We start from the raw sequence: 273,711 nt of genomic DNA on the forward strand, positions 1-273,711 counted from the left end.
AGTGTTATAGTCAGGGGGCAGGTGATCAGGAATTCACATGGTGATAGATGCTTATTTTATTAATGTTACTTTAAAACTTTTGCTTTTCTACAGCAAAATGGTGCTTATACATAAGTAAATGTGCAAGGAGTGACTGCTTATTTATTCCTAATGCATGTGCACAACTGAAGTTCATCATAATCTCAATTTGTCACATCCTGTCCATCACTGAGCTCAGACACTGGTTCAAGGCCACAAATGCTACTCCAGGACTTGATGGAAAAGGGAAACAGAGCCAGGATATGGCAGGCTGAAAGACACGCACACAAACTCCCATGTCCTCCCAACATTGTGTTTCTTGTTGTTGTTGTTGTTGTTGTTGTTGTTGTTATGTGCCTTCAAGTCAACTACGACTTATGGCGACCCTATGAATCAGCAACTTCTAGTAGCATCTGTTACAAACCACCCTGTTCAGATCTTGTAAGTTCAGGTCTGTGGCTTCCTTTGTGGAATCAATCCATCTCTTGTTTGGCCTTCCTCTTCTACTCCCTGCTGTTTTCCCAGCATTGTTGTCTTTTCTAGTGAATCATGTCTTCTCATTATGAGTCCCAAGTATGATAACCTCAGTTTCTTCATTTTAGCTTCTAATGATAGTTCTGGTTTAATTGGTTCTAACACCCAAAGGACCCTTCGTGGCACAGAGTGGTAAGCAGCGGTAACGCAGCCAAAGCTCTGCTCACGGCCGGAGTTCAATTCCAACGGAAGTCAAATCTCCGGTAAAAGGGGTCAAGGTCCACTCAGCCTTCCATCCATCCGTGGTCAGTAAAATGAGTACCCGGCATATGCTGGGGAGTAAAGAAAGGCCAGGGAAGGAACTGGCAATCCCACCCCATATATACGGTCTGCCTAGTAAACGTCACAAGCCATTACCCTAAGAGTTGGAAATGACTCGCACTACAAGTGCGGGGACACCTTTACCTTTTTAACACCCAATTATTTGTCTTATTTGCAGTCCATGATATGCGCAAGGCTCTCCTCCAACAAACAGCACATTTCAAAAGAGTTGATTTTTCTCTTATCCACCTTTTTCACTGTCCAACTTTCACATCCATACATAGAGATTGGGAATACCATAGTCTGAATGATCCTGACTTTAATATTCAGTGATACATCTTTGCATTTGAGGACCTTTTCTAGTTCTCTCCTAGCTGACCTTCCCAGTTCTAGCCATCTTCTGATTTCTTGACTATTGTCTACATTTTGGTTAAACCTGTGCCAAGGTATTGACAATCCTTGACAAGTTCAATGTCCTCGTTGTCAACTTTAAAGTTACATAAATATTCTTTTGTCAATTCTTTAGTCTTCTTGACGTTCAGCTGTAGTCCTGCTTTTGTGCTTTCCTCCTTAACTTTCACCAGCATTCATTTCAAATCATTACTGGTTTCTGCTAGTAGTATGGTATAGTCTGCATGTCTTAAATTATTTATATTTCTCCTTCCAATTTTCACCCCTCTTTCATCTTGGTCCAATCCTGCTTTCCATATGATATGTTTTGCATATAGATTAAACAAATAGAGTGATAAAATACACCCCTGTCTCACACCCTTTCCGATTGGGAACCAATCGGTTTCTCCATATTTTGTCCTTATAGTAAGTAGCCTCTTGTCCAGAGTATAGGTTGTGCATTAGGACAATCAGATGCTGTGGCACCCCCATTTCTTTTAAAGCATTCCATCATTTTTCATGATCTACAGAGTCAAAGGCTTTGCTGTATTCTATAAAGCACAGGGTGATTTTCTTTTGAAATTCCTTGGTCTGTTCCATTATCCAATGTATGTTTGTGATATGATCTCTGGTGCTTCTTCCCTTTCTACATCCAGCTTGGAGGTCTGGCATTTCTTGCTCCATATATGGTAAGAGCTTTTGTTGTAGAATCTTGAGCATTACTTTACTTGCATGGGATATTAAGGCAATAGTTTGATAATTACTGCATTTCCTGGGATCCCCTTTCTTTGAACTGGGATGTATATTGAGGAGTCAAGGAAGAGAAGATTAGAAAAGATGAAAGTATCCTAAGAGAGAAAAATAGAAGAAAAGGACTTGTCATGTTATGTTATGGTTTATTTCTAGGCCTCCTTTGGGCCCAAAAGGCCCCCACGGTGGCTTACACACAAATAGAAAAACACAAATACAAAATACAACTAAAAACAATACAATTTCAATACAACCTTGAAGACAGTTCGGAAGCTTCAGCTAGTGCAAAACGCAGCAGCCAGACTGCTGACGAGGACCAGCCGGTCAGCGCATATAACACCTGTTCTGGCCCATTTGCACTGGCTACCTATTTGCTTCCGAGCCAGATTCAAGGTGCTGGTTTTGACCTATAAAGCCTTACACGGCGTGGGACCGCAGTATCTTGTGGAACGCCTCTCCCGCTATGAACCGACCCGGTCACTTCGCTCAGCGTCTAAGGCCCTCCTCCGGGTACCAACCCATCGGGAAGCCCGGAGAACAGTTACTCGATCTAGGGCCTTTTCTGTAGTGGCCCCCGAATTGTGGAATAGCCTCCCCAAAGAAATACGTCTGGCACCGACGCTTCTATCTTTTCGGCGCCAGGTTAAGACCTGGCTATGCTCCCAGGCATTTTAATGCGTTTAATGTTACAATTTTAAATCTCTTTGTTTCAGTTTATTTATTGTGATATTTTGTATTTCTGTACTTTTAATTTTTTGTACACCGCCCAGAGAGCTATTCGCTATGGGCGGTTTAAAAATGAAATAAAATAAATAAATAAATAAATAATTTACAGAAATTCAAGCCAACAAATCCTAGCATTTCTAAAAAGCAACAACAGCTAAAAACCAAAAGCATTCATCTTCCTGGTAAAGGACAGTCCCCAGAAAAAATGTCACTAAGAGCAGGGATGAGGGGACAAAGCAGGTGGAAAAGCTTGCACCTGATGGTCCCACCATAGACTCACCCCTGCAGGAATCCTTGAGGTATACACATACTTACATATGTCAAAGGACCCTGGATGCAATCCCCTCACCCCTGGGCAATTGTCCCTGGGCAGGCGCTCCCTGTGCCTCTCCTTGCCAGGGAGGAGATAAACCCAACACCAACCCTGTAAGGCATGTAGACTACCACCCCTTAACCTGGTCTTCCACTCTGAGCAAGGGGAACTCAGAACACCAAAGGACTGGCAGAGATTCCCAAGAGCTAAAGTTACACTCACCGCTCTGGAGCCTCTAGCCGAAGTCCAAATCAGTAGTCAGTAGCTTCGTGGTCAAGGTACCGGTTTCAGAGCCACAGTCCCAAGTAACTCACACCAAATAATATGAGGTAGTTTATTAAGTACATTAAAAGTGCATATAAAAGAGCAGCGGACAAATTCCTTTAAACACAAATGCCCTGAAACAGGACTAGGCATAGTCAACATTCATACAAAATACAGTGTGAATTTCACACAGACATAACATAACAAACTTATTAGCCAAAGTTAATACTCCCACCATAAATTATAAGAGCCTGGTCCCCTCCTGGCTCCTTATACCACAAATTATCACAAAGGTAAGTCAAGGTGGAATGGGAACAGGAACAACTAACTGAAGAACAGACCCTCTTTTAATGGGGATTTGCCTGGCAACAGCAAGAGGGCTAATTAGCCAATCCTGGCACCTCTTGATGATGGAATAGCCTAGAAAGTTCATAGCAAGGACAGGGCTACTAATTTATGGCAGCTCAGGCCTCCTGACCTTGGTACCAGGTAGTATAGATGAGGTTCAGCTGCCTCCCTTTACAACAAGCTGCTGCAGGATGGTATGAGACTCCCTAATTTTCCCCAGCACAGAGCATTCCAGGAACCTATGCAAAAGATTCCCCACAATTCTTTCTGGTCAAGACATATTACGTTGGCCAACCTTAGCCATTTTTGACAACATACATACATACACACACAGAGCAGAGGATGTAGGAGAGTTGATTAAGAGGAGAAAGATGACAAGGTGAAGAGAGAGAAACAACGGTTTGTATCCAACATAAATCATACTCAGAGTAGGCTTACTTAAATTAATTAGCATGACTCACTTGGGCACATAAATTTCAATAGATTTAAACCTACGCCTTAAATGTCATTTTGATTCTCATAGTTGTGCATGTAAAGTGGGAGGGATCTGTGAATATGGAGATAGAGGACATGAAAGGGTTCCTTTGAAGTGTGGGTTTGTGGGATCTGGATCTTCTCATATAGATCTGGATGTCTCTGGTGGGGCACCTGGTATCTTGCCTCCAGGCAGGAAAACAAGCCTTTTTTTTCTGCCTTTCAAAGTGTCATAAAGCAGATCGTTGGCCTCATGACTCGATTGTGGAGATGGGGCGGGGGACACATCCTCTGATAAACATCGAAGTTTCGGTCCTCCTTTATTGTCACCTAGCATATCAAAGCACGCCAGCTTTTAGTAATGTGGAGTCAGCAAGTCTGTTGTTGCTTTCAAGCAAGAGGGGGTTATACGGGGTTGATCCCCAAACTGCAATGCAAGCAAGTCATCTTTACCCTGATCCACTGAGGTGAACCAAAGTAAAGACGCAGGTCAAGCGACCTTCATAACAGTCTACTTAGTTGGATATAACCCAATGAGATCTGGGCGCGTGAGAGAGAATAGCCTTCTATTTTAACAATAACAACATAAGGAAACGATGCATTACGATATGAGCCTAAATGCAGCAACGATGTGAGACTCAGACGAAAGATGATGATTGGCATGGCTGGAGACTAGAGGCTACACGGAGTATGGAAGGGGACCCGAGCAAAATGATCAAAAACGAAAAACCCTTGATTTGACTTGTCTTCCTCCGAAATCCTATGGCCGAAAAGCAAAAAGCTGTGCTTTTTTAATCATGTCAGCCTATGATAACGGATGCTGACTCCCCCACCCCCCACATTCGCCAAGCAGCATAACAAGTAGTCCCCTGCGTTGAATTTAAGAAACGTGACACCCAAACGAGTGTTCTAGGTGAGGCTCGAACTCACAATACCGGCATTGCTTAACAATGATACTTCCCGCACGCTACCCAAATGCGCCACTGGAGCTACGCTTTAAGGAGGCTAGTGGCGCGTCATCAGACTTTGTAGCCCAGCACTTTATAAGTGTATAAACATTATACACTTTATAAGTGTAGCCCAAGCCTTTATAACTACAAATAGGAAAGCTTTTAATATGTTGATAAATCACATCGGATCCAACTTGTATAAATCAAAAGCTTGCTTCTAAAAGTCTAAGGTCTAGAATGATTCAATGCATAATATAAAAGCTGCAATAAAATGTTGCCCTGTGTATACCTGTTCAGTGTTTCTGCGAGCCACTCATGCTCTCTCCCAGGACACTCCCTTCCACTCTTGTCAGTCCCCGTATTCCGCCCCTCCCCCACACATTCATTCAATGCTATGTTGCCACTAAGCATGCTCCACTGAACAATTTGGGGGATCCCTTCCCCTTTGTTCTTTTGTGACTAGGTAGTGCAGTTTTGGCTACATAAGGATCAGGACTCTGAAAAGGTGTTAGCTATTAGTATACATACGATCTGGCAACTGATAAAGTTCACTAGCTGATTACATAAAAATGTAGACACACACAAGCAGCCATCTCACTTTTTAAAAGTATTTTAAGTATTTGTAATGTGGCAAAAAAGAAACATATAGGGCTTGTCCGGGATTTGAACCCGGGACCTCTCGCACCCAAAGCGAGAATCATACCCCTAGACCAACGAGCCAGTTCTACGACTTCTGTACCAGACACTTATAGATGCAATACAGTTTCAGAAAGTGGTGCAAATCCGTATAAATCTTCCTGGATAAAATATAATATTTAAGGTGTGCCAACAATACTTTCCATGAAACGTATTGATTTTCAGACTTGCTGAGATTTGCTCCTTGCAGCCTTATTTGTTTAGTTTACCCCGTGAGAATTACCAGCCAACAGGGGCAAAAGACTATTAACCTTAAGACTTTCACAGCTCTGGTGATGATAGGTTTTTTCCCTCTAAGGAAAAATAATTGCAATTAAACAAACAACAATTGCTTATTAACCTCAAATAATTAATCAAAAAGCATATTTATTTAGGGTGTTTTAAATATTATTCGGTTTTTAACTTTCTGTTTGAGATCAAAATGCAGATGGAATTTAACTTGATGAGATGTTCAAAAATCTCGAAAAGGCAAATCTGGAAACTCAGTGTTTCAGGGGAATGAAAATAATGCATTGAAAATGTACAAGGAGCTCTGTGTTACAATGGAAGTTTAAGAAATGAAGCTGCACCATTTTGGCAAATAGTCGTGGCCGAGTGGTTAAGGCGATGGAGTAGTAAATCCATTGGAGCTTCCCCGTGCAGGTTCGAATCCTGCTGACTATGTAAGGAAGTCTAGTTTTTAAAAATATTATCCCCATTAAATCTTACTCATGTCAGAACACTTATCCTCCTTCTCCCCTTCATTGTTCCTGCATAGTCAGATGTAATATACCAATCCGTTTGCTTAAATACTAGCCTGTTCTAACTTTTTAAAGATTCCTCAGCTAAGGCAATGATGCTTAAATTAGTATTATTATTTATGTATGGTTGACACTCAGGAACAACTAGTTTAACAAAATGGCCCTGCATTCCCAGAGATTAACTCTCCCTATCCATGGTCTCACTTTAGGGCGTGAATACAGTAATTATAATGATGATTAAGCTGTATGCAGCACATTAAACATGAAGACATGCACAGAGAGGTGAATTAACTACCGCTGAACACACCTGTATTTAAATATAGATTTCATAGATAATTGCGCCACCTACTGTATTAATAACGTCTTGGCATTCCTATGTCTTTCCTCCTGAGATGTGTGGAGAATGCTACGGGAATGCTAAGTAAAGATGCTCTCTAACATTACGTCTATGAGCGTTGGTGGTATAGTGGTTAGCATAGCTGCCTTCCAAGCAGTTGACCCGGGTTCGATTCCCGGCCAACGCAGTATGTATTTTATTCTCAATAAACACCCCTGCTTATATTCAGCTCTTTTTTCTACATATAAAAATTATGAAAGGCTTGAAGCTCTGATGTACGATGTACCTCTGATTTACTAAGGCACCATAAGGACATAAGAAGAGCCTGCTGGATCAGGCCAATATATCTGGATCAAGGGAGTGTATTTGGATCAGATACGGTGTACATAGCACAGGGGCTGAGGGAGGGTCTCACACTATTGATACTGTAGTAGGAATTATATATAAGCATGCATACATAATATATCATCCAGATGTTCACCAGGGAATGTACAGCAGGAGTAAGCAAGGTGGTGATCTCCAGATGTTATTGGACTCCATTTTCCTTCAGCCCCAGCCAGCATGGAAAATGACAAGGGATGACAGGAGCTGTAGTCCAGTAACATCTAGATGACACCTTGTTGGTTACCTCCTGGCCTACCCTGAAAATGGAAATGGACTGCTTTCAAGTCGATCCCAAATTATGGCTACCCTATGAATAGGGATTTCATGGTAAGCGGTATTCAGACAGAGTTTACCATGGCCTCCTTGAGGCTAGTCCTCCACAGCTGGCTAGGGCCTGCTCAGCTTGCCACAGCTGCATAAGCCAGCCCCTTCCTTATCCACAATTGCCAGCTGGGGGTCAACTGGGCTCCTTGGGACTATGCAGCTTGCCCACGGCTGCACAGGTGGCAGGACACGTAACCCCTGAGCCACTCTCTGTGGGGGTGATCTTTAGCTGGCCCTTGAAACCCAGGAGACAAGAGTGGGGATTGAACTCACAGACTCGACTCCTAGCCAGGCTCTCCTCCCCAATGTGCTATACCAGCCTACCCTAAGGCAGGATTGGTTTTTTGTACAGCCCCCCAACTATATTAGGCTACATACTTTTGTGCTTGGTGGGCATTTCTCTGGGTCTAAATTTGTGAAAGAATAAAAGAGGGAATTGAGATGTCCATGACTTTACTGGGGTTCAATTGAGGGCCCTCTAGCTGGTGGGTGCTCCTTCTAGACTGATCACTATCAACCTCTGACTGGGTGATGGTAAGAGCATAGGACTGTGCATGATTAAAAATATATATATTTGTGCCAACACCTTTCCGCCATGTCATCCCGTCTTATCGGTGTTCACTAACGGCCACGCTGTTGTGAAAGCTAAGGATAGGCCTGGTAAATGGTTCAAGGTATCAAAGTACACGACTATTATTATTCCAAATGGGGGACGCTGATTCATTGGGTCATCATTTACCTTTTATGTACACCGCCCAGAGAGCCTTCGGGCTTAGGGCGGTATATAAATTAAATAAAATAAAAAAATAAATCATAAGTCGAAATCGAATTGAAGGCACATAGTAACAATACAACGTTGGAAGGACACAGGAGCCATTTCTGATCCTCGGGCAGAAGGCGCCCAAACGCACCAATGGGAGCGCAGCTGACGCCCTATAAATACCAGGCAGGCAGCCTATTCGCTTCGCTCGATCATTTCTCCGTCGTTTCAAGGTTCGTCGCCCAGCGACGGAGAGCGCCTTCTCCTCGGCCAGCGTGACTGAAGAGGCTCCAGCCGCCCACGCTGCCAAGAAGGCGAAAAAGGCGGCGAGCTGCTGGTCAATGCGGGCTCGGCCTCCAAGGAGCGCGGCGGGGTGTCCCTGGCCGCGCTCAAAAAGGCGGTGGCGGCGGACGGCTACGACGTGGTGAAGAACGCGGGTCGCCTCAAGCTCCTGGTGAGCGCCAATCCTTGTGCACCATGTTGGCTACCCCAATCAGTACATTAAGTAAACTCGCCCCTGCATTGTGGGACATTTGTGAATTCCAGCTCTTCCATCGGAGTAAGTGCTCCGGCTCTGAAAAGAGCCTTTGGGGTAGTGTTCTGGTAAAAAAACAAAAAGGTCTTCCACGTGTCGGCCCTCAAGCCCTCTCCCCGCGGATGCGCCGGGCCAGCTGGATGTCCTTGGGCATGATGGTGACGCGCTTCGCGTGGATGGCGCACAGGTTGGTGTCCTCGAACAGACCCACCAGGTAAGCCTCGCTGGCCTCTTGCAGAGCCATCACGGCCGAGCTCTGGAAGCGCAGGTCGGTCTTGAAATCCTGCGCGATTTCCCGCACCAGGCGCTGGAAAGGCAGCTTGCGGATCAGCAGCTCGGTAGACTTCTGGTAGCGGCGGATCTCTCGCAGGGCGACGGTGCCCGGGCGGTAGCGGTGAGGCTTCTTCACGCCGCCGGTGGCTGGAGCGCTTTTCCTCGCAGCCTTGGTGGCCAGTTGCTTGCGGGGCGCTTTCCCGCCGGTGGACTTACGAGCCGTTTGCTTGGTACGAGCCATCACTTCCTCTAAAGGAACTTTGAAGCAGCTCGTTGGACAGCGAGGAACTGAAAAGGGATATGCTCCCTTTCTAACTATTTATAGCTAACTCGCCCTTTCCTGATTGGCTGCGGACAACAAAAGCTCCTTTCTCCCATCCTTTAGTATTTGAATTTCCCGCGCAAATTAAGGTTTCCTTCCCTGTGCCTACAACTTCCTGCTCCTGAAATGGAAATGGACTGGCTTCAAGTCGATCCCGACTTATGGCGACCCTATGAATAGGGTTTTCATGGTAAGCGGTATTCAGAGGGGGTTTACCATTGCCTCCCTCCGTGGCTGAGAGGCAGTGACTGGCCCAAGGTCACCCATACTTACCCTTAAGTTTCAGACACCTTGCCTTTTTTTTATTGCGAGAGCAAAAGTCTCTCGCAGACCTCTGTGTATACTTTGCTACCCTCTGTTAATGTTACATTAAAGCCTCAACAAGCTGAAACTTTTTAATGTCTCATCCAAAGTAACACTAAAGCAATTAGTTTATTACTTAAACAAGTAATCATTTAACTATATGCAAGCCACCCTCAATAGTGAGGTAGAAAAGAGGGGTGTAAATTGATTGATTAAACAACTAGTCAAACAGTAAAACAGATTAAAAATAAAACTGGAAAGAGGAGGGGGAAGGAATTCTTATTCAGGGAAAACTCCTGTAGGAGTAATAAAAAGATGTAGCGTGGCTGAGCGGTCTAAGGCGCTGGATTAAAACTCCAATCTCTTCGTGGGCGTGGGTTTGAATCCAACCGCTGCCAATTTCTGTTTTTCGTGTTCTTAATTAATTGGAGCCTGAATACGCCCGATCTTGGAAGCTAAGCAGGGTGGTTAGTACTTGGATGAGAGACCGCCTGGGAATACTGGGCAATGGTAAACCACCTCTGAATACCTCTTACCATAAAAACGCTATGAAAATCTCCAAAAAAGATTCATAGGATCGCTATAAGTCGTAATTGTCTTGAAGGCATATAACAATAGCAACAAATTTATTGGATGTAAAATCCTTACAGGAATCACGTAATGTAGAGGTGGGAATGCTTTTCATTCATTTCTGGGCAACCTTCCGAGGACACAATGCCGGTGGTGAACAAGGACGGAGACAAAAGTTGTGGAGCAACAAAAGTACGTACGTTTTACCTTGTATACAGTAGCTATTTTCTGCACAAACTCACCACTCTCTATGTTCCGTCCACGGGAACATAAAGCAATGCTATTCCTACTCAGAGTACACCCATTGAAATGACTGGATCTAAGTTAGCCATGTCCATTAAATTCAATAGGTATGCTCCGAATAGGACTAGCCTGGGCTACAACCCCAAGTACCTTAGCCCAACCTTACCTGCCGATACACGATGATCTGTGTATAAAGCATCTAGAACTGTAAGTGCCAAGCCTTTTATTAAAAATGTGAGGGAAAGAAATTCTGCAAAATGTATTATATTTAAATCTACTTTAAAATAAATGTTCAAGTTAATAAACTAATCACACTTATTTCTGACTTCTGTACCATTGCTTAAAATATGCTCACGTGTGTTTTAAATACACATGTATGACAAAAGCAAAAAAGACATGTCTGCTTGGTTTGAGCATCCTTTTTTCAGCAGTGTTTTGCCAAGTTGGTCTCTGTGGCGCAATCGGTTAGCGCGTTCGGCTGTTAACCGAAAGGTTGGTGGTTCGAGCCCACCCAGGGACGTTTCTCTTTTGGCCATAGCAACTGTGTTGTGACTAGATTTGTGCTAAATTTTCAATGGGTGGTATGGCTTCCTTTATCAAAACAACTGAGAGGGGTGCATTATAGACTGCCCCTCTTCAGATCAGATAAATAAAGTAGCATTCATTAGTTTCCATCTTCCCGTGCTTATTATCGTCCTCTTAACAATTGGCTTTTAAATTCAGTCTAACTAGTACTGTTTCTAAAAACAATAACGGAGCGAAAATAAACGAGGATGTGGGAAAGCATATTTTAAAATTTTTGGGAATTTAAATCACCTCCCTTTTAACAAAGTCCTTTTGAGATGTTTTAGGAAAGTTGTCCATTAAAGATTCCGAGTATTCTTAGAATGAAAAGAAACTATTGGCAGCGGTGGGATTCGAACCCACGCCTCCGAAGAGACTGGAGCCTTAATCCAGCGCCTTAGACCGCTCGGCCACGCTACCCTACATGTTAGATTGTTGCAAAAATTTTCTAAAGCGTCCACTGAAAACGATGTAAGGCTGGAAACAACGAAACAGAATAAATAAGAAAATAACCACAAGATAGAAATCTGTATAAATATTTGGGGGGGGGGTCTGTTGTTTACTAAATCAAATCCAGAATAAACATGGGTATTAAAAAGAGTGTATGGTTAATTTCGGAAGGGAAATAATTTTAAGAACATACCCATTAATCAACAATATGTTATAAGCAAATTATATTAAAATGACACAGAAAGAAAATTCTGCATGAGGAAGGGTGACTCATGACAGCGTGTAAATTCTCCCCTTTCCTTCTGTCACCCTTGCCTTCAGATACGTTTGCATCAGTTTCCATCTAAAGCAGAAGTAACGTTCAAGAGAGAGGAAAATCAAGATGAGGAATTCTCAGTGATATGTTCATGACTTTTTAGGAGTCACATTTCCAGCTGCCAGGAAACTCACTGAATGACCTTGGACCAGTCATGGTCTTCCAGCCTCAACTACATCACTAGGTTGTTGTGAGGATAAAAAGGGGAGAACAGGATGAACCATGTATGCTGTCTTGTATGCTCCTTGGAGGAAAGGTGGAATATAAATGTAATAAAATAAATAAGGAGTCAACAGGTGCAATTCAGCACTGGTTAGGCCTCATCTTGAACACTGCATCCAGTTCTGGTCTCCGCACTTCAAGAAGGATGCAGACAAACTGGAAAAGATTCAGAGGAGGGCAAATGTTTTGTGCTGACATTGAGATGGATGGTGTCTCAATGCTGTATTCAATAGCAAGACTTGGTTCAATCCAAAACTAAGTTGTTAAATGACTTGAAGCCATGGCTAGTAGTTCTTCCTTGCTTTACATCAGTCAATAATCCAGAATCTGCACTCTTTCCATCTCTAGCAGCCAAGGCTCGATTTCAATGAGCGACTTGACACGTTTAAAGAACATAGCTGCACAGGATTCCATTCTGCCTGATGTTACATTTAGAGTTCTTAACTGGTGCACCAGTCCCAATACATGTGACACGTGCATTAATGAGCTGTGGTCTGGAGGGAAGCTGTGACCAATACGGGCAGCCACATGGATTTAGAACTCTTAAATTGTGACAGCAGGCTTTATAGATCCCTAGCGAGCATAAGTACTACACTCTCTCACACACACACAGAGAGAGAGAGAGAGAGAGAGAGAGAGACAGACAGACAGACAGACAGAGACAGAGAGAGACAGACAGAGACAGAGACAGAGACAGAGAGACACACACCCCGGTGGCTTTTCACAATAGTATGGGCAATACTAGCTGGACTTGTAACAAAGTATTGCACTGTAGAGTGCTTCTGTTCAGCATTTGATCCTGCCAGCCACACCCCATTCCATAAGATTCCATTCCTTTCTTCCCCACCCCGACAACAGTCATTTAGTATTCAGTGGCCATGCAGTCCTCATTGGGCTGTTTTGATATTTTTTCCCCTCCTTAGGTTCCCCCACCCCTTTAAATTTTGCAACCTTTGGGGTTTCCCCAAATGTGCTAATTCACTCTTGTGCATGTGTTACGAAGGGACCTTGAACTTCCTCATGAGCAGAGCTCACTAGAAATGCAAGTTCCCCTATCAAACGAGGGCAGTATGATCTTTTGCTGGAGTTACCCGCACGTCACCCCCAGAGGATGTATAAATTTACCCTTAACCCAATGACACACACTGAAAGTAAAAATAAAGAGTGGTTTTATTAAGAGAAGAAACAAGGAAAAATATTGCAGTTTACAATTGCAGTTAACAATGAGCAGCTTTCGATGATTCATTCATTCAGCAACACTGGATAGACTAAAGCAAAGAGACTAACCCTATAAACACTTTCACATTAAGTTCACCCACACAAAAAGAAAAAAAAAAGGAAAGAAAAAGGCCGAGATAGTTGCATATACCTTTCCTAGAGAGTTGCTGCAAGACTAAGGCTGAGAGAAAGAGACTTTCGTATCTAGCCCAATGAGCAAAAGCTCCGCCCTTTGTAACCAGCGCCAGATTTGAAATTTCTCACCCAAATCCATAGCTCTGAAATTGTCCCAAAGATGCTAGCGTGCGTTGGTAAGAAAAGCAGCGGTTGGAGCCCTCCAGAAGAGGAACTGCCCTCCCCTTCTCACTCCTCATGTTTTATACCTTTTCCTAACTAAACTGATCCCAAAGTAAACACAATGTAAATTTCTCCAGGAGGATGTGGAAGTGATAAATAAGAACAATGAAAGAATTTAGGATAATCCTGTCAGGGAATGTGTTGTTTTTCCAGAAACCATTCCCTGAGGGATTCCCAGATAACGACTGCAATCCTGTCTCCTCCAAAGGCTTAGATTATCATAAACATTTCCTTTGTTTGAAAGGAGCTCCTATTCTTACTGGGTGACAAACCCCAAATTTCCATAGGAGTCAGGAAGTCTATACCTTCAGGGTTGCAAGATATGTACTCAGAGGTCACAGAGGGGCTGTCTCCCAGGAATCCTTGCTGTTGCCGGCTTTCCAAACTCTGGTTCACTGAGATGAATCAAAGATTAAAAATTCCCAATATTTGATTCCTCATAACACATGGATGGTGCTGTTTTGGCAGCATAAGGCTCCAAGCTCAGACTATTAGTAGATAGCAGGTATAGAAAACCTCTGTCCCACGAGAGGTCCAAATCCTGGCAAACCACACCAACCTGCCTCACACCTGACATCATATGTGACATGAAGTGTGGGGAAGGTATCAATGTGGCTTCAAAGGAACGATTGGGAGCTTAAAGTGAGCAAGGCATGTTCCCACCATGCATCAGCTGGAAGGGGTTTGCACTGAAACCCATTCCTGATCCTTGAACAAACCTTTTTGTCTGTGCTCTGGGAGGACACCTTCAAAAAGGCACGTCACCTGATGTCATTGTGATGTCAGGTGGTTGACAGGTGGGTGCCTCTGCCCACCTGTCAAATGTGGCCATGCTGTTGCTCAAATCTCATTAGTTTTAATGAGTTGTGAAGGCATTCTCCCCCTTGCAGACTATCAGAGAGATCACTAATGCCAACTAACATATATACTGCAATAAATGCATACCTGAATTATGAAACAATGGCCGTAGGAGGAAATATCAAAAAGGTTTGATTTATATATTTAATTCAGTTCTTTCTGGTAACAAACCTATGGGTCCCCAGATGTTGCTAGACTATAGTTCCCCATCAGCCCCAGCCAGCATGCCCAATAGTCAAAACTTATGTGAACTGTAGTCCAACAACATCTGGGGACCCAAAAGTTGGGAAAGGCTGCTTTAAGGTCAAAGTAGATGTGATAGCTTCATTTTTTTCCAAGCATGGAACTGTAGTATTCGTGTAGAAAGGAGGAGGCATGGACTGACTTTACAGCAAAGGGGACATGAGGATAAGTTATGCAGGGCCCTTCCACCTGAGGCTTACCTCCCCACAGATTCTCTCCCTGAACACTTTTTCTTCTCAGATGATTTCTGATACCAAAAGTGAACTCAAATGACAAAAAGAGTTCAGGGAGAGGGACTCAGGGAGTACGAGATGGCAATAGGAGGCCCTTCACTTATCCGTTCGCTGTTGAAACAAGCCCTTTTCCTTCCCTATTGGGGCAATCTCAGTTTAAACATGCAGAATGGTCTGCAGCCATCCTACATAGTTTGACCCTTAGAAAAGCTCTAGCATATCCTGAAGTCAGATGTCTTTTGCTCTATAACCAAGCCAAGCTCCGCTATGGCCCAGGTTCCTCTTCATTTTTCATGTGGTACAGAAGAGTCTGCCTTAGACCAGGTCAGTTTATTGCCAATATTGTCTACTCTGTCAATTTAAGCTTTAATGCAAGGATGGGGAACTGCTTTTAAGGCAGAGGGTCACTTTTATTTCATAGAGCATCTCCCAGGGGCCACATCTCAGTGGTGGGTTGGACCAGAAGCAAAAGTGGGCAAAGCAATGGAGGCAATAGTTCTCTCATACTCTACACTCAGCAGAGTGGATTCCATAGTGTAGTGGTTATCACAGTTGCTATTCAGCACTGGTTAGGCCTCATATTGAATACTGCATCCAGTTCTGGTCTGCGCACTTCAAGAAGGATGCAGACAAACTGGAACAGGTTCAGAGGAGGGCAACAAGGATGATCAGGGAACTGGAAACCAAGCCCTATGAGGAGAGACTGAAAGAACTGGGCATGTTTAGCCTGGAGAAGAGAAGACTGAGAGGAGATATGATAGCACTCTTCAAGTACATGAAAGGTTGTCACATAGAGGAGGGCCAGGATCTCTTCTCGATCGTCCCAGAGTGCAGGACACGGAATAATGGGCTCAAGTTGAAGGAAGCCAGATTTCGACTGGACATCAGGAAAAACTTCCTAACTGTTAGAGCCATACAACAATGGAACCAATTACCTAGAGAGGTAGTGGGCTCTCCGACACTGGAGGCCAGGGCCAGCTCCAGGCATGCTGGGACCCTTGGGCATCAGCTTGTGCTGGGCCTCAGTGCATGCGCACGCATGTACACGTGCAGCCCCCCCACCTCCCCGCCTCCCTGTCTCCTGTCTTTTACCATTGCTCTTAATGAAGATGACGGCCGCGTTTTCCCTAGGGGATGAAGCCTCCACCACCATCTTTGTTGATGGCATGCCTGCGTGCTACGCGCGCGCATCTCTGCCATCAACTAAGATGGTGGCAGCGGCTTCAGTACCTTAGAGAATCTGCGGCCGCCATCTTCATTAAAGGCAATGCTAAAAGGCAAGAGACAGGTAAGTGGGGCAAGGGAATGGCGGGCAGGCGGAAGCTCCTGCCCTCCGGTCCGTGGATGGTGCCACTGATCGCAGAAGGGGAGCTGAGGGCACCTCAGGGGCTCCTGTAGCTCCAGGGCCCTCAGGCCAGTGCCCCACCTGGCTGCCCTTTAGAACCTGCCCTGCTGGAGGCATTCAAGAGGCAGCTCGACAGCCATCTGTCGGGAATGCTTTGATTTCGATTCCTGCATTGAGCAGGGGGTTGGACTCAATGGCTTTATAGGCCCCTTCCAACTCTACTATTCTATGATTCTATGTGTAGCAGGTTCTGGGTTTGAGCCCCAGAGGAACTTTTTGCCCACTTTGAGAACAGGATGCTGTGTTAGATGGGCTACTGGCCTGGTCCAGCAGGACTCTTCTAAAGGTATTCACTCACAGATCACCAATCTGATGCCCTCCAGATGTAGGCTACAGTTCCTATGATCCCCAGCAAGCAGGGTCTATGGTCAGAGATGATAAGAGCTGCAATCCAAGACATCTATGGGGCAGCAGGTTGCCCCAGAGGTTCCACCTAAGGGAACCAAGGTGTTATCATCACTAGATGTCACAGACAGAATTATCCTCCATTAAAGGTGCAGCTACTAACTATCTCACCACATCCTGAGGCAGAAAATTCCATCAGTTAATTAAATGTTGAATGAGGAAGTTGTTCCTTCTGTCTCCTCTGAATCTCCTTCCAGTCCATTTCACTGGGCAGTTTACCTGCCCCAAAATTTCTAATATTATAAGGAAAGAAGGCAACTTTGTTCTCCACACCCATACATAACTTTATATACCACTTATATGTTATGTTCCATAAAGGAAGACACAGGCCTGAACTTACAAGATCTGAACATTTCTTCCCTTTTTGTTGTCCTTTTCTATTTCTATACAATAACTATTGTAATAGTTTTCTTTGTCCCTACATACTAGTTGCTGTATTGTTGCATTTAGGGTTCTAACCAGGTTTCTATCTCCTTTTGCTTTTGCTTTCCTTCTCTCTTTAACCATTTAAAGTGTTTCGTCAGTCATCCATTGAGGTCTTTCTCTCTTTTTAACTAGAGGTATTGTCTTTTTGCATTCTGCCCTGATAATGTCTCTGATTTCACTCCATAGTTCTTCTGGTTCTCTGTCAACTAAATTTAAAGCCTCAAATCTGTTCTTTATTTGATCTTTATATTCTTCTGGGATGTTAATTAAATTGTATTTTGGCATTATGATTGCTTTGTTGTTGTACTTTACCTTTACTCTGATTTTCGATAGGACCAGTTCATGATCTGTACTGCAGTCTGCTCCTGGTCTTGTTTTTGCAGAAGGTATGGAACTTCTCCATCTTCTGCTACCAATTATATAATCAATTTGATCCTATATTGACCATTTGGTGATGTCCACGTGTATAGTTGTCTTTTTGGTTGCTCAAAAGATGTGTTTGCGAGAAAGAAATTATTGGCTTCACAGAATTCAAAAAGTCTTTCTCCTGCTTCATTTCTGTGTCCTAAGCCCCATTTCCCCACAATTCCTAGTTCTTCTCTGTTTCCCACTTTTGCATTCCAGTCTTCCATGATTATCATCATATCTTGTTTTGGTGTGTGATCAATTTCTTCCTGTACTTCCATGTAAAATCTCTCCAATTCCTCTTTTTCTCTGTTTGCCACTGCAGCATAGACTTGGATGATGGTTGTGTTAATAGGTTTCCAGTTAAATCTCATTGCTATAACTTGGTCAGACCTTGCGTTATAGCTCCTAATTGCTTTTGCTACATCACTTTTCACTATTAAAGCAACCCAGTTTCTTCTTAATTTCTGATTTCCTGCATAAAATATTTTGTAGTTGCCTGATTGAAAATGTCCCATTCCCGTCCATTTTAATTCACTCACACCAAGTATTGTAATGTTGATGCGTTCCATTTCTTGCTTGACAATTTCTAACTTCCCCTGATTCATGCTTCTCACATGCCATGTTCCTGTTGTGTGTGTCGCACTGTTGCACTGTGTGTAATTTGTGTGCTTAATTTCGTTTAAAGCAACACAACAGCAGCAGAGTAATAGCAGATGTTGAAATGCTAGTGTGCCAACATGTGTGTGTGTTTACCTAAGAAAGCAGGATCACTGAGACTGGAGACTTAGTAAAATAAGAAAAGCTACTTTATTTATAGAAATACATTGTAGATAGAAAAGTATACCTAGTTCTAACTAACTAAGTAGAAGGCATAACGCCCAGGTGTAGGAGTTAGCCTCATGCTTGGAGAGAGCAGAGACAAAGGAATGTCTCCTCTCTTCCGGACAGTCGGAGGACAAAGGAATGGAAAGGCGGAAGGAGGAGGGGCAGGTAAGCTTCCCTAAAGACGTAAGGACAGAAGGAAGTCAGTCAGAGCATCACAGGTAAAGGTAAACAAGCCTGAAGGATGCTAGCTCTATCTTCCCTCTGGAGCACAAACAAAGGACAAAACAGGAGTTGCTCTTGCCCCACTTCCAACACGTACAATTCCAGACTTTCCTTTCGCATCTTTTCTTTTTCCCCCGCATCTATTTTTTAGGGGTTAATTAATTCCAAAACAAAACACATACGCCCACCTTGGGGCTCAAACCCACAACCCTGAGATTATGAGTCTCATGCTCTATCGACTGAGCTAGCCGAGTACTGTTAACCTTGTGCCTCCTCGCTCCTTTTAGCCTTCCACGTGCTCCATCTTAAGCACCTCTGTTCGCTCGCCAGGGATCCTAACCCACCCAAGTCTTGAAACAGTGCGCAGGTTCTTTATTAACTTCATTTTCATACACTCCACAATATGCATTTAGTTGGGAGGGGGAATTACACGCTTATCCTTCCTTGATGCAAACCGACGGGGGAATTCTAGGTTACTGCTCACAAGATGAAACCAACAGGCGAGATAAAAGAGGGAAGTTACTGCTTGTGTGCGTACTTTTTAAAATAAATGTTCTTAAAAGCAAGAAGCAAAACGGGAATATATACTAAAAAAGTTAAACCTAAGGTTGCACTCCTATGCACACTTATCCGGGAGCAAACCTTTTTGAATTCAGTGAGATTTACTTCCCAGGTAATACGCCTGCAAAAGTGGAGAAGTGGTGCTGTTAATTTGAGAATCAAAGTGAAGGAAAAGATCATTTGGCAGCGGTGGGATTCGAACCCACGCCTCCGGAGAGACTGGAGCCTAAATCCAGCGCCTTAGACCGCTCGGCCACACTACCCTACAAAAGAATAACTTCTTCCATCGACTTCCTACTATTTAGCTGTCACCTGGTCTCACTCAATCACTCTTTTTCACGACGTCCCCATATTCATAAAGCAAGCAACAGGGCACATGACAGCTGTTTAGTTTTTTAAAAATCAGATCTGTGGGATTGTGTCAAAGAACTCTTTCCCAATACACTGGGACAGCACCTTCCCACCCCTTCCTATAATTTATTATTTCTCTCCAAATGAGCACCACCACGAGGTGAATGACCACTGCTTTAATAACCAGAACGGATTTACTCCCTCGTTTTCTGCAACACCAACCATATCCCCTTCACTGTACACTGTTTCTGGACTGTACTTAAATGAGAATGTACAAATGATAAGTATTCTTAATTGTACCAGAGTCTTGTTGCATTACAGAGTTCGACAATATAAACACAGGTAGCAGCAGTACTGGTACAATTGCTCAACTTGGTTGCTTGTTCCCTGTTCCTTATCTGAATGAAAGTTTGGAACAGAACTCAATCAGAAAACTTTTAAAAGAGGCAAAGTTTATATACCTCAGAATCCCAAAGTAAGCTTTGGTCCAGGGCCGGTACCAGAGGGCGGCCAGGTTGGGCTCTGGCCAAGGGCCTCTGTGGCCCAGTGGGGCCCCTAAAGGGCCCCCCTTAGGTGGAAGGGTAGCACTCCCATTTCACGATCCATGGCAGTGCCCCTGCCGCGGATCACAGAGAGGGAATTCCCAGGCACACACTCCCCCAATACAGTCAGCATTGCACACCCCACCTACCTCTGCCATTCATGTGAATGATGTGTGCACTGTGTACCATTAACAAGATGGCAGTGCAGGCTTCCTAAGGGGCTGACACCCCATCACCATCTTCGTTGATGCACTTGTAGCACTCACCTCATTCACAGGGATGGCAAAGGTAGGTGGGGTGCACTGGTGGGCTTATTAGTTCTGTGCCACCTGTATGAAGGGGTTGGGGTATGGCACCATGGGCCTGAGGCAGGCTGGTGCCCAAGGGCCCAGTTAGTCATGCCTGGCACCGGCCCTGCTTTGGTCTATCCCAGTGGTTCCCAAACCTTTTCCCCCATGGACCACGTGAAAATCGCTGATGGTCTTGGCAAACCACTTAATGATTTTTCTTCCAGGTGTAGCTATTGTCAAGGGTTGTGCTAGCACTGTGTGGTTTGTAAACGTATTTGTTTTACTTCTTTAGTTTCTTATACTGTAATTTATTATCTTACAATCTGCATTCTGTACACTTCAAACTGTAATACAGTAAAACACAATGTAAGAAATAAAAGAAGCAATAAAGATAAAATTAACATGAATGTTTAATGTGGACATGCTGCAGACCACCTGCATGAAGCTTGCAGACCACTGCTGGTCCATGGGCCACAGTCTGGGAACCTCTGGTCTATCCCATATGATATATATCACCTTGAGTGGGGAAGTGTCCCCTTCAAGATCCACATTCATTTCCTACAGTCAACACTGGTGTGTTTGTGCAATGCTCACACATATGTGATGGGCCCAGAAGACAATAACGAATAAGGACCTGGGGGTCTGGATTCCACAATAAGCTCTGGGGAACCTATGTCATACATCCACACCTCTGGGAGAATGTCCTCTAAGAGATGGCATTGAACTGTGTCTGGGCTAATGCTTTCCTTGGGTTTAGAGTTCCATAAAGCACTTGTGTCCACACCAATAATTGCCAAAATGTGTTGAAAGAAATAAGGAACCAAAAGTGTGGATTGCAAAGTAAGCATTGGGCCACTCTAAATCATAATCAGCTTCTCCAAGAAAGTGGATGGCACTGAACTGCATCCAACCCAAGGCTTCCCTTGGACACAGGGCACCATCAAACATAGCTCCCCCATGCCAATCTTTCCCAAAACATGTAGAAAAGAATAAGGAGGCAGAGGCATATACCTCAAAATCAGGTTTAGGCCACTACAAATCATATAAGTATTCCCTCTATGGAATGGTATTGAATTGTGGCCCAGTGCTTTTTGGGGGTGTAAGGTGTGTAAGTGGCAGTGTCACCATTATCAAGAGGCACGAGTGCCACCACACCACACTGGCTGCTCTACACAAACCAGTTCTTCAAATCACTCTCAAATCCTAATATTTTCAAAGCAGCTTTTGGTTTATCCACTTGATCCTCAGTCCCAACCATAGCTAGGCTTTGTGTGTGTATGATGGCATTTCCCCACATTCCTCCCTCGTGGCCCTTCAGTCTTCTCTCCTCCCTCCATTGTCATCTCCATTGTTTATCTCAGTGGGTCCCATAATTCCCTCCCCCAAGGTGCACTTGAAGATTGCTGAGGGTCTTGGGCAACCACTTGATTATTTTTCTACCTGTTAGAGCAGATATAATGTGCTGTGCTAGATGCTCTGTCATGGAGGATAAGGCTATAAATGGCTATGATCTGCCTCCGGGGGTGGAGGAAGTATGGTCCTGCAGGAGGGGAGAGTGCTCTTGAATTCAGCTCTTGCTTGTGGGCTTCCCATGGACATCTGGTTGGCCACTGTGAAAACAGGATCTGGACTAAATGGGTCTCTGGCCTGAGGCATCAGGGCTCTTGTGTTCTTATGTTATGTTAAGAAATAAAAGAAGCAATTAAAAACATTTGAAATCAATATGAATATTTATTTATTTATTTATTTATTGCATTTATATACCATCTCATAGCTGAAGCTCTCTGGGCAGTTTACAACAATTAAGAACATTAAAAACAAGTATACAAATTTAAACCATACCAATTTATTTATTTATTTATTACATTTATATACTGCCCCATAGCCGAAGCTGGGCAGTTTACAGCAATTAATAAAAACAAATATACAAATTTTAAAACACAAAAACAATTTAAAAACACAATTAATTTTTTTTAAAAAAAAAATTAAAACACATGCTAAAATGCCTGGGAGAAGAGGAAAGTCTTGACCTGGTGCTGAAAAGATAACAGTGTTGGCACCAGGCACACCTCGTCAGGGAGATCATTAATGTTGGCTGTGTGTAATTTGTGTGCTTAATTTAGTTTAAAGCAGCACAACGGCAGCAGAGTAACAGCGGATGTTGAAATGTTAGTTTGCCAGCATGTGCATGCGTTTACCTAAGAAAGCAGGCTTTTACCCTGCATCAGGATCACTGAGACTGGAGACTTAGTAAAATAAGAAAAGCTACTTTATTTGTAGAAATACATAGTAGATAGAAAGCCAAACCTAGTTCTAACTAACTAACTAAATTGGAGGCGTAACGCCCAGGTGCGGGAGTTAGCCCCATACTTGGGGAGAGAGCAGAGACAAAGGATGTCTCCTCTCTCCTGGACAGTCGGAGAACTAAGGAGTGGAAAGGGCAGAAGGAGGAGGGGCAGGTAAGCTTCCCTAAAGATGTCACAGTCTAGCAACAGAAGGAAGTCAGTTAGAGCATCACAGGTAAAAGATAAACAAAGCCTATCCATCTGGTGGACCCTAGCTCTATCTCCCTTCCGGAACATAAACAAAAGAACAAAACAGGAGTTGCTCTTGCCCCACTTCCAACAATTAAACCCATAAAAACCCATCACCCTCTGTTATTAGATAAGGTACATGCTTGATCTGGAGTAGTTATAGCTCCCTGGAATGATCCTGGAGAGGAGGAGAAAGAACTACCACACATTAACGTATCATCATCCTGAGCAGCAGGAGTGTCTCATGCAACCATGGTAGCAGCTGTTCCTCTACTAGTAAATTTGGCTGCTGTCAGTGAGCTAGTCTGCTGCTTTTGAAAAACTAAGTGGTGGCGCTACTGAGGGTTAAGGGCAAGTCTACAGATCATTGTGTGGAGAGGCTCATCATCCTCTCTGAGAAGGCAAGACAGGACTATATTTTTAGACTGAGGAGATTCCTGTTGGCACGGAACTGGTTGACTGCAGTATAAGAGGGAATTTTCTTTAACCAGAGGCTATTTGTTGGGAAACATGTCTAGTTTTGATAGTTGCACTTCCTCTTTCTAGGGCCCCTTCCCAACTGTTGCTATTTTGTGGGTGGGATTCAATCGCTGCCAATTCAGGTTGCACAATGAATGTGGATTTGGCCTCTTGTACAACAAACCAAGAGTTTTCGCAGTATGGAAAGTAATGCAGACTCACCACAGACCACTTGAATGAAGCTCATAGACCACCAGTGGTCCACAGACCACAATTTGGGAACCCCTGATCTATCTTACATTGCAACATCCTATACTGCTTATGTAATTTTCTGTGAACACTGATGGCATGGTTTAAAATAATTAAAAGTAGTGGTTAAAGTGCTGCACTAAGATTGGGAAGACCTGTGTTCAAATCCCCACTCAGTCATGAAGCTCACTGGGTGGCTTTGGGCCAGCCACCATCTCTCAGCCTAACCTACTTTGCAATTAAATAACAATACTTGTCTCGGGACATGGCTCTAGAAAGGGTTACATTGTACAAAATGCATACACATTTGTAAGATTGATATTTTGTTACACCCAGAACACAAAGTTCCCTTCCTGAGGAGGCAACATGTTATTTATTATTTATGGATCCCAAGGCAGCATACATGTGGTTCCCACGCAGTCTCCCATCCAGGCACTGACCAGACCCGGACCAGACCCAGACCTGCTTAGCTTCAGCAAGGTGGTGGTCTCACATGCCTCCAGACCACAGCCTGAGACTCTGTTGCAATCAGGCCTGATCTTTGTTTCTTTCAACCCTACCCAATATCCTCAAATAGGGCATGACATTATTTCAATTTCCCCATGAGTAAAAAAAAAATTCATTTGCTTAGGGAGAGTCAACTTTTCCACTCTTTAGGTGAAGCTTGTTGTGTGGGTTTCTTATATGCATCTAGCCAGACACCTTTGGAAAGGATGCTGGACAAGATGGTTCTTTGATCTGATCCAGCTACCAGGCTCTTATTTTCTCAAGATGCCCATGGTGTTAATCAGTAATGAGGATAGGGTCAAGATCTTCAAGTTTCTGATTCAACGGATCTTCCGAACCATGCAAGGGAGAAATTACATGCCTGTTATACCAGCTAGGCCAGGGCATGTTTACAAGCTTAGAAATTTGACACAATATTTCCTTTGTTTGTTTAGCTGACTACAATATTACACTCTGCATTTTCTGTTTAAAATCTAATTCTTTGGTTTAAGATGTCTGGTGTGTTCTGATCTGGATAGATTCTGACCTATTATATTGCACCTCACATTATTACCTTGGTCTGCTTAGCCTAGCTACTCAACAGGGGTATGCTATCCCTCTAGGGCAGGGATGGAGAACCTTTTTCAGCCTGAGGGCCACATTCTCTTCTGGGCAACCTTCTGAGGGCCACATGCCAGTGGTGGGTGGGACAAGAGGAAAAAGTGGTCAGAGCAATGAATGTAAATTTTACCTCTAGTTTCTACACACTAGTTTCTACACACACACACATACTGTCCTCCATCCAGACAAACAAGAGGCATTATCAGAGTTTGAGTACATACTCTAGCTAAGCACTTGAGGCCAGTGAGGGGTGTGGCCTGAAGAGAATTCTGAGGGTCAAACAAAGTGGTGTGGATGGCCATATTTGGCCCCTGGGCCTGAAGTTCCCTCCCCTCGCTCTAAGGCATTGGTCTTCAATTGATGGATTAGAACCCACTGGTGGATCACAGCCTGATCTAAGGTGGGTTGCAATAACAGCACTACCACCATACAAATATATGGAAATTATCATCACCATCTCAAATGCATTTTTGGGTTAAAAGTGGGCCTTGTGTCTGAGGAGGTTAAAGACTGTTGCTCTAGGGAACTGGGTAGGCAGAGAATGGGAGCTGTAGGAGTGGCGACTCAGTGCCCAAGTTGGATCTCTCCTCCCTCAGATACTACTTTAAAGTTCTACTAAATTCAATAGGTAGTGGCAGCTGGTAATCCACTAGGCTATTCTATTGTGGGTTAAACTTTAGTCCCAGTGCTAAAGCTCAGCCTATTTAATTTGGCTTAAAGCGAACCCAACCCATCTACCTGGGGACACCAGTCAGGTAAAATTAAACACTTTTTGAAGGATGCCAGGTTATTTTGCAATACTGATAAGAACATAAGAAGAGCCTGCTGGATCAGGCCAGTGGCCCATCTAGTCCAGCATCCTGTTCTCACAGTGGCCAACCAGGTGCCTGGGGGAAGCCTGCAAGCAGGACCCGAGTGCAAGAACACTCTCCCCTCCTGAGGCTTCTGGCAACTGGTTTTCAGAAGCATGCTGCCTCTGACTAGGGTGGCAGAGCACAGCCATCACGGCTAGTAGCCATTGATAGCCCTGTCCTCCATGAATTTGTCTAATCTTCTTTTAATGCCATCCCTGCTGGTGGCCATTACTGCATCTTGTGGGAGCAAATTCCATAGTTTAACTATGCGCTGAGTAAAGAAGTACTTCCTTTTGTCTGTCCTGAATCTTTCAACATTCAGCTTCTTTGAATGTCCATGAGTTCTAGTATTATGAGAGAGGGAGAAGAACTTTTCTCTATCCACTTTCTCAATGCCATGCATAATTTTATACACTTCTATCATATCTCCTCTGACCCGCCTTTTCTCTAAACTAAAAAGCCCCAAATGCTGCAACCTTTCCTCGTAAGGGAGTCACTCCATCTCCTTGATCATTCTGGTTGCCCTCTTCTGAACCTTTTCCAACTCTATAATTGAGATGAGGCGACCAGAACTGTTGGCTACTAATTCCATGTCAGAGAGTCGCGATGCTGGGAACGGAGAGTTCTGAGCGAGCTTATGTGTGTGTGTTTGAATCCTTGCTAAAGATTCTACTTTCCCTGCAAATTAGTCAGACAGAGACTTTAAACTTTAAAATAAGAAATAACTACTTTATTCTGGAAGTACATGCTTGATAGGAAAGAGTCCTATATCTAGCTAACTAGCTAAGTTGGAGCAGCAAACACTGAGACCAGTGCTTGCCCTCATGCTTTTGAGGAGAGGGGGAGACAAAGGAATATATCTGGTCCCCTCTCAAGAGAAAGAAGAAGACTGGGAACGAGGGAAGGAACTGGGATCAACATCCTCTGCATATCAGTCTAGCAGGAAGGAAGAGACAGCAGGAGATAAAGGACAGGTATAGCCTAGCAACCAAGAGGTCTCCTCTCTAGCTACCCCTTTTTAACCCCATGCAGCCTCAACCCAAGTTGGAGTTGAACCCCATATATTCCAACATTCCAAATGTGTGTGTTTTTTTAATGATAGCTCAAAAAACACTACAATCAGAATTTTTTGAAAAAGGACTAAAGCGTGTAATGTCCCAGAACCTCAGATTTTGATGTACCCCCATATAATATTAAGATTAATTTTATATGGCTTGTAATTATATGGATACATTCATATAAGTTTTATTGAAGGAGCTATAGCTATAGCAGACCTTTATGATTTCTTTAACCATATCTGGAAGCAGAGTATTCTTGATTTCAGTAGATATTGGCTGGACTATTGCAATAGAAAAGTTCATAAAGAACAACCATGCTGTCCATGAGTGATAGCATTAGTGAGGCCCGGCACCAGGAATGACTGGGCCCTTGGGCACCAGCCTGCCCCAAGCCTGCAGTGCAGTACAGCCCAACCCCCTCTTTCTGATACAGCATACTGGATTACAGCAAACATTGAGTACTGTCTGCCAGATTTGTAGCCGTTGACTACAAAAGCTTATGCCACAATTCTCCAGTGGTCATGTGACACCCAGTTGGTCCTCCCATAAAATATCCCAGCCCTCCCTACCCTAGTGCCCTTTGGAAGTTTTGGATTACAACTTCCATCAGCCCCCTACAGCAGAATTGTACCCCAAAATATTTGGAGGACCCCATGTTGGGGAGGGTTAAGAAGGCTAACCATTAGCAACTGAGAGAAGGAAAGGGTTGAAATGAAGCTATTTGATGCATTATTTTTATTTTCTTGAGAGAAAAAGCTTACACCTGAACAGGGACTTGAACCCTGGACCCTCAGATTAAAAGTCTGATGCTCTACTGACTGAGCTATCCAGGCCTCTTTGAAGTTTGTGTCAGAGGTATGCTTAGTTAAAACTAAGGAACTTCAACAAAAAATGTGTCATTTGCATACTGTCATGACTCCCAGGGTTGTTTTCATCTTCCCTTAACAGGCCAACACAGATCAAACACGTATCAGATGAACCTTTCTCATAGCCAGTGCTGGTCAACAGAATCAGCGGACACATTCAGCTGTCGAGTCACCAACAAATTAATACAGGATGAGAACTAGCGTTTCCGATTCACTTGGGCTAAAACCGTGTCTTCAAAAGAAAGAAAGCCTGCTTAAAAACATATGAAGAGCCAAGGCCCATCTAGTCTAGCATTCCGTTCTCACAGGGGTTGTCTTCAGTGCTATTCCTACTCACAGTAGACCCGCTGAAGTGAATGGGTATGACTCGCTTAGATTCATTAATTTCTTTTTTTCCATTAATTTTTATTCAAAGTTTCAAAAAACAAAACAGAACAAAACAAAAAAAACAAAAAAAACAAATTAATAACTAATACAATAAAATAAAATGTTGACTTCCGATTTGTCGCAGATCAGTTATAGGTCTATAATATATAACAAACCTGTCTCTTAATATATTACAAAATCACTTTCCTCCAGTAGTTATCTTAATTAATCATCAAATCTCATTAACATTACTTTATTATTTCTGCAAAAAGTCAAAGAGAGGCTTCCACTCCTTGAGAAATATATCCATCAATTTTTCTCCAAATAAACATGTCAATTAATCCATCTCATCAAGTCTGCTAGGTCCAGTAGTTTCAACAGCCATTCTCAGTGTTAATTCCATCTTCCATCTCCATCCTTGCACCCATAATAATCTTGCTGTCATAGTCATAGTCATATAATAAAAGTCTGATAGGAATTTCTTTCATCACAAATATTTCCTTGCCATCAATTCCGAATGTACCACTGAAATGTTGTTGTAAAGCTGCATCTCTGCTCCTCCTTTCCACAGAATGCACCATCACATCTCCCGAGAGTTTTTCCATTGTCACACATCTGGAATTAATTCTGTAAACATTCTCCATTTCAAGTTCCATCAAATCCTTCCAATCCAGGAATTTTTTTGAACCGTTGATATCTTTATCTCTAATCTCTTCACCAATTCCTTCAAGGACAGTGCTGAATTCCAAACAGTGATATTTGTCTCCAGGATCCATCACAGCCATAAAATCCAAATCTTTTTCCAAGTCCATATTTGATATATCTATTCCAATCTCCAATGCTTGAGCCTTTCCTTTAATTTTTCTTTCATCTTCTTTTATTTGTCCAGCCATATCTTTGGTCTCATCCACCTCCCCTCTCACAGAATCCTGAATTTCCTTCAGCTCCTGTCTCATTTTGCCAAATTCACTTTTCATCTCTTGTCTGCTCTGTCTCAGCTCCTGTCTCACCAGCTTAATCTCATTCATTATTTTCTGAAACATATCTAGATAGAGAACCCCTTCCTGTACATCCAGGGTCTCAGCCACCTTCTTGATTGTCATTCTTAACTATTCCCAAGCAAAGAACAGTTTATTTCTTTTTCCAGTCACAAAGGAGTTAATCCTTCAAGCCTGCTGACATCACCCTCTAGACAGCACAAACCGCCTTATCTCTTAAGTGTCCAAAAGTGCAAAACAAATTTAGTTCACAGCATCCAAAAAATTAGTGGCATAAAAAGTAAGCAGATTCGTCAAAAAAAAAAATAGACCAGAAAAAATAGTCCCAGACAGATAATACTCAAATGTCATAAAATCAGATTTCCTCTTTAGATTAGTTGCCCCTCATCCGTTTATATCTTTAAAATGCTCAATTCCATGCCAGCTTTTTGCAATAAAAAACAAAGATAGGCTATTTCAATTTTCTTCCTCCTTAATTCCGTGTATATGAGAGAAAGTTATAACTCACCCAGGGTTTGTTGCTGATCCTTTAACAAATCTCTTTTACTGTAACAATAACAAAATGATAAGAGTAGATAGAAGAATGCTTGCCTGTTAGAATACATTTTTTTTAAAAGAAAAAAAAAGCCTTGCTTAATCAGTTTGAGCTTGCTTGAAATTCCCTGGCTCCGTCCGACGTTGCTGGCAGGTCCTTCGTTCCTAATGAATTCAAGTCCCCCAACAAACACAACGAAGCTTGTGGATAATCTCTTCGTTTCTCCCTTGCCTGGGAGAAAGTTTTTACCAGTCAAAAAAAACCTTCTGGCTGGTTTTAAAACTGAAAAAGCTTCCTCTGAGACGAGAGCTCATCTCAGAGGCAGGCACAAGCTAAGCAATCCTTCCCGGAAGTCCGCTTAGATTCATTAATTTCAATAGGTTTACTCTGAAAAGGACTAGCATTGGACTGGATAAACCCCACAGCTTCCACAGCTGCCTATGTCTCCTTTGTGTGTGTGTGTGTGTGTGTGTGTGTGTGTGTGTGTGTGTGTGTGTGTGTGTGTGTGTGTGTGTGTGTGTGTCTATCTGCTTTTTCTCAAATGCACCAAGAAGATAACTGGCACTTGGGTGCATGAATAAGTGAGAGAGTTTGCACAGAGGAAGAGTGTGCATAGTTGACTGACTGTAGTCAGACTTTTTTTTCATTTTTGATCCCACCTCCCAACCCTTGTGGTCTGGGATAAAAGTCTTAATATGACAACAGTGGCAAAAAGAATAATTTAAACACACACACACAAATTGTAAAGCAAGAAAAAAGTAATAACAAAGAGGATTTTAAAAAACCACTTTCATGAACAAGAGCTATTTGGGAACTATTTTTATTGTTTCATTAAATAATACAGAAGAAAATAAATGCAGATCAGCACTTTTGGAGGCAGATTGAAAGAGAAACATTAAGTAACTGCTTAATATATATATTGAAATTAAATTACCTGGGAAATAGTAATCACCTTGATGTTTTGATAAAGGTTTGCTGCTTACTACCCAAGAGTTTGAAAGACCGTTCCCTACCAGCACCTCAATATTGGCTTGGGTCATTGGGATTTAATTAGAGACAGGGTCCATTCAGCCTTCCCAGAACCTCTTTTAGTGGTAAGGCTCTGCTCTGGAGTACACCAAGTAGGAATAAAGAAAAAGAGAGTTCTTTTGAGCATGCACAAAGTCCGCTTGCTATACCTGTGCCACAATCACAATCTTCTGAAGTTAGAAGAAAAGAGTTTTCTGCGGATATGATAACATTTCCAAGCAAGTTTTATTCGGTAAGCCTATTATTTTAGAAATTAAGGAAGTTGTGATCAGCGTGATCAGTACAAGCAGTGCTTTCTAACTGCCCATTCCCCTATATCATTTAACAAAAATCAGTATCACTGACCAAGATTGCCCTTGATAAAGGAAGTATTTTGTAGTTCTTTCTTGATAAGTGGGGGAGGGGAATTGCCGTCTTTCCGTCGGGGAATCGAACCCCGGTCTCCCGCGTGACAGGCGGGGATACTTACCACTATACTGTACTAACGAGGAACTGGGCAGCAAAAGCCTTTGCACAAGACCTGTAATAATAGCTGCCACATACACAAGTGTCTTACAATTTACAGTCGTAAAATATTTTCATCCTTTTCCATGGTCACTCATTCCCTCAGCAGTAAGCTCCTTTTTCGAATCCGGAGCTCTAACTCAAAGTAATGCGGGATTGCAATAGGCTTTCATTCCAGGAAGAATCTCATCCAACCTCCTTTTTAAAGATAGACAATGATGCAGGCTGTATAAAAATTTGCCCTTACTGACATATTCCTAGGAGGAAATAAAATGTAAAGTTTGCTCCCTGTTCAGTTCCACTTACTCCTTGCATAAATTTCTCGCCGGCAAATTTAGTAGTAGTTTTTAAAAGAAGAATGGCATAAAGCAGTATTTATTTATTTTTTTAAAAGCATATGTATAAAATAAGGAAGAAGAAGAAAAAACATTTGCGTTGGCCGGGAATCGAACCCGGGTCAACTGCTTGGAAGGCAGCTATGCTAACCACTATACCACCAACGCTCACAAATGCAGAGTTTCCGAGTTGTTCCTCCTATGCAGTATTCCTCAACTATAACACATTCCAAATACATGTCAATCAATTAAGTTCTGTATGCAGTTTGCCAACGATTACTCGGCGCAGAAAATAAAGTGAGGCGTGTTCAAAGAACCGTTTTAGGTGCCTGGGCTGAACAGGAAATTCAACAATCAGGGAGACTGTGCCTCTGAGCATATACAAAGTGCATATCCACTTCTAACTGAAACGGGGACAACCATCTAGCATCCAAGTTTCCACGTCAGGGGAAAGGAGTTTAAAAGAAATCACTTCCTTCACTTCCGTTTTTAGAAATTAAAATGCAGACAACTGTGGGGCATAAAAAGTACACACACTACATCAGCCTGAATCTATTCTTTGAAACACGCACTTGCCACAGGAACAGCAACGCGAAACCTTCCTAGACCTGCCGTGTCTAGTAACTTCAGTGGGTCTACTCTGAGTAGGACCGGCACTCACGATTTTGGAAAATGATGCTAAGACGTTTTAAGGCGTTTCTTCCAGGGACATATGACACCTGCCTACTCACCGCTTTTTTCTTATTCTCCAAATTAAGTACCGTGATAAACTATTTTAAAATGCAGGAGACCAAAGCCTTTTAACAAAGTATTCAAAGACTCTTCCGCCTCGCGCCAAAAAACAAATTTTGAAAATGCAACGTAGTCGGCAGGATTCGAACCTGCGCGGGGAGACCCCAATGGATTTCTAGTCCATCGCCTTAACCACTCGGCCACGACTACTAGTTACCACAATTTGTTTCAACCCATAGTACTATAGAAATAATTACTATTGTTTGTTTCTCCCAGCTGATGTCACTGAAGAAGACTTTGAAGTCTAGTAATTGAAGTAATACTAGATCACTTTTAATCAGTGAGTTTTCCTTGCTCGAACCATGAGATGTCTTGTAAAAGAATTAACTTCGCACGCCGAACACCACAGAGCAATGTTTTCTGATTAACCTAATTAACAGTCTGCAGAGAGCTTCGTCCTCCTTCACCGTTTTAAAAAGACTGAAACAATCTGCACACTTAGCCAAACACCCTGATCGTGGGAACCGGTCCCCTTACATCAACACAAACACAATGGATTTCTAAGTTGAAATCCACACTGCAAAATGGCCAGTCGTTAAAGGTACAGGAATAAAATTATGTACATTTGTGCCAGCTTTTTGTGTGAATCCTGTGCAAGTGTATGGTAAACACGCGATGCCTTCGCACGTGAGAACCAGTCCGTAAAGTGGGCAGCACTCCCAAAAACTTATATATACGTTGTGACAGCATCCCTGAAGCGCCTCAAACCATATTCCCACAGCTGGATATGTAATAGCCATTTATTATCCTCATTGTGTGGGGGTTTCCTTCTTAATCTTAGTAAAGTTCGTACATTGAACTATTTCTCAGGAAAAAAATACCTGAGGATGCACGGATAAAGATCTACATTTAGATCTGCATTACACCATCTCAAACAAATATTGGGTGTAGGGGAAGAATGCATACAGTAGTTCAGAATTATAGCATTTTAAAATGTTTGGGGGATGGGGAAAACGGAAATTGTAAGGTCAGGATGGTCGAGCGGTCTAAGGCGCTGCATTCAGGTCACAGTCTCTGACGTGGGTTCGAATCCCGCTTCTGACAAGCTGAAGTTTTAATACTATTTATTGCCTCTGCCGTTTTTTAAAAAAAATCCCTGTAGCCGGATTTTTAGTTCTCCGTGGAAAATAATATTGTGAAACTAAAAAAAGCTTGCATATTTTGAAACTATTCAAAGAGAGCCGAATAAGAGAAGTCGGTAGTTATTTTGCATTTTTGAACCAAAGTACTATGGCGCGATAGTAATTGGCGGGGGATGAATTTACTAGAGCTGATGTGTTGTGGATCTGATGTTTCTACTGTTTCAGGATAGCCTCCGAACATGGCAGCTGGGGAAGCGTTCTGTATAAGAAGACTGGAGGGTACCTGACTTCTGATCTTATGTAGCTTTTCTGGCTTGCAGACTGTTTGAAAAAGTACGTTGTCCCTTGCATGTAGCACTTGTACTAGGAAATATTCTCTATTCATGATTTTGTAGTAATAAAAATTCTTAACTATAAAACTTAGCTATGGTATTTTTGTGAGCAAAGAACTGGCATATTTTTAACTTGAATGAAAGCTTGTTGTACAAGTAGAGGCCTTTTGCTGGCCTAATAACTATGGTGGCTGAACAGAAACTACACTTTTTTATTGTTATGCTGATTTTTGTAAATTGTATTGTTTTTATTGATGTATTTTTATATTTGTGTTTTTTAAGCTGTCTTGAGGGCCTTTTGGCCAAATGGCGGGGTAGAAATAAACAACAACAACAACAACAACAACAACAACAACAACAATAATAATAATAATAATAATAATAATAATAATAATAATAATAATTCAAAAGATGATCCCATAGTTTTTAAACAGGGCTTGCTCCAACTTAACTGTATTGCTTACTCTGAAAACAGTTCTGTAGAACAATAACATCTCCTGGGGTGACCTGCTCTTAAAAAGTGCTATGATATGACAGTGACTTAATAAGACTCCGAGACAACCTTTCCAATTTACTTTTAAAACCCTTGCTAAACATGAGTCTCCTCCATTAAAATAAAAGAGTTGGATTTTCTGGGCGCTACATTCTTTAAAAAAAAAAAAAAGCTTCAGAAACCTTTGAGATTCACACAAGGGAAACTGAGCAGAAGCACTTACACCAGCGGCTCCAGTGGCGCAATCGGTTAGCGCGCGGTACTTATACAGCAGTACTTGCCAAAGCAATGCCGAGGTTGTGAGTTCGAGCCTCACCTGGAGCATAAGTTTTGCTTCCCAAACCCGAGACCGTTGGAGGGTCGTTGTTCTGTCCTGCGTCCCAATCAATGATCGATGCTTCCGTTAGTCTTTGAGAATCAGCAAAGATGCTTAAACAACTGAAGTTGAACCGGTGAACTTCAACAAGGATTTAGAAGAGGGTAGTGTGTTTGAACATTCCATTGCCATTCGAAAGAGGTTTGAGTTACGTTCTAGTTGTACATGTGTAGAGGATTTCTTTTTTCCCAGCGCAAGGAGAGAGGAACACTTTAAAGAAAGTTTGAAAAACTTCAACATAAATTATCGAAGCGACCCGCAACATTCAAATTCTTAGTTGATGGCGCCACCGTGTGGAAACTCAGACGCATAACTAATCTGAATGTCTAATCATATGGAGCTCGACAACAACAGTTTTGCGTCAATCGCGTTGGTGGTATAGTGGTTAGCATAGCTGCCTTCCAAGCAGTTGACCCGGGTTCGATTCCCGGCCAACGCAAGTGTCTTTTCCTTTTCTTTTTTTACTTTCACCTGTGCATTTTGTAACTCCCTTCCTTCGTCTCTGCTGTACTACCAGGCTCAAAAAAAATGTGTAAAAGGAAAGCATCCTTACCACAACTGAGATCACCATTTTAAATAAAAAACGAGTCCTGAAGCACCATAAAGATCACCAAACTCATTTATTATGCCCTAAAGCTATCTTTAAAGATGCCACAAGGCTCTTTGCTGATCGTGCTACTACAAGGTGACATAGCTACTCCTCTGGAAAATCCTTTAAAGAAATGCACTTCATTTGGATGACCAAACAAGGGCCATATAAATATATGAGCAACACACCTCAGTTGCTGTAAGGTTCACACAACAGCAATTAACCTGCAGTTAAAGTCTTGCTGGACTATAGCAAATGATTTCAACAGTGCTTCTCCTGGGGTGCTTGTAAGAGGCCTCAGAGGAACATAGGAAACTGCCTTATACAGAATCGGACTATTGGTCCATCTAGCCCGCTGCACTGACTGGCAGCAGCTCTTCAGTATTTCAGGCAGGAATTTCTCCCTGCAGGGACTGAACCTTCCACATGTACATTCAGGCACTCTGTCACTGAGCAATGGCCCTTTAAAGTTGTGGCCTTCCCTGGGACCTGATGGTAAAGGGTGACTAAGGAATCTAAGAAAGCATAAAGAATAATAAGAAATAAAATATAATAAATTAAATAAATAAAAATATTGCTTGTCGGTCACTTTATACAATAAAAAAATCTCAAAGCAACTTGACAAAATAAAATACAGTACATAAAAAATTAAACCCATAAAAATTAAAACAATGGCATTACAGAATCTATAAAATGCTCATCCAGCTATATATCAAGGAGGGCCCAATCCTACCAACTCCACTAAAAGATGAGCGCCAACATAGAAGGCAACATTAACCAAAGACTTGGGTGACCTGTCATCTAAAGACTGCCAAAGATGGTGCCTACTCCAAGACGTTATGTGTTCATTCCTCCGCGTGTGGGCTCACAACCCCTTCCAATGTCATGTAGTTGCTGTGGAGTGCATTTCCTTTTTTTTTTTTACAATAATTTTTATTCAAATTTTCATAAAACATACAAAACAAAATAATAAAACATTCAAAGACAAAAAACAAAACAAAACAAAAATGATTAAACAAAAAAATAAAATGTTGACTTCCCATTTGTCGCAGATCAAATCAGTTATAGGTCTACAATATATAACAATCCTGTCTCTTAAATTATATTATAAAATCACTTTCCTCCAGTAGTTATCTTAATTAATCATCAAATCTCATAAACATTACTTTATTCTTTCCACAAAAAGTCAAAGAGAGGTTTCAATTCTTTAAGAAATATATCTATCAATTTTTCTCCAAATAAACATGTTGATTAATCCATCTCGTTAATAATAATAATAATCTTATTGTCATAACCATAGTCCAAATAAACATATCGATTAATCCATCTCATCAAAATCTGTTAGGTCCAATAATTTCAATAGCCATTATTCCATTATCCCTATTAATTCCATCTTCCATCTTCAATAGTCCTGTTAAGTCCAGTAATTTCAGTGTCCAATCTTCCATTATCAGTATTCCATAATAATCTTGCTGTCATAGCCATAGTCATATAATAAGAGTCTGATGGGAATTTCCTCTATCCCAAATATTTTCTTGCCATCGATTCTGAATAAGTTGCTGAAATATTGTTGTAAAGTCATATCTCTGTTCTTCTTTTTTACAAAATGCACTGGCTCATCTCTTGAGAGTTTTTCCATTGTCACATGGCTGCAGTTAATTCCATAGATTTTCTCTATATCAAGCTCCATCACGTCATTCCAGTCCAGAAGATTATCCAAGCCATTGATAACTTTATCTCTAATATCTTCATTAATTTCTTCAGAGATAACGTTAAATTCCAAACAGTAGATTTTATTTCTAATATCCATAAACTCCAGATCTTTTTCCAATTCCACATTTGTTCCAATCTCCAGGGCTTGTATCTTCCCTTTATTTTTTCTTTTCTCATCTCTCATCTCATTCTCCTCTCTCACAGGATCCCCTATTTCTTTAAGCTCCTGCGTCATTTTGCTCAGTTCAATTTTCAGCTCCTTACTGCCCTGTCGCAGGGTTTGTTTCATTATCTCAATCTCATCCATTATTTTCTGAAACATAATTACTTCCAGATTCTCAGCCACTTTCTTGATTGCCATTTTTAAAACCACGAAAACAAAACAAAAATAAAGAAGAACCACTTCTTATTTCAGCAACAATTGGGTTAATATTCCAGGCTTGATGACATCACAGTATAAACAGAGCAGCCTGCCTTATCTCTCTATGTTCAAGAACACAAAACAAATTTAGTTCCCAGCATCAAAACAGTTAGTGGCGTCGTGAAGAAGCAGATTCGTCAAAATAAAATAGACCAAAAAGAGAATAGTCCCAGACAATATAATGTTCCTCGGAATAGAAATCCCTCTTCTGTTTATATCTTTAGAATGCACTTCCAGGACAGCTTTTTGCAATAGAAACAGAGATAAGCTGTTAATTTCATGAATAACAGAGAAGAGTTATAGCTCACCCAGAAGTTCTTTAAAGCTGATTCATTTGACAAATCTCTTTTTGCTGCAACAATTTAAACCAAGTAAAAAAATAATAGAAAGAAGGGTGCTTGCCTGTTAGTCTGTTTTCTCTTTGAAGAAAAGATAAACGTATCGCATTAATCAGATAGAGCTTGTTCGGAAGTCCGTCCGGCATTGCTGGCTGGACCTTTTCTCATAAATTAATGAAATCCAGTCCTCCCAACAAAAACAGGCATTTGAGGTTGATCTCTACGTTTCTCCCTACCCGGGAGAAATTTCATCAGTCAAAAAAAAAAATGTTCTGACTGATTTATATCTGAATAAGCTTCTTTTGAGGTGGGAGCCCGTCTCAAAAGCAGGCACAAGCGAAGTCACCCTTCCCGGAAGTCTGTGGAGTGCATTTCCAACTACATGCTGATGCGTATGTTATGGCAGTGGTGGGCTGGTGTTCATTGGGACTGGTAGGTCAGGAGACAAATAATAGGTGGAGCCAAAGCCAGAGCCAATGCCAGGCAGTCACCCTGGAATGGAATCATAGAATAGTAGAGTTGGAAGGTGTCTATAAGGCCATCAAGTCCAGCCCCATACTCAATGCAGGAATCTTCTGTTAGCTGGAATGAATTATTTAGATGGTGCTCTGACAGTTATAACGGGTGCATACTCAGTGCAAGAGAAGCTGAAGAGTTAGTGTGTAACAACATACCTTTATTTTGCAAGGACTTGATGTTTGGGATTGGTTTGAAACCATATGGAGTGTTCTGCATGTAAGGAAGGGATGAAAAGTGTGTGTATATGTGAGTGCGCGCACATGTCTGTGTACTACATAGCTCTTGCCCTGCAGCCTCTAAGCTATCCTGTTGCCAAGGCACACATCTAGAGATGCAGTTTTGGCAGCTGTTTCACAAATACAGAGCTTGTTCCCCAAAACACCACTAACATCTTCAACATCCATCTGGACAGCTGCAAAACTTTACAAATCTCATTTGGGCTTTTCAGTGCCCTTGTATTAAACCTTTGTGAGGACACCAAATCTGGTAATCTCTCCTACAGATTTTATTTCTTTCCTTCTTTTTTAAATTTCCAGAACTCTCCAATGTTTGTTTGTTTTGTTTAAATGATTTGATTTAAAGTCCTTTGACAAATGTTCCAAATTTTAATTTCGAAGTGTTGTGAAACTTCACCAAAAAGTTTTTTCGTGGCCCGTACGGGGATCGAACCCGCGACCTTGGCGTTATTAGCACCACGCTCTAACCAACTGAGCTAACCGGCCAACTGGTTTCTTTTTATTCTTTCGATGTGGAAACAGCATACCCACCCCGGTGTTCTTGCAAATCATACCACAAGGTGGCGCCAAAAGACAATGAGCAAGTTCGACGCTGTTTAATCTATAGCATCTTGGCAGGGACGCTAGGAAGATTTAGTGAAATTACCCTGAGTTCTTCAGAAAAAGTAAAATATTCCAGTTACAGCTTACAACATACATAAATACCAAATTCCCTCCCAACAAATGAAGTTTCTGGCTGGTCACCTCTCTACCAACCCAGTTAATCAAACATAGGTACGGCAGATAACACAAGAGCAGCGCAATTCAATTTGCGGGCGAAGTATATCTATCTCTAGGGCAGACCCACGTTAAAACGAACAATTTGCCACAGCACATGTGATTTCACAAAGACTGATAGCTCAACAGCGTCTGCCATATTCACCCTGTACTCCTCAAAAAAAATTCTGCTGTGTGGAACTACCCATATTTAAAGATTTCTCTTCATAGTCCTTGCTGTAGTGTGTATCTTGTTACGAGAGAAACATGTCCATCTGTAATATGGAAGTGACCTGCGACCAGTAATGTAGTGCCAAATTCAAGTTACAAAACTTTATTGCGTATGGCCATAGGCCTTTGCAAAATAGGACATAACACAAATACACATCGAAAGGCTAAAAAGTTTGTACAAATTTAAAACGATTACAAGATGTTATAAGTCTTAATGTGGTTCACCCATAATTTCCTAGCAGCCAAGGCGAAGTTGGCTGCTGTAACTGTTGTTTGTTTACTGCTATCAGCCAGTAATTCAACAACCATATCTCGGGGGCTTTTCCCTGCGTGCATAAACAAGCGGATATGGTAAGCTAGGAATTTCCTTCTTGGGTCCTCATATAGGGGGTAAAATAGCAAGTAGTGGGTGATGTCCTCTAGCCGGTTGCATCCAAAGATGCAACTCCACTCTTTAACTGGGATGCCCACGTATCTCCTGTCCAGATAGGCCGAGGGCATCAGTTGGAACCTGAGTTCCGTGAATGCCCTGCACAGATGGGCTTGCGTCAAGACTTCAAAATAAAAGGGTCTAGCGTGATTGAGTTTGACTAGGGAGAACCAGGGGGAGAAAGGGGCTACTGCAATTACTGCCGGATCCTGACTCGCGTCGTGATCGAAGACCCAGTTTCTGAGCGTGTGCAGGCTGAGGCTCAGATATTTCAGGTGCGGTCAGTGCCTGAATGGGAACCATATGTAAGCTGCCTTGGGTTTCTATCATGGAAAGAAAGGTGGGGTATAAATGTAATGAATGAATGAATGAATCAAGGAAGCGACAGATGTGAATTTACAAGATCTGAACAGAGTGGTTTATAAGAGATGCTACTGGAGATTGGTAATTCATAGGGTCGCCATATATTGTAATCAACTCAAAGGCGCATAACAACACTGGTATGCAAGGCCCTCACTGAATATAGAGCCTAGCTCCCTACACTTTAAAGGGGAAACTGGAATTTAATGTTGAAGAGAGGATTATCTCACCAAAACTGTTTCCTTTCAATATGCATGTTGAACAGAGGTAAGATTTTAAAAGGAAACTGTACACGTTTTTTTTGTAGAAAAACAACAATAACCCTCTGTTAGTACTGCTGAAAGGCCTAGTTTTGACACTCATGTAGTAGTTATGGCAGCTCTTTTTAAAGAGAAAGTAGGCGGCTCTTAAAAGAGCCTTTGGGCTTGGTACTTCCTGGGAACCAGTCAAGATTACTTGGAGCTGGTGTACTTGGTGACAGCCTTGGTGCCTTCGGACACGGCGTGCTTGGCCAGCTCCCCCGGCAGCAGGAGGCGCACCGCGGTCTGGATCTCCCGGGAGGTGATGGTGGAGCGCTTGTTGTAATGGGCCAGGCGCGACGCCTCGGCGGCGATGCGCTCGAAGATGTCATTGACGAAGGAGTTCATGATGCTCATGGCCTTCGAGGAGATGCCGGTGTCGGGGTGGACCTGCTTCAGCACCTTGTACACGTAAATGGAGTAGCTCTCCTTGCGGCTCTTCTTGCGCTTCTTGTCGCCCTTCTTCTGCGTCTTGGTGACAGCTTTCTTGGAACCCTTCTTGGGAGCAGGAGCCGACTTCGCTGGCTCAGGCATGATCCGGCACTTTCTCACTCACAAACGAAAAATAAAGAACCGAGAACGGAGAAACAGACTCTGAGCGCCTTATATTTATAGAACTCCCATGCTAATTGTGGCATTGAAAGTATCCCTTTTTCATTGGCTGAAAGTCCAGAGATGCCTACTCAACGATTATATAGTTATGCAAAGGAGAACATTCGGAAGCTTAGCTTTCTATTGGATGGATTAAAATTCTGCCTTTCTATTGGGTAGCAAACAAAACTAGCTTTCCTATTGGTCAGGTGCTCTCACAGGCAAAAGCCAGCCAATAGAAATTCACAATTGCAATCTCCAGAACTGAATAAAAGGCTGCGGACAGCGCGTTTCTTAAAACTGTTGTCCTTCTGAGAAGAGAGGAGTATTTTGAGGTTCTCTTGAAATCAGCATTATGTCTGGACGCGGCAAGCAAGGAGGCAAGGCGAGGGCAAAGGCCAAGACTCGCTCTTCTCGCGCTGGGCTGCAGTTCCCCGTGGGTCGTGTGCATCGTCTGCTGCGTAAAGGGAACTACGCCGAGCGTGTTGGGGCTGGCGCGCCGGTCTACTTGGCGGCCGTGCTGGAGTACCTGACTGCCGAAATCCTGGAGCTGGCTGGCAACGCCGCCCGAGACAACAAGAAGACCAGGATCATCCCTCGCCACTTGCAGCTCGCCATCCGCAACGACGAGGAGCTGAACAAGCTCTTGGGTAAAGTGACTATTGCCCAAGGAGGCGTCCTTCCCAACATCCAGGCTGTCCTGTTGCCCAAGAAGACCGAGAGCCACAAGGCGAAAGGAAAATAAATCGCCTTTTATCTGAACTACATAAAAAAAAGTTGAACCCAAAGGCTCTTTTAAGAGCCACCTACAATTTCATTAAAAAGAGCTCATCATGTGAAAACGCTAACAATATTGCAAGTGTTGATATTCAAAAACAGTTAATACAGCTTCACGTGTTCTTTTTGTTTTCCCAAGTAAGGTGAAAAAATGTTTCAAGGCTACACATTCACATAATCGGTTTAAACGGATCACTGCTACTATGTTGCACTTAAAAATAAGACGTGCTATTTTAAGGACTAAAGCTCTTAAGGGCGCAAGATACAAATGTTACTTTTCTTCAAGCACAATTTAGTGAGGAGGGATATAAAGTTTCTAAATTTGTGGCTTGTTAAGAGAGGCCTGCTTGATAGCACCTCCTTTACTTAACACAAACTTTACCCAGTTCGACTCGATGGCCTTACAGGCCCCTTCCAACTCTGCTATTCTGTGATTCAGTTTACACAATATTTTCACTGATGGTCTAGTCTAGTGATTATGTCGGGAAACTTAATTCATTTACCTGGGAATAAGTCCTACTGAACTCAGGCAAACTTTCTTTTGTGTAGGTATGTATAGAATAGTACTATTAGAGAGAGGTATTAGATCCGGGTTTTCAAACTTAAAAACTCCGTGCTTTTGGCGGCAATTTCAGAATTAAAAAACACTATGGATTTTGAGGGCGGGGCCTGTTGAGTAGCCAATTGCAAGCTAGGGCGCGATTTTCAAAGTATTGTTAACAAGGGGCGGTTATCTTGCCATGCAATTTTATTTAGATGCCGACTTTAGTGTGAATCAACTACTCAACTATGACGTATTTTTTCTTTAAATAGTTGCTGGCATGTGATGCAGACGAGCTTAAATTATTTGTTAAATCTGCATTCGCTTCGCGTCTTCTATTTAAACAGATTAGTATCCGTAGTTCTTATATGGCGCCCTTGGGACCTCACTAGCAAAAACTCAGTTCTGTCTTGTTTATGGGACTTGAAATGGCGCCATCCTCTCAATGCCATAAACTCAAGTCACAAAAGGTAAAGCACCCATCGAAAAACACCGATTTTTAAAGCTAGTGACTTAATACTACCTTAACTCCCAGGTTCTTAAAACACACCACATACACAACTCGACTCAGGATAAATATTACATTGTGCTTTCAGAAGACGCCAGAGTACCTCAAAAATATTTTTTGTAAAAAAAGCTGATAAACAATGATGGCACACTCCTGTACATGTCTTAGATTCCAAGTCATTGAGTTCAATGGGCTCTATTCCCTGATAAGTGGGTATAAGAGACTGCAGACTGAAGAGCTTTGTGTTGAGTGAAAGATTTGTAACCAGATCCTTTGCATGTCTACTGAGAAGAAATCCCTCTCAGTCCATTGTGGCTTCCTCCCATGAAGGCATGTACAGCAACGTAGCATCCATAACCAATTCATTATTGTATGAAATTAGTCGTTCAAATAATATATTTTCCCCCGTTTCTCACTGTACCAGACATCTTCTGAAATTGACCACTATATTTTCAATCACTATCGCACACATCACGGATCATTTGAAGCTAAGAGCTGTAGAGAAAGGGGGGTTTGAAATTTAGGAATTTTTCGAAAGGAAAAAATGCCATTCAATTCTCTAGAGTCCTTCTGCCATAGCTAAAGAAGACTGACTTCACCATCACCAAGCTGCGAAGGGGAGGGGGGAATGTTGCAATGTCTATCCAATCAATGCTTAGCCTGGGAAATTCAAATTCTGCAACGTTCCTCTGACCTCTTTCAGCCAATGAGGAGGCAGCCGCTGGCTATAAAAAGCCGGTCGAAAGCACCTTTGACTTCATTTCTTGTTCCTTTCTAACTAGGACTTTGTTGAATTTTTTTGTGTGCGCACGAGGAAATGGCGCGTACCAAGCAAACAGCTCGTAAGTCCACCGGCGGGAAAGCGCCCCGCAAGCAACTGGCCACCAAGGCTGCGAGGAAAAGCGCTCCAGCCACCGGCGGCGTGAAGAAGCCTCACCGCTACCGCCCGGGCACCGTCGCCCTGCGAGAGATCCGCCGCTACCAGAAGTCTACCGAGCTGCTGATCCGCAAGCTGCCTTTCCAGCGCCTGGTGCGGGAGATCGCGCAGGATTTCAAGACCGACCTGCGCTTCCAGAGCTCGGCCGTGATGGCTCTGCAAGAGGCCAGCGAGGCTTACCTGGTGGGTCTGTTCGAGGACACCAACCTGTGCGCCATCCACGCGAAGCGCGTCACCATCATGCCCAAGGACATCCAGCTGGCCCGGCGCATCCGCGGGGAGAGGGCTTAAGGCACTGCGGCATCCTAAGAAGGCAAATTCATTATATCCCAAAGGCTCTTTTAAGAGCCACCATATAGTCTTTGGAAAGAGCTTGGGATCCTAAAACAGGTTACGGGGTCGTTGTAGGTTAGTGGGGATAACTCTGTTATGGCAGAGAGAAAATAACTGCTGTTTACATGAAAAGGTAAAAGTCTTTAAACTGGTGGCAGCAAAGTATACTAGCTAATGGTGCATAGTAACTGATGTGTATTTGAAAGTTTTAAAACAAGAGTATACAAAATATAGGCATATTCTATTTACCGAGAAGAGGCTATGGTTATTTAGTCTTCCTTACAAGCTCATGGATAAACTTTAAACTAGTAAGCAATGCAAAGGCCTTAGGTTTTGTTTGAAAGTTGCCACCCAGGCACGTTTTGAAGTTAAACTAGTTTTAACTTCACAACGCTAAGCGCAGCGTGCAGAGGTATACCTCGCTAGGATTCAGCTCCAGCGTTTTAAAAATTTAGCCACGGCTAGGAAAACTACAATTGGCAAGAAAAAAATTACAAAGTGTTTGATACAAAAAGCAAAGGTAGTAGACGCGAGCGCACAAAAGATCCACCTTGAGTCAATAAATATGTCACAAAAGAATGCAAGGTTTGAGTTCTGAGCTCTTCATCGGGCTGGAAAATGGCAAACAATGCAAAGGGGGAGGAAGAAAAAGTTGGCTGATGTTGGACTCTCGGAGTCTCAAGAGGAAACTCCGGAGAGGATGGAGCAGAGCTTGCAATGAGGCACTGTTTAGATGGTTTCAGGCTGCACTTGGGACTGATGAGAGGAAGAAATTATATCTCCAATTTTTAATAATATAAATAATATAAATTACAGCTGTTACTCAGATCTGTCTCCATCCTCAGACGAAACGCAGAGCTTTGGTAGGTTTGAAAGCAGGAATAACAGGTAAACTTGTTAGGTGAAAAACAGTGGTATCTGACAAATGTGGGTTTCGGTGCACGAAAACGTATGCCATAATAAACTGATGAGACTTTAAAGTGCCACAAGACTTACAGAAGCAGACGTCTATCCTCCCCCCTCCTCTGCAAACAGAAATAAAGAACTCTCCGTGATGCTTTTTTTGGAATAAAGTTTTTTACCCAGAAAGACTGCTCGGTCATCCTGAATATTTAATAAAGAATTCTTTGTCGAGCAAAATATATTTTATTCCATTTGCTTCCAACAGTTGATGAACTATGTATTGCAACGGCGAGAAAGGGATACATTTGCATGCCAGCAAAAGTCACCTTCACCAAAAACAGTCTTCCTTTCTCCGGTTGCTAACCTAACCGTCAGAGAAGGCAACAGCTACTTCACAATGCACCAGTGAGAATTAAGGCGAAGAAACCTATCGGCCATACGATGGCGCTGTCTGTTAACAAAAATAGCCCATGGAGAATTGTTCAGATTGAGTAAGCATGGCCAGGCTTTATTCTGTTGCTATATGTTGTTAATAAATATAAAAGTCCATTGGACATGTGCAGAGTGCCTTTTCCGCTTCATAGGAAGAGGAAAGGATAATTCACACGCGCGCGCGTAAGGAGGGACGGGAGAGGGTTGAGGATATTGCTTCGGAGAAGGTAAGGCATTTTAGACTGGGAGGTTTTATAGCTTCTTTCCAAAGCTGCCAAGAACTACACAGATATTTGGATGTCGAAGAAGGAAGGTGCCCCTTTGCATGCGTTGACAGTCATCTCTAAAGATTAAAAGGGAGTCCGGCAAGTGCTGTATTGCTTTCCAAAACTACCAATGAACTCCCCAGGTCCCTTCCCCCCCCCCCATCATTTCTATAACCAATGAAATGTATAATACCGGGTGAATCATTTTTTTTTTTTAAAGAAAGCGTTTAGCAGAGGATGGTTTCGATCCATCGACCTCTGGGTTATGGGCCCAGCACGCTTCCGCTGCGCCACTCTGCTTCGCGGAAAACCAGGCTTCAAAAAGCCTTACAAACTTATACCGATGTACACTGTGGCCGGATTTCGTAATCCTTTTAAATTTGTTATCTCTTTTGTTTGGGGTTTAATAAAAAAAACTCTTTTATTTGGGGTTTAATCATTGGCTTCGCTCTTGTGAATGTTCTTAAGAGTTTTAAGTTTCTCATCTGTCAAACACCGAACTCCATTGTACGTCAGTTATCAATACAGTTGCATGTCAGTTTGTTGAGTCTGTCTGCGCAACTTGGGGTTTCTGTACTTTTCAAAGATGCGTGCGCTGTGACATGGCATTTCTCTTTCCTTTCTTTTTCTTCCTTAAAGCAGGTGTGTCGGATTTAATAACTGGCTCCGCCCATGTAAATGTCCCTACCTTATCACCCGGCAACCCCGCCACTGCATGTTAGCTATCAAATATAGCCCAAAACTGAACGCCGTTGCATGTCATCTTCCAAGCACTAACAAATGCTGTTGTCAAGAGCAGACATCAACAGTGTGCATACCCGACATCAGCATGCAGGCACGAAATTTTGACTGCATACAAATTTCTGTTTATTCCTTGGCTTTTCATTCATCCTACTAAGTCACACAGGCGAGGCGTAGTTTGAGTCAGGAAACTCAGTCCTGAAACATCTTTCTCTTCAGAGGTTAACGTAAGAACATAAGAAGAGCCTGCTGGATCAGGCCAGTGGCCCATCTAGTCCAGCATCCTGTTCTCACAGTGGCCAACCAGGTGCCTGGGGGAAGCCTGCAAGCAGGACCCGAGTGCAAGAACACTCTCCCCTCCTGAGGCTTCTGGCAACTGGTTTTCAGAAGCATGCTGCCTCTGACTAGGGTGGCACAGCACAGCCATCACGGCTAGTAGCCATTGATAGCCCTGTCCTCCATGAGTTTGTCTAATCTTCTTTTAAAGCCATCCAAGCTGGTGGCCATTACTGCGTCTTGTGGGAGCAAATTCCATAGTTTAACTATGTGCTGAGTAAAGAAGTACTTCCTTTTGTCTGTCCTGAATCTTCCAACATTCAGCTTCTTTGAAGGTCCACGAGTTCTAGTATTATGAGAGAGGGAGAAGAACTTTTCTCTATCCACTTTCTCAATGCCATGCATAATTTTATACACTTCTATCATGTCTCCTCTGACCCGCCTTTTCTCTAAACTAAAAAGCCCCAAATGCTGCAACCTTTCCTCGTAAGGGAGTCGCTCCATCCCCTTGATCATTCTGGTTGCCCTCTTCTGAACCTTTTCCAACTCTATAATATCCTTTTTGAGATGAGGCGACCAGAACTGTACATAGTATTCCAAATGTGGCCGCACCATAGATTTATACAACGGCATTATGATATCGACTGTTTTATTTTCAATACCTTTCCTAATTATCGCTAGCATGGAATTTGCCTTTTTCATAGCTGCCGCACACAGGGTCGACATTTTCATTGTGCTGTCCTCTACAACCCCGAGGTCTCTCTCCTGGTCGGTCACCGCCAGTTCAGACCCCATGAGCGTATATGTGAAATGAAGATTTGCTCCAACATGCATAATTTTACACTTGTTTATATTGAATTGCATTTGCCATTTTTCCGCCCATTCACTCAGTTTGGAGAGGTCTTTTTGGAGCTCTTCGCAATCCCTTTTTGTTTTAACAATCCTGAACAATTTAGTGTCGTCAGCAAACTTGGCCACTTCACTGCTCACTCCTAATTCTAGGTCATTAATGAACAAGTTGAAAAGTACAGGTCCCAATACCGATCCTTGAGGGACTCCACTTTCTACAGCCCTCCATTGGGAGAACTGTCCGTTTATTCCTACTCTCTGCTTTCTGCTTCTTAACCAATTCCTTATCCACAAGAGGACCTCTCCTCTTATTCCATGACTGCTAAGCTTCCTCAGAAGTCTTTGGTGAGGTATCTTGTCAAACGCTTTTTGAAAGTCTAAGTGCACTATGTCCACTGGATCACCTCTAGCTATATGCTTGTTAACACTCTCAAAGAATTCTAATAGGTTACTGAGACAGGACTTTCCCTTGCAGAAGCCATGCTGGCTCTGCTTCAGCAAGGCTTGTTCTTCTATGTGCTTAGTTAATCTAGCTTTAATAATACTTTCTACCAGTTTTCCAGGGACAGAAGTTAAGCTAACTGGCCTGTAATTTCCGGGATCCCCTCTGGATCCCTTTTTGAAGATTGGCGTTACATTTGCCACTTTCCAGTCCTCAGGCACGGAGGAGGACCCAAGGGACAAGTTATATATTTTAGTTAGCAGATCAGCAATTTCACATTTGAGTTCTTTGAGAACTCTCGGGTGGATGCCATCCGGGCCTGGTGATTTGTCAGTTTTTATATTGTCCATTAAGCCTAGAACTTCCTCTCTCGTTACCACTATTTGTCTCAGTTCCTCAGAATCCCTTCCTGCAAATGTTAGTTCAGGTTCAGGGATCTGCCCTATATCTTCCACTGTGGAGACAGATGCAAAGAATTCATTTAGCTTCTCTGCAATCTCCTTATCGTTCTTTAGTACACCTTTGACTCCCTTATCATCCAAGGGTCCAATCTCCTCCCTAGATGCTCTCCTGTTTTGAATGTATTTATAGAATTTTTTTTGTTGGTTTTTATGTTCTTAGCAATGTGCTCCTCAAATTCTTTTTTAGCATCCCTTATTGTCTTCTTGCATTTCTTTTGCCAGAGTTTGTGTTCTTTTTTATTTTCTTCATTCGGACAAGACTTCCATTTTCTGAAGGAAGACTTTTTGCCTCTAAGAGCTTCCTTGACTTTGCTCGTTAACCATGCTGGCATCTTCTTGGCCCTGGCGGTACCTTTTCTGATCTGCGGTATGCACTCCAGTTGAGCTTCTAATATAGTGTTTTTAAACAACTTCCAAGCATTTTCGAGTGATGTGACCCTCTGGACTTTGTTTTTCAGCTTTCTTTTTACCAATCCCCTCATTTTTGTGAAGTTTCCTCTTTTGAAGTCAAATGTGACCGTGTTGGATTTTCTTGGCAATTGGCCAGTTACATGTATGTTTAATTTAATAGCACTGTGGTCACTGCTCCCAATCGGTTCAACAACACTTACATCTCGCACCAGGTCCCTGTCCCCACTGAGGATTAAGTCCAGGGTTGCCGTCCCTCTGGTCGGTTCCATGACCAACTGGTCTAGGGAATAGTCATTTAGAATATCTAGAAACTTTGCTTCTTCGTCATGACTGGAACACATATGCGGCCAGTCTATGTCCGGGTAGTTGAAGTCACCCATTACTACCACATTTCCTAGTTTGGATGCTTCCTCAATTTCATATCTCATCTCAAGGTCTCCCTGAGCATTTTGATCAGGGGGACGATAGATCGTTCCCAGTATTAAGTCCCTCCTGGGGCAGGGTATCACCACCCACAACGATTCTGTGGAGGAGTCTGCCTCTTTTGGGGTTTCGAGCTTGCTGGATTCAATGCCTTCTTTCACGTATAGAGCGACTCCGCCACCAATACGTCCTTCCCTGTCCTTCCGATATAGTTTATATCCAGGGATAACCGTATCCCACTGGTTTCCTCCATTCCACCAGGTCTCCGTTATGCTCACTATATCAATGCTCTCCTCGAAGAACAAGCACTCCAGTTCTCCCAACTTGGTTTGGAGGCTCCTAGCATTAGCGTACAGGCACTTGTAAGCAATGTCTCTCTTCAAGTGTCTTTGGCACTTGTGGTTTGGCCTGTTATAATTTTGCTCTTCTGAATTTATATCCTGTGCCCCTGCTCTCACAATGCCTACTTCTAGGCCTACCCCTTTTAACATTTCATCATTTCTTTGGTTTTTATCCCAGGGGGGAGGTTTATTCCGAACCGGACCTTCCTCAGCTCCTGTCGGGTTTCCCCCCTCAGTCAGTTTAAAAGCTGCTCTGCCACCTTTTTAATTTTAAGTGCCAGCAGTCTGGTTCCATTCTGGTTCAAGTGGAGCCCGTCCCTTTTGTACAGGCCCGGCTTGTCCCAAAATGTTCCCCAGTGCCTAACAAATCCAAACCCTTCCACCCGACACCATCGTCTCATCCACGCATTGAGACTGCAAAGCTGGGCCTGTCTGGCTTGTCCTGCGTGTGGAACCGGTAGCATTTCAGAGAAAGCCACCTTGGAGGTCCTGGCTTTCAGCATCCTACCTAGCAACCTAAATTTTACTTCCAGGACTTCACGGCTGCATTTCCCCATGTCGTTGGTGCCAATGTGCACCACGACCACTGACTCCTCCCCAGCACTGTCTACCAAACTATCTAAACGACGGGCGATATCCGCAACCTTCGCACCAGGCAGGCAAAACACCTTGCGGTCTACACACCCATCACACACCCCACTGTCTATGTTCCTAATGATCGAATCACCCACTACAAGGATCCCTCCACCCCCTGGAGATATATCCTCAGCACGAGAGGATAGCTGCTCATCCCCCAAGGAATGGGTCCCTTCTAAGGGATCGTTTCCCTCTTCCTCAGCTGGATGCTCTCCTTCCCTGAGACCATCGTTCTCCATGATAGCAGGAGAGCTATCATCGTTGGAGTGGGACACAGCTATAACATCCCTGAAGGCCTCCTCCACACACCTCTCTGCCTCTCTCAGTTTTTCCAGGTCCGCCACCTTGGCCTCAAGGAAATGAAGTCGTTCCCAGAGAGCCAGGAGCTCATTGCACCGAGAGCACACCCACGACTTCTGTCCAACAGGCAGATAGTCGTACATGCTGCAGGCGGTGCAAAACATTGGAAAGCCCCCACATCCCTGCTGGCTCGTGGAGCAGGCTCCCTCGCTAGGGTGCTCTGACTTTATATGTGTGGCTGGTTCCTCCCAGCTACTGCTGCCAGCCAATGATGTGTTACTTGAGGCTGATGGCTCACCTATCAGCTGGGGCTTAACTCTTTAGGATTATCTCAGAGAAGGCAGGCTTCCTTCCTGAGCGAGGGGCAGGGCTGTTTAAGCTTTTGGCTGCTTTTAATCTAAGCAAGGGGCTGCGACTTCCAGGCAAGTCTTTTTTGTTTGTTGTTTTCCCACCTAGAACAGCCTGACCTTTCTTTAACCTAGGGAAACAGAGCTTGTGGTTGTGTTTCAGGAAGGCTAAAGCTGCCCTTTTTAGCAAGGACTGAGCTGACTCTCTCCCTGTATGTATCAGTGGAGTTTCCTTTTTCCCCTTCTCTCCGACTGGAATTTAGCCTTGTTTACAGTGTCCCCTGAAGCTTTCCTGCTAGGGTGGTGTTGAAAACTAGCTTTCTATAGGCTTCCTTCTCCTAGGATCTGTTTCCTAAGATATAGGTTCTTTCAGGATTTGGCTCCTAGCTCAGGGTGACCTTGGGCTGCCCTTATTACTTATTGCTCTGAGCTGTTTTACTTCAATTAAATAATGGAATAAATGGGAGCTACTTACCCTCTTTTCGCTCTGCTGCTTAACTCGCCTTGATGCTTTGTCAGCTGGGGCTCCCTCTAGCTCGTGGAGCAGGCTCCCTCGCTAGGGTGCTCTGACTTTATATGTGAAGGTTCACCTTCCAACTTGTACATGCGTGCTTTGGGAGCGCCTTTCGGGCTTCCTCATGCCTGCATTCCCCTCCTTCTGGTGTGTCTCTGGTGTTACATTTTAGATTGTAAGCGCCTTGGGGCACAGACCTGTCGTCTTGTAATCAGTATAAGTGCATTTCACGTTGAGCTATATTGCTGTAGTAGTAAAGTAGCTGTTCCACCATCTCCACATGAGTGTATCCTTTGAAATGGTTGTTAGCTCTGAGCTCCTTCAGGGGAAGAGCGGGGTGGACAATTAATTAATTAATTAACAATGGCAGATGTAATCAACCAAGTAAAAAGCTTTGTGATCTGCATTTGCGCAACAGCTGTTCGTGTTCTATCAGCAGACGCCACAACTGCTCTTACCAACTGAGGTGAGACGTCCTTTGAGCATGTACAGAGTGATTTTCCCCTCATCGCCATATTACAGGCAGAGGGCATCCCTCAGTCTAGACCGCTTTCTGAGCCTCCTCCCCCAAGTGTGTGTGTGTTCCCTTAAAAAACGTAGCAGAAATAAACCTAACGTTGGTCTGCAAATAAAGACGCTATCGGTTTTGTAGATATCATTGACCAAACAGAATCTCTGTGGTCACACAATTATTCCGAAATGAAAAGGAGCAATTTGCAATAGAACTTGTCCAGGAGGAAAAACTAAGGTGAAGCTAGGTTCATATCATCACACCTGAAAGTATCTCAATTTTTTATGTTATTTTATTCTTATTATTATTTTGCTAGTTTGCTAAGGAGAGTAGCGAAAAAGCTCAGAAGGGGTTTAGCATATAGAAAAGGCTGACAAATGAAAGGAATAGCCCAAACAAAAATTAATGCCGACGAAGGTGGGATTCGAACCCACGCGTGCAGAGCACAATGGATTAGCAGTCCATCGCCTTAACCACTCGGCCACCTCGTCATCTATGAAGAAAACTTTTAGAATACTTCCTTTTGATCGACTGATATGTAATTTTCCTTGTTTCTGTAAAATTTCTTAGTGGTGTATTTGGTCTCTGATAATTGAAAAGTTCCCTTTTTAAAGTCATAATCACTACTTATAGTCATTGTGTGTACATCACTTATAAACAAAAGATAACATTTTTTTACGCCACGGAGGTTCCATAGTGTAGTGGTTATCACGTCTGCTTTACACGCAGAAGGTCCTGGGTTCGAGCCCCAGTGGAACCAAACTGTTCCTTTTTCTTGAAATTCACGTTATTAAAAATAAACACGCAAAGCGGAGGAACATTTAGAAGTTCTAGTGAAAAGTTACACCAAAGATTTCCCCCCACTTTTCCTGTTGAACGGCAATAGATGATGCAATTAAAGGAGACCCGGGTTAATACGCCAATGTACGTAAAACACAGTTGTTTGGCTACAATTTTATGATGTAACACAAAGCGCCGTAGAAGACACATGACATGCAGTAATATAGGAAGGAGGCTGGCTGAATCTTAGTTTGGACGGGGAAACTTTTTTGCGCACTCCACTACTTAGCTCTTCCCTATCTAGTGCCTACTAGGAACTCTGAAACTGCATCAGAGAGGGAGAGTTATTACTGATAAATGATTGCAAATATCATTCATAAGAAATTCATTACAGGCTGGATCTCTGTCAGACTAGATCGGAAAACGGGTCACTATGCAGCAGCTTCTGTTTTCGCACGGGCGATTTGATTCGTTTCCCGTTCCTGTGCATTTCTTTAAAAGTTAAGAGGATTTATTAGAATTAAGAAAGAAAATACAGGTGGCCCGTACGGGTCTCGAACCCGCGACCTTGGCGTTATTAGCACCACGCTCTAACCAACTGAGCTAACCGGCCAATCGGCTGCACACCTTTGCTAAAGCACGTAAGGTGTTTGGTTAATTGTATGTGTGTTACAACGGCTGTGAAGGTGGATGAAGGCTGCAGCAGATAAAGGACTTCCAATCTTTGTGGTACCCATGCCATTGGATCAAAGCCTTTTTCTGTCAAGATTGTGTGTCGATCGTGGTGCGCCGATCTCCCCACATAAAACAAAATCACGCACAGGCGTCTTCCATTAACAAAAGTCCCATGGAAAGACTTTATTTTGGAAGATAACCTTACTCTGTTACGAGTGATCGCCAAGCAAAGCACAGAATCTAACAGTCTTTCACTAAATAGAATACAGGCTGTGGTGCATCAGTTGACGGCTCATGGATCCAGCTCTCATCTCCTGTGAGGTTCCTGCAAAACAGTGCTGGTCCGATTCGACAGGGATGTTGACAGTGCTTATAATGCGTTTTATTTCATTTTGCCTTTTCTCAATCCTCATTCTTCTTGTGGGAAGAGCATCCATCTCACCACCACCCAAAACATTGCCTAACACACCTGCAATTAATTAGAAGTCATTTTGAACTGCTATTTATTCATTTCATTTCTATCCCACCTTTTCTCCAAGCTCCACTTGCCGTACACAATACTTCCCCCTCCCTACTTCATCCTTACAACAACCCTCTGAGGTAGGCTACGCTGAAAGGCAGTGACTGGCCCAAAGTGAGCTTCACGACTGAATGGCATTGATAGCATGAATAGAATAATCAACAGCTTCCCACCCTCAACCATCAGCTGCCTGCCTTGCACCTGCCACCTCCCCTCTATTTGTGGCTTCCTATTCAAAAAATTGACACCATGCAGCATGTGCAAAGGAGCCAGTCAGGGATGTGTGGCATTAAGCAGTGACTGGCACAAGGCCACTCAGCTGGTGTTTATGGCTAAGTGGGGGTGGCCCTGCACTACAAATCCCAAGGGGCAATGTGAAAACTGTCCTTGCAAAACACAATACAGCTAAAATCAGATGAATGGGGGCAGGGAAAGGTAGAGAACAATTTCAAATGGTGTTGAAGATTGTATCGCTCTTGGCTCAGACAATTACGCAGAAGGAAGTGCTATATTTTTTGTCCTTCTGTACTTAATGAGAATCCACAGTAGGCACCTTGTTTTGTAAATAACTTTCCTCTTTCAACAAGCCTTTTAAGTTGAGACCTATCTCAGGCGGCGTCTGTGCTGGAATTGCTTTTTAATATGTTTTTTAAAAAACAATGTTTTTAACCCGTTTTTAAATATGTTTTAAAAGCCTTTTTTTAAAAAAATGTTTTTAAAGTTGTTTTGTTTTGGTGTGTTGTAGGGTCTGTTTTTATGTGTTTTTAGCGCTTCTGTTTGCTGCCCTGGGCTCCTGCTGGGAGGAAGGGCGGGATATCAATCAAGCAATCCATCCATCCATCCATCCATCCATACAAAACACTCTTAGGCTGCAGTAAGGGAAGAGTGGTAACCCATACTTTTTCTGCACCCTGGGGAAGCCCTTTATGACATTTACTAAAGGATATTCTACCTAAAGGATGCATGGGTGCCTCTGAAATATTCTTTGCCTAGCAGAAACCTCACAGAACCCATCATTATCTTCACATCAGGCACCTCTTCCAGTCGTTTCATAACGGTTCAGTAATGGTCAGCATTACTCTTGACTAAAGTGCAATCATATTCTCAATGCCATCGTTGAATGGAAAAATGACCAAGTTAGTGTATACCAGACCTAAAAGTTATGAAGAGCCCTGCTAGATCAGTCCCAAGCCCATCAGATCTGGAGAGCCAGATGCCCAAGCAAAACTTGAGCACAAGAGCTCTCGTCACTTGCAATCCCCATCAAATGGTATTGAGGCATACCATCTCTGAGATTGGAGGCAGAGCACAGCCAATTCCACACCCATTCAACTCTGCTTCTTAGCCAGCATCACTTCCTGCTGCATTTTTACTACCCCAATACCCAATAGACTTGCCCCTGGAATCTCTCTTCTCTAAGTCTTTGATTAGGCTCAAAGCACATCTGATTTATGAGCTCAACAGCTGTGCTAGAAACTAGATTTTGGTTTTTTACTCTGCCGAGCACACAAACAGGGAAGAATTAAAAGAGGAAAAACATGCCTGTGTGGATCTTCAAAGATCTGCAGCAGAATATCACTAGGCACCAGCTGAAGGCAACTGGGTTCATGTCCTGGTTTTGGGCTTCTGAGAAGAATCAGGTTAGCCATTGTAGGAAACGAGAGTATTGAACTAAATATATCTTTGGCCTGATCAGTACAGCTATTCTTATATTCTTAACAAAGGAATGTCTCACGATAGATTCATGACTTCTTTGGACCTCAGCTAATATGCATCTAATTCTGACATTGCATTTTCCCTTCTCTAGCTTACTCAAGAGTTCCCCTTCTCTAGCTTACTGATTTTTAATGATTTTTATTTATTTATTTATTTATTAGATTTATATACCGCCCCATAGCCAAAGCTCTCTGGGCGGTTCACAACATAAACATCCAATATACAATTAAAATATATATTAAACAACTTAAAAATAAAGTAATTATACCAGAAACTGAAACATAATTAAACACATAAACAGCTACAAAACTCAACACTAAAATATTAAATGTTAAAAAAGTATTAAATTGGTTGAAATATTAAGATGTTAAGATGTTAAATATTAAAATATTAACATATTAAAATTAAAATGCCTGGGAGAAGAGGAAGGTTTTTACCTGGCTCCGAAAAGATAACAATGTTGGTGCCAGGCGTACCTCATCAGGGAGAGAATTCCATAATTCGGGGGCCACCACTGAGAAAGCCCGTTTTCTCGTTGTCACCTTCCGGGCTTCTTTCTGAGTAGGCCCCCGAGGGAGGGCCTTTGATGTTGAACGCAGCGTATGGGTAGGTTCATATCGGGAGAGGCGTTCCATCAGGTATTGTGGTCCCAAGCCATGTAAGGCTTTATAAGTTAAAACCAGCACCTTGAATCGAGCCCGGAAGCATATAGGCAGCCAGTGCAAGCGGGCCAGAATCGGTGTTATATGCAGAGCTTGGAAAAGTTACTTTTTTGAACTATAACTCCCATCAGCCCCAGCCAGGATGGCCACTGGATTGGGCTGATGGGAGTTGTAGTTCAAAAAAGTAACTTTTCTGAGCTCTGGTTATATGTTCGGACCTCCGAGTCTCTGTTAACAGTCTGGCCACTGCATTTTGCACGAGCTGTAGCTTCCGAACCGTCTTCAAAGGCAGCCCCACATACAGTGCATTGCAGTAGTCCAATTTAGAGGTTACCAGTGCATGGACAACTGAAGCAAGGTTTTCCCTGTCCAGATAGGGGCATAGTTGGGCCACCAACCGAAGTTGATAGAAAGCACTCCGTGCCACCGAGGCTACCTGTGCCTCTAGTGACAGGGATGGTTCTAAAAGAACTCCCAAACTACGGACCTGCTCCTTCAGGGGGAGTGCAACCCCATCCAGGACAGGTTGAACATCCACCATCCAGTCAAGGGAACCACCTAGTAACAGCATCTCAGTCTTGTCTGGATTGAGCCTCAATTTATTCGCTCTCATCCAGTCCATTACCGCAGCCAGGCATCGGTTCAGCACCTTGACAGCCTCACCTGAAAAAGATGAACAGGAGAAGTAGAGCTGTGTGTCATCAGCATACTGGTGGCAGCGCACTCCAAAACTCCTGATGACGGCACCCAGCGGCTTCATGTAGATGTTAAAAAGCATGGGGGATAGTACTGACCCCTGTGGGACTCTGTATTGGAGGGCCCAGGGTGCCGAGCAAAACTCCCCAAGCACTACCTTCTGGAGGCAACCCGCCAAGTAGGAGCAGAACCACTGCCAAGCAGTACCTCCAACTCCTGGATTTATGTCCCTTTCTAGATGAAATACATTTCCTTGTTTTGCCTTCGGAAATCAGAAGCTGTAGCCTATATTTCTCCACCAGCTGTGCAGTATCCTTCACAGGGAGAGTGTCGATTGCAAGGATGTGGTTGGAAGGCCAAGTCAAAGTGGAGGGTTTATTTTAGCATTTATAATTAGGATTTAATGAGTATGTTGCTGCATGCCCTAAGTCAACCAGGACACCTAATTCAAAGAAAAAAATTCAGCATGCTCATATTTACTTCGGGGGTTTTTTAACTGGTCCAAGGAGAAGAAAAACAGAGAGACACAGGCGCATATTTCTAATGTAAAATTTGCATTTATTGCCACTGTAAAACCTTCATTGGTCCCAAGCAGTTCCACAATTAAATCAGCACAAACCAACTCATTATTGCACAATATCGACCTCCTGTGTTCAGTGCAGGCATTACACATCAATTCTTCCTTGATACCTTCTAAGTTCAGTAAAAAGTAGCAAGCAGGACCTTGCGGGGGAGGAAGCCAGGCTATGGATGAAGACAATGGCACGAGAAAGTTTTATATCCACAGCCTAGGGATCACACTGTCTAATCTGATCTAGCCCAGCTCTTAATTAGTTGTAGAGTGTAGCTTGTGAATGGGTGTAGAATGTTTTTTTAAAAAAGGAAGGGAATGCAAAGTCAAGGCTGGCCCTCGGGATAATGCAAACACCATTCACAGGCATTCTGGAACATGCGGAGCCATGGGGAGACCTTCACAGACTGGCGCCAGCCGGTGGGCATCCAGGCCCATTGCCAGGGAAGGACACATCGCTCTGGGTGAGGCATCATTGCCAAGTGGCGTCCATCAGGAGAACAAATGCCTGCAATGCCCAAAGGGGACCCATTGGGATTCAGAGGATACTCCTCAGTCGGCAGCCCCTGGTCATCCACATAGCGGAGCGGAGCCAAGCGGGAGGAGCGCATCTGAGCCAGGACTTCAGCCAAGCGGAATCGCATCCGACCTGTGGGTGGGCAGGTGGGAAGAAAGTGAGTGCAGAGTCATGCAGTCTAACAATATTTATCTTGCAGCTTCTCTCCATTGGCCAGCTCAGATTACTCTTAGCCCAATAAGAATGTGTGGGCGGGGGCAGCACTGGAAGAGGACATCAGCATAACGTCATGCACACAGCAAATTCCTTAGTAGTTCATGTCAATTCTCAAAAAAGACTGGGGGAAATTCTTAACCTTTGGAAATGAGAGATTTCCTCAGAACATGCACATGCATATTTTGTCAATGGTATAGCACAGGGTTCCCAAACTGTAGTCTTTAAACTTCATTCAGGCAGTTCGCAGCATTATTATTGATGATGGTTATTAAATTTATTACCTGCCCTTCACCAGTAGGTCCCAGGGGAGGTCACAACAAGATATCATACATTATTAAAAACAGTTTAAAATGAATTGCATGCCTGTGGATTTGTGTCTGAAGACAGAAAATGACACATCCATCACATTAAATATTCCTACTGATTTTTAATTGTATTTTTATTGCTTTTTTATTTCTTATCTTGTGTTTCATTGTATTACAATTTGAATTCCATAGAATTAAGTCATTTAGGGGGGAATTTATCACTTATGCTACTGCAGGCGCTCTGCAAAGTTTGTTGCCTGTACTCATGCATGAAATTTGGACCTCATAATTGTCAATTATAACAATTCTGCTCCTCTACTGACCTCATTCAACTGCTAATACCAGAGAAGAGGCTCTGTAATGTGACTGTGTAAACAATTATTCTTTGAGATATATCCAGTAATTGCATCTGTTTTCTTATGTTCTTTATAATTTAGTGATTTTTTTAAAAAAAGGATTACCTTCTCCATGCGCCACCCAGATGCCTAGGGTGGATCCTGCCATGCCTCGCAGCATTAGCGCTGGACTCTCCTCAATGCCCAGGCTTACAAAACGTGATTCAAAGCGGCCAGAATTGTTAGGACTCAACAGCACCCCCGGCTGGATGGCACCATCTTGAAAACAGGCAGGTCAAGGGTTTAGGCTGCAGTCATAGAATCATAGAATAGTAGTTGGGAGGGGCCTATGAGGCCATCAAGTCCAACCCCCTGCTCAATGCAGGACTCCAAATCAAAGCATTCCTGACAGATGACTGTCCAGACAGTCTTAACTCCCCTTCCCTGTGTGTAAGCCCCACTGAATTCAATGAGACGTATTCCTGAATAGAAATGGTTAGGATTGCAAGCATACTGGACGGGCCACAATCCAGGATTTGTCAGGTGCTTTAACTCCAGAGGAGTGCTCAAAGTGCAAAGCAAGTGTGCCCCCCACCCCCAGTGTCGGCTCACTTACCTACATCCCTGGTGTCTGGGCTCCCGACCCCCACCCAACCTAGCAAGGCCATCAGCTGGCAGCCGTTGCACACGCCCAGGCTGAAGGTATCTTTGCGCTGATGGAATGTCTGGAACTGAGCTTGCGCTCTATGGTTAAAAGTCACAGAAGCCGCCCAGCCTGGAACCAAAACATGGAAATGAGCTGCACGGATTGCAAGGAGCAGACTTTCTAGACCAGGTCAAAAGGTCCATCACGTCCAGCATCGTGTCTTCAGCACTGATCGCCCAAATGCCCCCAAACTGCTCACAGAGCATGATGCGGACAGGAATCCCGTTATATGGCAAACCACAACAAGGCCACCATCACTTATTCCTAGAGCTTATGGAAGCTTCTCCCACACAGAGGCAAGCTGATGGCCCCATTCCTGAAAGAGGAGAGGCAAAGACACTAACCTTTGGCAGAGCCTAGAACATCTGCATAACTGAACCCTCCAACAAACACCAGGCCACGGAAAGAGTCCAGCGTCATCTCGCCTGAGCACAGATCTTGCATGGTGAGATCCCAGACCTGAAGCGAATACAGAGATAGGAAAGCAGAGAGGAGGATGCTAAGGAAGGGAGTGGCTCAAACCAGCACAGAGATTGGGTTTGACTGGGGAACAGTTAGGACATGGAAGACCCTTAGAGAAGTCCCTGTCCTGCAGTAGGCCTGCCCAGTCTTTGGGGTGATATCCAGGTTTAATCATACCCAGAATAGATCCATTGAAATGAGCGGACTTCAGTAACATAACTCCATTCATTTCAATGGACCATGAATGGCATAGTTCGGCTCTACTCCCTTTGACTCTACTCCTTGCTGTACCTGTTTGGCAACTGTCCGATGTGCCAGTCAAGAAATGTGCTGGAAGAGGCCAGGGCAAGAAGGCAATACTTTCCCAGAACAACTAACCTAATTCTCATCTTGATCTAATGGGCGATTTCTACAGGGGAGAAATTAAGTGCAGAAGACATGACTCCTGATTGCAAAGGGGAACAGAGAAAAATTCGATTCCCCCCCCCCCCCAAGCTACTAGCCAAGATGGCTATGTTCCACATCCACTGCCAGAGACAGTATGCCTCTGAATCCCAGTTTCTTGAAAGTGGGGAGACTACTCTTGCACTCAGGTCCTGCTTGCAGGCTTCCCATGGGTATCCTGTTGGCCACTGTGAGAACAGGATGCTGGCCTGGATGGGACACTGGCCTGATCCAGGAGAGTCTTCTCATGCCATTATTGGTCCATCTAAACCGGTGTGGTCTATTATGTTCTTAGGTTACATCTTGGTCTCTGAGAAACTGCTGGGATGCCTTTACTAAATGAGTACTGCCCAGCTCACCTGGAACCCAGCCATGAGGAACGCAGCCACCATTTCACGGTCCCCGTTGCTCCCTTCCTCACGAAGGATGGCGACACGGGGAGCTGGAAGGGCTGTGGGTGGGGGAAAAGCACCGATTGATATCGTCCCTTCCTGGTAAGGCTGCAAGGTTGATGTTGACCCATTCATTGTTGAAACAAACATTTACAAAATAGATTCATCGACTAAACAAGGTGCCCTTGATTAACTGGACAGTTGAAATTTTTTTTTTAATACAATTACTTATTAATATTACATTTCAGAAGAGGCATTCTCCCTTCTTCTCACAGAACAGGAGATGCCTACTAGGAGCATAGCAAGCAGAGTCAGACCATTGATCCATCAAGATCAATCTTGTCTACACTGACAGGCAGCATCTCTCCAGGGTTTCAGACAGGGGGCACATTCCCAGCTCCACTTGGAGATGCTGGGGATTGAACCTGGGACTCTGCCACTGAGCTCTGGCCCCCTCTTTATGATGGCCACTAGGATGCACGCATGCAACATCCGAAAACTAAGAATGTATATGCTTCTCACTTCAGTCAGTTTTTACCTATATGAGAATGCAATTAATTAATTTATGAAAACACAGATGATTAATTTGCCAAGATGTCTTTAGATTAATGACAATTCTGTTTCCTGGTTTTTAATTTGCAGTCAGAACTTTCTTCAGACACCAGAGGCACCAATCCCTTCCCACCCTCTTCTCGGTGCTGGCCTGTCCCATACCCATTTCCTGTAACAGGGGAAGTTCTTCCTGGGGGTTAAAGGTCAAGGTGTAGCTGGGTTCCATGCGCTTGGTCAGTCCCGCCTCTTCTTGGGCCACACACTCTGGGTTGGCTTGCAGCCGCTCTAGCTGGAAGCTTGTGGCTTCCCACCAGCCTCGCAAAGTGGCCACTTTCTCCGCCAGAACTTCCTGGCCGTTGACGGTGACTCGGACCTGCAAAGAGGCACAGCAAAGGCAATTAACCAAGAAGGGCATTGACGGTGGGGACAGGAAAAAAAACTAAAAGAAAAGAAATGGGGTGGTTTGCCACAAGAAATGTGGGGGAACTAATAATTAGAAGACCCAAGGCAGAGGGAGCAAAAGGTAAAGGTGAATTAGGGATTATGCCAGGCCTAAGGTTTGAACCAATGGGTCTTCCTGGATGAGACTCTGGCCAGAGTGTCCCCCCATCCAACAGCACTCACTTTTGATCCTCCCTGTCTCTGCCAATGGTTTTTCCACATCAGCAGGGGAAGACTATGCTGGACCAATCAAGGGGCAAAGTTTTCCATCTGCCCTGCCCCACCATCCGCTGACTGGGACCATTACAAAGCAGGAGCTGCATTCTAAGGATTTACTCCTGCTCTCTCTGAAATTCTTGTGGGGAATGCCCTTTTATAGCCTTTTGGAAGGAACATGAATATGTTGGGTTTTTCAGACTTATTTTTTTTGAACTATTAAGATTTGATCAGGGGACTGGAAACCAAGCCCTGTGAGGAGAGACTGAAAGAACTGGGCATGTTTAGCTTGGAGAAGACTGAGAGGAGATATGATAGCACTCTTCAAGTACATGAAAGGTTGTCACACACAGGAGAGCCGGGATCTCTTCTCAATTGTTCCAGAGTGCAGGACACGGAATAATGGGCTCAAGTTGCAGGAAGCCAGATTTCGAATGGACATCAGGAAAAACTTCCTAACTGTTAGAGCCATACGACGATGGAACCAATGACCTAGAGAGGTAGTGGGCTCTCCAACACTGGAGGCACATTCAAAAGGCAGCTGGACAGCCATCTGTTGGGAATGCTTTGATTTGGATTCCTGCATTGAGCAGGGGGTTGGACTTGATGGCCTTATAGGCCCCTTCCAACTCTACTATTCTATGATTCTATGATTTTGCGGTCTTACATTTTTGTCAGTTATATTTATTTACTTACTTACTTTAATTCTGTATTTGTGTGTTGTCCTTTGTGAGCTGCCTTGAGGGTTTTTTTGGCCGAAAGGCAGCATGGAAATAATTCTAATATCATTATCAGTAGTAGTAGTATTAAGACGTAGTCACATTTTTGCACTCATGCCTCAAAGCAGTTCACAAGGTAAAAATAAAATAGCAAAGACATTAAAATCAGATAAATACAGCTACAAATAAAAACTAAAATACTCATCTGACAATATATTTAAAAGGAGCAAGACCTACCCACCCCACTTATAGGAAGAGTACAAGAAAGGCCACTGACATATCAAATTACATAACAACAATCCTTTACGCGTCCCCTGCATTCCACTCCCAGTCACTTCTGCACTCACCATCGCATTAGGGCCACGGGGGCCTGAATACCCAACAGGAACACACCTCACTCCAGCCTCCCGGTATCGTCGACAGACATCGGCCGCCGCTGTTCGGGGCACTTCCAGCACCAGCCCCACCTCTTCAGCAAACAGCACATTAAGAGCTATGGGAGAGAGGAAGTGCAACTACATCAGGGTTAGGGAGATGAAAACTTGCAGAAGAAGAGCAGCCAGTATGATCAAGGGGTTGGAGCAACTCCCCCAACAAAGGAAGGTTACAATGCAGGGCACTGTTTAATTTTGGGGGGGGGGAAGGTGGCATGATAGAGGTGTACAAAATGATGCACGGGGCTGGAGAAAGCGGACAGAGAGAATTCTTTTCTCCCTCTCTCACAATCCTAGAACTCAATGGGATCAATCCAATGGAGATGAACTTCAGAAAATCCAAAGACACAAAAGGAAGTACCTCTTCACACGCACGTAGTCAAAGTATGGAACTCACTACCCCAACGAGATGAGGCGATGGCCATCAATTTTGATGGCTTAAAAAAAAAAAGGGAGTGAGACAAATTCAGGGAGAATAAGGCTGCCAGTGGCTACTAGCCAGGATGGCTAGTTTATACTGTTTCTAGGATCTAAGGCAGCTATATTTATTTATCACATTTATATCCCACTTTCCTCCAAGGAGCTCATGGTGGCATATATGATTCTCCCCCTTCACATTCTATCCTCACAACAACCCTGTGAGGTACGTTAGGCTGAGGAATGGTGGCTGGATAAAGGTCACCCAGCGAGCTTCATGGCTGAGTGGGGATTTGAACCCTGGTTTCCCAGGTCCTCGTCCGACACTCTGACCACTAAGCCACTTCTGTGGATACCAACTGCTGGGCAACAACATCAGGATTGGGCTACTGAGTCAATGCCCTGAGTTTCTGGTTGGCCACAGTGGGAAACAGGATGCTGGACTAGATGGACGTCTGATTTGATCCAGCAGGGGCTCTTCTTATTGAGAGCGAACAAGTAGGAAAACAATGTTATTTTCACAGTGCAGGCTGGTTCATTGGGGCAAACGTGGCCCTGCCCCACCAGTCTCATTCTGCCCTCAGCCAGCCCCCACCTGCCTGCTTTCTTAGCACTGGCTGTCAGCTTCCTCCTCCTCCTCTTCCTCAGTTTTCAGCTTGTAGAGCTCAGCAGGGGACGGGGCAAAGCTAGAACTTGTTGGCTCCACCTGCCATTGGCTCTGCCTCCATTGGTCGTTGGCTGTGGCTCCGCCTTCTGTTGGGCTCCCTGCCTTCCGCCCCACCAGTCCCAGTGGACGCAGCCACCACTGTGTTCTCAGATCCAGGCCAGGGAACTCTTTCCATTCTTCCTCACCCAATATTCTTTGTGACTTTCTTCTACCCCTGATCAGCGCTTCCCCCATGCAAGCTCTCAGCCACTTTCCCAGCTACCTCCAGTACATTATTTGCAGCACATGCTTCCCTTTTATGCTCGCTCTCGCTCTCATTCTCTCGCTGTCTTCCTCCTTCATGCCCTTTTTTCCAGAGCAGCCATTCTCAAACCCGAGCTCCCTTCCACCTTCAAACTAGCATGGCGCCACTCCCTTTTTCTCCCCAACTCACTGACCATTGACTCCAGGTGCCCCCAGTTCTATGTGGGCACCACAATTCCCCGCGAAGGCCATCTCTAGCATGCAAGTCAAGAGTCCGCCGTCACTCACATCATGCCCTGCAGAAATCACCGAGTCTGAGGGAGGGGGGAAGAGAGAAAAAAATGGTCAAAGTAAGGACAAAGTAATGCTGAGGGCTGGGTGAATGGTCCACGGTTCCATGAAAAATGCAGTTTGTTACTGGAGCAGCAAAATCTGCCATCCTTAGAGTCCCATCCTTTCTTTAATTAAAAAAAGGGAGGAAGCTTCTAGCCCTGATGGATAGGCTTGACTACTTGTAAACAATGCCAGGCAACGTCACAGTGAGATTTGCAAAGGGTGTGGCTTCTGGACCTTGCATATCTTGTTACTCCCTACTGATGGCTAACAGAAGTGGAATTAATTATGTAAAAGCAGCACATATATGCAAACATGTTCAATTTATCCAGGTCACACACAGCTCATTTTTTTCTGGCACAGAGTTTGGATTACCTTACAGCACAATGTTGCTCTCACAATAATGGGCAATGGATCCTATTTCCCATTCCAGAAGTGAGGATCTACTTGTTCTTTCCCTCTCCCTCTCCCCTTCTGCCTAAGGGAAGGGACATAGTTCAGCAGTGGAGCACCTGCTTTGCACACAAGAAGCCTCAGGTTCAATTCTCGGCATCTCAAGTGAGTCTGAGAAGGTCCCCTGTCTGAAGCCCTACCAGTCAGTGTAGACAGTTCTGAACAAGATGGGCCAGTGGTCTGACTCATACTGATATAAGTACAAGACAACTTCCTGTTATTTATTTATTGCAGGGATAGAAAACCTTTTTTCATCCTGAGGGCCGCATTCCCTTCTGGACAGCCTTCCGAGGGCCACGCGCCAGAGGTGGTCAGATCCAGAGGCAAATGTAGGCAGAGCAACAAAGGTATCTTTGTACAATAGGCTAGTTTCTACACACACCCCTCTCTATCCTCCATCTAGACCAGCAAGAGGTTCAAGGACCCATTCCCACCAAGCAAAAAAACAACACTTGGAGCGTGAAGCAGGGCCAGCGAGGGGTGTGGCCTGAGGAGAGTTCCCAGGGCCAGATAGAGAGGGCTGGAGGGCCACATTAGGTTCCCAGGCTTGAGGTTCCCCATCCCTGATTGACAGCATTTATACCCACGCTTTAGCCCAAAAAGGCTCTGAGCAGCTTGCAAAAATCAGTTCCGAGATGGTCTCTGCTATCAAACTCACATTCTAATAAAACATGGCACACGAGGAAAAAGGACCGGGAGGGAGGACAGAAAAGCAAGCTCAAATAGATGCTCTTAAAGTTACAGCAGATATCAGTGGCAGTTCTGGTTGTCTTCCAGTGCTGATAGCTAATATAAATATTAGCTATTGATACCTAATTTGCTTCATCCTTACCACATACAGTATATCAGGCAGGATGACTATCTACATAGGAAACGGATGCCAACTACCTTTAATCATATTTACCCCAGTATGAGGAATCTTTGGCCCTCCAGATGTTGCTGCTGGCCTACAACTCCCATCATCCCTTGGGCATGCTTGCTGGGGCTGATGGGAGTTGTAGTTCAGCAACATCTGGAGTACCAAAGGTTCCCCACACCTGTGTTACCCAACTATGAATATTTGGGAGGGGGGTATGTGACTTCTGGATAAACATGAGCATTTAGGAATCATGTGCCAGGGACTGAGGCTGGCTGAGGGGGGGCAGGAGAAGGCACAGTAGACCAGGGTTGATCGCATCCCCTCTCCGCTCGTGCTTACCTTGTAGCAAACTCTGGGTGACTTGGAAGCAGAAAACAAGCATGCTGGGATTATCCAGATCTGGTGAAAGATCTCCCAGTTGAGAGAAGCACTGAGCCAGTGCGCTGCCCCCAAGGCGATGTCGATCGGGACTGATCGCCACGTGAAGCAGAGTACCTGCAAAAGGCCAAAATGGGAAGAAATAATGAAGAGGACAAAACTGTTGTCTTTTTCTGCCCCCCCCCAAAAATACATCCCCCCAAATTATTCTTTGATGGAACATAAGAAACTGCTTTATACTAAGTCAGACCACTCATCCATCATGCTCAGTTTTGTCTACACTGACTGGCAGCAGCTCTCCAAGGTTTCGGGCAGGCAGTCTTCCCCAGCTTTAGCTGAAGATCGAACCTGGGACCTTCTGCATGCAAAGCAGATGCACTGCCACTGAGCTACAGCCCTTCCCCAAAAGGAACTGTTGGCCTGTACGGGGATCAAACCTACAACGCTGGTGCTTTTAGCGCCATGCTCTAACTACCTGAGCTAACCAGCCAGCGATCCTTAGTGATACAACTGCACGGGCACAATCAATTAATATGGCTGCCCAGAGACATCACTAGGATCAAACCTTGACAAGAGTTTCCTCATCCACCATCTTTCATGGTGAAAGAAAGCTCCCGCTATCTAGAAGAAACCAAGACAGCTGAAGAGCCTACAACTCAAGTTTGCAAGTAAGGTCAAAGATACTAGTCCACATGAAGCAACCCAATGAGCTGGAAAGGCAACATATGTATTTGAAATATCTCTTTTGTAGGTTACACAGAAGCTTCATAGACTGTTTGCCCATTGGCAGAAGTCAGGGCCGGCACCAGGCTGCAGCGGCCTTCAAAGGCAGAGGAGGAGGCACGGCTGTCGCTGGGGTTTTAAATAAGGCTGGTCATGTTAGTGTGCTCTGCGTGCCCACCTGCCATCACCCAAGATGCCAGTGGGGGAATGTTGACACCCCCGCCGCCATCTTGGATGATGGCAAGCATGCACATGTAGTGTGCTGACGTGGCGATGTGGTGAGGCGATGTGGTGACACAGGAAGTGGTGCAGACCTGTGCTGGCAGGGGGGGGGGGAATGTTGCCTGAGAGGGTGGCTCTTGCTCCGTGCCAGCATTGGGGTGGATGCTCCATAACCTGATGGTAGCATGGATTGTGGAGTGGGAACTACATTTGCCCAGCCCCAGGGGCTCCCGTCACCTGCAGGGGCCCTTGGCCGGTGCCCAACCTGGCCACCCGCTGGTGTCAGGCCTGCCAGAAGTGACTGACCAGACAAACAGGTGTTAGCAAATCTTCTATAAGTCATTCCCTAAAGTTTTTGGACAATCTTATTCATGCTAGCTTTCTCTTGTTAACAGCTATCACCTAACCTGATTGTAAGTTAAGTTTATTTGGAATTTTCCCTTCCACCAAAGAACATTGTGTTCCCTCAACAGCTCTTCGCCTTACCTTTTCCATCTGGACATTTGAGGTCAGGGGTGACTGTGGCGGTAATATCTGGACAGACAGCATAAGCTGAGATAACAAGGGTCCCTGCCAGAACAAGCATAATGGGGGGGGTAGGGGAGTTGGAAATGGAGAAAACACACAATGTTAAAACTGCATTTACTGAGAACTAGGAAACTTCCCAAACCATCTGTAGTCAAGCTACAATGTGGTTGGACAGCATCTGATTGGGTTATCAGATGGTGACAACATCCTTCCCAGTACTGTAGTAGCAAATTCAGAAGTGCAGGGTCCCTTCATGATAGTCACGCCATGCCCCCTCACAGCCCCACACCTTTTCCACTTTCCCTCATCTCCCTAGCTCTGCATCATCTCTGAGTCCACACTGCGCCACAACAGATGTCCCTAGGAGCCAATCAGCGTGACTGTGCTGTGTGTTAGCCACTGAGAAGAGTCTTCTCAATGGTTCACTCACATCCTTTCACTCTGATTGGCTCCAATCAGAACAAAAGGACAAGAACTCTTCTCAGTTATTAACTTGCTCCCCTTTCATGATGATTGGCTCATATATAGGGACCTGGCTGGGACCTGCTCTCAAAAAAGTAAAGGATCTGTTATCCCCCACGATCCTGGACAAAAACATCCCTGAATTCTTCCTCTTCCTCTCCCCATCCCAAGAACCAGAAGTCAAGCAGGCACACCAGATTTTTCCTGAGTCAGGCTGACAAGGTGGAGCTGCGGGAGAACTTACTGGCGCCTCTTAACTCCTGTGCTTTGGACAGAACATCCCATTTGTCCAAGGAATGGGGAGCTCTATTTCCTTGGAGACTCGTCAAAGGTTGAGCCTGACCTTAAAATCACTCACTCACTCACACACTCACACACACAGAGGTGTTCTTAAAGACTTTGGTCACATCCACAGCATACATTTAAAGCACATGACTTTCCCCAAAGAATCCTTGGAACAGTAGTTTTTTAAGGGTACTAGAAATTGTAGGATTTATCTGTGAAGGATAAACTACAGTTCCCGGGACTGTTTGGGGAAAGCCATGTGCTTTAAAGGTGTGTTAAATACTCTTTAAATGTATAGTGTGGATGTGACCAGTGTTTTATTGCTCTGAGGTTTTTCCTATGTTTATTTTCAAATTCAGCGGAAAAGGGATAATAAATGTGTACATGTACGCAACAGACAGCTTCAAAAGGCAAGAAAAATATTTAAAATGTATAATATATACAAAATAGTCTCTCACAACTGTGTGTGTGTGTACACACACAGACATACACCACTCTCTCTCTCTAGACAGACTTAGGCCACATTCACACTGTACATTTATTCCACTATTATTCCACTTTAAACAGTCATGGTTTCCCCCAAAGAATCCTGGAAAGTGTAGTTTGTGAAGGGTGCTGAGAGTTGCTAGGAGACCCCTATTATCCTCACACAGCTACAATTACCCCAGTAGTTTAACAGTCAGTCCTCCTTCGTAGAGAACTCTGGGAATTGCTGGCCTGCAAGGGGACTATGGCTTTCCTAACAACTCTCAGTATCCTTCACAAACTACACTTCCCAGAATTCTTTGGGGGAAACCATGACTATTTAAAATGGAATAATAGTGGAATAAATGTAGTGTGAATGTGGCCTTATTCTGCACATATATATTGCCAGATACCCTCTCAGGAAAAAAAATCCTTAAAAGGGTGGGGTGGAACTGAAAATACAAAAAAACCCACACTTTTCCCTGCAAATAGTGACTAAACAAGCCTCAGATTATCAGATAAAACAACCCCGCCTCCTAACTTGAGGCGAGAATTCTGAGGCAGCCACATTTCCAGCACAAGCTCTTCCATTCCTCACCAGGTGCTTTAACGGTCTCCTTGCCGACACGGGCCGCCATGCTGAGGGAATCCTTGCCTCCGTCCACAGCCACGCCCAGTTCACCCATCACGGAGCACATGGCCCTGCAGGCCTCTGCCAAGGCTGCCCCTTCGCCTGGCAACTTAGCTGCCCACATCCAGTTCCCGCTGCACTTCACATCCTGCAAGGACACAAAAATTGCCCCCCATGGAGGTCAGGCAACAATGGAAAGCAGCAAGATAGCCATAAAACTAACTTCTAATTTAAACACACCGTCCAGTGGAGGCACGTTAAGATCACATCCACACCATACATTTAAAGTACATGGCTTCCCCCAAATAATCCTGGGAACTGTCGTTTGTTAAAGTAGCTGCGAACTGTAGCTCTGCAGGGAAGAAATTACAGTTCCCAGCCTTCTTTGGAGGAAGCCACATGCTTGAAATGTATGGTGCGGATGTGACCTAAGAAAGGATATGAGAAACCACAGCCTCTACATCAGGGATGGAGAATCTCAGGACCAGGGGCCAAATGTGGCCCTCCAAGCCTCCAAAGAAAGCCCTTGGAACTTAGAAGGTTTTTGGAGAGTGGAAAGCAAGCCACACTCGCTCAGCCTTGTCTACCTCACAGGGTTCTTGTGAGGATAAATTGGGGGAGGAGGGAACTATATAAACCTTAAGCTCCTTGGAGGAAAGCTGGGATATTAAGGTCATAAATACATTAAATAGGAAATTCTGTGTGTGTCAGGATATTGGGAGTGCCTCACCTTAAGGCCAGTGACACGCGCAAAGACCAGATTGGTGAGGGCCTCTGCCACAGCCAATCGGGCACCAGCTGCAGGGTCGATGAGCCCTTTGATAGGCTGCTCCCCAAGGGCTGTGGCTCCTCCCACTGTCTCAAAGGGGGAGAGGGCCACCACAGCAACGTCCGCCAGTGGGGTGTGGAGGGGACCCACACACTGTTGCTGGGCCACCAGGCCTGTCACTGAACGATCAACCTGCACCGGGAGTAAAAGGAAGAGAAGACAATCAAATCAGGAGACAAGTCAATGGATATTTATTTTTAAATGGTGTGAAAGCACTCCGGTAAGCAAATCTGATCCAGAAAGTTACCTTATTTGTCAGGTAACGTTTACTAGCCACGGCTGGTAGCCTCAACACACGCTGGAGGGCATCCACCACACTAAGGTCGTGAGGAATATCCAGAGGCCTAAGGGCTTGATGGATGTGATTCAAAACAAATTCCTGGTTGGTGGGAATTATTATTATTACTATTATTTATTACACTTATTCATTGCTTCCCACAAGAAAAAGTCTCAAAGCAATTTACCAATCCATACAATACTAAACAGCTTGAGAATGCATTTTAAAAACCAACTTCACAGAAAAAAACACAACAGAACAACATTCCTCAAAATGTTAATCCAACAATAAGGGTATAAAAAGGGAAAATCCCACCCCACTGAAAGAATTAACGACAATGAACACAGAATATTATTAGCCAAGCACAAAACATTGTTGTTGTTAATTAATTAATTCACTGATTGATTGATTGATTGATTAATTAAATTTATATCCCACCCTTCCTCTCAGTAGGAGCCCAGGGCAGCAAAAATACTGTAAAACACCTTTAAAAAGGGACTTTAAAATATATTAAAACAAAGTATCTTTAAAAACATCTTTAAAAACATCTTTAAACAAAACTTTAAAAACATTGTAAAAAGCAATTCCAACACACACACAGACTGTCTGTGTCTTTTTGGCGCCTACTGAAGACCTTCCTCTTTCAACAAGCCTTTGAAGTAGAGATCTTATCCCAAAGATCTCTACTTAAAAGGCTTGTTGAAAGAGGAAGGTCTTCAGTAGGCGCCAAAAAGATAACAGAGATGGTGCCTAATATTTAAGGGGAAGGAATTCCAAAGGGTAGACACCACAACACTAAAGATCCGTTTCCTATGTTGTGCAGAACAGACCTCCTGATACGATGGTATCTGCAGGACGCCCTCATCTGCAGAGCACAGTGATTGACTGGATGTAAGAGTTAAGGATGGGGGGAAATCTTGCAAGTCCCCAGCTACAGGCGAAAGAAATACAACCCAGAAAAAGGTTTATTCCCTCTGCAATGAGACGGTGGTTTGTGATTTCTTTTGTGAGTCCAAGAAACAGATCTACTACTGTTAGATGTACTACAGCGGTGGGGAAGCTAGTGGCCCTCCAGATGTCATTGGACGCCAACTCCCATCAACCCCCAGCCAGCATAGCCAATGGCCAGGGATGATGGGAACTGTGGTCCAACACCTGGAGGGCTACAGCTTACCCACCCTTGAACTACTGGGTCGACCAGCCCAACTTCTTTACCCCTCTGCAAGGCATTCCACACTTTTAAGCATCCTCAGTAAATGTTTTAACAAGACTTTTCTTTTGAGTGGTAGGAGGGATCTTTTAGTCAGGGGAAGAAGACAACATGCACCCACTTCATACCTTGGGCGGCATCTTCCCAAGAACCCATTCCAGCATCAAGTTCACAGGAGTAACTCTTCCTGCAATTTCTGCCTTCTCCAGCTCAGTGTTGCTTGCGGGAACTTCTGTGTCGTCAATGAGCACGATCTGTCGAGAGGAAGAAGGAGTCACTTTTATAGACCACCCCTTCCAAAACTATTTCAGCAGATCTCCTTCCCAATTCATTCATTCCCCCTTTGCCTCTATTCTCCCACACTCTGCTTCAATGTTGGCACTCAACCTAAATCTTCCCCAATATCCTAGACCCTGAGCGACTGCCACCCCATGAGCAGAAAACTTACCATCATAGCAAATCTATTTATATTTACACACACAGGTGTGCACATGCACACACACAGTATTCTAAGAATTGTAGGTACTCCCCCTGCAAAAAAAACCACCTCCCCCAAAAGTCCCAAATGTATCTTAAGAGGGAAGCAAGTTTCCTAGTAATAGTGTGCAGAACATAACATTGTATTACACTAAAAATCACACTTCTATCACAGATGCCTCTATTAAATCCAGGTTCTGTCTCAAGGGAAACTAAAAATGTTGAAACATCCTATTTATGTCCCACCTATGGAAATCAAGGCAACATACAAAAGATCCCACCTGATCTCCTGTCTGGGCATGGACCAGCAAGATCACTCTGCCCCAAGACCTTTACACTGAGCATCCAAAGAGCAGTTTCATTTTTAGTGGCACTGAAAACTCTCTAAAATGAATTTTGGTGGGGATACTGTTGTTGTTTAAAAACTCCCCATCTGTTTGTATTATCTCAGATTATTATTAAGTCAACACAGAAACCTATGTAAATAAAGTTTTGTGAAAAACTACTTAAAAATGAGTGGTGGGGGTGTGGTTTTCCCCTTCTTCAGAAATTAAAACATGCCAGAGGTTTTGGATTTTTCCTACCTATGCTTATAGACAAACTATAACTGGGAAAATATTGTTATAGTTTGTCTACAAGCATCAGTGCAAAAACACTGTCTTTCTAACTTGTCTGGAAGATGCTTAACACCCTAATATATCATCTTCCTCTAAGAGAGGAAGAGTTATTTACAGAAATTCTGCACACACACAAAATTATTCTCCCTGGCCTGGAAATACTGGCTTTTTCTCTAGAATGAGATAGTTGCTGCATTTGGACATAACAATAAGCATAATGGTATATCATGATGGGAATGAATTTGGGGCTCACACACTCTCCTTCCCCTCTCTTCTTTAGTTGTGGCCGCAAGGAGATTGGAAGCTTTCAATTCCGTTTTGTGTTAACCGCAGTTTGTCATTACATCCAAAGATGAACAAACTGTGAGTTAATCTAAACCATAGTTTACTGAAACAAGCCAACGTCAAACCTTGGGTAATGAAGATGTTTGCTTCAACAAACCAGTTAAGATGAACCACAGTTCAGGATTTGGACATAACATTAAACTGTGTTATTAAAAAATGGAAATGAAAGCTTCCAAGCTCCCCTTCACCAGAGAATGAGACTGGAGGGAGGAAATGAATGACCCCAAGGCTCGATGCTGCGGTGAGTCCCCACAACTGTAGCTTATAGTTATGTCCAAATACCACCAGTATTTTCTGGACAGTCCTATACAAAACAAGAAAGTCCCTTCACCCATTCTCTTATTTCTTGTACATTTGCTTTCCTGACCCAGTCCCCTGCTCCCAACCCTAGTTATTTGCGTTTCCCCCCTTCCCATCATACCCGTCCATCGCCTGTAATCTTGCCTACGAAGTCGACAGGGCACCTCTCCCGGCGGGCCAGGCGGCGCAGGAAGTCTGCATGGCGAGGGCGTAGCAAGAGGGCATTTGATTCTTGGTACTCAGCTCCCCAGATCTCCAGGACACTCAGCGTAGGATCTCCCAGCTGGGAGAAAAGAAAAACCAGAGAGAAAAATGAGCATCAAAGAATTGACAGGGGGATGGAAAGCGTGCCACAGAGCACCCCTCTATCCTCCACCCAGGCAAGTAAGAAGTATTGTCAGAGTTTATTTATTTATTATTTGATTTATATTCTGCCCTTCCTCCCAGCAGGAGCCCAGAGTTCAACGAACCACTCCAGCCAGGCAGAAACACTCAAGTAGGGTGGTAAGCCAGGCCGGTGAGGGGTGTGGCTGGGGAGAGTCCCAAGGGCCAGGAAGGCTGCCTCTGGCACCCAAGCCTGAGACCTCCCGCCCCGGCATGAAATATTATCTGGGATTTTACAGGGTTGTCTGAAAAATGGGTTTGTTTTTAAATCTACTGCCCCCTGCACTGCGCAATAAGTAGATGACAAAAGGCTGGAGGCCAGAAGGCAGAAAAGATACCAGAGGCCACAGTTTACTGTTTGTAGGGAAGTCATTAATGGGACACCGACCTGGAAGCGGCTGGCGTAGATCGCGGCCCCGGCTGGCTCACTCAGCTCCTTAAGCACATTCCCTAAACAGAGAGGAGCATGTTTTGAAGACCTCGCGTACACCCCCAAGCCCTTGCAGGAAGCAACTACCGTATATTCCGGCGTATAAGATGACTTTTTAACCCAGGAAAATCTTCTCAAAAGTTGGGGGTCGTCTTATACGCCCAGTCGTCTTATACGCCGGAATATATGGTACTATAACTTTCCCAAAGGCTCTATTACGACGAAGAGCATCTGTCATCATTTTCACACAGGCAGTTCATAACTGGCCAGTTGGCTCAGCTGGTTAGAGGATGATGCTAACAAAACCAAGGTTGCGGGTCCATTCCCTGTACAGGCCAAGAGTGCCTTGGAGGGGGAGCATAACTCTGTGGTGGAGCCTCTGCTTTGCATGCAGAAGGTCCCAGGTTTAATTCCTGCCATCTCCAGGCAGGGCTGGAAGAGACCCCTGCCTAAAACCCTGCAGGGCGACTGCCAGTCAGTGTGGGCAGTACTGAGTGAGATGGGCCAACGCTCAGACTTTGCATAAAGCAGTTTCCTACATTCCTAACATGACCCCTCCCTTAGACATCCAAGTGAAAGTGACCATCTCCCACTCGGCCCTTGGAAACGGAGGAGACAGTTTATATTTATTTATTTATTTAGAACATTTCTATCCCACCCTTCAACCCTATCATAGGCACACACATATATATAGGGGAGTGGTACTAAAGGGACTAAAAAAGCAAAAAGTTAAAATAAAAACCATAAAAACAGTCTCAGGCTCTCCCATCAGTGCCTCCCAAAGGCTCTCCGGAACAAGATGGTTTTCAGAAGTAGGGAATTCCAAAGCTTGGGGGCCACAACTAAAAGGCTCTCTCCCATGTGCCTGTCAGTCTAACATCTTTCATTTCCAGGCACGCAGAGCAGACCAGAGGTAGATGATCTTAAATCCCAGCCAGGTACATATGGGCATAAGCAGTCCCTCAGATACACTGGTTCAAGGCCGTTTCAGGCTTTACAGGTTAAAACCAGCACATTGAATTGGGCCCGGAAAGAAATTGGGAGCCAGTGGAGTCGATAAAGCACAGGGGTGATACACTCCCTGCGCTGTGCTCCACTTAACATTCTGGCTGCTGCATTTTGAACCAACTGTGATTTCCGAAATGTTTTCAAAGGCAGCCCCACATAGAGTGCGTTACAGTAGTCAAGTCTCGATGTCACCAATGCATGTGTCACTGTGGCCAACTCAACTGCTTCCAGGAACGGACACAGCTGGTAGTCAACAGCAGCCATTCCTCCTCCCAGCCAGCGTCTCATGTCCAAAGACTACCTCTTCTTCCTCCTGCACCCAGGCAACAAAATCATTTTTTTTCATGAAGGCACATTTGCACTGGGAAAGATTACGGCTGCTTAGTTAACCTAACAGTTTCTTTATAACAACGTCCAAAGCGGGCACAGGATTCCTGGTCTCGTTTTAGACTTGCGAAAATAGGCTAGGCTGAGACAGAGGGGCTTGTCCCAAGACCATCCCGGAAGAAACATAAAATGAGATTGCTGGATCAGGCCAAAGGCCCATTTAGTTCAGCATCCTGTTCTCACAGTGGCCAACAAGACACTCATTATAGGAATCCCATAAGTAGGACCTGAGCGCAGCAACGCTCTTCCCCTTGAGATACCTGGCAGCTGGAATTCAGAAGCATACTGCCTCCGACTGAGGAGGTAGAACCTAGCCACTGTGGCTAGTAGCAAGCTTTGTAGTCAAGTGGGATATGCGGAAATAGAGGAAGCCATCTTCTGCCGAGTGAGATCTTTGGCCTATTTAGGCTAATGCTGTCTGTACCACTGGTCTTCAACCTTGGGTCCCCAGATGTTGTTGAACTACAAGCCCCATCATCCCCAGACAGCATGGTCAATAGTCAGGGATGATGGGAGTTGTAGTCCATCAACATATGGGATCCAAGGTTGTAGAACAGTGGCGTACACTCTCTGGTGGCTGCTCTTCAAGGTTTCAGGCAGGGTTCTCTCCCACGCCTATGTAGAGATGCAGGGGCGTTGAACCTGAGACCTTCTGCATACAAAGACGGTGCTTAACCGCTGAGCTATGATCCCTCCCTAGGCCTTCCAAACATCATAACAGAAAGCACTGCTCAACCACATTCAACCACTGCTCTTTATCTCAACAGCTTTCCTTCCCCATGAGAGTCAAGTGCTCTTGAGCTGTACCATGGGGCCTAAATCAAGCCACTTCGAAAAACAAAAACAAGGAAGAACATGTTGCTCAGTCTACAGCCACATTCCCCAAAGCCTTGTTGGAGCCCCTCACCATTGCCTCCAGCCCCCTGATCGTGCAGGCTGCAGATGGGATTGCCTTCTCCACTCTCCACACAGCCCCGCAACACCCGATTCATCTTCTGCTCCATCTCGGCATCGCCACGTTGCACCGCCCCAAAATCGAGCTCGCTGGCATTGTCGCCTTGCACCTGCACACACAGGACATATTTACAGAAGTGAAGGGCTTCGCGGAGGAAAGTGGTGGCTTTGTCAGTGAGAGGCAAATTGCCAGTCTGGGAGAGGGCTGAGACCAGTCCAATAGGCATGGTAACCTTTCCGCCTTGTCCAGGCAAGAACCTTCACCTTAAGATTTTGAAAGAGATACACCACCTTCTCCTCCAAAAAGGTGAGGAGCAGAGAGCATCCCCCTAATTACCTGGATGGAGGAAGCAGCTCCTCCACCAACACCAATTCGATAGACAGGGCCTCCAACCTTCACTACATCCATACCTAAGGATGGAAATCGAAAGTTGCAATTGTACAGTAAAAAAAAAAAATCCGATATGTGATCCAAATTCAACATTCTGAGAATCTCAGCTTTGATTTTTTTTTTTAAAAAAAGAAGGGTCTATTCCTCATGGCTCCTTAGGAGCACATGGACGTTTGGTAAAATATCAGAAAAGCAAGTGGAGGATGGGTTGGGATTTCCACCAGACCAGGTGCTTCAGCGCCTCTTTATTCTCCCTGTGATCAGCAGCAATAGCAGACTATATTTTTGCAACATAAGCAAACCTTACTAGAGCTGTCACTTATCAAATCTTAGTGAATTCATCATTTCAGTATGTCAGTCAACAGATCCATCACTTGCATGAACAAAAGCTTTAGCTCAGAAGCAAAAGAATAGGGGGGAAAGGCATACGTTTTAGATGATGATCCACGCATGCATCATAGCAGGCATCATTTTCAAGGCAGCTAAAATAAATAATAAAGATTACCAGGCTGTGGAGCCTCTTTACGGACATGCACATCTTCCATCGCCCCAATGCCACCACTGAACATGATAGGCTTAATCCACTCGTGCCGCTCCCCATCTGCCAGGCGCAGCCCAAAAGAGCGTGCAAACCCTGTGCCAAGGAATTATTATTATTACATTTCTATTCCACCTTTTCTCCATGGAGATACAAACATGGCTGTCCCCCTCCCAATTTTATCTTCACAACAACCCCATGAGGTAGGTTAGGCTGAGAGACAGCAACTGGCCCAAGGTCACCCAATGAGCTTCATGGCCAAGCAGGATTCAAACCCTGGTCTCCCAGGTCCTAGTCTGACACACTAACCACTACACCACACTGGTCTCCAATATAGGAACATATAGGTGACTGATGCTGACAATCCCGTTTCTCACATTTCCAAAGACACACCCTTCCTGTTTCTCTCCCCCTTTGTCTGCTCTGTTGCTTTAGCTGCTGTTCAAGAATGCCACAGTTTCAAAGAGAAAAGCAAATAAATAGGGAATCTGATGTCAAATTTGAATTTTGCAAAATTCGAGCGCATCCCTCATCCACACTGCAAGTCTCACCTGCCAACACAGGTTCTCCAAATTTGTTGCCATAGTCTGAAGCACCATCACTAGCTCCAATGGCTACTTCCACAGGCCGGGCAAAGTTGTCAGGATATGGCAGGGATGGATCCTCCCAGGGTAACGAGTAACCTGCAGACAGGAATGGGAAAAGCACAGGACAGATTTCTCCCATAGCTGGGACAGCTTCCACACACATTGTTGCATGTACTTTGCTGTCTAGGACTTGGGCACATACATGTCTTCTTAAGAGGGGCTCCTGGTCAGGCTCAAGAGACTGTTACATGACATAGCCTTCTCTGTGTATGTTTTGCAGGATGCAAGCCATAAGATTTCAGATCTGCATCTTGAGAAATCTCAGCTTTCAATTAAAAAAAGTCTCTAGTCCTCAAGGGTTAAGGAGACAGCCTTGAAAACCTGCAGGTGAACACTACGTGAAGTCAGAACACTTCCAATGACTGGAAAGTGAAACTTTCATGCTTTGGCCTCCCTCTGTAGCTAGCAGTAGCTATGCAAATGCTCTTGATTGATGCAATTTATTCAGCAAATTCTGCCTTCTCTTGGCAAACAAGAGGGATTTCTTCCCTGGCCTGTGGTAAACACAAGCCTACCTGGATGGAAGGAAGGAAGCAAGGAAAAAAACATGATCTTCAATACGTTGGGCCCAAGCCACTGCTACTAACCTGGGATAAGCAGATTGCCAAAGCTATAGCCAGCTGTGCCAGCGATCACGTGGGCTCCACGGCCTGTGCACTGCACGTCCCGGATCCGCCCGCCAGTCCCTGTGGTGGCACCGCTGAAGGGGGCAACCCCTGCAAAGGAGAGTTTAAAAGCAATGGTACCAGCACACCGATACACCCCCTCTACACATTATCCAAGCAGGTTATTATCTCCACCTATACAAGGGAGCAGGAAGTTTGTTTGAGATTGTAGCGGTCAGTGGAACGGGTACCAGTGTTTACCTGACCTCCCACTATCAGCATCACTGCAGCTTAGCAGGAGAGAGGAGGAGGGGGGACAAGGTGGTGGCAAGGTCAGTGCAGTGCAAACGCACAGGCAAGGGCATTGGGATTGGCTCCACTGGTGGATTTTTGAAGGGATATTTATCAAGACCTTTTGTGGGTGCTATAGGAAGCACTGGCAACATGTATGTATGAATGTACACACACATACACACACACACACAACATAAGGAGCTACCTTATACTGTGTCAGAAAAACTGCACCCAGTATAGTCTAGCCCAGTGTTCTTCATCCTTGGGTCCACTGACCATCTGTGGATGACGGGAGTTGTAGTCCAACAACATCTGGGGACCCAAGGATGAAGAACACTGGCCTACTCTGACTGGCAGCTTTGCTTCATGGTCTCAGACAGGACTCCTTCCCAAGGTGTTTAAGATGCGCTGGAAAGGCATCTCTCTCTCCCAACCTTGGCCCGTGTACCCTTTCCCATCTCACTCACCAGTGGGGAAGTTGTGGGTCTCGGCTGTGAAAATGACATGCCGAGTAGAAGTCCGCTTCTCGAAGGGGCTGGCGCGAGATGGGTCGCTGGGCCACAGTGAAAGGACCTCCCTACCCTGGATCGCACTGTGGTGGAAACAGAACACACACACACACGTACACTCAACTCAGCCCAAGAAGCCACGTGACCACCAAGAACCTTAACAAAGGGATGGACTCCCAACTCGCATCATCAGTAGCCAACGTGACCAAAAGTCACCGATGATGGGAGTTGGACTCCGACGAGATCAGGAAGGTGGAACCTGTGGCCCTGTAGATGATATTGGACTCCAACTCCCATCAGCCTCAGCCAGCAGGGCCAATGGTCAGGGATGATGGGAGCTGTGGTCCAACAACATCTAGAGAGTCACACATTCTCCATCCCTGCTGCTACATCAACCTAATGCCTTCCCCAGAGGCTGCCATTTTGGAACCCACCCACTCCTCTCTCCAGTCCTCAGGGCACACCCACCTGCTGTTGTCGCAGAATTTGATGACGTTGTTCGGGTTGCTCCGTTCCTGAGTCTTCATGATGGACTCAAACAGTGACTCCTTGAGCTCCTGCCCGTCTACCAGGAGGCGCCCCTTAAAAAACCAGTGCCGGCTGTGTTCACTGTGGGGAGCACATGATGGGAACGAGAGGCAGATTTAGGAAGGCAAGAAGCTGCCTTCGACCAGGTCAGGCTATTTGCCCACCCGCTCTGACCGGCAGCAGCTTTCCAGGATCTGAGGCACTGAAAGGTATTCCATTCTACCAGTTCTTAAGTGTCTTTCTTTAGTGATAGGGATTGAACCTGTGGCTTTCTGCAATCCAAAATGCACGCTACGTTTGAGCCACGCCCTTACAATCTGCTGTGATCAGTTTTATTTTGTTCTACCTTTCACCATATGCTGCCTTAAGCTCTGGAAAGCTGGCTAAGAATATGATGCTCATGAATTAATTAGCTAATTAATTGTGACAAGGGGGATATGGCCCTCAGCAAAAACTCCAAGTTGGTGGAACTACCCCAAAGTACACAAGGAAGAGTCTGAGGCGAACTTTCCCTTAGGCTGCAATTTACTCAGAGAGAAGCTCCATTGGGTTAAATGGGACCTACTCCCAAGTATGTGTGTATTGGATTGCAGCCTTAGGACTGGGTCCCGGGCTCAGCTGGGCTATGCCGGCAGAAGGCCCTCATCCAGGCTCAGCCACGGCAGAGCCGGCATCCATCTAGCTCATCTGGGGGTCCGCTGGGGTGCCCCAGCCCAGCAGAGGGGAGCTGGTGGAAGCAGGCAGAAGGCCTGAAAAAGGGGAGTTCCGGGGGCATGTCGGAGGAGGGGGCCAAGGAGGGGAAACTTAGGCCACATCCAACTCATGTTCGGAGCACTCCTGCAGGTCCCAATCCAGGCAGAAGTTGTTGTTGTTATACGCCTTCAAGTTGTTTTCGACTTATGGCAACCCTATGAATCAGCAACTTCCAAGAGCATTTGTCGTGAACCACCCTGTTCAGATCTTGTAAATTCAGGTCTGTGGCTTCCTTTGTGGAATCAATCCATCTCTTGTTTGGCCTTCCTCTTTTTCTACTCCCTTCTGTTTTTCCCAGCATTATGGTCTTTTCTAGTGAATCATGTCTTCTCAGTATGCGTCCAAAGTATGATAACCTCAGTTGCATCATTTTAGCTTCTAGTGACAGTTCCGGTTTAATCTGTTCTAGCACCCAATTATTTGTCTTTTTCACAGTCCATGGTATGCGCAAAGCTCTCCTCCAACACCACATTTCTAATGAGTTAATTTTTCTCTTATCCGCTTTTTTCACTGTCCAACTCTCACATCCATACATAGAGATGGGAATACCATGGTCTGAATGATCCTGACTTTAGTGTTCAGTGATACATCTTTGCATTTGAGGATCTTTTCTAGTTCTCTCATAGCTGCCCTCCCCAGTCCTAGCCTTCTTCTGATTTCTTGACTATTGTCTCCATTTTGGTTAATGACTGCAACAAGATATTGATAATCCTTGACAAGTTCAATATCCTCATTATCAACGTTGAAGTTACACAAATCTTCTGTTGTCATTACTTTAGTCTTCTTAACATTTAGCTGTAGTCTATGTTTATCGGCTATGTTTACATAGTAGGATATTATTTTAGCTCTCTCTCCTCTCTGTTACATGACCATTTCCACACCCTACTGATGTACCTGCAGTCTCCATGGCTCTATTATAAATGCATTACACTTACTATACTGCAATGAACTACACTGTGTGCATTTTTTCCTGCCAGTAGAGCTATTGTTCTATTGAACTCTGCTACTCAGCACACTCTGGTTGAAAGAATGGCAGCCCCAATGAGGGGCCCTATAGGAGTTCAGTAAGGCAATGACCCTGCTATGTTCAAGGACAAAAAAAATACCCTTACTAGATCAAACCAAGGCCATGCTAGTTCCAGATGCCCATGAGAAGCCCTCAAGCAGGACATGAGCTACAACAGCCTCACCTGCTATCATTCGCCATCAACTGGTATTCACCAGGAGGTAGCAGAGGGTCATCCAAAATCTATCTATTTTAAAATTTATTTATGGAGAATTTTTGGGCCCAAAAGACTCCACCCCCAGCCAAGGCAACTTACAACTGAAAAACTTTAACTTTGTAAAAACTTTATACGTGGTCATCACTAAGGCATGATGAGAATCTGAAGAACCTGTTGCCATAAGATAGTGGCCCCATCCCTTGATCCCCAAGCAGGGAGACTTCTCCCAGTTACCCTCTCCTCTGTACCCCATAGCAAAGCAGGCACCTGTTTGACTGAGCTAGATCAAAGCATTCCACGCTGGTAGGATTTCTCCCAAGTTTCTTGAAGAGGTCAGTGTAGAAATCCAGATCCCAGGAATCAAAAGCCAGACCTACAAAGTGGAGAAACATGTTTAATTTATCCTTTCATTCTCTTACATACACACACACACCATCCAAATCATTCACAGAGAATATTATCCCTCATAACCAAGGGGAACGAAGAGGAACAGAATTCTACTTTCAGGGACAGGGGCAGAACACTCTAGGATTATGGCCAACATAGCTTTATCTGATCCTTTAAGACCACAAGACAGAATCCCTCTAGATCCAAATGGATCTTTGCAACTCAGTTTTAAGGAGAAAACAAAGGATCTTATTTATTAAAGCTGTGTTCATACAGAGGTCTCAAACATGCTCCAGGTTAGTTTGGAAGACTTCATCTAAAGGCCTCTGAGCTGAGCCACGTGATCAGCAGAATCACATAGTGCAGCTATTACAGGATCGTGCCACTTGAACACTTCCTCCATTTCAAAAAACATCTTTCTATATTAAAAAAAAAACTAACCGGGGACGGGGGGAATGAGTTAAGACCCTTTTCCCTGACATGTTGGCGTTCAGTGGAACAAAATGTTTGTTTCTAAACGCAAGAGACACCGTAACAAAATGAAACTTCCTGCTCAGGGTCCAGCTAGCCATTCCCTCCACACAGGCCATTCCATTCCCTGCATTTTGGTAGTTCCACATCCACACTCAACTGATCCTTGATATTCTGTTTTTACTGGGCATGTTCTATCCTCATTGGAGTGTTTGGAAGAGGGAAACTGCCCTCATGGGAAATTTAATTTTTTTTTTGTTCTTCTGCAAATCACAGGGTTCCCTCAATCAGACTGGTACCTCCCCTCTGCTTTCTCAATGGCTCCATCTCTGTTGGCACTTGCTAGCCGAGTTTGCTGTTAGAAGGAGCAATGGAAGCGTTCAAGCATGCAAGTTGTCACTGAATTGGTACAGGGCCACAAGAACCGCGTCACAGGATTTTGCTGACAGCGCAGCTCAGATAAGACGATCATGATGGACCCCTCTTCCATGTCTTATTATGATCCTTCTAGCGGATACATTCTACCGCTCTCTGACACCACTGTCACTCAAGCTGCTGGCCATCCCTATCCGCCTCTTCCTTTTTCTCCACCAATCCATACCGAGCTGGTTGTTGGCCTTGACCAGAGCAGGTCTCCCTTCCCCTAGAATATCAACATGGAACACAGGCTCAGGGTGTGTTTCTATAGTGAAGCTGCTGATGGGTTCTGGGTAACACTGTTCAGTCATCCGGTCATGCAGCGTAGATACTAGGGAGGCCTCCTGGGATGCTGTTGGGCACTGGCCACACTGAAAGACAAAGATGTGGAAGCCATCAGGCTAAACATTTCTAAAGCCACATGGGGTTCTAGTGCATGTAGCGGTGTAGTAAATCTACAGGGTTGCATTTAAGAAAAGTGTTCCTTTGTCCCATCCAGCTTGGGATTTGGCACCCGAGACTACTAAGTTTGTTCAATATGAACAAACTGGACCTGCAACAAAATGTTGCAGCATACCCCCCCCCCAGTAGCAGTGTTCCTGCTTAGGGCACTATCAGTCATGCTCTGCACCAGCAGGCAAAGGCATGATTCCACATCTGGGTGATATTTCTTCCACTTCTAAGGGGAGAGAGGTGCTGATAGTGCCCTAAGCAGGAACACTGTTTTCTAACTTTCTAACTTTCAAAGGCTCCAGTCTTAGGAGTCCTGTCAGGGTTTTCAGCACACCACATGCACAGAGAAAAGAAAGAGAGCCAGTATGATGTAGTGGTTAAGAGTGATGGACCAGGACCTGGGACACCAGCTTCAAATCCCCACTCAGCTGCGAAGCTCACTGGGTGACTTTAGGCCAGTCACTGTCTTTTAGGTCGTATCCACACCATACATTTAAAGCACTACCATACTACCTTGAACAGCCATGGAGAATCCAAGGGACTGCAGTTGGTTGAGGGTGCTGACCTCACAGAGCTACCATTAGCAGCACCCTTAACAAACTGCAGTTCCCAAGATTCTCCATGACTGTTCCAAGTGGTACAAGAGTGCTTTAAATGTCAGACATGGATGCGACCTTAGCCTAACTGACCTCACAGGGTTGTTGTGAAGATAAAACAGAGAGAAGGAGAACCATGTATGCCACCTTGAGCTCCTTGGAGGAAAAGTGGGATAAAAATGTAGTAGTAGTAGCAGTGGTAGTAATAGTAGTAATAATAATAATAATGCCAGTAGAAACATGGCAGCACCCATGGTGGCAATTTAATTGTACATATAGAGAGTCATAATGATAAAAAGTTCAAGAGCCTTAGACCTAGACAAGCCATAGGAGACAGGTGCATGGAGCTAGCTACTTCATGCCAAGGCAGTTCTACCAGCGAGAAAAACCGTAGCTCAGGGGTAGAGCATCTGCCTTGCATGCAGAAGGTCCCAGGTTCAATCCCCAGCATCTCCAGGTAGGGCTGGGAGAGAACCCTGTCTGAAATCCTGGGGAGCTGCTGCCAATCAGCGTAGACATTACTGAGCTAGATGGACCCACGGTCTCACTCGGTATGAGGCAGCTTCCTATCTTCCTATGAGAAGTTTAGTGGCTTCACAGGAAGAGAAGGAAAGACACACACTCACCTTGAAGAGGTATCGATGGGAACATTCAATCCGGTCAATCTTTTCCAGTCTAGCTGCCCAGCACACTGACACCGCATTTGTGGAAGCTGCAGTTGAGAAGTTCAACCTACAAATACAAAAAGTTCTTTTTTAAAAAAACCTGTTCCTTTCTTTGCCTGACCTATTCCCACCTTGCCTGGTAGGGCAAAGCCCTGACTAACTCCGGCTCCCACGGCTGCTTCTGCTTCTTAGGATGCCTTGAGACCATCAGAGTGGGGGTATTGTTTAGGGGCTGTTGGCTGGGCTCAAGCTTAAGTTTAGGGGATGCATTATGTCTGCTGCTATCTAAGCTTATGTTCTTGTAGTTTTATTGTTAGACCTTATTATGAATTATCAGTGGACTGCTCAATTTTAATGTACATTTATTAATCTGTGATGTTTTCATTATGAGCATGGTTTCCTATGGAAAGGTGACATAAGAATAAACAACAATTATGGTTAGTGGTGTTAATTAGCAGTTGCAGACAAAGGCTTTCATATAAAATTTGATTCACCTGTAAACAAGCCCAGACCCTTTCAGCTATCATGTCTACTCCATAGTCTCTCTGTTGTGATCAGGCACCAGGACTGGGCTCCCCTTTCTACCAATTTGCTCCAATTCCCATCCTGCTTCTCAATAACTATAGTTTGCCCCAACATCCAAATCAACAAAACCATAGTTTGTATCCAAACAAGAACTGAAAATCATGATTTCCAAACAAGAGTTTCCAATTCTGGTTTGGGGGCAAACTATGGTTTTGAGTAGCTTTTCCCCATTCAGATGTCACAGCTAACTATGGTTACCACAAACCAGAAAATGGAGGAAATTGCAGCACACAAGCCTAAGACCTGTTCATGACTTGGCTGTAACATTTGAAACTAATTTATACGCACATTGCCTCTTTCTCTTGAGCCATTCCAGTATAGGATGTGGGCAAAGTAGTTCTTCCTCATCAGCTGGACTTACCGGGGGCCGATCTCTATCAGCAGATCGGAAGGAGATGGGCTAAGGAAAGACTTGGTTGCAATGTCACCGTCTTCGAAGGGGCAACCAAAGATCCACAACAGCATCTCAGTTTCCTGGGAGTTTGGGGGTGTTTCTCCTGGCAAAACCAGAAGGGAGGGGAAATGTAGCCATAGTTACCCATAATGCAACAGGGCAGTTACCCAACATACAACGGGCTCTACGACAAGTAGAGATGCGCAGTCCGGTGCCAAGCTACTAGGCCCGGTTCTATGTCTGTACCTGTCCAGTTCACATTGAAGCACAATTCCTTCTGTATCGCCAGGATGTCATTGCCCAAGACACCTTGGGCTGAGCGCAGAAGTCTGCTGAGACCACTGTCTGCCTCGCTGGGTCGCTGGTAGTAGTGTAGGACCACCATGGCGGAGTCCTGCAGAGGAAAGAAAGGATGCCAGCTGCAGGTGACTACTTAAGACGGTGTTTGGTAAAGGTTCTTCTGTTTGCCAGTTTTTTGGGGAAAGGGCAGTAGCTCAATGGGAGAGCATCTGCTTCGCATGCAGAAGATTCAGCCCCCAGCATCTCCAGGTACAGCTCGGAAAGACCCCCATACAAAATCCTGGAGAGCCACTGCCAGTCAGTGTAGACAATACTGAGCTAGATGGATCCATTGTTTGACACAATCTAAGGCAGCTTCCTCTGCTGGTCTGCCTGGGACATGTAGTTCTAGCACTAAGACATGAAAAGAAAAGGAAGGATGCCACAGGAAAGGGACTCGCGGCAGGCAAAAGATCACAGTAACAGAGGAAGGAGGGACTGCAAGGTGTTGCCTAGGCCAAGGACTCAATGCACGTCAGGGCGGGAGAGCTGGTGTCCCTCCAGATGTTGCTGGACTCCAAGCCCCAGCTATAATAGCCAATGGCCAGGGATGATGGTGTAGTCCAGGGGTGGGAGACCTTTGGCCCTCTAGGTGTTGCTGAACTACAACTCCCATCAGCCCCAGCAAGCATGGCTAATGGCCAGGGATGATTGGAGTTGTAGTTCAACAACATCTGTTGAGCCAAAGGTTCCCCATGCCTGCTGTAGTCAAACAACATCTGGTGGGCCACAGCTTCCGGTTGTCTGCCTGCCAATGGTTTAAGTGATTTGGCAACAGGAAATACAGTTGGCTGAATCAACCCTAGAGATGCCCCCAACCCTTTCTCCCAGTCCCTCCCCACCCCACAATCCACCTTGCTCTAGTCAAAGAGCCGTGAAATATGTTCCAGGGTCCTGGGACAGCAAAGGGCAGCTGGCTAGAGCAATAATCCGACAGATAAAGAGCAAACAGGGTCAGTGCCCTCCAAATCACACTTCTTGCTTCATCCTCCGAGTAAAAGGCCTAGGGAACGTCGCCCAATTCTTCCCCTCACAAATCGCAAGTTTCAGGGCAGACATGCTGCTATGTTTCCAAGACTGTGCATGTCCCGCAGCTTCCTGCTGAGACACTATGTAACTTTTCATAGCGCAAATATTCCAGGTTTATTTTTGGTCCCACTTTTGTTGCAAGAGCGCCCCTCCAGAAGGCAATAACGGGAAAACATTGAGGAAACATCACAGAACAACTAATAAAGCAGAATAAGGTGTGAACAGGTCAAGTATGAAACTACCATTAATGCACTATTCTTGTGTCAATGTCATGTTGCAAAAACAAACAAGAGTCTAGAGGAGCCCTTACCCTTTTTAAACAGGAGCACATGATAAATATCTGTATTTGCAAGTGTGCTTGACTATGTGCATGATTGCAGAGGTACATGTGCTACAAGGCCAGAACTGGCTGCAGCACTGTGCTTCTTCACGTGTACATGCTCAGTGTTTGGCTACTGCAACATCCAGTGACAACTTGCATGTGTAAAATGGGTCGTCGCAGATAAAACACTGCATAGAGAATTTTCCTTATCACCTCAAAGCACAATGCTTTGCAACAGAGTCAGTTCATACATTCACCTGCTGATCTTCACATACACACACGTGTGTGTGAATCAGACCACCCGAGCCAACATACGCACAGGCAGTGCCAAAAGATATATTTGTTGCTGCGTAATATGAAAGTGTAGCCTCAAGAAAAATCAGCTGCATGTTACAGGGTTGAGCAGTGTGCACAATGTGTCGAGGTGGCAAAATAGCCAAAACATTGTTTGTATATTAATGCTGAATACAGCTGTCTCTTTGCATGTACACAGCTGTGTGAAAGAGCGTACATGTGTAGATTCGTGAAATAACTGAGGGCTCTTCTCTCCTTTTAAGTAAGTGGTGTTTTGATTTGATCCCATGCTGCCCTCTCGCCTCTCTGCTAGCAGACATTTTTTCCAAGTGGGACAAATGTTCTTTCTGACACGGATGTGAAAATTAACACACGAAGGAGCAAACACAATACAAAAATCGGGAGGACCTTGAAGAGGAATTGTTGTAGAAATTTCCGTGGACTAGAGTCCACTTCCTCAGCTATCACGAAGGGCACTGGATCTAAACCCTACGAAATGGAAAATCGCCAAAACCCTCTCTCACCACCCCCTAACGTTCCCAGCGGTCTGGGGTTCGAATCTTAAGCAAAACTTGCTACCTCCGCGGATCGTAGAGTGGAAGAAACTCCAGCGCCTTAAGAATCTCCCCTTATTCGGGCTCCCTCCCTAATTCGGGCTTCATGCACGCTGGATGTCGCCAGGGGTCCATCTTCCCACCCGTGAGCTCGAGTTGCTACCTGTTGATCTTGCAGGCTGCTTTTCGTTTCTCTCTCCAAGTCCCACAGCAGCGTGATCTACCCGGCTGGCCCTTGATCACGGGGCAGAAGAGACAGGAACGCGCCTATGTTCCCTGGCAGAGAGTTTCGTGCACGCTGGCCCCTGAGTGGGAGGAAGGAAGAGGGGGACGTCCCGCTGGAGGGGGCGGGGAAGAGACGGTTCAAGGCAGCGCCCTTCCCATTGGCTGCTCCTCTTCCTCCCTTAAACTTCCCTCCCTCCCGGCCTTGAATGGAGGCACGTGGGCGCGGTGCAAACTTTGTAGCCGGAGGGGTGGTGGGGCGGGCATAAAAAGGTAAGGCAGGAATCCTTACCCCCCCCCAGGTTTTCTTCTTCATACTGTTTCTGCATAGAAGGTAACGCCTTCTCTTCCTAGACATTCTGCCTCCCAAACGCGCTCTCTCTCACGTAGTTTTGGGAGCAGCGCCAGGAAAAGAACCCAGGAGTTCTAGCTCATTCCCTCACCCCTGCCCCGCTCAGAGGCAGAACTCTTTTACCTCTCGTGCCCCGTTGAGCAGACTCAGAAACTTGGGTCTCTTTTTCCTCGAATCGTGTTTCTGACGGTTACTGAGGCAGGTGTTAATCCACTTCTACGAAATGGGTTCTTATGCACGGTTCCATGGTGTAATGGTTAGCACTTTGGACTCTGAATCCAGCGATCCGAGTTCAAATCTCGGTGGAACCTAGTCTTTTGGTGGTGGTGGGGAAGGGTTGCAGGCAGTTCAGGGGCAAAACATGTGGTTCCCTAGCAGAATGGGTCACGATCGATCTTTAGAGTTTTTGTTTTTAAAAGGATCCAGGGTGTGAAAGGCCCCAGAGGGCTGCTGCCAGCCAGTGTAAGCTGCATATGGTTAGATGGGCAAATAGTTGGATGTGGTATAAGGCGATTTTTTATGTTCCTGGAGATACAAACTAGCAGCATTCTTAAAAGTTACTAACTAGCAGGGACACTCTGTGTGTGTGTCTCTCTGGTTAGTCCATGGGCTGCAGCTGAATCAAAGTACCCAAACTTTCATTAAACAGTAGTCATAATTTAAATGAATATATCAAGTGGTTAAGGTGTTGGATACGACCTGGGAGACCAGGGTTCAAATTCCCACACAGCTATGAAGCTCACTGGGTGATCTTGGGCCAGTCACTGCCTCTCAGCCTCTGAGGGAGGCAATGGTAACCCCCCTCTGAATACGGCTTAACGTGAAAACCCTATTCATAGGGTCGCCATAAGTCGGAATCGACTTGAAAGCAGTCCATTTCCATTTTCATCAAATATATGCATATCCTTAAAATAATCAGGGCTTTGCTTACAACGGAGATAAACATTACTAATAAAATAAATATGTGTGTGCATATATGAAGGTGACATTAGAAGATACATTTAGGACTCTCCAGTCTTCATATCACCACGAAAATTTACCGGAGGAAGAGCTCAAACAAAAGAAACATTCCAAAATCCATATTAGGACAACTGCTTTATTAGGCCAACTAAATGGTGGGTTAGTTACCCCATGTCGGCAAATTTCGGTTGGGCAATTAAAGTTGACTTGGGGCTCTTGCACAAAAACATTGTTGATCCATTTAAATTTTAGTTATCAGCTGTTTTAATTGTCTTAAATATGTTTTAGTTACTTGTTTTTAACTTTTATTGATAATTTTGATGATATTTGTAAAACAGAGGTCTTTACATTCAAGCTGTATATAAATTGTGATAAATAATAAATAAGTCTAAGTGCACAATGGCAACTGGATCAGCTCCATGCTTGTTGATGGTTTCAAGGGCGGCTTACCCTTGCAGAAGGCATGTTGGTTTTGCTTCAGCAAGACTTCTTCTGTATGCTTAGTAATTTTATATTTGACAATGTTTTCCACCAGGTTTCCTGGGACAGAAGCCTTCTTGCTTCTAATAGCTTCTTTGACTTTTTGTTAACCACACAAATATCCTCTTGGCTTTGCTGGCACCTTCCTCAATCTGTTACACATTCTATCTGAGCTTCTAATATTGTGGTTTTAAACAACTCCCAAGCATTTTCAACAACATTTACATCTTGCACCAGGTCCTGGGCACAACTTAAGCCCAGGATTGCCGTCCCTCTGGTCAGTTCCATGACCAACTGTTCCAGGGCACAGTAATTTCAGGTATCTAGAAATTTTTACCTCTTTCTTGTGACTGGAAGACACATGTCCATGTGATGGTAGATGAAGTCACCTATTACTATAGCATTTCCTCTTTTGGATGCCTCCCTCCTTGATCTCGTTCTCCATCTCAAGATCTCCCTGCACATTTTGAGAAGGGAAATGATAGCACATCCCCAGCACTAAATTGCTGTTAGGCCCCACTATCAACACCCACAAAAATTCTGTTGAGGAGTCTGCTGCTTTGGAGATGTTTAGCCTGTTGGACCATGTCCTCTTTGACATACAGAGCAAAACCACGTCCAGAACATCCTTTCCTGTCATTCTTGAGTGTTTCTGTCTAGAGAAATCTGTGTCCCACTAGTTCTCTTCATCCCACCAGACATTTTTATGCCTGCTATATCAATGTTCTCCTCTGAGCATATAAGCACTTGTATACAATGTCTCTTCCAGTGCCTTTGGCACTTATGCTTTAGCCAATGATGCTTTGTAATAGCACATTAGCTATTTATTTATTTATTTATTACATTTGTATACCGCCCCATAGCTGAAGCTCTCTGGGTGGTTTACAACAATTAAAACATTAAAAACAAATATACAAATTTAAAAACACATTTAAAAGCCAATTAATACACATGCTAAAATGCCTGGGATAAGAGGAAAGTCTTGACCTGGCGCCCAAAAGATAAGTGTTGGCGCCAGGCACACCTCATCAGACATCATTCCATAATTTGGGGGCCACCACTGAGAAGGCCCTCTCCCTTGTCGCCATCCTCTGAGCTTCTCTCAGAGTAGGCACCCAGAGGAGGCCCTTTGATGTTGAGCATAGTGTACGGGTGGGTTCATGTCAGGAGAGGCACTCCATCAGGTATTGTTAGCTATGGATAATAGCACATTAGCTATGGATTTATTCTGCTTTAGTCTGTGATGCTTCCCCAATACTGCCACATTACTGCTGACTAGAGGGGCTATAGTACAACAAAAGAAGAGTAAACTAGAACATTTAGGTATTTAAAAGTTACAGGATTTCAGCAGGAAATTACAAGAGGGGATCCCGGAAATTACAGGCCAGTTAGCTTAACTTATGTCCCTGGAAAACTGGTAGAAAGTATTATTAAAGCTAGATTAACTAAGCACATAGAAGAACAAGCCTTGCTGAAGCAGAGCCAGCATGGCTTCTGCAAGGGAAAGTCCTGTCTCAGTAACCTATTAGAATTCTTTGAGAGTGTCAACAAGCATATAGATAGAGGTGATCCAGTGGACATAGTGTACTTAGACTTTCAAAAAGCGTTTGACAAGGTACCTCACCAAAGACTTCTGAGGAAGCTTAGCAGTCATGGAATAAGAGGAGAGGTCCTCTTGTGGATAAGGAATTGGTTAAGAAGCAGAAAGCAGAGAGTAGCAATAAACGGACAGTTCTCCCAATGGAGGGCTGTAGAAAGTGGAGTCCCTCAAGGATCGGTATTGGGACCTGTACTTTTCAACTTGTTCATTAATGACCTAGAATTAGGAGTGAGCAGTGAAGTGGTCAAGTTTGCTGACGACACTAAATTGTTCAGGGTTGTTAAAACAAAAAGGGATTGCGAAGAGCTCCCAAAAGACCTCTCCAAACTGAGTGAATGGGCGGAAAAATGGCAAATGCAATTCAATATAAACAAGTGTAAAATTATGCATATTGGAGCAAAAAATCTTAATTTCACATATACGCTCATGGGGTCTGAACTGGCGGTGACCGACCAGGAGAGAGACCTCGGGGTTGTAGTGGACAGCACAATGAAAATGTCGACCCAGTGTGCGGCAGCTGTGAAAAAGGCAAATTCCATGCTAGTGATAATTAGGAAAGGTATTGAAAATAAAACAGCCGATATCATAATGCCGTTGTATAAATCTATGGTGCGGCCGCATTTGGAATACTGTGTACAGTTCTGGTCTCCTCATCTCAAAAAGGATATTATAGAGTTGGAAAAGGTTCAGAAGAGGGCAACCAGAATGATCAAGGGGATGGAGCGACTCCCTTACAAGGAAAGGTTGCAGCATTTGGGGCTTTTTAGTTTAGAGAAAAGGCGGGTCACAGGAGACATGATAGAAGTGTATAAAATTATGCATGGCATTGAAAAAGTGGATAGAGAAAAGTTCTTCTCCCTCTCTCATAATACTAGAACTCGTGGACCTTCAAAGAAGCTGAATGTTGGAAGATTCAGGACAGACAAAAGGAAGTACTTCTTTACTCAGCGCATAGTTAAACTATGGAATTTGCTCCCACAAGATGCAGTAATGGCCGCCAGCTTGGATGGCTTTAAAAGAAGATTAGACCAATTCATGGAGGACAGGGCTATCAATGGCTACTAGCCGTGATGGCTGTGCTCTGCCACCCTAGTCAGAGGCAGCATGCTTCTGAAAACCAGTTGCCGGAAGCCTCAGGAGGGGAGAGTGTTCTTGCACTTGGGTCCTGCTTGCGGGCTTCCCCCAGGCACCTGGTTGGCCACTGTGAGAACAGGATGCTGGACTAGATGGGCCACTGGCCTGATGCAGCAGGCTCTTCTTATGTTCTTACGTTCTTATACAGTGAAGCAATATGACTGCCCCAAAACCTTTGCAGGTGCAAAGAGTGTTGAAAGTGGGATGGTGTATGTCCACCCTAATGGCATCATGAGCATAAATCATTATGAATACACAATGAAAACAGCATCTCTGGAGGGGCCCTGAACCATTGCTTTAATTAAACAGTTAAATAAATGAGTGTCACTTACCCTCTAGTCGCTCACCTTAATGCTTTGTTAGCTGGAATTCCCTGTAGCTCATTTAATTGGCTTCCCTCTCTGTTGTTGTTGTTGTCATGTGCCTCCAAGTCAACTACGACTTATGGCGACCCTATGAATCAGCGATCTCCAAGCGCATCTGTCATGAACCACCCTGTTCAGGTCTTGTAAGTTCAAGTCTGTGGCTTCCTTTATATATGCACAGGTTGTACAGATGTGCCAGCTGAGGCCAAAGTTCAGATCTGAGCCAGAGCATGTATTTCAACATCCAGTCACAGAGGCACTTCTTGCTCCCAGCTGCATCATGATCAGGTTTAAACTAGTTTAAACGAGACTCAAACTTACTTAGCAAAGTTAATTGGCATTGGAATAATTTGATTGCTTTTACCATTGCAGTGTTCAGTGACCCTCCTGGTGGATCAGGATCAGGCCACTAGGGATGGAAAGATATGTCAGTTTCAGTTCTCTCATTTTCTCATTTTTCCAATGTTAAATTCAGTTCTCAACATTTCTGCAGGAATCTGCAATTTTTAAAAAAAATCCTCATGAAAATTATCTACCATTTTAGTGCGAATTTCTCCAAATAAACACATTTTTGTAGGCAGTTTTGACAAAGGTACACATTTTTGCAAGCCATTTTTCATCACATCATGCCTTTTTGCATGTTATTTTCACTCATATTCATTTTTATGCACACTTTCCTCTAATACATGCATTTTTATAAATATCATTTAGTTGGCGAACCGCATCCCAAAATTCTAATAAATGTGAATTTCGAAGGGTGGCTCTCATATTGTTTTGGTTCTCATATTGTTTTGGTTCTCATATTGTTTCAGAAAGTGCAAACTGGATAAATTCTGTTGGAAATGTGAACTGAATTGAAATTCTCACCCATCCCTACAGCCCGTACCAATCTAGTTCAGCAGCCAGCAAGGGCCAGAGAGAAGTCAACAAGCAGATGACAAATGGCAATAGCCCTCTGTGCTACTCTCTACCCACACCAAATAAATAAATAAATCTAGTAGCCCGAGGTATACTACTTCGGAACCTGGAAGCTCCATTTCTCTATCATGGCTAATAGGTGTGCCCTGGGCAGAGTACCAGAGGCCAAAGAGAGAGGTCTGGGGAGTCACATTTGGGCCCTGGGCCTGAGGTTCTTGCCCCTGCTGTAACTTAATGTTAAGCCAGCTTCAGGCACTAAAGGCACAATTCTATATAGGAACTTATTATTAACAATAACAACAATTTGATTTATTACCTGCCCTTCTCCGTGAGTTCCCAGGGTGGGTTACAGCAATTTAAAACAGAGTTTCAAACTCAGTTTAACGTAGGAAGCTGCCCTATCTAGAGTCAGGCCATTGCACATCTCAGTATTGTCTACACTGACCAGCAGTGGCTCTCCCAGGTTGCCAGTGGGGAGTCCTCCCAAGCCCTACCTGGAGGCAGCAGTGATTGAACCTGGGACCTTCTGCATGCAAAGCAGATGCACTGCCACTGAGCTATCGCTCCCCTGTTGCAAGTGCTTGCTTCTTCTCCCAAGCTCCTTCTGCCAGCTGCATGCCATCTCCCTTTCTGACAGAGGCACAGAGCTGCTGGGAATGGCTGAGCAACAGGAAGCAATTGCAACAATGCGTCGTTTAATTTATCGCCATGGTGCAACGGGAGTCGGTAGCTTGGATGCAGAAAGAGTAGCAGCAGAGAATTTTCTCTTTGCAAGCTTCTGAGCTTGCTCAGCACAAATGCTGCCACAGCACAAATGCAAAGCCGCTGCCTTCCCTTCACTGTCCTGCTGACGTCACAGCAGCAAGCCAAGGCCATGTCCGTGCGTGGGGAGGGGGGGAGAGTAACCCGTTACATAATCCCACAGGTCATCAATTGGCCTCCCATTAGAGCTCAAGTCAAGCTATGCCACTGTAAGCATTTGGCTTTTTGGCAGCTTGGAGGGTGCGTATGTATTTGAGGACCACACGTCCCAACTGCTTACAGAAGAGGAGGTGACGGGCAGCAGGAGTCTGGGGCAAGGGCAGGGATAGGGAACCAGAGGCCTCCTCCTGATGGCACTGGACTTCAGCTCCCATCAGCCCCAGCCAGCATGGTCAATAACCAGGGGATGCCAGGATTTGTAGGCCAGCAAATCTGGAGAGCAACAGGCCTCCCATCCCTGGGCTATGCCAAGGCTGCTCCAGAAGGCATGTAGAGGTGGGCCGTGGCTCAGTGGCAGAACATCTGCTTTGTGTGCAGAAGGGCCCAAGTTCAATCCCCAGCATCTCCAGGTAAGGCTGGGAGAGACTCTGGCCTGAAAACCTAGAGAGCTGCTGCCAGTCAGTGTAGACAATACTGAGCTAGAGGGAGCAATGGTCTGACTCAGTATAAGGCAGCTGCCTGTGTTCCTCAGTTGTAGACGATAGGATGAAACAGACTGGCTTATGGCTAGCAACTTGCTGGCTAGCATAGGCCAGAGTAGGGGTCCTCATGCTCTGGGGCTGCTTGTGGCCCTCCAGGCTTCTCTACCTGGCCCTTGAACTCTCCCAGGCAACACCCCATCACCCCAGGCCACTCCTCTCACCGGCCCTGCTTCACACCCTCCATGAGCATTTTTCCCTGGCTGAAACGTATCCCCGAACTCCGATGATGACTTTTGCTTGCTTGTCAGATACAGAGGAATGTTATGTAGAACCTCGCCTATTCTAAAATGGTCACATTTACATTTGATGCTCCGCCCACTTTTGACCCTGGCCTCCCGCTCACCACTAGCTGAAGTTTGCCATAAAGAGAATGTGGCCCTCAGGGTGAAAAAGTGTCCCCACCCCAGCCATATCTGGTCCAGAGTTCTTTGTGGGCAAGTGAGTGGGCTAGTTTCCTTTGTGGCTAGCATAGCAGTCAAGCCAGCTGGCTGAGGAGAGGCCCTCTGCTAGGAGGCTGTTTTGTTAACTAGCCTGCTGTGATACTAGTGGCTTGTATTTCCATGTCAATAGCCCCTCTCTGCAGGTCACAAAATAATTTGGCAGGCTCCTAACATTTGTGGAGGTTGTTGAAGTAACACCACCCGCTGCTTTAAGCTCTGATCAAACTCCACGCAAGACATTTTGGAGGGGAATTCATTAGGCAGATGCTATGAGAGTGGCGATTTCCAGATCAAACCTCCTGTTTCAAGAGAGCTTCACTGGCTCCAGATCTGTTTCTGGGCACATTTCAGAGTGCTACTATTGGGCCTCCAAAGATGTCTTAAGGAAGGAATGAGAAACCACAGGTCCATGGCCTTAAAATGTGGTCCTCTAAGCAGGCCTGTAGCCGGGGGGGGAGAAATGGGGGAGCCACCCCTCTATTTATTTGATATGATTTATATCTCATCCTACCTCCCAAGTAGAAGCCCAGAGCTCTGTTTCACCCCGCTTTGGATTTTTGGGGGGGGAAATTGTCCTTTTTAATTTGCAACATAACAGACAGTGGCAATCTCCACTTAAAGAATGATTGCTCCTGTTCTTAAAAAAGGGGGTTTAAGAATAGGACCCTTTGAAGAAATTCAGTGAATGACATAAGGGAAATGGACAACAGAAGCCTCATCTGGCAGAGCCCCCCAAAGTCTGCTCACTCAAGACGTTCCCTGACTGAGGGTGGATTTTTCATGATCACAATCACCCTACTTAAGTGATCCTGGGAAAAAACAGCCTGTATAATAACATGAGCATTGAGGAGTTAAGTGTTAGAACTTTGTACATGGACTAGAGTTAAACACCACCAAGAGCTTGGAAAAGTTACTTTTTTGAACTACAACTCCCACCAGCCCAATCCAGTGGCCATGCTGGCTGGGGCTGATGGGAGTTGTAGTTCAAAAAAGTAATAATAATAATTTAATTTATGTGTCGCCTATCTGGCCGATGGCCACTCTAGGCGACGTACATCTCAGTTACAATAAAACACATCATAATAATACAATACAAACAATAAAAATTATAAAACAATGACAGTTCAGAGTAATAGGCAATTAGTCATAGAGATTAACCCTCCCCGGAAGTCCTGAAGGCCTGTCTGAAAAGCCAGGTCTTCAAGGCCTGGCGGAATACATTCAGGGAAGGGGCATGCCGAAGATCATACGGGAGGGAGTTCCAGAGAGTGGGGGCCACCCCTGAAAGTGCCCTCTCTCTAGTCCCTACCAACCTAGCTGTTTTAGTTGGCGGGACTGAGAGAAGGCCCTGTGTGGCTGATCTTGTCGGGCGGCATAATTGGTGGCGTTGGAGGCACTCCATCAGATAAACTGGGCCGAGACCGTGTAGGGATTTAAAGGTTAATACCAACACCTTGAATTGGGCCCGGAAAACAACTGGAAGCCAGTGCAGGTCGAACAGCACTGGAGTGATATGCTCCCGGCGATGACAGTTTGCAAGTAGTCGAGCCACCACATTTTGTATAAGTTGTAATTTCCAGACCGTTTTCAAGGGTAGCCCCACGTAGAGCGCATTACAGTAATCCAAACGAGAGGTGACCAGGGCATGTGCCACCAATGGGAGCTGATGAACAGGAAGGTATGGTTGCAGTCTACGTATGAGGTGTAATTGATACCAAGCTGCCTGACTCACTGCCGAGATCTGAGCCTCCATGGACAGCTTGGAATCAAGAACAACCCCAAGGTTGCGGACCTGGTCCTTTAGGGGCAATCTCACCCCATCGAACATCAAGTCAATATCTCCCAACCTTCCTCTGTCCCCCACGAGTAGCACCTCGGTCTTATCGGGATTCAGCTTCAACCTGTTCCTTCCCATCCATCCACTCACGGATTCCAGGCACTTGGACATGGTCTCCACAGCCAACTCTGGTGAGGATTTAAACGAGAGATAGAGCTGAGTGTCATCCGCATATTGGTGACACTGCAGCCCAAATCTCCTAATGATTGTCCCCAGCGGCTTCATATAGATATTAAATAGCATGGGAGAGAGGATAGAGCCCTGTGGCACACCACAATTGAGAGGCCAAGGGTCTGAAACCTCTTCCCCCAATGCTACCTGTTGATGCCTATCGGAGAGAAAGGAACGGAACCACTGCAGTACAGTGCCTCCTATTCCCAATCCCTCCAGGCGATGTAAAAGGATACTGTGGTCAACAGTATCAAAAGCCGCTGAGAGATCGAGGAGGACAAGAAAGGTGAATTCTCCCCTATCTAGTGCCCTCCTCATATCATCCACCAGAGCGACTAAGGCTGTTCAGTTCCATGTCCAGTCCTGAAACCCGATTGGTATGGATCCAAATAATCCGTTTCATCCAAGTGTGTCGACAGCTGATTAGCCACCACTCACTCAATGACCTTGCCCAAGAATGGTAAATTTGAAATTGGGCGAAAAGTTGTTCAAAACTTGGGGATCCAAGGAGGGCTTCTTTAAGATGGGCTTTACAATTGCCTCCTTGAGGGCTAATGGCATTACAGCCTCCTCCACGGATGCATTAACCACCGCCTTAATCCCCTCGCCCAATTTCTCTTTGCAGCTCACAAGGAGCCACGATGGGCAAGGATCATTTAGACATGTGGTAGGCTTCACAGTTGAGAGCACCTTGTCCACATCCTCAGAAGGGAGAGGCCGAAACCGATCCCATTCGACCGGCTTGCAACTGGCCAACTCTGGTTCATTTACTGTATCCACGGCGTACGGAATCAAGTTCCGTAAGTGTTCGATTTTGTCAGCAAAGTGCTTTGCTAATTTGTCACAGGAGGCTTTTGACTGTTCCAAGGGTTCCTGAGCAACTGGACCGACCAGGCTTCGGACCACTTGGAACAACCTCCTGGGACAGCACTCTGCGGACGCAATGGAGGCAGCAAAGAACTTCTTTTCTGCCTTCACTCCCACTTGATAGGCAGCTATTGCTGCTCTAAACTGTGTCCGGACATCTTTGGAACGTGATTTCCGCCACTGGCGTTCTAGTCGTCTCACTTCCTGTCTCAGATTACACAACCGTGGTGTATACCATGGTGCTAACTGAGTTCTGTTCAGGGGGAGAGGACGTTTCGGAGCCACCCGGTCCAATGCCCTGGTGATTCCCTCATTCCACTCTATCACCAGGGTATCGACCGGGCGGCCTTCAGCAGGTTGCAATTCCCCAAGCGCAGTCAGGAATCCTTCTGGATCCATCAGGCGCCTGGGGCGGACCATTCTAATAGGTCCTTTTCCCCTGCGAAAGGTGTGTGGCATCGAGAAGTCTTTATTTACCAGATAGTGATCTGACCATGACACGGGGGTAAAAGAAATGGCCCCCAACTTCAGAACACTTCCCTTCCCTCCCCTCCCAGGACAAACATAAGGTCGAGAGCATGACCGGCTACATGGGTGGGCCCAATGTTACTAAGGTGCAGTTCCCAGGAAGCCATGGTTTCCAGGAAATCCCGAGGGGCTCCAATGAGAGTGGTCTCGGCCTGTACATTGAAGTCACCCAGCACTAATAATTCTGGGGACAACGCCCATACAGCCGAAACCACCTCCAGCACCTCGGCCAGGGAGTCTGCCATGCAGCGGGGTGGGCGGTACACAAGCAGGATCCCCAAACTGCCCTTCGGGCCCAACCTCCAGTACATGCAGTCAACAAACTTAATCCTATGAAGAGGAGGTCTGGTAAAAACTGAAGACTCTCGACAGATGACTGCCACTCCCCCTCCCCGCCTTCCTACCCTCGGCTGCTGTGCGTAACGGAAACCCGGCGGGCACATAGCCTCAAGAATGGGAGCTGAGGCCTCATCCAGCCAAGTCTCCGTAATACATGCCAGGTCTGCCCGCTCATCCAAGATAATATCATGGATGTGTGATGTTTTTTGTACTACAGACCTGGCATTACACAACAGCAGTCGAAGGTCGGTAGGAATCCTGCATCCCCCAGTTATCGTCTGGTTCTGGACAGACCCGGAACATGGGATGGGTATTAAGCATCTATCCCTTGTTCCCCTAATCTGGCCTGGTCTGCCAGCAGTACCATTCCAGCGCCTGCCGCCCACTTTTTGTATAGTTTGGCCCCTCACCCTCCCTGTCACATCCCCCCCTGGCTTGCAGATGCCCCTATCCCCGTCCGCCGATCAGACAGGCCACCCACCCTAAACCAGTAATAAATTGGAGACCCGCCTCTAAGCTCCTGCTCTGCGTTTCAATTTTCAGTTTCAGTTCTGCTGTCTACCATGCCAGCAATAAGGAAGCGTGTTTGTTTGCCTGCAGTAACAAGTTTATTAATTCTGCAGTTATTATGATGAGTACAGCAGGATTGGGAGCTTACTATGAAAGGGTGAAATAAAGAGTTAAAAGTGATCCGAAAAAAATGGCTACCCTTTACTCTTTTAAAGCACCTGCAATCATAGTAGCTATTTTTTTTATTCTTGTTTACCTGATGGCAAAGGATGAAAACAGTCCTAGAGAAATAGAAATATAACTGTACACTACAGTTAGGTAGCTGGGTGGCTGGACACCTAAGCTATAAGAAGTCTAGCCTGACATGCTAATTTCCTATGTGCAGAGATCTGTTTTGTCATCACACAGCTGAGTCCTAAGCCATAGCACCAATTAGACCCAGTGCCTGGTGGGAGCTGCCTCCTTTTGCAGGTTCAACACTCAAGAGCACTGACACACAGGATGTTTGAAGATCTCATTTTTTAATTATTGTTCTTTCTGTACTATTATTTAGAACACTGCTTTTAACAGCCAAGTAAACCACCAGGCAGGATGATGCCTATCACTGCAGCTACCCCAAACAGAGCTATGCTGACGACTGGAAGCCTGAAAGACACTTTCACAGCTGCTCCTGCAAGATAAGAGGAAGAAGTTAGTGCATGGTTAAATCAGTGCTACCGAGACTCCACATTAGGAACACCGCAAGTTGTCTTATATTAGTGGCCGGACTATTTGTTCATACAGCACACAGGACCCCTCCAGATATCCTTGTTGTTGTGCCTTCATGATGATCTGTGCTCATGATGGTATCAGAGTGGTTTTACACAATCCCACTTTCAGCCTGCAGAAGTTTCAGAGTGGACATTGTTTCCAATCGGTGCATGCCCTGTAATTTGCTGCTGAAATCCTGTCGTTTTTTTATACCACAAATATTCCAGAGGGGGTGGGATGCTTGCTTGCTTTTGTTGCGCTGTAATGTAAGAGTGACCCTCTAGAGGGCAAAAATCAGTGTTTTTCTGACTATATGCACCAGTAGACAGTACCAGCACCTTTTTAAGGGCAATTTTTATTGTTGAACTTTTTAACATTAAGTAATTCATCACGAATTCAAGGGAAAGAGGGGCATAGGAAGAGGGATGGGTGAGGCATTTTACAATTTATCAGGAGATAATAGTGGCACCTCATTTTTCACCCAGAAAAGCACTGGCAATAATGCAGTACCATTGGGGAAGCATCACAGAACAGCTAAGAAAGCGGAATGATGTGTGGATGGTCCAGTATAAACCTCCCACTAATGCACTCTTCTGGTATCAGCTACAGGTTGCAGAATATACCCACCACACACACCAGTTTAGAAGGGCATTTATACTTTAGGCCAGACTGTTCATCTGGCCTAGTGTTGTCAATTCTAACTGGCAGTAGCTGTCTAAGGACTGAAGCAGAGGGTCTTCCACATCACCTGCTCTCCAGACCTTTAACTGGAGCCAGCTACCAGAGACTGAACCTGAGACTGTTCTGCATGCAAAGTCCCCCCCTCCCCCCCCCCTCCCCTCCCTCCCCCCCTTCCCCCCCCCCCCCCATTGAGCTATGGCCAATACATGATCATGAAATTGGAAGTCCCAGATTTCTGCATTACCAGTTCCAGGCTGTAGTATTAGCATGCACTTTTAAAGTTTGGCCGGTGGCAGGGTTTTTTTTGTCAGCGTGTTTTTAAAGAAGCTGAGCTCCAAAACACCTCCATTTTAACTCAAGCGCCTCCAGACAAGGCTGGTTTGAAACTTCAGCAGTTTGTGCAACAAATGAGTGGCAGCTGCAGCATGAAGCACTAGGCAGAAGTCGGGGGCCTTGGTATCTGCTCTCAGATCCCAATCTCCCTCTCCACCAACCAACACGCAGTTGGGAGCCTTGGTATCTGTCCAAAGATGCAAGCTTCCCTCTCCTCTAACACAAGTCCCAGCTGTAGCATCTGGGCCACTGAAAATCAGGTACAGATTCTTGCCAAAGTGGCATTCCGCAGGTTGAGATTATGGGCCAGGCTTTACCTGATGAAGCACGACCCACTAGCTGGGACTGGGATCCAGCATGGCGATTTGCAGATCTCTTCTGCTGGTGTGCTACAAGAGAACCACACCCCAGAAGAAAGTTGTTAAAGGAAGCAAATGTTACATGCAAGAAACACAAAACAGTGGTTTCTACACCCAACACCACAGATGTGAAGGGTTAAGCACGCTTTATGTATGTTCTAATGTTACATTTTGGACTCCTTAGAAATGGGACCATCACCTGGCCAAAAGCCCTGCTTCCAGGGAACAGGGAAACGGGGGTACCAGATTTCTCTATACCTACCCTCCAGAAGAGATTGCTGGAAAGCAAAGACAGCCCTTTTTAAGGCTAGGCATATTCATTGAAACATGCACAACTACCCAATTACTCCAGTTAGGTACTTGGCACTCCATTCTCTCAGACTCGCATATTAGCATTTCCTGCTTTAAACTACACAGGAAGTACCTCTCTCAACAACAGTCTCCCCCCCTCCTTGCTGGACCAGGCCAAAAGCCCATCCTGTCCTCACAGAGGCCAACCACATGCCCACAGGAGCCCACAAGCAGGACCCGAGCACCACAATCCTCTCCCCCTGCCTGTGATTCCCAGCAACTGGTATTCAAAGGCATACCGCCTCCAGCACTGGAGGTAGAACAGAGCCATGGTGGCCAGTAGCCACTGACAGCTCATCCTCCATGAGTTTGTCCAAACCCCATTACATCTTGTGCAACTGAATTGCATAGTCTGATTATGTGCTGGGCAAAGAAGTACTTTCTTTTGTCTGTCCTGAGTCTTCTAACATCCAGCTTCATTGGATGTCCGCAATTCTGGTATTATAGGAGAGGGAGAAAAAATGCCCCCCTATTAGGTAAGGAAGGCCCTGGGTCCAGGCTTCACCTGCGGTGTAAGCCACCCTCTTACCTCTGGCCCCAAGGGCATAGGGTCGAGGTGTAGCCTGCTCACTTGGCAGTCGGCGGGCCCACACTCTGAGCGTCTCATTAAGGGGGTAACGGCAGCGCAGGGTAAGCCTAGAGAGAAAAGCCAGACCAATATTCTTATAAACCATGCACTCCATCCAGCACCAAGCAAAATAAATACTGTAAGTAAATACAGAAGCAGATGGCATCTCACCAGGAACATTTTAAACGCAGAGCCTTACCTGTACTGGGAGTCCCTGGTAATAATTGGATTTGCTTCCGGAATTATCTCTCTCCTGAAGGACACTTCATTCTCGTACACCAAGTAGTTGCCATCAAACTGAAAGGCAGAGAAGAAATTCACTGCAAGGTTTGGCTCTGTAGGTTAACTAGTTTTTGGACATTCTCTGCAGTAGCCCCTAAGTTATGGAGTTCCCTCCCTGCAGAGGTGCATCTGGGGCACCTTCATTATGAGGCTTCCATCATACGCTGAAGATGCATCTCTTTACTTTGACCTTGGACATTGTGATATACATAAGTATGTATGATCCACCCTATTCTTACAATTGTAATTTGTTTTTAACCGTTTTTAATATTGTATTTTTTAACTGCTGTAACCCACCCTGGGACCTTATGCTGACAAGTCAGTAAGAAATTGAACAACTACTACTACTACTACTACTACTACTACTACTACTACTACTACTACTACTACTACTACTACTACTACTACTACTACTACTACTACTACTACTACTAAGTAGTTAGGTTATCCTACTTTGGACACATTATGAGAAGACATGATTCATTAGAAAAGATAATAATGCTGGGAAAAACAGAAGGGAGTAGAAAAAGAGGACAGCCAAACAAGAGATGGATTGATTCCATAAAGGAAGCCACAGACCTGAACTTACAAGATCTGAACAGGGTAGTTCATGACAGATGCTCTTGGAGGTCACTGAATCATAGGGTCGCCATAAGTCGTGGTCGACTTGGAGGCACATAACAACATCTACTACTACTACCGTTCAGCCCACTGGCCAGAAATTAGGGTCAGTTCTCTCAGTTGCTCATTTTTCCAAACTTAAATTAAGCTCTTCACATTTCTGTAGCAAGTTGCGATTTTTTTTAAAGCCTCATGAAAATTCTTCAGCATTTCAGTGCCACTTTCTCCTAACACTTCTGTATGCAAGGGTTTTTTATTCGTGTACACATTTTTGCAAGGCATTTCTCCTAATATGTTATTTTCACCAATATTTTATGCACACTTTCCTCTCATACATGCATTTTTGTAAACATCATTTGGCTGGACAACTGCATCGCAAAGATCGCTTGCAATACTGTTTCAAAAACTATGAATTTGATTCAGCTGTAAATGTAAACTGAATCTAATTTTTCCCCCATGCCTACCGGGAACAGAAGAATGAAGGGGCAAAGGTACTCTGTTCTACCCCACCTCCTTTGTTCCGACATTCCTGCCTGTTGCTGCAGTGCAGGAAAGCATCTCATTGAGGCCACCCTAGAAATGTAAGCCACCATCCTACTGCTGGGCTCAAGGATATTTTTTTAAAATTATTTCATATTTATTATTGCATTCACATATCACCAACATCTGAAGAGTCACAGATTCCCTTTCCTTGCCCTGAAGCAACACAATGATTTACTAGTTCCCCAGAGCTTTGTTATGTGCCTTCAAATTGATTTCGACTTATGGCGACCCTATGAATCAGTGACCTCCAAGAGCATCTGACATGAACCACCCTGTTCAGATCTTGTAAGTTCAGGTCTGTGGCTTCCTTTATGGAATCAATCCATCTCTTGTTTGGCCTTCCTCTTTTTCTACTCCCTTCTGTTTTTCCCAGCATTATTGTCTTTTCTAGTGAATCAGGTCTTCTCATTATGTGTCCAAAGTATGACAACCTCAGTTTCATCATTTTAGCTTCTAGTGATAGTTCTGGTTTAATTTGTTCTAACACCCAATTATTTTTTGCAGTCCATTGTATGCTTTAACATACCCAGAGCTTTAACGAGTCCAAAAAACAAGGATGCGGCTAGAGGTGAGCCTCAACACAAGACCAGAAGTACCAGAGCATGAGAACATCTCCCATCCTTGAACTGGGAAACAAGACTTTGGAAGTCCCCATGATGGAGATTGATACTGTTAGAAGCATGACAAGAGCAACTCCCATTTGGTCCTCTTTGAGTGGGGAGAGAGATAGAGAGATAGTCCTCACAGCTGGCTAGGAGGCCACTGACCTGTGGTCTTCTGTCTGTCCTCCTTCTGTGTAAACTGATAGGTCTCAGGGAGCTATTCACACCTCTGACCTTCCTGCTTTCTATGTTCTCTGCTGACGTTCTTGCTGTCTCCTCTCTTCTAGCATGAGGGGCAATGTCCAGGCATGGCCATTGCGGCCTCCAACTTAGTTAGCTAGACAGATGTAGCATCTTCCCTATCCAATATGCATTTCTATTAATAAAGCAGTCTTTTCTTATTCTGAAACCAAGTGTAAGTCTGCATGATTTAAAGCAAGGTAAAAGCTCGCTTTCTCTCAGGTAAAATCACACCCATGCAGCCCTGAGCAACCTACACTAAGCTAAGCTCTGCTAGTTTACTAAATCTCTAATTGGTTGACCAGCCATTGGAGGACCCAACAGGTACCCCTCACTTCCTCCTCCTTCCCACAGCTCTCAATCATGCCCCGAGAAGTCCTACCTACCCTTCTTGTGGTGCCACAAGAGGCCACTGGAAAAGAGAAGAGGGCCCTGGATTCATCAGCAGCAACCGGCCCACAGTTCTTATCCCGTAGGTGGGTTTTCCTGGGGTCTAAGGCCGGCTTGGTGTCCAGGCTGAGGACTGTGGCCATTATGGTTCCATTGGGGAGACACACTACAGGCAGAAAGAGAAAAATAAATCCAGAGCTACTTATTACGTTTGTCTGTCACTTTCCAGCAAGACGTCTCAAAGCCGCCCTCCTCATGAAGCCAAAATCCCCTTTTGGTTTTCAAATGCAGACCTACACTTTACTTTCATTGGGGGTACTCACGACCCCTGCCTCAGACATCAGAAGCATTTGAGGCAGCTCACAATGAAGTGCCATCTTTTAAAAAGTTAGAAGGAAATATAAATGAAGCAGTTTAACAAAAGGTTTAGCCTATCAAAAGAAGGGATCCCGTGTTGCAGGTAATTTTAAAAGCTTGTTAGAAAGATTAGCATTTACAGTCGACAGCGTAAGGCTAGCGAAGAATGCGGGAGAAGAAGACAAGACAAACCAAGCCTCCCAGTCTCTGGCATTAGAGGGAGGACCTCACTACATGGTTTCAAGAAGCAAGCAAATAGCTTGCGGTGAGGTGGGGAACCTCAGGTTGGGGCGCTGAATGCCAGAGGGAGAATGGTATGGAGTTTTCTGGAGGTGGGCATGGATGACCGTTGTTGAAGCACTCCATACTACAACATTTTGTTGCAGGTCCCACTAGTTTCTCCTGATCTTGGTTTTTTGTTGTTGTTTGAAACCCCAAGCAAGGCCTGGTTACAGAATAATTGCATTGCATCAGGGGGTGGAGAACCTCAGAACTGGGAGCTGAAGAAGGCCCTCTAGGCCTCCCCATTTGACCTTTGGCAATCTGTCTAGGGCACACCCCTCACCAGCCTCTTCAAGTGATTTTGCCTGGCTGGACGTGCCCTTGAAGTGTGATCATGCCCTCTTGGGAGGACGGAGAGGGGTGTGTGCATGTAGAAACCTCTGACTTGAGTGGCCCACGGTACGAAGAGTCACATCAGTTGCTCCGCCCACTTTTCTATCCGGCCCCACCCCACTACGCGGCCCCCAGAAGGCTGCCCACAAGGGAATGCAGTCCTCTGACTGAAACGGGTTCCTGGGGAAGGACTGTAGCTCAGTGGTAGAACAACTGATTTGCACGGAGAAGGTCCCAGGTGCAACCCCTGACATCTCCAGGTAGGAGATGGGAGAGAAGAACCCTGTCTGAAAACCCAGGCAGCTGCTGCCAGTCAGGGCAGACAGTTCTGAGCCAGATGGGCCAATGGTCTGACACTGTCTAGAAAGGCAGATTCCGGTGTCCCCTACTCCTGCATTCCATCAGGCAAACCGCCTCTCTCCCCCATTATGCGCCGAGGCAGCTGCTGTGCTGATCCACTTACCCAGTAGTTTTCCAGTGGGGAAAATGCAGCCGACTGGAAACGCTATCACAGTCGCTAGCGTTTTGTTATTCCTCAGGCTGAAGTCAAGCCGTGCAGTCAGTCCTTGGAGGGAGATATCCTGGGCAATGCACACGCATGCATGCATTATCCAATCTGGTCAGCTGCTCCCACAGGAAAGCTTCCACACCAACCCGAGGCCAAAGAAGGCAGCAGGCACCTTCCCCACAAGCCACACCTACCTCGTAGGCTAAACCAGTTGCCAAGAGAGGCACCGACAGGTAGAAGTAACTACCGTCCTCCCGCATGGTGTAGTTCTGCGATATCGCCAGTTCAGCCGTCAGCTGGAAATCCCCCACATACGGGACCCAGTAGCGGTCCAAGTTCCCATGGGTCATCAGCAGACCAATCCTTCCTGTCTCACAGAACCCCTCAAAGGTCGGAAGAACTAAAGGATGTAGGTGGATGCAGGGGAAGAAAAAGGCATTGCAAAATGTATTTTAGTTGCTACCAATTTAGAACCTGCTTCAATGCACAGCTTCCCTCAAAGAAGCTTGGAAATGATGCAGTTTTGCAGTGGTCAAGATTAACTTGCAAGACTCTCTATTCTGGATTTGATTATATTTCATTAAAAATCCTTATGTACAGGAGTAGCTAATGTGGTGCCCTCTGTTGTTGATCCCAAAGCCCATCATCCCAGACCATTGTTCATGCTGGCTGAGAGGGTTTGAGGGCAGCAAATGGAGGGCACCCTGTTGGCTATCCCTCATCTATTATAATGCTTCCAGTGACACTGTGCTTTTTTTTGACACACACACACACGCGTGCAATAATATAAGAGCAGTCCTGCTGGATGAAGCCAAAGGCTGCTGTTACTAATGCAAGTACATACAAATATGCAGACGGTAAGCACCAACTCAAAGACCCTCCGCGGCGCAGAGTGGTAAGCGGCGGTAACGCAGCCGAAGCTCTGCTCACGGCCGGAGTTCGATTCCAACGGAAGGAGGAAATGTAATCTCCGGTAAAAGGGGTCGAGGTCCACTCACCCTTCCATCCACCCGTGGTTGCTAAAATGAGTACCCGGCGTACGCTGGGGGGTAAAGAAAGGCCGGAGAAGGAACTGGCAATCCCACCCCATATACACGGTCTGCCTAGTAAACGTCGCAAGACAGTCAGAAACAACTCACACTATAAGTGCGGGGACACCTTTACCTTTAAGCACCAACTCAAAAAGATTTCTCAAGCATATGAGGGAATGTGGCTATATACACACCACAATGGATTAGGGATGGGCGAGAAATTCAATTCAGTTTGCATTTCAAGCTGAATCTATCGAATTTGCACTTTCCAAACCAATACGAGAACTGAAACACAGCCGTCCTTCAAAATTCACACTTACATGAATTTTGCAATGCAGTTGGCCAAGCAACCAATGTTTACAAAAATGCGTATGTTAAGGGAAATGTGGGCATAAAGGCAAATGCATGAGTAAAAACAGCAGAAAAGGAATGCATTATATGACAAGGAATTGCTGACAAAAGGTGCACGTTAGTCAAAGCTGCCTGAAAAAAAATTGTTTATTAGGAGAAAAATTGCACTAAAATGTGGGAGAATTTCCCTGAGGGTTTTTTGCAAATTGCTGCAGAGGTGTTGAGAACCAAGTATAAGATTGGGGGGGGGGAAATGAGAAACAAAACTGTGACAGATCTTTCCATCCCTGTACTGAGTTTTATGTTGCATATTCATATGCTGCTTTTGAGATTTTTAAGTATTAAGCTGTTTAGAAATGCTTTGGAAGAAAGACCGCTTAGAGCCCTCCACCCCACCCTGCTCCAGCAGACTCACCAACATCAGGGACTTCACACTGGATCACTGCTGGATGGGTGAAGGGCTTATCCTTTTGGACCAAGTTGAGGGTGTACTCTAGGGGCAGGGTGTATCTTCTGATGTTGTCATACACGTACTGAAGGAGACAACAGCAAATCCATTCAAGCACAGTACAGAGAAAGCTGGAAGCCCACACCCACCCATTTTAAGAGTTCACACCTCCTGCCATTCTCTCCCTCCAGCATTTCCCCCCCTATAAACTAAAGAGTTGCTTGACTGCAATGCAAGAGAGGCTTCGCTAGCCCAATCTTCTGCTAGCAGGCAGATGTATTTTTATATGGATAGGCCCATAAGCTGACTTGTAAATCAGGTTTTCACTTTAAAACATATATATTTAACCTGCTATGTTCTTACTCTGTTAGGCTATAGTTGTATCTGTTGCCAGGAGCACCACTTGGTGCGAAGGCAGGATCCAAGTGTAATGAAGGAAACAAATTATGATTGGAGATGCCTCTTGTTTGCTTATGCGAAGATGGAAAAGTGACACATGCAAGGGTGGGGAACCTCAGGCTTGGGGGCCAAATCTGGCCCTCCAGGCCTTCCTCTCTGGCCCTTGGAACTCTCTCCCAGGCCACACCTCTCACTGGACTTTCATTGCACCCTGAGTGTGTTTATATCTGACTGGAATATCCCTGAACTTTGACGTGCCTCTCATCTGGAGGAGAGGTGTCTATGTGTTCAAGTTAGCCTATTATAACAAAGCTAGACACACATTCATTGATCTACCCACTGGCCCCATCCACCACCAGCATGTGGTCCCCAGATGGTTAAAGCCCTGGGCTGAAAAAGGTTCCCTACCCCATCCCAGAGGGATGGGAACCCAGAGGGGGGAGAAATGCAGACTGGTAAGATGCTTCTGGGCTTGGCTACCTTCCCTGAATGAAAGAGCTTCTGTGCAAAGGAAAACAGATATGCTCTGATCACGTTTCACTAGGCCATAATTTCCCTGCTCAAGCGCTACTTTGCAGCCATGAGGACTAGTTGCTTTTCACAGCCTCTGAAAGCGCAAAAGTCATCCTTCATTGACCACATGTTCTGATCTTACCTCCTGCTCCACCAGAGGATCGGTGAATGGGACTTGCAGAATGAAGACCCTGGTGTTGTTGGGATTGGGGGCTTCACCCAGGCCAATGCCACGCCCTTTGAGCTCCTCGGGGGTTAAAGGTTTGCCACCAACCGCAATGATGGCCAGCTCCACATCAGGGTAGAAGTTGCCTAGGCTGATGTCAAAGTAGCCTCTCTCTGGGATTGTGTCTGAAAGAGCGAGAGAGAGAGAGAGCGCATGCGCAATGGGAAAACATTGTTTTTGTTGCCATTTTTTTAAACTTTGTTCTTGTTGCATTGTTCTCGTTGCATTGTATTTTTACTGTATATTTTTTACTGGTTATTTCTTACGTAATTTCACCACTTTGGGGGCCTCTTGGCCAAAAAGTGGTATATAAATAAACTATAAACTGAACTAAACTAAAATGGGTATCAAATAGTTTCAGCTAAGAGACAGGGGCATAATCCTAGTGGCTGTCCCCACAGTTCCATTGCCCACAAGAAAATCCATGTAAGAGTCATGCCGGGGGTAGCCAACATGACGCCTTCCATATGTTTTGGACTCCAGCTCCCATCAGCCTCGCCAGAGCTTAGAGATGATGGGAGTTGTAGTCCCGATATCTGGAGGGCACCACACTGGCTATGCATATTCAAGAAAAACACCACCAACACTCTTGTCTATTAAGCTAGCTGTTCGTCCTGGTGTATTCTTTTTGCCATAGTGTCAACTTCAGTATTCTTTTTTTCTGCATATTCCACATAGGGTTGTCCCTATGTTAGAGCAGACACAGCAAAATTAATAGATAACTCCCAGAATTCCCCAGGGAAGAGGGACCGATTGTTAAACCACTCTGCGGACTGTGGCTCTGTGGGGAGAATAAGGGTCTCTCAGAACCCTTCACGAACTCCAGTCCCCAGGGTTCTTTGGGGGAAGCCATGGCTGTTTAAAGTGGCATGGCATGGCTTTAAATTTAAAGTGCAGATGCAGCTTATAACTACGATAATTTCAGAGTACTGTGACTGAACGTATTAGCTTTATGTGGTGCTTTTTTAAAAAAAACAGAAGGCAGAGAAACCCAGCTGAAGGATTGGGGAGAGAGAAGATGATTAAGCCTATGTTCCATTTGGGGGATGCAAACAGGATTTAGGGAACGGGCCGTAGCTCAGTGGCAGAGCATCTGCTTTGCAGGCAGAAGGTCCCAGGTTCAATCCCGGTATTTCCAGTTAGTGCTGGGAAAGAACCCTGCCTGACACTGCTGCCAGTCAGTGTAGACAATACTGAGCTAGATGGACCAATGGATCCGACTCAATACAAGGCAGCTTCCCATGTTCCCTGTGAATGCAACTGCGATTTCTCTTGCCAAGTCAGGGACATATTGCAAACTCTTCTGGGGAAAAAGAAGAAGGCATGAGCTTACTGTCGATTAGCACGGGTGTGTGAGGGGCAAACGGCGTGCGGATGGTCTTCAGGCTGCGGTGGTGTGTCCGGTCGCTCTCATCTCCTTGCCACCTGCGGTCCAAGAGCAGCTTTATGCAGTAGGTTGTGCCATAGCGGTTGTCAATCACATCACTCTGGAAGCAAAGAAGAGAAGGGAAGCGAGAAATTCTTCCGGCCCACTCACTTGGGAATATTAAAAATGCAAGGCCTCCCAGGAACAGGGGGTTTGGTCAGGTTGGTAGGAAAGGTTGTTGTGGGTTGTTGTTTTTTTTTAAAGTTTTTTAAAGATGTTTTGTTTTAATATATTTTGAAGTCTGTTTTTATGATATTTTGGAGTGTTTTTAGTGCTTTTGTTTGCCGCCCTGGGCTCCTTCTGGGAGGAAGGCTGGGATATGAATCAAATAATAAAGAAATAAAATGGAAATGTACTGCCTTCAAGTCAATTCCGACTTATGGCGACTCTACAAATAGGGTTTTCATAGTAAGCCGTTATTCAGAGGTGGCTTACCATTGCCTTCCTCTGAGGCTGAGAGGCAGTGACTGGCGCAAGGTCACCCAGTGAGCTTCATGGCTATGTGGGGATTCGAACCCTGGTCTCCCAGGTCGAAGTCTAACACCTTAACCACTACACCACACTGGCTCTAATAAATAAATAAGGTCCCCATTTTCCTTGGGGGACGGGCTGGAACCCAGTGGTAGAGCAACTACTTTGCATGCAGGAGATCCCAGGTTCAATCCCTGGCATCCCCAGGTAGGGCTGGGAATGGCCTCTGCCTGAAATCCTGCAGAAGCTGTCACCAGTGTGTGTGAGCAGTACTGAGCCGGAGGGACCATGGCCTGACCTCGTATAAGGCGGCTTCTTATGGTTCTGTTTTCCTTCTGTTGGGAGTAAAGCACCAATGTTTGTAACAAGAAACCTGAACCAGTGTGGGTGGGGTGGGGGATGGTGACAGATGAAAGACAACCTATTTTTCTCCTCTAATTCCTTCTTTTAAAAACACTTATCATAGAATTGTAGAGTTGAAGGGTGCTATAAGACCATCAAGTCCAACCCCCTGCTCAATGCAGGAATCCAAATCAAAGCATTCCCAACGGCTGTCCAGCTGCCTCTTGAATGCCTCCAGTGTCGGAGAGCCCACTACCTCTCTAGGTAATTGGTTCCATTGTCGTATGGCTGTAAGAGTTAGGAAACCTTTCCTGATGTCCAGTTGAAATCTGGCTTCCTGCAACTTGAGCCCATTATTCCGTGTCCTGCACTCTGGAATGATTGAGAAGAGATCCTGGCCCTACTGTGTGTGACAACCTTTCATGTATTTGAAGAGTGCTATCATATCTCCCCTCAGTCTTCTCTTCTCCAGGCTAAACATGCCCAGTTCTTTCAGTATCTCCTCATAGGGCTTTGTTTCCAGTCCCCTGATCATCCTCATTGCCCTCCTCTGAACCTGTTCCAGTTTGTCTGCATCCTTCTTGAATTGCGGAGACCAGAACTGGAGGCAGTACTCAAGATGAGGCCTAACCAGTGCCAAATAGAGGGGAACTAATACTTCACGTGATTTGGAAACTATACTTCTGTTAATGCAGCCTATAATAGCATTTGCCTTTTTTCCAGCCCCATCATGCTGTTGGCTCATATTCAGCTTATGATCAATAACAAACCCAAGATCCTCCTCGCATGTACTATTGCTGAGCCAGGTATCCCCCATCTTATAACTGTGCATTTGGTTTCTTTTTCCTAGGTGTAGAACTTTGCACTTATCCCTGTTAAATTTCATTTCTGTATTCAGCCCAATGTTCCAGCCTATCAAGATCCCTTTGAATTTTGTTTGTCTTCCAAGGTATTAGCTATCCCTCCCAATTTTGTATCATCTGCAAATTTGATAAGCATTCCATGCACCTCCTCATCCACTTGTTGATTGATTTTCCTCAGGGTTTACTTCCTTCCTCTTAAGAGTTAGATAGTGCAAGTGCTAGCCTCATGACTCCATAATAGCCAAATGTGTACACAGAAGATCATCCAGTAGTAATACACCTTAAGTATCTTATTCTTTCAACCACAAGTCTTATCAGACTAATCATTTCTGCACTCTGCTGCAATATATTCCAAACTCCAATACCTTGGCTGTCCCAAGCTTCTTTACATGCAACCCTGTTCCTGATCCCCCACTCCCTTAAGTCTGTTAGCTTCCTCCCCCTCTATTCAAGTCTTCCAGAATACTGCAGGACAGATTTCTGCTTGACATTAGGATCAGCTTTCCAATGATGAAAGCTATATGACAGTGGAGCAGTCTTCCTTTGAACTTTATTGTTACAAGGTGGCATGTGTTTATTTCTTTCCAGTAAAGGTTTCTCCAAAACTCTGCAGCCTGCCCACCTTCCCATGCTTCCTGATCTGAAAAAGCCCCATGGGAGGAGCTACCCGGTGAAGCTTTTTCGCAGGCTATAATTGAAGCAGGGGCACCCGGGAAGGCTGCAGAATACAGACCACTGGTGAGTGAATTTGGAGAACGAAAAGGAAGGATGCTTGAAAACCCTTTGGCCACCTCAAAAGTAAGGCAGGTGTGACAAAATTCCTGCACCCAGGGGTAGAAGTTTGATTCAGTTTGCATTTAAAGCCTAATTTATCAAATTCACACTTTTCAAAACACTATGAGAAATGAAACACAGCCATCCTTCAAAATTTGCACATATCCAAATTTAGTGATATAGTTCCCCAACCAACATTTACACAAATGTATTACGGGAAAATGTGCATAAAAATGAAATTATTGAAAATAGCATACAGAAATGCATAATATGAGAAATTGCTTGCAGAACTGTGTACATTAGTCAAAATAGCATACAAATGTGTTTATTAGGGGGGTAACGCACTAAAATCCTGAAGAGGTTTTCATGACTTTTTTTTAAAAAAAGGGAATTGCAAATTGCTGCAGAAATACAGAGAACTGAATTTAACGTTGTAAAAATGAGAAACTGAGAGGCTCAAAAGTGACAGATCTTCCCATTAGTAGGCAGAGAGGGCCTGACTGGAGTTCCAGCTGAGCCAAAGCGCAGCCAGGAGAAAGTGCAGGGAAGGAACTCGAGGGGCTGAGAGGCCACAAGGCGAGGCCTCAGACTGCGCCCAACCAAAGCCCCAACAAGGAAAGGCATGTGACACAACACCCTACCCAATAAGCAATGGTAAACTGAACACTCCCGTGGTTGTGGCTATTTGTGCGCATGTGGACAATGGGCCTTTTGATGTACCCCTGCCCAAGGAAGGGCAACAATACGCTTCACAGCACAGCTTTCTTTTTGCAATTCCCTCCTCAAGAGAGGCCTTTCACCAGCCCTATTCATTTCTTGCATTTAGGAAGCAAGCCCAAATTGTATTCTGCAGAGGGGAAAGAGAGGAAGAAGAAAAGCTGTCAAATGTACCCAGCTCAGTTCCCCCCCCCCCGCAGAGCTAATGGTCCTCGCCAGGTGGGTCACATGACAAACAATACCCATCCCTGATCATGCCCAGGTTAAGTAGTGCTGCTCAGATACTGACCTTCGTGAGCCCCCCAGGGGCCCCAATGGGCACAGTGATGCTGATGAATTTGGTGTCCGTCAGGAAGGTGTATCCATTCCTCACAATGGTGGCCGTGTCAATCACGCGCCCATCCAAGCCCATCTCAACAGCTTCATCTCTATACAGATGTGGGAATGTCACCAGTGATGGCATGATCCGGGGGGTTCCCCAGCTCAAGGTGGTAGCGGTGAAAATGGTGGGATCTGCAAGAGACAGAAACTTACCTTATTAATAGCACTGCACCATATGATGATCAGCACTTAGGGAGGTGGGAGAAAAGTCAATTCAGTTAACATTTTGAAGGCAAATCAATCAAATTCCCACTCTCTGAAAGAATATGAGAACAGAAACACAGCCATCCTTTGAAATTCGCACTTATCCAAATTTTGCAACACAGTTCTCCAACCAAATTTTACAAAAATGCATTATATTATGAGAAAGTGTGCATAAATATGAATATATTATTCAAAACATAGAAAAATGCATTATGTTAGGAAAAATTACTTGCAAAGATGTGTACATTGGTTAAAACTGCATACAAAATGTGTTTATTAGGAGAAATTCGCACTAAAATGCTGGAGGATTTTCATGAGATTTTTTTTTAAAAAATCTGCAAATTGCTGCAGAAATGTCCACTGAATTTAAGATTGGAAAAAGGAGAAACTAAGAAAACCGAAACTGACAGATGATCCATACATTCCATATGATGAAGGGCTCAATAAAAATTTACAAAAAAAGGTATCCTTACAAAAAATTGGTGTTTAGAAACGGGCATTTCACTCTAGGCAGGGCAAGTCCACCACTCATCTGGGCACAAGACTGAGGCAGCGGTGTGAGGAACCTTTTTGGGGCCGCCCAACTGTCAATCACCCTGATGTCACAACGACACCAGACAATTGGTTGATTTGAACTCCCAATACTGGGACTTCAAAGCACCACACAGGGCTTGTGAAGAGCCCGCGTGGTGCTTTAGAGTGCCTGAGGCTTCAGCTTTACCGCCCATCAGCCGATGGGCAGCAGAGCCGAAGCTTGTGCATCAGCTGTGCGAATTCCAGCAGGCTTTGTCTGCATGAGTAAATTCCCCACGGGAAACTCACCCATGCAGCCCATCCAGCAGTCTTCAGCTCTATCAACTGCTTCTAAAGCCAGCAGAGGACTTACCACTGCTGCTGCAGCTGCAGAATGCATGGACAGAGCAGGGTAAAGTGGGGACCTTCAGCAGTGTGTAAAGAAACCAAAACGCTCCAGTAGTGATGCTGGATGTTAAGGCCCACCGGTTTTAATCTGTCAAATTAAGGGCGGAGAATATTTTTCGCAGCCCAAGAGCCACATTTCCTGATGGGCAACCTTCTGAAGGCCACGTGCCGGAGGAGAGGATCGGGCCAAAGGAAAGAGTGGGCAGAGCAAGAGGTGCAACTCTTACCTTGCAGTGTAGGCCATGCAAAAAAGAAAAAGAGGTTTCCACATACACACCCCTCCCTCCAGGCAGGCAAGAGGCATTATCACAGTTCAAGGACACAGGCAAAAGCGCTTGAGGTGGCTGGGGAAGTGCATGGGCTGGGAAAAGTGAGCGTGACTTGGACAGATCTGTCAGGGGCCACATAGAGAGACCTAGAGAGCCACATTCGGCCCCCGACCCTGAAGACCCCCATCCCTGTGTTAAATCCCAGATGAGATACGCCTGGCGCCTTCTCTGTCATCTTTTCGGCGCCAGGTAAAAACCCACCTCTTCACCCAGGCATTTTAAAGTATTTAAGCTTTTAATCTTATTTTTTAGTTTTCTTTCACTTTGTTTATATAATGTTTATATTGTCTGCGCAATACACACTTGCTGTATTTTAAATATTGTGGTTTTATCATGTTGTACACCGCCCTGGGAGCTGCTAGCTATAGGGCGGTTTAGAAATGTAACTAAATAAATAAATAAATAAATGCTGGAGGCCATGCAAAAAACCCAAGACTCACTGATGGGGCAGGCAAGAGCAGTGTCTACCATTAGGATCATCCAGGCCTGCTTGTAAAAGACAGTGGCACGTGCCACCTCCACTTCCATGCCATCCACCTGCGGAGGAAATTTAACAGTAAGGATGCAAGGGTTAGTTCCAGTCCTGAAACCTAGCAGGCCAGGCAGGGGTGCCATCAGGGAAAGGCTTGAGGGCAAATGTCTAGGGCCCCACTTGGCAGTATCAACAGGAGGGTCCGCCCCCCCACCTCTACTCCGCTCTCAAATGCAGGACTAGGTTACCGCACTTGGGAGAGAATGAAACAATGCACATTTGCCATTGGAGGATTTCCACAAGCCTTAAGTGGACCACTGAGGTCAGGAGCAAGCCCACGGAGTGGCCGTGTACCAAGGGAACAAGCTGTCTTGATCCCAAAGAGAGCCAATTAGAAGTTTTTATTAGGAAATTAGAAGCGGCCTTATTCCAGGGTTGTTTACGGAGCACACCATACATCTGAAGCGCATGAAGAATACCCATCACAGAGTTCCTAGGATTCTTTGGGACGGGGGGGGGGTGAAGTCAAGCGCTTTAAGTGTGCTTTAAATGGATGGTGCTTATGGGCCATCTAGCTCAGTATTATCTGCATTTTCAGGCAGCAGCTCTCCAGAGTTTCAACAAGGGGAGATTACCAGTCCCCACCTGGAGATGCCAGGACCTTCTGCATGCAAAGCGGAAGCTGTCCCACTGAGCTATGGCCCTTTTCCCTAAAGAGAGACTCCCAGGATGTTAGACTCCCAACTCCCATCAGCCCCAGCTATCAGACAATGGGCAGGAATGATGGAAGTTGTAATGCAGCAGCATTTAAAGGGCCACAGGTCCCCATCCCTGGTCAAAATCCATGAGCCGTGAAGACTCATCTACTCCATTTGTACAGTTACTTTGTTTTTTTTGGGGGGGGGAAGCAAGGTTGGAACACATCCCAATGTTATCCACCAAAGCTGGAACTGGCCCACAGCAAGGGATATCGGTTGCTGTGTTCACACCAGAATTAGCCTTGGCCGAGATTATATCAGTTCTTCAATGGGTTATGAACATCAGACTCTGTGCACAGCTATTTTCTTCCTTGCAATTTTGCAAAAGGGGTGAAGAGAAGAGGTGTTTAAAAAATCAAGCATGGTTCACTTCTCTTTAAGAAAAAAAGTTGGATCTTTTTAAAGCAGGGCCTAGATGGCTACCCATCAGGGATGCTGCAGCATTGGATCTCCTGCATTGACTGGAGGCTGGATTAGATGACTTTCCAACTCTATATTCTAGGTGTGTTTAAGAGTGAAGGAACTCTGGGGCTTTGTAGCTTGACAAGGGACCATGTTCTGCCAAATTATCAGATCTATATACCGCAAGGTCCTTTGGGAGAAGCCAAATTTGAACTACTTGAAAGCATTTTACAGCCCTCCAGGGGTTGTTGAACTACAATTCCCATCATCCCCCACTGCTTTTTGGAGCTGATGGGAGTTGTAGTTCAGCAACATATGGACGGCCACAGGTTCCCAGCCCTGGTATAGTCTCATTTCAAGAAAAAAACATGCATCTTTGAGCAGTTGTCACACTCATTGTAAGTGCACCATTGATGTAAGGCAAGTGAAGAATTATGTAACTAGGAATGTACCTTGCAGTGCCCAAGGGAAAGGACTGTAGCTCAGTGGTAGAGCATCTGCCTGGCATGCAGAAGGTCCCCGATTCAATCCCTAACATCTCCAGGGAGGGGCAAGAGAGACTCCCTGTCTGAAACCCTAGGGAGCTGCTGCCAAGTCAGTGTAGACAACACTGAGCTAGATAGAAAGCTGCCTTATACTACTGGTCTATGTTCCTAAGGTCTCACAGAGCTACAATTCCCAGCACCCTCAACAAACTACAGTTCCCAGGATCCCTCCATGACTGTGAAAGTGATCTAAGAGTGCTTTAAGTGTATGGTGTGGATGTGACCATACTCTAGCTCTTTTCCCAAAGACAAGCCATCTCCCTTCCAGCACCAGAATGTTGAACCCCAAACCATGGTCTTTCCCCCATTACTCCTTACCATGGCAACTTCAGTCTGCTGAGTGCCGTAGGGAGTGCGGAAGAGGACACGGGTAGCTGTGGTGTTGACCCCGTAGCCCAAGGCATGTGCCTCAGTGGCCATCATGTTCTGCAGGGAGCCGTTCTGGAAATGGAAAGCCACTTGCCACACCTGGTTCACAGCTCCTTGTGCCTGCAAAAGGCAAACAACACGAGGGTAAAGTTTAAACAGAGACAGGAGTCGAGCCTCCCCAATAGGGATGGGTGAGAAGTTTGATTCCGTTTGCATTTAAAAGCTGACTATCAGATCCACACATTCTGAAATAACAGAACCAAAAACACAGCCTCCCTTCTAAATTTGCACTTATCCGAATTTTGCAATGTTATTCTCCAACCAACCAATGTTTACAAAAATGCATATATTACAATAAAATGTGCACAAAATGAATACATTGGTGGGGAAAAACTGGCTCCTGCCGGGAGGAAGGACGGGATCTAAATTAAATAATAAGTACAAAAAGACATTCTATTAGGATAAATTGCTTGCAAAAATGCCCAAATTAGTCAAAACTGCATGTAACAAATTAGGAGAAATTGGCACTAAATTGCTGAAGAATTTTCTTGAGATTTTTTGGGGGGGAAGTTGTGAATTGTTGCAGAAATGTGGAGAACCGATTTAGGATTAGAGAAATTAGAAACCGAAAGAAACAAAGTTGACAGAGCCCTCTGTCCCTACACCCCAACGAGACAGAGAGCCACTCTAGACTGGGTATGTGCAATTCACATACATTCTGCAACATTTCATTATTTATTTATTTTATTTACATCCCACCCTTCCTCCCAGCAGGAGCCCATGTCATCGAAGCAATAACAGTGGTGGATTTAAGCTGGACATCATTCCACTTTATTATAATTCCTCAGTGGTGGTGTTGTCTGCAGGGGAGACTCTTGTGCTATAGTGCAACAAAAGCAGGACACAGCCATGAACCGCAACATTTGTGGAAAAAGAGTTACAGAACGTCAGCAGGAAGCTACAGGAGATGTTCTGATTGGCAAGTACGTCCAAAACATTTGCAGGAGCAAATAGCATGGAAAGAAGGATCATGTATAACTGCCCCGATATCATAATGGGCGCAAATCATGATGAAAACTCAGTAATAATCAAAAAGGCATCTGGAGGGGCCTTAACAACAATCCAGCAGCCTCTCCGTCATTCCCATTGGCTGAGGCATACAAGCCTGCACCAGGTTTTTAAGAGCCTTGCCAGGCTGCTGCATAAAACCCTGCTTCATAAGCCATTGATGCTGCCAACACCTGCACTGAGCCTGAATATAGCATAGCAGAGATGAGGGACCTGTGGAGTTCCAGATGTTGCGAGACTACAACTACCATCACACTCAGCCAGCTTGGCCAATAGTGAGGGGAGTTTGCAGTCAATGTCTCGGGGGCCACCGGTTCCCCGTCCCCAAAGAAAGAGCCTATGAAAGATGTTTTGGTGGCCAAGACAGAAGACAAGATGGTAGCTTCTCCTCATTTAGTGTACAGAAGCTGAAGGGACTTCTACACTGGTGACAGGGCAGCAGCATCCACTGCCCAGGGGGGCATCAGAGCAAGCTTAGAGTGTGTGCTACACCCTTTAAACTCACTCTGATGCCCACTGGGGCAGAACTACCTGTACACACAGCTCTGTCCTCCAATATTTTTCCAGCACTCTTCCCCACTCTTTCTGCTGCCTGTGGTACTCACTCTGCCTAATGGTAGGGCTGGTGCTAGGACAACAGTAGCCAGTTATCTACTTCCCTGAAGGGAGACATCAAGATGATCCCTTCTACTTCCCTTGCATTGAGCATGTCTCCCCCACCCCCTCTGCCTTCAAGGTCCTTACCACAGGCCACACGGCAATCCAGTCCTCGTTCAGTGCCTCACTAGCTATTCCTGGGACTGCACGTCGGACAGAGACCTGCAACAACAATCCTGTGTCAGCCAAGTGAATGCCTGCCCCTACAATCATCCACTCAAGTCATCTCATTTTAACAAAGTACAGTTTCTAAGAACTAGAAGAGAGGCGGCTAGATCTTGATGAGGTTTTGCAGAATGATCCTCCTCTAGATCTGAAGGACTTCACCTGTACAGACCTCCTCCGCTTTTTATTATCAGTTTAGCTCTGCTCATCAGTCCAGCTGCAAGATCAAGTAGGATGGCAAGTGTGAGATGGGGCCTTCTCAGTGGTGGCCCCATACTCAGTGGTGGCTGATGCTCATTGGAACTGGTAGGGCAGAAAGGAGAGAGGCCAACAGCAGGTGGAGCCAGAGCCAACGACAGGCACAGCCAGCTAATTTTAGTTCTCAGCCAGTGCCACCTCTGGGCTGGTTGTAAGTAAGAAGGCAGCTAGGTAGGGCTGGCTGAGGTCGGTGGGGCAGTGCCCCATTTATTTATTTATTTATTTATTTATTTATTTATTAGTCTTATATCCCACCCTTCCTCCCAGTAGGAGCCCATTTGCCCTAATAGAGCAACCTCCATTTCTCATACTTGTAGAACTTTCTCCCAAGTTATTTGTATGTGGCTCTTACAGCACACGCTTGCAAAAGAGCTTTTAAAACCCTACCTTTTCTCAGTTGCAATTGTTTTTCCCCCTTAAAATTGCTGTAGGGGATTCATAATGGTTTGTCGCAGGCCTGTGTGTTGGTTTTAAGCTGCTGACTTAAAATGACTGTTCACTGAAAATGCAGTATTTTTATAATTGTTTTATGCAAGGCGCCATGCAAGAGCTTTGCCCTAGAAACATTTAAATATCAATTTTCAGATAAGAGTCTGGGAGCCAGCAGTAGAGTTTGCACTCAGAACTGATCGTCAGTCAAAAGAGAGCAAACTGTGCCCATTTAGCCACAGTGACTTCAGAGTTATGGATCTCACATGCTCAGGGACAGCATTACCTATTTATTGAAATAATATTAATTGATAGGTTAACCGGTTAAAGTGATCGTGCCTTTTCATCTAGATTCAAGAAGAATCTCCAGTGTAGTTAAGGAAAGGAATTCAGGTTGCGTTTTAGGACTACTTACCGATATACCATTTTGCTTGTTTATATTATTGTTAAAACTGGTTTTGAGACATGAGCCACTTTGGGACATTTAATGGAAAAGAGCAGGAGGCAAATGATTTGAACTTTCTTCTAGGGTAGCCCCCCTCACACACACAGAGGTCGCTTTGGCTGCCCTCCTCACCAACTTCCATTCCATTTCCTCTCCCTACCAACTACAGATATTTTCTCCATGGCACCAAAACCATGTTTTTGTTGCCTACAAAAATCCAGAACAGATGTTAACATTGAAGGATGGGACTGTTCTTACTTCTTGGCTCTTCTTTTTGTTTTACAAGTCGTGTTGGGGGAAGGACAGACTTTGCGTATTAGATCACAAGCAGCCAATATAGCAGCATCCAGATGTTGCGGACTACTCCCATAAGCCCGAGCCAGGCGCCCCAATTGTCAGGGGTAATGGGAGTTGTAGCTCAACGATATCTGGAGGGTACCAGGTTGGCTACCCCTGTCTGATTATACTCAAGTAAAGCTTGGGGGGGGTGGGAGGTTGAAATATCCAGAGTTACAAGGCAATTTGCTACTGATAGGCCGCTGAGAGACCTTTCATTAGGTGGACTGCTGACTGCCAGTCAGTGTAGACAGTACTAAACTAGATGGATCAATGGTCTGATTCACTATAAGGCAGGTTCCTAATGTTCCTATTCTTAATTTTTTTATTAAACTTATATGGCTCTGCGGCAATATAATTCTCGATAAGCTGTTTTAAAAACCAAAAGAGTTTGTGCACCCTGCGCAGTTAGGTAGGAGACCAGATCCTCCTGTTATCCCTTCTGTACTTTCTCTTTTCTACTACCCACAGGAAAATAATTGTTTTTATGGGCCAAAGGACATTGCAAACGAGACACCGTCCCTTTAATCTGCAACACACCCCTATGTCTGTGGAGTTCCTTCCATGCCTGTTTCGATGTAAAGCAGCCCATGTGTTTCCCTTCCTCCTCTGCTCACCTCCATGTAGTTTTCCTCACAGACAATCTCACGGGGACTCCACGGAGCATCAAGGGGGCACTTCATAGAGACTTCGTAAGCAGAGGTCAAGTTAGCTGGGCTGGTTACCTCCACCTGGAGCTGGAGGCTGAACTCCTGGTCAAACTGGACAGAAGGAAAATCTTATGTTCCTCCCCCATTTTGGAAATTCGTCCTTAGTAGCTTGAGCCTGCCCTACTGTGGGCCTGACCCTCTGAGGTCCAGAGAGGCCTAGGCCACTTCCGGCTTTTGAGGCACGAAAAAACATAGGACAACACCAAAAAAAGAGTGAACGCTTATCTATATCATGTGTGGGGAACTTTTTAGCTCTCCAGTTGTTGCTGAACTACAATTCCCATCATCCCTGGCCATTGGCCATGCTTGCCCGGGGCTGATGGGAGTTGTAGTTCAGCAACATCTGGAGAGCCAAAAGTTCCCCAGACTTGATTTGTGTAATCAGCTGATCCAGGAGGAGAATCCACACCATACATTTAAAGCACATTTACACCCCTTTAACAGCCATGGCTTCCCCCAGAGAATCCTGGGAGCTGTAGTTGACCCCTTGCAGAGCTACAATTCCCAGCACCCTCAACAAACTACAGTTCCCAGGATTCTTTGGAGAAAGCCATGACTACTAAAGTGGTATAAGAACACTTTAGATATATGGTGTGGATGCGACCAAGATCACCATCTAATGTTGTTCATAGATACTAATAATACGGCACATTTAAAACTCTTTAATATGACAAAATCTGTATCTTTTAGTCAAAAAATATTTTACCAAATCACTTCTCTTATTTACTTTAATTCACAGCTCAAAGCTGAGACAATATGTCACATTTTGGACTGAGGCACATAAAAACAAGTTGCAGAACTTACCAAATTCCAAAAAATTAACTCGGCACCCCCACCCCCATGATCAGCCCTACTGTGGACTTGAGGTATTCAATTCAGTTCATATTTCAAGCTGAAATCTATCAAATTCACATTGTCCAAAACAATATGAGAATCGAAACACAGCCATCCTTCAAAATTCACACTATCCGAATTTTGCCATGCAGTTCGCCAACCAAACAATGTTGACAAAAATGCATATTGTTATGAGTTTAGGGGCTGAGATGGAGGATTTCTATGAGTCCCCATCCACCCTCTCATCTGGAACCCTGCACCTGGAGGTGGGCTCTGCAGCTGACAAACCTGCTATGCTGGTCAGATGAATCTTCCTTTGTTAATCTAATAGAGTGGCCAGGTGGGCTAATGAGTCTGTCAAGTGCCCATTAACTGGCCAATGGGCCAGGGAGGTCCTGGTGTTACTGAAACTCTTCAAGAGAGCCCCCCCTCTCCCGGGACCAAAAGGAAGGCTTGTGTTTTTTAGCTAGTGGGAGGAAAGGCTGGGAACTGGAGACACACAGAGAGGCTGGTTCCCTTCACCATGACTTTAGGAGGCCTCCTGTAAGCCTGATGGAAAAGCAAGATCTTTTGTTGCTGTTATGTGCCTTCAAGTTGATTTCGACTTATGGCAACCCTATGAATCAGTGACCTCCAAGAGCATCCGTCATGAACCACCCTGTTCAGATCTTATAAGTTCAGGTTTGTGGCTTCCTTGATGGAATCAATCCATCTCTTGTTTGGCCTTCCTCTTTTTCTATTCCCTTCTGTTTTTCCCAGCATTCTCTTTCCTAGTGAATCATGTCTTCTCATTATGTGTCCAAAAAGTGGATAAGAGAAAAATCAACTCATTTGAAATGTGGTGTTGGAGAACTTTGCACATACCATGGACTGCGAAAAAGACCAATAATTGGGTGTTAGAACAAATTAAACCAGAACTGTCACTAGAAGCTAAAATGATGAAATTGAGGTTATTGCAGTGCTGATGCTATGAACCCCTCCACCTTAAGCTCAGGTTGGAATGTGTGTAAATAAACCACATTTCCTAAAAGATATCACCGTCTCTGCTGACCTTCTTTCCAAGGAAACCAAACCCTGGGCAACAGCAGGGACCCCGGAGACCAGCATGGCGTGCAACAATATATATGGGGAATGTGTGTATAAATGTCAGGAAATTGCTTGCAAAAAGGTGTACATTAGTTAAAACTACTAGAAAAATGTGTTTATTAGAAGACATTTGTACTAAAACGCTGGAGAATTTTCATGAGGATTTCTTTTTTTAAAAAAAATCACAAATTGCTGCAGAAATGTGGAGAACTGAACTGAGGGGGAAAACGAGAAACTGAGAGAAGAGAAATTGACAGATCTTTCCATCCCTAGCAGACACAACCCTAGAACTTGTATAACCAGAATTGCAACGCTGTAGGATGCTACATCTTGATCTCTTTGGCTACTCTACAGAAGGGGTGGAGATACTTGCCAGATCTAGCCTCTCTTTCACAACAATGAACCTGGCAAGCACATACCCCCAGACCCACTCAGCCACTGATAAGTCTCTTAGCTATCTTGAGCTCCCAGGAAACTTAGATTGGCTGTGCTTTCTATGGCTTAGCGCAGGGGTGAAGAACCTTTCCAGCCCAAGGGCCACAACCTTCCAGAAGCCACCTGCCAGGGAGGTGGGCACCACATGTAAATTTCACCTGCGCACAGTGGACTAGTTTCTACACACACACACCCCAGCACTCCATCCTCCATCTAGACAAGCACGAGTTATTACAGATTTCACAGTACATTTCAGCCAAGCAAAAACTCTCCTTAAGAAGAGCCAATGTGGGATGTAGCATAGGGAGAGTCCCTGAGGGCCAGATAGAGAAGCTTGGAGGGCACATTTGGCCCCCGGGCCTGAGGTTCCCCATTCATGGAATAACAGATAGGAATGGGGGACAAGTCACATTGCAGGATGGGCAGAGGTTCTCACGCGTGCTGGGACTTGCACCATGTAAACATTAGTCGCATGCCACCCAGCAAAGCCATTATTGAAATGCAAGCGGGTGTGATTATCTCAGTAGGATGAAAGACGGGCTCTGCTGTTTCTCTACCAAGCAGCAGGGTGATAAAAAGGAAAACCTCACATGAATCCTCCTTCACCCTTCCCCTCTTCCTTTTAGGAGACCTGCCAGCAGAGAAATGGCTAAAAGGAGGGGGTGCAGTGTAGGCAGAGTCTAGCTCCCATCCCAGTGACAGCTGTTCAGTGGCAGAGCATCTGCTTTGCATGCAGAAGGTCCCAGGCTCAATCCCTGGCATCTCTAGGTGGAGCTTGGAATGTCAACCACCTGAAACTCTGGAACGCCACTACTGAACTAAATGGACCTATCTTCCCCCTTTCACTCTGCTTTGATCACATGTGCTTACAGTCACACCTGCCCATTCATAAGGATTGTAATCATACAGAGCCGGGGCCGGGCACGACTAAGCCCTTGGGCACCAGCGTGCCCTGGGCCCGCGATGCCTAGCCCAAGCCTCCAGTTACAGGCAGCGTGGGACCAATAAGCCTGCCCATGTGCTCTACCTACCTCTCAACCAAGATGGCAGCATAGGCATCAGTCCCTTAGGGAAGCCTCCGCCTCCATCTTGGGTACTGGCAGGCATGCACACACAGTGAGAATGGCATTGACAGAAGAGGTAGGTGGAACATGCATGCGGGCTTATTGAAGCTCTCACTGTCTGTATTGGGGGGAGCTCCCTCTTTGAAATCTGCAGCAGGGTTGGGCTGCAAGACCCGACGCTGCCGCAGACCACAGAATGGGAATGCCACCCTCCCACCCTAAGGGGGGGCCTTCAGGGGCCCCTCTAGGACACAGGGGCCCTCAGCCATGGCCCTCGGCCAGGGCCCAACCTGGCTGCCCTCTGGCTCCAGCCTTGTAAGCACAGGCAGTTGTGAACATGGGGTGCTCCTGCCTGTCATCCAAGCGGGGCCAAACTCAAACATGGGACCACCTGCTCATTTTTTTTATAGAAGAATTATGTATCCCCACACTATGCCCCAGCTACTGCCAGGTTTAAGTATCTTGCTTTGTAAAACTTGCAAAGGGCATCATTAAAATTCCATTTAAGTTTTTTTAAAAAGTAAGCATTCTAAATATATATATATTAAAGTCTACCAGAGACCAAAAAGAAAGTAGACCGCTCCCTTACCAAGTTGCGGACCGAACAGGCCAGGAATGAAACTCTTATCTGAGGGTTGCCGTACAAGTCAGTGCCACTGGTGAAGCCACACTGGGCAGCAACGTGCTCCGTCACAGGGATGTGCTGATGAAGCTCGTCTATGGAAGGCAAGAAGCAGGTTAATCTGAAGAACTCAGGCTAATCCCTAGGAGCAAGGATGGCAGGGGCAACTGGTGCCCATTGGAGGCAGTACGGCGGAATGCAGAGAGCCCAAACAGCAGGTGGAGCCAGAGCCAATCAGAGGCAGAGACAAGCAATTCTGGTTCTGCTCCCATCCTCTTCCCTGCTGTGTTTTACAAGAGCAACACTAAAGAGGACAAAGGCAACAGCCAGTGCCACCCTCTAGTCTGGTTGAAAGTAAAAATGCAGGCAGGCAGGCAGCTGATGTTAGGTTGGCGGGGCACTGCCCCGTTAGCCCAAATAAGCCACCCTCCACTGCAGGACAGAGCATCTTTTTCAGTCCGAGGGCCGCATTCCTTTCTGAGCAACCTTCCAGGGGCCACATGTCAGTGGTGGGAGGGGCCAGAGGCAAAGTGGGCAGGGCAACAAATGCAAATCTGGCCTTTGTACAGTAGGCTAGTTTCTACAGACACTCCTCTTTCCGCTACCCAGACAACCAACAGGCACTATCAGAGTTCCAGGGTACATTCCAACAAGGCCAAAAAGATAAAAGAACTTCAGGAGGGTGCACAGCAGGGCCAGTGAGGGGGTGTGACAGGGAGAAAGAGAGTCTCAAGGGCCAGACAAAAAGGTCTGGAGGGTTGCATCCAGTCCCCTAGCCCTAGATTCCCCACCTCTGCTACAGAGTAAAAACAAAATCATACATCCCCCAAAGCCCTCCCCATATCATCCTCAACTTTTCTTGAAAGAAAGAGAACCTTGACCTAGCCCCCCCCCAACAAACAGGGATACAGCAGCAAACTCCCCCCTCCCATGTTTCTATGTTCCAGGTGACACTGGCAACGCTGCATTTTTTTCAGGTGCAACAACATTTGTACTGGCAGAAACTCGTTTCATTATTTGGTGATCTGTTGGATGGGATCCATAATGTTCTAACACAAGTCACTCTAGCCCTCCAAGATGTTGCCCACTCGTGTTTTTCCAGGGTTTCATTTGAGCCGCTGGTCAGCTCAGGGAAAAAATAAAGAGTGCCTCTGAGCATGTTGTTGCGAGCGCTTTTCCTCTGCTACTAAGAAATCACAGCCAGCTTCCCACATGCCTGGGATCAGGCTTAAACCCCAAAGCACAGCCTTATCCAACATGGAGGATGCAGATGTTTTGGACTACAAGTCCCATTTGCCACACTGATGGGAATTGTAGTCTAAAACATATGGCAGGCACCGTCTTAAAGAAGGCCACCTTGGCACCTCTCCCTTTCAAAGGAAATGCACCATACTTACTGAAGACACTATAACGCCATGAGTTCCGTCCCAAGGCCTCCTTATCCATCCATATCCAAAAGTAACGGTCCCGACATTCAGTCCGCGCAGTGCCTTCCAGGAAAAGAAATGTTTTTTTATCAAGGGAAGACCTATAGGTTCTCTACATCTCAGCTAAGACTTCCCGCTGCCCTTTGACCCCAATAGACGGGCAACCCCCTTCTCATCAGCTCCTTTAGAGGTGGGGAACTGGATCAAGCCCACTGGATCCTGATCTCTCCCACCCTTTGTGGGCCACTTTCACAGGTGGATGCCCCCCCACCTATCAGTCACTTAATGTCATAATGACATCAGGCAACAACTTCAAAGGGGTCACTGTCAGCTCCACTGAGATTAGTGGCGCTGACAGTAAGCCCTGCATTTTCCATTTGCAGGTGCGGTTTGTATTCAAACCACACCTGCAAACAGACATGTTTCCTGGCAAAGCCAGTCTGTAGAGGAAAACATCTGTTTGCAGGCACAGTTTGAAGCCAAACTGCACCTGCAAATGGACAGAGTAGGACTTGCTGTCAGTGCCAATAATCTGACCAACACTGTCAGCAAGCCCCACTTGCCAAGAAACAATCGGGAGTGCATTTTAAGCTCCCAAGTGTTCCTTTGCAGCCATGTCTTTACCGGCCCCACATCTGACATCATATAAGATGACAGACAGGTGTGGTTTGGAGGAGGGGTTGCCTAATTAGGCCTGCTGCATGCTGAAGTTTCCCCACTACTGATCTATTTAAACACTCTGCTACAATTGCCAGTATAAAGCAGTGCAATAAATCGTTCTGCTAGTCATTGAATTTGCTGGCCCTGGAACACCCCCCCCGCCAGTACTTGAGGAGTGGGAGACAGCCTCTCCCTTCGCAATCATCAGGATACAAAGCAACTCTTTCTCTAACAGGATACATATGACAATTATGGGGACAATTCACACCAGGCATGGACAACCTGTGGCACTCCAGAAGTTGCTGGTTTCCCAGCTCCCATACACCCCAGCCAGAATGGCCAATGGTCAGGGATGATGGAAAGTGGAGGCCAACAACATCAAAAGGACCACAAGTGTTTAGAGGTTTACACACTACCTCCAGAGCTGTTCACATTGGAATTCTGTCACAGACCTGCAGAGCTAAATGCATACGAATTTAACAGAGCAGCACTGAAGTCCATTGATTGTCAGTAGGTGCCAAGCCACTGCTTTATGGGACCATGCTGTTTAAGAAGCTCTGGGCAGAGAGAAAACACACATGCTAGGGAGATGCCCAAAGTAGTTTTCCAAAACCCAACTGGGAAACAGGAGAATTTAAGCCAATAGTTGTACTACGCAAAGGAGCGTTGGGAGTAAAGCACCAATACATGTTACAAATGACTTGAACCAGTGTGTGCATGGAGGGGGGGGCGCGGTTGATAGACAGAAAGGCAATCTATTCTTCCCTCTGATTCATCCTCTAAAGTGCTTGTTGTTTTTACAGGCTTTGCTCCTCCTCTTCCTCCCTCCTCTTCCTGTCTTTGTTCTCAATTAGTTAGTAACAGCTCTCTGAGTGCAGGCTGCATGGCTGCTTCAGCATGAATAACTTTAGCTCTTTGTAGTAATAAACCTTAAGCTTCTTTATTCTGTCAACAACCAGTCTTAACAGTCCATTTTTTCTGCACTCTGCTACAATATATATATATCTACCAAAAACTCTAAGAAGGAAATGGGGAGAATGAAGGATGTGAGCCCAACCATTTTATTCCTTCCTCCCAACTAGGGCCCCTCCAGACTGGTGTTTTATTGGACGCGTATTCGGCAACACGTTCCCGAGTCTTGACCCAACAGGAGTACATTACTGGTGAATTTATTCTGCTTTCGTTTGTTCTGCGATGTTTTCCCAATACTACCACATTATTGCTGTCCCGGAGGGGCTGCAGCACAGCAAAAGCAGGACAAAATAAGCCAGAACGTTTGTGATACCGAAAGTTACAGGATTTCAGCAGGAAGTGACAGAATAGGCACTGATTAGAAATGATGCAGTGTGACCACCCCAAAAATTTTGCAGGCTCATACTCATACAGTAATGAAACTAGGATCACACATGAGAGCCCCGATAGCATCATAAGTAGAAATCATAATGAATGCGCAATAAAAAGGGTGTTTCTGGAGGGGCCCTTATACTTTCAAGCCCATTGAAGGAACACCCAATGCTCACCTGTGGGGAAGGGTATCGACGCCACCTCCTGGGACAGGAGCACACAAAACAGGGCTAAGCTACATAAAGAACCCAAGACAGAAATTGCATCAGTTTTGTTTTTACTTTAAGACACAGGGGAGAGGAGAGCATCACACACTCCACCCCCACAGCCCATGGGGTGGGGTGGAAAAACGGCAAAGTGAGCAATGTGATCTAGTTCCATGTGTAGCCCTCTCTAGCCTTAGGAAGAATCCCAAGTTAGGAGCACAAGACACTGGGAGTAGACAAGCACGAAATGTGCGCCTTAAAGCAGACTCTCCCCAGAAATGGGGACAGTCAGCTTTAAAGCAAAATCACATCTCAGCCGTGGGAGGTTTCAGGTTTACAGCTCAAAAGGCATTCACCCTTGAACCTACAAAGCAACTTTTCAAATAACAACCTTATGCCCCTTCTCTAGAAGGATAGCTGATTATAGTATTGAAAATGACAGGTGCCGAAACAAAAGCTCAAAGCGTTAAAAAAAGAGACAGTATATATAACTTTTGAGACATCATGACTTGGACTAACATCACAAACCTATGCATTCATGTCTACTCATAAGAAAATTCCATTGACAGAGGCAGTGCTGTGCAGTGGTTAGAATGTCCATATATGCCCTGGGAAACCAGGGTCCAAATCCTGACTCAGCCATGAAGCTCACTAGGTGAGCTTGGGACAGTCACCATCTCTCAGCATAAACTACCTCACAGGGCTGTTGAGAGGATAAAATGAGCACCTTAGATGAAAGGTGGGATATCAAGGTAATAATTATTCGAGTTCAGTAGGAATAATTCCAAAGTGCATACAAGTTCACAGCCCAAGCGGCTCTCCTTCATAGGTTTTATGAAGCATACAGTTAGAAATCTGATTTGCAGAAGTCTCTCTCTCTATTGCAAAGAGGTCTCTATATCATGCTCTGAATTTCCTGTGCAGTTTCTATTTTTACAGCCGTAAAAGAACAGGCATGCATCCCTCATAATTAAAAGCTAGGTCATGCACAGGCAGCTGAAGTCAAACAACAATCGTACTGCTCAGTCTCCTTGCAGGTGGCAGCAGAGAAATATAATTCATGATCTCCACCAATGCAACAATTGTTGTTACTGATGTTCCATTTTTCTTGGGAAGATAAGAAGCTGGTTTGTACTGAGTCAGACCATTGGTCCATCCAGCTCAGTATTGTCTATTTTCCCAACCCTATCTTGAAAGTCCAAGGACTGAACCTAGGACTTTCTTACATGCAAAGCAGATTCTCTACCTCTGAGCTATGGCCTTTCCCAAAATACATTCTGCAACAGTGGGATTCAAACTCACAGCTCCAGAAGAGACTGCAACATGAACAGAGTGCTTTAGACCACTTGGTCATCCTGGCTATAACTAGTTCACAGGGTTCAAACCTGAATGGGGAGTCCCCAATGGATCTCCAGTCCATTGCCTTAACCACTCAGCTGCAACTACGAACTTCCTCCCAGCCTTCCTCCCAAGTTCATTAGAAAAGCTTAAAAGGCCCACCACAAGCAGATAGGTTAAGCCAAGTGTGGGGAACCTTTGGCCCTCCAGATGTTGCAGAACTACAACTCCCACATCAAGCAGGGGGTTGGGCTTGATGGCCTTATAGGCCCCTTCCAACTCTATGATTCTGTGACATGATTGCTTCCTTAACATGTGTTGTTGCCAAAGAGTGTCTAGAACGCTTTTTAACTCAGTTGCATTGAGGCAGCTCACTGGGCCACCTTGCTCAGTGTTGTCCTACTCTGACTAGCAGTGGTTCTCTAGGATTTCAGGCAGTGCTTTTTCCAAGTCCCCCTTGGAGATGCCAGGGATTGAACTTGGAATCTTCTGCACAGAAAGCAGACAGCTCTTTCCCATAAAAGAATACTGGTTCCACTAGGGCTTGAACCCAGGACCTTTCACATGTAAATCAGATGCAATAACCACTACAGTTATGGAACCCACAGACTCTAAAGGGGAAGGGAGTTCTCCCAGTCATGCACTTTCAAAGTTGCATGAGTACAGCAGAGTTGCAAAGCTTATGGATTTTATTAAGGCCTTTGCACTACCTACCTATCTTCTCCCACTCCCCATAGATCAGTCTGTGGGGTTAGATGTTATAACTATTTTCAAAGCCTTTCAAATATAGAACGCTAATCTGGTGTTTATGAGAGCAAGGGGTAAAACCTTTCATACAGAAAAAATATAGTACCCACAACCACACATCATGTAAGAAAAATAAAATTAACTTACCCTGCAAAGAAAAAGAAACTCATAATAATTCTGTGACTCTCCCCCCAAGAACATATAGCAACCTCCCACCAAAAACTTGACAACAGCTTCTCACTTTTGAACCAGGGGCAAGCTTTTTATATGCTGTTGTTTCTAGCAAGTGTTTCTCACCTGTCCCCAATCACACCATCAGCTAAGCCTTATCCTATGATGAAGTTGACTGGGATATTGTGGGTGGGGGTTAGGGAGTGTGCCTAATTTAAAACAAAAAACAAACTGAGAAGTAAATGGCCTTTCTGTATGCTATGATGAATCAGAGGTCTATACAATTTTGATTTAAGGCTGTTTATATTTTAAATGTTGTATAATTGGTTTTTATACTTTATGAACAACTTAGAAGCCTATTTCTGGCTTTAAGTGGTATGTAATAATAATAATAATAATAATAAAATATTGTAGTTTCTTCTGTTCCCATACTCTCCTCTCCTTAATCTTCTTTACAGTGATTATTTACCTTCTTGTTTCACGCCAGATAATATATTGTGTGGTTTGCCAATTTTTTCTCTCTCTAGCAGGGCTCGTTCTGTGCCTTTCACAGGTAGACATTCAGCAGGTAGAGCTTTCTACCTGCATTTGAGGTACAGTTGTAGGACTAGCTTCTGAATTTCTGCCTGTTCAGTAGCTGTTAAATGCATAGGAGTACTGATGAGGGGGGGTGGGGGAAGCTGGCTTCCTAACAGCAAATATAGCAGAAAACTGAGCTACTCTTCAGATTCTATGCTGGAGGAAATTTAAGAAAGAAGCAGGTTTGGATGTCAGAGCTGAGCCTGGGAATCGGTATTATTATTATTATTATTATTATAGTGTTTCTGAACTTGCACAGAGTGCCTTTCCCTGAGTAATGACAGCCCACCACCACATATCTAAGAGTAGGAGACTACATAGAAGGCAATGTTTTTCATGCAAGCCTGATTACCACTGTCTGACTTCTTTAAAAAATTGACTATGATTCTACAGATCAACTGTGCTTCTGAAGCTCTGAAAAAACAGGTTTGTAGTGGTGCTCCTGGATCCATCTTTGTTGCTGGAGGCTCAAGTAGCCTGAATGGCTAGGAGTGTCTTTTACCAGGCAACTAAGCTGTTCTTGGACAGGGATAGCCTGGCCACAGTGATTCATGTATGGTGACCTCAGGCCTGATCCAGAAGCTCCAGCTAGTGCAAAATGCTGCAACAAGACTGTTGATGGGGGCAGATTACCGCCAGCATATAACTCTTGTACTTAAAAGCTTGCACTGGCTGCCCACATGCTGTCAGGTCAAGTGCAAAGTTCTGCATTAATTTTCAAGGCCCTTATCAACCTGGGTCTGGATACGGCAAGGACTGCCTAATTTCTTAGATCCTTGCCCAATCCCTGTTAACGGTTTACTTTGCTGGGAGCAGGGTCCCTATGTCTCCAGCATCCTATGTGCCAATCAAAATGAAAGGGGAGTGTGTTGGCCACCGAGAAGAGTCCTCTACCATGCTTCCTTGTCCTGTCCTGCTGATTGGAACCAATCAGAGTGAAAGCAGGTGAGTCAGCCACTGAGAAGACTCTTCTCAGTAGCTAATACACTCCCCTTGCATGCTGATTGGCTCCTAGGATCATCTGTAGTTGTGGGAGAAGTTGCATGTGGGAAGAACTGAGTGTGGAGATGGCAGTGGAGAGCAAGTGAGTGAGCAAGGGGGTGTGGCTGTGAGGGGACATGGCACGACTATCATGAAGGGAACTTGCGTTTCTGAATTTGTCACTACACTAGTGTGTTTAAGTTCAGAATATTAAAAGTAGGCCTGCCACCTCTGTCAGTAGATTTATGCCTTGCATAGTGACATTACAGCCAGACATCCAACAGTTGCAGTCCATGTCACCTTTGACTGACTTTTCTGCAATTGCATGTAATAAATATTATTTAATTTGTGTGTGGTATTTCTGAACTGTGATTTGGCATATAATTGCAACCTGGTTTATAATACAAAACCAGGGGGTAAAAACAGCAATATACAACATCATTTAAAATAAAATAAATTGGAAAATTGACTGCCTTCAAGTCAATCCCAATTAATGGCCACCCTATGAACAGGGTTTTCATGGTAAGCAGTATTCAGAGGGGGTTTACCATTGCCTCCCACTGAGAGGCAGTGACTGGCCCAAGGTCACCCAGTGAGCTTCATGGCTGTGAGGGGATTCAAACCCTGGTCTCTTAGGTCATAGTCCAGCACCTTAACTACACCACACTGGCTCTCTAAAATATACTACTAATCGTTAAATTAACCATAGCAATAAAACCTGGGATGGCCAGGTGAGGAGGAAAAAAAAGAGAACAAGGCTCTTGCACCTTTAATAGCTGTGCAGAAGGAATTTCAGCAGGTGTAGGTTGTCAGGCACACTACACTGGCTAAATGCTCTCTGCCACAGAACTATTAAAGGTGTAGGAGCTCTGGCCTCTTTTTTTCACCTGTCCACCCTAACACCATACAATTAAACCAATAAAATGACATTGTGTGTAGTAGTGGCAGAGGGAGAGGGAATAAAGGAAATGAACAAACTCCTAGGTTTAAAATTATGGATATAGAATGATGTTTAATATAACACATTAAAGCAATCTGTTCTCCCCTCCCTATTAATTTATATGGTGCAATGCTATACATGCCTATTCAGAAGTTAGTCCCTTTGATTTCAGTGGGGCTTACTTCCAGGTAATTAGTATATTAAAGAGTGTGTATGTAGCTGACATAATTTGGCATTAAATTCGTCAGCTTCTGGGTCACACAGAACGCTTTCTCATCAGGCATAACAGAATGTTCATTCATTTGTTGCTACGCGTGTCATTCACGGCCTTTCAAGCCCTCACTACAGTTAGGCAGTGCTTACGAGAGATTTCTCAAATTTCAGTCTCGTGGGCTACATCCGTCTACGCGATTGGACCGCACTCTTGTCAGTCACCGCACCTTCCTTAGCAGTCACAATCGAATACACGGAGCGACCTAGAGGCAAACCACAAACTCCAGTTGCTGATTGGCCAGTTTGCCTGCAGAACCTTCTGGCTCGGGGCGGGTAATTCATTCGCGGGTGGAAGATTTAAAGGGGACGCAACAGCCGCAGCTCTTAAAACTAACGTGAATCAAAGGTGAGTCTTGAAAACATGGGCAGAGGGCTGGGATAGTGGTCCTTCACAATAATCAAGCTGGGAGCCTTTAAAAAAAAGAAAAGAAGGCTTTCTTCTTCCTCACTCTGCGCCGCCATACAAGGGTCTCCCCCTGCAGGTTTCCAAAAATTCCCTCTTTTCTATGACGTAGCTACGAAGTGAAGTGAGATCCACGGAAACTTACGCCATGTTAAATTTGTCACTCTTCGAAATGCCACAAGACTCTTCGTCGTTCTCCCCAGTTGCCTGCTTCATCCATCTCCTCTCCCGTTGAACATAAGTACTTCCCTATTACATCAGACCAGAGGTCCCTCTAGCCCCAGTCTCCTGTTTCCAGCTGTAGCTAGCCAAAATGATTCTGGGTAGGACAGGAAGCAACAGCCCTCTCCTGTTGTTTCTGAGCAAGGGTAGTCAACCTGGTGCCCTCCGGATCCATCAGCCACAGCCCAGCATGGACAATAATCGGGGATGAAATCTGGAGGGCATCACGTTGGCTATCCCGGTTTTGGAGAATCTGTTAGCCAGTTACTTGTTAACAGATCCTCCAGGTTCAATAGCAGTTTACCTCTGAACTGGTATTCAGAATTATACTTCTGAACCAGGAGAGTCTATTAACTCAGAGTTCTTCAATCCTGGGCCCCCAGATGTCTCATAACACTAGAACTCGTGGACATGCAATGAAGCTGAATGCTGGGAGATTTAGGACAGACAAAAAAGTACTTCTTCATACAGCGCATAGCTAAAACTATGGAATTCACTCCCACAAGAGACAGTGCTGGCCACCAACCTGGCTGGCTTTTAAAAGAGGATTAGGCTATAAGTAGCGAAGAGCCATGATGGCTATGGTCTCCCTCCACAGTCGGAGGCTGTATGCTGCCAAATACCAGTTGCTGGAAACCGCAGGAGGGGAGAGTGCTTTTGTGCTCAGATCCTGCTTGCGGCCCTCCAGTGGGCATGTGGTTGGCCACTGTGAGAACTGAATGGGCCACTGGCCGGATCCAGCAGGCCTTTATTATGTTCTTATGACTACAGCACCCATTATCCTCAGCTGGCATAGCCAATGCTTTGGGATGATGGGAACTGTAGTCCAGCAACATCTGGAGACCCAAGGTAGAAGACGGCTGTGTTACCTAGTGGTTTAAAACAAGCTGTGAGTAGATTTATTTATTTATTTATTTATCTGTATACCGCCCCATAGCCAAAGCTCTCTGGGCAGTTTGCTGTATGTGATGGGTTTGTGTATTCCTCTCTTAAAGCCATCTAAGTCATTGGCCACCTTTACCACCTATAAAAGATTTGCGTAGGCGCATGTTTTTCTTCTTTTGGAAATGTGGTCCTCTCTCCCCGCCCACAGGTCTCCCTATCACAATCCTCACATGCACAGGAACATGGAAAGTTGCCTTATAATGAGTAAAACCATTGGTCTATCTAGCTCAGTACTGTTCACATTGACTGGCCACAGATCTTTCAGGCAGGATTCTCTCCCAGCCCTGCCTGGAGATGCCAAGGATTGAACCCAGGGCCTTCCGCATGCAAAGCAGTTGCTGTACCACTAAGCTAGAGCCCTTCTGCAAGCTCTGGCCATTCCCTGTGTAAATGTTCCTTCCTTCATCAGAATGTAGAAATGTGTGTGTTAAGGAGAATACATAAGAGGAGAATCGGTGGCTGCAGTCCTGTACACTATGTGTGAGTAACTTTGATTCCATGGAGCAAATGTGGCCCTCCAGAATTCCAGGGCCAGCACTTGTCCGCCATTGGCCCTCAGGCACAGCCCACTGCGGAGCCCTGCCTCGCACATTTGTGTGCACACACACACTCACTTAAATATACCCGGTTGTCTCACCTCGCATGTCAGCGTGCGTGCCTGCTATCACCCAAGATGGCGGCAAGGGCATCAACATGATAGCAGCCATGTGTGTTGATGTGTGAGGTGAAACAACTGGGTGTATTTAAGCGCTTGCAGGGGTGATGCTGGTTGGGAGAGTGGAGTTTCCATTCTGCAATCCACACAACCCAATGCTGGTTGGATTGTAGAGCAGGAGCTCCACCCTCTCAGCCACAGGGGCTCTCAGCCCCCTGTGGTCAGCCACAGGGCCTCCTGGCCAGTGCCCAACTTGGCCACCCGCTGGCGCCGGGCCTGCAGATGCCTTTATCTGTCCCTTGGGGCTCTCACCAGACCACATCCTCTCTCACCAGGCCACACGCCACACGGTCCTTGCTCTGCTCCCTCCGCAAGTGCCTGGCTAAAATGTGTCCTGGAACAATGAAATTTCCTCTTGCTTTTCTGGATGGCGAGATGGGGCCAGGGTAGACACTTTTATGTGGCTGGAAAGTGACTTCCTGTATTTATCAGGGGTAGCCAATGTGTGCAGGAAGCCAGGCAGGAGGCTGGTGGTGGTGGTGGTGGTGGTGGCGGTGGCGGCGGTGGCGGCAGCGGCGGCAGCAGCAGCAGTAGCTTGGAGGTCAGGTGGGAGGCCAGGCAGCAGCTTTGGTGACCTGTGGGGGGGGAAGGAGGGGTGGCGACAGTAGGTATGTTGGCGAGTGAAGCAAGCAGGGGCAGTAGCTCCTAGTAAATAAAAGTAAATGTAAGTATGTTGGAGGTGGCAGCACCTGTGTGTTGCAGTTCAAATGTGTTTCAAAATCTGAGCATGCACGCACCCACATGCACCTTTTCCCTTTAGTTGCAGGCAAGGGACATGAACAGTGAGGAGATGGTTCAACCGCAGCCAGGGCATCAGCTCTTTGGTGGAGCCTTTTCTGCCTTCCTTCCTCCTGGAAGCCTGGACATCAGGTATGCCAGCCCCTCAGGATAGCAGATGCACCCTGGCCTTCTCCTTTCCAGACCTCTGGATTGTAGGCTTCACCATACATTTAAAGCACATTTGAAGCGCATGACCTCCCCCAAAGAATCCTGGGAGCTGTAGTTTGTGAAGGGTGCGGAGACACCTCTTGCACCCTCACAGAGCTACAATTCCCAAAGTTCCCTGGGAAAAGGGGTTGATTGTTAAACCACTCTGGGAATTGTAGCTCCGTGGTGATTAGTTTGTGGAATTAATTCATGCAAGATACTGTGCTAACTTGCAGTTTATGTACCTTCTTTTTAGTATTATTATTTAAAAAAAGAGATTAGATGCAGTTATGGAAGATGAGTTTATGAACGGCTGTCAGCCATAATCATGATGAATGGAGCATCCCTAAGCAGGAAGAGTCTACCTCACACATACCAAGGGCTGTGAGGCAGCATCAAAGGGTGGCTCTCATAATTGGGGCCTGCTTGGGGAAGCTTCGGGGGGTATCTGGTTATGCACTGTAGGAGCAGAATGCTGGATTCATTTGGTCTGATCTAGGCCGCTTATGATTGAAGGAGCAAAGAGGCAGGCTCTCAGCCTCCCATTCTTCCAGCCAGTGAGTATAAAGATACCAGGATGATTGACAAGCATGTTTCATATATTTTTTAGTAATGATGTAATATATTAAGCAATCATGGATAGCATTAGGAGCCAGTGGGCACATTTGGAATTTTGCTGTGGGCGCCAGTCACAAAATGGCTGCTCTGTGTGTGTAGCATTATACAAAATGTTTGCCTCATCTAAAAGAGCAGAAAAAGACTCAGGACTCTTTGCAGGCACTACAGGAGGTACTGGTGAGCACACCGGTGTCTGTGGGTGCCACATTGGCAGAGCTTGGCAAAGTTACTTTTTTGAACTACAACTCCCATCAACCCCAGCCAGCATGGCCACTGGATTGGGCTTATGGGAGTTGTAGTTTTAAAAAAATAATTTTTCCAAGCTCTGCACATTGGTGACCCCTAGTTGAAACATTTATAGAGTTTTGCTGTTTGAATTGTTTTGAGATGGTCTCCAAATAGTATCCTTAGTACTCACCCCCTCCCCCGGTAAATTCAGGAAATGTCCTACCTGATTCTCCCTTCCCACTTACATTTTTCCCTTGCAGCGAGATGCGCCAGGTCCCTGACAACCAAGAAGTCTTTGTTCACCCCAGCACAGATCAGAGCATCATTATAGAACTGTTGGAATACCAGGCGGGTGTCCCAGATGAAAATGCTGCCAGGTGCGTGTTGGGAATTGGAGTCCTTTTGTTGCTAAATGGACTGGTGCAGGAGCAAAAGTTTGCTGGAACACCTAGCCCCCTAATCCTAAATGGATTGAGAGTGAAATATACGCTTCACATGCTGAGAGATCTCGCTGTTATTATCACATTCAGAGGGCTGAGTCAAGACACTGAAAAAAAAAATCCTGAGTTTTCATGTGTGTATATTTTCTTCAGGCATCAGCAAAATGTGTCTCCCTTTTGGGTATTTGCCTGGCTTATCTATGCATGTTTTTTTTTTAAATCAAGCAGAGAAATTATTTATTCATTTAATTCCATGCATGGATCGTTTCCAATCAAATATCTTGAAGTGATTTCACAAGAAAAAGCATTAGCAGGAAATATAGAAATCTTAAGAAGATAATCCTGCAAAGTCACCTAGCCTGCAATAACAGAGGGAAGAGGGGGATGTAGCTCAGTGGTAGAGCGCATGCTTTGCATGTATGAGGCCCTGGGTTCAATCCCCAGCATCTCCAGTTTTGGGGGTGAGAGGGAGAGATATTTGTTCTGCTGCTTGACTGAAGTGTGCTGCTTTTTTCTTTTAAAAAATCTGTTTTTAAGACAGTCTTTTTTACGTTGCCTTCCAATGCACAACAGCATTTCCCTTGCTATTTCTCTGCATACTTGGATAATTATTAAAGCAGGAAAGAACGAGCACTGTTAACTGCATGGTAGGCTCTCCTGGCAAATGTTGGCGTGGCATTTGAATTGTCAAGGCAAGGAGTGGGGGGTGGGGATGGGGAAGAGGTGGTTGTGCAAACAGCCTACAGCACGGAGGTATGGCTCACATCGATGCCATACCTTTAAAGCACCCTTAGGAGAGCCTGGGTGGGAATCCAGAGTCTGCAAGTTCAAATCCCCGCTCGTGTCTCCTGGGTGTCAAGGGCCAGCTAAAGTTCACCCCCACAGTGAGTGGCTCAGGGGTGATGTGCCCTGCAACCTGTGCATAGTCGCAAGGAGCCCAGTTGCCCCCCAGCTGGCAGTTGTGGACAATGAAGGGGCTGGCAGCAGCTGTGGGAGGACTAGCCTCAGAGGGAGACAATGGTAAACCCCCTCTGCATACCGCTTACCATGAAAACCCTATTCATAGGGTAGCCATAAGTCAGGATCGATTTGAGCGAAGTCCATTTCCATTTTTATGCTACTTTAACCATCATGGCTTCCCCCACAAAATCCTGGTAACTGTAGTTTGTTACGGGTGCTGGGAATTGTAGCTCTGTAAGGGATCTCCTCCCAGCGTGATTGACAAACAGTCCCTAGGATTTTGTGGGGGAAGCCATGAATGCTTAGAGTGGTATAAGAGTGCTGTATATGTTTTGTTGTTGCTGTTATGTGCCTTCAAGTCGATTACGACTTGTGGCGACCCTATGAATCAGTGATCTCCAAGAGCATCTGTCATGAACTACCCTGTTCAGATCCTGCTTCAGGTCTGTGGCTTCCTTTATGGAATCAATCCATCTCTTGTTTGGCCTTCCTCTTTTTCTACTCCCTTCTGTTTTTCCTAGCGTTATTGTCTTTTCTAGTGAATCATGTCTTCTCATGATGTGTCCAAAGTATGATGACCTCAGTTTCATCATTTTAGCTTCTAGTGATAGTTCTGGTTTAATTTGTTCTAACACCCAATTATTTATCTTTTTCGTAGTCCATGATATGCGCAAAGCTCTCCTCCAACACCACATTTCAAATGAGTTGATTTTTCTGTTACCCACTTTTTTCACTGTCCAACTTTCACATCCATACATAGAGATTGGGAATACCATGGTCTGAATGATTCTGCCTTTGGTGTTCAGTGATACATTTTTGCATTTGAGTATATATGTATACTGTGTATGTATGGGGTTGTATTCACCTAAGTCCTACTCAGAGCAGACCTACTGAAATTAATGAACCTGAGTTATTTATTTATTTATTGCATTTGTATACTGCCCCATAGCCGGCCGTGGGCGGTTTACACCAATTAAAAACATTAAAAACAAATATACAAATTTTAAAAAACATTTTTTTAAAAAACAATTTAAAAACACATGCTAAAATGCCTGGAAGAAGAGGAAAGTCTTGACCTGGCACCAAAAAGACAAAGTGTTGGTGCCAGCTGCACCTTATCAAGGAGGTCATTCTATAATTTGGGGGCCACCACTGACAACCCCCTCGCCCTTGTTGCCATCCTTCAAGCGCCCGGAGGACGGCCTTTGATGTTGAGTGTAGCGTGCATCCGCCCACCTAGGATACTGATGGAGCAAAGGCAAAACCCACAAATATTAATCAGGTTGGGACCCCTTACCTGAAGGCTGCCCTCCAGAATTAATCACACCCATTAACTTCAGTGGCTCTACTATGAGTAGGACTAGTATTGAACACCACCCAGGGTGTGAAGGTGACCAAAATGCATCATATACCAGCTCAGATCAACCAGAGAGTGTGTAGCAACTCACAGGACAGGGGATGTAGCTCAGTGGTAGAGCGCATGCTTTGCATGTATGAGGTCCTGGGTTCGATCCCCAGCATCTCCACTTTTACTCCTTGCTCTGCAGGCAAATGACACATGCAACAACTCTAAGCAGCAATTGTACAATTACCCCCAACCAGAGACACAGGCAGTGATACATCATAAAGATAGGAGTATGAACCCTATGAATCAGCAACCTCAGATAGCATCTGTTATAAACCACCCTGTTCAGATCTTGTCAGTTCAGGTCTGTGGCTTCCTTTATGGAATCAATCCATGTCTTGCTTGGCCTTCCTCTTTTTCTACTCCCTTCTGTTTTTCCCAGCATTGTTGTCTTTTCTAGCGAACCATGTCTTCTCATTATGTGTCCAAAGTATGATAACTTCAGTTTCATCATTTTAGCTTCTAATGATAGTTCTGGTTTAATTTGTTCTAACATCCAATTATTGGTCTTTTTCGCAGTCCATGGTATGTGCAGAGCTCTCCTCCGACACCACATTTAGCACTTACCCCTAGGTAATGTGGGCGTGCATAGAACTGCAGCCTTCAGTGTTATGTGTGAGGAGGAAAGTCTAAAACTGTTTCCCAAACTCCCCCGCTCCCCACACACCACTTGAAAATTGCTGAGGGTTTTAGCAGATCGCTTAATGGTTTTTCTGCCTGTTGTAGCGATTGTAATGCATTGTGCTCGATGCTGTATGATTTTTAATTGTACTTTTATTGCGTCTTTTACTTCTTACTTAGTGTATCTTACTGTGTTTCATACAATTCAAATTGTAATACATTAAAATACAATGTGAGAAATAAAAGCAGCAATTAAAATACAATTAAAAATCAATATGAATATTTAATGTGATGGATGTGCAGTCTTTCATTACAAATCTACAGACACACCATGGATCTCCTGAGTGGACCACCAGTGGTCCATGAACCACAGTTTGGAAACACGTAGTCTAAAACACGAGGAGGAAGACGTAATTATTGGAACTACCATATAGGTCTTTAATGAACAATGTGACCGTATGGAGCCACAGGTCAACCAGCGAGTGCTTAGCTGATGTGGACCTAGGGGATGTAGTTCAGTGGTAGAGTGCATGCTGTGTATGTATGAGGTCCTGAGTTCGATCCCTAGCGTGTTCACTTTTATTATCTGTTCTGTAGGTAAATGACAAGTGTAACAACTCTGAGCAGGAATTGTACAAGAGCCTCCAGGCAACCGGATTGACACAAAGGCAGTATTAGGTCATAAATGTAGACATTCTCCAGTTCTAAGAGGGTGGATGGATGTCAAGCTCAGACAAATTCATGGATCTTTTTGTAGTTAGGTATGTCTTACTCCCCATATCTTTTTCTTTTGTAACCCTGCTTTCTACTTCGATAACTGACATATGAAATTCTAGCTTTTTTTTTTAGTGTAAGCTGAAGCTTCTTTTTTAAAAAAGAAAAAGAAAGAAAAGATCCCTTCATCACCCAGCTGGCAGCAATGGGTTGCCGAAGGTTTATTTAGTTGCCACAGTGATAGATGTTTCAGTGGAGATATCCTAAGCTCAAGAAGGGAACGAAGCTCAGTGATAAACTTTGCATGTATGAGGTTTTGAGTTCAATCCCCAGCATTTCCTCCTTTTTCTTCTTTTTCCATTTTTTTTTGCTTTTTTTTAAAAAAAGTATTTTCAAAAATAAGAGAAAAATCAACTCATTTGAAATGTGGTGGAGGAGAGCTTAGTGGATATTGTCATGCCCTACTCCACCCTGCAGGTGCCAGGTGCATGTTTAGGACCCAATTCCCCACCTGGGTAATTGATCCTGACCAACCAATCCCCCTTGCCAAGGCTGTGCAAACCAACACCAACCCTGCAAGGTAGGAGATAGGCTGCCACCACCCCTCAATGTGAACAACCACTCTGAGTCAGGGAAAACCCAGAGCCCAGATATAGTTCTACCAGGGATTTCTAAGGACAAGAGACAGACAGGCACTCCTCATCCAGAAGCCCCAGGCAAAGCCAAAGCACGGTCGTTTGTGGTCAGTGGCCAAGGTACCAGGTTCAGAGCCAAACTCACCCTCCAACAATGAACACACATGGGTAAATAGAAGTAGCTTTATTGAATAAAATATAAGTGCACAATTAATAGCAGCAAAACAGTTCCTTAAAACCTACACCCAAACAGGGGTTTCGGTAACACATATAAGACAGTTCAGACACAACCAAAAATAACAACACTAACTAGCCTAGTCTACTTACTTGAAGAGGTAGTTGTTGTAAATCTCACCTCTCCCCAGAGAGGCATAAGTTGGGTAGTGAAGGCAGTGGAACCCCACACAGGTAACCACCCGTCTAGATGGAACCCAGGGGAACAAAATTATCTTAGCTACACGATGATTGTGTCATCACCACAATGACTGCTGATATGGATGTGTGCTTATTTTGCATACACTCAATATTTATTCAAGTGGTCACAGACTCTTCCTTTTTGCTTTTTATTGCAATTTGACACTCCGTTCAAAAAATTTTCCTCTACACGCTCAGGAGGACAATGCTTCATGCATCTGATGGGTTTAACTCCGTTCCAGAAAAGCTTATCCCAAATTTTGTAAGACTAACAATTTTGTTTGTTCATATGGCTCTGTGTAATTTCAGATGTAGTAAAAACAGCCTGAAAGTCACCTTACTCTGCTGTATACAGGTGATGAACAAATGAAACAAATATGAGACCGCTCCAAGCCTACAAGAAAAGGAAGTTGGGAAGTAGTTCAGTGGTAGCTTTGCATGCTTGCGTGTATGAGGTCCTGGGCTGGATCCCAAATCTTTACCTGTGAACCACTGTAATGTGAGACTTGATTATTGTGGATCTATAAGCTGGGTCACCTTTTGGTCTTCATTCCACGACTGACAGTAGGGTTTACGCCATTTTTTTCCCCTTGCCCAATCAGGTATCACTTTGAGGACATGGCTGGTGCTTCTGCCAGTGCTGAGATTTTGAGCCAGGAACTATTTGTCCCCCATCTCTTGGCCCTGGAAGGCTGCAGCAGTGCCTGGGGCCTCACTGCCCACCAGCTGGTAGCTAAGTTTGACGAGGAGGTGGGTATTACTGTTGCCTGATGGGAACTGACCAGGTACTTTGATTCTCCCAGTATGGGCATGTATAGCGACAAGGGTGTCCTGACCCACTATAGATGTGAATTACCTTAGCAGTGTTGCTCGATTATCAGTTGGGAATCTTTCCCCGAGAGTTGATCAGCTTTGAGGGTGGGTTGCTTAGAACACTTTGGGGGGGGCAAACTTCACTTCCTCCTGTACCCCCTTTGTCTTATTTTCACAAGGGCAGAAAAGGGGAACCTGTGGTCTTCCAGATGTTGCTGGACTTCAACTCCGATCATCCCTGACCACTGGACATACTGGCTGATGGGAGTTGGGAGTCCAGACAAATCCTGGAGAGTCACAGGTTCCCTATGCCTAGCCCAGAGCCTGAGTAGCTCAGTTGGTAGAGCATCAGACTTAATCTGAGGGTCCAGGGTTCAAGTCCCTGCTTAGGTGTTGTCTATTTTTTGGGAAAAGAATTCAATCCGGTTGGGAAGGACCCCTGTTTGAAACCCTGGAGAGTTTCCACTATTCAATATTGCAGACAGTGCTGAGTTAAATGAACTAAAAGTCAGACTCCTTCCTGTGATTTCACATTCCTCTGCAAAATCCGCCTGAAGGCCCCAGAGGGCATAAACGCCATCCTAATTTAAGTGGGTGCAGGATTCCTCTGATCACTCTTAGTTACACACAGTTCCTTGGCCTTTCCTGTTCCACTCCTCCAGTAGTGTTGATCCGAGGAAAACCGCCACAGTCTGCCATCATTAATATCTGGGATCATTTCAAACAAAAAAGGCTCAGGTTTATCCAGATATAAACAATTTCTCACTGCACATTCTTGGGATGCAAATGAATAACTTTGATCCAAATAAGGAACACAGGCGTGCATTTTAGCACACTGGGTTAGTTGGGCTCCAACTCATTATATTTACATAATTCTGACTGCGGATTTGGGAATTACCTTTGAAGGCTTTACTGATTTGGGGTGGGAGAAGAGATGCAGGGTGTCGACAGTCTGCAGCTTCTAGCATTCAAAATACTTATTTAGCATTTCTAGCATGCTGAGCTTGCACCTTTCCTTTGCATTTATTCACCCTTTCTCTCTCTTTGCCCGTCTTGTTCTCTTTAAAAAAGAAATAAAGAGAAAAATTATTGATGGGTTCATGGATGTGACCAACATTAGGTGTGGTCCCCCACCAGTAAGAGAGCAGTGCCTTGTCTCACCCCAGATCACCAGCGTTCCCAAGAATGGAACAGCTCAGGAAATAGGATGTAACTCAGCAGCAGAGCCCATGCTTTGCATATGTGAGCTCCTGGGTTCAGTCTCCAGCATCTGAACTTTTATTGGAGGTTTTAATTGCAGCATCTGGAAAAAATAACCAAACCTGCTCTTTTTAGTCTTCTTGCCTCCAAAAAACGTTGAATGTGAGCAGGGGTGTATGTGTGTGCTAAAAAGAAACTTCAGTAACTCCATTTTCCTTCTTTCTTTTTAAAAGCAAAGCAAGTTTCTAACCCTCATGATGTAACTATCAGGTTTAAAGAGAGCAGCAATGGAAACATATGGGCACCCACAGCTGAAAGACTGGTGGCTACCTTGCAAGGAAGGTGGTCACAGAGATGAGGTGAAGGAACTTTGATGCTCTGGCCAACTGTTCCGTATCCTTGTGTAGCCCTCCATTCCTGTCCATTAGCAGCCTCTTATTAGAACCCTGCCTTTATTTGCCGTAACTAGGGTTGTGTATCTCCCTTTAAAAAACAGAGCCCAAAGGTGACTGGTTACTTCTTTATGTGATTTGATCGAAGCTATTTTTACACTTCTATCATTAATTTATTTAGCCCCATCTAGGAAAGTATATCCCAGTACCCCTGAGGAAGAGCCATTGACTCAAACCAATTGAGCCACAATTTTAAAAAACCAGCATTCACTTTTCCCTGCACCTTAGCATCATAAGAACATAAGAAGAGCCTGCTGGATCAGGCCAGTGGCCCATCTAGTCCAGCATCCTGTTCTCACAGTGGCCAACCAGGTGCCTGGGGGAAGCCCACAAGCAGGACCCGAGTGCAAGAACACTCTCCCCTCCTGAGGCTTCCGGCAACTGGTTTTCAGAAGCATGCTGCCTCTGACCAGGGTGGCAGAGCACAGCCATCATGGCTAGTAGCCATTGATAGCCCTGTCCTCCATGAATTTGTCTAATCTTCTTTTAAAGCCATCCAAGCTGGTGGCTATTACTGTGTCTTGTGGGAGCAAATTCCATAGTTTAACTATGCGCTGAGTAAAGAAGTACTTCCTTTTGTCTGTCCTGAATCTTCCAACATTCAGCTTCTTTGAATGTCCATGAGTAGTATTATGAGAGAGGGAGAAGAACTTTTCTCTATCCACTTTCTCAATGCCATGCATAATTTTATACACTTCTAACATGTCTCCTCTGACCCGCCTTTTCTCTAAACTAAAAAGCCCCAAATGCTGCAACCATTCCTCATAAGGGAGTCGCTCCATCCCCTTGATCATTCTGGTTGCCCTCTTCTGAACCTTTTCCAACTCTTTAATATCCTTTTTGAGATGAGGCGACCAGAACTGTACACGGTATTCCAAATGCAGCCGCACGATAGATTTATACAATGGCATTATGATATCGACTGTTTTATTTTCAGTACCTTTCCTAATGATCCCTAGCATGGAATTTGCCTTTTTCACAGCTGCCGCACACTGGGTCGACATTTTCATTGTGCTGTCCTCTACAACCCCGAGGTCTCTCTCCTGGTCAGTTACCGCCAGTTCAGACCCCATGAGCGTATATGTGAAATTAAGATTTTTTGCTCCAATATGCATAATTTTACACTTGTTTATATTGTTTGCATTTGCCGCATCATTTCTCCGACCGCATCCACACCATACATTTAAAGCACATGGCTTCCCCCAAAGAATCCTGGGAACTGTCGGTTGTAATGGCTGCTGAGTTTCCAGGATTCTTTCACTCTCTCTTTCTCTGCTACTTTTTCTTTTTTGGTCTACCTCTTTGGAGATAAGAGATGCTAGCCCCCTGGTTTCAAGACCTTCAGATTCGTTCCCTGTTGGTAGACAACAAACGTCAGTTCCCAGGGGCTTTGATGACTTCCTGATTCCCTTTTTGCTCACAGGCAAAGAACGAAGTGACATTACATTTGGCCTTGCTGCGCCTGCCCCAGCATGGAACGGACCTGCTTCTCACTTTCAACAACCCCACATATATCCAGTAAGTATGCCTTAAAAGCAAAGATAGGGGACCTGTTACGAGCCTGAGGGCCACATTCCCTTCGGGGCAACTTTCTGGGGGCCACATGCTAGTGGTGGGCGGAGTCAGAGGCAAAAGTGGGTGGGATGTTAAATTTTACCTTTGTACAGTAGGCAATGGTAAACCTCTGAATACCACTTACTATGAAAACCCTATTCATAGGGTCACCCATAAGTTGGAATCGACTTGAAGGCAGTCCTTCCCATTTACAGGAGGCCAGTTTCTACACCCAGCTCACACCCTCCCTCTCTTATCCTCCATCCAGGCAGGCAAAAGACATTATCAGACTTCCAGGGTGTATTCCAGCCCGAGAAAAATAGTCAAGTGGGTGTTACTGGGGAGAGCCCCCAAGTGACTGACAGAGAGACCTGGAGGGGAACATTTGCCTGGTGGCTCTACTAGGCAGAACCAAATGCTGTGCTTAATTTCTGACAACAAAGGTGCTAGTCCTTATGGGGAGAGGAGAAATGATGCGCTGCTTCTAAACATGTGGGCACAGGCTACAGTTGCACAGCAGCAAGGAAAACACGTTGCAGAGGCGGAGGTAAAGAGGCAGAGGCTGGAAGAGAGGGAGGGAGTAGAAACTGGGCGTACCCTACAGTAACCACACGCCCTTCCCTTTTCTCTTGTGCCAGCCCTCTAAGCAGCAGTGCAGTCCCGGGGACAGAGGTTCCACCGCCCCCTTCTCAGCCTCCGTGGACGGTAGAGCATTTCTACACCTTTGTACGTAGCCTGCGGCTTCTCGACCCCGGCATCTTTGGTTAGGACATCTCTATGGCTGGAATGCAGCCTCGTCCCAGCTGTGCTGCATCCTTTGGTTAAGGCTCTCAGAAGGCTACTTCTGGTTAAAAGCCTGGATCATCCATCCGCTGCTTCTGCGCCCTCCTTTTTCCAGAGGGAAAAGAGGGACACGGACTCAGGTTGCCCAAAGGACATTCTTATTGCAGGCGGCAGTTTCATGCCATGGTCCAAAAGGTGGTTTCAAGTCTCCCTGTCTTTGGATGATTTTAGCCTGCTGTGCTCCAATTTGCCTTTGGAAGCGGGTAGAGTCTCAGCCTGGACTACTCCTCACAACGCCAGCAACGTATTCCACCCAGTTCAGGAAGAAGCTGGAATTAGCTCTCCAGGTTGCTCTACCCAATTGCAAAATATACCATTAACAACTGCCTCCTCCAACAAGCGTTTAATTTCTTGCAATCAGGAAAGGTGGGTGGGTATTAGTCCATTAGAAGACAATTCAGAGTTAGTTAAAAAAAACAAAAACAAAGAGATGCCTTTTATTAGGACCAACCAATGTTCATAATGTGGACTATAAGCTTTAGAGTCATACTCAGCTCTTCCTCGGGCTTGAGGATCAGGGTTGGGGGAAGCAGATGTGTCTGAGCAAGATCATAGTATTAACCTATTTCTTTTTTTTCTTTTCTGCACATTTTCTTCCCTCACCCCCCCCATGTCTTGTCATAACAACTAAGGCTGTTCTTTCAAACTTCTTCAGGTTAGATATAGGGCATCCAGTTGTACAAAGGAATACTGGGAAAAGGACAGCAATTGATTATCCTTTGAAAATATAAAAACTATATACTTTTAAGTCTTGCATTTAAAAAAGGAGTCGTAGCAAGGCTCAGTGCTAACTGGAATGTACAGGTCCATTTTTAGGAATGACATGCATGGCTTGTCAGTACATGTTATCCCAATGATATAAAGGAATAAAAGCCCTCCCACCTCTCCTTATGGGTCAGCAGCAATTACAGCAGAGCGTGGGGAACCTTTGGCCCTCCAGATGTTGCTGAACTACAACTCCCATCATCCCTGGCTGTTGGCCTTGCTAGCTGGGGCTGACGGGGGTTGTAGTTCAGCTACATCTGGACGGCCAAAGGATCCCCACGCCTAAATCAGAGCATGGAATTCAACTAGATTGACACACTCTGCCTCACTTACAGTCAGGCTTGGGATTTTAATCCAATATGGTCTGAAGGGGGAAAGTGCAACGGGTTTACATGGAAATAAATAGGATCCAAGCACCAACCTTCGATGAAGCCTTGACTTTTGGGTGGGAGAGTGGTGGTTCTGAAAGACTTTGGGGGAGGGAGGGGGCAGGGTTTGAAGGGCCAATGTAATCAGCATCACTTTTACTGTAACCCAAGGATGGAGAGCCTGTGGCCCTCCAGATGTTGGTGGACTCCCACCAGCTCCAGCCAGCAGGCTCCAATGGAAAGGGATGATGGAAAAATGTCACATTTCTCTTTCCCCACAAATTAAGACCTGCCTAGAGCATGAACTCTTGCCTTTTCGCTTTGTGGGTATAGTTGGTTGCTATACAATATGGTTTAGTCACAACCGTAATGAAACCCTGGATTTTTCCAGCGCCTCACATGGAGATCTGTCAATTCCTCTGCCTACTCAGCAGAGAGGCTGAGAATGGAATTAAAAAGTAACCTGAAACCCCATCTCCAGTTCAGACAACGGAATTGTAATTCTAGTTTAACTCTAGGAGGGACAGGCAGGGAACCTTAGCTGGGACTAGGAGCAGCTGAAGGAGATATATTATACTTTAGCGCCACCCAGGGGTTGGCCTATTGCCACTGCGTGGATTCTCATGGGCAGTGAAATGAAACTTACCTACTACAGGGGTTGCTATAGAAACACTGAAAGTTGAGGCCTTGGAAGAGCAGAGAACCTGCAAGCCTCTGTCTAAAAACCCTTGCATGGTGCTGCAAAATTAGCAGCAGCCCACAGGCCAACAAACTTCCTTTGTTTGCTGCTTTTCCGGGATTTTGGGTAGCCCTCAATGACCTAGGAGACCATAATATGCAGCTGGTAGCAGGCTGTATTCAGCTTGGTGGGCAGGCCTGTAGGAACAGAAAGGAGCTGCTTGGGTGCAAAACTCAGCGTTGCTCTTAAAACGTTCTCTGGCTGCTGGCGTCACATGATTGTCTCATCGGTTAATAAGTTACAACTGCAAACTTTAACATTTGGAGAAAGAGGTTGTGCCTGTATATGTATATAAAGCGTCATCTTCTCCCAAATGTATAGCAAGCAAGAGAGAGAAAAAGTCTAGGAGATGAGAACAATCATTTACAAAAATAATCAGTAGCAGCCTCATGATGGACTGCAGTGCAAGGGACAGGTGACCACTCGCTTTCCCTACACATCAGCGGAGTAAATTCATCGCAGCCCTGGGGGCCAAGGTCAAAGACATAGCAGAAGGAGGGCCTGGCTGTGCCGGCTTGAAGGCCTCTGCATCTCAGGCGACATGGCAATCAAATAAGCAGTCTGCACAGGCAGCCACAATAGGCATCATCGCTTCTGCGTCCAGTTGGTGTACACTTGGCGCAGCCGGTCCCAAAAGAGAAGGCTGAGGATTGTGTGAGGCCCGATGCGGAAATAGGAAGCCCCCAGGCCCTTGTAGATCCCAAAGAACCCCTCCGAACGGATGATTTTGGTAAGGCAATCAAAAAGGCCCTTGTACATCAGGCCCTGCAGCAGAAAGAGAGGAAAGTCAAGCTGGTGGGGTTTCTACCTTGTTAAAACTCACTGAGAGGCAGCATCTCTCTCTTTTTCAATACAGTGGGGCCCCGCTTTACAGCGATTCACTAATATAGCGATCTCAATTAGACGCAATTAGACTAAAGCCCCACTCATACGGCGCTTGTTCCGCTTTTACAGCAGTTTTTGGGCACCACGTGCCATTCTATTCAATGGGTTCCACTTTACAGTGGGGGTCCGGAACGTAACCCGCCATATGAGTGGGGCCCTACTGTATCAGTGTAAGGTGCCCCCTTGTGGTCAGGTTTATAATTTGGTAAGTTGCAAAGGAGTTTAAAACATGGTGACACTTGCATAAGAAACCTTGAGCACAAGGTTGATCAGGATGACGGCCGGTGTAGTTTTAAAAAGCAAAGAAATAATACCGGAGAAGAAATGAATTGAACTGAGTGTGGATGACAAGCAAATGTAGGTAGTTTCAGTATTCTCTCCTTCTGAATTTATAAACACAATCAGCCTTGAAATTAGATTAATGGACGTTTGATAATCCAGTTTCAAAACTGATTTGGTTTACAAATTCAAAGGGGGAGAATTTCAGAACTACTTCTGAGAGGCTGGATTTTAGTTTCTGATAGGTGCATGTTTGAAACAGCACTCCTGCTGATGCAAGATACAAGCCGGTGAGCGTTGCACTCTAACCAACTGAGCTAACAGAACCAGGGCTATGAATTTGACCCCTGTATGAGCCATGAATTCCTTTTAGGAAGGGCTGTAGCTTATTGGAAGAGCATGTGTTTTGTATACAGAATGTTCCAGGATGAATCCCTGTTATCTTCAGGTAGGGCTGGGAGTGTGTCCAGTCTAAAACCTTGGAGAGCCACTGCCAGTCAGTGCTGACAATACCAATGGTTTGACTCTGAATAAAGGCAGCTTCCTAAAGGCTGCATTTCTATGCCCATGTCGTAAGAAGTAAGCCCCACTGAACGCAAAGAGAGTTACTTCTAAGCAAACATATGCAACTCTGAAATTTATTTCAGCTTTGACAAAATCTAATTTTTAAATTACATTGGTAATCCTATTAACTAAAATGTTAAGGAAAGCTCCCAACTTTCAGATGGGGGTGGATTTCATATTAATGCACGGTTTGTATTGCAGCCACAGCATTATCAGGGATTGATTGGGACACCTGAAACTGACAGCGGATGAGTGGGGTGAACCAATAGTGAGTCTGGGGGCAAGTTGGGATCCAGACAAACTTAGTTGCACTTAGGTCCCGTTGAAATCAGTGGGACAAGTTAGTCAGGACTCGCAGTGAGCCTGGATACAACCCATTAGGTGCATATTTTCCCTTGTCCACCCTGCCCTTAAAACACAGCAATAGCTCTGTCCTCCCCACCCATTTTCCCCAAGCTGTGCTTACCCGGCCCTCAGGTCCCACAGGCTGGTTGTAGAGGCGGGTGCTGGCCACGTCAAAAGGCGTCATGGCGACAGCTACGGTAACGCTACTTGTCATTCCGGCACTCAAGGCCACCAGCCAACTGTCCTTAGGGAAGATCTGTGGGTAAGGTGAGGGAAAAGCTTGGGGTGAGCAAGCATGAAGGAACAGGTGCAAGGGCCACAGCTCAGAGGCAGAGCCGTTCCTTTGCACACAGCAGGTCTCAGGTGCAATCCCTGCAATCTCCAGGTAGGGCTCAGAATGTTTCCCATCCGAAACACTGAAGGACTGCCAATCAGGTAATCTAAGTGTGAGGAACCTCTGGCCTGCGGGCCAAATTTGGCCTGCCAAGCCATTTTCCAAAAACCACACCCACCTACCATCACTTGTAATGTAAGGTTTGGAGTAGGTAGAGATGCAGGTCGGCTGCTCTTGCAGCCAATCCCTGCAGAAAGCAAACCCCGTGTGTCAGCTGATGGGTGGGGAGTTCAATCCTGCTTGATCACTGTCTTCCTCAGCCCAATCCACTCCAGTCTCCCCACCCCCCAATCTGTCAAAGTTGGCTTGGGATGGGGAGAGGATAAAGTGCTGGCCCACCAGGCCAAAATGTTTCCCAACGCTTGCTGTAGAGGCAGGCTTTCCCAACCTTTGGGTCCCTAGATGTTGCTGAACTATAGTTCCCATAATTCCTGACCATTGACTATGCTGGCTGGGGCTGATGGGAGTTGTCCAGCAACATCCAGGGACCCAAAGATTGGGAAAGGCTGGACAGTAGTGAGCTAAATGGACCAATGATCCGACTCATTGGGAAGGCAGTTACCAATAATTCCAGATGATCTTGCACTCAAAAATGATCAGATGATGCCCGACTTCTAATGCAAACATACTTAAGCCTTCTGGGAAAAGTTAACATCATGCATGCAACAAAACCACTGTACAAACACACATAAGCATGCATGCAGTATTGTACAGATCCTGACATTTGCTATTTGGACTTGAATGCTCAGAGTTGGGAGGGGAAAGAGGAATGCTACCATAACTTAGGAGTCCTAGTCCAAAACAAACACAGATACCAACCTAACCTGGTCTATTTTGGACCTCTCTCTTGCACCAATACAGCAGCCATCATCTATTCCCATCAGAGCAGGGGTGGATCATCAGATGTCCCCACATACACACACCATCCAAATTCAGGACGGTATTACAATAGCTAAGGTTACCCCCCCCCAAAAAAAACACCCCAGCTACTTCTACAAGTACTCAGTCACTTTACCTCAAGTCGGCTAAAAAACTCTTTGGAAGAGGAGAAGGTAGAGAGTTGTGTAGCAGAGCCCACCATGACCCGCGGTGCAGCCGAGAGGGACCCACGCCATAGGCCTAGCACGCCGTGCTCTTTGTAGATCATGGTCAGCGCATGGAGCATCCCCTGAGCATGAGGAACGAAAGAACAAGAACCAAATGTTTCCCTGAACGATCACTAGTCAGGACTGAAACATTCAGCCAACTGGATTATTCGAACATAAGAAAAGCCCTGTTGGATCAGGCCAACACCCTGTTCTCACCATGGCCAGCCAGATGCCCATGGGAATCAGCTGAAGATGTTTTCATATATTACAAAAGGAGCTGCAATTAACTGGGCAGCAGGTTCTAAATAATTCCTAATACAATTATCTCAGGTACGGGGAATCTGTACAGGTGTTGCTGGACTCTCAACACCCATCAGCCAGAACAGCCAATGGTCAAGGATGATGCGAGCCCAACAACAGCTGGAAGGCACTACGTTCCTCATCCCCTGGCTTTTCGAAAGTGGCGCTTGCCACCTCCAGTTTACATGAAGCGTTTTCTCCTGCGTGTGCAAGAGAAAGAGAGAGAGGGGAGTGTGGGAAGGGGTGGGGTGGGGGAGCACCTCTACCAGGAGGAGGCCTGCTGCATTTTCCTTTTATTTTTTACACACTATTCCTATGTCCCCCCGCTGTGACACTGCAATGCCAAAATGTTTTTTTGTCCTTTTAAAATGATATAACTTACTATTTCCGGCTTTTAACAATGAACAACAAATTATTTTTAAATGTTTGAAAATACTGTAGAACAGCTGATGGGCAAGTCTTTTAGAAGGCAGCCTTGAGAACAGCAGTTTGGCCACACTCAATTCAACACTTCAGCGCAAGTCAGTGGCTCATAAAAGCTGGAGGTGGCGCACTCAGCCTTAGAAAAGCCAAGAGTAGGAAACATACAGCCCTCCAGATCGATCCATGGTCAATGCAGTCCTCACCCCCCCCCAAAAAAGGTTAGCCATGCCAACCTGCAGTAAACATAACTGCTTTACTACTCATGAAGTGTGTGGGGGTTTTTTAATGGCTTAGGGCTGGCACTGGAGAAGGAGAAGCAAGACTCCTTTCAACAGTTATGCAACAGGCAGAAATGAAAAGTTAAGCCTTGTCTAGTATAGAAATACAATTATGGGACAAGCGTCACCTGCTGACATTCTGTCTGTTAGACATCTTATTACTTGCATGGGTGTGGGGGGGCTGATTTATTTTTGCGCCTTCCACCCCAACTGCAAAAGAGGATACACATTTGCATATGACAGAAAGTTTACACAAAAAACGTATATACATTTGTGTCCTTTTGTAAGCAGGGCGTATGGCCCAATCCATATGCAGTGTACTGGACCCAGAACATCCTGTTGGCAAAACCCCACCAAAATCGACTTAACAAAAGGCAGAGAAATGTTTAAAAAGTAACGCAATACAATCCTGATTCCTGTCCAGGTCTTCCTGTAAATCACTCCCTTTGGTTTCAGGAGGAATTTATTCCCAAGCCAGTGTGTTTAGGACAGCAAGCTTGTTTTCTAAATTTAGAGGTGCCGCCAACACTGACATTTAAGAATGATTGCTATGGAACAGAGAAAAAGGTTGCCCACTGCTGCTGCTGACAGTGGCCAGCATAGAGATCTTAAATCAATGGTAGGGAACTGGCCACATATGAGACCAAATCTGGCCCACACATCACGGCCCATTTGCCCATCACTGACCAACACCCTTCTAGCAATCAGAAAGGCTCTTAGCCCTTAGGCAATCATGAAGGGGGGGCATGGAGAGTGGAAACTAAGAGCTGGCTGTAATACCTGTGTGTTTTCAGCAGTTAACTCTTTTTTTTTCTCCCTAGACCAGTGAAAGACCGTTTCCTGGACCCCTGGAGAACAGTTGCCCAGTCAGTACTGATCAGGAATGGAGAACCTAGTAGCCCTCCAGATACAGTTGGACTACATCTCCCACCAGCCCCAGCTAGCATGGCCAATGGTTATAGATGATGGGAGCTGCAGCAGTCCAGCAATGTCTTGAGGGCCACAGGTTCCCACCACTACCCTAGATATGAACAGCACAGGGAAACAGACCTCCCACTCGTAGCAACAAGGGGATGAGAGAGAAGACTCCGTACACACCATACATATAAATCATATTGCTTCCCTCAAAGAATCCGGGGAACTGTTCTTTACCCTTCACAGAACTATAATTCCAAGCACCCTGAACAAACCACAGTTCCCAGGATTCTTTGGGGGAAGCAATGTGCTTCTCAATATATGGTGTGCATGCAGCCTTCTATTGTTGACCACTGTATACAACCCATCCTGCAATATTCTTTTTGCCACTAGGGGCAGCCTGCATACAACAACAATGGATTTGCCTGAGTGTTTTTCTACTTCTAGTTCCCATCAGCCCTGGCCAGCACCACCAATAGCCAGGGCTGATTGGAGCTGTAGTCCAGCAATACATGGAAGGCCACAGGCTCCCCACCTCTGCCATAAATAACTGATATATTGAGTGAAGGCCTTCCTTGTTTGTCCTAAATCTTCTACCATCCAATGAGGCAGACAGTGGTCATCTGTAAAGCAGCAACTGGCTGCAGTCAGACGTGGGGCTCATTGTGATAGTTAACGGATTAAAATGGTAGCGCTTCTGTCCTGATTTCTAAAATTCCTTTCATGCTGCCATACCTGTTGTTTTAAGGAACTGTGCTGCGGTGTAGTCGTCCAGGGATACGCGGGAGTCGTAGACCCGTTACTTTTTGGGAGGAGGGTCCCAGCCAGGTCCCTATGTATGAGCCAATCAGCATGAAAACGGAGTGTGTTAGCCGCTGAGAAGAATCTTTTCATGCTGATTGGAGCAAATCAGAATGGAAGGAGGTGAGCCAGCCACTCAGAAGATTCTTCTCAGTAGCTAACACACAACCTCCCCTTTCGTGCTGATTGGCTCACGAGACAACAGGGAGAGCAAGGGAGACATGGGAAAGTGGAAAAGGGGACGTGGCTGTGGGGTGTGTGGCATGACTACCATGAAGGGACCCTGCACTTCTGAATTTGCCACTCCACTACTGGAATGGTGGCTTTTTCAGCAGATATACCAGCAGAGAACCAGTGTGGTGTAGTGGTTAAGGTGTCGGACTATGACCTGGGAGACCAGGGTTCGAATCCCCACACAGACGTGAAGCTCACTGGGTGACCTTGGGCCAGTCACTGCCTCTCAGCCTCAGAGGAAGGCAATGCTAAACCTCCTCTGAATACCATTTACCATGAAAACCCTATGTCGCCATAAGTCGGAATCAACCTGAAGGCAGTCCATTTCATTTCATTTTCACCAGCATTTCACGCAAATGTCTTTCACACTACTGCAATGAACAGCACTGTGTTTTCATCCCTGTGATTCCTCCATAATTCACTGTGTGAGTTAGTGTCTAGACATGGGGGGTTGGGAAAAGGAGGAAGAGAATGATGCTACCATGCCTACACCGGAATACCGATACAATTTTCATCAGGCAAAAATGACTGGCGTGTGCCTAAAGGGCGGGAATGCACTTCATGCTGGGATGCCTGTCGTGTGAGCAGCCGCATCTAGTGTAAAGCTCCCACAGTCTTTCAGGTTCCTAGGCTTGCAAACTGATTATTTCTGGTATTATTAATCACCAAAATTCACACTAAGCGTACACTATATTCCACAAAGTTAAAAAAGAACTAGCTTTTACGTCATGTGAAAGGTCAAATATAATGCACACGTTACCAGATAAGAAATCATCAGAATAAGGAAATAAAGTGCAGGGCGAAAGCAGCCTCAGTTTCTCAAAAGCAGAGACAGGGAATCTGCGGCCCTTCAAATCTTGCCAGACTCCACCTCGCATCTACCCTGGCCAGCGTGGCCAATGGTCAAGAATAAGGGGAGTCGGAGTCCAGCAACATATATAGGGCCACAGGTTCCCCACCCGTTTTACAGCCTCCCCCATCACTACCCTAAGCGTGTGTGTGTGTAAAGATAACAGCATCTTGACTTGCTCTCTGGGGCCCAGCCATCCTCTGCAGAGTGTTGAGGACACTTCATCAAGGGAGTGGCTGGCTGTTCCTTGTGGTGACCCCATGGGGAGGTCTGGATGCTGGGCAACCATGAGGGTTGCCAGGGTAATATCAGTTGCCAGCAAGCTCCTTTGCTGGTAGAACTGTCCCCTCGGTACAAGCAAACAGTTGTGAGGCTCTAAAGGGCCAGTGTGCCCAAATAGGCCTCTGACAATCATAAACACTGTTAAGCAAGGGCCACAGCTCAGTGGCAGAGCAGCTGCTTTGCATGCAGAAGGTCCCAGGTTCAATCCCTGCTGCCTCCAGGTAGGGCTGGGAAAGACTCCCATCTCAGCCGCTGCCAGTCAGGGTAGACAATACTGAGCTAGATGGGCCAACGGTCTAACTCTGTATGAATCTGCTTCCTATGTAGAAGACAATGAGCAAGTCCCACATACCTGGTGTTGATACTGGTGGCCTACAGCGATCTCAGCAGCTGACTGAGCCTGGATGTGGGTCTTCACCTGGAGGGCAAATAGGAGAAACGTAATATGTAAAGTCCCTGAGGAAGAGCAAAACTAAGCTATGGAGAGAGAGATCTGCCTTCCTCCCACCAAAGAGATGAAGTGGCACTTGAGTGCAGTTGGGGTTTTGTTGCATTAATCAGAACAGCCAAACTTTCAGGTTGCCCAACATTTCCAGGAAAATCGAGCCTTTTTACAGGTGCATTGCCCCCCACACACACACACATACAGAGACAAATATTAAGAATACATTCCTATATTTTGCTTATAGGCCAAGTGCCAATAAAAGCTAAGGAGAGCGGAACTTTTTGTTTTTACTTTTGTGGAGGTGGTTTGACTGGGACAATCCCAAGGGCTGGATAGAGAGAACTGGAATGGTTGCATTTAGTCCCAACTGTTAGGTTAGAGTGCTGGACTAGAACCATGGAGAACAGCATTCAAGTCCTTGCTCAGTCAGCTATGAAAGCTCAACCAGTGACCTTGGGCCAGTCATTGTCTCTAACCTACCTCTCAGGGTTGTTGTGAGGACAAAATGGGGGGAGAACTGTTTACACCAGCCTTGAGCTCCTTAGGAGGAAAGGTGGGATATTAATGCAATAATAAATAAAAATAAGTAACATGAGATGAGCTCTAAAAAGTTGTCGACAATGGATCTTGCCTCTGTAATTATTATTATGCAGTTATTATTGATTGTGTAAAAGCAAAACAAAAACACAATCTGTGTCACCTTGAAAAGACGGAAGAAAGCTTTTGGGCCTGTGGCCATATTGCCTTAAGTGAGCTCCATCTGATCTGGGAAACCTTTTGTGTAAATGGGGAATTATGGAAAGGGGTGGAGAGCAAGAGGAAGCCATGTCTGTTGGGGCAAGGGTGAATCACCTCCAAAAAACCAGGTTGGCACCATTTCACCCACCTCTAACAGTAGGCCAAGCAAGGTGTCTGCCTCCAGGAAGCAGGTGTTGAGTGCTATTGAAGGTGCTATGTTGTCTATTTAGGATTATATTTTTTACTTACAGTGAAATGAGGACACCACATTCCCTTTCTGAAAAAATGTCTAAAATGCCACAATGTCTCACTGATCTCAAAGTGGGCTTGGGAGTGCAATTCTCAGCTCATGGTGTAGCCAACCCCAGTGTGGTCAGACAGAAATGAAAACTGAGTAACTGGGAAAAGGAAGTCATTTTTGGCAAGGGTGCCAATGCACCTTAAATCCACCTTACGACCAGCAAGATAAATTAAAACGTCCGTCTTCAATTCGAAACAGGGATTTTTCCTGACCAAGAATTATTGGGTTGTGGGCAGAAAGGAAAGAAGAACTTTAGGTTCGACTGTGATAAACAAAAATATCTGTGCCAGCAGTGGAGGCTGTTCCATTAGGGCAAATGTGGCACTATCCCACCAACCTCAGTGTGCTCTCAGCCAGTCCCCATCTGCCTGCCTTCTTCCTTATGAACAGTCCAAGAAGTGACACTGCTGTCCGCTTCCTTTTTAGTCTCAATGCTATTTTATTGATTAATTGATTGATTTTATTATTTGATTTATATCCCGCCCTTCCTCCCAGCAGGAACCCAGGGCGGCAAGCAGAGTTGAACAACTCAACAGGGAGGAAGATGGGGAGACAACTAGAATCATCATCATTTATTATTATGGTTGAAGACCAGCACTACACAACTAGAATTTGTTGGCTCTGCCTGTCATTGGCTGTGGTTACACACACTCTGTTGGCCTCCCTGTCTTCAGCCCTATCAGCCTCAATGGGCACCAGTTATCACAGGAATGACACACACACAAAATTAACCCGACATCTCCAGTTCGGAAACATGCAAATCTGACTCACTTGCACCATTAATTCCAATTGCAGAATTCTGGATTTGGGAGGGCAGAATTCCAGTCACCAACCCAAGGCCTCACATGGAGACGGCTCTAGCCAATTCCGCCCCTCTCTTCCCTGTTCCAATACGCCGTGCTTAAGACCCACCATGTAGATGGGGCTGCTCATGGTGGCACCCGTCACCCCGGCCAGCGCCCCTGCCACTGTAGTACGCAGTGGGCTGATGTATCCATCAGCGCTGTGAATGTAGCCAGCTGTGTCGAGGATCCCGTAGATGCCCAGGCGGAGGCCATTAAAGCCAAACTGGTAAAACAAGGCAGGCAAAAGGCCCCGCTGCAGAGCTGCCAGGCCGTCCACCCGTCCAATGGTGTAGAAGGCATGGAAGACATTATGGTAATGGCGGGTGTAGGTCCCCGGAGCACGGAGTTCTCCTTGCAGCTGCATCCGGGTCTTCACCACCTCCAGCGGGTTGGTAAACAGGCAGGCTCCACAGGCTGCCACCCCACTAAGCAGGAAGTCCATCCTTGGGGGCCAAGGGAGAAAAAAATAAGCTGGGGAGGGAGCGAGATAGATGATGGTGGCTCCCTATGGAAGAAAGACCAGAAGTTATTAGGGGCGAGGGGGAACAGCACCCTGGAGATCAAGCAAGGGACCTGAATGGGCCAGGGGAGGACAAATACCAGACCTTGGTTATAGGTCTACAGAAGACCAAAACAGCACCAACACTGGTGTAAGGAGATGGGAAAGGGAGAGAAACAGGAGCTGTGGCAGAGGACAGAGACATTTAGGAAAGGGTCAGCCTCGTGCGAGAGGGAGGGAGGCGATCAAAAAAGGCTCAGAAGTTTATGGGAGAAAAGGTTTGGAAAAAGGGATGGGAGCAGGGTGACAATATCAAATCTTCTTTCAGGGCTGGGAGGGAAGAAAAATTATCTTCAGAAAACGAAGAAGTGAAAAAAGAAGACACGGGTTGGGAACTAATGGCTGGAAGATCCGATTCCGGACACTGGTTTGAGAGAGGAGAAGCTAGGATTTGAAAGGGGTCCAAACCAGGATGTGATTTTGCGGATGGGAGCGGAGGGAAGGCAGGGGAAATAAACAAATGCAAGGGCCAACGGACCCGGGCTTTGGGGCTCTGAAGAAAGATCCGCTGAAGAAAGGTTTGTGCTTGTGTGTGTGTGTGTGTGTGTGTGTGTGTGTGTGTGTGTGCGCGCGGAGGGACGGAATAACGTGATGGATGGAGAAAGAAAGCAAGGGCTTCTGTTTCACCACTAACAGAAGACGAGGAGAGAAATTCTGGATTGCAAAACACCCTTGATTTTTGGTGTGTGTGTGTGTGTGTGGGAAGAGTTTCCAGAGAAATTACAGGATTTAAAGAGAGAGAACAAACGCGAGATTTTTGCGAGGAAATTGGGGGCAGCGAGGAAGGGGCTCGCGGCTGTTGTCAGATCGGAAAAGGGGACTCCAGATTTCTCACGTGGCCAGTGCGCAAAGGCGACGGTCCCACTTAAAATCTCCTCCTTGGGCGCCTCTCCGCTCTTCGCCCGCTTCTCTCCATCTAAGCCGGCCCTGCTCTCCGAGAGGCGACACCCCGCAGCGGCAGCGGTGGGCTACGCCCCCAACCGGCACGGCTGTCCAACGGCTAGCCACTTCCCACGACGTCACTCCCCAGGTGCGCCAATAGGGTAAAGAGATGCCTGACGCACCCCTCTCCTTTCAAAGCACAGTCGTGGTGGGCGGGGCCTGTTTATAGACCCAGCCTGACCTGACCATTCCAAGGGTTTATGAATGAAGCCTGGAGGGTTACGACGGGCTGGTGCGTGTATGGATGCGTGTACTGCTATCCTCTCCCTGGAAGCCATTGAACCATCAATTTCTGGAGACACGATGTGTGCGCTTGGCACGCAAGGCTTGCTCTAAAGTCACTCCCTCTGCAGCGAATAGTATTTATACCTAAGGAAATAGTGCGCAGGATCTCATCCCTTCAGTAAATTGCCAAGCCTTGCCTTTCTTTACGAATTTCTGAGACGCGAAATTATGCAAGAGGGCCGTGAGCTGAGTCTGTTACAAAGAGTCCGAGTTTACACATCGTTGCATCATTTCAAGGGCGTTGGTGGGCGAGAGTAATTAAACCGGATTAAGTTCACAAGGTGCAGTGTGTAGACACGCTCCCTTGAGAGTCCTGGGAGACGAGAGAAAATGTCATCCCTGCCAGAAATTCTTCCCCTTTTGAAATGACGACGGCAAGCTGGAACCAAGTTCTTACTAGGCCGGGGAGTAGGCGCCTCCGAAACAAGCCTCCGCTCAACATACTAAAGTTTTGTAGGAAATAGAGTAGATGGTTTTCTTGTTTTTAAAGATTGTTTTATTGTTTTATGATGTTCATAATATTGAAACGTTGTTTTTGCTTGCTGTTATCTTTGTTGTTATTGGTTTATTATTAGGAAATTGTTTTTGAGCTGTATTTCTGTTCACCTTGTTGTAAGCCGCCTTGAGCAAAGTTATTGTGGAAAGGCGGCATACAAATAAAATGACGAATGAATTTTGGACTACAACTCCCATCATTCCTGCTAATTGGCTGGGGCTGATGGGAATTGGAGTCCACAACATGGGGGGGGAAGAGAAACCTATATGCTGGCAGTAAGTATCCCTTTAAAAAACACCCACACCCACCCGTTCCATGGTGGAAGACAGTTCTGCTTGGTGGGCTGCCTGCAGAGCTGGCTTGACCTACTCCACCATATGGAGCCCAGATGTACTCTGGGAAGGAAAGATGACAGCAGGCACATGTCTCAGGAGCCAGCTCACGGATGTCTCATTCAGAGAAGCATGCAGGGTTGCCATCACGGGCTGACCCATAACAAGAAAAAAGGAAAGAAGAAACCCCTTGCCTTCCCAAGGGCTGCACACTGTGGGGATGAAATGCAATTAGAACTCAGGTCCCACTCCAAGCATAACAGAATATACATTTATCAGAGACATTTCTCTTATCTATTTTATATACTCATCATCAACTGCAATTTTGGATAGAAATTGTTTCTCCACATGCAGAATTCTACACCCACCACCCACTTTCTGGATCTCATCAACTAGCCAGTTAGCTCAGCTGGTTAGAGTGTGGTGCTAATAATGCCACGGTTGCAGGTTCAATCCCATACAGACCAAGAGTTCCTTTTGGGGAAGGACCGTAGCTCACTGAGTGCATGTAGAAGCTCCCAAGTTCTAGCTCCAGGCCCCAGCTTCAAACCATGGAGAGTTGCTGCCAGCCAGTGAGACTCATTGTAAGGAAAACAGAGAGCTGAATGTTACTAAGTTATACTCAGAGTAGACTTGCTGAACTTAATGGACCTAAGTTAGGCACATATATCATTTTCAATGGGTCCACTCTGAGTAGGAAAAAATTGGACACGATGTGGTTTCGGTGCCTTGCCATGTGGGCCTGTACCACTTGTGGTGGGTTTTGAAGGGCAGGGTGTTCTACATACAGAGGAAGAATTTCTACCCTTACGATCACATTAATTAGGTGGTATATAAAAATTCTATAAATAGACAAGATTCCCAGCAACATGCCACTGTCTAGCCCTTGAATAACTGATCATATAAAATTGTTTATTCCAAACCACATAATCTTGATCTTATGCATAAAACCTCCAGAATTGCCCAAATTAAGCGTGCAGAGGATTGCAACCTTAAAAACTGAAACATGTTTAGATCAGATTATGTTTGCTTAATGGATTGTAATAGACCCATTTGCACATCAGCGAGGTACAGTCTCCAACTATAGTTTTACACATACTGCTCAAATTCTGCTTACCCCACTCCTCCGGTTGCTGAGGTGAGAGAAAAACCCCAACGCTGGCTGCCATTGCGTGCAAAGCAGCACTCACAGCTTCTTTCCCTCCAAACAAACCACAAAAGTGGTTTGGGCCATAGCCCACTGGAAGAGCATCTACTTTGCATGCATAAGGTTCCAGGTTCAATCCTCAACATCTCCGGGTAGGGCAGGGAATAGCTGCTGTTACTTAGTATAGGCAACACTGAGCTAGATGAACCAGTGGTCTGATCTGGTATAAAGGCAGCTTCTTGCAAAGCAGAAGCCAAGGTTTCAGTTCATGGTTTGTTTGGAGGGCAAGAAGTCATCAGCACTGGTTCACACGCAACACTCAGGGTGTATCCAGGCAACCTGTTTATTGAGCACTGTGATATTCCTGATTTGTAATGCAAATATAGTAAGTGCTGGTATAATATAAGACATATGGTAAGTGGAGTGAGTGAGGAGGGGGAGTACATGGGCTGTAGAATGCTGAATGATTGGCTGAGCATTTGAATGGCTGGGAGTATAAATGGAGAGGATGACAGTTGAATCAGTGTGGTGTTTTGTGGGGGGCTGTTGATGGTGTGTTGGAGAGGTTGGTGTGGAGAGTATAAGGTGGCTGTTGAGAGAGTGAAATAGGAGTTCTGAGGCAATTATTAAGAAGTAAAGTACATAAGAGAACATATATGAAACCATATGCTTGTCAACAAAGTCTTAAGTAATCTTGTTATTTTGAATGCTTAATAAATATTTCTTGGTTTACAAAAAGCCTGATTCTTCAGCTGGGATACACAATCCAGGGCAGATGGCAGAGTAACCAAGGCTGACCGGTAATTGTATCGAATGGTGGCAGCAGCGGAGGAAAATATATTGTATCCAGTACCACAGAGAAACCCAGAGCTGTAAGCTTGAGGCAAGAGGCTGCAAGGGGGTTTGGGAATTACCTATACCCATAGACACAAGGTATCGAGATAGCCAGGCAGAGACTAAGGCACAGTCTATAGGCTGTAAGGGATACAGAGTGTTGGGTTGTGTGGCCTAGCAGGGGGATCTTTTGAGATCAGTGCTAGTGGGGTGAAAGGTAAAAATAAACCTGACGTTCCTGACTGGGAGTGACCAGAAGTGGGCTGCACATCATAAGGTGGGCCTGACAGTGGTTAGACATCACTAGTGGTCACAGGCGGGGAAGGACGTCACAAGCACCCATCCTGAGTTTGCTTGCAGAGAGGGTAGATGATGTTGGGTCAAAGCAAGTGTGGATTTCCTTATTACTTTCTTTATGGCAAAAAAGTCAGATCCACTGGGGAAGCAGGTTTGCTGCCCAAGTCCTCTCAAATCAACTATAATTCTGCAATTAATTTTCTGGTATGTGATTGAACCACCAACAGTGAGTGTCTGGAAGTGCCCTAAGCCAGCCCTATGGTTTGTTCCTCCCAGCTCAGCAACAGGGTCAGTGTAATTTGAGCAGTGCACACCAGCATGCAGCTTGATCACAGGAAGTCATTGTTTTGTCTGCTGTGGCTTATGCAGTCTGCCTCTTTTCTCCCGTATCACAGTAGCTGAATCCTAAACTAGGACGAAGAAAATTCTTAGCCAGAAGTTTAATGGAAAAGTGCTAGCGTGAACAGGAGCCCCTGGAGGACACCTCAAATCGAGCACACCCATCCACTCTGGGAGTTTCTGCTCTGTGGTCATTCCAGAGATGACAACAGCAATTAGCCTCGATAGCATTGGCTGCATAGTATCAATTCATTTTATTCACTATATGCTTTACATACACCCCCCTGGTAATTAATTATATAAGTATCTGAAATAATAAAACAAACATGACGTTTCTTTTTACTAATTTTAGTTATAGCCACAGCAGCCAAACATGTTATTTACTGACTTGTACATGCCTGCTGTTGTATAGCACAGCCACTCTTGATTGTAATGGGGTAAAAACACAGAGAATGCTGTTAATTTGCCTTCCCATCCCAAGTGCGGCTGTTTTCACAGGTGCCTAAAAGATTCTCACCCACCTCCCATTTTGTAGCCAACTTTAACCCAGGAAACAGGTAGCAAGGGCTTCAAGCCTGTTTGTGTGGAGCCAATGGCTTTTGCCCATGAAGTTTTAATTTGCTACAGAAAACCTGCACCCAGTAAACCACGCAGGGTTCACGTTTACAGAACAGTTGTGCTACGCCATCAGCTCAGTTCAAGGCAGCGTGTCACTTACAGCAGTCTAAGTGTACAGCGCAGGTCTCCTGCGACTGTAAAAACACAGATCCACATAATTGATGGTTGTGCTGGAAGATCTCCAATTTCATAGCAATTAATTGGGGTGTGTGGGGAAGAAAGTGAACAATGATGGATTTGTAAGGCTCCAGTTTTTGCTTATCCTGTAATTGGGGCCTATCTAATGCCTGCAAATGGCTCTATATCCCAGCAAAGACTGCTGTGGGGCCTATTGGGAGTTGAATTGAAGGGTCAGCGTTAAGCTAAAAGGGTATTTCTCAGCTAGGGGCTGGATTGTATTTCCAAAAGAGATTGGTGGGACAGTGTATCTGGGGAGGTTAAGCACTGTGGCTATTGCATAAGGCATTTGTTGCACTCTCTTTTGTCTCACTTCCATGGGCCAAAACAGTTCCCATACACACCTGTTCGTGGAAGCTGAGCACAATCCAGACACCTCCACCCTCTCCACACACACTGAGTTTACAAATGTCAAAATGATGGGGGATTGGAAGCAAGTGAGATGGGATGATTTCATCTGGTTAAAGGATGAAGAATAGACACCTGGTAAGTGAAAAGCCCAAGGTTCCAAGCTATTAACATTCAGCCTTGGAGGAAAGTGAAGGCTACAAGGCGATAAAGGGAGAGGGGCAGCGATGGGAGTTGATGCAATGCGTTGGCTAGTGCTTGTGTTCACTACAGGCCTATAAACAGGTAGTCAGGCAACTCCCCTACGATGGCTAGGACTTGCTTCTAAGCAAAGTAAGTTTTTGCTCATTAGACAGACAGAAGTCCCCACCACTGCCCAGATTGGTGCTACCCTACACGTGACTTACACATGTGAGCTCTCACAGGTGTTTATGGGCTAGGAACTTGTGGGTTTATTAACAAGGCTGCTCTGGAGATGCCATGAAGCTCAAACACTGGTTTGGAAAAATCAAGTCTGTAGAAAGGGAAAGGCACTTCCTAGCCCCAGTTCTTAGCTTGTAGTATTCTCTCTATTCTTCCCAGCAATTCCAAATGAAGGTAAGAAACCTTTGCTGCAGCTGGCAAAAACTCCCAGCATCCTCTAAGAATGATCCCAGATACACCTTTGCTCAGGCTTTCGGCCAAGCATCCTCCCCAAGTCCGCTACACACTTCACTTTCTCACGCCAAAAATGCAGCTGTTTTTCACTCCATTTTTATTTGGAATTAGAAAAGTCCACAGTCACTGTCACGTGACCTACAGAGTTTGCATATTTCCTTAATTAAACATTAATTTCCTTTTCTTTTCCTCTCCTTTTTTAAGGCCAATAACGTTCTCTGCTTCTTGTAAATTCTCTTTATTTCTCACAACCCTGCCTTCAAATCAAAAACAGAAAACTCAGTTACCTTGCTCCACTGTAGCTTATTTTTCACCTTGTCTGTTGACATGGCAAAAAAGGGGGGGTAGAGTTGGGTAGGTGGAGCCTCTAAGCTCACTTGCATCCCCACCACACACACACTTGTGCGCACACACACACACACACACACACACATAGTCCAGAAGTCACAGTTTAAAAATCTGGAGAAATTGGGTGCGGAGTAGAAACCAAAGAGAGAGAAAGGGAAAAAACAGGAAGAGCCTGGCTCTTAAACTTTCTCTTTTGTTCAGTGTTGCATATTTTCCCCTAATGGTTCAAAGCGAGTGCAACTTGGAGGAAGAGACAGGGAAGGGAAGGGAAGGGAAGGGGAAAGGCAGGAGAGGAAGGGGGCTGAAAATGAACAAAGAAAAGATGGAAATAATCACGACAGACTCTACGTCAGCCTTCGTCAACCCAGGGCCCTCCAGATGTTTTGGAGTGCAGCCCCAGCCAGTACAGTGTGGCACCTGGAGGGCACCAGGTTGGCAAAGGGCTAGTCTACACTGCGCTACAGATGAGAAGAGGGCAGGAGGAAAAGCAGCAGCGGACAGAAGGCTGCCAAAGTTTCTAAGTGCTACCCAGAGCTTGGAAAAGTTACTTTTTTGAACTACAACTCCCATCAGCCCAATCCAGTGGCCATGCTGGCTGGGGCTGATGGGAGTTGTAGTTCAAAAAAAACCAACTTTTCCAAGCTCTGGTGCTACCTGCGTCTAGAGAGAGAGTTTCCCTGGTCACAGAAGCCAGAAAGTCTCCTCCTAGACATCCACGCACTTTCATGCAGACCTACATGGTGCTTCCCCCCCCTCCAATGAAACCCCTTTAGTCCTGTCTCAATGATGCAGCTCCAAATCTATTGATTATCGGCTAGGAGAGGGGCTATTTGCAAGCTTGGAGGACTAGCCATGACAGGCAGGTGGCTGGCAGAATGGCTAGAAGGGGCACCGTCGATTCAGGGTGGCAGCGCAAGAGATCTGCCCATCCTTTGACCCCCCCTCCCCCGATGCTTGGCTCCTCCTGCAGTTCTGGAGTGTGTGGAACGTACAAACATCTGACACCTGGAAGCAGAGAGGAAGAGAGAACTAGCAAGGGAGAAGAAAAAAGGGTCCTTACCACCACCACCCTTTTTAAGCTGAAGGGGGGGAGGAAAGGGTATTACAGCCATGTTTGGTCAGGAGATGTTAATGCCCTGAAATCTGGCACGGAGGGAGAAAGAGACAGAGAGAGAACGAACAAACTAGCCACATGAGGCTCGTTTACATTTGTGTGCTTACAACCTGGCCCGCTTTGGCTCGACGGAAAGAAGGAAAAGGCGGGTGGGAGGAGGGGAGACAGAAGGAGGCTGGCTATGGCTTTTGATCGGTTAATGGATTGCACAGAGTCACGGAGAGAGAGTGTGCAGGAGGAGGAGGAGGAAGAATCTGCCACATTCTGACAGCAAGAGAGTGGATGGCGTGGGAAAGCCGCCACGATGCTCAAGGAAGGTAGGAGCCGTGCCTGGCTGGCAGTGCGTCGTCCTCCCCCCAACTCAGAACTTCTTGGGCCCCCAAACAGATGTCTGCTTGGGGACCACGCCGGTTCCAAAGATGGGAAACTCTTCGGCACTGCTCACATCTGGAGCCTGAAACCGTACGAAAGGGGAGAGAGGTATCAGCTAGAAGGACCACCAGGGCCCAAGCTCAGCCCTTGCTTCAGACACACCCAAGCAAGCACCAGACGCCAAAGGTGAAGCAGAGGACCGGATTGAAGGCATTAAATCAGTTGCACGTTTCACACAAACCCTCCAAGGCCAGGGGTGAGGAGCCTCCAGGCCAAATTTGGCCCACCAGGCCCCTGCATTTGGTCCATGAGGCCGTTTCCCCCAAACTGTGCCCACCTGCCCCACATCTCATGTCAGATGTGACATGAGGTACGGAGCAGGCAGAGTTGGGGTTGGCCTGAACTCCCTGCCCATCAGCTGATGCGCGGGAAGTTCAATCCAGCATGCTTCAGGGGTGTGAGAGTTTCCCATGCAGAATTTGCTGGTGTACCCTAACCCTGTAAAAAGCAGGATCGACACCACCATCCCAGCCCATCTGTGGGACTACCCACCTGTCAAAGTTAGGGCACGGGAAGATAATGATCTGGCCCACCAGACTAAAAAGGTTCCCCATTCTTGCTCTGGGTTTTGAGTTAGCACAGTGCACTTTTAAAAGAAACTAAGATGGCCTCCCAGCTCCAGGGATTCTTGGATGAAACAGATTATCTGGATTCATTTCAGTCTGGTTTCAGGCCTGGTTATGGGATGGAGACGGCTTTGGTCACCTTGGTGGACGACCTACGCAGAGAACTGGACAGGGGGAGTGTATCCCTGTTGGTTCTGCTGGACCTCTCAGCGGCTTTTGATACCATCAACCATGGTATTCTTTTGGGCCGCCTTGCTGGGATGGGACTTGGGGGCACTGTTTTGCAGTGGCTCCATTCCTTTCTGGAGGGACGAACCCAGAAAGTGGTGCTGGGGGATTCCTGTTCGACCCCTTGGCTGTTGGTCTGTGGGGTCCCTCAGGGCTCAGTTTTGTCCCCTATGCTATTTAACATCTACATGAAACCGCTGGGAGAGGTTGTCCGGGGGTTTGGGGTTCGGTGCCATCAGTATGCTGATGACACCCAACTCTATTTCTCCTTTCCACCTAATTCCAAGGAAGCTGTCTCGGTTTTAAACCAATGTCTGGCATCAGTGGTGGACTGGATGAGGGTGAACAAATTGAAGCTTAATCCAGACAAGACAGAGGTGCTCCTGGTCAGTCGTAAGGCGAATCAGGGAATAGGGATACAGCCTGTGCTGGATGGGGTTACACTCCCCCTGAAGACACAGGTTCGCAGTTTGGGTGTGCTCCTGGACTCAGCGTTAAATTTGGAGGCCCAGGTTTCTGCAGTGGCCAGGAGTGCTTTTGCACAATTAAGATTAGTGCGCCAACTGCGCCCGTTCCTTGAGCCGTCTGATCTGGCCACGGTGACACATGCCTTAGTTACATCCCGTTTAGATTACTGTTAACGCGCTCTACGTGGGGTTGCCTCTGAAGACTGTTCGGAAACTTCAGTTGGGACAACGTGCTGCAGCCAGAATGCTAACTGGGGCTGGTTACAGGGACCATACTACCCCCCTGTTAAAAAAGCTCCACTGGTTGCCATTCTGTTTCCAGACACAATTCAAAGTGCTGGTGATGACCTATAAAGCCCTATACGGCTTAGGTCCAGGCTATTTATCAGACCGTATCTCCCTGTATGAGCCTGCCCGGGCCCTGAGATCCTCAGGAGAGGCCCTTCTCTCAATGCCCACATCTTCCTGAAGTACGACTAGTGGGGACGCATGAGAGGGCCTTCTTGGTGGCTGCCCTTAGGCTTTGGAATTCCCTTCCTAGGGAGGTAAGAATGACCCCCTCCTTGCAGTCCTTCCGCCGACAAGCAAAGACCTTCTTATTCCAATAAGCCGTTGGAATTGAAGGCTAAGGATAGGGCATGAAGGGTGCTGCATTGCTAATGTCTATTATATCATTTTAAAACTAGTTTGAACTCTTTTAGCTATATGTATGTATGGTTTTAATATTGGAAATAGTTTAATCTTATTTTAATGTAGATTTTGTATGTTTTTAATTATATGTATTTTTTATCTGGAAGCCGCCATGAGTTCCAGTTTTGGAAAAATGGCGGGGTATAAATAAAGACAATAATAATAATAAGATGCTAGTCCTCACGGTTCTCAAGTAAAAGCTTGCCTGATTGGGAACTTTTGACTATGTCTGTGCTTAGGAAGGCTCTAGTTGACTCAGCCCCCACCCTCTCCAGCCTCACTCTCTTAACATGGCTTCTTAGTGCTAGTCAAGCTAGGCGGCTGCTAAGGCAGACTGTGCAACAGCTGTGCAGGGGAGGAGCCAAGGATGGTTTTAAGCCAGACCTTGTTCCCGGATGCATTCCAGGGGGCATCGCGCACCACAAAGCCCTTGGCCGGGCCCCGGGGCTCCTCTTCCAAGCGGGAGGGGGGCTTCATATACGCAGCCATGGCTTCAGTCTCCACCACATCCATCATCTGTAAGGAGAAGCCCGTCGGTTAAAACTGGAGGGCGCTACTGGAGGCTCGTTGTAGACCTGGGGCCCTCTCAGGCTACAAGACAGACTTTTAAAAATGAACTAGAGAGCAACAGCTGCCCCCCCCCCACAAACTACCAACAACCCCCAAAGCCACTCGTTCCAATTTTGCACACGCAACTCTCAATGGGCAAGGAGTTCCAAAGCTGTGGGGACAACAGTGCAGGGATGCTTTTTACACGTGGACTGTACGGGCACAGAGGGCCAATCTGAAGATTAGGATGGGATACAGGGAAGGCAGCTGCTTTACGCATCATGCAAGTATCCCTTTTTACATCAAAGCCTTAACTTTCATTTGTGCCGGTCACCCAATAAAGAGAAGGTCAGTTCCTAGCATCCTGCCTCATTGCCAAGTGACAAAAGGCAACCCCCCTAAGGTACGGTCACACAGTTAAAAATCAAGCCTGCATCAGTGACTTGTGTCACCGTGAGCAGAGGGTTGGTTGAGCCAGTGTGGTGTAGTGGTAGACTAGGACCTGGGAGACCAGGGTTCAAATCCCCACTCAGCCATGAAGCTGACTGGGTGACCTTGGGCCAGTCACTGCCTCTCAGCCTAACCTACCTCACAGGGTTGTTGTGGGGCTTAAATGAGGAGGGCTCCTTGGAGAAAAAGTGGGATATAAATGCAATGCAATAAATAAAATATCCAGCTAAGCCACTGCATGAGTGGAACAACTCCAGCTCATGCAAAATAACTTCCTCTCCCTTTCCTTCCCCTGAACCACCACCAAATCTGCTCCGGGGGTTCCCCGAACTCTCTTGAGCAGGTTTGGGGCCACATGGGGTAGCAGCAGTGATGGTGGAGAGAATTTCCATTGGGCTAGTGGCAACTGTTCTGCTCATACCAATGATTTGGATTATACCCAGGATGCAGAACTGAGAGCCTGATTCAAAGTGCGAACCTTTCCACCTTCTCCCAACTAAGTGGATGGTGGCTCATTAAACTATGGAGAGAGTACTGTAATTGTGGGTACAAATAAACAACTGGCCAGCCATGACAGTGTGGCCCAGTCTTCACTGGTCAGGGGTGCCAGAGTACACCAGCAAGTATGTCCCTCACACACATGCATCTGGTTCTCGTTGAAAAGTAACCCCCAACATTAAGAGCTGCTCTGCCGAATCAGAACAAGGAGTCTATTTAGGCCTAGGATGGAGAACCTGTTGTGCAGTAACTCTGGAGAGCCACAACTCCCATCATCCCTAACCACTGGCCATGCTGACTGGTTGATGGGGAGCACTGATAGAGTCCGGTAACATCTGGACAGCCACAGGCTCCTCATCCCTGGAGTAGTCCAGTATCTTGGTTCCTGCAGCAGCCAAACAGATGCCTGCAGGAACCCTACAAACAGCCCTTTCCCACTGTGGTTCCTCAGGAACTGCGCTCTGGAACCATTCTGCCCCCTCCTTGGACACGTGGGGTTCTGTATTAGCTACCGGGTCAAGCAGTCAGCAACAGACTTGTCCTCCACTCAATTTGGCTAATCTCGGACAACTGACAGATTTTTAATTTGCTTATTTTTATTATAATTTTATTCCGTTTACACCCCAGCCCTCCTGCAAGGAACTTCAGGCGGTGCACCTGGTTCTTCCCCTCCCCTTTTGACCCTCACAACCACCACCAGAGAAGCAGGTTAGGCCGAGAGAGACAGCGACTGGCACTAGGTCATCCAGGGAGCTTCATGGCCAAGTGGGGATTTGAACCCAGGTTTCCCAGGCCCTAGTCCAGAGATAGGGAACTTTAAGCCTGTGGGCCAAACATGGCCCGTGAGGCTGTTTTTCTCAAATCATGCCTACCCACTTGATGTTGTATGTGATGTCAGGAGTGAGGCAGGTGGAGACGCAACTGCCAATGTACAAGCTGGAGCCTTAAAGTGCGCTCCTGGTTGTACAATGGCAAGGAAAACCACGCTTTGGCTCTAGGGTAGAGCCAAAACCACAGGAACATTGAAGTACAGGGCAGGGCTCTTAGGAAGCCCTGCACAGTGCTTTGAAATCCCAACGTTGGGACTTCAAAGCACCCAGTTTCCTCACACCATTGTGACATCAGGTGATTGACAGATCGACAGATCAGCCCTAGCCACCTGTCAAATTTGGCTTACAAGGCTACGATCTGATGAGGATCTGGCCCATGCAGCCAAAAGGGTTCTGCACCCCTGCCCTGGCCCAACACTCTAACCGCTATACCATGTTGGTCCTCAGATATATAAATAACTAGGAGGCGGCTCATTGCTAAGCAACACAGTTCCTCCCCCATCCATTGGCTGTCCAGTCATCCCTCCCCCCAAGATCATCTCTCTTCATCTCACATATTCCTCTTCCAGGTTGAGCATGTGGTCTATAGCGTCATCTACATTTTCAGGCAGCCCCGTCACCGTGACTCTGTCCGGGTCGCTGGAACCTGGCTGTGGGAAGCGGATGTCCACCTGCCAGGATGAGGAAAAGACTCTTCAGAGCTACGCACAGCGTATGTGTGTGAGAGAGAGCACATGTCTGCATGCGAATGGATCGCAGTCTGAAGGGCACAGATTGGAAGGGGAAGAGACTGGTAGTTGCTATTTCGCTTGCCAGCCATCGCTGGCGGGGCAGATTCTGGCAGGACCTGACATCTTTCATGGCTTCTTTGCCTGCAATTCTCCTCAACTGTGGCGGGAAAGAGTGCGCCTGTTCTTCAGGAAGCCCCTCGGGCCCATTCCCCTTTCCTTACCCGGAACTCTTCCATGAGCTTGCGGATGGCTTTGCCCCTCCCGCCAATGATCCGGGAGTGAACCCGATGATCCAGGCGGACATCTTCGCTGACCATCTCCTCAAGGTCAGCCACGATTTTCAAGATGGCGTCCCGGGCACCCTCAGCGTTCTTCTCATACCCGGTGACTGTGATGAGGTCCTGGACCGGGGGAGGAAGCAGAAAGGTGACAGAACGATGACAGCAGCCCCACTGCCTCGGCACTCTACAGACCCAGATTTTAGAAGCATGCCTAAAAAGCCACAAAGAGACATCGCTTTGACTTCTTCAAGAGGTTTCCTGCAGGTTAGGAACACAGAAAGTTGCCTTGTACCAGGTTAGGGTATTAGGTGGTCTAGCCCAATACTGCCAGAGGCTGTGTTTGCACCAGACATTTTTAAAGCTTATCCCCACCCTGCCCCGCAAGAATCCTGGGAACTGTAGCTCTTTGTGGGATAAACTACAGTTCCCAGGATTCTTTTGGGGGGAGGCGATGTGCTTTAAACGTATGGTGTGTATGCAGCGTGTCTGGCATCACCTGCTACCAAATCCCTTTATCTAGATATACTAGGGACCTTCTGTGTTCTAACACTATGTTATGGCCCTCTCTTTCAAAATGAACAAGCACAATTCTTTATGGCACAGTGCAGCCTTTCCCAGCTTGGGGGGCCTCCAGATATTTTGGATTACGACTCCCATCAGCTCTGACCATTGACCATGCTGGCTGGGGCTGATGAGAACTTGTCCTCCAGAGGTTTGGGACTACACCAGGTTGGGGATACAATCACCTGATTCGAGAGTTCCCTTTGGATCAGACTTAAAAAGGTGTCAGTGCTGGAGTGCAAGTAGCCAGACTCTTGAAAACTTCTTGAAAAGAAGTCCAGAGTCCAAGTCTTGTGTTCCTCTGCTGCCCTGCACTACGATGTGCAACCTTTAAATGCTTGAACGTCTGCTTAAACATCCACTTGCATCTTTCCTAACCAATCCTGATTTGTCCAACAGGGACTGCCTAAAAACTAACTGAATGTGAACAAATGTTGAGTTTACATGAAGGTCTACTGCAGTGGAAGGCAACCTGCAACCCGCAGGCCTAATTAGGCCTGACAGGGGTTCTAATTTGGCCCACAAGGCTATTTCCCAGCCTAAGCTATGCCCACCTTGCCCCACACCTGATATCACAGAGCAATTCTTTCTACATTTGCATCGATTCATGTACGTTAGCATCAACAAGCTTTATGAACATCTGCAACCTCTTATTGTGGCCATGTGTTAAGTGGCCCACCTAGTTGTCCCACAGTCCTGGGTGAGTTGAGGGAGTGAAAGAGAACACTTTCATGCAGCTGAAGAGGGAAGAGATACCCACCTGATTCTCATCCCCTTTGTCTGGAAACTGGACAGTGACATCATGGTCTTTTCGGATCTGGGAAATGACCGCCCCCTTTTTGCCAATGATCTTTGGGTGGTACTTGGGCTCCACACTCACTGTCAACTTGAAGCCCCGCAATGCCTGTGAGGAGAGGGAAGCCAGCAGTTACTGGTTGCCTTGAGGGGCCGTTGCCAAAGTGCTCTGTGCCAAGCTTTGACTGGTGGAAGCTGCACAGCTGGGGAGGCCCCAAGAGGAAGGCAGGGGGAGCTTGATACATAAGAGCAGCCTGCTGGATCAGGCCAGTGGCCTATTTGTCCAGCCTCTTGTTCTCACAATGGCCAGCCAGGTGCCCATAAGAAGCCTGGAAGCAGAACCTGGGTGCAAGAGCTCTCTCCCTGCTGGCGAATCTCAATATTCAGAGGTATACAGCCTCTGGCAGCAGAGGGAGGACATAGGCAGCAGGGTTGGTGGCCGCTGGCGGCCTTCTCCTCCACGAATGTGTCTACACTTGGCTCTAGCAGTACCCGATCTTCCTGTTCTGCTTGCAGCTCCTTGACCCTCTCCAAGAGGCCGGCCCTGGCTCGCTCCACATTGGGGACCAGGCCTGTGATCTTGATGATGTCCGACTGCTGCTCAGGCTGTGGCACAGAGATGTTCACCTGGGGGATGGAGAAAAACACTGCATTTCGAAGGGGGGGGGAAAGGGGGGTGCAGGCTGCAATCAGTTTTAACTGGAAAGCGCTTTCAGTGAATCTGCTAGGGCAGGCATGCGGAATGTATGGCCCTCCAGATGTTGTTGGAATTCAGCTCCTATCATCCCTGACCATTGGGCATGCTGGCTGCAGGGGATTGATAGGATGTAAGAGTCCAACAATGTTATTTCAGTTTTGATGCCTTTGAACTATTGTACCATGTATGCTCTTACAATTGCAAGTTGCTTTGAGTAGTCACTGTAGCAAGCAACAAATAAATGTAATGAACAACATTTCATTGGAAATACAATTATGGGGAAAACTACACCATGACTACTCTTTATTTTGGGTTATGCCATGCCCCCATGATAGCCATTTCGTGACTGGTGCCCCCGACATTCTCAAAATTTGAAATGCACCCTCTGGTGCAAATTATCTGGAGGGCACCAGGTTGGCAAAGGCTGCTATACAGCACAATTTTTAATTCATTCAGAAAACTGCTATTGCCTGAGAAGCAGTCTGTAAATTATTATAAAGTGATACACTATTATTGCCTCTTGCACGGCATGATCTTTTGGACTCTATTTTCTAACACAAATTTTTCTGTTTTCTTTTCTGCACTGTGGGTATATATGCACACACTCAGCGTGACCATGCCATGCATCTAATGATGTGGGATTTGCTCCATAAAGATTTAGCCCAGGGGTAGCCAATGTGGTACCCTCTAGAGATTGTTGGACTCCAACTCCCATCAGCCCCAGCAAGCATGGCCAGTGGTCAAGGTGATTGGAGTTGTAAGTCCAGCAACATCTGAAGGGTACCACATTGCCTAGCCTGGGTTTAGCCCAATGCATAGGGTTAGTCTGTTACAGGAAAAAAACACAAAGTCCTTTTACATCTTAAATACCAACACATAACTTGTTACAATTGGTCCGTACAAAAAGGCAATTATAAGCTGTGTTGATACAGCTTGTATTTTGTCTCTGTAAATAAAAAACCTGCCACTACTACTTATATTAGAAGTTGACAGCTTTCTAATAAAGGTGGTAGCTTTCATCGACATATTCTTCTTTCACTCTCTCTCTCTCTCTTTCAAACAAGGCACCTAGATTTAACTATTTGGTATTCTGCAAATTCAGTGAAACCCATCAAATTGGTTAACTGCAGATGATTAATGATCCAAGTAAATCACCTTGGAGTTCTGTTTTAGAAGTGCTCAACAAGCTACCTGCACTGGTGAAATAATTCTCTACAAAGTGAACTTCAAAATCCACACCTGTACAATACCTTTTAATGGGACCAACCAAAACATCACAAAAGGGCTTTCTAAGCATGAAGTTTGTTTGCAGTGTCCCCTTGTGGACAGTGCCATCTGGGCAAGCAACAGGACAGACACACTAGTCATAGATACACCTACAGATTCTGCAGTGCCCCTTTTCTTCCTTTCATAATTGTTGTGAGAGGGAAGGACATCCTGCGTACACTGCTGTCATGGGAACCTGGCCCACAGGCCCAATGGCGCCAACAAATTTGGACCCCTAGCAAATCTGGTTACTGAGCATGTGGATTGCGTACACCAACACCAGCATGACCAACTTGCACAACATTTTTAAAAAGGCGTATCAAAGCCAAAGGTGCTTCTGGCACCTTTGCTATACATTTGGTGAATGCTAAAGACATACCTCTTTACCCCGACCTTTACCTCCTGAGATGTATGTTTTCAGAACTCATACCATTTTTGTGATTGAAATGTGTTTTAATTCTTTTTAACATTGTGTTTTAGATTTTGTAACCTGCCCTGGGATCTACTGGTGAAGGGCGGGCAATAAATGTAAACAACAACTACTACAACACTGAGGCCGCACATAGGTCTGGAAGTAGATCCACGTATCCCTACCTCGTATTCCTCCATCATCTTGCGAATGCCGGCTCCCTTCTGCCCGATGATGTAGCGGTGCAGGTCAAAGGGGACATCTACGTCCACTGTGATGGGAACCAGAGCCTAGAAAGACAGGAAGACTGCAGTGTTGAGAAGGCAGCTTCAGAGCTGTTCTGGCCACTGAGGGCTAAAGTGGCACTTTTGATAGGCAAAATGCTATCTCGAGGCCCAGATCTGGGGACAGAGATAGGGGAGAGGAGAGGTGAAGCCCAGCTGAACAAGGCCAAAGAGGGGGGGGGGGAATTCATGCATGTTCACACTCCTTGATCATGTCCCACCTCTTCGCTACTGGCTGCCAAAGCACCTTCATGTCTACCCACGTTCCTGCAAGAACATATCTTACCATCTTCCTAAGAACTGTGAAATTTCTTGTTTTGCAACGTAGGAACCAAAAAGGCAGAAAGCACAAGTTGTCCAAAGCCTATCCACGGCTGAAGTAAACAGTCAAACCCAGGCCCAAATCTAACACTCGCTACTGGACTAGATATCCAAACAAGAAGAATCAGACCTTTAATACATTTCCTCTCTTCTCTCTCCCCACCATGATGCGAATCCACCTAAAGCCTTATGCAGTTCGGGGCACTAACATGCCTCTCCCGCCACAAACCTGCCTGCATCCTTATGCCACCCTTCCCCAACCCAGAGCCCTCCAGATGTTGCTGGACTACAACGTCCATCATCCTTGACCATCAGCTATGCTGGCTGGAGCTGTTGAAGCTGTAATTCCAAAACATCTGGAGGGCACCTGGTTGGAGAAAGCTGTCTGAGGTCAACATCTGAGGCCCTCCTCCAGGTACCCCCCTCTGAGGGAGATTTGGAGGGTGGTGGCAAAGGAGAGGGCCTTTTCAGTGGTGTCCCCTGCTCCCTCATTTGTAGAATGCTCTCCCCATTGAAGCCTGCCTAGCTACGACTTTGTCATCTTTTTGGCATCAGGGTAAGATGTTACTCTACTCGCAGGTATTTGATGGAATGTGATGGTGGCTTCCAAGGTGTTTCTTTAGTTGGCTGTCCCTGACGTTTTGACTACTAGCGTGGCATGTTTGTTCTATTGCTTATATAACATTTTTGTACTATAGGGTTGCATTCAGTGCTAGCCCTACTCAGAGTAGACCCCACTGAAATTAATGAACCTAAATGAATCATGCCCATTAACTTAAATGGGTCTACTCCGGGTAGGACTACCCTTGGATACAACCTGCTGCCTTGTTTTAATTTTTGTATATTTTAATCGACTGTTAGGACATCTTGCACTTTTTAAAGAAAAAGGAGTTTAAGAAATGTAATTAATCAAAAAGATTTGGGAATCATTTGGGTAAGGTTGCCATGCTGGGGTGGACATTAGTGGCCAAACCACTAATACAGAGCGAGAGAGACAGAGAGAATGCATAGTACAGAGAGAGGGGGGTGATACCAGCAGAGCTGCCCGTGCCGCCTCGCATTTCTCCTTGCGCCCCGAGATGAGGATGATGTCACATTTGCGGGGGGCAGAGTCTGGCTCGGGGCTAATGTCGCCGTTTTCCTGAGACTGTGCTTCTGAACCTAGCAAAAACAAAGCAACAAACCTAGTGCTCTGAACCAAGCAGGGAAGAATAGAGAGCTCCCTGTACAAAATTGAACCAGCTTCCCACCCCTGACCTGCACACGCACACCCCTCTACCTGAATTTTCATCTCGCTCCGGGAACTTGATCAGTACATCATGGTCCCGAGTGATCTGCTGCACCCTGTAACCTTTGGCTCCCATGACAACCCGGTGGAAACGCTGCGGGATGACGCACTCCAAAACCACCTGGGCCTCCTGAGGAAGGATGGGAAGCCAAAGGGCAGATCGGGGTGAATGAGACCAGTTAGGATGCAGGGCAGGAGACGTTAGCCCTAAACCTTCTCAGAATGACTTTGAAGCCAGGAGAGGGAAAAGGGGAGGCAGCTGAAACCAGACTTGAGGCTCTGCATGCTGCAACTGGTGTCCCAATGCAACCAAAGAAGCCCCTTCTGGGCTTATGTTCATACATTCTTTATCAGTCTTAATACACACACTTTCACAGGAAGCTGGAATCAAACGGTACAGACAAAGGCATAATCATATTCATTATTATTTCTATTAAATTTATTGCCCACCCTTCACCAGAAGATCCCAGGGAGGGTCACAACAATATAAAAACAGACACTTCAGAACATCACCCCAGGCCCCAACCATAGCCTGCGTATGTAGGAGCAAAATCCTCAAAAATCCATCTCCATTTATGAAAAAACTTTTCTGGAGAAGGCTGACCTTGCCTCCCCCCCCCTTCTCCCTCAACAGGAATAAGCTGAATCAGGCCTCATCAGTTGAACTCCGGTGCTGATCAGATGTTTACACTCAAGCCTGTTCATTTTTTAAAACCTGCCGAAGTTACACTCCAAAATAAACTAAGATTTACCTAAAAAGGCATTCTGTAAAGAAGGCAAACTGGTAAGAGAAGTCCTTTAAACAGATCCACTAAGTGCTTTACAAGCCCTGACAAACAGCTGATCCTCAGTGCTTGCAAAGCCCCAAGCACAGCACTTTGCAAGCTTGACAATCGGCTGCAATGCCTTATTTTAAAAGGGCAGCTTCAGAGTCATTGGAGGCCTCAAAGGAGGTCGGAGGGGGCACATGCAGCCCCCAGGATTCAGGTTACCCATCTGTGGCACAAAGTATCATTTTACATCTTTCCTCCTTAAGAGAACCACAGAATGACGCATCTTGGAGGGATGGATTATTTTCAAAAGCCCTCTTCGGCCCAGACTACAGGCTGAACACCTACCAGGTCACCAATGATCTCCAGGATGCGTCTCTTGGCTGCCTCCACACAGTCCTTGGCTCCTTTGAGGGTCACACGGTCACTCTGGACACCTGTCCGGGGGAAGCTCACAGCAACCCCTCCGTACTCTTCTGCCATCTCCCGCAGCACGTGCCCCCGGCGTGCCACAAAGTGGCGGTGGTATTTGGGCTCTACCATCATTGAATCTTCAACAACGTTATCCTAGGCAGGAAGAGGAGGGAGAAAAAGGCCACTGCAGCCTCTGTGTCCATGACCACCCATCCTCCTCCTCCAAATTTTGGACAGTCCAGAAAAGGGCTGTTACTTGGCTTTGCAGAATCTTATTATCTAAAGGTCTGGGATCTTTCAAGAAGATTACAGTGGCAATTTGGTGATGAGGGAAGGGAACAGAGATTGGCTTTTAAGCGGTTTACCAGCATAAAAGCAACTATAAAATCCATACATAATTAAAACACACGGTAAAATAATTCCATAAAAACATTAAAACTCCATATTTAAAATAGACAGTGAAACAAGCATAGCAATTAAAACAGCTGGATAGGGAACATCCCGTTCAGGAGAATGCTTGACTAAACAGGTGTTCCTTCAAGAGCCAACGGAATGTTAATACAGTTGGGGAGGGTCTCTTGTATTTCAGCAGGGAGGGTTGAGAGTTTATATTATATTGACTCTCAGTTGGGAGGCATGTGGGTGCCATGTCTCAATACAACCTACCTATAATTGTCAACCATGCTATTGCCCTTTTAGCCTGCAAGTGTATGTGTGTGTTTGTGTGTGTGTATATATATATATATATATATATATACACACACACACACACACACACATACACACACACAAACACACACACAAACACACACATACACTTGCAGGCTAAAAGGGCAATAGCATGGTTGACAATATATATAGTGGCTCACATTTACTGTGTCACTGAATGCTACTCCTTTAGAGAATTACTACTGGCTGATGGCTAAGATATTTCTAGGCTGCCCTTCATCCTCAAATCTGTTTGGCTGGTGTACACGAGTGTGAATATAACTAGTTATACCAGATACAAATGCAAGGAAACAAAGGATCAACATTCCTAATGAGTTACCAAAATGAGAGGCAGCAACGAAACTTTAAAACTATGGCCTGTATCCCATGTTAGTCCTAGCCAGAGTAGACTCATTGAAAACAACAGACATGACTTATTGAGGTCCATTAATTTTTTATTACTGAATGAATTTGTATCCCATCTTTTAGAATAAAATTTTTAAAGGTTGCAGATAATATAAAGTTTAACAAGCAATATGGAACAATAATATATAAAATATTCCTGTCAAACACAGAAAAGCAGTTCAAGATTTCTCAAGAATATCACACCAGATACAAAATGAATGTGCTTTTTGGATGCTCATGGGTTGCATGGTGCCCAAGCCCAAGTTAAAGGATATATTTCAAATCTTGTTCTCATGTCTATAAAATAATTGCTACTGTACCTACCATTTCAATCTGTCTAACCTGAATATAACTTAGTGGGATACAACTCTCTCATGCAGACTAAACACAACCATTTAGAATGGTTGAGCAAACAAAAGGTTTTTAACCTGGTGCCAAAAGACAGCTGTGTCGAAGCTAATCATATCTGTTTAGGAAGGGTCTTCCCAGAGCCAGGGTGTCACCACAGGAAAGGCCCTATTTTTACTTGGGCTTAGAGTTGGCATGTTGGGCTTTGGATATGTGGGAAACCCTAGTTGAGTTTCCACCTAGCGGTGAAGTATGCAGAGGTGGTCTTAGCCAAGAAATACTCTTGCTGTAGTTTTACCTCAGAAACTCAATTATCTCTCCAAAATCTGTGAAGAAAGGAAGGATTACTTGGGCATTTGCTACACGAGTGTTCTCTCACAAGGCCTCTTTCTCACAGTAAAGTGAGACGTGGCCAAAGTTCACCAATTTGGAGGGCTTCTGGATGCACGTGTGTGAGAGAGTTAGAGAATTGGCCTACTTCTTTTCGCCACCACACCTCCGTTTCAGAGCGAGAGAAACAGCGCTCCTCTTAGCAGTCACCATTTCTTTCCCCCCATAAATTCTCCTCACTGCGATGCTATGAAGTATGGCAAAAACCCTCCCATTTTCATCCCTTCAGCGGAAATTGAGAGATGGGGCAACTTTCTTCAGCCTGACGGGGAAAGTTATCCAACAATGGCTCCTCTCACCCCTTTTAAGGCAGCCAGTGGAATGAAGAGTTGAATCAGCAAGGCCTCCCTCACTGGCCTGGCTGCCACCCACTGCCATGTGGCATCAGCAAAGCCCTGAAATTTGCAGATTCCCCTCCCCCTCACCCCTTCCTGCCATACCAGATTGCAGATGAGGCTTTCCAGCTCGTGCTGGGCTTGCCGCACTGCTTCTTCCTTCCCCACGATGGCGATGAGCTCCTGGTCCTTGTCATCGGGGCTGGGGAAGATAATGCGAGCACCGGTGCGGTCCCTCACTTTCCGGATGTTGGCGCCCCCCCGCCCAATCAGGAATTTGTGGTACTCCGGCTTAGCGTGCAGCTCTGCCGAGTGGTTGTTGATTTGCTGGGTGGGGAAAGAGGAGGAAAGCGTATCATCAGGGCAGAGGCTGGGAAGTCAAAAAGGCCACGACGAAGAAGCAGCAGCAAAGGTTGCCACTCAGCTATTTTTCCAAGCCTCTGACTTATTGCTACCTTCTCCTCAGCAAGCTGCAACAGCTGGCGTCTTGCTTTCTCCACCTCTTCGCCGGGCCCTCGGATGGTGACCTTGTCGCTCCCCGAGCCCTCGGAAGGGAAGTGGATGTGCACCCCGCCACACTCTTCCATGATGGAGCGCACCAGCCGACCCTTAGCCCCGATCAATGAGTTGTGCAGCTTGGATGGTATAGACACGTCCACTTCTTTTATGTTAGCCTGGGGATAGGAAAGAGAGAGAAATGAGGGCTACAAAATCCTGTCTCCAGGCCAAAGGGGATGCGTCGCTTCCAAAGCAATTTTATTATAAAATTGTATATCCTGCCTTTCCTGTAATCCTCAGTGTAGTTAACAATTAACCAACTAAAATACAATAAAAGGATGCAAGATCAGCAAACAGCAGGAGCCAAGGACTAAGGTATCTGCAAATGGGAAGGGGGAGCTGTCAAGTGCCATTATTAAAACCTTGCAAGAACAGGATTTGATTGGGCACCTGAAATAGTAAAGTGGGGGGCGAGGCAAGGCAAAGATAATATGGGCAACAGCACCACCAATGTCAGGTGGTGGAAGATCTTCAGAAGATTCAGTTTTTAGAGCGACATGCATCACATCATAAAATTAATTAGTGACACAATGAATGAACACAACGCTAGCCAAACTGGGCAACTGGGATAGATAAATTACTAGCCAATTCTAAAATTGCCCTTACAAAGAACCAGTCTTTCAGTGTGGAAGCCCCTACTCCTTGGAACTGCCTGTCCATTGGTGTTAGGCAGGCGCCTTCACTGTATTGCTTTCAGGGGGGCCTTAAAAATTATCTACACATGTAATTCTTGAAAGTAATTTTATTGGGTATTTTGATAAATTTTAGGTTAACTTATTCTTAATGTTTTATTTAATTGGCATTTAATGGATAGTTTATGTAAACTGCTTGAGATTTTTTTATGATTAAGCAGTATATAAATCTTGTTAAAATAAATAAAATCAGAGTGGGAATTAGGTTTCAGGTGACTAATGCCCTAGGAAGCACACATTTATTTACACAGCTCTACAGACACACTAAAGTTAGCATGTTACTAGTTTTCATTGCTTTTATTATGCGTGCACTACTGACTCTTTTTACAACATTACATTTGTGGATCAATCACCATGTTTTATAAACCCAGAAATGGGTATCAGGCTGTCTGTATTTTTCCCATGCCCTTCTCCTACCATCTTCCTTCTGCATGCTAGCTTTGGTGCTTCCAGTTCTGGTTTGTTTCAACCAGAGTTTCCCGTTAATGTCATAAAAAAGGAACTCTGGTTTTTAAGAATCTGGTTGATAAGCAGACATTAAACCAGAGTTCCCCGTTTTGGACATAATGGCTGCATTTGTATGTCATGGTCAACCTGAACCCTAAACTGTGGTTAATTGTATCTATGTTTTCTCGAAGCATATCAGCTTCATAAAACCATGGTTTGAAGTTGTGTTGTTTCAAGCAAGCCACAGTGAAGATTCCCCACTTTGTTGGGTTTGGATGGCACGACAAGCCATGGTTAATCTAAAACAGAAGCCAAGAGGTTTTGAATTCCTCCTTGTGGTGGCACAGGAGTGGACACGCAAGCCTGAGGCAAGGTGAGGCGAGGCGAGGCTCATTCCTGTCATGATGAACCATGGTTTAATGTGAAGTCCAAATACAACCATTGTGTTACAGACTGCAATATGTTCAGACTATTTCCTTGCAACCTTGAAAACTAAAAGGAGGAAGCTACTTCACACACCCACCAGCTCCCTCTGGATGGCCAGGATGCGGTCCCGGGCGCACTCGCAATTGGCTTTCTTCCCGGTGATCAGGATCACCTCCGAGTTGCTGTTTTCTGTGGGGAGGTCAATCTTGGTATTGGTTTCCTCTCGAATCTATTATGAAGAGATAACAGCAAACCCAGACCCTCAAGGCTAGGCTACTATAAATGAACTCTACAAAGAGCAGCCCTCAGTGACGGTTGGGAAGCTGAAAACAGGAGGGAGACAGGTAGTAGTTGGTTAGGAGCCCACTTCGTTCTAAGCTTCAAAAGTTTGTATTGGCTTCTTACAGCATTTTCAGTGTGATTCCAACATGCTGGAATTGACTCGCCAGTTCTTAACTGGCTTGAGCCTGTATCTACTGGAGGCTACTTCTTTCCGCAGAAAGCAGTACACTGCCACAACAGACACTTGCTGCCAAAAGCCCAGCAATGCCACATTCTTGCGGGAGGATGGGGAGATAGGAAGGGCACCGCACCCTTACCTTTTTGATGTTGGCACCTCCTTTCCCAATAATGTTTTTGTGGAACTGCTTGAAGATAGGGACTGGGATAGAAAAACTGTTTTCGACCTAAGGCACAAAGAAGAAGAAAATCCATGAAGCTCAATATGGGGAAATGCCATTTGCTACTTTCAGAACCAGTTTCCACCAGGAATGTAGGAAGTGGCCTTATGCAGAGCCAGACCATTGGTGCATCTAGCCCAGAACTGTCTACATGATTGGCAGCAGCTCTCCAGGCTTTCAGGCAGAAGTCTCTCTCAGCTCTACATGGATACTGAACCTGGAATATTCTGCATGCACAACAGATGCTCTACCACTGGGCTATGGCCCAGCCTTGGGTTACTCAGGAGTACTGTACACATGCAAAGTGGCTGACCTGTCTCCCTCCAACCTAGTAGGCCAATCTTGCTTGCTCAGGCCCTGTAGCATGGCGGCACTGGACCCAGCCTTAAGACCTACCAGACAGACCTTACTTGTGGTCCTGTCGGCCAGTGCAGTGGGCAAGACGGTGGCACAAGACAGGGCCTTCTTGATGGTGGCACCCCGTTTACAGAACATCATCCCAACTGAGATACGATCAGCCTCCACATTAGCTAAATTTAGACAGGTGAAACCATATTTGTCCAGGCCTTTGGAACCTGATGCTGGCTGGCGTTTAGGCTTAGCAGAGCTGTTTTTATCATGGCCACACGATCTTATTCTCTGTTTTATTTTTTATTTCCACTGTTGTATTATAAGCCATCCTATGCTCCGACCTAGAGGAAAGGCTAAGTATAAAAACTCCTCAAAGAAATAAAAATGCTAAATAAGCTTCCCACATATCCTCACAAAATCCTTCACCTGCCTGTCAACTTGACATCACTGTGATGCCATCACCTGCCGCCACCACTAGGTGGGGCCATTCCAAGACTTCCAGTCCATCAGTACACCTGGGCAAAAGAAGCACATCTGGCAGAGCAGCAGCACTTCAGCAGACACTAAACGTGGCAGTGGCCAACGAAGACACTCCTCATCTCCTTTCCCCGTGCTGCTCAAAAGCCCAGGGAAAGGGACAGCTTTGTGGCCTTGCCATGATGAGATTCAGCTGCATTGAACAAAAAGAGACCTGCTCCTCTGGAAGCCTAGCTGGACAAGACTCACCAGCTCTGCAATGACTTTCTGGAGATACTTGGCGCACTTTTCCACTTCATTTTTGGGCCCACGCAACTGCACAATGTCACTCTTCTGTGAGGGGTCGGGGAAGTTGATGATAACCTGCAGGAAGCAAGCAGAGGTCAGTATGCAGAATCGCAGTGCAAAGCAGGTGAACTCCCGAAATTCTTTTGAGGGGAGGAGGCTTAAATGAGGACAAAGTTAAAAATCTGAGCTTCTAAGCTAATACAGGCATACCCCGCTTAAAGTCGCCTCGCTATAAAACACATGCTCCATACTCCACCATACCCCACTTTAACGTGGCAAGACGCCGCTGCCATCTAGTGGCGACTGCAGTGCAGTACATGCATAGATAATTGCTTCACTTTAAGTACATTTTCACTTTACATACACGCTCCGGTCCCATTGCGTATGTTAAAGTGGGGTATGCCTGTACGAGATTAATGAGTTCATCAAGTGTATGGTTATTGGCGGCTATTGGGTACCATGGCTACATTCTATCCCAACTGTTGGAGGCGGTATGCCTCTGAATACTAGTTGCTAGGAATCACAAAGCAGGGACAGCATGGTTGCACTCAGGGTCCTACTTGTAGTCTGCCCTTGGGCATATGGATGGCCACCTCGGGAACAGGATGCTGGACTAGATGGGCCTTTGGCCTGGTCCAGCAGGGCTCTTCCTATGTACGAAATCAGATCACATTTGCATATACCTGCTAGTGTTTTATCTTTTACTCTGCTTCTGCCCCCTCTCCGTGAGTAACAATGAGCTACACACAGGCCAGCCAGGCATCATCCTCTGACTTCTGGTATTTCAACTACGTACTACCCATACTCCCAAAAACTTCTCTCTTTTTCTTAAGGGCTAGCAACTTGTATTTAAAAAAATTAGGCAGAGATTCTCAGGAAAGATTAACTCTGTTCTAACATACACTTTGCTTACATCATTGCCAGGAAGAGTATAAAAGATTCAGAACTACAGAAGGGCCAGCAAGGTTCTGTTTCAGCCCAGCCTGTTTCCAAATTACAGGGTCCAGCGTTAAAGAGATAAAGGACATTTTGTTGCTCAAGGCAGCCACAGCTACAAGCCAAACATTTATGTCAACAGCATGGATAGGCACTCCAGATAAGTGCCTGGCAAGATAAGACCTGATTCCTGCTGATTTTAGGAACTGTTATTTGATCAGCTGTTGCTGATTTTGTAAAAAAATGGATTTTATGTATTTTTATTTGTTTTATTGTGAACCGTCCTATGCAAAAGAGTGGTATATAAGTTATCAAAACAAAAGCAAAAGAAATAAAACCTCAGGAACTCTTCTTTGATCCTACCTCTGGGAACTTGTCACGGATCTCCTTGATTTTCTCGCCTTTCTGCCCAATGATGGTCCGGTGGAAGCGCTGCTCAATTATCAGGTCCTTTGTGCGTTCATTTTCCTAGGACAGAAGCCCAGAACCAATCAGCAGCATCTACAGTGTCCCAGCCCAACAGGATCTCCCTTGTGCACACCGGCTGGCAAGGTTAGGTTGAGGGCGGGTGCACGAAGGAACACCCAAAGCCCACCTCCCTCACCTAACAGTTTAATTTTTTTAAAAAATTTCATCGTCACATTTCTATCGCACCATTCCTCTCAGGAGCTCAAGCTTGATTCTCCCCCTTCCCTTTTATCCTCACAACAACCCTACGAGGTGAACTCCTTTGGAAGGAAGAGCAGGATATGTATGTAATAAATAAAAGGATAGGTTGAGAGAAGGTGACTGGCCCACGGTCAACAAGCGAGCTTCATGGCTGAGTGAGGATTTGAACTCTGGTCTCCCAGGTCCTTGCCCTATTCTCTAACCACTATGCCACGCTGACTGCTCTGACTCTACAGAAGACAGTACATTTCCACTTCTTAAAAAAAGTTTCCGATTTGCATACAATCAGATCATTGGTCAATTTAGTCTAGTATCACCTAGTGTTAATTAAACCAGAACTTATCACTAGAAGCTAAAATGATGAAACTGAGGTTGTACATAATGAGAAGACATGATTCAATAGAAAAGACAATAATGCTAGGAAAAACAGAAGGGAGTAGAAAAAGAGGCAGGGCAAACAAGAGATGGATTGATTCCATCAAGGAAGCCACAGACCTGAACTTACAAGATCTGAACAGGGTGGTTCATGGCAGATGCTCTTGGAGGTCACTGATTCATAGGGTCGCCATAAGTCGTAGTCGACTTGGAGGCACATAACAACAACAACATTACCTAGTGTGGCAGAAATCCTGAGCGTTTGCTGCCTTATAGCCTTTGAAAGTTAAGATGCCAAGGACTGAAGCAGGAACCTTCCATATGCAAAGCTGTTGCTCTACCACCGAACTATTAGCACTCCGGCTTTCCCTCGCCCACACAGAATGAGATCTCCCTCCCCCACTTCACACCTCTCCTCATCCCCCATGCATTATTTCCAACTCAAATCTCCCCTTCCTGATCAGTTCCTGCTTCTTCTTCCATCCCAGCTTGGGAGATAAAGCAAAAACAAGGGCACCCAAAGGTGCCAGGCTCCTTTACCATGCGAGCAGCCATTTCTGACAGCTCCTTTCGGGCCAGCTGGACTCCTTGGGGGTCTCCCTCAATTCGGATCAGGTTACTCTTCTCGTTATCGGGCGGGATCCGGATGGAGACTTTGTGCTGTTCTTTGATGCGATTGACTGTCAACACACAGCAGGGAAGAGAGCAGAAGTCAGAGACGGAGATGCCTTCTACCTTTCATACATTTCTGGGAGCCAGCATGGTGTGTAGTGACTAGAGTGCAGAACTAAGAATGGGGAGACCCAGGGGGAAGTCTCCGTTCGGCCATGAAGCTAAATCCTGGGCCAGTCATGCATTCTCTCTCCACGTAATCTACCTCACAGACTTGCTGCAAACGGAGAAGAACTATGTCCACTGCATTGGAGCATCTTAAAAAACAATATATTCTAGAGATATGTTCCTAAATCTAGACCTAAATACATACATGATATTCTTGACATGTATTTAGGTTTAGACTGAGGTATTTAACTCTAGTTCAGGGGTTCCTAAACTGTGACCCATGAGTTACATTCGGGCGGTCTGGCGGCAACGTCTGCATTAAATATTAGTACTGATTTTTAACTGCGTTTTTGCTGCTTTTTTGTATTACGATTTGAATTCTATGGAATGCAAATTGTAATACAGTAAAATACAACATAAGAAATAAAAGTAAGTAAAATGAAATTAAAAATCATACAGCATCTAGCACAGCATGTTACAATTGCTACAACAGGCAGAAAAATCATGAAGTGGTCGGCCAAGATCCTCAGCAATTTTCCAAGCAGTCTGCTGGAAAAGAAGTTTGGGAACCACTCTTCTAGATTATTACAAAATAATGAATTTATTCTATGTTTGCTAACCCATCGACTTTTTTCTTCTTGGAATTTATTGATATGTTTTCCAAACTGCTTTCTCCCCCAACCCCCAATGTTTTCGGTTTGATAATAAGCAGATATTCATTGTAAGCTGCTGCTTTCGGCACAGCTCACAGTGGAAAGGCGGCATATAAACAAAATCTAATCAATCAATTACAAACACAAGCTAAAAGGGCTATTACTCAACTATTACTAACCCTAAAAGGGCTATTACTCAGCAGAGTGAAGTTGGGAACCTTCAGCCCACAGATTTAATTAGGCCTGGCAGGGGTCCTAATTTGGAGCATCCTGATTTAGGAATCCTAAATTAGAGGACAACCCCTCCCTGCTGAACCCACGTGCTTGACAATGATGTCTCCATTTTAGTAGGCATTTTAAGGTAGGTTCACTGTTGACGAATTTAAATTGCTCTTATAGTCTAAATGGGTTTTTCTTGGCATTTGATGTACACCGCTTAGAAATTCTGAATATTAAGAGGTATACAAATACCTGAAATAAAAATAACTATTTGGCCTGTGAGCCCTTTTCCCCCAAACTACGCCCACCTGCTCCCCCACCTAACGTCATATATTAGGTCAGATGTGAGGCAGATAAAGGTGTGGATGCTTTCACTCTGACATCCATTCGCAAGTAGTTGGTATTGAAACCAATAGGCAGCAACCTTTCAAATTGCCACCAGATGTCACAATGACCCCCCGATGATTGACAGGTGGGTAGCCCCACCCATCAAAGTTGGCCCGCAGGGGGCGGCAGAAGGAACAATCCAGTCCAATCCAGTTCTCCACCCCTGCAGTAGAGCTTGCTGGCTGGCTGGCTCCCTTGGAAAGGGGAGAGAGATCAGCCTTCCACCCTCTGCAACTCCTCCAAACTTCCTGCTCAACAAACCTTAAGTTCCTAGCAAGAGGATTAGAGGGCTAATAAAGCATGGTGTATGTATTCTCCAGTTTTGCCGATATTGGCACTGGGCAGAAAAATTATGCAGCCTGACAATCTCCAGCCTTAAAGCTGAAGTGCTTCCAGGCTTCCAGATTTGCAGAGGTGGCCACAAAGCCTGTGCACAAGCTGCCTGGTGAGAACTCCAGAGGTCTCACACAGCTCCGACTGCTTGGGACAAGACAAAAGTGCCACCCATTTTCAACATGCCAAAACTTACTGTTGGCGCCGTTCTTCCCTATCAGGTGACGGTGGAACCTCTGGTCGATGAGCACTTCAGCGTAGTCCATTCGACCAAGCTGCAAAGGGAGATTTTGGGGGTGGAAAGAGAAGAGGGTTAAGCTTACATCGTGATGGCAAAGCGTGACTCTGGTACAATTCTACAGAGCACTCTGCAGATGTGGACTCTTTGCAGGGACACCTCGAGGTCACTTGTATCTGTTCTGCCTTAGCCTTCTCCTACGGACCCACTGTTAAAGACCTTATCTTGGAAGACTATCTTACTCAGCCACGAGTGATCGCCAATGAACGAATGGTACCCAAGGGCGGGAAGGTGAAGGAGAGTGGTAGAAAACACTCACCAAACCTCGTTAAGCAATGAAGCTGATTTCATTTTTAAAAATCATTTACAAAAGGAATTCTATCAATGCCGCTGGCAGAGGCTTCCAGAGGTCTTCCTCCTAGAGCAGGTGCAGAGGAGCCCCTCTAGAGGTATTTCTAGCCTGTCATAGCAACTTCAAAAGTATCACGTGAATATAAAATGCTACCTTATTACTTATTCTTGTTCAATGCTAGAAATCAGGGTCATCCACTGAAATTGATAAGACACACATTCAGGATGCACAGACAAAAAAAACAATAGTTTATGGAACTCCCTGCCACAAGGTGTAACTTTAAAAAATATATTAGACAAATTCATGGAGAAGTCTATCATCTACAAGTCATGACAAGTGGGACCTGCAACAGAATGTTGCAGTGTATCATTACCTCCATACAGAAGAGTTCCTGTTCAGGGTTCCAGGCAGCCATGCCCTCCTCCAGGATAGTCCATTCCCATTTTCCACCTCCCACCTTGTCTGGTTTTCTACTTTTCTCTTCTCCAACCAACTCTTGATATTCTATGGCTAACTGCGCATGCTCAGACCTCACTGGGCCATTTCAGATTGTCATTTGCCCCAACCCCAAGCGTTTTCCTTTAAGACGTGCATCTTTTTGGACTTCTGCAAACCTCTGGACTCCCTCTCCCTGCCCCAAGCATGTTCTTGTTTCTCAGGGACCCATTTTGAGTCCATTTCTTGTCAATGCTCGCTATCTCAGTTTTATGAACCTACCCGTACACTACACTCAACATCTAAGGCCCTCCTCCGAGTACCATCCCATCGAGAGGCTCGGAGGGTGATGACTAGAACCAGGGCCTTTTCAGTAGTGGCCCCCAAACTGTGGAACAGTCTTCCTGATGAGGTGCGCCTGGCGCCGACGCTACTATCTTTTCGGCGCCAGGTGAAAACCTTTTTATACTCCCAGGCATTTTAAAGTGTATTTTAAACAGCATTTCCGTATTTTGGATGTTGTTTGGTTCGTTATTGTTTGTTTGTTTTTATTATTATTTATTGTATTTATTGTATTTATATATTGTGCTTGTTTTTATCTTTTTGTACACCGCCCAGAGAGCCTTCGGGCTTAGGGCGGTATATAAATTAAACTAAATAAATAAATAAATATTAGGAGCAATAACTAACTGAATTATTTCTGATTCATATGATGATATAGTAGTGTTTTCTGATCTTTACAAGATATAAAAAATAAAAATAAAAGAATGTGGATCCACAGCAAGTCTCTCCTCCTGCTCAAAGCAACAAGCAAACACCACCTACTAGCCCTACTGCCTTCATAAGGCTGAGCTAATCCTCTTGCCCTAGCAAGAGCTGTCTCCCCACAAAGGTGCATCTAGCACCTTCATTGTACAGCTTTTTCCATAGGCTGAAGATGCACCACTGGCCTTCTGGCAGTTAAAGCATTTTGTTCTGCAGGACCCATCTCTTTTGCTGAGTTTATTTTGTTCTGTTCAATTTGGAATGGTTTTATTTGTTTTCCTAAATGTAATGGTGTTTATCCATTTTTAGAACTGTACTGCTGGAACTTACCCTGGGACTTTGCGGTGAAGGGTGGGTAAGAGATCTTACAAATAAAATTATCTTAATTGCATTTCTGAGGCTTCTTAACAGATTCAGCTTCCATCTCACATGTTAATGGAGGCGATCTCCTTTATGTTAATTCTCCATATATTAAGTCACAGAATATTCTGGGCCATTCCTGTTCCTGGGAACACAAGCCTTTTCACAACACGGTGATAACCTGGCTCATACTCTTGTAACCAGACTGACAACGGGCAACAAAGGAGTCAATTCTGTAGGGAGAAATTATGGCTTAACTCACCAGATCCCGAATGATCTCCTGTATCTGCGTCTGAGCCAACTCTACCTCCTCAGTGGGTCCCTCTAGCGTGATCTTCTCATCACCGTCCGTGAATTCAATGTGAACCTGAAAGCAGACACGCAATTGTAGACAACATGAATAGATGACTGTAGGCAGGGCTGGCGCCAGGCATGCAGGAACCTTTGGCCACCCGCCTGCCCGCTCCGCCTACCTTTCCCTTGAAGTGAATGCTGGCCGCACTGTGAGCGCATGCCTGCCATCAACCAAGATGGCAGCAGGGGCATCAGCCCCTTAGAGAAGCCTCAGCTGCCATCTTGGTTGATGGCAGTCATGCGCCCCCAGCGCAGCCAGTATTTACTTCAAGGGAAAGGTAGGTGGGGCATGCAGGTAGGCATTGTGGGCCTGTGTGGTAATAAGGGGGTGTCTGGGAGCTCCCAAGGTCAGGAGCCGACACTGCCGCAAATCTCGAAAGGGAGCAGTACCCACCCTAAGGAGGGGCCCTTGGCCAGGACCCGACCCGGCCACCCTCTGGCACTAGCCCTGACTGTAGAATGCTCATATCCTGCTTGTGGGATTTCCAGAAGCATCAGGACAGCCAATGCAAATAACAGGATGATGGACTACACAGCCCTTTGGCCTGATATAGCAGAGCTCTTATTTTATTCTCAGGCTTCTGGAAGTATCCTTCTCTGAGGCAGATGATGTACCACAAATGACTTGACACTGGTATAACGGGCAGGCCATCTAATAAAGACTTGTGGACTAGTAATTTGCAGGCTGGTTTGCAAACTGCCCTTTCTACCTATCAAGAAAGCGCAAGGAGGTACACTGGAACACTATAATTAATCCTCCAACAAGTCCAACCCAGCTCACCTCTTGGATATCACACTAGCATATTAAAACTGTGAATTAGAAGTGAAGCACACAGTTGAAAAACCATGAAGTCCAACCCAGATTACTCTAGCTCAGGGATTCTTAACCTGTGGTCCATGGACTAGAGGATCCATAGATGGGCTTGAGGGGTTCTGTGAACTGGCTGCAAAAAAAGAGTCCAATGCAATAAAACTGTATTTAATTATTTATGGGATCTATACCTTGCATAGGATTCTCAAAAGGGTCCATGACCCAAAAAAAGGTTAAGATCCTCAGTGGTTCCCAACCTTTATGAGTACAGGACCCCCTTCATAAGCTCAAAAATTTTTGTGACCCCCTCCCTCCAGGAAGGCAGGCTGGCTGATAGGAAGGAAGGGGGAAAGCAGCATTTCCTTGCAGCCTTGCTTATTTTTGCTTCACAAAAAACCCTCTCCTGTCGTCCTGAGTAAGGGCATCGTCAACAGCAGCAGTGCGAGGAGACGGGAGTCGGTGATAGTAATCCCCTCTTCTTCCTGGTATCTCCGCCCTCAGCCTCCTTTGGCATCTGCCATGTATTTTATAGGCAGACGCCTGCCCTTGGTGCACCTGAAAGACACTCTGGTGCTTCAGCAAAAGGCCTCCCCTCTCGTCTGAAGCAAGGGGGAGGTGTCATCTGCAGCGGCAGTGGGAAGCAGACACTGTCCAGGGAGTGAAGACTTTTTAAAGAAAAATTAATAAATAATTCATTTCTTTACCATTCGCGGCCCCCTCTGGATTATTTTGTGACCCCCCAGGTTGGGAACCACTGCTCTATCTGTAAGCCTCTTCCATTAGCAACACTTGCCTTAGGAAGCTGCTGGGTGATCCTGCCAATGTTCTGTCCTTTTTTTCCAATTATAAAACGATGTAACCAGGCTGGGGCCATCACTTCAGCTACCATCACACTCTTCGCCTATTGGGGGTGACAAAAGTGGGGTTACACAGTCAAATCACAGGGCTGCCTTTGTGACTGGATTGGTAGGCTTCTCTCTCCCACTCTCTCTCTCCCTCTCCACACACACAGGGACTTCTCTATACCCACCATTGTTTTGGTGCTGTAATCAGCAACTTCTGTCTCTAGGTGTCAGTATAGTGCTGTTTTAGCATCCATTTCAAAATACATGAGCAATATCTAGCAACTTAACCACAGGTATCAAACTTGTGATAGTCAGAGCAGACACAAGCTCTTAAACTACATCATTGCTCTCCTTCCTTCTGCCAAGGAAAAGCAAAACATATCCAGTCTGATGGATCACAGCAGCTTAAGTCAGACAGAGCAGCAACCATGGAGTCTGGGTAGGAGAAGAGAGGAAAGAAAGCCTCACAGAGAAGACCATCCTTTTCTGTAGCATAAGACAATTCCCACAAGATGGTCTCTAAGATCCACACAGTTTCAACTAACATACATAAACCTGCTTAAAGAGAAATTGTAAGCTTTTTTTTTTTTTGCATCGCAAACAAGGGTGCCTAGCTGGTAAAGATGCTTCTGTTTTAGCCCCAACCACACAGTGGAGCAATATTCAGGTAGCCCACTATGAGAGCCTCGATTCTGACTGCATAAAGGCCATCGGGTGGTCTGATGCAGAAGCACAGAGCCCTTTACCTTGGCATAGACCTGAGTCAGAGCCGGACCCAGCTTGTCGGGCTCACCCCGGAGGATGATCGTTTCCGAGCTGCTTTCGAGGGGCGGCATCTCCACCGAGACCCCAGTGGCATCCAGGATCTCCTGCAGGGTGTTGCCTTTGGGTCCAATGATGTACTTGTGCTGAGACTTCTTCACCTCCACGGAGATGGTGGTCGTCTTGCGCTTCTGAGAAGCATGAGGGGAGAGAGAGAGAAAGAGAGAGAGAGAGAGAGAGAGAGATGAGGGGCTGCTTCTTAGCATAAAAATCAGCAGAGCCACGACTGCCAAGAGCCTCCCAAGACTTCCAGGGAAACCTTTCACTCATCCAACTGAACTGAGCTGGGATGGCTGCTTACACTACCTCACGTATAATGTCCAAAATTATCAATACCTCGGCACAGTCATTAACCAAAATGGAGACAATAGCCAAGAAATCAGATAAAGGCTAGGACTGGGGACGGCAGCTAGGAGAGAACTAGAAAAGGTCCTCAAATGCAAAGATGTATCACTGAACAGTAAAGTCAAGATCATTCAGGCTATGGTATTCCTGATCTCTATGTATAGATGTGAAAGTTGGGCAGTGAAAAAAACGGATAAGAGAAAAATCAACTCATTTGAAATGTGGTGTTGGAGGAGAGCTTTGAGCATACCATGGACTGCTAAAAAGACAAATAATTGGGAGTTAGAACAAGTTAAACCAGAACTATCACTAGAAGCTAAAATGATGAAACTGAGGTTATCATACTTTGGACACATCATGAGAAGACGTGATTCACTAGAAAAGACAATAATGCTGGGAAAAACAGCAGGGAGTAGAAAAAGAGGAAGGCCAAACAAGAGATGGATTGATTCCATAAAGGAAGCCACAGACCTGAACTGACAAGATCTGAACAGGGTGGTTTACAACAGATGCTACTGGAGGTTGCTGATTCATAGGGTCGCCATAATAAATAAATGACTTAAATAAATAAATCGTAATCGACTTGAAGGCATATAACATAAAAACAACGTTTATCCCAGGGATGGGGAGCCTATGCCCTCCAGATGCTGTGGGACTCTAGCTCCAATGAACCCTAGCCAGCATTGGTCAGGGATGCTGGGAGCTGTAGTCCCGCAACATCTGGAGGACTATAGGCTCTCCAACCATGGTTTATCCTATTAACTGGTCACACAAAATCATAAAAATGTTGGTGTCCTCTGATTAATTTGGGGGAAGTTTTTTTTTTTTTAAAACACTTAAAACTGCAAATTGCAAGTGCAATTTTAGAAGGCGCATTCCCTCCTGTATGAGATAGAGAAGGAGAGAAGGGGGAATAGTTTTACGAAGATGCCTGCAGAACTGGCACTGTTACAGGTGCCGCGTAACACTTGTAAGAAAGCATTCTTTTAGTGTGGCCACACCCAAGCTTTGCAACTCCCTGCCTATAGACATCAGGTAGGCACCTTCACTGTATTCTTTTATGGTGTCTGCTTAAAACATTTTTGTTTTACCAAGCCTATCCAGATGCATAGATGTTGATGTATTTTAATCTCTTTAGTCTATGCTGTTTTAATTTTAAAAATACACATTTTAATTATTTTTTAAACTGTTTTTATTGGGTTTTTTTGTAAACTATTTATAGGCTTTCTATAATCAAGCAGTACATAAATTTTGTTAAATAAAGCAATAAAACAAACATTTATATTTTCTTAAAAACAAAGTATGCTTTTTCTGCTTTTAGACATATAGTTTCTCCTATACAAGTTTAGGCAGATTTAATCAGGTGACCAGCCATAAATGCATACGTTATGTGGTCATCAGACATGAAAAGCACATGAAGGTAGACGTTTTTGCCAAGCTGGTGCCCTCCAGATGTTTTGGTCTACAACTCCCATCAGCCCCAGCCTAGCCAAAATGTCTGAAGGGCACCAGCTTCGCGAAGGCTTCTCTAAAATACACACAAGCAGCAAGAGGCAAGGATGTTGCTCAACATTTTTAAGCAAGGAATGGCTGCAGTTTCTACATGCACACGACTTTCACATGATCATACACTAGAGATTTACTCTGTACCCAGTTCTCTACCCGGGCACACCAAGTTCTGAGGTGCACAGAAGTTATGCAAACCTCAGTATATTTTTTGCATAATGTTGCTTCTTCCAGCCATGGAAAGGAAGATACGAAGCCTCTAGAGACCTCTACTGAAAATCTTGTTCACTCTCCCACCAGACTTCTGCGCAGTGAGAGAGGGAGGGTAGCTCAATAGTAGATCAGATGCTCTGGCCTGTATCTAGCTAAGTTATACTCAGAACAGACTCAAGTTAGTCAGGTCCATTATCTTCAATCTACTCAGACTAACACTGGATTTGCATACAGAATTTCCTAGGCCCAAACTTTTGGCACCGCCATTTAAAGCATCTCCGGTAACAATGTCTGGGGGAGCCAGTGTAGTACTTAAGAGTGTTGGACTCGGCCCTGGGAGACCAGGGTTCAAATCCCCACTCAGCCATGAAGCTCACTGGGTGACCTTGCACCAGTCACTGTCTCTCAGCCTCACCTACCTCACAGGGTTGTTGGGAGAATAGAAGGGGGAGAACCATGTGCACTATCTTGAGCTCCTTGGAGGAATGGCGGTATACAATTTTTAATAAATAAATTATAAAATAAATAAACCTCACCCCAAAATCCTGCAGAGCCATTGGTAGTTAGAGCTCACAGTATTGGGATAGATAGTCTGACTCACTTCTAAGGCCTCTTCTTCAAAAACGTGTGAGCAATGCCTTGGTGAGCCCATGAAGCTGCCTTATATATATGGCTTCATCCCAACACAAGCCTGAGGATGCCCAACTGCAGAGTGCAATCACGGCTGCTCGGAAACACAGCAATTCTGGGCATGTTTCCCGCAACCTTTGGGAGACTCCGCCTCAGGGCAACATTTCACTCACCCACCTTATCCTCGTAGATCTTGCGAATCCGCAGGAGAGCCTGGGCCACCGGCTCCTTTTCACCCGTGATGATGATCTCATCCTTGTTGACGCTGGGCGGCGGGATGTTGATACGGGCCCCTGTCTCCTGCATGATTTCCTGGACCACTTTGTTGAAGGCTCCAGCAATGAACGGATGGAAGGCCTTCTCCAGGTTCAAGCGCTCCACCGCCCGCTTATCCTAGAACAAAGGGAAAGCCACTGGCCCACTTAAAAAAGGGGGGCACAGAAGCAACCTCTACAGGTGCCACATGTAACAGCTCATGGGTTGCCCCCCCCCTATGTCATGAACATCCAACATCTGGGGATCAAGTCTTGGTTCTTCACTGTTAATCATTCAGCCTCTCCCCTAATGCCCCAAATCTGCCTTCCCCTTCCCAGTCAATACCCTGGGTTGATTTGTTTTGCTATGAGTTTGTACGCCATATAGCCATTATAAGGGCGAATATATAGCTGCTTTTAGAGATGAAAATTTGTAATGTTTCCTTCTGTTCTTTGGTACCTGCGATAATTTAGCCTGTTTGCCTGGCAGCTTGTGAGATGGGTCAAGGAACGGTCAATGTGTAGCCTAGCTTGTAGCTAATGTGGTCCTTATCTGAGGGGCTTACCGTGCCAGGGAGTGGTCTGATGTGCTGCCAAGCATAGTAATTCTAAGATGTCAAGATGTTCTGCTCGTTAGTAGTGCCAATTAGCACAATGTCTTATCACTTTGACTTTGCGAAAACAAGATAATCAATCAAATGCTATGAGGCTTTAAAGACCATTGCGATGCTTGTAAACGCGATATAAGCACCCTTGATTCTCAGTTTGATTGTTCAGACTGGTCAACGCTCTGTGCAAGACTTTACAGTCTGATCCATTGGGTACGCGTGCCATAAGTTACTCAATAAACTCTCCTTGCAAGCAAACTTATTGACTCCTTGGTATCTCTAAAACCTGAAAGCCCACGGCCGGGGCAATACAGAGTTCCTTTCAAAGAAGGGTACTGGAATACAGCAGCTCATCTCCTCGAAATACAGGCAAGGCCAATGCATGGAGTTATAAGAAAAGTCCAACTGGATGAGGCCAGAGGCACACTGAGTCCAGCATCCTGTTTTCTCACAGTGGCCTACCAAATGCCTATGGAAAGACACAAGCAGGACCTGAACGCAACAGCACTCTTCCCACTTGCCATTCCCGTAAGCTGTTATTCATAGGCACACTGTCGATGGCGATGGAGGTAGAACATAGCTGCAGTGGCTAGAAGTCTTTTCTTGCCCCCCCAAAAGAGCCCATCAAACTGGCCTTCCTGCTTTAAACACTGAAACCACCCACACTGTCCTGCACGCTACAAAGACCTTCGCGCTGTGTCTAGAGTAGCAAAAATTCTAGATCATCCACTGGGCATATTGCTTTTTGCTAGCCATGAAATAGAACCAGGAGCAATTCAGAGGACTGGAGCCTACTGCAAAAACCTGCTTGCTGGTTTTTAAATCACGAGGAGGAGTTGCACGACTGATTGCGGAGAATCTCTTGCACAACTTTCCATTCCTCTTCTGGAGGACAAAGAGTGGGAAGCAGCAACTCTTTCTGGCGCTCACCTGCTCGGCCGAGATGAGCAAGATCTCATGTCGAGCTTTCTCAATGCCTTCTTTGGTGCCCGTGATTTTGATCTGATTGCTGGGGTCCTCAGGCCGCGGGATGTTGATCTTAGTGGCCGTCTTCAGCTCCAGCTCCTGCAGTTTGTCGCCGTTCTTGCCGATCACAAAGCGATGGTGTTCCTTGGGGATTGTGACAGTAGCTGAAGCCTGCGTAAAGGGGAGAGCACAGCAGTTATATTGGGTTGCCCGAGCACAGGTTTAACAATGTCTTTTTGAACGGTTCGTTCACAGAAGGACATAGAATGCTGCTTTATACTGAGTTAAGACTATTGGTCAATCTAGTTCAGTATTGTTGCCAGTGACTGGTGGCAGCTCTTCAGGGTTTCAAGCAAGGTTTTCTCCCTGGAGATGCCGGGGACTGAATCTGGGACCTCCTCCACGCAAAGCAGAAGTTCTACCACAGAGCTACGTCCCTTTCCTGAGCTAGTCCTAGAAGACTATGAAGCTTGGAGTGAAGGACTGTAGCAAGGCAAGCTCCTATGTGGGGCGGAGCAGAATAATGATGCTGTCCATTTAAAATCCTTGTAGGCTCTGCCCTGAATGCCACCAATGTTGGACAGCAGGCAGAGCGCAAGCAGAAAATCACCCTCCCCACTAAAATACGTTAAGAAGTATGGTTTTGTACGGCTGCCCAATCAACATACGCTTTCTGAGCAGTTCACAGAATAAAGAATCAAACCCTTAAAATACAAAATGCTACCATAAAAAAAACCCTTTCCTTTCTAGCAGAGGAAATATAAAGCCATTTAGCAGCTCAGATTATGAAGTAAACTTAAAAAACAACAACACAAACACACTTGGGCTTCTAAAAGTTCCAAACTGTTAAAGGTATCTGCCCAGCAGCTACTCTTATTACTTGTAGCTGCCTCGTGACACCACAATTACCACTATGACTAGGACCTGTGTGGGTGTTAGCAATTGTTATTTATTCCTTTAGTGCAATGGTGAGGAACCTCAGGTGCAGGGGCCGAATGCAGCCCCATCAGGCCTCTCCATCTGGCCCTCAGAAGTCTTCCCAGCCCACACCCTTCGTCAGACCTACTCTGCAGTCTCCTTGAGTGCTCTTGCCTGGCTGGAACCCGTGTTCCTGAGCTGTGATAGCACATATCTCTTGCTTCCCTGGATGGAGGGTTGTGGGTGCATGACTTCGTCACTACAGAACCCGTTAGCCCACCCACTTTGGCCACTCTCTCCCTGCCCATCACTGCCGTGTGGCTCCTAAAACGTTGCCTATAAAGACAAACAGCCCTTGGCTCCTGAAAATGGCTCTCCATTCCCGATTTAGTGTTTGGGGTTTTGTTTTCATTTTCCTCTTAAGTAATTATTATTTATTAGATTTGATTAGACGCCCATCTGGCAGAGGTTAGTCTGCCACTCTGGGCGACATACAGCAAAACACAAATACAGTTCATATAAAAACAAACAGAGAGCATTAAAAATTAAAGGTTAAAACACCCCCAAAGCTGCACACTGCCAACCTAACCCCCCTCCCACACCTGGTTAAAGAGCCAGGTCTTCAAGGCCCGACGGAAACAGAGCAAGGAGGGGGCCTGGCGAAGGTCGGTTGGCAGCGAGTTCCACAGTGAGGGAGCCACTACTGAAAAGGCTCTGGACCTGGTCCTCACCAGTCTCGCTGCTCTTAATGGGGGAATAAGAAGTGAACAGTTCGAGGAGGATCTAGTTAGCTGGCGCCCCTGATGAAAATGGAGACAATCCTTTAGGTAGAGTGGGCCGGCTTCAAAAAGGGCCTTAAAGGTTAAGGCCAGGACCTTGAATTTGGCCTGGGCAACCACCGGTAACCAGTGCAGTTCCTTGAGGACTGGGGTGATATGATCCCGCCGGCGGCTGCCTTTAATCAGGCGAGCTGCCGCATTCTGCACTAACTGAAGCTTACAGACCGTTTCCCAAGGAAGACCCACATATAAAGCATTACAGTAATCCAACCGAAAGAGAACCAGCGCGTGTAAGTGAGTGCATTTTTGGGGAGAGTGGGGAATTAAGAGTATTTTTTTTAATTACAGGATTTCAGGTTACTTAACTGGGCCTGATGGATGGGGAAAGAAGCAGCAGCAGCAGGTGGAACACTACGAGGCGGTGGAAGGTTCTTTGCACGCACCTGGGTCTGAAGCCGAGCGACTATTTCCTTCCGAGCTTTCATGACGGAGTCCAGTTTGCCGGTCACCATGATGGACAGGCCCTGGTCTTTGGCCAAGGAGAGCTCAATGTGAGCCCCGGTCTTCTGCATGATCTCCACGCACACCTTGGCCTCGTCACCTTCTCCAAACTGGCTGTTGTCCTTGTAGCGTCGCTCTTCCAGGGGGACGTGAAACACCTGCCAAGGAAGGAACCCCAGGGGCCATGCCTACGTGCCACAAGATTTCTGCACCGAACACAAAAGTAGCTCTTGCTGGGCCAGACAAGACTTCCCACAGTGGCCAGCCAGGTGCTTCCTTCAATAAGCCCTCTAACTGGGCACGGAAACAGCAGCTACACCCCATTTGACCTCCTGCACCTGATATGCCAAAAATACTGCCTCAAAACATGGAAGCTCCATGTAGCAGCCATCTCTATCAGCAGCTATGTGCAAACATCTATCCTGCATGAATTTGCCCAATCCTCTTTCAATGCCACTACCGCTATCTTGTGGCAGAGGGTTCCACATGCTAAGTGCTGCGTGGAGCAGTTTCTTTTGCCTGCCCTGAATCTACTTCCAATCCAACTTTGCTGGATGAGCCTGAGTTAAGAACACCAGATGCCCCCTGATGGATGAAACCTGAAGGCCCATCTAGGCCAGCTTTCTGTTCTCACAGTAGCCAACCAGATGCCACTGGGAAGCCTGCAAGGAGGACATGAGCACAGTAACACGCTCTCCTGCTTGCAGTCTCACAAGGACTAGCACTCAGAGACATTCTGCCTCAGACACTTAGGGCAATAAACAGCCACTGTGACTAGCAGCCACCGAGCGCCGTATCCTCCATGAGTTGTAGCAGAGGAAAGAGGGACAGTTCTTCATCCACTCTCTTCACACCATGCACAACAATGCAGAGGTAACCACTGAAGGTCAGGAGCTCACTTAGTTAGCAGCCCCTCTAGACACATTCCCAAGAAGAATCATATGTGCGTGTATATACACACACACACACACACACACACACACAGAGCAGTGGTGTGCAGCATAACACCAAATTTATTAGTATCAGGTGACCATCCAGAGCTTAGAAATTTTACTGCAGCAACGAAGGACTAATGACCAGGTTTTTTTTCCTCAAGGAGTCCGGCGGCACCGTAAAGACTATTTTTTTAAAAAGGGCATGACTGCAATCCCATGCACAGCTTTCTGGGGGTAAGCTCCGTTTAACTCAGTGGTGCTTGTTACTGACTGCACAGATTCAACTAAGTTGTTGCCCATGGCATCAACTACAAGTCAGGCATTTAGTGTTGTGGGCCCTATGCTGTGGGACGCTCTTCTGGCTTCGGAAATTGGGCAGGCATCCCCACGTTTGACTTTCAGGCATCTCTTGAAAACTTTATTATGCCAACAGGGTGATGCAGCCGCTTAAAGTGTCTCTTAAGCAGCCAGTCATTTCTAATTATTGTTTTGTATTGCTTTAAAATGTTTTTATGTTGCTGTACACCACCTTGGTGTTTTGCAATGCAAATACTTTTATAAATAAAATAAACTTGGGGTCGTATCCAAGTTCCACTCAGAGTAGACTCATTGAAACTAATGAAGACTTAGTTAGCCATGTGAATTAGCTTGAATGGGTCTATTCTGAGTAGGACTAGCATTGTATATAACCCATCCAGCTCTAAAAGATTTCCAGCCAACTGAAACTTAACCTCTAGCCTTTTGTCAGAAATGCAAACAATCCTGCAAAGAAGCGTCACCATTTGTCACCCAGGCCCTGCTTGATTACCTTTCCTCATGCTCTGACTTTGTCTATGCTACTTGTCACAAATAACCGTAACATTTGAAAGCCTTGTCGTCGCTGCACTCACTTGCCAGAGAATAATCTGTCAATCACCCTTGCACTCCAGCAGACGGCATCTTCGCTCCTCCTCTGGAAAAAGTCCCAGCCCTCTGCTTCCCCACATTCCCCCTCCACTACACCACTGCTTATAAGTTTGTCTTATATTCTCCCTCCCTCCAGCACCTTAACCCCCCCAAGCTAAAAAGATACAAACATTCTGGTACTTGCTTGTTTGGGGGGGGGCATGTTCCCACCCACAGCTTGGAACAGTTACTTTTTTAAAACTACAACTCCCATCAGCCCCAGCCAGCATGGCCACTGGATTGGGCTGATGGGAGTTGTAGTTCAAAAAAAGTAACTTTTCAAAGCTCTGTTCCCACCCCAGTTCTACTCTAGTTTCCTTTTTCTGCACTGACAATGACTAGAGCCTCCAGAGGGCGGTGGGGAGCCATGGTAATACCTTTCCTGATAAGAGTGACCATTGCCGTAAATAATTCTCGTAGTGCAGCTTCAAGGCATTGGTTTGAGCAATGCATGCAAGTACTTTAATTCAGTTTTTCTATTCCATAGTTCATGACCATCTCGCTAGGCCCACTGCTTATTTTGGCTACATGAAAAGCAGTAAAGGAAACACTTTACAAATAGCATCCCCCATGGGGAAACCCTCTCTCTCTCTCTCACACACACACACACACACACACACTCATCACATGACATTCTGGGAAGCCGCGTCCACAGCTGAAGCAAAACTCTTTGTGCCCCACCTCCGCACGCTCACCTGGGTGATGACAGAGGATTTGATAGGCCGGATTTTGTTCCATACTCCTGTAAGCTCACTAGACTTTTCCCCCGGGGCTCCCTTTTCAGGGAGTGGTGGGAAAGCTTCCAAGTAAGTGGGGATGTAGGCCTCATCCTCTGGGACACCACCTGCCCAGCACAAGGGAGAGAGATTGACACACAATGAAAAACCCTGGTTAAGAGAATTATGCAGTCAACAAAAGCTAAACAGGGGAGTAAGGGAAATACACATCCAGGGTTATGAACGAATTATCTCACAGACGAGAGTCCACTTCATCAGATGCATCTCCTACACATTTTAGAAAGCTGTCCCCAAATAGAAGAGACTATCCCAAGATGCTGTGAAAAATGACATCCCCCCCCCCCCCGAACAGACCAATGCATTCTGGCGAATGATCGCTTAAAGGCTTTCTTCAGGGGTTAAATTGAAAGACAGCCTGCAGAGATCTCGTATCTAACAAAGATCTCTGCAGGCTGTCGTTCAGTTTGACACCTGAAGACAGCCTCGGGCTGTTTTGAAAATAGAATCTTCATTTTCACAGCATCTTGAGATATCATCTCTTTTGGTTTGGGGTTCATTTTGGACAATCTCAGGTTTTTGCATTTTTCTCCTGCTATGCATTTGGACACCACTTAACGATATCGTAACCACATTTTGCATGAGGGCTCCTGAGAGCAAGGAGCAGGTTTTCATCTATGTTTGTATAGAACCGGATGCCATTCTGAATCAAGATGACAGACTGAACCTTTCGAAACTGCACTGATTTTAACCATTTGTTTCAAAACTGTACAGATTTTTTGGTTTTATAGGTTATCATACTTTGGACACATAATGACAAGACATAATGAGAAGACAATAATGCTGGGAAAAACAGAAGGGAATAGCAAAAGAGGAAGGCCAAACAAGAGATGGATCGATCCCATAAAGGAAGCCACAGACCTGAACTTACAAGATCTGAGCAGGGTGGTTAATGACAGATGCTCTTGGAGGTCGCTGATTCACAGGGTCGCCATAAGTCGAAATCGACTTGAAGGCACATAGCAACAACAAGAATGCCCAAGCAACACCAAGTGCGAGGCTGCTAATGAAGTATAAACCTCAACTGGCAGGAATAAATACGCACATAAGAGTAGAGTGAGGAAAAGAAATTAAGCAGCAAGGTTCAGAGGGGACTGAAACGCAAAACAGACCATGCCAATTATGTTACAAGCTTACAATACATCTAAAATAAGTACAGAGGCCCATTTACAAAGCAACTGTTGAGGAGACCACAAAACATGCCATCCTTGGGTTAGCTAATCTGACATCTGTAATGGAATAAAAAATCCCATTATCTTGAATCAGGCCACAGGTGATAGAACTGAACTTTTGATATAATTTAGTGGTTTGGCGCTGGGGTCTCCCTTTCGAAGTCTCATTTTACAAGAGAGGCCACTTTGAGGCCAGCAACAGAGTGCCCTGGGAGGCTGAAACATTCTTCTACTTGTGTCTGAATATCTTACCTTCCCAATGAGTACCACCTTATTAGATCTATCTGTAATGCCCACTCTAACTTCTAGCCCTGCTTTTTAAATCTTATGATCAAGCATGCATCTTATGCATCGTGAGAAACAGCTTCAGGAAACCCACACAGACACACCCCGGGTTTCCTGACCAACTTACCTCGTGTTTCTTCATCCCTCAGGCCGCTGCGGTGCTCAGCAAAGCTTTCGGGTGTTAACACTGCTACCGAGCTCATAGTTTCAAACCCAGATTTGCGCGTTTCCGGTATTCCACTGTTTCGGCGAGAGAGAAAGAGAGAGAGAGAACACAACCCAAGTTGGCCAGACCATCTGGTTACTCCTCTGTACAAAGCGGCCGCATCTCTTGAGCCAGTCTGCTCGCAACCTGGTGCCCTCCAGATGTTTTGGACTACAATTCCCATCAGCCCCAGCCAGCACATCTGATGGGAGTCGTAGTCCAAAACATCTAGAGGGCGCAAGGTTGCAAGGAGGCTGCTCTAAGCCCATCGCACACCCTAGACTCTAGAGCAACTGTGTTATAATCCAGCTTGTAGTCTGAGTTCGGAATTGACTTGAAGGCAGTACATTTACATTTTTTAAAGGCTTTTCTGAGCGCTGGCAGCCCATCTACGGTGCCACTCTGGTGCTAGCCAAAGACATTTTTGCTTCTGGATGCCTCAGCATGTGAAGTGCTCCATCCAGCCTTCCCAAGTGTCACTTTAAATAAAAGAAAAGCCATCCAGCAACCAACAAGAACAGCCAAGCAGAATGTTACGGGTTGTACCTAAAGCTGTGCATGAGGTGTTGCACTCATGCAATGGATTTCACCTTCCTCCATCCACACCCCCTCTAAATCTGCTCCAGCAGGTCCTCCAACCCTCTGGAGCAGGTTTTGAGGGTGTGCGAGGGGCTACAGGGGAGAGATGAGCAATGCTCCATTGCGCAAAAGGAAAGTCTGTTGCATTAGCAGTGTTGGATATGACCCTAAGGGTCATTCCTCACCCCCGTTTAGCAGCAGCTGTGAGAGGGAAGTTGACCTCCTCCCTATTTAGGCCAGCTGCAGATGAGACACAGAAGATCTGACCTGTCCCAGGTTTGAGCAGAGGATGCAACCTCAGCAGCTCTTTTCTTCCCACCCCTGGCTCAGATGGGAAGCATGGCCCTGCATTTCCAGCTTGGCAGAGGCTCCCATCAAAACACGGTTCCCACTGCACCTCACCCGGAAATTCCCTTTGTTGATTTGGGGAGGGGGGAGGGGGGAGGAGGGAAGAGGCAGGGGGAGACTGACCTGCAAAATGGTCGAGTGCCAGAAGGGTCCGTCCTGAACGAGGCTACCTGTGGCGCGTCAGCGTAACGGCTGCTTTGGTCCTGCAAGGAGCATTGAGCGCAGTTAGGAGGAGCCAGTTATTTATTTATTTAATATCCCGCCCTTCCTCCCAGAAAGAGCCAGGGTGGCAAACAAAAACACTCTTAAAACATATCAAAACAAAACATCTTTTAAAACATCTTATTAAAAATACCACCTTTAAAAACATCTTTAAAAAGCAATTTCAACACAGACACAGACTGGGATAAGGTCTCCACTTAAAAGGTTTTTTGACAGGGGAAGGTCTTCAGTAGGCGCCAAAAATATAACAGCGATGGCGCCTGTCTAATATTTAAGGGGAAGGAATTCCAAAGGGTAGACGCCACAACACTCAAGATCCATTTCCTATGTTGTGCAGAACCGACCTCCTGATAAGATGGCATCTGCAGGAGGCCCTCACCTGCAGAGCGCAGCGATCAACTGGGTGTATAAGGGGCAAGTCAATCTTTCAGGTATCCTGGTCCCAAATTAAATAGGGCTTCATTCACCAAAACCAGAACCTTGAACTTGGCCCAGCAGCTAATGAGCAGCCAGTGCAATTCTTTCAGCAGCAGGGTAACATGTTGGCGATAACCTGCTCCAGTGAGCAGTCTCACCACCACATTTTGCACTGGCTACAGCTCCCAGATCAACCTCAAGGGCAGCCCCACAGACAGCGCATTACAGTGATCCATCCTGGAGATTACCAGTGCATGGACAACTGTGGTCAGGTTATCCCAGTCCAGAAACGGCCGCAGCTGTCTTACCAGCTGAAGCTGGCATGAACAGGGCAGGGCAAGCCCCTGAAGCCTTAGCTTCTGGGAATTTGAACAAAGTTCTCAACGCAGCCCAGTGCAGGGTTGTGCTGAAATCTAAGGCAGACCATTTCCCACCCATCCCCCAAAGCTGTGACTGGCTCTCAGGAACTGCAACACTGATAACAAGGCATCCAGAAAGACAGGTTTTCAGTTTAAGAAATCAAGCTGAGGTGCCCTCCCCCCGTAAACCTATTTTTTGTTATCAAAGCTACTTCTGCAGTGTTTGAACACAGCTTTGGGTACACCATCCTAAATAATTAGTTAGTCGCCTATGGCAAGGTATAATTTCCTCCAAGTGACTAAAAAGAAGAGTTGTGTGCAAGTAGGCCACACATGACTAGTAGATATGCTGTAGATAGATGGACTAGCATTTTAGTGTACTAATTTGCAAGCCTGCAAGAGTATGCTATCTACTTCTCCCCAAGAAGAACCGAATTCCGTTCAGCGATGCTACGTCATGATTTTCTTTTGCTTCACTGTCGCTCCAAGCACCTGCTGAGATTCCAATAATGAACCAAGAAGTAGCGTCAGGGCACCCAAGCCTCTAGTCCTCATGACAAGAAGGAACAATGCTACTATGCAGTCTGAATGGCATAGAGCTGCAGCTCAGTGGCAGAACCCATGTTCTGCATGCAGAAAATCCCAGGTTCAATCCTGAGCATCTCTAGGTAGGCCCCCTGCCAGAAAGTCTGAAGAGCTGCTGCCAGTCAGAGTAGATAATACTGAGCTAGATGGACCAATAATCTGACTCAGTGTAGGACAGGTTCCCGCGTTGCTGTAACACACATTTCCCTGCTTTCTAGGGAAAAAGTAAAACTCTCTCCATGTTGGATGGAGTCATTCTGGGAAGGGGTGGACCTGAGTTGCTCTCCTGTTCTATTCACAGGGACAATTTAAAAAAAAAAAAAAAGTCTGCAGCTAAGCTCCTGCCTGAACCAGAATCTTTAACTTGGCCCAGATCCCTTCCCTCTCAGCTATGCTAGAACGATTAGCACATATTTAGAACTTGCTGAAGTGAAGGAGCCACTCCTATGGTTCCGTTCCATTAGAACAACTGTGATGGTATTGTTTCTTTTTATAATTACACTATGGGCTCTGCCACTGAAACTCTGCCCATTGTCACCAGCACTCCCCCTCCCCCCAGGGTCACCAGCCTACCCTCCCAACACACTGAGGGCCAGGCCCAGCTGCCTCCGCCCCTCTCACTCCCACCTACACCACCACCACCCAGCCTCGCAGCATCACACTACTTGTGGACGCTTCTCCGCATGCACCTGCACAGAAGCATTCACGGGTAGCGTGACACTTGGAAAAGTATATAGTAAGGTATTCTACTGGTGAAACACACCCTGGGACCTTATGGTTAAGAGTGGGTAAGAAATCTTACAAATAAATAAAATATCCAACTGTAGGGAGCGTACGACCAGGCTCGGGCTACGAGGTACCTACAAGCAAATGATGAGACCCACCGCATAAGAAACTAAGGGCAGCCTTGCTGGACCAGGCCAAAGGGGGCCCATCTAGTACATTATCCTCTTCTTGCAATGGCCAACAAAATGGAAATGGACTGTCTTCAAGTCGATCCCGACTTATGGTGACCCTATGAATGGGGTTTTCATGGTAAGCGGTATTCAGAGGAGGTTTACCATTGCCTTCCTCTGAGGCTGAGAGGGAGTGACTGGCCCAAGGTCACCCAGTGAGCTTCATGGCTGTGTGGAGATTCGAACCCTGGTCTCCCAGGTCGCAGTTGTTGTTATGTGCCTTCAAGTCGACCACGACTTATGGCGTCCCTATGAATCAGTGACCTCCAAGAGCATCTGTCATGAACCACCCTGTTCAGATCTTGTAAGTTCAGGTCTGTGGCTTCCTTTATGGAATCAAGCCATCACTTGTTTGGCCTTCCTCTTTTTCTACTTCCTTCTGTTTTTCCCAGCATTATTGTCTTTTCTAGTGAATCATGTCTTCACATTATGTGTCCAGAGTATGATAAGCTCAGTTTCATCATTTTAGCTTCTAGTGATAGTTCTAGTTTAATTTGTTCTAACACCCAATTATTTGTCTTTTTTGCAATCCATGGTATGTGCAAAACTCTCCTCCACATTTCAAATGAGTTGATTTTTCTCTTATCCACATTTTCACTGTCTGACTTTCACATCCATACATAGAGATCGGAAATACCATAGTCTGAATGATCCTGACTTTAGTGTTCAGGGACACATCTTTGCATTTGAGGACCTTTTCTGGCTCTCAATGGCCAAAAGATGACCCTTATAGGAAGCCCGCAAGCAGGATATGAGCAGAACACAACAGTGCTCTGGCCCAGCTGGTGTTTGGCTCCCCCACCCCCAAACCACCCTTCTGCATGAGCTGCCTCTCCCCGCTCCAAATTTAATTCCTGTTCACAAGAAGCCGGTTCACAACTTGCAGCAAAGGTGTTTTGCCCTCTGCTGCCCAATGCCGTTAAGCAAGCAATACAACACTAAGCTCTATGGGGAGGATTTGAGAGAAATCCTCTTAAGGCAAACATAAAGGAAGACTCGGGTGGACTATCATCGTCATGTCAAAGGAGACAGAGAGTGAGAGAACCCCCCTCAGCACACGCAGCTTGTGAACTCTTAATCCTGGAACAGCCTTAAGCAGGAGAAGGAAGATGCCCACATGTGGTTGCCTTTTATGGCCCTTGATTGCCTTTTAGGGAGAGGAACATAGTGCAGGCGGAGCTCTTATTTCAAAAAACAAACAATCAGGAAACACAATGCCAGCTTTTTCAGGATGAACAAAGGTATTACACATCATGCAGAATGCACACATTAAATCTTTTACATTTATTTATTTCAAAAATTCAAGAAGAAACAAAATAAGAACAGTTACATCATGCAATTACTAAAAGAAAGGGATGTGTTTAGCGTATTTTCCTTCTCTATGTATAGGTAGGCCTATATGTAAGATCCAGCGGCAACCTGGAGACTTTTTGTATTCTGACAAAACAGTACATAAGAATAGCCTGCTGGATCAGGCCAGTGGCCCATCTGGTCCACAACCAGTTGCACATGGGAAGCCTGCAAGCAGGACCTGAGTGCAAAAATACTCTCCCCTCCTGCAGTTTCCAGCAACTGGTATTTGGAAGCACACCCCCTCGCACTATGGAGGCAGAGCATAGCCATCATGACTCATAGCCACTGACAGCCTTATCCTCCATGAATTTGTCTAATCATGTTTTAAAGCCACCCAAGTTGGTGACCATCGCTGCCTCTTGTGAGAGCAAACTCCATACCTATGTGCTGGCTGAAGGACTTCCATAATATTGCAATTTGTCCTTAATCTTTTTTCCATAATCTGAGGAAAGCTTTGCTAAATGCTGCTGCTTACATCCCTGATTTGTATACTGTAAAAGACAAGCATACCCCACTGTGTAAAAATCAAATATTTTAGCTTTACTTTTAAGCTAATTTGTCGGCAAGTCCATTTTTCCTCGTAATTTTTAAGGAATTCAGATGTGTGGATAGCCACAGATTTAGAGGCTTTAAAAGGGGATGAAACAAAATAATTGGAGGAAGTCACAATGGCTAACCTGGCGTCCGCCATATATTGCTGGACAACAACTCCCACCATCCCTGGCCATGCTGGCTGGGGCTGATGGAATTGGAGAAGGGCCATATCTTAGCAGTAGCGCATCTGCCTGGCACGCAGAAGGTCCCTGGTTCAATCCCCAGCAGCTCCAAGTAGGGTTGGGAGAGGCCTTGTCTGAAACCCTGGGAGTCTCTGCCAGTCAGTGTAGACAATACTGAACTAGATGAACCAATGGTCTGACTAAGTATAAGAACGCTTCTTATGTTCCTAGCTTAGCTACCTCTGCTGTATGGAAAACTTTGCGCTCAAGCACAGGGTAGCTGTCACCTTCAACCCCCACTTTGTGGGCTTCTTGGAAGCATTTGAGCCACTGCTGTGGACGAGATGTTGGACTAGATGGTCTGATCCAGCAGAGGTCAAGACGTTGGTGGGCTACAAGGCTGACGCTTGCTTGGATCCAGACACATTCACGACAGAGTGTGCATATGGACTAGGCTTTGGTTGGGGGGGAAGCCAGAACTACTCCTGTTAAGAGAATGTTCCTGAACAGTAGAATTTACACATTATAGCTACACAGGAGGATTGGGGGGGGGGAATGTCTGTGGTAAGGTGGTGAAGTGCTTCTTCACGCACTTGGTTATTAAGCTTTTAAGAACCTGTCTTACACTGAGTTGGACTGCTAGTGCATCTAGCTCAGTATTGCCTACACTGATGGCAGCAGATCTCCAGGATTTTTAGGGAGAGCTCTTTTCCACATGTACAGGTCCTCTTGCATCTCCAAGTTAAAGAGAGTCTGGGGAAAGCCCACTCTCTCCACCCGAAACAGACCAACTTTACCTAGATGAAATCGGTAGAAGACTGCTTCCTATGTTCAAAAATTATGTCTGTTATTTCACAGTGTGCATTTCCAAAAGCATTTTATCCCAAAATTTGCATTAAATGCCTTTTGGCGTATCTTGAGCTGAGGACCATGCTGCAAAGTTCTAAGAAGCACAAGATCTGAAGGATAATTGCATTCCAATCAGCACAAGAGTTTATTTGGTATGATCAGGACAGTTTGCATCGGAATCCACAGGTCAAAATGCACCATTATTCCCATTACAGCCATCAAGCCAGGCCTTACCTGCCCCTGCCTTTCTGCCTCCCCCCCCCACCTGCGTTCCTATCCTCCTGGACCGCAGCAACCTTAAAGCCACACTGGCACTATACATTTAATTACATTTAAAGCACTCTTGTGCCACTTTAAAACAGCCGGGGCTTCCCCCAAAGAATCCTGCGAACCGTAGTTTAAGGGTGTTGAGAGTTGTTAGGAGACCCCTATTCCCCTCACAGAGCTACAATTCCCCAAGTTCTGTTTAAAGTGGAATCATAGTGCTTTAAATGTATAGTGCAGATGGAGGTCTAACACATTTGTGTGGGGAGATGCACCCTGCTACATTCCAATCTGCCACACTGCCTGACAAGACAGCCGCCTACCAGTCACCTGGTCAAGACATTCGCACCTCAGTGATGCCATTCCGTGGGAAGGTGACGTGTTCTCCACTTGCCTCCCTGCCGTGCGCCGCCTCCTCCCTCCCCACAACTCTGGCTCTGCTCAGTGACTGAGTTGCAACCTCATCTCTTTGATAAAACCTGACAGTTCTGCAGCCTCCGGCCATCAATAAATAAAGAAGGGAGAGGGGAAGAACTAAAGACACAAACAAGGAAAGTAGGAGAGAGAGGGAGAAGCAGACGTTCCTTACATGCAGGAGGAGTAAGGGAACCCAGCCAGGAAGTGCAGGGTCTGGCATCCAAGACACACACAAAAAAGATTTGACACCTTCGCAGTTAAAGGAACCGGCAGCTTGCAATAAAAATAAATAAAAAGGAAAGTAAACATACGGCTCTAGCCCTCAAGGTATTAAGGAGACACATGCTTCTGAAAGGGTAGTTTCCCCTAGCAGATCAGGAGGGACTATTCGTACAGCCAAGTTTTTCACCTTGCAAAACTGACAGTGTAAGGCCCCCAACCTGCGATCACATCACACCAGAGCAAGCATGAAAAAGCTACATCAGAAACACCTGGCAACTCGCAGCAAGTTCACCAAGTTGGAGAGGGCGACACCATACGAGAGTGGAAGTGTTTTATGTTCCCTGTCGCAAGGGCTTACTGTCCGCAATAAGAGGAATACCACAGGTCAGGTATGTCACCTGCGTGCATGGGTCGAAAAAAAAGGAGGGGAAGGGAAGAAGCACAGCGCTAGTAGCAAGAACTTTGAATGAGGCACCTGAAAATAGACAGCGCACCCTGCTTGTGCACAGGAGAAGGCAGAGGTGTTGGCAGGCAAGACAGAGCTCAGCTGCTTCTATACAACCACACAATAGGCTTAAGCCATCTACTATTTGCCGCTGGTCCAACTTCTCAACATCCAGCTTCAAAGTCACTTAAATAACGCAGATGGAATCCAGAGAGAAAAGTCCTGATAACACCTTGCTGAGCAAATCTGAACAAGAACCATGAATAATTGGAGAAGAAAGGAAGAGTGAGGATTTGTCTTTCAGTTCAGACCTCACACAGGGCAGGGAGGCATACAACCAAAGCATAACTGAAAAAATGTTCATATAGCCAATCAAAGCACATGCTACCTCACTGAAGATCATGCCACTCTGGTTAAGCAACACCTCCACCTTTCCCCCTCTTGACTAGTTGACTACGACTACAGAATTAACCCTTATGTTACAAACCGAATGATCCCTGCTGTTGTATTTCCAACACAGCTTCAAATTCTGCTATCCTGTCTCTCCTGCTCCTTCCCCCCCGCACAAAGATGCAAATCCTGTCCTTCTGCAGTTCCCAAAGTATACAGCAATTAGCCAAGATTACTAAATTCTCTGTCAAAGTGGAGATGTGACACTTAAAGGCCCTCCAAACAAGCTAAACCAGCTCTGTTCTAGTTTGATTGCAGAAAGTCACTTGGGCTTTCACTTCTAGTCTGGCCACAAAAGGCAGCACAATTTTATTCATTTGAATCTCTCTCTCCAGCAATCGTTCAGCCCACTGGCACCACAAGCAAGGCTGTGTAAACACCAGGAAGGCCAATAACTGTTTTGGCCCTCATCCTCCTATCAGCTAGAGAATGGAAAGGGATGATGGCCAAGCAAGCCGCTGCTCTTTTTATGACACTGAAAGAACTGTAGCCAACCAAGGCTGTGTTTGCTCTTGAAACTAGAAACATGGCAGGAATGGAGAACCTCAAGCCCGGGGGGGGGGGTCAAAGGCAGCCCTCTGGGCCTCTCCATCTGGCCCTTAGAATTCTCCATAGGTCATACTTCTCTCTACATCCCTTATCACCCTTGCTCAGCACCCTCCGAGAGTGTTGTTGTCTGGCTGGAAAGTATCACAAGAAGAGCTTGCTGGATCAGACCAGTAGCTCATCTGATCCAGCATCCTGTTCTCATAGTGGCCAACCAGATGCCATAAGAAGCCCACAAGCAGGACCTGAGGGCAAGAGCCCTCCCTCTTCTTGCAGTTTCCAGCAACTGATATTCAGCAATTTTACTGCTTCCAACAATGTTATTTATTTATTAAACTTACAACCTGCTCTATTTCCAAAACAGAGCCCAGGGCAGCAACGCTGGCCTAGAGAGAGGATGGAGAGGAGCATGTGTGTTGAAACCAGCCTACTGTACAAAGGCAAAATTTTCATTCATAGCTCCGCCCACTTTTGCCTCCATCCCGCCCACGACTGGCATGTGGCCCCTGGAAGTTTGCCAAGAAGGGTGGCCTTCGAGCTGAAAAAGGGTTCCCCATCCCTGCCCGAAAGAACTAGGTTGCTTTCATTTTGCCATATTAACGTTGGATGTGGCTCACTACTGAAAGCAGCCCAAAGCTGTTGCCATAGTTTGACTGCCCAAGATTAATCAAAGATGTTTTTGTTGCCTGACGCAAAGGACAAAATGGCACCCTCACCTTTACCCTTATAGCAGCTGACCAGAGTGGCAATGGAATCTTACATCAACAGCGGTGATGGGGCAGTGACTCCCCAACTTGAGGACCCCAAGTTAACGTAGGAAGTGCAGGCCAAGCCACGTATCACAGACAGCTCTGTCATCATACACCCCCTTGCCACCCTCTTCAGCATGAGCTTTGCATGCAGAAGGTCCCAGATTCAATCGCCAGCACCTGAGGGCGGAGAAAGATTCCCATCTGCAATCCTGGAGAGTTGCTGTCAGTCAGTGTCACCAATACTGAGCTACATAGACCAACAGTCATGTTGTGAAAGCCTGGGGGAGAGGGTCAGTCTCTGGTGAAATTCAGGGAACATGTGCTCTCCTCCCTCCCACCCCCAAGATGCAAAGGGCATTCTGAGTATAATAGGCCTGCCCAGTTGGCTTACTGGTTTCTGCCATGTCACTCAAAGCACTCTTGGCAGCCATGAGGACTAGAAACACACTTTTATACACATCTCAGCAAATGACCGCTGCAGTCCCGCATCTCCTGCCCTTGCATAGGAAGCTTCCTGGAACGTGAAGTCAACCTGTCCCTGGAACTTGCAGTTGCCTTTAATAAGAGAATTGTGTGAAACACACACACAGTCTATCAGGAATGCTAGGGAAATCTGAAGCCTGGGGCTGAAGGCCTAACCCCTGCAAAGAGATCGCCAGAGCTGTAGAGCAGGGGTGGCCAATGCAGTGCCCTTCAGATGTTGTTGGGACTACAACTCTCATCAGCCCCAGCCAAGAGGGCCAACAGTCGGGGCAGATGGGAGCTGCAGTCCAACAGTATCTGGAGGGCAGCACATTAGCTACCCCTGCTAAAGAATGTTATGTGCCACTAGGACAGCAAAAAGAACAGCTACGGTATCAAAGTTGAGCTGCCTCATTATCAGGAGATGCTGGGGGAGTTAACAGCAAAGCAAGGGATGGATCTCACGGTCTGCCTAGAAATTCCCAGGGGCATCTGCAGGACAGTGCAATGTCAAGAATGCAGGGCAAGATCGTTCTTTCCCCACCTACAGTTGGGTAGTAGCCCTGGGCTTGCCTAAGGACAGATGGGATCATGCAAAAACAGAAAGAAGACAAAAGCACACACACACTCAAAGCCTCATGTGAGCAAGAGGCTCTGTCTGCCAGGGTTGGGAACGGCCTAGAGAAGGACCAGTTTGGACGCCAGGAAGGCGAGCCAAGAGATGGGAGGCACGTTTCAGCTGCTCGACGGAACAGACCTGAGGACGGCTTGGCTGTCTGACTACGGGACTCTCCTGTGAAGGAAACCTCCAAGCTGAAGCGATGAAGAATGGTTGCGTGGGTGGTGGCGGCAGAACTCCTTTTCCTTTTAAGACAGACTTCTGAGGGCCACATGCTGGTAGTGAGCATAGGGCAAAGCAGGCGGAACAACGAGTATAAATGTTACCTCTGTACAGGATGGCTAGTTTCTACACATGCAGACAGTCCCACAACCCTCTCTTATTTTCCATCCAGGCATTAAGGGAGTTGGAAAAGACACACGTTCCATAGGACAGCGGTTATCACGCCTGCCTAACATGGAAAAGGTCCAAGGTTTGAGCAGCAGTAGAATCAGTACCGTACCTTTTGGGGAAGGGCCGCAGCTCAGTGCAGAAGATCCCAGGGTCAATCCCCGGCATTTCCAGGGTGGGCTGGGAGAGATTCCTAAACCCTAAAGAGCTGCTGCCAGTCAGCGTAGACAAGACTGAGCTAGATGGACTCGGTATAAGGCAGCTTCCTAGGCTCCTGGCCAGCCCAAAAGACTCGAGGAAGGTACACAACAGGACTGGTGGCCTGGGCAAAAGGGTGCGTGTCTAGGTAGGAGGTGTGGCCTGGAAAGCATTCCAAGGGCCAGGCAGAGAGGCCTGGAGAGCCACATTCAGCCCCTAGACCCAAGATTCCCCATCCTTGTTTTCAGGAGATCCTTCTCTCAGGGGCATTATGCTGCTCAGTCCTTCCCACCACTAAGCAATTCTGAAGTTCTCACGATGCACAGCAACCATCTGATAGAGAAGCAGCGCTCCCCAGAAACATTTGCTGAGCAAATTCTAGAAACAGATTCTGGGCTAGACTGATCTGATCCAGCAAGGCCTGTTCAGTTCTTCCGAGCCCCATCAGGCAACCAGGTTTCCTAGAGACGCTACCTTTGCCGATTCGCTGGCAGGACACCTGCCTCCCCCTCTATCGGGGCCTGCAAGCAAGTCCCTTGCACAACTGCCACTTCTCACTTGTACTGTTATTTGCATGCTCCATCCCCATAGAATTTGGGAGAGCCCATATAATGGTAGGGTGGGATGGGGAAAAAGAGATGCTTTGCTTGGGTCTTGGCTAGAAATGGGGCGCAAGAAGAGAAGATGCATAGTTAAAACTATGGAATTTCCTTTGACAAGATGTAGCCAAGGCCATCACACTGGATGGCTCTAAAAGAGGATTAGATGGTGATAAATATTTATTGCTTACAGGCATAGGTCACTGCCAAGTATAATGAAATACACAAACGTAAGTAAATATAGTCCCCACTTAAATTGAGAGCAAACTCCAAAATCAACCTTTAAATGTCCTGGGGGTGCTCTTAATTTTAGCTTGCTGAAATTAGCAAGTCACCTTTGGAAACTACTGACATTTGGTTCAAAATTCTCACTCCGATTTTCTTTGCTGCAATTGCAAACAGTGCAACTGGATAGAATAAACAAATTCATGGAGGATTAGGCAACCAATGACTACTACCCATGATGGCTATGTTTTTACCTCTTCTTTTGGGGGCAATATGCCTCTGAATAGTAGTTCCTGGGAATCGCAAGTGGAGAGAGTGCTCTTGCACTCATGTCCTGTTTGCGGGCTTCCGATGGGCTTCTGGTTGGCCACTGTGAGAACCGGATTCTGGGCAGAGCAAGCCTTTGGCCAGATCCATGAGGGCTCTTCTTACGTTCCTAAGGTGATGAAGACGTTAGGCCTGAAAACTTTGACTGCCTCCCCCTCCGTTCCCCACCACTGGCATAATGGTGATAGCAAATGCCAACAATTATCTCCAAATTATATTTTTATTTTATATTTTTCATTATAGGTTATCTCAGCACAGAAGTTGAGGGTTTAATAATGCACAATATCAGCAGCTGTTCCTGCTGGTAGTGGTCTTTTCCCAAAAAAAGCAGCTACAGACAGTGATTGGCACCCAGACTATGAACCAGTCCCTGTATTCTAAGCTCCTAAATGTCTTTTGAAGAAAGCATTCTCTGAGGTGGCTGTGGTGCTAACTCTGGAGCAAATACCTTGGGATCTCATTAACTCCAATTGGAAGTTTCAATGTGGGTTTCTCTCCGCCTCCTCCCACTGCACAGATGCGTTCAGGAACACTTCTCAGCCATTAAGCATTGGCTAAAGTTGTTGATATGGAACAGCACGAGAATGGATTTCACCACTCTTTTGCAAAACCCTGCAGTCAGCTACTCAGTGCCAACTAGGCTGGCATACTGTTTACAGTATTTCTTTTATTCCAGTTGTGTAAAGATCAGTCTTGGGAGGGAACTTGGGGTTAGTAGGCCCATAGCAGTGGTTGTTGGCATGCAAACTATCTGCTGCAACCGTGAGGACTAGAGTAATCACCCTCCTCTAGTCCTCATGGTTACAGAAGATAGCTTGCTGCATAACAACAGACACTGCTAAAGGCCTGCACAGTTAGAAGGCAGAGGATGCTGTAACCTTGCTGAAGTTAAACGGGTCTAGATCTGGCCAGTGTTTAGATGGGACACTGCCTGGGAATCTTATGTATATACCATTGAGATCCATGATGGAAGAGAGGTGATACAGTCCTACTGGATGAGGCCAGAAGTCCATCTAGTCCAGCATCCTGAGGTGCTTAGGACACCAGATGAGTTGGGTTTTTTCTTGGGAACCTTTCTCAGTCACAGGGCCACATTCCCTCCTGGGAAATCTTCTGAGGGCCATATAAGATGAGCCCTGCTGGATCAGGCCAAAGGCCCATCTAGTTCAGCATCCTGCTCCCACAGTTGCCAACCAGATGCCCATTATGGGAAGGCCCAAAGCAGGACCTGAGCGCAACAGCACTCTCCCCACCCAAGACTCCCAGCAACTGGCATTCAGAGACACGTACAGTGGCAGTAGAAAAACCGCCTTATCCTCCATGAATTTGTCCGATCCTCTTTTAAAGCCATCCAAGCTGGTCGCTATTGCTACGTCTTGCAAGAGCAAATTCCACGGTTTTAATGATGCGCTGTGCAAGAATTAGTTTTCTGTTGTCCAACATTCAGTATCACTAGATGGTCCCAGGTTCTAATATTACAAGAGAGGGAGAAAAACCTTCTCCCTGTCTACTTCTCCACACCTTGTTGGATCCTGCCCAATACACACAAGACAGGGGTGATCTAATCAGCACTCAGGTGGCCCAACGATGCAGATGGACAGAATGACTGGCCCCACCACCATCACCAACCAAGTCAGCTGGGGAGGCATGGTTAGGAAGCAACCATCTGTGGACATTGTTACACTCACGGATAGGGACATAGCAAGACACTGCACAGCCATGTTGACACGGGTTGCATGGGAGAGGAGTGGCCTTGGCCTAGAGCAAGGGTGGGGAACCTATGGCCCTTCAGATGTTATTAGGCTCCAAACACTTTTGGCCTAGTCAGCATGCCCCAATGGCTGAGTAGATGTAAAGTAGTTCAGGAGCATATGGAGGGGGACAGGCACGAGAGAAAGAGACCTCCTTCAGAGTTGCTAGGCAACAGCACACCGGCCACATCTCCTCAGCTGCCACAAGGCAGGAAAAAGACGGAGAAAGAACAGCCAAAGGAAGACACCAAGTGGCGCCTTGACACACACACAGTGGAAGTGAAAACATGCAAGTCTACTGATCACAGGACAATCTTTACATCTTTGAAGTGACGTTTCAGGGCTGCCACTTACTTGTCAGGGTCTTCAAGGGGGAAAGGAGTTAAGCCACACAAACTGGGGCAGCCATGACTCAGCGTAAGGCAGCTTCACCTACATTCACTGCCCTCTTTGTTACCATCAATCTACTTGGCCTCTCTAAGGGTGGAAGTGGCAGACGAGTCTGCCAACTTTCCCGAGAAGGGAAAGAAGCTGAACGAGAAGACATGTGTGGCACATGTTTCCCTAAAAAAGGTTGCGGGGATGTCAAGGGCCTTTTAAAATTCCATGACAGGAATTCTTAGGAAAGGGGCTGAAGACTTGACTGTTTCATATTCCCCCACCTGTCAGTAGAATATGTGCAGTTCTATATACACATACCCTTCATAAAAAAAGGACATTGGAGAGATGGAAAATGTACAGCAAAGGTAGGAAGCCTTTTTCAGCCTGAGGGCCACATTCCCTCATGGGCAACCTTCTGAGGGCCACATGCCAGTAGTGGGCAGGGCCAGAGGGATAAGTGGGTGGAGCAACAGGTGTGACTCTTATTATGGATAAGAGTTGGGTGACTGTATGCAGTAACCTCTGGCTCTCATTACACAGAGTCAGTGGTTTCTATGTACAGTCACCCGACCTGCCTCCCCTCCCCAACTCTATATCCTCCATCCAGGCAAGCAGGAGGCACAATCATGGTTTAAGAACACTCTCCAACTAGGAAAGAAGCACTCAAGGAACATGTAAGAGCAGGCCCAGTAAGGGGCGTAGCCTTAGAAAGTCCCATGGGCCACATAAAGAGGACTGAAGAGCTACATTTGACCTCCGTGCCTGAGATTCTGCACCTCTGATAAACAGGAAAGGACAAAAAAAAACATTGGGAGCTGAAGAATTTCCTATATTGGGAGGCTGAAATGATAGAGCACTTTCTTAGAAAAAAGATGAGTGGGGAACACCTAGATTTGCAAACTCATGTAAGGTGCGGAGAGAGAACCTCTCACACATAGTACTAGAACTCAAGATCATCCTACAAAAGTGATCTGCAGTAGATTCACAGGTATGAACATATCCTCTTACAACACCCGATTTATGGAATTCGCTGCTAGATGCCACTAGCTTAGATGGCGTCAGAGGGATGTTTAAAGTCGTGGGTAGGGTCTATGAATTGCCATCTTGAAGGAAGGTGCAGGACATAAAAATAATACTGGCCAGGGCAGCTATATATAGAACCTCCAGATTCAGAGGCTGTATGACTACAAGTATTTTGATACAGCAGAACTGCAGGAGACCGTTATTACCCACCAGACACTGTTTCTAGGCTTCCTGGCATATATGAAGCCAGACAATTGGTCCATCTCGCTCACTATTGTGTACAGTGACCAGCAGCCGCTCCCCAGGGTTTCAGACAGGGAATCTTTCCCAGCCTTAGGACCTGAGAATTTCTGCATGCAAAGCATGTGCTCTACCACTGAGTGGCCCTTCCTAGCAGCATCTGGTTGGCCAGGGAAGGAATCTAGGTGCTGGACTAGAAAACCTCCAGTCTCATCCAACAGAGCTTATGCCAGTCTTCTTCCAACCTCTTGGACTACAGCTCCCATCAGCCCCAGGAAGCACGGCCCATGGTCAAGCATGACTTGAGTTGTATCCCAACAATATCCAGAGAGTGCCCGGCTGGGAAAGGCTGGCTTATGCTATTGTAAATCAAGAGCTGTGGAACAACTGAGGGTCAGATTTGGCCCCAGGTCGACAATTCTGCTTTGGATTCCTTGAAGCCGTGGCAATTGTAGCAGAAGAACAAAAGGACCAAACCTCAGGCATTGTTTTCCAGCCTGTGGTTGTTCACTCTCAAGACTTCTCAAGAGCCTTGCAACATCAAGAGCGTTTAATTGGGCTCCGCAGCGGCTCTTTGGGTCTCGGAGGGCCACGCAGGTGCAGTTGCTAAATGCAGCTCCTATTTTTGTAATCAGTGGGAGTTGCCGTTTCCCCCTTGAATTGACAGAGAGAGAGAGAGAGAAAGAGTACTGCAAAAAAGAAAAAAGGGGCAGGGGGACGCAGGGAACAAAGCTTTATTTGCCTTAACGCATTTGCAGGCATATGTAGGGTCATGCACTTTGTATTCTGCATATTATCAACCACAAGTTATACCCCAGCACTAGCCAGAAATCAATCCTGTCACCCATAAGCATGCGACTCTTTGTGTATCTGTACAGCAGAGCTGCTGAAGCAGGAGCAGGCAGCCAGCAGCCTGAGGGGGCACACGTGACCTCTGGCATAACACCATGCAAGCAGAAAGAAGAGGCAGAGAGAGCCAAGAAATGAAAAAGTTCTTCCTTCAGGCAAAGGGTGAGAGCATCTGCTTTACATGCAGAAGGCCCCACGTTCAATCCACGGCATGTCCTGGTAGTGCAGAGAAAGGCTCCTTCCCTGAAATTCTGCAGACCCACTGCCAGTCAGTGCAGGTCAACGGTTCCAAACTTTTTCCCCCCTCCACAAACCACGTGGAAATAGCTGATGGTCTTGGCGGAACACAATGATTTCTCCGCCTGCTGCAGCGGTCGTACCAATGTGCTGCACTAGAAGCATTATGATTTTTAATCTGTACTGCTGTTTTTCTTACATTGTATTACAATCTGCACCCCATAGAATTCAAATTGTAATAAAGTAAAATGCAATGTAAGAAACGAAAGAATAAAAAAACACCATTAAACATCAATATGAATATTTAATCCATGCGTGCCATGCACCACCTGAATGAAGCTCACGGACCTCTAGTGGTCCATGACCCAGTCTGGAAACCCTTGGTGAAGACAATACTGAGTTATGGACCAACTGCCCGACTCAACGTAAGCCAACTTCCGATGTTCTTGGAAAAGGGGTGTCCCTCCCCCTTTGGAGTTCGATTCCCCATCAGTGCTGACATGCTCTCCCAAGAGATAAAACCCAAGGGAATGCACCCTTGGTGGAAAAGAAGATCCCCCTCCACCCATGTTAAAAGGTGTTGAGGGTCATGGCCTGAAAGCACCAGAGGCTCCAACCTTGCAGAAAGGCAGCTAGCATTCACACCGTGCCACCCAGGGGTCCTCTATGTACACCGCCTTTTGAGTTCAATGCTCAAGGTATATACACTCACATACATGCTAACTGTACTACAGTCCATTGTCCACTGGGAGTTGCACAACGAGTGTGGCCCAAATCTGACAGTATTCAGACCAAGATATGACTGTCATAGATGGGTCTTGGTGTTATGTGCAACACCCAGTCCTCCTTCCATCAGGGATGGGGAACCTGTGGCCCTTGGGATGTTGCTGGACTCCAAGTGCCACCTGTCCCTGCCACTATGGCCAAGGGATAGGGAAGATGGGAGCTGGGGTCCATCATCTGGAGGGCCACAGGTTCCCTTCCTATGGCTTGAGGAAGCCATAGTTCAAGCACTAGTTTCCTAGATTTAGAGGCAAACTGCGGCTCTAACAGGGACGGGGAGGAGAACAGGAACATGGTTGCCCAACGCTTTCTTGTTCCAGGTGGCCAAACAGAAGCTTAGGTATTATTTCTGAACACAGGCAGCATTTGAAATTATTGAATTCAAAGCCTCAAGTAGCTCCTGAGGATGTAAGCCAGTAAAGATACCTGCTAAACCGTAGCTATCTACTACCCTGTTTAGCTAGGATTGCAAATATCCATTTGTACCTAGGGCTAAACAGAGAAACTTTTATGAACTGGGAGTGGATTCGTTCTTCCACCTCCTTTGTGGACAAAAGAAGCAGACACACATACTTGCAAGGCTACTGGTTAGCTGCTACTGCTTTGACAAACAAACCTGAAATTTGAAGGTGCAGAGAAATGTTGGTAGAGATTCCAAACTTTCCCTCCTAGGGTCATTTCCCAGGGTTCTTTGGTGAGAAAGGGTAACAACAGCCAAGCAGGTTTTTCCATATGGGATAGGGATACTCTCAGGCTAACAGCTCTGACACAGGGCAACACCGGTAAGTTAAGTGTGCCCCCTTCATTCCAAGAGGGTAATGCAGCAGGAACTGCACCTGTGGAACCTCTGCATTTGCTAGAGCTCTTGAAATGCATGGTCTCAGGGTATGGTCTGAAGGCACATGAAGCCACCACCTCAATGAAGCTAAGCAGGTCTAATCACTGTTTGGATGGGAGACCACCTTGGAACCACATGTCTAGCACCCGAAGGAAGGTCAACAAAGGTTAGGTCAGAAAAACACTCCAGGAAGCATGTAGGTTCTCCTTTCTATCTACTCTTCCACATGCAAACCCACCAGCATGCTGAGTGGCATCCAAACACTTCCCACACACCAAACCATGGTTTGCCACTACCTTTTCAATGACACTGGGGGGCAGGGGAACTGGCAACCAGGACTTTCTGAATGGGGCCCTACATGGCTTAGAAATCTGAACAGAGAAAGTATAATGCTGTGGTTGACTCTTGTGCATTGTCTCTCATAGTTGTTACTTAGATTTACATTTTTTTTGCCCCTCGGCAAATGTAATTTGGTGACACATCTACCGCCCACAGCCCCGCTACATCAGGTGAACACTTCTCCCCTGAGAAGATGTGACATCTAAACCAATATTTGTATTGTGATTTGTGTGCTGCCAAGTAAAAAGAAAAAATCACTTGATGTTTCTGCACACATTATAAGCCAGAAACTTTCAGATGTTCCAAAGCTACACCAAGTAGAAGCAACTGGCACTGCTGACAGATTGGGAGGCCAGAAGGAACTAGGATGCAAATACAAATCCCTACCCCAAGAAAATGGGAGGTATAAGCCAGCAAGGGGGGAGGGGGGAGGGAGAGGGGGGGAGGGAGGGAGAGAGACAGACAAGACACACACACACACCAGGCAATTTTGGGGGTAAACAAATAGGAAGCTGAAGCAACAGCTTTTGCTGTGTGCTTTGTGGATCTGAGATATTACATTCTGTATGCAATGTTAAAGGAGCTCTGCCATGCCGATGGCCATTCTGCAACATGGTAGGCACAGCTAGCCTTGACAGCAGGGGCTGACAGCTTGGCTGGACAGTAACTGAAAGGCCGAAAGCCTCAGCTACTACTGCCTATATCACCGATTGCCAAGCTATTTGAGAAAACTCTATACAGAGTAATTCAGAAGCTCATCCACGCTTCCTCAATGAGATAACCAGTAATGGCCAAGAAACATTCCTGGGAAAAAGAGAATCTACGACCAGCTATCTTCCCCTGCAATGTACATTCTTCAGGGTGGAAGAAGAACACTGGCATCTAGGATGCACTTTGCACTCCAGCAATGGGACACACTGATGGTAGTGTTCAAGACAAGGGAGACATGAGGAACACCCAGGTTGGGCCAGCGACAGCCCAAAGGTCTAACAGGTGCTTTGCATGAACTCTGTGCCCTAAAATACCCCCAGCATCCTCTTCAGGAGGAAGGGGCTCTGTGGCTAATGTGCAGAGAAGTTCCAGCTTCCTCTGCCGATGGAAGGTTCACTCAAGAGAGATAGAAAGCCTTTAGAAACACTGGCACAGATTCTGCTCCCCCATACGCCACTGCTGCCAGCTTCAAGCTCAATACACTGGAGGCAAAAACCATGCCAGGCCCCAAGGGCATGTGCTATGCACTGCAGCGCACATTAGACCTTTTACTGATCACTTGTTTGCATTTTGTGTCATGTCGTTTAAGATACTTGGGGGGTAAAGCTACACATGCATATAAAAAGGATTTTAACCCATTGCACGACATTGTTTTCAAGATTAATACCCATCCCGTATGCATTTGACAGTTGAGGAACTTCTGCAGTTCTCTGGGAAGTGTTGCATGGCAGGTGTGAGGGAACCTTTGGCCCTCCAGGTATTGCTGAACTACACAACCCATCAGCCCCAGCAAGCACGTCCAATGGCCTGGGATGACGCAAACTGCAGTTCTGCAACATCTGTTTTAGAGCATAAATGGGGAACCACAGGCCCAGGGCCCAAATGCAGTTCCCCATGCCTCTCTGTCTGGTGCTCACGGCTCTCTTGAGGCCACACCCTTCATCTGCACCCTCCTGGAGAGAGTTGTGCTCTGGCCAGAAGGCATCCTTGAACCATAACAATACCTACTGTTTGCCTGGATGGAGAGATGTACGTATGAGAAGCTTTGATTTCAGTGTGGCTAGACCAGCCTTTCCCAACCAGTGTGCCTCCAGATGTTGTTGGACCACAACTCCCATCAGCCTCAGCCATTGGCAATGCTGGCTGACGCTGATGGGAGTTGTGGTCCAACAACGTCTGGAGGCACACTGGTTGGGAAAGGCTGGGCTAGACTGTGCCCTACTCAGGGCTGTGGAGCCAGTACGCCAAACCTTGGACTCTGACTCCGACTCCTCTATTTTTCTACTGTCCAACTCCGACTCCTTCATAAATGGCAAATGTATATTAACTAGTAATAACAAATTTACTATAGTACAATGGTAGCACAAGGCATTTCATCACCACCATGTGAATCATCAGGCTAGATCAACAGAACATAAAATATATTTATTTGATTAAAATTTCTGAACAAGAAAACTTTCCTAAATTCCTATGAAAGTTTTTATTTTGACGTCGGAGTCGGTACATTTCTACTGACTCCAACTCCACCCCAAATTGCTTCCAACTCCCGACTCCACAGCTCTGTCCCTACTATACAAACATCAGAGCCGTATCTGCTGCCCCACCTACCAATGGCATGAAGTCCCAAGAAGATTGCCCATGAAAGAAATGTAGCTCTCTATAGCGAGGAAGCTCCCCCAGGCCTCCCCTTTTGCTCCTTGGAGGCCTTTTTGGGAAAGCCACACAACACCACCCTATGCCCGACATTCTTCATGACATCAGGTGTGGGGCAGGTAAGGGCAGGGCTTCAAAAGAACAATCAGAAGCTCCCGATTGCTCCTTGGCTAGAACAAGGCACGCTCCTAACGGACGGTATGAGTGCGCCTTGCTAAAGGCTCCACCACTTCTGCTGGGGTGAGCGTGCTGGGAGGGAGGGAAGGAGAAGCTGTTTCCATTGAATGAATTCTGGCAAAGGAGCCGCTGGGGCAGCAGCGAAGGCAGCAAGGGATGGGGTGGAACGAAGGAGAGAAAGAATTCTTCCCTTCGTGTGTGACCCCCTTGTAAGGGAGAGGAGGATACCTTCATTAAAATGCAGGGATCCTTCTCTCCCTTGCAAGGGGGTCACGCAAGAAGGAAAGAATTTTTTCTTCCCTTGGCCCCTGCCAATCACGTAATGTCAAAACAACAATATGCAATTTACAGGTGAACAGCCTCATCCACCTGTCAAATTTGGCCTGCGATCTTTATACAGTTCTGGCCCATGGAGCCAAGATGGTTCACCACCCCTATTTTAGGGCATGCCCACTCTTAAAATGGGGTGCCTTGCCAGGTCTCTGAAGTCTTGCTATCACCCCACATTTAAGAACATTTATAGGTGGCTATTCCTGAGGACAAGCAGTTAATTGGATGCAGTGACTCAGAAACTTTGCATTCCCCCAAAACACTCCTTGTTGTTCAAGCTGCATCTGAGTGCAAGTCTTAAAATCGTCAGGATGCCGACTCACAATGGGCTGAAAAAAAGATGCCAGCAGTTAGCTGGCAGGTGCCAACACTGCCAAAAGAATCCATTTATCCAAACCCTAAAAACAGTTCTCTACACACTAGCTCATCACCGACTGGTTTAAGCTGTTGAACCACCATATGCCTCCACATCACCCTTTCCAAATTAAAAAAAGTTGTAATTTACTCCACACGTTAACAGCAGTAAAATACTTCATTTTGGGACTGTTTGCACAGCTGCTTTGCAAAGCATTCAAGCCTGGCTATTCCCTCTTTGTTTTGGCCTCCTACCAAGGTGAGAAAAAAGCAGTGGCTGCTCCACATTCAAGCCGTTAGTTTCTTACATTTATAGCCCACTTTTTTCCATGACGGAAAGCCAAAGTAATGAGTACATGCGGCTCGTGGAAGACACCCATCCACTGATCAGACCCAGCCCTGGTTAGCTTCAACAAGATGGTGGCTTTATGTGCCTTCAGACCATACCTTGAGGCCTCTCCGTAGAGGGGCTTGGCTCTCAGCTTACATTAAGGAACAAAATCCAAGTTCCTAGTCCACATGGATACAGAACTTAAGCGTGAAATTGTGGGGGCAGATTGGTAAAATTCAAGGGGTAAAGACTAGTTAGAATTATAACATTTATGGGGGGTCCAGTGCACCAGAACTAGGAAAAACAGGATTTTTATGCAAGAGTGCTTTCAAATGAGCCTACTGTATGCAGCATACAGAAGATACACAGCTGTAAACATGGAGGATGCATCTTTGGGAAAGGGTACTCAACCCGCTGCAACAACGCTACATCCCAAATGTTGGAACCACTAGGGGTTGAGGAGAAACCATAGTCTAAAGCTTTAGGGGTGAGACTATACCAAGACCATCGAGGGGCAAATTTTTCCACCTGCCTTGCTCCACCCCTCTGCTCTCCCTCACATCTTTCTGTGGATTGCTCTTTGCCATGAAGATGGATGCATTTGGCTTTTATTTATTTAATTATTTGTTGCATTTATATTCCCTCCCTTCCACCCAGGAGCCCAGTCTCTAACTTACCGTTCTTGGGCAAGGTGATTGAGCGTGTGGTGGCAAAGCAGTTACAGACACACTTGGAGGAAGCAGATTATTTAGATCCTTTCCAGTCGGGCTTCAGGACTGGACACGGAACTGAAACAGCCTTGGTCGCTCTGGTGGATGATATGAGGAGGGCGTTGGATAGGGGAGAACATACCTTCCTCGTCCTCCTGGACCTCTCAGCGGCTTTCAATACCGTCGACCACGGTATCCTGTTGAGTCACCTGGAGGGATTGGGAATTCCTATCTCTCCGGTAGATATCAACGGGTAGTGTTGGGGGATGAGGTTTCAGACCCTTGGCCCCTAAACTGTGGTGTGCCACAGGGTTCTATCCTCTCCCCCATGCTATTTAACATTTATATGAAACCGCTGGGAGCCATCATCAGGAGTTTTGGGCTGCAGTGTCACCAATATGCGGATGACACTCAGCTCTATCTCTCATTTAAATCCTCACCAGAGTTGGCTGTGGATACCTTGTCCAAGTGCCTGGAGTCAGTAAGTGGATGGATGGGAGTGAACAGGCTGAAACTGAACCCCGACAAGACCGAGGTGTTGCTGGTGGGGAACAAGAGAAGGTGGGGTGAGTTTGCCCCTGAAGGACCAGGTCCGCAGTCTCGGAGTTATCCTGGACTCCCAGCTGACTATGGAGGCTCAGGTTTCTGCAGTTAGCCGGGCAGCCTGGTACCAACTTCATCTAGTACAGAGGCTGCGACCCTATCTTCCCATACATCTGCTCCCACGAGTAATACATGCCCTGATCTCCTCTCGATTAGACTACTGTAATGCGCTCTACGTGGGGTTACCCTTGAAGACGGTCCGGAAACTCCAGCTGGTACAAAATGCGGTGGCGCGCTTAATAAAGCAGACCCGCCGCCGCGATCATATCACCCCAGTGCTGATTGAATTACACTGGTTGCCAGTTGTATACCGGGCCCAATTCAAGGTGTTGGTATTAACCTTTAAAACCCTATACGGTTCCGGCCCAGTGTATCTGAAGGAACGCCTCCAGTATCACCAAATATGCCGCCAAACAAGATCAACCTCACAGGACCTTCTCTCGGTCCCACCGGCAAAGACAACTAGGCTGGTGCGGACCAGGGAGAGGGCTTTTTTGATCGTGGCCCCCACCCTCTGGAACTTACTTCCCTTTGACCTTCGGCATGCCCCCTCCCTGTTGACTTTTCGCCGAGCCTTGAAGACCTGGCTCTTCAGGCAGGCCTATGGGATCTCTGGGGTGGGTTAGGTTTCATACTATGTTAACGTAGGATGGTTCTGTTAGACGAGATGCTATGATATTAATACTGTGATGATGATTATGTATATATTGAGTGTATTTTATATTGTACGTCGCCCAGAGTGTCTGTTCAGTCGGACAGATGGACGTCTGATAAATAAAATTTTATTATTATTATTATTTATTATAGTTGCTTTTAAAAAAATGTTAAGATTTTGTTGTCTTAAATTTTTGTGAATTGTATTGTTCCATTATTACTACTATTTATTTGTGTGTATTCTTTTGTGAGCTGCTTAGGGGCCTTTCCGGCCAAAAGAAGGCATGGAAATAAACTAGAACGCAACACGCAGCAGCTTCTTGTATTCAGCCCATCTTTTCCAACATTGTATACTCCAGACCTTCTCCAACTTGGTGCGCTCCAGATGTTTTGGGCTGCAACCCGCATTAACCACAGCCAGCACAGACCTATTCGCTGGGGCTGATGGGAGCTGTAGTCCAAAATATCTGGAGGGCACCAGGTTGGGGAAGGTTAGTCTACTCTGACCAGCAGCAAGGTTTTGCCCTGCCCAGATGGCTACCCTAGACCCCCTTTAAGGAAAGGCAATAGAAGCTCTGCCACTGAGCTTATGGTTTCTATACACATACAAAAAGACAACATCCCCTTAATAAGATAATTGAAATTCCCATCAAGGAATTGCAAGGACACTATCACACTGGGAATGAGACAAAAATGGGGAAAAAGCAAACACAAACCAGCAATAAACCACTTCTGGATCTTTAAGGAGCTTGACCCAAAGATGGTAAAAGTCTGTTGGCAAACCAGCTATATACTGCCACAGCAAGTACATTGCCCCCCCCCATATCATAACCCGCGAAAGGACAGTTTGTAAGAGATGCCCATGCATACGAAACGTAAGAGCAGCCTTTTGGATCAGGCCAAAGGCCCATCTAGTTCAGCATCCATTTGCCACAGTAGAAACCAGATGCCATTTATGGAAAGCCTGCAAGAAGAACATGAGCGTAACACCGCTCCCCTGCTGTTGTCCTCCATCAACTGGTATTCATTATCACAACGTCTCTGATCCTGGAGGTTGCATGACTAGTCGCCACTGACAGCATAATACTCTATGAATTTGGTTCTACCTCTACTATCACAGGCTGTACACTCCATGAATTTTAAAGTGATTGGTGGGCATCACGACCTCTTTGTGGGAGTGAATTCCATAGCTTCACTAGGTGCTATGTGAAGCACTTCTGTCCTGGATCTTCCAAAATTCAGATTCGTAGGATGTCCCTGAGCCCTAGTGATGTGAGAGAGGAAGAAAAATGTCTGTGTCCACTTTTTCCAAACCTTGCATAATTTTATATACTTGTCCCCACCCCTTACCTGCCTTTTTTCTAGACTAAAAAGCCCCAAATGTTGTGCATCCTTTCCTCCATTGCAGAGCTGCTCCAACCCCTTGATCGTTTCAGCTTCCCTTTCCTGAACCTTCTCCAGCTCCTTTTTGATGTGCGGTGACCAAAAGCATACACAGAATTCCATATGTAGCCTCACTATTATTAATAAATGTATATCCCGTCCTTCCTTCCAGTAGGAGCCCACTACAGATATGTAAAGAGGCATTATGATTGATAATATGGAATTTGCCATTCCCACAGCAGCCACACACTGGGTTGACGTTTTCCGGCTATCCACTATGACCTCCCCAAGATCCCCTTCCTAGTCAGTCACTGCCAGCTCAGACCCCACTGTGCATTTGTGAATGAGATGGGGAAACCAGACAACACAAATCGGGGAGTTTTATACTTTCAGACAGGTAACGTTTCCCCAAAACAATAATTCAAGAACATGGTTCAAGATTCTAATGAACACCTTTCTTAATTCCATGCCTAGAGACAAAGTTCCTGTCCATGAAGCCCAGGGCTCAGAAGCTTTTGACCCGGTACCAGAGTACACTGTTCTGCTCCAGCCCTTAAAAGTTACAATCTCTCTGCAATTTAAGAGAAGTGGGAGTATTTGCCCTTCCTCTCTCCTTTGCTTGTTTTTCCACTACTGCATCTCAGGGGAGGATTCTGCTAGTTCCAGCCACCCATTAGACTAAGCTGGTGAGTCTCCTACAATTCTAGCATCGCCCCTCAAGTGGTTTCTATCTCTACAGCTTCCCTTTATCCCAGAGGCAAAGGGGGGGGAGGTTTGGCACAACATACCAGGAGGCTTTAACATCTCACTTGCAAATCCCATTACAGACTATCCTAGTCATCCTCAGATCACTAGGTACTTCTAGGGAACAATGAGCTTTGGACACCCCTGTATATTTGAGCCCTCTTCCTGTTCTAGGGTTACACTCATCCTGTAACCAACGAGCTCAGTTGTCTGTACAGCCTCCCATCCAATCTCAATTGGAACAAAAAAAAAATCAACTTCAGCTTCACACTTTGCAATAGTTTAAAAGATTAGAAAGCAAGATTTATAGCACAATGAGGGATAAGCACTCTGCACACAACTCAGGTCTTTTCTGTGGGGTGGTGTAACGGTTAGAGTGCTGGGCTAGTAATGGGGAGAACCAGGTTCAAATGCCTGCTTGGCCTTAAAGCTCACTTGGTGGCCGTGGTCCTGTCACATTCTCTCAGCCCAATCTACTTCACAAGGTTGTTGTGAGGATAAAATTAGGGCAGGCGGAGAGCCGCATGCATCACGGCTTGAGCTACTTGGAAGAAATGCAAAATATAAATATAATAAATACACATGCAGAGAAAAAGTACTTTATAATGAAACAAGGCAACTAACTGTGGAAACCTGAAAAATATTAAGCTGATGCCGCTATGAGTTACTGGGAATGAAGACACCCTCAGATGGTAGAGCACCCTCACTCAAAGACCCCACACACAGCATAAGCGAGAACTGACTTGAGGAACCAGTACTGCATGTTACAGAACTCAAGCTTTTCTTAACAGCCTTTCCATCTCTAGCATTTTGCAAGTCCCTCAACACTCAGGTGAACTTCTAGCTACAACCAAGATTTTTATTTCCATGTACTCCGGCTTTTGCCCAAGAGAGCTGGACAACTTATAGCTGCATACAAAATTGGGGGAAGAATTATACCAATGTATAATTATACCAATGTATAATGTATAATCAAAACTTGTCTCTCAGAAGAGCGGAGCAAAGAGGTTACCACCCACCTGCTCTTCCTGGCTCAGTTTTTTTTTTTTTTTGCTCATGGCAATCTTGACCTGAATACAGATAGACTTACCACCACCGAGTGTAGGCCGAAGCCATCCTGGCAGTAACGGTGATCTGCCTGCAAAGATCACTGCGGAACTGTTAACGCAAGTGCTACTATTTCCTCATGCATCAAATATAGTAGTTCCTGCCACACCAGTCAAAGCAACAGTACCCCCATCTACACTATACATTTAAGGCAGTAACACATGACTTTAATCAGTCATGGCTTCCCACAAAGAATCCTGGGAACTGTAGTTTGCTAAAGGTGCTGAGAGTTGAAAGAATACAGTAGGGCCCCGCTTTACGGCATTCCGCTTTACAGCGCTTCGTTCATGCGGCGGTTTTCAATTAGGGAAAGGCCCCACTCTTACAGCGCTTGTTCCACTAATACGGTGGGTTTTTTCCATCGCGCGCCATTTTGACGTTAATTTTGCGTGACACGGCCCATTACAGTCTATGGGGCCCTGCTTTACAGCGATTTCCGCTTTACGGCAGGGGCCTGGTCCCTAACCCGCCGTATTAGCAGGGCCCTACTGTACCCCTATTCTCCTCTCACAGTGACATTTCCCAGAGTTGTTTAACAAACAATTCCTCTTCCTAGAGAATTTTGGGAATTGTACCTGAAGGGGGGGGGGGGGAGAACAGGGTCTCCTAACAACCATCAGTGCCCTTAATAAGCTACAACTCCCAGGATTCTTTGGGGAAGCCATGACTGCTTAAAGTGTCATAATAGTGCTTTGAATGTATAATACAGATGGGACCGGTGCTTGGTTTAGCTACTATGTGTTGTCCAAGACTGTTTATTTCCCCATTTTTCTAGCCCTCATGGTGGAAGCAAAGTTACCACCCATGATCAAGCAAGCCCTCCACGGCTTGGGCCCTGTCTATTTGTCCGATCGGTTGTCCTTTTATGAACCTCCCCGTCCCTTGAGGTCATCTGATGACTTCCTTCTTGAGATCCCCTCTGCTACAGAAGTTTGTTTATCTAGGACCAGAGATAGGGCGTTCTCTGTTATCGCCCCTAGTCTCTGGTATGCTTTACCTTTGGAGATACGATCTGCCTCTTCGCTTTTTGCATTTCGCCACCTGGTTAAGACGTTTTTATTTCGGGTTGCGTTTAAATCGAATACGGAATAAGATTTTTTAACTTGATTGTTTTTGATAGTAAATATAAGTTTATTGACTGTAACTTATAGTATATTAATTATTTATAGAGATTGTAAATTGCATTGTGTTTTATTTTTCTATGTCTTTTTATTGTCAGATTGTTCGCCGCTCTGAGTTTCCCAGGAAAATAGAGCGGGTTAGAAATGTTTTAAATAAATAAATAAGTATGAGGAAACTCAAGTCCAGGGGCTGAATGCAGCCCTTGAGGCATTTATCTGGCCCTCAGGCCACTCTGCAACCAACACCCACTGACCAGGCCACGACCCTCTTCCTGCATCTTCCTTGTGTGTTTCTGCCTGGATGGAATGTATCCTTGAACTGCAATAATGCCTCTTGCTTGCTTGGAGAGATATATGCAAGCATAGAAATCACTGGTTTTTGCATGGCTTTGAATGTGCCTTATTGTACCGAGGGAAGAGTTGCATCCATTGCTCTGCCCACTTCTGCCTCTGTCCCACCACTGGCAAAAGGCCCCTGGAAAAACTGCCCATGACAGAATGTGGCCCTCAGATTGGGGAAAAAAAAGGTTCCCACCCTTGTGATAAAGTATAAGGAACAAGGTCACAAAAAAAAAAGCTTATTCATACCCTTAATTGAAGTCCCACACTCCAACGATGCTGGCAGTATCTTACCTCTCATTTTATCTATTACTTTTTCAAAGCCAAATGCCCACAACAGCTTTCAAAGAATACCTCACTACTTCAAAGGCCCTTGCCACCATTTTCACCCGCCCTACCTGAAATCCCCAATCTCTCCCCATCATACCTCTCAATTCCCACAACCCTTTTCCTAAACAACAAAAATCTCCTTTGCCCACAAGTCAACCAACACCCACATCCTTTCCCCATCTTCCCAATGATGCCCGGCCTAAACACTCCCCTGTTTGCCTCTTGCCATCACTTACATACACCTCTCTCAAGACCCCCACCCTTTCGCTCTCTAACTGCTGTTAACACTGTCTGGTGAAGACCCTCCTCAAAAAAGATGTCTTAATATCACTGCCCACACCTTCCATCAGCCTCTTCTCCACTTACCTCCAAAAGACCCCCAGATCAAATACTCCACATCAGACCTGCCCATTTAACCATAAGAAATTCCCTATCCAGTTTCCCCCATGGGCATATGCAGGATTTTTTTCTGGTAGGAGGCAAAGGGGGGAGGCTAGTTTCTCAAAAAAATGAGAATTCATTAGGTTCTACAAATGCTAGAACATTACTCTTTTTAAAAAACGAACACTGGGAATCATGGCACTGGGACCGCCCTCCTGTGCTTACACCCCTGTGCATTTTTTTGCTCTCTCTCCTTAACAGCCCCCATACCAGTATCCACAATTTCTCTGTAAGCACCCCACAGACGCTCCCCATTTTCCTCTGCTTGCCCCCCACACCCCCATTTTCTCCTAATCCTCTCTACAAACCCCACCAGAAACCCCACACAAACCACCTACCTACGACCTCCACACACAAAGCATCCTATATCCCTTTAACCCCCTTCTCTTAGAAAAGTACTTACCCTTTGTATCATTTTAACCCCCCTATGCTAAAACCCCACTTCAGCCCTATCTGGTGAGCACCCCTAGACTCCCCCCACAATTTCTCTTTAATGCTGTCTGTTGCAGACCCCCCAAATCAGAGCTCCCCCTGAGAAACAACCCCATCAGAGCCCTCTACAACCCTTTAACCATATCCCTTTGACAACCCCACACGCCTTACACCCCAACCCCTTTCAGCATCTCCAGCTAACATCCCTACATCAGACCCTCACATAACATCCTGGCCCCCCCAAAAACTTACAATTTCCCTTTAACCTCTTCTGCTGAAGAAGCACCAAATACAAGCACCTCTATCGTTATAGGGGTGCAAGAACCTGCTTCACACCGAGTCAGGCCCTTGGTCCTTCTACCACAACCTTGTCTACACTGACTGGCAGCAGCTGTGTAGGGCTTCATGCAGGGCTCCTCTCCCAGACCCCACATGGAGGTGCCAGGGATCGAACCAGGAACCTTCTGCGCGCCAAGGCAGATGGTTCTACCACTGAGGTACGGCCCTTCCCGATCTTTGCAACGAGACCACCACCACCCCGCTCCAAATTGGCTGCTATGCTTGCTACCGCCATCCTCACTCCCATCATCCCATTGCATCCCTTCGCTTCCCGGGGCCAGGCCCTGGTGCTGTTGCGGCTAGGTAGGAGGCCCGCCCGCCCGCCGACCCTCCTTCCAGTGGAAGCAGCACGGAGGACGAAGCTCTTCCGTCGGTCACTCTCACCTCACCTGCGCTGCTGCTGCTGCTAGTTCCGCGGCTGGAGGCTCAGCGTGGCGGTAGCTGCGGCGGCCTCCGCCGCTGGAGTCCGGAGGAGAAAGAGAAGAAGCCGCGAGGGGGAGGCTGCTCCGACTCCTCCGCTGCCGGCGCTGCTGCTGCTGCTGCTGCTGCTGCTGCACCTCTTGCTCTTGCCGCAGCCTCCGCCCCCTGCCGCTTACCAGCGCCGACTGACAAGAAACGCCGCTCGGACACGCCTCCTTCCCCCCCGCCTCCAAATGCCTCTTAAGTAGGGCACGCCTCCTCTCCCCGCCCCTTTCCCACCCAAGGCCAATCAGCACGCTCAAGAAAACGAGGCACGCCCCCTCCCCCCCCTCCCCCCTCCCCCTCCCTCGCTCCCCCTCCCCCTCCCCCGCACCTCAGCTCCACAACGCACGCGCGGGTGGTTCTGGTTGAATTTACGCATGCGCCAGGTATAAACCGGAGCACGCTCTCGGACCTTTTTTTTAATCCCGCCCTCGCGCCCATAGAGGTACGGAGCAGGGAGGAAAGTTCACACGTAGACTTCACTTCCGGTGTTTTGTGGTTTAAAATGCTGCCATGTGCGGGGCAGGAGCCACGTTTGGGCAGCTGTATAGATCGAATCAGACTGTGTATAAAGGATTAACAGCGATAAAATCAATGCGCGTGAAGAGATTCTGAGGGGAAGAATGCAATGGGGAAAGTCGCTTGGCTTTTAAAAGCCAACGAAGGGGGAGCCGCTCCATCTCGACTTTTCTATGGTGCTCCGTCATAGGGTTTTCCACCGGTAGCCCCGCTTGTTCAACTGGGAACCAGAAGTGGTGAGGAGTAGCCATGTTTCCATTGAGCCCGTCACACACATAACACTTGCGTCAAGGTGCATTTCGCGCTGTGTTGTGAGCCGCGTTCAACGCAAATTTATTTTGTGGAAAGGGGGTGTACAAATTTAAGCCTGTTATCTCATCACTGCCTCTGGAGTGGCCGGCCCTAACATTATTTATATTTGTTTATTTGTAAAAGCATTTGTATACCGCATTATTGCAAAACCTCAGGGCAGTCTACAGCAACATAAAAACAATACAAATACATTAGGCAGAGTGAAGTGGCTGAAAGGGCAGCAAACCATTTTATTATATTATCATCATCATCATCAGTATTATTATTTCTGACACAGAGGAGGAGAGATGATCCTGGGACTTTCTGCCAGAGTCAAAAAACGTGGTTAGCTTCGAGAACTACCTCCAGTGTGCAGGACCACAGGCGGGCTTCTCCTGACTGAGGTGGAACAGAGAGAGCTGGGTGTGGTCTGGTGACACTTCACCCCACACCACTGACGACAGTTCCCAGCGGCTCCGTGTAGATGTTAAAGAGCATAGGGGACAAGATGCAACCCTGTGGAACACCACAAAGCTTCCCTGTGAAGAGTACCCTCCCTTAACTACTTTCTAGAAGCAGGAGCCCCCTTTTTAAATCTTCTCTTTTATTAAGAATTTTATCAGTCACAAAGATAAACAATCCAGGAGACTGGAACAAGCCATGGGGGGGGCAAAATAATAGGGCATCTGGGCAAAATAATGGGGCATTCATTGAACTCACAGCTGGAGAAGTGGCCACAGGTGCATTGGCAGCTGGAGGCGCGTCCACACAGGCCCAAGCTCCCACACACACATGTGATTATAATTTGTAAGATTTATCTGAAGCGCCTATCATTGGGTGACAACAGAACACTGATGAGATCTCACCCCCAAAAGGAACTCTCACAGTCTCCCCCACTAACTTCGTGTGGATGTCAAACAGTATTGGGGATAAGATGGATCCCTGAGTGGACCACCATAGGAAGCTGCTTCATCATGAGTCAGACCCTGGGTCCATCTAGCTCAATATTGTCTACAGGCTTTTCAGAAAGGTCATCTTCCAGCCCTATCTGGAGATGCTAGGGATTGAACCTGGGACCTTCTGCATGCAGAACAGATGATCTACACCTGAGAAGCCGCCCTTCCCTTCCCCAAATTCCCATAGGGTAGACCCATTGTGCCTCTATAATATCTCATGTGTCATGCCTGACATTTGGGACCAAAACCATTGCAAAGCACTGCTTCTTAATCTTAACCCTGTTAATGCAGGAGTGGATGGTGCCAAATGGTACTCAGAAGTACATGGGAATCAACAGGGACACGCTCCTGTCTGGAGAAAACTTTCTAACCAAGGCTGTGTTTGTCTCACCACACATTCTATTGCCTTGCACAAGTATGGCAGATTATAGAGAGGCCTCTAATTCCCTGAATCCAATTAGGTACAGGCCACAGTGGAGTAGTCCATTAGGGGAAGTGGGGCATTGCCCCACCAAGCCCACATCTGCCTACCTCTTTAGTTACCAGTCAGGGGTGTGATGCTAGCTCCCAGCCTCCTCCTCCTTAGCCTCAGTTTTGCCTTTATAGAACTCAGGAAGAGGAGGAGAAAACCAGAATTAATTGGCTCTGCCTCTCATTGGCTCTAGCTCTGCCAGCTATGTGCTTTGGCACCACCTTCTGGCCGCCTGCCTTCTGCCCAGGCTACAAGTCCTAAATAGGCACCCAGATGCCACTGGTCAGGGAGTTTTTCTTTTAATTCCTGTCCTCCCCTTTGAATAAAGAGACAGAAACTTTTTCTCTCTGAAAAACTGTGTACAACCAGGTTATCCAAAGGACTGTTTGCGCTCGTACAAACCTACTTGATCCCTTAGATCAGTATCAGAGGCCTTGTTTCTGGTCTGTCATTTGTTCAGATCAGATTGGCCTGACTTTTTGGTGGTGGCACCTCCATTGTGAAATGCTGTCCTCTGCAAAATCCACCACATACCCCAAATCTCCCATTTTTATACAAGTTTTGGGGGAAAACTTTTTTATTTCCTCAGGACTTTGATGATTGATTTTATTCTTTTTGTTTGCTCTTAGATATTCACGCCAATGTGCTTTTAAAACTGTTTCATCCTGTGTGATTTTAAATTTTCATTTTCCCCTTTTATGTGAGTGGGAAATTGTTTTTAGTAAAATAAATACTTTGCGCTATACTCAGAAGTAAGTCCCACCAAGTACAACTGTGACATTCTCCCAAGTGTGTATTAAGCATGGTATTTAGTTTCTAAGTGTGTAACGTTACTCATACTCACAATAGACCCATTGAAATTAATAGGTATGACTGTAATAATAGATCAACATTAATTTAAATAGGTCTACTCTGACTAGAGTTTAGTTGGATATAACCCTAAAATTGGACATTACAAGAATTATGCAAACAAGTCCAACCTCTTAAACTTAATCCAATAATTGTCTTGTTGGTTTAGGCTACAGGTTCAGTTATGGTGGATTTTCATGCTGGCTAGCCACATACCCTGAGGAAGCTCATAAACTGACCAAAATGGTGCTAGCAGCCATCATTAATCCTATGGCAGTGAGTTTCACAAAGTCTGTGCTGGATGACAGGGTCATCCTGTGATGTAATCAAGAAAAAGATAACGCCCAGAGATTGGACAGGGTGATGCATACAGTGTGATGCCTTCATATCATCCACACTTTTTGCACAGTCTTGAAGCATCTATTGCGCTCCAGACATTTTTCTTGTGATTCACATTTCATGGTGTATTGTTTTTTTAATGGAATACAGTGACACCTAGAGGCTCTACTCCTATATTGCAGCCAGTGTGGGGAATCAACCACTGAACTAGATGCCAAGCTGTGCAAGAGAAAAAAAGAACCACCTAGTATGTATGGATGTGAAAGTTGGATAGTGAAAAAAGCAGATAACAGAAATATCAACTCATCTGAAATGTGGTGTTGGAGGAGATCTTTACGCATACCATGGAGTGCAAAAAAGACAAATAATTGGGTGTTACAATAAATCAAACCAGAATTATCATTAGAAACTAAAATTATGAAACTGAGGTTATCATACTTTGGACACATCATGAGAAGACATGATTCACTAGAAAAGACAGTAATGCTGGGAAAAACAGAAGGGAGTAGAAAAAGAGGAAGGCCAAACAAGAGATGGATTGATTCCCTCAGACCTGAACTTACAAGATCTGAACAGGGTGGTTCATGACAGATGCTCTTGGAGGTCACTGGTTCATAGGGTTGCCATAAGTCATAATCGACTTGAAGGCATATAACAACAACAAAGTGAAATGATTAGTCTCAGAGCAGTTTTTACATAAAGCATGCAAAGTAATGCATCAGTGGCTCCCTAGGGGCATATGAGGCCACTAGTCACCATGTTTACATTTTGGAAACTAGGAAAACAGGAACTGTCTTCCTTTCCTGGAGATTAAGGAAAGGAAAAGGAGGAACTTTGAGGGTTCCTTCAAGGAAGAGTATTAATGTAAATAGGGACAGTCTGCCAGACACACTTTTCCCTAGCAAATATAAACTCAGCTGTTTAAGTTGGGCCAGGAAAGAACCATTCCAACTTTATCATTTATGAATCACATCCCATAAAACAACAAATTCAAAGTAAAAACACCTAGAACAAAAACAATTCCGTATGTACAGTTAACACAATTCCATATACAATCTCAAATCCAATATGGATACATAGTGGGTTAAAGATTGCCAAAGTCTTGTTGAAAAAGGAAGGTCTTCAATAGGTGCCAAAAAGGCAATAAAGATGGTGCTTGTCCTATATGTAACGGGAGGTAGTTCCAAAGGGTAGGTGCTACTACACTAAATACCTTGTTCTTATAGCATATGGAACAGACATCCTGATGATATGCTTTCTGCAGGAGGCCCTCTCCTACAGAGCACAGTGACTGGTTGAGTATATAAGGGCTGAGGTGATCTTTTAGGTATCCTGGAAAGGCCCCTCAACGGGAGCACAAGCAACCAGGAACCTGAGTTGTTTTCAGCTACTAGAAGACTCGAAAGCGAGGCCTTCTATGTTCTGGCCTCCTAAACTATACATTAACCACAGCTGCCGGCTGTGAAGGAGTATCAGGGATTGCTTACTCATGTGTAGAACCCTTACTCATGAGTAGACCAACAACTCTGGGTTTGAAAACCCATCCTCTGTCATCACTCTTCATCCTGGACCCAAAGCTTTTGATGCTGGCAGTCTTAAGGACTGGGAGTTTCAGTTCAGTCAGTTTCAATTGCTCTCAGTTCCTAATTTTTCCCATCTTAAATTCAGTTTGTCCTACTTAAAAATTAAATTAAAAAAAATCCACACAAAAATGTGCAATCACTTTCATTCTCATTTCTCCCTATATACATATATCTAAAGTTTTGCCTAATATTCACATTTTCTTTTTTTTTTTTTTTCAATAATTTTTATTCAAATTTTCATAAAACATACAAGACGAAATCATAAAACATTCAAAGACAAAAAACAAAATCAAAAATAGTTAAACAAAACAAAAAAAAAAAGAAAAAAAAAATAAAAAATAAAGAGTAAAATATTGACTTCCCATTTGTCAAAGATCAAATCAGTTATAAGTCTATAATATATAACAATCCTGTCTCTTAAGTCATATTATAAAATCACTTTCCTCCAGTAGTTATCTTACTTAATCATCAAATCTCATAAACATTACTTTATTCTTTCCACAAAAAGTCAAAGAGAGGTTTCAATTCTTTAAGAAATATATCTATCAATTTTTTTTCCAGATAAGCATATCGATTAATCCATCTCATTACTAATTATGATAATCTTATTGTCATAACCATAGTCAAAATAAACATTTCAATTAATCCATCACATCAGAATCTGTTAGGTTCAGTAATTTCAGTAGCCATTGTTCTATTATCCCTATTAGTTCCATTTTCCATCTTCCATCTTCAGTAGTCTTGTTAAGTCCAGTAATTTCAGTATCCAATCTTCCATTATCAGTATTCCATAATAATCTTGCTGTCAAAACCATAGTCATATAGTAAGAGTCTGATGGGAATTACCTCTATCCCAAATATTTTCTTGCCATCCATTCTGAATAGGTTGCTGAAATACTGCTGTAAAATCATATCTCTGTTCTTTTTTTCAAAATACACTGGGTCATCTCTTGAAAGTTTTTCCATTGTCACATGGCTGCAGTTAATTCCATAGATTTTCTCTATATTGGGCTCCATCACATCAATCCAGTCCAGAAGATTATCCATGCCGTTGATAACTTTATCTCTAGAATCTTCATTAATTTCTTCAGAGATAACATTGAGTTCCAAACAATAGATTTTATTTCTAAAGTCCATAGACTCCAAATCTTGTTCCTGTTCCACGTTTGTTCCAATCTCCGGGATCTCCTCTCTCACAGGGACCCCTGTTCCAGTCTCCAGGGTCTCCTCTCTCACAGGGACCCCTGTTCCAGTCTCCAGGGTCTCCTCTCTCACAAGGACCCCTATGTCTTTAATCTCCTGTGTCTCCAAACAATAGATTTTGTTTCTAAAGTCCATAGACTCCAAATCTTTTTCCTGTTCCACGTTTGTTCCAATCTCCGGGGTCTCCTCTCTCACAGGGACCCCTTCCAGGGTCACCTCTCTCACAGGGACCCCTATATCTTTAATCTCCTGCTTCATTTTACTCAATTCAATTTTCAGCTCCTTACAACCCTGTCGCAGGTTTTGTTTCGTTATCTCAATCTCATCCATTATTTTCTGAAACATAGTTATTTCCAGATTCTCAGCCACTTTCTTAATTGCCATTTTAAAAGAAAAATATAGGAAAACCACTTCTTATTTCAGCAACAATTGGGTTAATACTCCAAACTTGGTGACATCACAGTATAAACAGAGCAGACAGCCTTATCTCTCCATGCTTAAGTAAACAAAATGCAGTTCCCAGGATCGAAACAATTAATGGCGGTCGTCAGGAAACAGATTCGTCAAAATAAAATAGACCAAAAAGAGAGTAGTCTCAGACAATATAATATTCTTCAAAATAAAAATCTGGAATAGAAATCCCTCTTCTGTGTATATCTTTAGAATGCAAATCCAGGACAGCTTTTTGCAACAAAAACAGAGATAAGCTATTAATTAGTGAGTAGCAGAGAGAAGTTATGGCTCCCCAGTGAGATGTCAAAAACCGATCAATCTGGCAAATCTCTTTTAAACAGCAACAATTTAAGTCAAGTAAAAGAAAAATATAGAAAGAAGGGTGCTTGCCTGTTAGTGCGTTCTCTCTTAGAAGATAAGATGAACGTTCGCTTTATCAGATAGAGCTTGTTGTTGAAAATCCGTCCCACCTTCGTCGGCTGGACCTCGTCCCATAAATTAATGAGATCTGGTCGTCCCAACAAAAATAGGCTTTGAGGTTAATCTCTTCGTTTCTCCCTACCCGGGAGAAGTTTAATCAGTCAAAAAAAAAAAAATCTGACTGATATATCTGAATAAGCTTCTTTTGAGGCAGGAGCCCGTCTCAAAAGCAGGCACAGGCTAAGTCACCCTTCCCGGAAGTCCCTAATATTCACATTTTCTATGAATATATTGCATTTTAATATGTTGTTTTCATTCACATATTCATTTTAGTGCAGGCTTTTCACTAAGATTCGGATTTTTGTGCTCGCTTTTTGGTTGAAGAAAAGCATCGCAAAATTTGGAGCAGTGTGTGAATTTTGAAGGATAGCGGTGTTTTAGTTTGTGTGTTGGTTCAAGAAGTGCGGATTCAATAGGTTCATATTAAAACGCAAACCAAAAAATGTCTTCCCTATCCTTAATTGGAGATGTGTGGGTTCGAACCTGGGTACTCCTGTATGCAAAACACAGACTCTACCACTGAACTATGGCCTCTTCCTTCCAGAGATGCTGACAGTTACTACAAGTTCATACTAAGGCAACAAGATCTCTGGATAAATATCTCCTCCCAGGATCTCTGGGAAGGAAGCCAGGCACCATTCGTGGAACAAACATATCAGAGAAGGTTGATCAATCCAGTTCCGACATTGTTTTTTGTCCCATAAACCTAGGGGGTAGGAAAACCAGAATGAATCAAAATGCTCTAGGTCAAAAGCTAACATGTTATCTTCTGGAAAGAGGACTAGCAAATAAGAAGCAACCTTATATTGAGTGAGGACATTGGTCCACCTAATACACTATTGTCCACACCAAAAATGGACAACTTGAGACCTTTCAGATTCTTGCCTTGCTGATTTCTTCTTTACGTAACTACTTGTTGTTTGTTTTTCTCAGGCTTAACTTGCTTCCTTCCTTTTTCTGGTTAGACAGTTAGTATATACGAGTGCTAGCCTCATGACTCTATAATGGCCATATGTAAGTTTGTATTCAGAATGCCTTTATTTCCCAGTAATAATGTTAAATTTCTTTATTCTTTCAACAACCAGTCTAACCACCAGACTACTCATTTATGCACTCCACTGCAACATATACCATTTCCAACAGAGACAAGGAAGAGCTAGATCCTCCAAGCAGGGCCTTGGAAGCAGCTGTTATCAATTACACACTGCCCTTGGAGCCTGCTAAATGTAGTTACTCCAAGCCCATCATATGAACTAGGAACTTGAAGAATTTGGGCACAGCAACATCCGTGGCCTCCACATCAACTCTATACTTTCCAGGCTGCAGTTTATTTATTTATATTTGCAGCCAACATTCTCAACCTTCTAATTCAGATGTTAACATGCTCATCTTAAGAATCTGAGTGAGGGAAGCAGTCTAAAGTAGCGTATGAACCAATCCTGATCCCATTTCTCTCAAAGCATTCGATGCTCTCTGTAGCAGAACTGAAGAACCCACCTGTGTTTTCCCAGGATACAAAAGCGGGCTTGTGGTCCTGGCTTTTGGGTACTTTAATCACAGAGAAAACAACCAGTGTCTTATAGCACCGTGTCTTGTGGCACCCTAACAAATGTATTATAGCATCAGTTTTCACAGACTGGAGTCCGCTAGTGGAGGTCAAAAACACACAGGAGCTTATGTTGACATTTTAAAAATTCACGCTCAAAATCCACAGACACTCCATGATTGTGGGTGCCTGTGTTCTGGTGCTGATGGTAGTTCCTGAAATTGAGGACATGCTTAACAGCTTTTGGGTCTTTGCTTCCTGCATTTTTGAGATTTATTCTGAAGCATGTGGAGAGCTTGACTCAGCCCCATCTGGTCTCCATCATGGAAAGACTAAAGCCAAGGCTTGACAGTCTCCAGATGGAATTCAGTTTGGTCCTCCCGCCATCTCACGCGTAGCTTGGTCACCTAAAAGGGCTTGTAATTAGACTTCAGCCCTGAGGGGAGGTGGAAGCTGCCTGAGAGACGCCTATTATGTAACCCAGCAAGGCCTGGGAATCAGAGCCAGGAATGAGATAATAACTCTGACACTGCTGTTGCCTAAATAGGCCTAGAACAGAATAGCATGGATTCAAATGCAGGGGGAAATGCATATACACATGTCCTACACTAACACCCTGTTGTTAACTGTCTATTAGAGCCTGAGGTGACTTTTCTAACTTTCATTTCATTAGAGGTATTATTATAATCAAGTGGTATTTACATTTTGTTACAATAAATAAATACATTTATTTCAGCCTAACCAACCTGGGTTGTTGTGAGGATAAAATCAGGAGAGCCATGTTTCTATACCACCTTGAGCTCCTTGGAGGAAAGGTAGGATATAAATCTACTACTACTACTACTACTACTACTACATAATGCAGTATTATACCACTTTAAACAGTCATAGTTTCCCCCAAACCAAAGAATGCCGGGAACTATAGTTTGTTAATGATACTGAGAGTTGCTAGGAGACCCCTGTTCCTCTCAGAGGGTTATAATTACCAGAGTTCCTTGGGAAGAAGGATCGATTGTTAAACCACTCTGGGAATTGTAGCTCTGTGAAGGGAATAGGGGTCTCCTAACAACTCTCCTTGAGATCTCTTACTGGCTAGAATGTGTTCATGAACTATTATAATGCCTCATGCTTGCCCAGATAGAGAGGTGTGGGTGAAGAAACCTCTGAACTTTGTATGGCTGGAATGGAGCCTACTCTGCAAGGTTAGAGTCACATCCTTTCCTCTGCCCATTTTTGTTCTCTGGTTCCACCAGTAGTGTAGTGTAGTGTAGTGGCAAATTCAGAAGTGCAGAGTCCCTGGTAGTCACACCCCTTTCGTGCTGCAGGGTTGAGAATGAGATCCTCGTTAATGCCTTCTCCCACAACAAGAGACATCCCTAGCAGCCAATGAGCATCAAATGAGAGAGCGTTAGCAACTGAGAAGAGTCTTCTCAGTGGCTGATTCACTTTCTTTTACTCAGATTGGCTCCAAACAGCAGGAGAGAACAAAGGGGCATGTTAGAAGACTCTTTTTAGTGACTAACACACTTCCCTTTCATGCTGATGCGCTCATAGGATGCTGGAGACATAGAGACACTGCTCCCAAAAAGGAAGGGATCTAAGACCCCCTGAGACCCTGGACAACTACACCACTGGGTACCACTTACCGCTGGTATGCATCCCCTAGAAGGTTGCCCACAAAGAATGCATCCCTTGGGCTAAGATTCCACTTCCTTTGTGTAGGTGAAGATGTAGCAACAACAGGAAAGGGCAGCATCAGAGCCAGGAAGATCCAGTCCTTGGAAGTGGAATCCCTACTGGCTCATGGGCATTAGGAGATGCTTTCCACTGTTGGAAACAGGATACTGGACTACATGGACCTTTTGTCTGATCTAGCAAGGCAATTCTTATATACTTCCAATGATTATTAGATGGATACATCCATGGTTGGTAGGGCTGTCGGCAGGTCTTAACTATTAGAGCTAAGAATGGAGCTTCCATGTTAAGAAGCAATATATCTTTGAATACCAAGCAGTCAGAACAAATACTAATGGAAAGTAATAACTATTATTTCCATGCTCCAGGATTTCTCAAGAGGCACCTGGTTAGCCGCTCTTAGAAGCAGAATGTTGGATGAGATGGATGCCCATCTTGATCTGATTTAGCAGCTAGGCTCTCCTTACGCTCATTAAGCACTGGAGATACTGCCCCTATGGAACACTCAAGATTCTCCCTGTAATAATTCTTTCTGCCTCACCTGAATTTTGTGCACTTATGGGAATGCTGAAGAGGCATTTTTGTTTGGTTTTTGCCATTGGAATTGGACAAAAGAGAGAAGGTGGTTTGGAAGGGCCCTGGGGATATGTGTGTAATCAGAGCTAGCCATAAGCAAAATGGTGCCCCAAGCAAGGAGCATCTTTAGCTAGGTGTTAGGAAGAAAAAAACCCTTTGGGTCCACAATGGGTTTGGAGGCACTTGTCAGGCTTTGTGAAGCAACGTTGCAAAGCACGATGGAACACTGAGGGAGGGGGAGCACAACTGCTCTAGATTTCGTTTCCTCACCTGTGGGAACTTAGCCATGAAGATGCCTCTCAGTCCACAACAATGTTTTGAAAAGATAAGCACTCTGCTGTCTTCGATTGTTTTCTTTTCTTAACTGTCTTGTACTTTATTATCAGCCTTGTAAATAATCAGAGGCTTGCACTGGTTTCTGAATTCTCTTCGTATACTCCCTTTAAAAAGTGCCGTTGGAATTGGACAAAAGAGAGAAGGTGGTTTGGAAGGGCCTTGGGGATATGTGTGTAATCAGAGCTAGCCATAAGCAAAATGGTGCCCCAAGCAAGGAGCATCTTTAGCTAGGGGTAGGGGAGAAATTCATTCAGTTCACATTTTAATGCAAACCTAACAAATTAACATTTCCTAAACCAATATGCAAATCAAAACATAGCTCTCCTTCAACGTTCACGCTTCTACAAATTTTGTTCTGCAACTTTGGGGCCCAATGGAAGTCCCTGGTGCAGGATCAATTTGTTCTGGGTTGCCGAGATGGCCATGCCAGGCATTTGTTTGACTTTGGAACATCTCATTTTTTGCATGTGTTTAGAGCTCACTTTGTGATTCTGATGCACCACTTGCATTCATTATTTATCCCTGTTGCACAAGAAGTTAAGTTTGCATGCATGAATCCGATTGCCCTCATTCACCCACACGGGCACACCCTGTTTGTTTAATGGACATTGATGATGCCAATTTTTGCATGCATTAAAAAATAAAAGAAAATATGGTTGGCCATGCAGGTCAAGTTACTAGCAATTATGAATTGTTTGTACAATTTGTTTTGACTTGTTGAGTAGGCAGTTAAATAAAAAAGCCCGTAGCAGGTGCATTCGCCATCCCACTAATCCTGGCACCCCACATAACTGCCTAAGGCATGTGACTTCCCCCAAATAATCCTGGGAACTATAGTTCATAAACGGTGCTGGGAATGGTAGCTCTGTGAGGGGTAAACTACAGTTCCCAGGGTTTGTGGATTGGGGAGCCATGTGCTTTAAATGTCCCTTAGATGTATGGTGTGGATATGACTACCACTGAGACTTACATCGGAGGCTGCATACACACCCTAAATTTAAAGCACATGACTTCCCTCAAATAATTCTGGGAACTGTGGTTTGTTAAGGGTGCTGGGATTGTAGCTCTGTGAAGGGTAAACTACAGGTCCCAGGATTCTTTGGGGGAAGTGATGTGCTTTAAATATACAGTGTGTACACAGCCTGGCCCTAAATCCATCCTTGTGTGCAGCTTGCAAATATTGCTGACCCTGGAGGTACATTTGCACGTCCTTGGGAATCCTGCCATTGCTCCAGGCTGCAGTAAGAGAATGTGGTGGTGGAGAGCTGTCATGTAATGGCCCATAAGTGGCGGCTTATGTAAAGCCTTGGTTGGTGACTCCCTTCCTTCCCCAGACGGGCACATTCAGTCCCATCACCTCCTGCCCTGGAGCAACAGAGCTGGGAAGAGAACCAGGGTAGCAAGTGGCTGCCTGTCCTGCATGGTTCCCGTGTGATTCATCACTTCAGGCCCGACGAGATGTACAAATAGGAGCTCAATGCCAGTGTAGAAGGTATTGTACCAGCAGTCTTCTTACTTTGGACGCGAGGGAGCAACGTCCAAGGGATATACAGACATCTCTCTAACGTAGGATCTATCCAATCCCCATCCAAAAATGGCTTTGTTGGTGCCTCCTGAAGAACTAAAGATGAATGGGAACTTGGAAGAAAAATGGCCACTCTTCAGACAACGTTTCCTGCTCTACTTGAAAGCAGCAGGGGCAGCCCAGTGGCCAAGCGATCAAAAGGTGGCTCTCTTCTTGACAGTGGCTGGGCCGGAGGCCTTGGAGGTCTACAACTCCTTCCAGCTGCACTGTGAGGAAGAGGAAGACTTTGAGGCAGTGCTGGCCCACTTCGAAGGCCATTGCGTGCCCCGCCACAATGAGACGTACGAACGCTTCCTCTTCCGCACCCGCTTCCAGGAAACCCACGAGCTACTGGAGGATTTTGTCGCTGACCTGCAGCACATGAGCCGTTTCTGCAACTTTGGGGCCCAACGGGAGTCTCTGGTGCGGGATCAAGTTGTTCTGGGTTGCCAAGATGGCTATGCCAGGCAGCAGCTCCTCCAAGAGGATGAGCTAACCCTGGAGGACGCTCTGCGGATCTGCCATTTGGCCGAGGCAAAGGAGAGGACGGAGACTTGCCATGTCACAGATCTTTGCCGACAGCCGGAGCTGAGGTTGGCTGAGAAGCAAATTGGGCTCCAGGTAGGAGACATCAAGGAGAGCAAATGCCAGACCTCCAGACGGAAGGTGCGTCATGTCCAGAGTTTTGGCAACAGGGTGGACTATTGGCGGCGGCAGCAGCAAAGTGACAAGTGCATTAGAAAGGAGACATTCAAAACATATGTCTGAACCAGACTAGTGGTGGCTGTAATCGGACACTGATGGAATGCTAATAGAAGATCCTCCAGTCCAACAGCTTCGTCTTCTAATATCTTGAATTGGACCATTGGTCCTCTCAGTCAGTCACCATCTCCTGGCAGCTAATAAATTGATACAAACAAGAGAGGCTCATGCTCTGGAAGAAGATGGCCTGTGTCTTACACCACTGGTTCCCAAGCTTTTCCCCCCAACGACCCCTTGAAAATCACAGAGGGTCTAGGTGGACCGCTTAATAATTTTTGTGCCTGTTGTAGGAATTGTAATGCACTGTGCTGGACGCTGTATGATTTTTCATTGCATTGTTATTGCTTCTTTTGCTTCTTATACATTGCATTTTATTGTACTTCAGAATTCAAATTATAATACAATAAAATACAATATAAGAAATAAAAGGAATAGAAATACAATTAAAAACCAATATGAATATTTAACGTGATAAGATGTGCCGTCTCCCATCTTCAGTCACAAATCCACAGACATGCTGAGGACCACCTGAATGAAGCTTGTGGACCACCAGTGGTCTGCAGACCACAGTTTGGGAACCCCTGTCTTAGACATCTAAGAAAGCAGCCAGCATATGTGGTTCAGAGGTTAGAGGCTGCCTACAGCCTTCTGCAACCTCATGCCTTCCAGATGTTTTGGACTATAACTCCCATCATACCAGATGGCTGTCTGACTGGGGTTGTTGGGAGTTGAAGTCTAATGACATCTAGAGGACATGAGATTGGGGAAGGGTGGCCTAGGTTTATTGTGCAGCCTTGGGCAAGTAATTAAAGCTCAATGTTAGTAATGGTTGCCTACCGGTTTTAAAAAGGACAAAGGAAAATATACCTACAGGGTGTGAGAAAAAGCCCAACGAAAATAGCAAAACAATCCCAAACAATTCCCAGCAAAAGGATTATCAATAAAGTTTATCTGGAAATATTTCACTCCCTTGGCTACATTTGAGCTGTTTCAGATTCTCAGATTTGTCTATGCGTATCACTAAATCCAAAGCTCTCAATCAAAACTTTTAAACTTTTGGGAACTTAACTTTTGAGTGACTAGTCAATTTTGGGGGGGAGCGGAGAGAGTTGTGGGTAGAATGTAATTTTTTTAGCGAGGTGCTGTCTGCATCCATGATACTAAGATATTTCAGTGATGTTCACTGTGTTTGTATAGATATGTCTGTATCACCCTAACAGAGCTGAAACAAATTTTGGGGATGGAAACTCTCAGATCTGAAAGCTGAACTTGCAAAATTCACCCCAAATTGAACTGATGCTCAGGTACGTTGCCATTTATCTTTGGGAAAAGCAGTATTTTATACCCACATTAATATCTGCAGTAGAGAACTTCTGTATAATTGGAATGGGGTAGGCCACTGCTGTTCCTCTCCGCATTCCCCATGTGCTGAGAATAAAAGCAAAATATATCTTAAATCCTTTTGTTTAGAACAGAAAAGTGTGAAGGATGGTTCCTTTGCATAGGACACTCTTATCAAAAAATACTCCTGGCTAGAAGACAGAAGAAACTACACTGTGATCCCAAAGTAATCCTGGCTTCTTCAAATGGCAATGGTTTAACATTAGATACAGCTTTGCCAGTGTACACTGTGAACCCCCCTAGTGGAAGTCTAGAGTAAGAAAGAGTCCCCACAAGCCTTTCCCCGTCTTCGAGCTGCTAATTTGCCTTTTAACCCCTTGTTGTCATCCCCCCCCCCCCCCGTTCCAGAGCCAAGGTTCCGAATTTGGTTTCCCATGACCTAGCCTGTAAACTATTCCCTTGTCCGATTCCTGGGCTGTTAAAAGAGTTGTCAACAGTGGGAGTGGATCCCTATTTTTGTACTCTTGTTAAATGTTTTAATTTTGTATTTGCTAAATTATTCAGATGCTTTGGGCCCTCTGTGGCTCTGAACATGTTTATTTATATATTTATTTGTTTATTTATTGTCAACAATAAAGTTTGGCTTTATTCTTCTATCGTGGTTTATTCCTCTTATATTCCTATTTGTTTTTAATGAATAATGGACTAGATCTTAATATAACCTATGGAAGTTTGCACAAGGAAAATTCCCTGGCAACTCCTTCCCCCTTGCAACCACTTGGACCCCCCAAACAATGATGGATGTTGCACATCTTACCCCCAAATCAGGCTTGGATCCTAACATGTTACATTAAGGAACACAAAGCCATGTTGGCCCATAAGAAAAATCCCAAAACCAACTGAAGGATCGTAAGAGCACAAGAAGAGCCTGCTGGATCAGGCCAGTGGTCCCTCTAGTCCAGCATCCTTTTTTCACAGTGGCCAACCAGCAGGGCTGGCCCCAGGCATACCAGGACTCTTGGGCACCAGCCTGCCCTGGGCCCTGGCACACGCATCCACTCATGCCCCACCTACCTACCTACCAGGCGGGCAGAGGACCGGGATGCAAGCGAGCAAGTGGAGTGGGTGGAGTGGGTGGGGGGGCAGGCAAGTGGGTGAGCGTGGGGGGTAGGGGGGGCAAGTGAGTGAGTGAGTGGGGAGAGGGTGAGCGAACAAGCAGGTGGGGGAGGGTGAGTGGGTGAAGGGAGGGCAAGCGAGGGAGCCGTCAGGAGTGGAGGGCGAGTGAGAGATCGAGCAGGCGGGCAGGGAATTGAGCGAGTGGGCACGGGTGGGCCAGTGAGCAGGTGGGCAGCTCCCTCTCTGCAATCTGAAGGGGAGCGCTACCCCCCCATAACTAGGGGCCCTATGGGCCGTGGGGCCCTCAGCCAGGGCCCCACCTGGCTGCCCTTTGGAGCTGGCCCTGCCAATCAGATGCCCCAAAAGGAAGTCCACAAAGTAAGATGAAGGAGAAACTCCATTCAGTTCTTATTTAAAGGTGAATCTACCCGATTTGCGGTTTCCGAAACAGTATGCAAACCGAAACTCCAGCATCCTTCGAAATTCACACTTCTCTGAATTTTCTCATCCGGATGTCCAATCACATGATGTCTGAAAAAATGCATATTCTAGGGTAAATGTGCATAAATATGCATATATTTATTAAAATTCATTCTTAATCAGATGATACACACAACTGGGTGGGGGACGCTGGCTACTTCTGATATTCCGTCTTAAGAATCTTGCAAGATGCAGGCTTGTGGTTTCACCCACCAGCCAGTATCTTTTATCTCATCCCCCTCCCCCATCAAAACAATGTTCCTGAATGCACACCTATATGTCTTTTCCGTAATATATGCATCTTTATGCATACTTTACCTGGGTAAATTTGTCAGTTCCAGATTCTGTCAGTCTCTCCTTCTTCCAGTCTTAAATTCTGTTCTCCACATGTTCAGCTGAGTTTGCAGTTTATTTATTTTTAAAAAGTCCCCATGAAAATTTATCAGCATTTTAGTGGGAATTTCTCCTAATGCACAGATGTTTGTATGCAATTTGGGTAATATATACATTTTCGCAAAGCAAATTTCCCTAATAAAATGCACACTTGTAGGTTCCTTTCACTAATATATGGACACTTATGCGTACTTTACCATTTCTGTATTTATTACGTGGCTGAAGAACTGCATTGCAAAATTTGTAACAGTGCGAATTTTGAAGGATGGCTGTGTTTTAGCTCACGTATTGTTCCAAAAGTATGTATTAGGTAGGCTCATCTTTAAATGTTAACTGAATTTAATGCCTCTTCCATTCCTAGCTGGGGATCAGGGCAGTATGGGGACGCAGAAGGCAGAATACGCTTGGAAGTACAGCCTTGGATTCAAAATGTGTGGGCAAAGCTACCCCAAAGAAATCCGTGCGTGGGAAGCTGGAAATGGTGCTTGTTTAGGCCATTATCATGGCATGAAAAGATTTTGCCTGCAGCCACATTGGGAGAATTAACTACAGCAGCATGATAAGTGATTCCAAGTTGAGTCTGCAGGATGTGCCGTAGCAGCAGCACATGTTTTCTTCAAGATGGCCTCCTGCCCTGACGAGCTGGACCAGCCTAACATGTAGAAGATTCCACAAGTCATTAGCAGCTTTCTAGTCATCATGAAGCCTGGTTGGCAATTAACTCCAGAAAGATGGAGGAAAGATGATCCTCCCTCAGTTTGGCTCCAAGCCATACCCGGAACAACAAAGCCTGGGTAGTGCCCTTTGGTTGTTGGGAGTAGTGATAGTGGAGACATTAGATTCATTTTGCATTTAAATGTGAACCTATGAGATTCACACTTTCTGAAGCAACAGGTGAAGTAAAACACAGCCATCCCTCACAATTTGCATTTCTCAGAATTTTGCATTGGCCAGCCAAGGAATGTGTACCAAGATACATATACTAGGGTATAGTGACATAAAAATACATATATTACTGAAATGAACTTACAAATGTGCATTATATTTGGGGAAATTGTTTCGCAAAACTGCATATTAGGAAAAATTGCATACAAAAATGTGTATATTAGGAGAAATTCACACTACGCTGATGAATTTTTATGAGGGCTTAAAAAATCACAAACTGGTGTGGATTGGAAATATGGAAAACTGAATTTAAGATTGGAAAAATAAGAAAAGGAGAGGTGGGATTCAATGCTAGTGCTACTCAGAGCAGACCCATTGATGTTAATAGGTATTACTAACTTAGGCCCATTAAAGTGGGTCTACTCTGAGTAGGGCTTAGACTATTACAATCCAAAGAAACCAAAATTGACAGATCTGCTCATCCCTACCAAATATTGATATGATGTGTTTCCAATAAAAGAAAGCACTAGCTGCGGAGAAAGGCAGCCCTATATATTTAAAGCAGTGTCATATCACTTTAACAGTCATGGCTTCCCTGAAAGAATCTTGGGAACTGTAGTTTGTAGAGGGTGCTGAGAGTTGTGAGGACACAGCCCCTCGCAGAGCTATAATTTCCAGAGTGGTTTATCAAGCAATCCTTCTTCCCAGGGAATTCTGGGAACTCAGCACCCTTAGTAAACTACAGTTCCCAGGATTCTTTGGGTGAGCCATGACTATTTAAAGTGGTATAATAGTGCTTCAGATGTATGGTGCAGATGGGCCAGAAAGAATGTAGGTGAAGTAAGGCAGAAGGCAGTGCTGGGCTGGCCCCTCCATAGGTGCTTCCAGATGGAGGTTTACGCACTGTCCACATGACATTGTGGCCATAATTTAATCCAGATTACTGTGGGAAAGGAATTATGTAAAAAATGATACATTATACAGTCGCCACTGGTGTGAAAAGAGGATCAGCATATTTTAAGGGGGGAGGGTTGTCACATGTTATGGTGATGCTTCAGTGTGTGGTCTCCATTTGCCACCCACCTACTTCCCTTTGCTCCTCCCACCTAACCAGCACTGGTTAGGCCTCATCTTGATTACTGCATCCAGTTCTGGTCTCCGCACTTCAAGAAGGATGCAGACAAACTGGAACAGGTTCAGAGGAGGGCAACAAGGATGATCAGGGGACTGGAAACAAAGCCCTATAAGGAGAGACTGAAAGAACTGGGCATGTTTAGCTTGGAGAAGAGAAGACTGAGGGGAGATATGATAGCACTCTTCAAGTACATGAAAGGTTGTCACATAGAGGAGGGCCGGGATCTCTTCTCAATCATCCCAGAGTGCAGGACATGGAATAATGGGCTCAAATTGCAGGAAGCCAGATTTCGACTGGACATCAGGAAAAACTTCCTAACTGTTAGAGCCATGTGACAATGGAACCAATTACCTAGAGGCAGTGGGCTCTCCGACACTGGAGGCATTCAAAAGGCAGCTGGACAGCCATCTGTCGGGAATGCTTTGATTTGGATTCCTGCAATGAGCAGGGGATTGGACTCGATGGCCTTATAGGCCCCTTCCAACTCTACTATTCTATGATTCTATGAATACAACTCAGAAATTTTGTTTCCGGCGGGCCATACGATATGAGTGCGCCTATTTCAACTAACTGCCGCATGCTAAAGGCATGTTCATAAGAAGAGCCTTGCTGGACCAGCCGAAGGCCCATCTAGTCCAGCATCCTGTTCTCAAAGGAGCCAACCTTCTGGGAGGAAGGGGAGGGATATAAATTAAACAAACAAATAAATAAACCATGTGCCCATTATGGGAATAAGCCCACGAGCAGGACTTGAGTGCAACAGCACTCTCCCCACTTGTGATTCCCACCAACTGGTTTGAATTTCAGCAATTCAGTTCAGAGAAGCTATTATTTCAAGATCTCAGCACATGTGGGGGGATTATCTTGGGGACTGTAATCACAGTACATGCATCGGGACTTAAAAAAAAAACTAATAGGAACTAGGGATGGGTGAGAATTTGGATTCAGCTCGTATTTCAAGAAGAATTTATCAAACCCGCAATTTCCGAAATAATGTGAGAACTGAAACACAGCCATCCTTCGAAGTTTGCATTTATTAGAATTTTGGGACGCAGTTCGCCAACTAAACATTTACCAAAATGCATACATTAGGGGAAGTGTGCATAAAAATGAATACATGAGTGAACATAAGAACATAAGAAGAGCCTGCTGGATCAGGCCAGTGGCCCATCTAGTCCAGCATCCTGTTCTCACAGTGGCCAACCAGGTGCCTGGGGGAAGCCCGCAAGCAGGACCCGAGTGCAAGAACACTCTCCCCTCCTGAGGCTTCCGGCAACTGGTTTTCAGAAGCATGCTGCCTCTGACTAGGGTGGCACAGCACAGCCATCATGGCTAGTAGCCATTGATAGCCCTGTCCTCCATGAATTTGTCTAATCTTCTTTTAAAGCCGTCCAAGCTGGTGGCCATTACTGCATCTTGTGGGAGCAAATTCCATAGTTTAACTATGCGCTGAGTAAAGAAGTACTTCCTTTTGTCTGTCCTGAATCTTCCAACATTCAGCTTCTTTGAATGTCCACGAGTTCTAGTATTACGAGAGAGGGAGAAGAACTTTTCTCTATCCACTTTCTCAATGCCATGCATAATTTTATACACTTCTATCATGTCTCCTCTGACCCGCCTTTTCTCTAAACTAAAAAGCCCCAAATGCTGCAACCTTTCCTCGTAAGGGAGTCGCTCCATCCCCTTGATCATTCTGGTTGCCCTCTTCTGAACCTTTTCCAACTCTATAATATCCTTTTTGAGATGAGGCGACCAGAACTGTACACAGTATTCCAAATGCGGCCGCACCATCGATTTATACAACGGCATTATGATATCGGCTGTTTTATTTTCAATACCTTTCCTAATTATCGCTAGCATGGAATTTGCCTTTTTCACAGCTGCCGCACACTGGGTCGACATTTTCATCGTGCTGTCCACTACAACCCCGAGGTCTCTCTCCTGGTCGGTCACCGCCAGTTCAGACCCCATGAGCGTATATGTGAAATTAAGATTTTTTGCTCCAATATGCATAATTTTACACTTGTTTATATTGAATTGCATTTGCCATTTTTCTGCCCATTCACTCAGTTTGGAGAGGTCTTTTTGGAGCTCTTCGCAATCCCTTTTTGTTTTAACAACCCTGAACAATTTAGTGTCATCAGCAAACTTGGCCACTTCACTGCTCACTCCTAATTCTAGGTCATTAATGAACAAGTTGAAAAGTACAGGTCCCAATACCGATCCTTGAGGGACTCCACTTTCTACAGCCCTCCATTGGGAGAACTGTCCGTTTATTCCTACTCTCTGCTTTCTGCTTCTTAACCAATTCCTTATCCACAAGAGGACCTCTCCTCTTATTCCATGACTGCTAAGCTTCCTCAGAAGCCTTTGGTGAGGTACCTTGTCAAACGCTTTTTGAAAGTCTAAGTACACTATGTCCACTGGATCACCTCTATCTATATGCTTGTTGACACTCTCAAAGAATTCTAATAGGTTACTGAGACAGGACTTTCCCTTGCAGAAGCCATGCTGGCTCTGCTTCAGCAAGGCTTGTTCTTCTATGTGCTTAGTTAATCTAGCTTTAATAATACTTTCTACCAGTTTTCCAGGGACAGAAGTTAAGCTAACTGGCCTGTAATTTCCGGGATCCCCTCTGGATCCCTTTTTGAAGATTGGCGTTACATTTGCCACTTTCCAGTCCTCAGGCACAGAGGAGGACCCAAGGGACAAGTTACATATTTTAGTTAGCAGATCAGCAATTTCACATTTGAGTTCTTTGAGAACTCTCGGGTGGATGCCATCCGGGCCCGGTGATTTGTCAGTTTTTATATTGTCCATTAAGCTTAGAACTTCCTCTCTCGTTACCACTATTTGTCTCAGTTCCTCAGAATCCCTTCCTGCAAATGTTAGTTCAGGTTCAGGGATCTGCCCTATATCTTCCACTGTGAAGACAGATGCAAAGAATTCATTTAGCTTCTCTGCAATCTCCTTATCGTTCTTTAGTACACCTTTGGCTCCCTTATCATCCAAGGGTCCAATCGTCTCCCTAGATGGTCTCCTGCTTTGAATGTATTTATAGAATTTTTTGTTGTTGGTTTTTATGTTCTTAGCAATGTGCTCCTCAAATTCTTTTTTAGCATCCCTTATTGTCTTCTTGCATTTCTTTTGCCAGAGTTTGTGTTCTTTTTTATTTTCTTCATTTGGACAAGACTTCCATTTTTTGAAGGAAGACTTTTTGCCTCTAAGAGCTTCCTTGACTTTGCTCGTTAACCATGCTGGCATCTTCTTGGCCCTGGCGGTACCTTTTCTGATCTGCGGTATGCACTCCAGTTGAGCTTCTAATATAGTGCTTTTAAACAACTTCCAAGCATTTTCGAGTGATGTAATCCTCTGGACTTTGTTTTTCAGCTTTCTTTTTACCAATCCCCTCATTTTTGTGAAGTTTCCTCTTTTGAAGTCAAATGTGACCGTGTTGGATTTTCTTGGCAATTGGCCATTTACATGTATGTTTAATTTAATAGCACTGTGGTCACTGCTCCCAATCGGTTCAACAACACTTACATCTCGCACCAGGTCCCGGTCCCCACTGAGGATTAAGTCCAGGGTTGCCGTCCCTCTGGTCGGTTCCATGACCAACTGGTCTAGGGAATAGTCATTTAGAATATCTAGAAACTTTGCTTCTTTGTCATGACTGGAACACATATGCAGCCAGTCTATGTCCGGGAAGTTGAAGTCACCCATTACTACCACATTTCCTAGTTTGGATGCTTCCTCAATTTCATATCTCATCTCAAGGTCTCCCTGAGCATTTTGATCAGGGGGACGATAGATTGTTCCCAGTATTAAGTCCCTCCTGGGGCATGGTATCACCACCCACAACGATTCTGTGGAGGAATCTGCCTCTTTTGGGGTTTCGAGCTTGCTGGATTCAATGCCTTCTTTCACATATAGAGCGACTCCGCCACCAATACGTCCTTCCCTGTCCTTCCGATATAGTTTATATCCAGGGATAACCGTATCCCACTGGTTTTCTCCATTCCACCAGGTCTTCGTTATGCTCACTATATCAATGCTCTCCTCTAAGACCAAGCACTCCAGTTCTCCCATCTTGGTTCGCAGGCTCCTAGCATTAGCGTACAGGCACTTGTAAGCAGTGTCTCTCTTCAAGTGTCTTTGGCACTTGTGGTTAGGCCTGTGGTAATTTTGCTCTTCTGAATTTATATCCTGTGCCCCTGCTCTCACAATGCCTACTTCTAGGCCTACCCCTTTTAACATCTCATCATTTCTTTGGTTTTTATCCCAGGGGGGAGGTTTATTCCGAACCGGACCTTTCTCAGCTCCTGTCGGGTTTCCCCCCTCAGTCAGTTTAAAAGCTGCTCTGCCACGTTTTTAATTTTAAGTGCCAGCAGTCTGGTTCCATTCTGGTTCAAGTGGAGCCCGTCCCTTTTGTACAGGCCCGGCTTGTCCCAAAATGTTCCCCAGTGCCTAACAAATCCAAACCCTTCCACCCGACACCATCGTCTCATCCACGCATTGAGACTGCGAAGCTGGGCCTGTCTGGCTGGTCCTGCGCATGGAACCGGTAGCATTTCAGAGAAAGCCACCTTGGAGGTCCTGGCTTTCAGCATCCTACCTAGCAACCTAAATTTTGCTTCCAGGACCTCACAGCTGCATTTCCCCATGTCGTTGGTGCCAACGTGCACCACGACCACTGACTCCTCCCCAGCACTGTCTACCAAACTATCTAAACGACGGGCGATATCCGCAACCTTCGCACCAGGCAGGCAAAACACCTTGCGGTCTACACGCCCATCACACACCTCACTGTCTATGTTCCTAATGATCGAATCACCCACTACAAGGATCCCTCCACCCCCTGGAGATATATCCTCGGCACGAGAGGATAGCTGCTCATCCCCCAAGGAATGGGTCCCTTCTAAGGGATCATTTCCCTCTTCCTCAGCTGGATGCTCTCCTTCCCCGAGACCATCGTTGTCCATGATAGCAGGAGAGCTATCATCGTTGGAGTGGGACACAGCTATAACGTCCCTGAAGACCTCCTCCACACACCTCTCTGCCTCTCTCAGCTTTTCCAGGTCCGCCACCTTGGCCTCAAGGAAATGAAGTAGTTCCCGGAGAGCCAGGAGCTCATTGCACCGAGAGCACACCCACGACTTCTGTCCAACAGGCAGATAGTCGTACATGCTGCAGGCTGTGCAAAACACTGGAAAGCCCCCACACCCCTGCTGGCTTCTTACCTGCATAGTTTTGTTTAAGGCTTATTACGTCAATGGGTTGGAGACTGCGGTTTAGTTGAGGTCACGGAACAGACGGGCAGAGTGGGGGGCCCTGGCCTCCTCGCCCTGCTGCTGAACTCGCTCTGCTGCTTAACTCGCCTTGACGCTTTGTCAGCTGGGGCTCCCTCTAGCTCGTGGAGCAGGCTCATTTCCTTACATAAGGCTTGCATAAACAAAAAAGTTTTTAACATAGGTCAATTATGTATTATCATTATCCTCAATTATATTTCTTACTCATTCTTCACCACAAGGTTCCAGGGCAGGTTACAACCATATTAATTTATTATTAATAATTATTAATTATCAATTATTATTATTATTAACAACAAAATACAGATAATAAATAAATACTCAAGTTATTTAAAGAAAGAAAGCAGGGAAAACTGAAAAAACAAAGAAACAGAAATACATGATATTTTTGTAGTGATCCTAACAATCTGTGGGTCAGCATTCTCCTGTATTTTGTTACACCAATGCATAATAAAAGTGCCCATCTCTCAACAAAATAATTATCCACCTGTCTGCCTTCTCTTAACTCTCATAATATTCATCAGTTTTACCATCTGAACAATTTATATATATCTACACACACACATATAATTGTGATTAACAAAACAGAGGTTTTTATTGTACTACCAAAATGTTTCGGCTTCTGCTTTCATCAGCTGCTAACATACACATGCTGTTACCAATGTGGCAGTTATAGAGCTTTGAGGATGGAATGCTCAGAGCGGCTTCATTTGCAGAAGCTAAATAGTGGTGGTACTGTCCTCCATGTCCAGGCCATGTGGTGCCAATGTGTCCAGAGAGTAAATCCAAAAGTTCTCCCTTTTAGTCAATGCTGCTGGATCTGCTGGCATCTCTATCACTGTTATAGAAAAGTCCAACAGGCTGTGACCCTCAATGTTGAAATGTTTTGCAACTGGTTGCTCCTCTTTTTGTGTTAAGATTGCCAATTGTGGTTTCTGAAGCGTGCAAATAGGTCAGTTGTAGTTTCTCCTACGTATTGGATATGATATCCTGGTTTTGAATATTTATTTTTCTTCAGTGTTAAAATATTAAAATCAATTAAAAACCAATATTCAGTCAGGTAGGTCCTAAACATCTCTCGTTCAGGTGTCAAATGCCAGGGTGAAGAGTTGCATCTTCAGCATATGATGAAAGCTAGAGACTGTGTTCAACTGAGCCCTACTCAGCATAGACTCATTGAAATTAATGGACCTAAGTTGTTGTTACATTTTTATCCTGCCCTTCCTCCCAAAGGGAGCCCAGAGCAGCAAGCAACAGTAATAACATACTAATACCAATACAGTCCATCCATTTATATGGGTCTACTCTGAGTAGGACTAGCATGAATACCATCCTACATATAATGAAGGTGTCAGATGCACTTCTGTAGGGCCAAACACAATTCTAGTGCATAATATAGGGACACCCTCCCGATGGTGTGGATCTATCATTTGGAGGTGACCCAAAGCTTATTGGGGTGTCAGTGTAGAAATCACTAGTGTCTTATTCATAAACGTGGCCTTGGGTCAGCATCCTGCATTAAAGCAAATTGTGCAAAAACAAATACTACTGACTAGAGAATGCTGTACATCTCAGAGGAGATGAGCTGAGATAGCCCAAAAATTATATTGGGGTAGGAGGAGGCAAGGAAATTAAGTGTAGATGCCCTTAACTCGGAATAAGGAGCTGAAGAAACCAACTTCAATCTCGTGGATGATTTTGATCTATGTGGCTCTCAGATTTATGAATCAACCATCCTCCGTCTAAGCACATTACACATAAGTGCATTTACATTACACTAAAACATTAAAGCAAGACGTCTCTTGATGGTAAACAGCTATGAAAAGAGTTAAAGCACTTTTCAAGAGCAGAGAACTGTTAGCATGCGCTCACTGACATTAAAAAGAACACACACATTCTAACCATTTAAAATACTTCAAACTTAAGTCTCATGTGAGTTTGCCCTCTAGCGTTGGAGTGGGGTGGGATAGACACTGCCTGGTGGGTTTAGGGGAAGGGCCATAGCTCAGTGGTAAAACATCTGCTTTGCATTCAGAAGGCCCAAGGTTCAGTCCCCAGGCAGGACTAGGAAGCTGCTGTCAGTCAGTGTAGGCATTACTGAGCTAGATGGACCAGTGGCCTAGACTCAGCATAAAGCAGCTTTGTGCGTTCCTAAGGTGGAGAAAGCAGAGAATCACACCGAGGACCACAAACAAAGCTTTTCCTCCTCTTCCTCGGAATCTTGCAACTTGTCAAAATGAAGGCTGTACACAACATGTAAACAAGGAGAGACTTCATTCTGGGTCTGGTCCAGGAGCTGCTGGTGGGCAGCCAACAGAAGCAGGCGAATTAGCATCAGAGATGGGGAAGGGTCCAGCTGGCACTCTCCTCCTCCATATGGCAGCTCTGCGGAGCATCCCCTTCTGTGACTCGCCAACTTAATTAAGGAAAGAGGAATAATGACGGTCGTTTAGCATCACCCCCAGAATTGGCTCCTGGTGCAGATTTTACAGGCGAGAAAATGTTCTTTGCTGACTCCTAGTGGTTATAAGTAGAATGTCTCAGTTCCATGAGCTACTTCACACCAGCATTTTATTTTTTAAAAAACAAGTCTGCTATTGATGGTTTTTTTTTTTTAAAAAAAAAACTTTATTAATTTCATTATAGATTAGATAGTTGGAGAACGAGCAAGAGAGATATCCTTACAAAGCAAACACAGTGTTACAAAGACATTTGGGTACATCATTCGTTAAGGTTCTGTTTATCAAATTTTCACCAATGTTTTTACTTGATCTGTTTCATGTGTCTGGCACAGTTGAAGGTGTCATTCGTTTTACAGTGTGAACAAATAGTTAAGAGTTCCAAAGATAAGTATACTGTGATACTGTATACTGTGATGGTGGTAGTACAGTAGGGAAGGGCTGTGGCTTAGTGGGAGAACATCTGCTTTGCATGCAGAAGGTCCCAGGTTCAGTCCTTCGCATTTCCACATAGGGCTGGCAATGACCCCTGTCTGAAATCCTGGAGGGCTAATGACAGTCAGTGTAGATGCTAGATGAACCGAATGGTCCGACTCAGCATAAGGAGTTTCCTATGGTCCTATATAAAACAGCTGGTATAGCACAGTGGGGAGGAGAGCCTGGCTGGAAGTCCAGAGTCTGTGAGTTCAAATCCCCACTCGTGTCACCTGGGTGTAAAGGGCCAGCTAAAGATCACCCCACAGTGAGTGGCTCAGAGGTTACATGCCCTGCCAGCTGTACAGCCATGGGAAAGATGCATAGTCCCAAGGAGCCCAGCTGCCCCCCAGCTGGCAGTTGCGGACAAGGAAGGGGCTGGCTTGTGCAGCGGTGGCAAGCTGAGCAGGCCCGAGCCAGCTGGGGAGGCCAAGCCTCAGAAGGAGGCAATGGTAAACCCCCTCTGAATACCGCTTACCATGAAAACCCTATTCATAGGGTCACCATAAGTCGGGATCGACTTGAACCAGTCCATTGCATGGTCCTATATAGTGTTTCATCATTCTGTTTTGTTGACATACATAGCAAAATCAAGCCATTACGAGATACACTTCTCTTTCTCATTTCCCCTGGCCATTCTTAACTTATTTGTCAATCTTACCACTAAACCAAGGCTCCATATTTTGTTGTACCAGGAAGTTTTCGTGGCTCTCATCATAGCGTTCCAGAATCGTGTGATGATCAGTTGGGCTGCCCCTAGCAGATGGCTAATCAGAGTTCTGGTTTTTAAATCTATGTTGTTTAAAAAACACACCAATAGTGCTAGTTGAAAGTCTAGATCTATATGTTGGTTAGTTATCTCTTCTAATTCCTGGAAAATCAGGGACCAGAAGTTTGTACTTGTGGACATACCCACCACATGTGGTGGTATATCCCTTTTATTATCACACAGCTGTACAAGCAATTAGGAGAAAGCTGGGGGGTTAATTTTGGTCAAGGGATGTTTTAATTGAAGTGAGCATTTAAAAATGGAACATGCCAACATTTATTCTTAATTTTACCTGAGACATCTAAGCAACATTTTGGCAACCCTCTGAAAGTGGCATGCAACAGGCTATAAAAACTTTTAATACAATTAAAAAATGATAAAATATATTTTTTAAAGTCAAATAAAGTAAGAATAGCAGCAAACCAAAGCACCAAAAAAAGGCCAGGTAACAATAATTAATTACTGGTTAGAAATTACTCCAAACTGAAGGTGTGCTTTGTAAATAAGCCCTCAAAATTTACAAGCCTGTGATTTTTAAAAATTAAATATTTTCCACTAGCCTACCAAGGGCTGGCAAAAAAGGGACAGAGAGTTGCATTTATATGCCTGCTTCCCTTCGCTCCCAGTCCTAGCCCATTTGGTTTCTAGGTCACCAGACTAGTGCTTTAAATCAGGGGTCGGGAACCTCAGGCGTATGGGCCAAATGTGGCCTTCTAAGCCTCTCTATCTGGCTTGGAGATATTGGGGACTGAACCTGGGCAAAACAGATACACTACTGCTGAGCTATGGCCCTTCCCCAAAGGAAATGGTGGCTACCAAAAGGCCATGATGAAAGCAAGAGGCTGGCTGGCTTCCAAGCCAGAGGTGTACTGGAGTTGCCAAACTGGGAACAGTGCCAGCTGAGGTTGGCAGCAAGCATCAGACTGGGAATGATGCCAAGCAGTTCTACAGGAACTGTGCCAGCCTGAGTAAAAGATGGCAGTGTTGAATGGGGCTGCTTGGGGAAGAGATGATCAAAGAGAGAAATATCCACATGGCAGGGTCTTGCAGGAGTCCAAATGCTGTCTACCCCGAGGTGTGGAAAGAGGATGCAAAAGTTGGTGACTAGTTCCTCCCAGTTCTGGATTTGTCCGAAAGTTCAAAACAGCTCAGTCAGAAAACTTTAAGCTTAGGATCCATCCAGACTAGTTTTTTGTGTGTGTGGGTACATTCTGCAACATATTCTTAACACAATAAAAGTGCATTAGTGATGCTTCCTCAATGCTAACACATTATTGCTGCCTGGAGGGGTTACAGTGCAAGAGAAGAAGGGGAAAAATATGCCAGAATATTTGTGGCATCCAATGTTATGGGATTTCAGCAGGAAGTTACAGGGTATGCAGTGATTGGAAACGAAGCAGTATGTCCACCCCAAAATTTTGCAGATGCAAACAGTATTAAAAGTGGGATCATGTATGACCACCCCAATATCATCATGACCACAAATCATCATAAATGTGCAATAAAAAAGCTGTCTGGAAGGACCCTGAAATTTATATGTCCTGGAAACCCAATATAAGCTTTGATCTATAGCTGGTGTGGGGAACCTTTGGCCCTGCAGATGTTGCTGAACTACAACTCCCATCATCTTCAGCAAACAGGGCGAATGGCCAGGGATGGGAGATGAGGTTCAGCAACATCTGGAGGGCCAAAGGTTCCCCACACCTGGTCTACACCATACATCCCCATGCATTTATGAGCATTGTGTAAATATGGTAATTTTGATTGGAGAAACATCCCACGCAGGTTTACTCAGAACTAAGTCCCACCATGTGTTAAAGGGGGTAAAGGTTCTTGCTTACCTGGGTGTAAGCCCCATGGGGCTTACTGATGAATAGGCATAGAGGATTGGACTGTTATGTCAATTAACTAATCAATTAAATGTGGATATGAGCAAAAACAGTACTTTTGTACAATACTTGTGCATACGCAAGCACACTTTGTTGCCAGATGATACCCATGTTTTACACTAGACAAGTGAGACCTGCAACAAAATGTTGCAGTGTGGAGTGCACCTTTTCAGTGTTCCAGCCAGCCATGTCCTGCTCCATGATACTCCATTCCATTTTCCCTCCCACCTGGCTTGCTGTGTTTTCCCATAACAGTTAAACAGCAGTCCATGGCCACTGAACATGCTCAGACCTCACTGGGATGTTTTTGGTGTGTGTCCTCTCACACTTTTAGATTTTTTTATGTTTTTGTAAAAAACATACTTGTGCAAGTCTTGGGGTTCCCTTGAGTTTACTGATGTGGGTGGTGTGGTTTTAGCTACAGAAGCCATGGCACTGATCGCCTGAACATCAGAAATAGAAAGAATGCCTAATGATGAATAAAGGATATTTTACACCATGTAAGATGATTCTGTTTAATAGATTACATATTGATGTTTAAATTATAAGACAGTCCAGCTCCCCAACATATTACAATGTAGATGGTTTGATACAATACACTTAAGGGTTCTGCTACTTACCTGAACACTTACCTGAAAGGCTTCCTTTGTTTGGTGAAGTTCTCCTTAGTTGTTAAGAAATGAAGGGGACTTTGGGTTTTGGGGTTTGAATGTGAATTATAGCCAAAAGTGAAATCATTACCTGTATATGTGTTATGGGACTAAACTGAATCTGCTCATTGTTCCTCTGGAATTATTGCACTATTGTATATTTCTTTTCTGGAAAACAAAAAATGTTAATAAAAATTTTAAAAAAGAAATAGAAGAAATGGCACGATTAAATATTAGAAGAGTCATTCTCTCCTGTGTTTGAGAAGGTGGCATATCTCTTTTAAAATGACATTTACCACCTTAAGTTTTTAACAGTGCTTGTATTAAAAATAATACCTTTTTTAAAACTGTTGCCCAATTAAGGGAGAAACTTTTTTTGTTAATCAGTTTGTTTAATTAACACTGGAGCCCTATTTGGGCGCTATATTAGGTCTGCGTCCTATGCACACTTATCTAGGCATAAACACCATTGATCACAATGACTTCACAGTAAACATACATTGTGCTGTCTTTTTTTTTCTTTTTTAAGGAGTGGCCCTCTAAACCTTTCCAGGTGTTAAAAAAAACACTCACCCCTTGTGCTGGCTCTTTAACCACGCTGCTGGTACAGACATGTGCTACGTCTCTTTTATAAGGTCAGAATAATTGTCTTAGGCTACAATCCTAAACACACTTACTAAACCAGGCTTTCCCTGTGGTTAATGGGGCTGTGAACGGGGTGAACAGAGGTCGAAAGGGAGCCGAAAAGGGCCCAGGAGTGGAAAAGAATGCAATGACTTAAGACTCAGGCCACATTCACACCATACGTTTAAAGCAACATTATACCATTTTAAATAGTCATAGCTTCCCTCAAAGAATCCTGGGAAGCGTATTATGAAGGGTGTTGAGAGTTGTTAGGAGATTCCAGTTCCCCTCACACAGCTACAAAGCTCAGAGGGGTTTAACAGTCAGCCCCTCTTCTGAGGATTGTACCTCTGTGAGGGGAATAAGGATCTCCTCAGTGCCTTTTCACAAGCTAAATTTCCCAGGATTCTTTGAGGAAAGCCATGACTGTTTAAAGTGGAATAAAAGTATGGTGTGAATGTGGCCTCAAGCTCACAACCCTACATCCATACAGTTGTTAAAGGCCGTGAGGGTCACCCATCTCATTCGAGAAGTATGGTATCATTTTCACTTGTTTGACTACCTTATTTTTTATATGTTATGATCCCTAGTAATAGCAATTGATGATGAATAAATGCGGATTATATATAGATGTGTCTTGATGTTATTTTGTTTACATTCCTAAGAATCCGGGTTGGGGGGTGTCAATGATGACTTTATATGGTCATCAAGGGGTGAATGAACTCGGAAGTTTAGGAAATGCAGGCTGTGACTCTAAAGCTAGGGTAGGGAAGCACAGGCCCAGGGCCTAAATGTGGTCCTCCAGGACTCTCTGCCTGGCCCTTGGAAATTCTCCCAGCCCACACCCCTCATTAGCCCTGCTTCATACCTCAGTGTTTTGGCCTAGTTGGAATGTGGCTTGACTCTGAGAATGCCTCTTGCTTGTCTGAGAGTGCAGGTCTGAGAGTGCTGTGTGGAGAAACTAGCCTGCTGTATTAAAGTAAAAT

The 273,711-nt window shown here is 45.5% G+C and overlaps 9 protein-coding genes and 19 non-coding genes across 38 annotated transcripts in view; 12 read left to right on the forward strand and 16 right to left on the reverse strand.

Annotated features, from left to right (window-relative positions):
• The window catches only part of LOC133366961 (uncharacterized), a 27,363-nt gene extending 18,045 nt beyond the window's left edge, over positions 1-9,318 (reverse strand). The window contains exons 1-2 of the mRNA XM_061590523.1: positions 8,914-9,318; positions 8,453-8,720 (exon numbers count right to left, since the gene is read on the reverse strand). Of these exons, the coding sequence (XP_061446507.1) occupies positions 8,453-8,720; positions 8,914-9,318 (673 nt within the window). The remainder of the gene's footprint in view (positions 1-8,452; positions 8,721-8,913) is intronic.
• Positions 5,677-5,748, reverse strand: TRNAP-UGG (transfer RNA proline (anticodon UGG)). Its single transcript has one exon. It is a non-coding gene; the product is annotated as a tRNA-Pro (tRNA).
• TRNAT-AGU (transfer RNA threonine (anticodon AGU)) lies at positions 6,305-6,387 on the forward strand. Its single transcript has one exon. It is a non-coding gene; the product is annotated as a tRNA-Thr (tRNA).
• On the forward strand, positions 6,917-6,988 carry TRNAG-UCC (transfer RNA glycine (anticodon UCC)). The gene has a single exon. It is a non-coding gene; the product is annotated as a tRNA-Gly (tRNA).
• A 1,643-nt stretch (positions 9,319-10,961) lies between the features above and the next one.
• Positions 10,962-11,035, forward strand: TRNAN-GUU (transfer RNA asparagine (anticodon GUU)). Its single transcript has one exon. It is a non-coding gene; the product is annotated as a tRNA-Asn (tRNA).
• Positions 11,036-11,417: 382 nt separating this feature from the next.
• Positions 11,418-11,499, reverse strand: TRNAL-AAG (transfer RNA leucine (anticodon AAG)). Its single transcript has one exon. It is a non-coding gene; the product is annotated as a tRNA-Leu (tRNA).
• Positions 11,500-19,409: 7,910 nt separating this feature from the next.
• On the reverse strand, positions 19,410-19,491 carry TRNAL-UAG (transfer RNA leucine (anticodon UAG)). Its single transcript has one exon. It is a non-coding gene; the product is annotated as a tRNA-Leu (tRNA).
• Positions 19,492-27,432: 7,941 nt separating this feature from the next.
• TRNAK-UUU (transfer RNA lysine (anticodon UUU)) lies at positions 27,433-27,505 on the reverse strand. Its single transcript has one exon. It is a non-coding gene; the product is annotated as a tRNA-Lys (tRNA).
• A 3,896-nt stretch (positions 27,506-31,401) lies between these two features.
• TRNAG-UCC (transfer RNA glycine (anticodon UCC)) lies at positions 31,402-31,473 on the reverse strand. Its single transcript has one exon. It is a non-coding gene; the product is annotated as a tRNA-Gly (tRNA).
• A 692-nt stretch (positions 31,474-32,165) lies between these two features.
• On the reverse strand, positions 32,166-32,247 carry TRNAS-AGA (transfer RNA serine (anticodon AGA)). The gene has a single exon. It is a non-coding gene; the product is annotated as a tRNA-Ser (tRNA).
• A 1,987-nt stretch (positions 32,248-34,234) lies between these two features.
• Positions 34,235-34,328, forward strand: TRNAI-UAU (transfer RNA isoleucine (anticodon UAU)). Its single transcript has 2 exons — positions 34,235-34,272; positions 34,293-34,328. It is a non-coding gene; the product is annotated as a tRNA-Ile (tRNA).
• Positions 34,329-34,747: 419 nt separating this feature from the next.
• TRNAG-UCC (transfer RNA glycine (anticodon UCC)) lies at positions 34,748-34,819 on the forward strand. Its single transcript has one exon. It is a non-coding gene; the product is annotated as a tRNA-Gly (tRNA).
• Positions 34,820-38,608: 3,789 nt separating this feature from the next.
• Positions 38,609-38,682, reverse strand: TRNAI-AAU (transfer RNA isoleucine (anticodon AAU)). The gene has a single exon. It is a non-coding gene; the product is annotated as a tRNA-Ile (tRNA).
• A 1,693-nt stretch (positions 38,683-40,375) lies between these two features.
• On the reverse strand, positions 40,376-40,854 carry LOC133366353 (histone H2B 1/2/3/4/6-like). The gene has a single exon (XM_061589372.1). The coding sequence runs from the start codon at positions 40,804-40,806 to the stop codon at positions 40,426-40,428; it is 381 nt and encodes a 126-aa protein (XP_061445356.1). The 5' UTR covers positions 40,807-40,854; the 3' UTR covers positions 40,376-40,425.
• A 301-nt stretch (positions 40,855-41,155) lies between these two features.
• On the forward strand, positions 41,156-41,669 carry LOC133366349 (histone H2A type 2-C-like). The gene has a single exon (XM_061589368.1). It carries the CDS (start codon positions 41,219-41,221, stop codon positions 41,606-41,608), a length of 390 nt encoding a protein of 129 aa, XP_061445352.1. The 5' UTR covers positions 41,156-41,218; the 3' UTR covers positions 41,609-41,669.
• A 1,798-nt stretch (positions 41,670-43,467) lies between these two features.
• On the forward strand, positions 43,468-43,978 carry LOC133366347 (histone H3). The gene has a single exon (XM_061589365.1). It carries the CDS (start codon positions 43,507-43,509, stop codon positions 43,915-43,917), a length of 411 nt encoding a protein of 136 aa, XP_061445349.1. The 5' UTR covers positions 43,468-43,506; the 3' UTR covers positions 43,918-43,978.
• A 1,810-nt stretch (positions 43,979-45,788) lies between these two features.
• TRNAM-CAU (transfer RNA methionine (anticodon CAU)) lies at positions 45,789-45,860 on the reverse strand. The gene has a single exon. It is a non-coding gene; the product is annotated as a tRNA-Met (tRNA).
• Positions 45,861-52,221: 6,361 nt separating this feature from the next.
• TRNAS-GCU (transfer RNA serine (anticodon GCU)) lies at positions 52,222-52,303 on the reverse strand. Its single transcript has one exon. It is a non-coding gene; the product is annotated as a tRNA-Ser (tRNA).
• A 196-nt stretch (positions 52,304-52,499) lies between these two features.
• TRNAV-UAC (transfer RNA valine (anticodon UAC)) lies at positions 52,500-52,572 on the forward strand. Its single transcript has one exon. It is a non-coding gene; the product is annotated as a tRNA-Val (tRNA).
• Positions 52,573-53,131: 559 nt separating this feature from the next.
• On the reverse strand, positions 53,132-53,205 carry TRNAI-AAU (transfer RNA isoleucine (anticodon AAU)). The gene has a single exon. It is a non-coding gene; the product is annotated as a tRNA-Ile (tRNA).
• A 4,193-nt stretch (positions 53,206-57,398) lies between these two features.
• PFAS (phosphoribosylformylglycinamidine synthase) lies at positions 57,399-94,391 on the reverse strand. 6 transcript variants are annotated; one of them, XM_061589008.1, is made up of 30 exons: positions 94,130-94,391; positions 91,401-91,520; positions 86,758-86,905; positions 86,479-86,614; positions 85,494-85,599; positions 84,003-84,189; positions 82,811-82,916; positions 80,508-80,648; positions 79,998-80,122; positions 79,219-79,347; positions 78,536-78,667; positions 77,952-78,080; positions 77,393-77,466; positions 77,009-77,165; positions 74,665-74,726; positions 74,014-74,175; positions 72,282-72,407; positions 70,914-71,045; positions 70,568-70,798; positions 69,805-69,985; positions 67,953-68,036; positions 66,483-66,638; positions 64,693-64,812; positions 63,085-63,230; positions 61,524-61,734; positions 60,777-60,868; positions 59,856-59,970; positions 59,422-59,580; positions 58,932-59,084; positions 57,399-58,081 (listed from the first exon to the last, which is right to left on the reverse strand). In XM_061589008.1, the coding sequence occupies exons 3-30, from the start codon at positions 86,894-86,896 to the stop codon at positions 57,759-57,761; spliced, it is 4,014 nt and encodes a 1,337-aa protein (XP_061444992.1). In that variant the 5' UTR covers positions 86,897-86,905; positions 91,401-91,520; positions 94,130-94,391; the 3' UTR covers positions 57,399-57,758. The 6 variants fall into 6 exon arrangements, with proteins under 6 accessions (XP_061444992.1, XP_061444991.1, XP_061444988.1 ...); XM_061589007.1 differs by lacking the exon at positions 91,401-91,520 and having other exon boundaries at positions 94,145-94,391; XM_061589004.1 differs by lacking the exon at positions 91,401-91,520 and having other exon boundaries at positions 94,130-94,390.
• On the forward strand, positions 89,863-89,934 carry TRNAQ-CUG (transfer RNA glutamine (anticodon CUG)). The gene has a single exon. It is a non-coding gene; the product is annotated as a tRNA-Gln (tRNA).
• Positions 94,392-101,737: 7,346 nt separating the features above from the next.
• On the reverse strand, positions 101,738-134,465 carry LOC133366692 (uncharacterized). Of its 2 annotated transcripts, XM_061590085.1 has the most exons (19): positions 134,356-134,465; positions 132,094-132,152; positions 129,884-129,976; positions 128,454-128,581; positions 124,353-124,496; positions 122,190-122,264; positions 120,327-120,497; positions 118,272-118,368; positions 116,286-116,509; positions 112,737-112,890; positions 111,320-111,528; positions 110,233-110,350; positions 108,630-108,835; positions 108,391-108,508; positions 106,952-107,121; positions 104,477-104,574; positions 104,239-104,345; positions 103,317-103,388; positions 101,738-101,905 (listed from the first exon to the last, which is right to left on the reverse strand). In XM_061590085.1, the coding sequence occupies exons 1-19, from the start codon at positions 134,376-134,378 to the stop codon at positions 101,799-101,801; spliced, it is 2,373 nt and encodes a 790-aa protein (XP_061446069.1). In that variant the 5' UTR covers positions 134,379-134,465; the 3' UTR covers positions 101,738-101,798. The 2 variants fall into 2 exon arrangements, with proteins under 2 accessions (XP_061446069.1, XP_061446070.1); XM_061590086.1 differs by lacking the exon at positions 132,094-132,152 and having other exon boundaries at positions 134,356-134,446.
• Positions 134,466-135,078: 613 nt separating this feature from the next.
• On the forward strand, positions 135,079-152,491 carry RANGRF (RAN guanine nucleotide release factor). 3 transcript variants are annotated; one of them, XM_061589704.1, is made up of 7 exons: positions 135,079-135,171; positions 137,264-137,498; positions 140,198-140,307; positions 141,471-141,587; positions 147,002-147,149; positions 150,288-150,382; positions 151,057-152,491. In XM_061589704.1, the coding sequence occupies exons 3-7, from the start codon at positions 140,213-140,215 to the stop codon at positions 151,184-151,186; spliced, it is 585 nt and encodes a 194-aa protein (XP_061445688.1). In that variant the 5' UTR covers positions 135,079-135,171; positions 137,264-137,498; positions 140,198-140,212; the 3' UTR covers positions 151,187-152,491. The 3 variants fall into 3 exon arrangements, with proteins under 3 accessions (XP_061445688.1, XP_061445689.1, XP_061445690.1); XM_061589705.1 differs by lacking the exon at positions 135,079-135,171 and adding an exon at positions 135,989-136,042; XM_061589706.1 differs by lacking the exons at positions 135,079-135,171; positions 137,264-137,498 and adding an exon at positions 137,714-137,796.
• Positions 142,031-142,102, forward strand: TRNAA-UGC (transfer RNA alanine (anticodon UGC)). Its single transcript has one exon. It is a non-coding gene; the product is annotated as a tRNA-Ala (tRNA).
• On the forward strand, positions 144,065-144,136 carry TRNAA-UGC (transfer RNA alanine (anticodon UGC)). The gene has a single exon. It is a non-coding gene; the product is annotated as a tRNA-Ala (tRNA).
• SLC25A35 (solute carrier family 25 member 35) lies at positions 151,466-164,871 on the reverse strand. 2 transcript variants are annotated; one of them, XM_061589702.1, is made up of 6 exons: positions 164,495-164,871; positions 163,168-163,605; positions 161,124-161,189; positions 156,616-156,768; positions 155,328-155,462; positions 151,466-153,898 (listed from the first exon to the last, which is right to left on the reverse strand). In XM_061589702.1, exons 2-6 carry the CDS (start codon positions 163,540-163,542, stop codon positions 153,719-153,721), a joined length of 909 nt encoding a protein of 302 aa, XP_061445686.1. In that variant the 5' UTR covers positions 163,543-163,605; positions 164,495-164,871; the 3' UTR covers positions 151,466-153,718. The 2 variants fall into 2 exon arrangements, with proteins under 2 accessions (XP_061445686.1, XP_061445687.1); XM_061589703.1 differs by having other exon boundaries at positions 163,168-163,543; positions 164,495-164,870.
• A 5,340-nt stretch (positions 164,872-170,211) lies between these two features.
• Positions 170,212-241,760, reverse strand: LOC133365823 (vigilin-like). Of its 2 annotated transcripts, none has more exons than XM_061588126.1 (28): positions 241,505-241,760; positions 211,666-211,745; positions 210,538-210,650; positions 208,855-209,003; positions 206,222-206,437; positions 204,046-204,252; positions 202,431-202,646; positions 199,484-199,690; positions 198,686-198,793; positions 196,990-197,094; positions 194,774-194,852; positions 192,746-192,885; positions 191,525-191,629; positions 190,187-190,300; positions 189,029-189,115; positions 188,527-188,658; positions 186,762-186,980; positions 186,412-186,633; positions 184,055-184,273; positions 182,928-183,066; positions 182,682-182,809; positions 181,229-181,333; positions 179,164-179,298; positions 178,637-178,780; positions 177,256-177,435; positions 176,858-176,974; positions 174,361-174,492; positions 170,212-172,047 (listed from the first exon to the last, which is right to left on the reverse strand). In XM_061588126.1, exons 3-28 carry the CDS (start codon positions 210,611-210,613, stop codon positions 171,955-171,957), a joined length of 3,774 nt encoding a protein of 1,257 aa, XP_061444110.1. In that variant the 5' UTR covers positions 210,614-210,650; positions 211,666-211,745; positions 241,505-241,760; the 3' UTR covers positions 170,212-171,954. The 2 variants fall into 2 exon arrangements, with proteins under 2 accessions (XP_061444110.1, XP_061444111.1); XM_061588127.1 differs by having other exon boundaries at positions 241,500-241,760.
• Positions 241,761-273,711: the final 31,951 nt, after the last annotated feature.

Source organism: Rhineura floridana, chromosome 11 (assembly GCF_030035675.1).
Source record: "Rhineura floridana isolate rRhiFlo1 chromosome 11, rRhiFlo1.hap2, whole genome shotgun sequence".
NCBI classification, from domain to species: Eukaryota; Metazoa; Chordata; class Lepidosauria; order Squamata; family Rhineuridae; genus Rhineura; species Rhineura floridana.

Excerpts from the sequence above, each read along its gene's own strand:
- LOC133365823 (XM_061588126.1), bottom strand. The coding sequence starts at position 210,613 with ATGAGCTCGGTAGCAGTGTTAACACCCGAAAGCTTTGCTGAGCACCGC. Across the intron at positions 186,981-188,526 it reads TGGCCATCCAGAGGGAGCTG|GCTAACATAAAAGAAGTGGA; the intron begins GTGGGTGTGTGA and ends TCCTATCCCCAG. Across the intron at positions 183,067-184,054 it reads TGGAGATCATTGGTGACCTG|GAGGCCCAGGTGGTTTTGGA; the intron begins GTAGGTGTTCAG and ends ATCCTTCCTCAG.
- LOC133366349 (XM_061589368.1), top strand. The coding sequence starts at position 41,219 with ATGTCTGGACGCGGCAAGCAAGGAGGCAAGGCGAGGGCAAAGGCCAAG.
- LOC133366353 (XM_061589372.1), bottom strand. The coding sequence starts at position 40,806 with ATGCCTGAGCCAGCGAAGTCGGCTCCTGCTCCCAAGAAGGGTTCCAAG.
- SLC25A35 (XM_061589702.1), bottom strand. The coding sequence starts at position 163,542 with ATGGACTTCCTGCTTAGTGGGGTGGCAGCCTGTGGAGCCTGCCTGTTT. Across the intron at positions 161,190-163,167 it reads TGAGCAGCCCCATCTACATG|GTGAAGACCCACATCCAGGC; the intron begins GTGGGTCTTAAG and ends TTTGCCCTCCAG. Across the intron at positions 155,463-156,615 it reads AGTTTTTTAGCCGACTTGAG|ATCTTCCCTAAGGACAGTTG; the intron begins GTAAAGTGACTG and ends CCTTACCCACAG.
- RANGRF (XM_061589704.1), top strand. The coding sequence starts at position 140,213 with ATGAACAGTGAGGAGATGGTTCAACCGCAGCCAGGGCATCAGCTCTTT. Across the intron at positions 141,588-147,001 it reads CCAGATGAAAATGCTGCCAG|GTATCACTTTGAGGACATGG; the intron begins GTGCGTGTTGGG and ends TTGCCCAATCAG. Across the intron at positions 147,150-150,287 it reads TAGCTAAGTTTGACGAGGAG|GCAAAGAACGAAGTGACATT; the intron begins GTGGGTATTACT and ends TTTTGCTCACAG.
- LOC133366692 (XM_061590085.1), bottom strand. The coding sequence starts at position 134,378 with ATGAGTTTCTTTTTCTTTGCAGG. Across the intron at positions 118,369-120,326 it reads AGCAGACTGAAGTTGCCATG|GTGGATGGCATGGAAGTGGA; the intron begins GTAAGGAGTAAT and ends TTTCCTCCGCAG. Across the intron at positions 112,891-116,285 it reads CCCCTGGGGGGCTCACGAAG|AGTGATGTGATTGACAACCG; the intron begins GTCAGTATCTGA and ends CTTTGCTTCCAG.
- LOC133366347 (XM_061589365.1), top strand. The coding sequence starts at position 43,507 with ATGGCGCGTACCAAGCAAACAGCTCGTAAGTCCACCGGCGGGAAAGCG.
- PFAS (XM_061589007.1), bottom strand. The coding sequence starts at position 86,896 with ATGGTGGTCCTACACTACTACCAGCGACCCAGCGAGGCAGACAGTGGT. Across the intron at positions 80,123-80,507 it reads AAATTCTGCGACAACAGCAG|TGCGATCCAGGGTAGGGAGG; the intron begins GTGGGTGTGCCC and ends TTTCCACCACAG. Across the intron at positions 74,727-77,008 it reads TCAGGGGGCTGGAGGCAATG|GGAATGTGCTTAAGGAGCTG; the intron begins GTGAGGGGCTCC and ends CTCTCTGTTTAG.